This window comes from Mesocricetus auratus, unplaced genomic scaffold (genome assembly GCF_017639785.1).
Source record: "Mesocricetus auratus isolate SY011 unplaced genomic scaffold, BCM_Maur_2.0 Super-Scaffold_100004, whole genome shotgun sequence".
In the NCBI taxonomy this organism is placed as follows: domain Eukaryota; kingdom Metazoa; phylum Chordata; class Mammalia; order Rodentia; family Cricetidae; genus Mesocricetus; species Mesocricetus auratus.
In genome coordinates, this window is record NW_024429189.1 from 72,040,976 (window position 1) to 72,299,929 (window position 258,954).

General features: G+C 40.1%; 2 protein-coding genes and 1 long non-coding RNA gene across 3 annotated transcripts; 2 read left to right on the forward strand and 1 right to left on the reverse strand.

The window, feature by feature from the left end:
- The first annotated feature begins 22,653 nt into the window (after positions 1 to 22,653).
- Ccdc73 (coiled-coil domain containing 73) lies at positions 22,654 to 131,357 on the forward strand. Its single transcript, XM_005064544.4, has 17 exons — positions 22,654 to 22,802; positions 35,617 to 35,688; positions 44,903 to 44,974; positions 46,555 to 46,590; positions 48,004 to 48,078; positions 58,882 to 58,920; positions 62,324 to 62,459; positions 62,688 to 62,767; positions 97,955 to 98,083; positions 98,689 to 98,748; positions 100,645 to 100,749; positions 109,303 to 109,413; positions 111,593 to 111,727; positions 122,099 to 122,288; positions 123,270 to 124,715; positions 126,987 to 127,120; positions 130,923 to 131,357. The coding sequence occupies exons 1-17, from the start codon at positions 22,668 to 22,670 to the stop codon at positions 131,142 to 131,144; spliced, it is 3,177 nt and encodes a 1,058-aa protein (XP_005064601.1). The 5' UTR covers positions 22,654 to 22,667; the 3' UTR covers positions 131,145 to 131,357.
- Positions 131,358 to 131,473: 116 nt separating this feature from the next.
- Positions 131,474 to 144,911, reverse strand: Eif3m (eukaryotic translation initiation factor 3 subunit M). The gene is made up of 11 exons (XM_005064828.4): positions 144,758 to 144,911; positions 142,884 to 143,016; positions 141,864 to 142,002; positions 141,128 to 141,251; positions 140,786 to 140,880; positions 138,672 to 138,755; positions 137,815 to 137,914; positions 137,111 to 137,192; positions 133,117 to 133,260; positions 132,099 to 132,159; positions 131,474 to 131,666 (listed from the first exon to the last, which is right to left on the reverse strand). The coding sequence occupies exons 1-11, from the start codon at positions 144,797 to 144,799 to the stop codon at positions 131,546 to 131,548; spliced, it is 1,125 nt and encodes a 374-aa protein (XP_005064885.1). The 5' UTR covers positions 144,800 to 144,911; the 3' UTR covers positions 131,474 to 131,545.
- Positions 144,912 to 159,187: 14,276 nt separating this feature from the next.
- On the forward strand, positions 159,188 to 160,452 carry LOC110342862. Its single transcript, XR_002385030.1, has 2 exons — positions 159,188 to 159,345; positions 160,142 to 160,452. It is a non-coding gene; the product is annotated as an uncharacterized LOC110342862 (long non-coding RNA).
- The last annotated feature ends 98,502 nt before the right edge of the window (positions 160,453 to 258,954 follow it).

Consider the following 258,954-nt stretch of genomic DNA (forward strand, 5'->3'; position numbering starts at 1 on the left):
ATACATAAGATGCTAATAACATGATCCGAAATAGAGGTGTAGCTCAGAAACCGAGAAGTTGGTGTGCAGTACATTCATTAGAAAAGCTTCACACAGGAGGGCTGGAGGGGCAGTTCAGCTGTTAAGGGCACTGGCTGCTCTTTCAGAGGACCAGGGTTTGATTCCTAGCATCCATGTCAGGAGGCTTAAAATTTCCTATAACTCCAGCTCCAGAGAGAGGGCCTAGTGACTCTTCTGGCCTCTAAAGGTACCCACACAATCATGATATATACATATGTACACATAATGAGAAATGAAGATAAATCTTTAATAAATACATCAAAATATAAATTTTTTTATTTTTGTTTGAGACAACGTGTTTATTTTCTTATTTAAAATATTTCTCCCATTTATGCCTTTACTTATTCTCTTTTCTCTTCTAAAATAACCTTGTCTAATTTTTCATTTTAATAATGTTATGACTTTTAAGATTTTAAGCCTTAGCCTAGAATTCCCCTCCTTCTTGTAAGTCTCATTTTTCCAAGATATCTTTGATTTTCCAGCGCTGGATTTGATGTTCCTTCCTTGTGCTACTGAAATATTCTCTGCAGATCTTTGCTGTCATACAAGGCAACTATTTCTGTATTGGAATTCCCTGAGAACAAGTTTGTCTGCATGCCTATTTGTCTGTTTTCTTACTTATAAGACCAAGTTTTGCTATTTAGTTCAGGCAGGTCTGAATTAAATTCTTCTTGTAGCTCAGCCTTCAACTCAGGATCCCTCTGCCTCAGTCTCCTGAGTGATAGGTTCTGGGAAGACAGACTTTTTATATGAAACTTCTGTTTTTAGTCTCTTTTTATTTTTAGTATTTTATTTTAGGTGTAAGGTTGTTTGCCTGTATGCATGTGTACCATGTGCATGCCTGGTGCCCCCAGAGGTCACAAGAGGGTGTTGGATCCCCTGGAACTGGAGGTACCGGTGGTTATGAGCTGCTTGCTGGTGCTGGGAACTGAGCCTGGTCCTTCTGGAAGAGCATCTCTGAGCCATCTCTGGTCCCTGAATGAATCATTTTTTTTTCTTTGCTCCCATTATTTGTTTATATTATTACTTTAGGTTTTAAGATTCTTCTTAGTTCATGCTTTTGAAATTTTAAGATCAGGGTTATCCTTTTCCCTCCTTTGTTGTCTGACCTGGCCTCAAGCTCTTAGTCTTTCAGCTCCCTGAGCACCTGTGATTGTAAATGCACAGCCCTGAGCCTGGCTAGGTTTACACTGAATTTTGTAATCTATTCTTTATAGATTTCACTGTCATCTACCTAATGGAAGAGAAAGTAGATCCCACTTTACCAACAAAACTCAGCATTTACTGAAAGTCCTCTGGACATTTACTAGATCTTACGTCTTTGATTATTCTCCTTTTTGTTTTTTAGTTGTGTGACATTTACTGGTTTCTTTCTACATGATGAAAATAGTTGAGTTTCTGTTTTATCCTTTATCTTCTCTTAATTTCTTACAACCTTAAACCTCCTCCTTGTATCTCACTTCATGTCTTATTTTGTAAAAATGATTACCAATGATCTTGACTTCTCCAAATAAATTTGTGTTAGTTAACAGTACATTTTTATCCTCCAGACAAAATTGGTTCCTCCTGCTTAATGTCTGTATCAAAATCTTTCTCCAAGAATATTTCTTGAAATCCTCAGTTAGTCTAAAGTCTCTTTTTCCATAGGTTAGTAAAACCAGAATTTTATATCTTGAGTGACAGTTACCATCTAATCTGTTACCATCTAATCTAACTTGCTGTTGTTTTTGTATCTTGCTTTTACAACAAGACTGTGTACTCACAGACACACAGACTTACACTTAGTGGACCATCTTTACAGATGAGGTAGGTGAGGTGGGCACTGGGGCTTTGGATGCTTAGAGTACCCTTCTTTTGTTTACTTGTTTTTTTTTTTTGTTTGTTTGTTTTTGGTTTTCTTTGTATTGTTTTGGAACCTGTCCTGGAACTCGCTTGGTAGAGCAGGCTGGTCTCGAACTCACAGAGATCCGCCTGCCTCTGCCTCCCGAGTGCTGGGATTAAAGGCGTGCACCACCAACTCCTGGAGGTTGGTTTTTAAAGATAGGGTCTTTCTACATATCCCTGGCTGTCCTGGAACTCTCAAACTCACAGAGATTCACCGGTCTCTGTCTCCCAGGTGCTAGGATTGTTATGCCACCAAGCCCAGCTCACTCTGTCTTTATATCACAAATGATGTCTTATGCCTGTCATGTCTTAGGTTACATTTACTTGAATATACCCATTACCCTTTCTAGATTGTAAATACCTTTCTGGTAAAGGCCATCAATTTAAATTTGTGTTACCTGTTTCTAAAGCAGAAAGATTTAGTGAGTTGTGCTATTTTTCCTTTATTATATATATATATATATGTATGTATATATATATATAAATTGTTTTTTTAAACACAAGGTTAGTTTAACTTTATCATACCTTTAAAAACAATTATTTTGGAGCTGTAGAGATGGATTAGTGGATAAGAGCACTTATTCCCTTACAAAGGGCCTGGGTTCTCACTATCCAAAACAGGCATATCTCAATTACATGTAACTATAGCTCCAGGGGAGCTGATGCTTCTGCTGGTACCAGGCATTCATGTGATACACAAACATATATGTAGCCACTCACACTTACACATAAAATAAAAATACATTAACCCCATCCCCACAAAAAACCAGCTAGTGGTATTGGTGCACACATTTAATCCCAGCACTAGGGAGGCAGAGGCAGAGGCAGGGGCAGGTGGACCTCCGTGAGTTTGAGGTCAGCCTGGTATACAAGAACTAGTTTGAGAACAGCTAGGGCTACACAGAGAAACCCTGTCTCAAAAACAAACAAACAAAGAAAAGAAAAACCAAACTAATCATCCAAGCAAAAACCAAAACAACCCCCCAACTTGTCTATTGAAAAACCACTTATCTTAGACTCACTCTAATTGTATTCTTTGACTCATGGCTTCCAAATGCCTTTTACTACCTTCTCGAAGGGTATGAATGATCGTTTTCATCCACTGTGCTATGCAGCTCCCTGGACACTAATTAAATGTCTGCCTTTTGTAAATCATTGTATTTGGTAATGCGAGAATACAAAAGTAAATAAGATTTGGTCACTGATTAAAAAGTTACAGAACAATGGCTAAGGCAACTATTACAAATATAGGATAGAATGTGTTAAGCTTAAATGCAGCCAGTTCCATAAAGGACCTCACAGTTCTTTACTTGTAGTGGGGGACCCTTTAGAAATGTAATATTCATAATACTATTAGATTACAGAGGTTGTGGTAGACTTAGGAGGCTCCCAGTGAGTATTGTTGGCACCCAAGACTAGATAATTAGTGTTTATATATTTTCAAATCATAGTTTATAAATTTCCTTAATCTTCTTCAGTGTACATATCACAACAATTTATGCATGGTAGGTGGCTAGTTTTGCACCAGATTTCACTTTTTGTGACATATATAATCCATATTTTGTAGTTAAATACTATTTTAGCAATTACTTATAAAGAGGTCTATTTAGCAGATGGACTTGACAATAAGTTTAAGTACTAAAAGTGTTCCTAGTAATGAAAGAAAGTGTGATGCAACCAGGTTAGAACACCCATTAGAAATTTGGAAGTGATAGTTGTTTAGCAAAGAACTTTTGGGAAAAAACATTTTAGTTATAGAAAAATCAAGTTGTATATTACATTTATGAAGAAATTATTGACAATTTTGTTTTATTCTTTGAAAGTTTTAGCTAATGTCAAAGTCTACTTATTGCTATTATGTGAAATGATAGTGTGAAATTGATGCTGTTATAGTATAACAATAAGGACGTGACTCATGTATTTTATGTACACACGCTTTCAACTGTAGTGACAAATGGCTTCATGCTGTGTGATTAAATGCATATTAGCGCTTGCCCTAGGCATTTGATTATTACCATCTTTACTTCATTACATTTCCACACTGTATGGCCATATAATTTATAAGATAATACACACATCACTTTGTTGCTGATAGGAATTATTCTGTTTTATGGATGGTGTCCTTTAATTTTGCCTTTCATGGATTATAAAATTGGTTAATATCTGCTGAAGTGAATCACTGGAGAAGCAAATAAAGATGTTGGCCTCAGGTCACAGTGTCATTTGTGATACTGGCAAAATCTTACAGGCTCATTTATCCCTGCACATGATTGATAACAGCATGGGTTAAATGGAGAAAGCTTTGCTTCCATTAAAGGATCATCATGAATGAAGACCTCCCACTTAAAAGTCAGGCATGATGAGACGACAAGAGACTATCTACAGGTCAAATTAAATAACTTAAATAATTTAAGTAGAATGACAGTGTAATTTGTCCATTTTGTGTTATTACTCTGACCCCTATCAGGATTCTAGGCTAACTTACTTTTCACTGTAGAGTATTTAAGATGTAATTTTTAATAAATACCTTTAAAGATAGAAAAGCCTTTATAGTTCTTAAATTGTGGCAAAATACAGATTTTTATTATGAGCTTTTGAAAAGCTACTTAAAACCCACAGTGCTCCTGATCGTACGGATCAGTATAATGGTGAACACTAAGATAGTACTTGAAGCTTTTTATAATAAATTGGTTTTACTTCTCAAAGTTTAACTTTTTAATTTTTATGTTTTTTGAGACAAAGTCTTTCTATGTAGCTCTGCTAGGCTCTATTTAGACCAGTCTAGGCTCATAGTCACAGGAATCCGCCTCTCTCTGCCTCATAAGTGCTAGAACTTAATTTAATGGGATTAAAGGTATGCGCCACCCTACCTGGCTCACAATATTTTAAATAATGAAATATTTATAATGACTATGAAGAATGTATTTGTATTTTAAAATAATATTTATTATCATTATGAATAATAAATTTATATTTGATTTCTATAAACAAATGGACTACTTATAAGAGTTAATTAGTAACAGTTTAAACCAAATATTAAAATACAGTCAGTAGTTTTTAACAGCTACTTTCCTATTGTGGTTTCATATAAGGAAAAACATATTTTCAGAGAGTCCTGTAATAAATTCTGAATTTGAAATATGAGAATATTTTGATCTGTGAGGATTGAAAAGTTTCAAATGTAATACTGCATATCCCTTTTCAGTAATTAGAATGACGTATTTTGTTCTCACAAGCATGCTCATCTTTTTTTCCTTAGTCCTAGAGATTATACCTAGGGCATAATGCATTCTTGTCAAGTGCTCTACCGCTGAGCTGCTTCACAGCCCTCGTTGTTTCTGCAGTGGCGTTTGAGCATCTGTTATAAGCTAGGGCTTCACATCTATTGCCCTGTATAATCTTCACATTATGTGAAAGCAATATCATTAGTGTATAGATTTTTATATAGTTGAGTATGCTGAAATACAGAGGTTACACATCAAGTAAGAAGACAGCAGCTGTAACTGTTTTGGATATTATTATAAGAATCTAAAAAATGAATGTTTTTTAAAAAAATACTTAGCCAAGTGGTGGTGGTATGTGCCTTTAATCCCAGCACTCAGAAGGTAGAGGCAGGTAGATCTTTGAGTTTTGAATTAGAGGATAGCTTGGTCTGTAGATCATGTTCCAGGACAGCTAGGGCTACACAGAGAAGCCCTGTCTTGAAAAACAAAACAAAACCAAAAAACTTATAAAAAACTACAAAATTTCAAAACTGATATATTTCTTACTGTATCATTTAAATTCATGTATCATGAATTAAAAAAATTCGGATTTATTTACTGTACTTGGAATGTTTTGCCTGCATGTTTATTTGTGCACCATGTGCATACATGTTGGATCAGCTAGAACTGGGGTTATAGATGATTGTGAACTGCCATGTAGATGAACTCAGCTCCTTTGCAATATAATGAATGCTCTTAATTGTTGGGCCATCTCTCTATTATTGATGTTTTGCCTGCATGTGTATGTCTTTGTGAGTGTGTTGAGTCTCTTGGAACGAGAGTTTACAGATTGTTGTGAATTTCCATTTGGGTGCTGGGAATTGAACCTGGGTCCTCTGTAAGAGTGGCCTGTGCTCTTAACCATTGAGCCATCTCTTCAGATCTATAAAACATTTTTTTTGACAGTGACCCATAGTAAGAAATGTATTTCACATTCTGATCAATTATATATACATAGTTATATCAACATGTAATTAAAGATTTATAAAACATGAACATTACTGATATATTTTAAACTATTCTGATGATTTTTGTTTCATAGAACTATTACTTCAACTAAATTGATTCTATATATTTCTAATGGTTGTGCATCAACTTAAAAGCATACAACAAAGTTTTCCCTTCCATTATAAAAGAATGTATGTATGCATGCATGTATGTATGTATGTATGTATGTATGTCAGTCAGGTGTAGTGCTGGATACCTTTAATCACAGCACTTGCTCCTGAGGCCAGCCTGGTATACTTATAGAGTTCCAGGACACCAAGGACTACATAGACCCCATCTTAGGAAGAAACACACACACACACACACACACACACACACACACACACACACACACACACACATATGTACTCTTACTAGAAAAAATGATTGAAGATAAAAATCACTGTTAATTAAATTTTTTTTTAAATGTAGGAAACTGCTGGGCGTTGGTAGTACATGCCTTTAATCCCAGCACTCGGGAAGCAGAGGCAAGCGGATCTCTGTTACAGAAAAACCCTGTCTCGAAAAAACAAAACCAAAAGCAAAACAAAACAAAACAAAAAAGTAGGAGCCTGTCATTTCCTCCTCTCCAAAACAAGTGTTTAAACTTTTTTTTTCTGAGACAGAGTTTCTCTGTTTTACAGCCCTAGCTGTCCTGGAACTAGCTCTGTAGACCAGGCTGGCCTCAATTCACAGATATCCATCTGCCTCTGCCTCCCGAGTGCTAGGATTAAAGATGTGCACCACCATTGCCTGGCCTATTTAAACTTTTAAAAGACTGATTTATGTATTCATTTAAAAGCTGTTATTTTAATATTATGTCTTTGCATGGGTATGTGCACATGAATGCAGGTGCCCACAGAACCCTGGAGCAGGTTGGAAGCTTCCTGGTATGGGTGCTGGGAGTTGAAGTCAGGTCCTCTGTTAGAGCAGTGCATACCCTTAACCACTGAGCCATCTCTTCAGGCCCTATTTATTTACTTTTTGAGACAAAGCTCACTAACAGTATTCTAGGCAGACCTCAAACTCACAATCTTTTGGCCTCAGCCTCCTAAATGCAGGATTATAGGCTTGTGCCACCACACCTGGCTCCTGGTTAGTTTTTTAGACATTTGTTTTCAAATGTCTAAATAGTATTCTTCATTTTGCCAATTTTACACAGTGTCCATTCTATAATGGAAAATGATGATTTATCTTTTTTCATAGAAATTAGAGCTTTCATATAATCTACTCAAAGAACTCTAAGTCAGAATACTACATAGGCACTTACATAGCTGTGTTTGATACAGCACTACTCAAAATAGCCAAATTAGCTATACACAAAATAAAGTATGATTTTAAAACAGAACACCCTTCTAATACCTACAATATGGGATCAGTGTGTCTAAAGCAAGAAACAAACATCAATTCACATAGATGTAATTTAAAGTGTGCTTTTGATAAACGACTAACATGATTTTGACTCAACATAAAGACTATAGGAATATTTTGATGGAAATAATTTAGCCTTGTGTAGTAATAAAAATCACAATGAAAATGTAGTAGGCCTCTTAAATCATCACTTTATTTATTTATTTTTTTAGGTAGGGTTTTACCTTATAAGTCTGGCTGGCCTGGAGCTGGCTTTGAACACACAGAGATGTACCTGCCTCTTCCTACTTCATGCTAGGACTTAATTTTCTTGTGTAACATTGGAATACAAGTAGTAGATATGATCTGTTAAAGGAAACACACCTCTTTCTGATTAAATATGAGTAATGCTTAGAACATTTCAAGGTGTAATGATACACATTTGTAATCCTAACATGTGGGAGGGAGTGAGCAGCAAGCAGATGGTGAATTTGAAGCCAGTCTGGGCTGCAGAGTGGCTTCTAGCCTAGGTTATGGAGTGAATTCTGTATGCCATCTTGAACTACATAGTGAGACTCTGTTTCAACAAAACAAAAGCAGCAGTAACAAATTACTGTTACTTAGAAAGTCTCTACAGTTTAGAAAGCAAAATCAAACATAGGTGTAGGGTTTTTTATATTCTCTTCATAATTATTTATTTACCTGGTTTAGCCAGTAAAATGTATTTTAATCCTGCAATAGTCATTTTATTTTATTTATTTAAATCTGAGCTTATCTTTTTTTTTTTGTTTTAAAGTTGAAGTTTATTGTTGGACTAAAGAGCCTGAGAAAAAAAACTAGTACCTTCCCTCCCATTACCCAGTTGACAAATAGTAATTTTTACTTGTCTAGTCCCTCTAAGTTCAGTGATTTTGTTTTTTGAGATAGGGTTTCTCTGTATAGCCCTGGCTGTCCTGGAACTCTCACTCTGAAGACCAAGCTGGCCTTGAACTCACAGAGATCCACCTGCCACTGCCTCTGGAGTGCTGGAATTAAAGGTATGTGTCACCACCACCTGGAAGTTTATTTTAAATTAAAAAATCATGTGTATGTACGTGCATACAAATGTATGCCGGTATGTGTGTGACTGGTCATGGGTATATCATGGTGCATGTGCAGAGGGAGGTCAGAGGACAGCTTTTGGGAGTCAGCTCTTACCTTCCACCGTGTTGAGGAAGAGTTCCTCTTCCTTCTACCTCTGTGTGAGTACTCCTGATTAGTTGACCTGTAAGTGGTTGGTTAATTCTTTGCATCCTATTTTTTGTAGGAATGCTGGGATTACAGATGTGCATCACTGTGTCTGGCTTTTTAATTGAGTTTGGAAATTGTAGCTCAGGTTGTGGCAAGCAATTTTACCCAATGAAACATCTCTTTTGCTCTCTGAGTTTTTTTTTATCATAACATAAAGGAAGAAATACATTATAAATTTCAGAGAAAAAATATATGGATCAAAGGAAAATATTAATGAAATTACTTTGTCATAGGTGTGCAGTCCATGTAAACTTTTGTAATTACTAGTTTAGTGAGTACTTTGTATCTATGTGGTAGTTTGAATGTAATTGGCCTCTATAAGCTCATAGGGAGTGGCAATATTAGGAGGTGTGGCTTTGTTAGAGGAAGTATGTTACTGTGGGAGTGCATTTTGAGGTCTCATATATGCTTAAGCCACACCCAGTGACTCAGACCACTTGGCATGTAGATCAAGATACAGAACTCTCAGCTTCTTCTCCAGCATCATGTCTGTGTGCACACCACTTTCTTACACTATGATGATAATGGACTAAACCTCTGAGCCAGCCCAGTTAACTGTTATTCTTTTATAAGAGTTGTCAGGGTCATGGTGTCTCTTCACAGCAATAGAACCCCAACTAAGACAACTGATATCCACTATGTGGAAGAGCAAATGGAAGATGAACACAATAAGTGCTTATCTTTAAGAAACACCTCAGTAGTGAGCCAGATTGATTATCCATAAAACAACTGATGAATCTCTTTTTATTTTTTTCGAGACAGGGTTTCTCTGTATTGTTTTGGAGGCTGTCCTGGCACTCGCTCTGTAGACCAGGCTGGCCTTGAACTCACAGAGATCTGCCTGACTCTGCCTCCCGAATGCTGGGATTAAAGGTGTGCGCCACCAACGCCCAGAAACCTGATGAATCTTTAACGTGTACTTGTTCACTTTAAGCACATAGAAGAATTTAGAAAATGGAGAGGTTGGCCTGATTTAATGTGGTCAAGGGTAAGATTCCTGGAGAAAAATGAGCCTTGAGTTGAGCATGATAGATTTGGCTCCCTCCCCACTCTCTCGCTCCCTTCTGCTTGCTATGTGTTGGGAGAGATTGAAAACTTATTCTAGGTAGAGAGGTGGCAATGACCATAGATTACTGTTAAGAAATTATAATAGAGGGAATCATTTGTATATTGAAAGAGGAGTTGAAAAAAAACCTAAAAAATGAAAACCCTTAAACTCAGGCAAGTACACTTGAGCCTAATTGTATTGCAAAAAGAGCCATTTCAAGTTTGGAGATTAATGAGTGGTGTCTGTAAAATAACAATGGAGAAAATTTGTGGGATAGATTGAGATGGGAGAAAAATTAAAGAAACAACTAGAAAAAGTATGAGACAACGAGGATTTAGCTAACTAGGTCATTAATGGGGAGTAGGGATGCAGAATGAATCTGAGGGCTAATCTGCAGGGAAACCCAACAATTTGATTTGATCTATGCATGAAGGGGAGAGTGAAAGTGAGAATACGAGAGTGTGAGGGAGTGTGTGGAAAGAGATGGGCAGCAAGGCCAAGGAGCAGAGGGAGAGAATAAGGAAAGCAAAAAGCAAAGTTGCTGTGTTCTCTGGGGATTTAAATAAAATATGAGACACCACTGAAAGAGATGAATTTAAGACAAATCACAGATTGTGTGTTACTAACCACAGGCTGAAAAAAATGCTCATGAATCCTTTGGCAATTGCTGAAGATGCATTGGGAATCACTCACATGATAGATAGGTACTAGAACTTTGGAGTTTGACGTAAATTTAGAGGTAAAGTATTCCAGAACTGTTAGTTTGTCTGTAGTCACATTGCTACCTACTAACAGATTGGTTAATATCCACTAATTCCTAATCTGTTGCTTTTTAAATAGTAGTGGATTGTTGATTTAGTAACTTTAGTGTCTAGGTAAGTGAGGTAAATCCATTTGATGTCTGACCAATATTTAAGATTTTTTAAAAAACAAATTTATTATATGTGCATTGGTGTGATGGTGTCAGATCCCCTGGAGCTGGAGTTACAGACAATTGTGAGCTGCCATATAGGTGCTGGATGTTGAACCTGTGTCCTCTGGAAGAACAGCCAGCGCTCTTATACACTGAACCATCTCTCCAGCCCCATATCTAAACTTTTCTAACACTTCTTGTCCTAGAAGACATAGCATGACCAAAATAAATGAGCTCCTCTTCTCAGAAAGCAGGAAACAAAGAGATAGTACTTAAAAATTAGCACACTATTAGCACATAAATGTGGATACTACTGAGTGCTGTAAAGATAAAGAAGGCAGTGTGCTAATGGGTCAATGGGTGTGATGCATGCTGAAGTGACATTGAACCTGACACCAGAAAGGCGAGTTTACATGTAGAGGTAGAGCTCTTGAGACAAGCAGATTGTCCATAGAATAGACTGGGTATGTTTTCAAGTTGAAAGAAAATATGTCAGTCTCTCTCTAACAGTCATTAAGAAGACACTGGAGGATAAAACCATGAATGAAACAGCATCATGGACTCACAGAGCTAAGGGACAAAGACATCATTTAGACTTCATTACACTACCAAGCAAACTGTTGGGTAGCAGATTGATGATGCACTGTATAAAGTTATACTTACAAATTTCCTTATGTTATTTTCTTAGGGACTTTGTTGGGCATTTGTAAGACCTAGGACAGTAAAACCTTTTCTGGAACACATTTCTTTAGGTTCTATACATGGAATTAATAGTTTCACTTGCATTTTTAAATGTGTTTTGTCTATGCTTCCATTTTAGGATTTAGTATATTGCTGGTTTTCGTATTTGTCTCTCCAGACAGATTATAAGCTCAAATCCAGAGAAACTTTGTTGTGTTGTATATATGTTAGGAAGCTAATTAATATTTCTTTAATCAGTTAATATTTTCAATTACATGTTTCCACAGTTTATTTTGTGTATGTATGTATATAATATGTATGTGTAAGTACAAGTGTGTGTGTGTGTGACAGCATACATGTGGAGATCAGAGAACAACTTTTTAGACTTCATTCTTTCCTTCTACCTTTGAATTTGGGGATCAAACTCAAGTCATCAGAAGTGTATGGTAAGTACCTCTATCCACTGAGGTATTTTATTGGCTCTACTCACTTAAAAACATTTGTTTGTGTATTTATTTGTAAAAGGATCTCCCTCTGTAGACCAGACTGCATTCTAGCTCAAAGATCTACCTGACTGTGCCTCCTGAGTGCTGGAATTAAAACCAGGAACCACCATGCTAGTTACCTTTGTATTGTTTGAGGACCACTCTCATTCAGGGTGGCATTCTAGGCACACTGCAATTTATATGATCAAATAGGAAATTGGTTTTTAAATCTTGTTTGAAACTTTAGGTTGAACATGGTGGATTAACCACATTAAATTTTCTCTGCCACACTTGTAATGTGTTCTAACTCATAAACAAGAAGGAACAAGAAGTGATTCAAAAGTATTTGCTAGAGGGGTTGGAGAGATTGCTCAGTGGTTAAGAGCACTGACTACTCTTCCAGAGGATCTAGGTTGTATTCCCAGAACCCATATGGCACTTCACAGCTAACTGTAATTCAGTGCCCTCTTTGGCCTCCACCAGCACTGCGTATGTGTGGTTCACAGACATACAGGCATGCAGACTATCAATGCATAGAATAAAAATGAAGGCAAAAACCGAAATAGAGCAAAACCAAACCAAACCCTTGTATGTATTTGTACATAAAAAGTACTTTTCAGAAAGTAGGTAGAAGAGTGGTATGATTGGCTTAAAGGTTTGGAAGTAGGCTTGACTCTTGGAAACACCAAGTATTCTGAAATGCATGGATAAAATTTGTTCATAATAAAGCAATTTTGTTGAAAATCTGTGTATTTTATATGAATCTTCCAAGGTTTTCTGTCCCAAGGAGATGGAAGTTGATGCTCTGAAAAAAAATTGAATTGTGACAATAGTGACAGATGATATGTCATGGGGCTGAAAATGAAAACTGAATAGAAATCTCATTGAACTTGGGAACCCTTACATCCTAGCTTTCATGTGTCTGTCAGAATGTATACTGCCTTTTACCTTCTCTTTCACTTCAAGAGAATGGAGAACTTTCTGGAGAAGATGAAAAGCCAGAGAGAAAACTTGTTTACATATTAGCATTGGAGGGAGAAACCCCTAGGGAATTCTAATTTTGTTACCCGGTCAGCCAGTAGTGAAGCCTGTCAGTCAGTTAGTCTTTCCATTGATATTTTTACTGCAGGCTTCCATTATTGGAATGTGCAGTCTGGTTGTTTTTAGTGTATTCACAGTTGTGCAACTATCACCACAGTCAGTTCTAGAACATGTCCTTCAAGGAGACCCCAAGTCCTTTGAACTCACTACAATCCCCCTCCCACCTTGCCCTAAGCAACCATCGATACATTCTGTGTCTATGAGTTTGCCTATTCTGGACATTTCATGTAAATGGAACAAAATACATCTCTATTGAGTATATTCCTATAATGTATATACTGACTGAAGTTAATCAAAACTTTATTCTTTTCTGCATAATATTGTAGTTTATATTAATTTCTTTTATGTCTCTTCATATTTTTACAAGCTTCTGTTGCACACTTCATTTCTGCTTATTTTACCTTCACATAATACTATCATTTTATAAATCAGATAAGTTTACTGAGAAGTTTGCCATCGTTTTTATTATTCTTATATAATGTTTCAAACTTTCATTTCAGATCGGTTTCATTCTTTTAAAATTCTTTCGTGAAGTTCTGTCATATTTTCTGTTTGATTTTCTCTGACAAAAAGTGCACTTTCCTTGTGCAAATGTCTTATTTAGCTAGATATGGTGGAGGTGCACAACTTTAATCTCAGCATTTCAGAGGCAGAGGCAAGAATATCTCTAGGAATTCTAGGCTGGCCAGGACCACATAGTAGGACCCTGTCTTAAAAAAAAGGTCTTTTAGAATTTCCTTTCTTTCTTCATTCATTTAAAAATGTTTTTATTTTGTGTTATGAGTGTTTTGCCTTCACATATATCTGCATAGTGAGCATGCCTGGTGTTGGGAGAAGCAGGAGAGTGTTGAACCCCTGAACTGGAGTTGCAGACGGTTGTGAACTGCCATGTGGTTGTGGAAAACTGAACCTGGGTCGTCTGCAGGAGCAGCAAGTGTTATGATAGAGCTGGAGGGGGACCTTGTGTGGGGGACCTTGGCAGATTTCATGGCAGGCGAGGGTGATCCAGGCGGAGGGACAAACATACCAGACAGACAGAGCTTAAGTGAGAAATTTTATTAGAAAGGGGAGCGAGGGGGAAGGAAAGAGAACAAAGGTAAAGACACACACTCACACACACAGAAAGAGAGAGAGAACAAAGGTAAAGACACACACACACACAGAGAACAAAGGTGTGACAGACACACACAGAACAAAGGTAAAGACAGACACACACACACACACACACACACAGAACAAAGGTAAAGACACACACATACAGAGAGAGAGAGAATAAAGGTAAAGACAGACAGACAGACACACACACACAGAACAAAGGTAAAGACAGACAGACACACACACACAGAGAAAGAGAGAGAACAAAGGTAAAGACAGACAGACAGACACACACACAGAACAAAGGTAAAGACACACACACACACACACAGAACAAAGGTAAAGACACACACACACACACACGGGTGGCGGGGGGGGTGCATAGAAGAGAAGAGGAAGACAGGAAAAGTCTTGTTTACTCCAGGGGAACAGCGGGGGGGGGGGGGGGAAAGGGGGGAAGAGGATGGGAGGGGGAGGACCTGGAAAGAGAGGGGTGGGGAAAGAGAGGAACAGGCAAAGAGAAGAGAGTGGAAAGAGAACTGGAAAAGAGAAGAGAGCATAAGTGGGCGGGGTCTGTCTTTTAAAGGGGTCCTTTGCACCTGAGTGCGGACCATGCAATCATGGAACCCTGGGCTGACCAGGGAATTGCCTGAGTGCATTCTGCCAGGTGACAGGGACAGGCCAGTATAATGCCTGAATCCTTAAAGCAGGTGCTTTCAATCTCTGAGACATCTCGTTGGTCCCCTCCCACTCTTTTTTTTTTTAATTCTTAAACATACTTTTCCTGAAACAGATTTGAAATTCTGAGAAATTTACACATTTAAAACAGACAGCTCAGTAGTTTTGTAGTGAATTCGAACTAAAAGTTGCACAACTACCACCGCCACTATCTAGTTCCAGAGCATTCTATCATCTCAAAAAGATACCATGTTCCTATTACTCATTCCTTGTCTTCCCTTGTGACTGGCAACCACTTATCTATTCCTATTTGTATGGATTTGCCAATTCCAGATACTTCATGTCAACGGAATCAAATGACATGAAATGACACAGGCCTTTTGTGTTTGGTTTCTTTTCCTGAGCATAATGTTGTATAGGGTCATCCATCTTACAATATGTACCAATATTTTATTTTTTATGGCACATAGTGGTCTGCTATATAGATATGGTGCATTTTGTCATTTGTTTATCCATTCATCAACTGATGGACATTTGAGTTGTTTCTACTTTATATTTATTATGACTAATGCTGTGATGAACACTCATGCACAGTCTTTTTTGATAGAGATTTACATTTTTACTGGACTTGTGCCTAAAGGTAGAGTACTATGTCATGTTGTAGCTCCATGTTAACCTTTTGAGGGACTGCCAAACTGTTTTTCAGAGTGGCTCAATGATTCTATATTCCCACCAGCAATGCAAGTGATAAGTTTTCTTAGTCTTGCCAGTACTTGCTAATGTTCCCTCCCCCCTCTGTGTGTGTGTGTGTGTGTGTGAACGCATGCGTGTGCACTGAGGGGGGGGAGGTGTTTGGGGGTTGCATCCAGGGCCTTACACATACTAGGTAAGCACTCTGCTGCTGAACTACATTTGTATTTATTCAGCTGTATTATCTTAATACATCTGAAATAGTATCTTTTTGTGGTTTTGATTTTTATCATCTTAATGAGTAGTGATAGTAAATATATTTCATGATATTGGCCAAATGTACAGTATACTACACACACACACACACACACACACACACACACACACACACACACAAACATATGCTGTGGAGGAAAATTTTATTCTAATTCTCTCGCTGTTTCGTCTTTTGTTGTTTGATCATAGGATGTTATTATATATTCAAAGTAAAAGGTTTTTGTCAAATATATGCTTTGCAAATATTTTTCTAACTTTGTAGATTGTCTTTATTTTATTATGTTCTTTCAAGTACAAACATTTTAAATTCTGATGAATCAAGTCTACAAAACCAGGTAACCTTATGTTGTTCATTTTCTTAGAGGGAAAATTCTAAGTCTTTGCAATTCAGTACTTTATTAATTACTTTCATATTGCTGGGACCAAAATAGCTGAAAGTATCAACTTTACTAAAGGAAAGATTTATTTTGACTTTTGCTTTGAGAAGGTTCTGTACATCATGGTGGGGATGGTCTCTCAGGGAGACAGCTAGGCTCCATATGTGGTGGCAGGACCTTGTAGCATGTATTCATTTTCACATGCCATTGACCAGAAAGCCGGGCTAGGCTGTGGTCCTCAAGACCCATCCCACAATGACCCTCTCCCTTTAGCTAGGCTCTACCTCCCAAAGTTTCCACAAATTCATATCAATAGTACCACAGCTGGGGACTAAACATTCCAACACAATAGCATGTGGGTAGCATTACACTTTTAAATCATAAACGTATTTTGTCAGTGGTGAATCTTTCATAGAGTCCCTGTATTGGCTGAAATTCCTGCTTACCCTTAGTTTGTTGACAATTTTATCATGAGAAAGTATTGGACTTTATCGAACACTTTTCTTGCATTTATTAAGATGATCCTATTGTTTTTTCCTTCATCCCATCTATATAGTTTATTACATTGAATGATTTTTTTAAAAATATCAAATCAACCCTATATTCCTAGGAGAAGCCCTTCTTGGTTGTGATGTATAATTCCTCTTGTGTATTTGGTAGAATTTTATTGCACATTTACATGTCCTTATTCCGAAGGACTGTTGATTTATGATTTTACTTTCCTGTGAAATATTTGCCTTGTTTCAACATGAAGATAATATTACCTATGTAAAATGAATTAGTAGTGTGTCTTCTTCTCCATTGTTCTCTGAAGAGTTTTGCGTATTTATTCTTTAAATTTTTGGTAAATTTTACCAGTAAACAGTCTGATCCTGAGTGTTTAATTTTGTGAGAAATTTTCTGATCACTAATTCAGTCTCCTTACTCTTGAAAGGTTTATATATATTTTTGTCTTGGGTCAGTTGGGAAGTTCATCTCCTGTGAGGAACTGTCCCATTTATTTACAATACCTGATTTGTTGCTAACAACCTTTTTGGTAGTAATGTGATGAAATGATTCAGTTCTCCCTGTGAGCATTTGGCTAGGAGCAGAGCAGTATCCAATACTGTTAAGGTACTATTAATGTTAGTCAACACCCATTTTAATGCTCATATTTTCATTAAAAACACAGACATTGAGGGCTGATTTGATTACCTAGTTGACAGTTGTTGGAGCATTTTTTGGTGTGGTGCCTCTTTGCCTTGATTGGAGGATGTTCAACAAAGCAGCTCCTTTTTAACAGCTACTCAAACCTACCTCATGGCAGCTGCTTTGGACACTCTATTGATATGTTCAGTAAGCTACCCAGTATGTGGCTACAGAAGGCACTGCAGTTGTTCAAACGGCTTGGGCCAGGCCTTTTGCCATTGCCAACCTCAGTGCACTTTTAGCTTTCCATGGTGACCCAGAAGAAGACCTATAGTGGGGGCAAAGACCACCCTCTATTGGCATGAAAGGGTGTGGCATGACTGGTACAAAACTCCCTTGCCACACACCCCCTTACTGGCTACATAAGCAGACTCTTTGACTTCCTTTTCAAGCCATCCTGGTACTATCCTCTTAATGCTGTCTCCTGGTGGTGTATAATAGCTCCATTGCAAAGTTTTTCTCTTTTGTTTTGCCATATAAAGTTGAGAGTTGTTCTTTCAAGGTCTGTAAAGAATTGTTCTGGGATTTTGATGGGGATTGCATTGAGTCTGTAGATTGCTTTTGGCAGGATTGCCATTTTTACTACATTGATCCTACCTATCCAAGAGCAAGGGTGACTTCTTTAATTTCTTTCTTTAAAGACTCAAAGTTCTTGAGATACAGGTCTTTCACTTGTTTGGTTAGCGTTACCCCAAGGTATTTTATCTTGTGTGTGGCAATTGTAAAGGGTGATGTTTCTCTTATTTCATTCTCAGCCCTCTTATCTTCTGTATATAGTAGGGCTACTGATTTTCTTGAGTTGATCTTGTATCCTGCCACTTTGCTGAAGGTGTTAATCAGCTGTAAGAGTTCTCTGGTAGAGTGCTTTGGGTCACTTATGTAAACTACCATATCATCTGCAAATAGTAAAAGTTGTACCTCTTCCTTTCCAATTTGTATCCCCTTGATCTCCTTTTGTTGTCTTATTGCTCTAGCTAGAACTTCAAGTACAATATTGAAGAGGTACGGGGAGAGGGGAGCCTTGTCTTGTTACTGATTTTAGTGGAATCGCCTTGAGTTTCTGTCCATTCAGTTTGATGTTGGCTGTTGGTTTGCTGTATATAGCATTTATTATGTTTAGGTATGTTCCTGTTATCACAGATCTCTCCAAGACCTTTACCATGAAGGGTTGTTGGATTTTGTCAAAGGCTTTTTCAGCGTCTAGTGAGATGATTACGTGATTTTTGTTTCTCAGCTTGTTTATATGGTGGATTACATTGATGGATTTTCATATGTTGAACCATCCCTGGGATGAAGCCTACTTGATCATGGTGGATGAGTTTTCTGATGTGTTCTTGGATCTAATTTGCCAGTATTTTATTGAGTATTTTTGCATCAATGTTCATGAGGGATATTGGTCTGAAGTTCTCTTTCTTAGTTGTGTCTTTGTGTGGCTTGGACATCAATGTTATTGAAGCCTCATAAAAAGAGTTTGGCAAAGACCCTTCTGCTTCTATTGCATGGAATACTTTGACAAGAATTGGTATAAGCTATTCTTTGAATTTCTAGTAGAATTCTGCACTGAAGCCATCTGGCCCTGGGCTTTTTTTGTTTGGGAGACTTTTGATGACTGTTTCTATTTCCTTAGGTGTTATAGGGCTATTTAAATTGCTTATCTGTTCTTGATTTAATTCTGGCAGGTGATATCTATCCAGGAAGTCGTCCATTTCCTTTAAATTTTCAAATTTTGTAAAGTACAGGTTTTCAAAGTATGACCTGATGATTCTCTGGATTTCCTCAGTGTCTGTTGTTATGTCCCCCTTTTCATTTCTGATTTTGTGAAAACAAAAGACCCAGGATAGTCAAGACAACCCTGCTCAACAAAGCAACATCTGGAGGCATCACCATTCCTGACTTCAAGCTCTATTATAGAGCTGTAGTCCTGAAAACAGCTTGGTATTGGTACAAAAATAGACAGGTAGACCAGTAGAATTGAATTGAACACTCTGAGATTAATCCACAAACCTATGAACAGCTGATTTTCGACAAAGAAGCTAAAATTATACAATGGAAAAAAGATAGCATCTTCAACAAATGGTGCTGGCATAACTGGATATTGGCATGTAGAAGACTGCAGATAGATACATGTCTATTGCCATGTACAAAACTTAAGTCCAAATGGATCAAAGACCTCAACATAAATCCAGCCACACTGAACCTGTTAGAAGAGAAAGTGGGAGGTACCCTTGAAGGAATTGGTACAGGAGACCGCTCCCTGAACATAACACCAGTAGCACAAACACTGAGATCGACAATAAATGGGACCTCCTGAAACTGAGAAGCTTCTGTAAGGCAAAGGACACAGTCAGCAAGACAAAAAGGTAGCCCACAGATTGGGAAAAGATATTCACTAGCCCCAAATCTGACAGAGGTCTGATCTCCAAAATTTACAAAGAACTCAAGAAGCTATTCTCTAAAAACACCAAAGGACCCAATTAAAAAGTGGGGGACTGAACTAAATAGAGAATTCTCAATAGAGGAGACTAAAATGGCTGAGAGACACTTGAGAAAGTGCTCAGCATCTTTAGCCATTAGGGAAATGCAAACCAAAACAACCCTGAGATATCATCTTACTCCTATCAGAATGTCTAAAATCAAAAACACCAATGACAACTTATGCTGGAGAGGATGTGGAGAAAGGGGAACACTTGTCCATTGCTGGTGGGAGTGCAAACTTGTACAGCCACTTTGGAAATCAGTATGGAGATTCCTCAGGAAAATGGGAATCAGTCTACCACAAGATTCATCAATTCCACTCTTAGGCATATACCCAAAAGAAGCACATTCATACAACAAGGACATCTGTTCCACTATGTTCATAGCAGCATTATTTGTAATATCTAGATCCTGGAAGCAACCTAGATGCCACACAACTGAAGAGTGAATAGAGAAAATGTGGTACATTTACACAAAGGAGTACTGCTCAGTGGGAAAAAAAACCAATGGAATCTTGAAATTTGCAGGCAAATGGATGGCACTAGAAGAAATCATCCTGAGTGAGGTAACCCAGTCACGAAAAGACAACCATGGTATGTACTCACTCATATATGGATTTTAGACATGGATCAGGGGATTGTCAGCCTACAATCCCAGGGCCAGTGAGTCTCAGAAACAGGGAGGTTCCCAAGAGAGATGCATTATATCCCAGAGAAGTGGAAAGAGGCAAGATCTCCTGAGCAGATTGGGAACATGGGGGGAGAAGAGAGGGAACCAGGAAAAAGAGAGGGAGATAAGAGGAGGAGAGAAGAAGACATGGGGGAGCAGGAAGGCTGAGTCGGGGTAAGAATAGAGGAGACCAGGATGAGAGAGTGATTATAGCTTTGAGGAGAGAGCTGACACTAGAGAGATTCCCAGAGATGTACAAGGATAACACCAACTGCAAAACTAAGTAATAGCGGAGAGACTGCATTAATAGCCCCTACCTGATGATAAGGTTGGTGACTACCTCATGTGACATCCTAGAACCTTCATCCTGTGACTGATGGAAGCAGAGACAGATACCCACAGCAAACACTGAACTGACCCCCTGGGACCCAGTGACAGAGTTGGAGGAGTGATGAGCAAAGGGGTCAAGACTGTGCTGGTGAAACCCACAAAGACAGCTGACTGGACAAGGGGACAGCTCTTGAACCCCAGACTGATGACTAAGAGGCCAACAGGGGACTGATTCAGACTCCATGAATGTAGTGTCAGTGAGGAGGCCTCAGAAATCTCTGGAGCCTTGGGTAGTAGATTAGTGTGCACCATGGCATACAAATGAACTTTGGGAGCCCATTCCACATGGAGGGATGCTCTCTCAGCCTGGACACATGGGGAAGGGCCTAGGTCCTGCCCTGGATGAAATGACAGACTCTGGAGATCCCCCAAGGAGGGCATTACCCTCCCTGGGGAATGATGTGGGGATTGGGCTGGGGGTGGGGCTGGTGGAGGGAGAAAGGAGGAGCCGGGATTGACACTTGAAGCATGCATGTTTCTAATTTAAATAAAAAACATGCATAAAATAAATTTTTTTCAAAGTAAAAAAAAATTTTCTCAAGTGTCTTGTTTCCTTTTGAACTTTATAATTAGTAGAGCACATGGAAACAGAGGCGGCAGATCAGTAACTGTGGCAAAAGCAGCAATGGTGGCAGTTGTGGCTGTAGGGGGGGTGGTGGTTGCAGGAGTGGTGGTGGCAGGAGGGGTTGTAGTCATATCTTGAAGATCAGATAGCTAAGGAGCAGGCCACAGCCACACCTTACCTCGATAGCTTCCCAGCCGAAAAGAGTGAAGGTTTCTTGAGTACCCAGGATAATAGGAGAAACTTTATTTGCTTCTTCAAGGCTCTTTAGGACATTACCAATGTGAAAACATTTAAAATTGTATTAATAGTTGGAGATTTCTTTCATTTTACAAATGTTTTTGATTTAAGATTAAAATAAGTGTTTGCTGGAGACTAGGAGAAGGGAATGTGGCAACAGAGGGGCCTGTGATAATGGTAGGGTTCTGTATTTTGATTGTAATCATAGTAAAAATAAATGTGCACAGAAGTATGTATACATACAAGTAAATCCATGTATTACTGGTAAATTTTCTATTATATTGTATGGGTTGTACCAATATCAGACATACATCTTAAATATTGTACCATTGTTATACAAGATGTTAATACTGGAGATGACTGAATCGATGGGCCATAGGACTTCCCTGTACTTACCTTTACAAGTGCTTTTGAACTTATAATTATTTCAGTTTGAAAAACTGAAAAAGAAAATTTCTTACAACCTGACTCATAAACTTTATCAGTTGAGATATTTAAGTACCTGGGTTTTTAATAAAAGGCCAAAGGATTTCTAATTTTATTGAGTCAGAAGTTTGCTAATTAGTGTGAACACTATCTCTGAAAAGTAGCTTCATGTGAAAAGCAAAGTTTAGAAAGACAATATGTGGCACCAAGCTTCTGGTGAAGGTCAAGCCTTGCCTGCAATATTAGGGAACCATCCTTCACAAGTTTGGTGTGTAGGGGCAGAAAGTTTAGTCTCAAAGGATTCTGAGGTACCAGAAAACCCTTCAAACCATGAGAAGTAGAATACAGCTATTGCTGTGAGTGTCTTTCTATAAATATTGGAAGATGATAGATAGTAACATTGTCATTTAGTGTTGAACCTGGAGGATTATGGGATAATGTTTCTATGATAACTGTGATTTTTCTAGAAAAACATACATGAGTAATCTTTTTAAAGTTAAAACTATTTTTGAATTGCAGGAAATGAAATAAATATTAATATGGAGGATAGTTGCGACTCCAAATCATCATCTACCTTCACTCTTCAGAGTTCTTCAGAGACAATGGCTTCTATTCAGCTCCTGGATTTCAGAACAAGTTTACTTGAAGCACTAGAAGAGCTGCGCATAAGAAGAGTGAGCCCCTCTTAAGCTTTTAAAATAAAAAGCCTTGATTTTTTTCCCAGGGTTTTTTTTTTTTTGAGAAACCTAAACAACCTCTTATTTATTTATTTATTTTTCTTCTTTAAATTTAAATTAGAAACAAGCTTGTTTTACATGTCAATACCAGTTTCCTCTCCATCCCTTTCTCCCCTGCCCACCACTAGCCCCCTATCTTATACTCTTTCTGCTCCCTAGGGAAGGTGAGTCCTTCCATGGGGGATCTTCAAAGTCTGTCATATCATTTGGAGCAGGGTCTAGACCCTCCCCCATGTGTCTAGGCTGAGACTATCCCTTTATGTGGAGTGGGCTCCCAAAGTCCATTTGTGTACTAGGGATAAATACTGCTCCACTACCAGAGGCCCCATAGATTGCTCAGACCTCCAAACTGACATCCATGTTCAGGGGGCCTGGAACAGTCCTATGCTGGTTTCCCAGCTATCAGTCTGGAGTCCATGAGCAAACCCTTGTTCAGGTCACCTGTTTCTGTGGGTCTCTCCAGCTTGGTCTTGACCCCTTTGCTCATCACTTCTCCCTCTCTGTAATTGGACTCCAGGAGTTCTGCTCAGTGTTTAGCCGTGGGTCTCTGCTTCTGCTTCCATCAACTACTGGATGAAGGCTCTAGGATAGTATATAAGGTAGTCAACAATATCATTATCGGAGAAGGGCATTTAAAGTAACCCCTCCACTATTGCTTAGATTGTTAGTTGCGGTCATCCTTGTAGATCTTTGGACATTTCCTTAGTGCCAAATTTCTCTTTAAACTTATAATTACTCCCTCTATTATGGTATCTTTTCTTGCTCTCCTCTACTCTTCCTCAATCTTCCTGCTCCCTCATTTTCTCCTCTCCCTTCTGCTTCTCCTTTTCTCCTTCTTCTAACTCCCTCTCCCTCCCCCCCCCATGCTCCCAATTAGTCCAGGAGACCTTTTCCCTTTCTCCTTCTTGGGTGGACCATGTATGTCTCTATTAGGGTCCTCCTTGTTTCCTAACTTCTCTGGCAGTGTGGATTGTAGGCTGGTACTACTTTGCTCTATGTCTAAAATCCATATATAAGGGAGTACGTATCATGGTTGTCTTTTTGTGACGGGGTTAACTCACTCAGGATGGTTTCTTCTAGTTCTATCCATTTGCCTGTGAATTTCAAGATTCCATTGTTTTTTTCCACTGAGTAGTACTCCTTTGTGTAAATGTACCACTTTTTCTTTATACATTCTTCAGTTGAGGGGCATCTAGGTTGCTTCCAGGTTCTGGCTATTAAAAATAATGCTGCTACGAACATAGTGGAACAGACATCCTTGTTGTATGAATGTACATTTTTTGGGTATATGCCTAAGAGTGAATTGTTGGATCTTGTGGTAGACTGATTCCCATTTTCCTGAGGAACTGCCATACTTATTTCCAAGGTGGCTGTATTAGTTTGCACTCCCACCAGCAGTAGAGGAGTGTTCCCCTTTCTCCACATCCTCTCCAGCATAAATTGTTATTGGTGTTTTTGATTTTAATCATTCTGACAGGAATAAGATAGTATCTCAGAATGTTTTGATTTGCATTTCCCTGATGGCTAAGGATGTTGAGCACTTTCTTATGTGTCTTTCAGCCATTTTAGATTCCTCTATTGATAATTCTCTATTTTGTTCTGTATCCCACTTTTTCATAGAATTATTTGGTGTTTTGTTGACTAGCTTCTTGAGTTACTTGTATATTTGGAAATCAGCCCTCTGTCAGATGTGGGGTTGGTGAATATCTTTTCCCATTCTGTGGGCTGCTGTTTTGTCTTGTTGACTGTATCCTTTGCCTTACAGAAGCTTCTCAGTTTCAGGAGGTCCCATTTATTAATTGTTGATCTCATTGTCTGTGCTACTGGTGTTATGTTCAGGAAATGGTCCCCTGAACCAATTCATTCCAGGGCACCTCCTACTTTCTCTTCTAAGAGGTTCAGTGTGGCTGAATTTATGTTGAGGCCTTTGATCCATTTGGACTTAAGTTTTGTTCATGGCGATACAGATGGATTTATCTGAAGTCTTCTACATGCCAGCATTCAGTTATGCCAGCACCATTTGTTGAAGATGCTTTCTTTTTTCCATTGTATAATTTTAGTTTCTTTGTCAAAAATCAGGTGTTTGTAGGTGTGTGGATTCATATCAGGATTTTCAGTTAGATTCTGTTGGTTTACCTGCATATTTTTGTGCCAATACCAAGCTGTTTTCAGGACTATAGCTCTATAATAGACTGCCTTTGGAAGTCCCTTTATTATACAGGACCTCTTATTTATAAAGAAAAAATGTAGCTTTGTGGAATTGGTTCTCTTCTTCCTCTTCTACTTGGATTTTGGGGATCAATCTTAGTTCAGTAGGTATGCATGACTAGTACCTACCCACTGGGCCATCTTCAAAGTCCAGTGAGAGATGGGGAGAGAGGGGAGACAAAGGAGAGACAGAGGGGAGAGCGAGGAGAGGAGAGAGAAGGGGAGAGAGGGGGAGAGAAAGAGAGAGGAGAGGGGAGAGGAAGGAGGAGAGAGAGAGGGGAGAGAAGAGAGGGGTGAGAAGAGAGAAAGGAGAGGAGGGGAGAGGAGAGAGATGGGAGAGAGGGGGGGAGAGGGGAGAGAAGAGAGAGGGGGAAAAGACGAGAGAGGAGAGAGAGAGGGGAGAGATTGAGCCTAAAACTTATAAGAGGTATTGACTTTAGCAGGTGCGTTGACTAGTTTTTAATGTCCACTTGACACCATTAAGGTCGTCTGAGAATAAGGCATCTTAATTGAGATTGGTCTGTAGGCAGATCTGTAGGGCATTTTCTTGATAGATGTTGGAGGCCCAGCTCACCTTGGCACTGTTGAGCAGATAGTTCTGGATGGTATAAGAATCTGAGCAAGCCAGTAAGCAGTTGTCCTTCATGGCCTCTGCCTTAGTTCCTGCTTCTAGATTCCTGCCATCATGTCTTGCCTTGATTTCCCTGGACTACAGGATATAAGTTTAAATAAACTCTTTCCTAAAGTTGCTTTTGGTCATGGTCTTTGTGCTGGCTAATTTTATGTCAGACTGACAAGCTAGAGTCATCTGAGAAGAGGGAACCTCAGTTGTGAAATTGTCTTCATAGGCTCCAGTTGTAGGCAAGCCTGTAGGACATTTTCTTAATTAGTGATTGATGAAGGAAAGCCCAGCCTATTGTGGGCTGATGACCCTGGGTCCTATAAGAATGCAGTCAGGATCTTTGTAAGAGCAACAAGTGCTCTTAACTGTTGAGCCATATCTCCAGCCCCCAATAAGTATTCTTTTTTTTTCTTTTGAGATAGTGTTTCTCCATGTAACAGTCCTAGCTGTCCTGGAACTCGCTTTGTAGACCAGGGTGGCTTCACACTTACAGAGATCTGCCTATCTCTGCCTCCTGGGATTAAAGATGTGTGCCACCACCACTACATGGCTAGTGTTTCTTTTAACATTTGCAAAATCTTATATTCTAGACAATGAAGGCAACATTCATGTTCTGAAAATAAACTACAAGTGAGAAAAATTATAAACTTTGTTCTAAGTTTTAAAATTATTGAGGGCTGGAGAGATAGCACTGCCTGCTCTTCTAAAGGTGTTCTTGAGTTCAATTCCCAGCAACCACATGGTGGCTCACAATCATGTATAATGAGATTTGGTGCCCTCTTCTGACCTGCAGGAATACATGCAGACAGAGTACCGTAAATATAATAAACAAACAAACAAATAAATCTTTTAAAAATTTATTGAAATTTACTATTATAAATTTCATGCTATGTAAGTTACCTATGAGTGTAATATTTTATATAAAATGTATATAAAGGTTATCTATTAGTGTAACAAAAATATAGTTAAAGAAGAAAACCTGGAAAAGGCTTGGGTAAGCTCTATTCAGAAATATTTTGATAAACTTAAAATGTTACCTTTCATAAGTGACACAATTTCAAGGCACTAAAACTTCATGTTTTAAGTTTCAAACATTACGTTTTGTTTGCTGTTTCCAGCTTGAAATTCATGGCTCTTTAAATGTCTTCTGAGGGCCTGGGGGTACTGGGTTTGATTCCCAACACCCATTAACAGCACATGTGGTAGCTAAAGCAGTTAATCCCAGGGAGATAGAATCAAGAGGTCAGAAGTTCAAGGTCATCCTTAGCGACATAGTGAGTTTGAGACTAGCATGGGTTGCATAAGATCCTGTCTCAAACAAATAAAATTTTGCTATATTTAAGGATAGTAAAAGAACAGTGAATGTATTTATTCAGTGTGTGTGTGTGTGTGTGTGTGTGTGTGTGTGTGTGTGTGTGTGTAGGGGCCAGAGGTCAAACTTAATTTTTTAAAAAGTATGTGTGTACAAATGTATTTTTTTGAGATAGTTTGTAGAGATTGCCTGCCTCCTTAGTGCTGAGATTAAAAGTGGAACACTATGCCCAGTTTTAATATATATATATATTTCATTAATTCTTTGAGAATTTCATATATTTTACTTAAAATTTTATTTGTTATTTTATTTTACATGTATGAATGTTTGCATGCAAGTATGTGTGTACATGTATGCCTGGTGTCCACAGCATAGAAGGAATCAGATCCCTGGAACTGGAGTGACAGACAGCTGTGACCAACTATATGGGTATTGGGAATTGAACCTAGATTCCTTGAAGAGTAACCAATGCTCTTAACTGCTGAGCCATTTCTCTAGTCCCCTTATATATGCTTGAATGTGTGGCCATCAACTGGAGTGTGTCCCATCTATGAGAAGCCATACCACTAAGGAAAACTTTCCCTCTCCTAGAAGCTATAACTCCTCATCTAGGGGTGGGATTTCATGACTACTACCTTTTATATGGTGGTCTTTTGTCAAGTGTGATCTTACATAGGTCTTGTCTATGATTTCACAACCACTGTGAATTCCTTTGTGCAACTAACTTGTTATGTCTGGAAAACAGTTTTGCTGTAGTCATCTACTGCCTTATAGTCTTTTCTTCCCCTTTTCTGTGTTATAGATGTCCCATTTAGATCTGAGTACTCTGCAGTGTATGCTGAAGCTTCTGTCCTGCAAGCCACTTCCAAATAACAACACAGAGACTAATATTAAGTATAAATGCTTCATCAGTAGCTCAGGCTTATTACTAGCTATCTTTTACATTTTCAATTAACCCATATTTTTATCTATGCTTTGTCATGTGGCTTGGTACCTTTACTCAGTACAGCATGCCCCTCTGCTTCTCTCTGCATCTGTTCCTACTCCTCTGACCCTGCCCTTCTTTTTCTCAGCATTCTCTGTTTGGCTCTCCTCCTAACCTTATTCTGTCCAGCTATTGGCCAGTCAGCTTCTTTATTAAACTAAACACAGCAACATGTATTCCCTCTATAAGGAATATTTCACACTGTGGTTGCTTATTCTCTGCACCTTGCCAATTGTGGGTCTCATGTTAATTACCATCAAAAAGAAGTCTCTCTAATGACATTTGAGAGATGTACTAATCTCTGGGTATAACAATAAATCATTAAGTTTAATACTATGTTCTGTTTGCAGATTAATAGCAGTAGTTTGTCCTCTGGCATATGACCTTTCTAAATATGTGTTCTTGGCCTCAAATAATGGTGACAGGTATGGGTTCCATCTTGGGAAACGACTTAAAACCCTAGAAAGGGGTTGGTTACTCCCATGACATTCACACCACTATTATACTGATGGGCATTTTTGTCAGGTTGGTCATTATTGTAGCTCATAGGTTTTATAGCTGTGTAAAACTGATGCTTACTTTTCCCTTCTGGTAGTGTTCTTAGCATTTTCCAGCACTATGAAAGGTTGCCAAGGTCTAGACATGGGATGAAGCTGTTGGGTCTATAGCAGTTTGATTTCTTCATGTTCTGTGACTCAAGTATGTGGCATCTTCAGCAATAGGGTCTTGCCATCAAGTTCTGGAGGTTAACTAAGAGAAACACTACAATATTTGGTGGACTCTATAGGACTTCACGGACAACCAACTACAACAGAAGTAATCTATTTCAGACAATTGAATTTTCGTTGGTCTGTGATTTCTAGTTGAGGCATTGTTGCCCTGCTGTAGGGTAACTCTATAAACTCTTTTTACATATGCATATGTTTATATTTTAGAAAGTTTTTTTGCAGAAGTAGTTTTCATGTAACGTTTTCAGAAGTCTTCGTTATCCCTCTCTGTATTCCCTACTCTACCCTGCCTTCCCATCTCCCAACCTGTTTAATCCTTCCTGCTCTATTACTCCATTTTCCCCTTCATCTCACTGTTGTTCTTTCTTCCTTTCCCTGAAAGATGGAATTTTCTAACACATGTATTTATTTATTTTTCTTGTCACAGGTGATACTACCGGCTTTTATTGGATTATTTTTTTAATTTAAATTAGAAACATGCATGCTTCAAATGTCAATCCCGGCTCCCCCTTGTCCCTCCACCAGCCCCACCCCCACCCTAGCCCAATCCCCACATCATTCCCCAGGGAGGGTGTGGCTCTCCTTGGGGGGATCTCTAGAGTCTGTCATTTCGTCCAGGGCAGGTCCTAGGCCCTCCCCCATGTGTCCAGGCTGAGAGAGCATCCCTCTATGTGGAATGGGCTCCCAAAATTCATTTGTATGCCATGGTGAACACTAGTCTACTACCCAAAGCCCCAGAGATTTCTGAGGCCTCCTCACTGACACTACATTCATGGAGTCTGAATCAGTCCCCTGTTGGCCTCTTAGTCATCAGTCTGGGGTTCAAGAGCTGTCCCCTTGTCCAGTCAGCTGTCTTTGTGGGTTTCACCAGCACAGTCTTGACCCCTTTGCTCATCACTCCTCCAACTCTGTCACTGGGTTCCAGGGGGTCAGTTCAGTGTTTAGCTGTGGGTATCTGTCTCTGCTTCCATCAGTCACAGGATGAAGGTTCTAGGATGTCACATGAGGTAGTCACCAACCTTATCATCAGGTAGGGGCTATTAATGCAGTCTCTCATTACTCAGTTTTCCAGTTGGTGTTATCCTTGTACATCTCTGGGAACCTCTCTAGTGTCAGCTCTCTCCTCAAAGCTATAATGACTCCAATTATTATGGTATCTTTCATCCTCTCCAGCATATACTGGTGTTTTTCATTTTAGCCATTCTGACAGGAGTAAGGTGATATCTCAGGGTTGTTTTGATTTGCATTTTCCTAATAGCTAAGGATGTTGAGCACTTTCTTAAGTGTCTCTCAGCCATTTTAGACTTCTTTATTGAGAATTCTCTATTTAATTTAGTCCCCCACTTTTTAATTGGGTCCTTTGGTGTTTTGGAGAATAGCTTCTTGAGTTCTTTGTAAATTTTGGAGATCAGACCTCTGTCAGAAGTGGGGTTAGTGAATATCTTTTCCCAATCTATGGGTTGCCTTTTTGTCTTGCTGAAGCTACTCAATTTCAGGAGGTCCCATTTATTAATTGTAAATCTCAGTGTTTGTAGTTTTATTTATTTTTAAATATTTTATACAATGAATTTTGGTCTTATTCTTTCCCTTCCCCAAAATCCTCTTATTCTGTATAGACCCAATTTCATATTATTTCTCATTAAAAAAAACACAAAATCAAAGCAAAAAAGTACACACAGACACACACCCACACCCTTAGAAAAAATAAAGAAAAATAAAAATGTGGAATCCATTTTGTGTTGACCAACTATTTCTGAGCATGTGGTTTACCTTGGGGTATGGTTGATTGTACCTGGTATCTTTTTTTTTTTTGAAGAAAACTGATTTTTCCCTCTCCCAGAAGCTATCAATTACAGATAGCTTCTTGGTTAGGGGTGGGACTTTGTGCACATTTCTCCTTCTACATGTTGGGATTTTGTCTGGGTTGAACTTGTGCAAATTCTGTGCAGTCTGTCATAGTCTCTGAGTTCATATGTATGCCAGCCTTGTTGTGTCTGGAAAACACTGTTTCCTGAATCTATTATCTCTGGCTCTCACAATTTTTCCAGCCTCTTCCACATGGATCTGAGTCTTGAGGGGAGGAAGAAACACACATACTTAAAATTCAAATCTAACACCACAGATAATTTATTTTTCAGTTTTAAGAGACTAGTCTCACCATGTAGCTCTGACTGGCTTAGCACTTGTTGTGTAGACCAGGTTGGCCTCAATCTTCAAGGGATCCACTTGCCCGTGTCTCCCCAGTGCTGGGATTAAAAGTACACTACTGTGTTGGCCTAAATTGGTAATGATAAAATTTGAAAACATTGAGGTGCTTTAAATAAATAAAGATATACAAATTTAACAATCTGAATCAACAAAATTGCTCATATTGAATCCATACTATGAGGATTTTAGAATTTTGACTCCTTATTTATTTATTTTGAGGCAGTCTCCTGTGCTCCAGGCTTGCCTTGAACTGGTCCTCCTGCCTCCATCTCTGAAGTGCTAGATTCTAGATATGTTCCAGTCCACTGGGGATTGAACTTAGAGGGCTTCATTTATGCTAGGCAAGCTTTCTGTCAACCCCTCCCAAGTCCTAGATTTGATTTTGATAAATAAGTCATACAGATCCATGGAATTACTAGTAAAGAGTAGAGATGATCAATAATAGCATAGGGGTCACAAATGCAGATTTGGGGGGTTGGCGTGTGACTTGAGTAGGGTAGGGATTATGTTGAACTTGAGAGCCTATATTGTATTGTATTGAAAGCAACACAGAAAGTCCTATTTCAATATGAAATCTATGGATTCTAAAAATTAGAAGGGTTTTTAAAAAAGATATATTTTTTATTCAAATCAGTTGCATAAGGAGGATGAAAGACCTTTACCATGAAGCTTTTAGAACATTAAAGTATGCATTTATTTGATGTCCTTTTATAAACCATTTCTGGGTCTGTACCTTAAGACGATTAAGTTTTGTAGGTACAACATGCCATGCCAGTTAACAACTGTGCTACCACATAGTATGCATTATGATAAAATTATAAAAATTACTTCAAAAATATGTTAAGTATCCAAATAGTAATAAGTCCTTGGGTTCTATGTGAACAATAAATATAATTCAGTAGAATTTTTGGATAGTCTGAAGTAACAATGATTTGCTAAGGAAATTGAGAGAAAACTGACCACACAGTAGTGTAATCTATAGAAAATAATTTTACATCACCTTTTGGTGCCTAAAGATCAGTGCATAACTATTGATTGGATCATTGCAATCTGTAGAGTACATACCTTTATCTTACATGGAATCTGATAATGGGAGATTAGCCACACAGCCGAAAGTAGCATTGTTGTGTACTTAACACTGTCTTGGCATTTTAGCTTCAGGTTTTCTATTAAACTTATTTTTAATCTTTATTATTTAGTTTTTATGTTTTTCTTCACTCCATCAAGCAACTTTAAAAAGTTTTAATAAAAATTCTTATGAGAGTGTCAGTGAAAGAAAATAAATTTAGCCAGAAAAATCCTATCTCCAAGTTCAATAAAGTATCCCAGAATATAGAATCCTAAAAGTGTTTATTTTTTATTAGCTGCCTTAGGACTACAAGGCTCTAAGTGTTTTTATAAAGACAATAAAGGAGGAGTAATTTGATGGTTTATTTACTCTTTATAACCTTTAGAAAGTGTCGGGCTTTTTTTTTTTAAGTGCTTGCTTCAGGCTGTAGTTTTACAAGATGGGCTGTGTGTTGGTCAGACCCTTTCAATTCTTGACCCTGAACAGATTTAGGGACCTAGCACATACAGCAGGCATGTGTTCAGGAAAACCAAACTATAGCTAGCTACTTTTCCTCTTCCTTTCAAATTTATAATCTCCCTTTCTAAAATTGCTCAATTCAGTTTCTCCTGTTGTTTCATAAAATACTATGCACTTTTCTGTATATTTTCTTAGTCTAATTAGCCAAAAGTTGTTCAAGATAAATATCTCTAATATTGATGAAATGACCCAAAAGTTCATTTTTTAGATAGTATTAAAGAAGCTGTGTTTGTATTAACAAATTATTAGGAAAGTTTCTGATATGGAAACTATTAAGACATTCCTATTAGTTATTTAAAATATTTGCTGTTGCTTTTAACTACGTGCATATGTGTTTGTCTCTTTGTGAATATGTGCATGTTAGCGCAGGTGTCGGTGGAGGTGGAGATGGAGCTATGGCAGTTGTGAACTGCTTGATGTGGGTGCTGGGAATTGGAACTCATATCCTCTTAACCATTGTGCCATCTTTCAGCCCTAACCTCAGTTCTTAATTTTTTTTGTTTTGTCATACAACAGCTATTTCTAATTTTTATTTGAAAATGTTCTATCAAAATCAGAATGTACTTATATATAGGCAAAAGGTCTTTAAAGTGTGTGTGTGTGTGTGTGTGAAACATGTCATGAAGTCAGAAATTAGCCAGGCAGTGGTGGCACACAACACACCTTTAATCTCAGCACTCAGGAGGCAGAGACAGGTAGATCTCTGTGAGTTCGGGGCCACTGAGCAAGTTCCAGGACAGCTTCCAAAGCTGTAAAGCAACCCTGTCTCGAAAAACAAAGCAAAATAAAACAAAACAAAAAAAGTCAGAGATCAACTTTTGGTAGGCTGATCTCCCCTTCTATCGTGTGGGTCATAGGATTAAACTCAGGTCACCACACTTGTTCTGTAAGCGCTTTTACCCACTTAGCCATTTCACTGGCACTGATAAAAGGCTTTCTGACTTGTGTGGGTGATAAAGGATATGAAGAGTTTTTGAAGCAGTGTATCATAACAATCCCCATGTCTTATCATAGCCACAAACTCATAAAGATAACGTAATTCACGATTTAAAAGACTTTGGAGATAGATAATTTGGAGTATGTACAAGCTCTAAAGTTAAGAATGCATGTAATCTCAGTTACTTGGGTGACTGAGCCAGGAGTTCTAGACCAACCTGGGCAGTATAGCAAGATCTTACCTTAACAATAAAACAATCAGACAAAACACTGGCTCACAGTGGGCTTGCTGTGTAATGTTGAGTGTCATGTCTAGCTTCTGCTGTCAATCTGACACAACCTAGAGTTACCTGGGAAGAGGGAAGCTCAACAAATTGCCCATACTGATCAGATTGGCCTGTGACCATGTCTGTGAGACATTTTCTTGATTGCTAACTGAAGTAAGAGAGTTCGCTCTACTGTAGGCAGTATCATTCTTGTGTTTGTGGACCTGGGCTGAATAAGAGTGGTAGCGAGAAAACTAGTAAGCAGCATTCCTCCATGGTTTCTGCTTCAGTTTCTGCCTTGATCTCCTACCCTGACTTTCCTTAATGATAGAATATAACCTGTAAGTCAAATAAACCCCTTCCTCCCTGTGGTTAGTGTTTTGTAAGCTTGGCACAAACTAGGGTTGACTGGGAAGAGGCAAGAGGAAAGAGGAGTTCCCCATATCAGATGGCCGATGAACATATCTTTGGGACATTTTCTTGATGATTGATTTGGGAGTACCAAGCCCATTGTGGGTGCTGTCACCCTCAGAAGGTGGTCTTGGGCTAAGAAAGCAAGCTAAGCAAGCCAGGAAGTAGTGTACCTCCACAGTCTCTGCTTCAGTTCCTGCCTCCAGGTTCCTGCCTTGAGTTGCTTCCTTGACTTCCCTTGATGCTGGAATGTAAACTGTGAACTGAAATAAACCCTCTCCTCTCCCAAGTTGTTTTGGTCATAGTATTTATCACAGCATCAGAAAGCAAACTAGGACATTGAGAAACTGCTTTTGCAGTTTGTCTCCTGGATCAATCAATATATACATAAAACTGAGAACAGTATCATAATAAAGTCTTACAATGTACCCACTAAAAATAGTGTGACCACAATGACATGGTGAAATCAGTATCTTCTACATTAAAGATTTTTAAGGGTTTATTTATTGTATGTGTCTGAATGTTTTGTCTGGTGCCCTTGAAGTTCAGAAGAGGCTATCTTATCCCCTGGAATTGGAGTTAGTTGTGAGCCATCATGTAGGTGCTAGGAACCAAACCCAGGTCTTAATTGCTGAGCCAATTCTCCAGTTCTCTTCTACATCTTAACACAACTGTTTTTGGAAGAAATAATGCACATATATGTATTTATTTATTTTTAGATAAGTCTCTCAACTTGAAATCCATCTGTCTTCCTCTTGGGTAGAGGAGTTTAACGGCATGTACTGCCATCTCTGGCCAGTCAGTTTTAGTTATAGATACATATTACTGCAAGAGATTCTAATGTCACCTTCACTTTTTGTAGTTTTGGTATTTGTTGGCAGGCATTTTCTTGTTTCAATTTTAGAAAAACCCTGGTTATGTCTTAGGATTCACTTCTTACCAGTGTGAGTCAGAGCAGACCTCATTGGTAGCAGTTATTCATGGAGTACTCTTCCCTGCCACTGACTGAGTTAGAGACTGCATGTAACCCCATTATGGCAATGAGAAAATAGGGCATGCATCCTGGGAAGTTTCTTATTTTATTAAGACGGCATTTTTTCTTTAAAGAGATTTCTATTTATTACTATGATGATGATGTGTGTGCTCATGCTATAGCATATGTGTGATGGTCAGAGAAAACCGTTGTGGAGTAAGTAATTTCCTTCTATGGTTGAACTAAGACTGCCAGGTTCTAAGAGACTCACCTGCCTTTGCCTCCCAGGTGCTGGGATTAAGTGAGTGCCACCATGCCTAACCCCTATCCAAATTTTAGATTACTTGATTGATATGGGGTCACAGTCCTCTGCTGGCTTTATAAATTTAATTTGCAGAATTCTATGTTTTTCCCTGTGAATGTGAAGGTGTGCCATTTCTGTCTCACTAGAAAGAACTGGAACTAAATGCCTGAAGTTTTAATTTTCATAGCATTCTTTTTCATTTCAATTTAGGAAGCAGAGACTCAGTATGAAGAGCAGATTGCTAAAATTATTATGGAGACACAAGAACTGAAATGGCAAAAGGTAAGTATTCCCTTCCCAGACTACCATCTTTAGCAATCCAGGAGCTGGAGAGATGGCTCAGTGGTCCAGACCACCTGCTGCTCTTGCAGAGGACCTGAGTTCCTTTCCCAGCATCCAGATGGAGCTCATGATCATCCATAACTCTAGTTTCAGGGCATCTGATACCCTCTCTGGCCTCTACAGGTTCCAGACATTGACATTGTGTATATACATACAGGTAGGCAAAACATTTATACACATAAAATAAAGCAAATCTTATATTCTAATATTTACTACAAAATTTTAAAAGTTGTTACATTTATTTGGAGGTAGTGTAGCATTTTAAACATGGGCTCATGACAGTTCCCACCAAAATCAATGATATTTGTGGCTTCAGAATTTTTAAGCTTTGTGATCTAACACGAAGGACAATTCTGCTGAAAACTTTCATTTGCATCTAACAAAAGTTATAGGAAATGAATGTTTTTGAAAGGTCAGGCCTAAGGTCATGTTTCTGTAGGGTGGTGTATCATGTAGCCAAATATAAAGGAAAAGTATAAGCTTATCTGTAATCTTATCTTCATTAAAGCATTTATGATTACACTTCTTATGCTTTTCCATCAATAAAGTTAACACCTAAAGAACAAGGATTATGTTGATGGTTCCTCTTCTTAGGGGTAATATCTCAGATTAACAATTCAAATGACAGAGTTTAAATCTCACTAGAAATTATGGGAAATTTTAAGGCTGGCCCACGTAGTGGTATAGAATATGGGAGTAAATGGATCTATAGTCCTGTCCATAGAGAGAGAAAACAGGTGAATACTATGTGCAAATTGAACTATGAGTAGATTTTAAATATAATTTATGGCTGGTTTCTGAGTTTGTTTGAGACTTAGTCTTTCTGTGTCCAGTCTAGTCTTGAACCTCTGGACTCAAGGGATCTTTTTATCTCAGTTTTCTGAGTAGCTGGAACTACAGGTATTTTCAGCTGCGCCTGGTCATATATCTTTTTTTTAGATAGGGAGAATCAACAGTATTAAATGCAGAATAGAAGGGGCTGGAAAGATGGCTCAGTGGTTAAGAGCACTGACTGCTCTTCTAGATACCCTGGTTCAGTTCCCACTGCCCACATGGTAGCTTACAACTGTTTGTAACTCCAGTTCCAGGAAATACAATGCCCTCTTTTAGGTACTAGGCATGCAAGTGGTGCACAGACATACATGCAGGCAAAAAACTCAAACCTAAAAAATTAAAATTTAGTAATTCAGTAAATAAAAAATTTAATATAATTCTTTTTAAAATACCAAGAGCGTTCTTGGGAGTACTTAGGTTGATTCTGAGGCTTGTATAAACATAGAAGAGCAGCCTGGAAAGTGTTAGGGAAAAAAGGAGAATGATGTAGTGGCACTTAGATCCTTAAACATAAAATAAATCTATAAAATAATTACAATAGGGCTAGTGAGATGGCTCAGCTCGTAAGGGCATCCACTGCCAAGCCTGGTGCTTGAGTTCAGTCCTTCCAAACCCCCAGCCTGTGACTGCCACACATGTGCGCGTACACACACACACACACACACACACACACACACACACACACACACACACAAATAAAGATTTGGTGTATATATGTATATATATTCGGTAGATATACTATAATACAATCCAGAAAAAGAGCCAAATACATATGACAATTTAATTAATGATAGAATTAGCTTTCAGGTCAACAAGGAAGAATAGATTATTCAACAAATAGTATTAAAGCTGGATTTCACTGGGAGAAAAATAAAGTTAGATTCCTACAGTACTTTACAAATTTGTATAAATGAAGAAACTGGCCACAGTGTTAGCAGTGTGAAAATTACTCTGCTGTGTTGATCAGAACATCATCAAACAACCTGTTAAAAACAGCAGTATTTATCAGAACTCATTGTAGTTTGAACATTTTATAATCTCCAGATTTCAAAAGAGGCGCATCAGGATGAGAGGATGGAGGGTATTTCTGGGTTTAGGTTCAAATGCCTTTAGGTAGATAATATTAAGTTGGGGGTTAATTAGAATTGAAAGATCTGTGATGTGATATTTTAAGATAGGTCAGGGTAACAATATGAAGCTAGTTTTGAGAATGAAGCATTGATTTATAAACTAGGTATTTTACCCAAGTAAACAAGTAGCTTAAAGCTTTTGCCTTGGTCCAAAACAGTGGCAGTTTTATTGTTTTTTTTTATGTTCTTATGAAAAACTACTAGGTTTCCTGAGACAAACAAATAGTGTTGATGCTGGTGTTCTCAGAACCTCTTATTTCTGAATGTTCTGTTCTTTTCTCAAGTGATTGCATTTTTCAGTTCTCCTTCCCTTCTTCATCTTGACCTGTAGAATGTAATAAATCAAATCTACACTGTTTTATGTGGTCTTGGTAGCATGTACGATCAATCCTGGAGATGACTGTTTATATTATATGTATATAATATATAATATATAAATATATATATACTGTCTTTTTTGACTGTTGGTTTATCAGATAGGATAGTATTTATAAAACAGTCCCATATTTAGACACAATAGCATGGAAAAATACCCAGGAAAAATGATTATTAGACTGTAGACTATTCCTAAATCAGTAGCTAAGAGTACCAATTTAAACCAAGAGAACAGAAACCATCTCCAAATCACAATTTCAGTTCATTGTTGGACTCATCCACAGGTGGCCAAGAATTCAGAAGACAATATTGAGGCTAATGATTAGATTAGCCTTTAGATTAGCATTTAAGAAAGAATGCACATTTACTCATTTGAGGTTCTGGATTGTCAACAAAGAGGAAGTAAAATATTTAGGCATGTATGAAGAATTAAGAACCTTATGAAGCACTGCAATTGGTGACTCTGGTGATCTAGATTAGGAGTCCACATGCATTTTATGTATAGAGCCATATGGTAGCTATTTCAGACTTTGCAGACCAGATAGTCTTCCATCACAGCTATCTAAGAGCCATGGGAAGTCCTTAGATTAGTAAGTATGTTAGTCCTTTTTTGGGTTTTTCTTTGTAACTATTTAAAAATGTGAAAACAATTCTTAGCTTACAGGTCATACAAAACAGGTAAAGCTGGCCTGAAGTTCCTAGTTTCTTCTTTTTATCTTTTTTTTTTTGGGTGTGTGTGTGTGGGGAACGATTTAAGGCAGGGATTCTCTGTGGCTTTGGAGGCTGTCCTGGAACTAGCTCTTGTAGACCAGGTTGGTCTGGAACTCACAGAGATCTGCTTTCCTCTGCTTCCTGAGTGTTGGGATTAAAGGCACACACCACTATGCCAGGTGCATTCTAGTTTCTTGACTCCTGATCTCGATCTAACTTTGTAGCCCAGGAATAAAGGCCATCTGTATTATATATTTGACTTACTGATCCATTTATTTTTTTTGATTGGGAGCTGGTTCTTTTTTGGAAGACAGTCTGTTTCTACAATTTTTTTTTAGCATTTTCTAGTCTTAAATCTCTTGGTAGCATAGAAATCTAGGCATTGGGGAGTGAAACCTAGTATCCGTTTATTTAAGAGATTTGAAGATCTATGCCCTGGACTTTAGATATTGTGCTAAAAACCAAAGTAACTGATACATTTTTTTCAAACATGGCTTCTAAGTATTTCATTTTCTTTGGAGTCATTTCCAGAAGACATATTTTAATTTTAAGTCATGTAGAAGAAATATGCTAACATTCAGTGTGGATGTGATTTTGAAACACATTTTATAATATCCCTTAGAGTACTTTGAAGTAAGGAAATGTCTCACATCAGGGAGAAATAGCCAGTTTTATGGGGCAACATCTAGCAAGTTTATGTGATGAAAGGCGACGACTGTAGAGTATGTGGACATCACAGTCTAGGAAGTTGGAGGCAATAGGAAAGCATGAGTAGCACTGACATGCTGTTGACTCTGTTTTTTTCTTAAGACAGTGAGTTTGTGAATCAATGACAAGGTTTTCTAACAAAAATGCTGATATAATGAGTACTCTGTTACTAGAGAGCCTGTTTAGAAACACAATATCAAGAAATTCTTTTTATTCTCAGAACTGTAGCCCCATGGCAAGAAGTTTCAGTCCATCCTGGGAAGAAACAGGCAATGATGAGAATACAGTCAGAACATTGTAGGGTTAATTTTAGGAAGCCCATTTGTAGGAGCTGAGGTTAGGATTTCAAGAATGACATTTTAATCAGGAGGGTTCTGCTGACACAGGAACTATCACCAGGGACAGCCTCAGCAATCTTAGTAAAACTTCTATTAGTGCTATAATCGAGTATATTTCCAGTCTGTTTTTATTATGATGGGTAATTTCATGTAAATGTTTTTATGAAATTTCAGTAAGGTCCTCTGGTGCCACCAAGTGTTTGTCCTGAAAGTGTCCTGAAAGAGATTCCTTGTGTAATTTACAACTACACTTTTTTTAAACAACATGGAGACAGTTGTGGGCATTCCAAAATATCCTTTAAAAAAATCTCTCAGAAGATTTGGTGTTTGGGGTTTTACAGAGCCCACGATCATTTATCATGAAGATTAGCTAGAATATTTGCTTTGGCCTTTCTGTGCATATGTGTCCTCAGGAAGCATTAGAACATTGGAATGGCTGATTTTACAACTTGCATTCCTGCTGAAGTTCTAAATCTAAACCCTCCTTTTTTCTACAGTATTCTGAAGTCATGACTATCTCCAGAAGCATGCCTAATGATAATGTTAACTCACTTCTCTCCTGATAATTGGCAAGCTTTGTTGAGTAAGATAAGCTCTGTCATCTTGGTTAATTTATCTCTGTTAAGGAATCATAATATAGAGGTCAGTGGATACTGTTGTAACACGCCTGATGTTTTCCCTATATCAATTTGAAAACTTACTTATCAAAGAAGATTAAACCTAGATTTAATTTAGGAACACTGCCTTAGTTAGGGTTTCTATTGCTGTGAAGAGACACCATTATCATGGCAATTCTTATAAAGGAAAACATTTAATTGGGTTGCTTATATTTTCAGAGGTTTAGTCCATTATCCTCATGGTGGACATGGCATTATGCAGGCAAACATGGTGCTGAGTAGGAGCTGAGAGTGGAGAAGGAGCCACACCTTGGTCCTGCAGGCAACAAGTTGTGGTCTGGGACAATGGACATGGCTTAGGCATGTATGAGACCTCAAGGCCCACACCCACAGTGACACACTTCCTCCAATAAGGCCACATCTCCTAATAGGGCCACTGTTTGTGAGCTTTTGGGGGCCAATTACATTCACACTATCATAGTGCCTAACCAATCAGTTTGTATCATAGTCACTGCTTAGAGACTAGATCGTCAGAATTTCCCCTTTGAATTATAAAGACTAACAGTCTTTAAAATAAAAGCCCCGTGTATTTAAGACCTTAAATATACATATATAAAATAAATACCAATGTGTATATGTGTGTGAATATAAAATCAATAATATATAAAAGTAGAATGAATGCGCTCGCGCGCGCGCGCGTGTGTGTGTGTGTGTGTGTGTGTGTGTGTGTGTGTGTGTGTGTGTGTTTTGGAAAGCTATCCTCCAGGAATGACATGGCTGCTTCTGTCTTGAAATCACAACAATGGTAACTGCATGAGATCCTCACAAGAGGACTTCCCTGGTGGGAGAGCACATGCCAGTTGCTGATGGGCCAATGAGAGGGAGGTTTGGCTTACCATTTCTTACAGATGGGGTGTGGTGAGGTGTAAGGAAAAGAGACTACAATTATATGTGTTAAGTAGCTCCCTATGGCATCCGGAATTTTGGAACCATGAAAAGAATTTAACAATGAGGAAGTGGAAAGTGAGGTAAAGATGAAAGCAAGGGAATGAGGCGTAAGGGAAATGGTGTGTGACACCCAGTTCACCAAGCTGGCTAGGGCTGTGTTTCTCTGACGGCTGGCAAGGAGGACCGCTGGTTCTAGTGTGGGTGTGTGTGTGCGGTCTTGCTAAACTCCATGGTGAACTGTGTGAGGTTGAAGAGACTCTGGTGGATCTGGTTCTAGTGTGGGTGTGTGTGGTCTTGCTAAACTCCGTGGTGAGCTGTGTGAGGTTAAAGAGACTCTGGTGGATCTGGGTTTGTAAATACAGAAGTGATCAAGAGGGGATGAGAAAACAAAACAAAACAAAACAAAACAGGAGGCAGAAAAAGGGACAAGATTTGTATCAAGGCAGCGTATTTAGGAAAAAATAACAAGAAATCAAATTCAGTGCTTTTAAACCCCTGGAAGGCTTTTAAACCCAAACAACAGTTTATTCACTGCAGGAGTCAGAAAAACAATAAAGACAAAAGAGGAGTGCAGGTAAACAATGATTAGGTTTCATAGACCTGGCTCATCTCTAAAGAGATCTCATTATATATTGCTAACTCTTTGAATGGCTTACAGATTCAGAAAAGTGTCTTAAATGTGTGCAGGTACACTTGAAGGAGCAAGGATGGGAGATCAGTGTGCACATGTTATGGCATGGCTGTGAGGTCCTGGGAGTTTTGTAGTTGGCTAAGATGCAGTTGAAACTCAACCAGGTGACTGAGAAAACCTTACAGGAGTACATACTTTCAGATGTAAAAATATCAGCTAGGAAGTTTAAATGCAGAAGGTGTATTGTGTGGTGGAAAAGGCTCCTCAGAAAAAAAGATTTTGTTGACCAGGGCGACCCATGAGACCCCACAAACAATGCAGGCTGTTGCAACTGCTGTTGCTTGTGCCATATCCACGTGGTAAATTACTTTTGAACATATTGAACTCTTTGGTTGTAGAACATGGAGAAAGAAAGCTGAATAGGGGGGGAAGTTCCTTCCCTGCCTTTGTAGTATCTGTCGGAAGGTTCTGTGCAGACTGCTGGAGAGAATTGTTTAACAGTTCTGAGTTCTGTGTGCTGCCCTACCAACATGCCAGGCATGATTTGCCCACTGCTACAATAGTGGTACAACCATTATGAATGTAAACAAATGTATTTTGATTGTATTTAAGGTCTGCTTCACAGGAAGGGGCACACATTTAGTTCTGTATGCCATGGTGAAAACTTGTGGCCAGGAAGGACACAGGCATCAGTAGGTTAGCAGGGAAGTTATTACTAATGTCTTGCTGAATGAATATGATGTAGCTGCCTCTGCTTCCAGAGTGCTGGGATTAAAGGTATGTGCCACCACTGCCCGCTTCTTTGTTCTTAACAGTGCTGGGATTGAACATGAGGCCTCATGCATGTTTGGTAAGCATTCTACCAACTTTTTTTCCTTCAAGCCTATTAAAAAACAAAAACAAAAAACAAGAATGATTAATTAAAAAAAAAGTTTGTGTGTAGGGCTGGGCATAGTGGCTCAGGACTTAAATTCCAGCATTTGAAAGGCAGAGGTGAGTGAATCTCTTTGATTTATAGGCTATCCTGGAGAGTCAGAGCTACATGGTGAGACCTGTCTCTAGAAAAAAACAAACCAAATAAAAAATGTTTGTGTGTGTGTGTGTGTGTGTGTGTGTGTGTGTGTGTGTGTGTGTGTGTGTGTGTGTTTGGCCCATGTGAGCAGCTGTCCATGGAGACCAAAAGAGAGGGTTGGATCCTCTAGAGCTGAAGTTCCAGGCAGTGGTTAGCTGCTGGATATAGGTGGGATATACTGGGAACTGAACTCTGGAAGAACAGTAGTGTTCTTTGTTTTTTTGTGACAGGGTTTCTCTATGTAGTTTTGTAGCCTGTCCTGGCACTCGCTCTGTAGACCAGGCTGTTTTTGAACTCAGAGATCTGCCTGCCTCTTCCTCCTGAATGCTGGGATTAAAGGTGTGTACCACCACTGCCCATCTAGAGCAGAGTGTTCTTAACCATTGAGCAATCTCTGTAGCCCTGTAACTTTGGAATAAATGAAATAGAAAACAGTTTAAATATTTTTAATCCTAAAGAATTGGACACACAGTTTTTCATTATAAAAAAGGGGTGTGTGGTATGAGAAATGGGATCATATAAGTGCAATAAAAAAGATCTGGGGACTGGGGAAATGGCCTAGTGGGTAAAATACTTGATGTACAAGCATGAGGACCCAAGTTTGTATTCTCAGAACCTGTATAAAAGCCAGATGAGGTAGTGTATATCTGCAATTCCAGTGCTCCTACAGTGAAATTGGGAGGTGGAGACTGGACAATCCCTAGAAATTTGATGGCCAGTTAGCCTGGAGTACAAAGTAGTGAACAAGAAACCCTGTCTCAAATAAGGTGACCAATACCTGAGTTGTCTTGACCTCCACACTTGCTTTTGTGGCACACGCAGGATTGTACTCATAACCCACACAAAGATAAGAGAAAAAAGAGAAATTATTTTCTGTGCTTTGGTGTTACAAAAAATAATTTGGTCAACTTAAAGACGTAAATGTCATTGATCATATACACTTGGATAATAAAATTGGTTTCTCCGGAAATTCCAACCCCAATGCTACAATTCTTCTTGTGTACTAGGGTTGTTAATTTTAATAAATCTAGTTAGAATCCTTCCCTCGCTCCCTCCCTCCCTCCCTCCCTCCTTCCCTCCCTCCTTCCCTCTCTCCCTCCCTCCCTCCCTCCCTCCTTCCCTCCCTCCTTCCCTCTTTCCCTCCCTCCCTTCTTCCTTCCTTCTTTTCTTCCTTGACAGCTAACCTCAAACCATCTCTGTAACCATGATGGGCCTTGAACTCCTAATCTTCACCTCCTGTGTACTATGACAACGGGAGTGCCTCACTGTGTTGGGTTGGCATTAAAGAAAGCTTCAAAGCCAGCTGTGTCTAGAGTCTAAAAATTTAAAAAGCAATGTATTTTTATTATGAAGAAGCAAATGAAAGCAAAATTTATGTATAATTCTGTGACCAAAAGATAATTAGATTGGTTAAAATCATATTTCAAGAGAATAAATAGAAATAAATGTGCTTTAAAATATTTTCATATGGGTTATTTTATTATATGTGCATTTTATCTTCATGTATTATATGTATATCATGGGCATGCCTGTTACCCACAGAAGTCAGAAGATGGCATCTATTTCCTGGACCTGAGTTACCAATGATGTGAGCTGCATGTGGGTGCTGAGCCTGGGTCCTTTGTAAGGACTGCAAGTGTCTTAACCTCTCAGCTGTCTCCCCAGATGCCTGTGTTGAGCTTATTTTAATTGTAAACCTAATTGAGTTTTAAAGTCAGAAAACTTACTAAACTTTGTTTTAGTTAAAAACTAAAAACTTTCTTTTTCTTTTCTCATAATTTTAAAAACAGGAGACTCTTCAGAATCAAAAGGAGGCATTAATAAAGCAGCATAAAGAAGCTATGGGAGTTTATAAAAATCAGGTGATTTTCATGATGTACTGACACTGCAATTTAAAGTTTCCTGTTTTTCCTCTCTGCAGTGCTATGACAAGTTATTCTCTGCATACACAGAAAACAAAAGTGAGAATGTTATGGAAAACAGGAAATAAAATTTTGACTTATAACTCTTGGTAGTGTAGAGACATTTGGGAAAAATATTTTCTTGGTGATATGTGGTCATTTGCCCCCTTTCTTTTGTAAATGTATGCTATTATCTTACCTTTCCCACACTGCCACTATACTGAAGTCAGTCTGTTGAACCATGCATGGTTGATGGGTCAACTCACTAGTAATTAAAAATATTAAGAGGAAGATGTAAGCCAGGCAGGATGACACACACCTATAATCCCAGCACTCTGGAGGCAGAAGCAAATGAATTTCTGTGAGTTGAAGGCCAGCCTGGTCTATATTCAGAGTTCTGGGACAGCAGGAATAGGGATACACAGAGAGACTTTGTCTCAAAACTACCACCACCAACCCCCCCAACCCAAAAAACAAACAAACAAAACAACAAAAATATAAACCCAAAAGAAGGAAGATGTGAAGGAGGGAGAAGAGAGGTGACCCTTATGTACTTTCTGCGGATGCCTCCATGAAGAACAGCAACCAGTAAGTGAAAAATAAAGAAAATAAAACTAAACTATTTTAAAGAAATGAAAACTATACCTTCATTACTTTGATTTCCATCATCTTTGACTTTCTCAGATTCATCTCTGCTTCCTAGAAAATACTAGCTTAGGAAAACTCTCCCAGATACGATATCCTCTAGAATTTCCACTGTCTTCATTTTCTCTTCCCTCTTTATCACTATGCTGCATTCACAGCCCTGTGTTTATTTTTAAGTAAAGAACTATTGAATGTAAATAGAGAGTGTGGGAAAGAGATAGAGATGTCTCCAAGAAAAAGTATTTACTATTTTGCTAAAGTCCTTAATGCTGCTTAGAATTTTTTATTTTCTCTTTGGCGTATTTACTTTGATCTTAATGGTTTTTTTGTTTGTTTGTTTTTTTCGAAACAGGGTTTCTCTGTATTGTTTTGGAGGCTGTCCTGGTAGACCAGGCTGGTCTCAAACTCACAGAGTTTCGCCTGCCTCTGCCTCCTGAATGCTGGGATCAAAGGCATGCACCACCAACACCCAACTCATCTTGCTGTTTTAAAGTGACATTTTTAAGATAATAAAGGCCATTTTTATTTTATTATCATAAGTATTTAAGCAACCTCAGGATATTAGTACTTCTCATGTAAATACAAATGCTGTGATTTTATAAATTATACTTTTAGGAAATGACATATGTATGCTATTGCTTAGAAGTAGATAGTAAAAGTATTTAGACATTTAAGATTTCTGGAGAGTTAAACCAAACTTCAAAGGAATTATTGGTGTTTAAATGTGATTTAATTATTTATGTGCTTTAGTGGTTGCCTCTCCTTTGCTTTCATATATTTATATTTTCTGATGTGAGAACATGTTAGAATTGTATAAATTCAATATAGAAGATAAAATGCTTTGGTATTTTTACTGATCAGCAGAAATCACTAGTTTACTTACCTGTATTTTACAGCTGCAAATGAAAATGTGTGCCTTGGAAGAAGAAAAGGTAGCTATTAATTTTTAAAATATAGTTAAATGAATGTATCATCACTGTTCACTATAATAGAAACGAGTGTCAGTAATAAAATAGTGGAGAGCGTTGATTGACTAAAATCTTATAAGCAGAAAGAATCTGAGGTCGTCATGTTACTTGACTTTGACTTTATGATTGGGAATATTCAGGTGTAACCGATAGGATGACTTTACATGGTAAAACTGGGGCTAGAATGCAGGCTTTTTCATTTCCCAGATTAACATTTATTCCTGCAGCTGAGTGCTTCCTTCTATGAGTCATCTTGTACTCTACTGCAATGGTTCTCAGCCTATGGGTCAAGACCTCTTTGGAGATTACATAGCAGAGATCCTGCATATCAGATATTTACACTGCCATTCACAACAGTAGCAATATTACAGTTATCAAGTAGCACCGAAAATAATTTTATGCTTGGGGGTCACACAACATGCGGAACTATATTAAAGGGTCACAGCATTGGGAAGGTTGAGAACCAATGCTCTAATGCCATTTCAGTGTGAGCATCTGCTTTAAATGTAAAACTCTTGAGATGACTTGTATCTGGTTGCCAGCTAATTGAGAGAGGAGACATGACTTCTAACAATCAAGAAACTTATCTGACACTAAATATTTTCTTGTGCTAACAGTTAACATGTATTATGCCAACTATGCCAATGGACATAGAATTTACAATGTTATTTTATACATATATTCTTAACTCTCCCTTATCTTTATATTCATAGTATAAATATACCTATTCCTTAATAATTAGAATATATTTGCCCTCTACATCCACAGTTTTGCAGACATGGTTTAACTTTACATTAATTAAAAATACTAGTTAAGAAAAAATGCTTCTGTGATATATATATATATTTTATTCATGACATCATCTCATATACCAGTGTTTTATGTTAACTACTTATATAGAATTTATATTGTAATAAGTATTATACATAATCTGGAGATAATTTGAAGTATGTAAGAGAATGTGTTATGTGCAGGTTATGTGCAAACACTGTGCCATTTTATATAAACAGGTTCAGCAGCCTTAGATTTTGGTATTTATAGAGGGTCTCTTGGACTCTGTTCCCTTTAAATTCTGACAGATGATTTTATGTGTAAGAATTTAATAATTATATAGTGTCTATAAGTTCTCTTAGAAGTGTTCTTATAAATTGAGTTGTCATAGTTAAAATATTTTATCTTATGAAATTATAATTATATAAAGGTTATTACAGTATTTTGAAGTTTAAAGACCATTAGAAGTATACTTTGTCATGTAGATGTATGTTTAAATTCTGTGAAGTATTAGATTTAAAATACAGGTTTTGGTTCTTGAGTTTTATTTTCTCCTTTTCTATTTACACCAAATTAAATATTGAAGTATGATTTTTTTTCTTAAAGGGAAAATACAAACTTGCTACAGAAATCAAAGAAAAAGAAATTGAAGGATTGAAGGAAGCTTTAAAAACATTGCAGGTAAAATAAATTTTCTATTAGCATTGTGTCAATAAAACACCATCCAACATGACTAGCAAAGCTAATAATATTTATATTACGTTATAATTTTATGTAATACTTTCGCTTGGATACCATAATTTGAATTTTTGTTTGATAAATATGATAATATATTAAATAGTATATATATTAAGTAAAATACCCATATACATATAACATATATATATATATTAATGTAGCCTTCATTACTTGTTACTGTAATATAGGTGTCTTAGTTGCTGTTTTATTGCTGTGAAGAGGCACCATGATCAAGACAGCTCTTATACATGAAATCATTTAATTGAAGGTTTGTTTACAGTTTTAGAGGTTAGTCCATATCATCATGGTGGAGAGCATGGTAGCACACAAGCAGATATGGTGTTGAAGATGTAGCTGAGAGTCTGCATTTTGATCCAAAGACAAGAGAGACTGAGCCTGGGTTTGGCTTGGGCTTTTGAAACCTGAAAGTCCCACTCCCAGTGTCACAATTCCTCCAACAAAGTAACACTTACTCTAACAAGGCCACACCTCCTAATCCTTCTCAAATAGTGCCACCCCTGGTGACACTTGAGCCTATGGGAGTCATTCTTAGTCAAAACTACAGTAAATAGCTGTAGTTTTTAACTTTTTATGTGTGAGGAAAACAAGTAAGGCTTATGTGTTTCAATTTATCTGTGGTCCTTAAAAAATCAATATTCTAGGACTTGAGAGACAGAGGAAGGCTGAGTTTGAGGCCAGTCTAGTCACATGGTGAGTTTAAGACAGCTGTGGCTACATAATGGAGAGACCCTGTCTCAAAACAAAAACAAAATTCTAGCATTAACTGAGTATTTGCTGCATGTTGTAAGTGTTACATCTCTGAAGAAAAAGGTATCCTGGCTGTCAGAAGCCAGGTGATACCTACAGCTCTGAAGGGAAAGGAAGCCAGGTTATACCTATAGCTGTGTCCCAGTTGGGGGTGGTGGTGGTGGTGGTGGTGATGGTGGTGGTGGTGGTGGTGGTGGTGATGGTGGTGGTGATGGTGGTGGCGGCGGCGGCGGCGGCGGCGGCGGCGGCGGCGGCGGCGGTGGTGGTGGTGGTGGCGGCGGTGGTGATAGTCTTCACCCGAAATTCATTCAAGAGATTTATGGGAGGGAGGAATCCAGGAGAGTGGCTGCCTCTGCCAGGGTGGCACAGGGCTTGTATAGTGTTCCTTAGGAGTTGAGTTTTTCTAGGGTGAAGATTTTCAGGGTGGGAATTGGTCGCATTTCAATCCCTGAGCTTTGACAAGCTTAGATATTGGCAGGATTTTGTGCTCAGGGATTGGTTGGTTTTTGTGCTGAGGCAGAAAACCTCAGGTCAGGGTCAGAGTGTGTTTCCTTGGCTCTAGTTTCAGGGCCAAAGTGTGTTTCTTTCACCGGCTCTGGTTTTGGGGTCAGGATGTGTTTCTTTGACTGGCCCCTTTACCCTATACATGTGAAGTCCTGATTTTCTGCAGATTTAAAGACTAAGAAATTGTAGCCTTTGCCATTAAATTATTCAGTCTCATACTGGTAATTTACTCAGTACATGCTCATAAAAGGTCTGCTGTGTGTCAAACACTTTTCTTAGTGGGCTGGCTACAGCAGTGAGCCTCCAAAAAATAAAACAAAATCAAAACTGAAAAATTATTGCAGAAGATACTTTCATGATTTCAAAGTATTACCATATAGATTGCATTACAAAGAACAATTTAGAAGGTCAAATATAAAATTGCTAAAGTTGATTTCCTTAGGTTTAGTGTTGCTGTGACATATGGAGCACATACCTTTATCTGTGTAATTTTTTTAGCAGAAAGTTTATATAAATCTAATACTTAAGAAACAATGATAGCCTCTAAAAAACACCAAAATTCTAACATTAGCTGAGTATTTGTTATTTTTTGCAAATGTAAAGACAAAGAAATTATAGCTTTTGCCCTTAAATTTTTCTCAGTCTCATAGAAAATACATAAGATATTCATTCATAATTTGGGATATCCAGTGAAACAGCTGACTTAGGATATAAAAACAGTCAATGTTAAATAGTAGTGGCACACACCTGTAATTTTGGCACTTAGAAGGCCAAGGTAGGATGGTTATGAGTTTGGGGTAATCTTGGGCTACATACATACATACCTTGTTTCAAAAAAAAACTTAATTGTTATGAAAGAGAGTAGGGGCAGAACACTTTCATGTAGAGAGAAACCGTATATAATATATGAATCTCGATTGGATCCTGTACAAAGAAAGACCTGACCATACAAACAATTAAGGTTTCATTTGGGAAGATTTGGATAGGACTATTTGTTAGACTATAAGAATCATTGTTACTATCCCTATGGGTGTAATTGGTATGGAGTTATATAAAAAAAGTCTTTGTTCTTAGAAAATGCTTGAAGTATTAGGGGTGAGGTTTTCTGATTAAAAAAAATAAAACATTGCTCAGAGAAATTAAATAAGAGTGAGATATGACATGATTATTGAGTATGTCATAGGTATTTTTAAGACTTTGTTTTTTGGTGAACTACTTTTTTCTTAGCTGTATTTCTTTATTATCACTGGAATTTTTAACTAAAATTTCCTCTAGTTCATTCTTCATTTTAATTAGTAAATTTTGTTTTTCATGATTTCATACAAGTGCCTGGTCTTGTTCTCTTCTACCCTCTCTTAGTTCCCTCCTACCCCGACCAACACCCTCCAATAAATCCCTTTTCCTATTTACTAATTTTGCTTTTATTTAGTGTCCCACAGAATTTAATCAGAGCTGGTTATGTCAATCAGAGCCCAGTAAGCTCACCAGTGGTTACCTACCTGGATATAGTTCCCCTCCTCTCCTGAGAGTCAGGTAAAAGGCAAACAGTCAGTTCATTTATTCAGCAGTGGGGAGAGCCTTCTATACCTTTCTCCCAGCTGTGTTCCATCTCTTGACATTGATGGTCGCCCCTCATTGGCTAGGCATGATCAGGACCTCTGACAGCACCTGTTGCTAGGCCTCAGGAAGACTTCTTGTTGGCTCATCCCTTGGCCTCTTAGGCTTTATCTTCCTACAGAGATAGAGGTTTGCCGAAGTGGTTGAGACCCACATTTTGAGAACCACTGGCCTAGAGATTTATGTGGACTGTAGATGCTGTTACCATCTGGCAGGCAGAGGTCAGGTATGCTACCTCACACTCTAGTGCAGAATGCAAGGCAGTCATTGAGAACAAAGAACTGTCCAGGCTAGCACATCAGCAGTGCTGAGTTTGAAAATCTCCCTTAGGGAACCATCAGTAAAAGAGATCGTGACATCATTTCTACCAGGAGTAAAATCAGAAAGCTTGTGGAAGAAGGGCCTTGAGCCACATCTCTCCACTCCAGCTCCTCCCCAGTGGAGTTGGGAGATGTCTTTCTCTAGGCTAAAGAAAGTTGGTGGAAGAATTAGACAGGTGATAAGAGGAAAAAGCTATAGTTGGATACAGTGCAGAAACTAGTTTAACTAGGAGAGGAGACTCCATGTGGAGCAATAAGACAGAGGACATCTCAACTCAGGGCAGATGTTCCAAGATCCCTAAATACTGCTAGTGTGTTTTGAAATCTTACAAATAAAAGACAGCATAAACTTTTATGTTCATAAAGATCATCTTTGGAATACCAACTTGTGGTGTACATACAGATACATATTTTGCCCCCCCATGTCATTTCTCACCACTTACATAATGGGGATTTGTTGTGATTCATTAATTCTTCTTCTTTTTCTTCTTCTTCCTCTTCCTCCTCCTCCTTCTCCCCCCCCCTCATTTATTCCCTTTGCTTGCAAAGTTGAATCTGGGCTCAGGAGTTCTAACTGTAAGCTCAGACTGGAATTCCAGATGTGCTCTCTGGACTAGAAGCACCACTCCCCTACCTCCTTTGCTTCCTGGTTACTTAGTTTTCTTCCTCTCTTGTCCTTTCATAATGTAATACTTTACCAGGTGCTGGGTACCAAGAATAATTGGATAGTGCCTTTCATTGTGGAGCTCATAGCCAAAGGGCTTCTAACCATTGAATTACAAAACAAATAAAACCAGAAAACTATACACCCAAAAAGAGAAAGAAATTATTTTTGCTATGATAGATGATTACATGTGTTTTCTTTCTGTATAAGCATGGTGCCTAAAGGGAGGATTTACTTAACAGAACAGTATGTCTAGAGGGCTAGATAACTTATATATTATATATAAACTTATTTTATAATGTGGCAAGGCACACTCTTCTTGAACTTCTGGTTTTCTTTAAGTAAAATGAGGAAGTTGAATCCATATTTGTAATTCTCATAGAAGTAATAAGGTATGTCCATTATCTGTGTAATAGGGGTGAATAAGAAGAGGAGTTGGCTTCATTGACTCTCCAGAAGCATGATGGGGAAGATGGGTAGAATGTGATAAAACCGGATAGGGACTAAAGAGAGAGATGGCCTTTATAATGCTCTCTCTCTCTCTCTCTCTCTCTCTCTCTCTCTCTCTCTCTCTCTCTCTCTCTCTCTCTCCTTCCTCAATAACTTTAAGCTTACTTTTCTGGTAGACTATAAGAGACTAATGCCTTTTGCAGATCTGAAGGCATATTTGATAATTTCTTTTTCTACTATTGAGGCTTAATGGTCTTAGACCTCACCAATCACATTGATGAAAGAGATCAGAGTTCTTGGCGCTGTGGACATGTGTCTATATTGATCCATAAATAAATCTTAGCTATTTGAATAATGTTTTCATCAGGAGGACAAGGAACATGTAACATAGAAGGTCCTAGTAGAAGTAAAGGTAGAAAACATCCTCATCAACAAATGATACCAGAACAACTGGACACTCACGTGGAAAATGGTTCTAGACACAGACACACAGTTGCCACAAAAATAACTTAAAATGGATCATAGACCAAAGTGTAAAATGCAAAACTATAACAATTCTAGAAACTAATGTAGGAAAAAATCTATGTGGGTTTGGTAATGACTTTCTAGGTACCAGATCAAAAGAATGACTCATGCAGTGATTAGTTCTGGGTTTCACAGAAATGAAAAGCTTCTGCTTTTCAAAAGACTTTCAATGTAGTGAAAAACAAGTTAAGAAGAAAATATTTACAGGAGGCACTTCTGATACAGACTGCTAACCATCATATGAAGTTTTCTCTTAAAACTAAGTAAGAGGAAAAGAGGAACTATGCCATAGCTCTTAACAAACATCTTACCAGGGCTGGAGAGATGACTCAACCCTGACTGCTCTTCCAGAAGCCCTGAGTTCAGTTCTCGGCAACTACATGGTGGCTCACAATACCATGCTGGCAGAACACTAGATACATAAATAAATCTTAAAAAAACCAAACAAATAAAAAACCGTACCAAAGGTATACAGATAGATGGCATGCGCACAGATAAAAAGATGTTCTACATCATATGCCATGAAGGAATTGCAAAGTAAAGTGTAAAAAATAACACTATACTTCAGTTGTAATAACTAAAATCTGGAACACAGAAGTGCTGGCAGGGATGGATAGCAACACGAATGTTCATTGACGTGGAGACAAGTTGGCTGTTTCTCGCAAAATTATTCTTTTGTTAAGAAGCAAAGGAAATCCTGGACCCACTGCCAGTGACCTCATATATTGTTCCAGCTGCACCATTGTCACCTATACTAAAGGAGTCTAGTCCCCATTTGTGAGACCGGAGTCCGTGATCTGTCACTAGCTCGGGTCAGTTGATTCTGTGCGTTTCCCTATCATAGTCTTTTGTTCCTAGTATCGCTCTTCCCTCACTTTGATTGTACTCCAGGAGCTCGGCCCAATGGTTAGTTGTGGATTTCTGCATCTTCTTCTTCCTGTTTCTGGAAGAGGGTTGCCCATTCTATATGGAGAGATACCTTGCTCAGCCTAGACATAGGGGTTTGGGGTGGAGAGGTGTCTTGGTCCTGCTTTAATGAGATGATGGGACAGACTTAGTAGGCTTCCTAGGGGAGGCCTTACCCTCCACAAGGAGCAGATGGGAGGTGGGGGGAGGGAAGTATGGGAGTGAGAGGAGAGGAGGAAAGGTGAATGGGGATTGGAATGTAAAAAATACATTACAAGTTTTTAAAAAGGCAGAGAAAAAAGTAAAAAATAGCGTGGAACATGTTAATAGTAGAAATAGTTTGTGTGGTGCTATAATGCTGGGTACATATCATTGTTCATTTGTCCAGATCCATAGAATGTTCAAGAGTGAACCCTGTTGTAAACTGTGGATTTTGAGTGATAATGTGTCATTATATGTTTAGTAATTGTAACAGGAGCATAATTTGTGTGTGGGAGAGGAGGAGAAGAAGAGGAGAGAAAGAGATGTTAATAGTTGGGGAGGTTGCTCATGTGTGAGAGCAGGGAATCTATGAGATATTTGTACTTTTCTCACAGTTTTGCTATGAAACTGAATATATATTTTTAAAATCTTGAAAAAGAGACCTATAGCTCTCTGAGTGGAATAATAATAATTCTTATTACCAAAATATTTACCATCCTTCCAATTTCATATAATTCAAAGTATTTATTTTGTGAAGTGAAATTAATATTCCCCAATAATCTTCATGTTTCCTCCTGTCCATTTTCATAGAATATACATTTTGAATCTTCTCAGTGTGCTTACATGTCTTTGTACTCTAACACCCTTCCTTTATCTCTGTGGGCTTGCTGTGTTTTATGCCATTTCTTTACATTTATCTTCTAGTTCACTAATTTTTCAACTATGTTTTATTTGTCATATAACTTGTCCATTAAGTTTTTTATTTTATAACTGCATTTCTGTTTTATAGAAGTTCAATTTGGTACACTTTTAACTTTGCCATTTTATAGTGTCTTATACTTCCTCATGCTTTTTACATTGTCTTTTATGTCTTTAATCATATAAAATAATTTTATATCTTTGAGATTTTTATCTCTTATCTCTAAGTACAGGGGTTCAAGTCTTCCTGTTTGCAGTGTCTGCAAGCTGAGTTTTCCCCTTGGAGGTCTTTGTGTTTGATGTGTTTCATAAATTTTAACTTGCTAGCCCCTCTTCACAGGAAGTACATTTTCTGGTGAAATTTTCATGTAACTTTTCCTGCAGAACTCACTTATGATACTTCCTTTTCCCCCTGAAATTCAAAATGTTAATGATCATCCCCTGGTTGTATTCACATTCAGGGATGGGCCTTCACATGCTTTATATTACAAGTTTAGGGTTTCAGTTTTTCATGGGATAATTTTATTTTTGAACTAGAGATCTAGTAAAAAAAACAAGTTTCCTTGTGTTGCTATACTGAATGACTTTCAAACTAGAAACATCCTTTGGTTTATATTTATTACACTTGCTACTGGGATACATAAGAGTATTTTTCATATAAATATGTGATGTACTAGCCTGTCTTCACCATACCTCCTTCCTTTTAGTCATTCTCGTTCCCTAGTTCCACATCTACTTTCATGTCATATATACATGTGATTTTTATATATCTGTGTAAAACATGAACCACACATGAAAGGAAACCTATGTTTCTCTTTCTCAGACTGATTTAGTTTACTTAATATGATCATCTCCAGTTGTGTCTATTTTCCTGCAAACCACATAATTTTTATAGCTAAAAATTCCATTTTTAATATATACCATTTTTCTTTACCCATTCCTCTGTTGGTGGATCTCTGCTGTGTTTCATAATTTAGCTACTATGCATTGCTGCAGTAAACACTGATACACAAGTATCTCTGCTATATGTTGATGCAGGATTTTCAGGGTAAATACCCAGGAGCTCTATAGCTGGCCATATGGGAGATACTGATTTTCATAGTATCTGCACATCTTTGGGAACTTCTTTTTTTCTTTTTCTTTTTTATTTTATTTTAGTTTTTTTTGAAACAGGGTCTCATTGTGTAACCCTGACTGGGTTGGAACTTGTTGAGTAGACCAGGTGGTAGTCTTGAACTCACAGCGACCTGTTTTCTTCTGTCTTCTGAGTGCTTAGATTAAAGGTGTGTACCACCATGCCTGGAATTATTTGTTTTCTAAATGACTGTCATTCTGACTGGGTGGGATGGTATACATTTAATTTGTGTTCTCTGATAACTAGCAGTAGTGCTGGGATTAAAGGCATGCGCCACCATGCCCAGCTTGTAGGTTGTATCTTAACTCAGTTAATTGTTTTCTTTGCTGTGTAGAAGTTTTTTAGTTTTATGAGGTCCTGTCTATCAGTTAGTAGAGATGAAGACTGATTTTATGCTTTCCTAGACACTGTGTTTAGGCAATTGCATCCTGGTATTCTTCTAGCCTGGTCTAAGGATTTAAAAGTGCTAATTATTCAGGTGAAAATGGACTGCTTTATAGATACATAGGTAATTTTCAGTCTTTCATATGCCTCATTTTTATTTATATAGTATTTATTTTATTTATACTTAGTATGGGTTTCAACTCTATTTAGAAACAGATTTATATACTTTTGATTAAAATATGTATTATCTTTTATTTTTTTATTATTTTATTTTATTTTATTATTTTTGGTTTTGGTTTTACGAGACAGGGTTTCTCTGTATTGTTTGGGAGGCTGTCGGTCCAGCCTGGCCTCGAACTCACAGAGATCCGCCTGCCTCTGCCTCCTGAGTGCTGGGATTAAAGGCGTGCGCCACCACTACCCAGCATATGTATTATCTTTTAATGACAACTTTAAAACTTTTACTTTTTGTTCCCTGATAGTTTATTACATGTATATAATGAATTTTAGACACTATGTATTTTTTGTATGATTTACATAGTTCTCAAGCATTATCTTTGCAGATGTCAGTATCATGTCATAATGTCATACAAAGTAAATACATGTTTCCACTATTTGTATAAATGGCTGGCTGGTTATAATAATATATATGCTATTGTATGTTCCCAGCATCATCTCTGTTCACTCCTTAAGCTAACTTAAATCAGAGTAATCCTTTACAACAGCAATCAGTCCATTTGCTTGAAGCTCCCTAGTGAATTTGCAAAAATCTAACCCCAACCACAAATTACAAGACTAACAATGATTTACATTCTGCCGTCTCTAAGGCATCTTTGTCTGTATTTCCCATTTGCTTCCTTCTTTCCACATGAGCATTGTAGTTATTTGAAACAAAGGTTCAAGCAAAGGTTATTGACCATGTTAAGGCCTATGAACTTGTTGAAATATTCTTTCTTCTATCTCAAGACTTTAATCAAAAGTTGCTGTCTTTATTGACCAAGAAATGAAATTACTTTTATGATTATTTTTCTTTAGCTCTTATCAATATTGAATATGGCAGGTATTTTAATTTACTTGCATTGCTTACGGTTTATCTTCCTCAGAATAAAAGTGGGCAAGCTTTTCCTTGGTTCCTTGTTGTTACCCCAGTACCTACATTAATGCACTTTCCTTACAGGGGGCAGGCATTCAGTATTTACTGAGGAAGTGACTTACACATAACCTATTCTGTTGAGGTTATGGCAGCTGGCTAAGGCATTTGTTTCATAGTGAATGTGAAACAGTTATTTTATTTTTCTTAAAGTCTAACAAATGTGAGTATAGTGAAGAAAATGAGAATTCATACATGGCTGGTTAGAGTTTAGCTTGGTCAGCTATTCTGGAGGACTAAGTGACAATTTTTGAAGACAAAAATGTATCCAGTGTGAGCTGGCCTGCCAGAAGACTGAAAAGCAGAGCGACACTCCATTAAGGGAAGGCACAGAGAGGAAGGGCTCCTGCTGCTGTCTGAAGGCGGGGAAACAGCATGCCCATCATCTACTAGCCCCAGGCATTCGGAAACCTCACAGCAGAAGCAGAAAAAGGCAAACGGGGAAGACATGGAACCCAGTAGTTGTGAGCCCTTCGCCTCTGTGCCTGTTTCCCAGCCTCTCTCCCCCTAGGCCACTCCTGGGCGTGAGGCGCTGACTCCTTCCCAGTCCAAAGTATTAGTAGCATTGTAATTTTTTTTAAAACAACAAACTTTTGAAATTCTGCTTTTGGAAATTTATTCTACTAAAATAATTAACTACAATTCAAATATAAGCACATTCCAGAATAATTCACAGTGTTAAAAAGCTGAAAACTAGTAAACCTATAAACATGAGAGGGATTAGGTAAACTCTGGTTAAACAGTAACCATAAACAAGTTATAAGAGCCCTACAGACTGGGCCATTCATTGCTGTCATATCCTACTAACTCTCTCTTAAAGCACAAGTTCACTGAGGCACAGAAGTACTAAAGTAGTCAGTACTCATTGAAGGTCATGAGACTCTTTTACTTAAAATAACTTTTATTCCTGTGTTCATTGTTCCTTAATATTTCTTTCAGTGAACAGCTAATGTGAAGAATCAAACTCTACTAAATGCAGGTTTTTAGTGGTTATTCTTTTTAGTTGTTATCTTTCTTTAACATGGTATAGTTCTTACCACTTAATGTCTGTCTTCTACCAGTGGACCAGAAAATACACTCTTATCTGTTTTATTCATACAATATCCCAGGAGCATATGCAGATAATAGGTCTGCATATAACTAATATAGTAGTTCTGTAGATATATTGTGAAACCGTCAGTGGATATATTTTTTGAGACAGGATCTCAACTATGTAACCCAAACTGGCTTCAGCTCCTTCCAAGTCTGGGATTATAGGCACAAGACATGAACTGGCTCGAATGTACTGGAGTTGTAAGGAAGAGAGTTACTATAAGAATTCTGAAAGAAATTCACTAAAAGTTGTAATAGAAGATAAATGCCACATTTGGTAGTATGGAATTTATATTGAAGAATTTTAATAGATTTTTCTCCATTTTTCAAGGTTTCTCAATATTCTTTACAGAAGAAAGTTAGTGAAATGGTAAGAAAATTATATAATATATATTTTTACTACAAGATACATAGTAATACTGTAATATAAATGTGACACTTTTAGTGAAAAAAAATTCTAGAAAGTTGATACCGGGCATTGTTTGTTATAGTTTAAAGGCCTGCCACAATTTCAAAGTCATTATAGCTTAGATAAATTTTGCAAATTTATGTCCACATTTCTTAGTACATACATATTACAAATAAAATATATGGCAATGTTCATCCTTTATTTTTCTACATTTAGAATATGGTACTTGTTATTGCTTAAGTATTTGTTTTTTATTTCTATGCACATAAGAATTAGTATTTATTTTACAGAATAATATTTCATGGAATACTTATTTTTTAATATTTTTCCTTGTAGCTGTATTTAATTCAGAAAGAGGTTTTTTGTTATTGTTGGTTTTTTGGTGATTTTAATTAAACAGAATTCTCACTATATCTACTTAAATCTTCAGAAGGCTCCTTGGATGGGCTTATGCTATTCCAATCTTCATTCTTTGGAATAGACTGTAAAGCAAGTAAATTAATTTTTGAGCATACTTTGGCTACCACATGGATAAGAAATGAAGATTGCTGCTGTAACAATGAATACCATATTAAATATTTTGCTTCCTGAAATTGTTTGAGGCATTAAAAATAAAAGAGCTCATAGGAAGATTGTTAGGCTTGATTGAATAAAAGATGTGAAAATTCTGTTGCTATTCAACTGGAGAGAATAAAGATAATATTGTCAGACTATTTTAAACTGTGATTTTAATTAAGAAGCTGAAAAACTAGATTCCAGTTTAGCTGTAAGTACCGTGACATTTGTGCTGAAAGTCATCTTCAACGCTACATTGGTTTTACACAAAATACAGAGAAATTGAATAATGTGCCCTTTGGCCTGGGAGATAAGGCTACAAGTGAAGGATCAAAGGCCACATAAAATGTGTTTTATTTTATTCCAGTTTAAAATTTCATTGAAGAGATACCCATAATCTTAAAAAAACACACAGAAATATCTCCAAGTTTTTGTTAATGTGTGAATGATAAGTCATATTTTTTCCTGACAGTTGAAAGTATTATATCACTTTTCATTAAAATTATTTTATATATTGAGTATGTTTAATATTTTATGCCCATTCAGGGGCAATATTTTAATGTAACAGTTAAAAACATATTTTTCTAAGCATTCTTATATATATATATATACATATATATATTTGTCTTATAATTTTTTATAATTCTATTTTTATATAATTCACATGACCTTTTCTTTATTCAGTGTTAATCTTATGAAATTAGTACATTATTTTCATACTGTTTAGCACTATGGGCAAGACAGGAAACAGGATACACATTTCAATAATGTTCACAACTTGTAGAACATCAGGGTATCCTAAAATAAGTAACTTAAAAATAGTATTGAGAAATTTTGAAGATGTCTCTGACTCCATAGAGGAGAGTACTTAATTCCTAGTAAATGCCAGTCTACAGGGAGTTCAAGAAATTGACTTCCCTGTAAAGGTGAAGACATGCCCCTATAGAAACTAACACAACATGGATCAAAATATTTTTCTGGAAAAATCATGGTCATCATCAATAAGAATGCAACAAAAACATTGAAGAGTAAATTTGGAACATCAAATTAGCCCTTACTACAAGTTGACCACTGAGGAAAATCCTATTGTATATAGTGTACCAAGTAGCTGATATGGTGCATAGTCAAAGTTACAGATGACCATCATAACCCTAACTGCTGTCTGCTTAATGATGTAAATTCTTGTTCAATGCCCTTTAAGCCATGTTTGACTTCTCTTTTTGCATATTACTTTCCTTTAGGAAAGACTTAGAAGAAAGACGTCTTTTTCTTTCTCAAATTAAAGCAAAGTTTCAGTGTTAAAAGTTTTGATATGCCGGGCGTTGGTGGTGCACGCCTTTAATCCCAGCACTCGGAAGGCAGAGGCAGGTGGATCTCTGTGAGTTCGAGGCCAGCCTGGTCTACAGAGCGAGTTCTAGGACAACCTCCAAAACAATACAGAGAAACCCTGTCTCAAAAAACCAAAAAAAAGTTTTGATATAATTTAGAGTATATTTTCTTTCAGAATAAAATGTTTTCATTTATATTGTCAACCTATATATATTTGTGTCTGTACACAGTGTGCATGCTTTGTGCCTACAGGTTCAAATGGCCATATATGGCCCAGAGAGCTGTAGGTGCCCATGGGATTTAGAAGTCTTGATAGTATTTTTTTTTTACGAGACAGGGCTTCTCTGTGGCTTTGGAGGTTGTCCAGAACTAGCTCTGTAGGCCAGGTTGGTCTCGAACTCACAGAGATCCACCTGCCTCTGCTTCCTGAGTGCTGGGATTAGAGGCGTGTGCCACCACCGCCCAGCAGAAGTCTTAATAGTATTTATTTATCATGACCAGTGAATAGTCTGGAGTATCTAAAAAGTAGAATTCTATCATGCAAATCAATGAAACTTCATTTTCCTTGGATTCCACTTTGGCACTAAGCAAAGGATTTTTGAAATAAGAATATTACAGTTTAATATATAGAGAGCTCTATGAATAAGGAGTGCCTATGAAAGGAATCTCCAAACTTTGTTGTATTTTTCACTAACAGGATTATTAACTTTTGTAGATTTTGCTGCCTTCTTACTGCTTCTTAGCTGAAAGGTTAAGGAGACTGTTTGGGGGTCATAAATTAATATGTAGTAGACAGTGTTCTCTTAAAAGCTGTGTAAGTATGAATTTAAAGTGAAAATGTTCTTGACTTGAAAATATTCTGTTAGAATTCAGTGAAATTGTGTTAAATTTTTGCATATCTGCTAAGAATTAGTGTAATTCTCTTGTGAAATAGTGGTATTTAAATATAGTTAATTATTTTCTATTGCTTAGTAATTGATAGTAGTAATGACCTAAGTGAATATAAGTTTTTACAAATTTATAGTAGTAGTGTTAACCCTTCTGAATAGGATTCAACTTTTACCAGTTATGTCTCCAATTTTAGTAGATTTTTCTATGATATTACATTGTCTTCCTGTCATTGCAAAGTATTGTTCTTGGTCCCTATCATTCCATTTTATTGCAGTCTCACTTGGGGGGGTGGGGGTGGAACATGTGCTCCCCTAGAGGTCAGAGGAAAACTTGTGAGAGTTGGTTCTCTTCTCCCACCACGTGGGTCCCAGGGATTGAACTCATTCATCAGTCTTTGTGGCAAGTGACTTTGCCTACTGAGTCATCTGTCTGGCTCCTCTCATTCTATTTTACGAATTATGTATTATCATTGTATCTTTGTGCATACATGTACATGCACATGGAAATCAGAGGAAAACTATCAGAAATTGTTATACATGTATGTGTATGTTTATTTTATATATAACTTTAAAATTACTCTTAAAAATAGGAACAAAAAGCCCATTTACACCATCTAGCTAAAGAAGATTATCACAAGCAACTGAATGAAATTGAAAAATACTATGTTACAATAACAAATCAGTTTGGATTGGTCAAAGAGAATCACGCAAAGTTAGAACAAAATGGTAAGTGCTATCTTATCTAAGTTTATATATTTAGTAGGGAATATTTAATTGGACTTCCTTATTATTAGTAAATTGAACTTACCTGATACTAGTAAATGTCAGTTAATGGATATTAAATTAAGTTAGAATTATGCATTGCATTAGGACTGTTTTCTTGCCCAAATTAGTGATACCGTCTTTGAAATACACAATTTATATAATCCACTTCTAATATCTTTTATGTTACAGTACAAGAAGCAATACAGTTAAACAAAAGACTTTCCACCTTAAATGAAAAACAAGAATCTGAAATAGTCAGTTTAAAGAAGGTAAGATTGACATATTAAGCAAAAACTATAGTCTAAAATAATTGGTCTTATAGGATATTATGGAATATTACTAGAAAACAGTTGAGTAGTTTTTTGTAGAAGTTAGAAAATATAAATTCATAGGTGTTAGTTATGATTAGAGCAAACATAATGCATTATTTCTTTAATTTATCATCAGCAGGATACATTCTTAGGGAAATAGAAATGGCCTGTAAAATTTTACTGTGTTAGCTAAATAGTTTGTTTACTTTTCCTTTCTTTCCTCCCTCCCTCCCTCCCTCCCTCCCTCCCTCCCTTCCTTCCATCCTTCCTTCTTCCTTCTTCTCTAAGTAACTTATATGTGCTAGGTAATTTGTGATACTGAACATAACTATGAAGAATATAAAACATGTTCCTGCTTTAATGAAGTTTATAGTATGTTTTAGTTTATTTACCTATTGATGTGATAAAACGCTCTGATAAAAGTGTTTTAAGGGGTAAAGGGTTTATTTTGACTCACAGTCCAGTCAATCATGGCAGGGATGTCAAGGTAGTAGGAGCTTGAAGCATTTGGCCACATCATACCTACAATGAGAAACAAATCATGAAGAATGTTGCTCAGCTACCTTTCTTCACTTATACATCAAGGGTCATAGCCAAGGAATGGTGTCACCCAGAGTGGGCAGGTCTTCTCTCATCATTTAACCTAATCAAAATAATCTCCCCAAAGCATGGCCAGGGGTGTGTCTCCCAGATGATTTTCTTATCAAATTGAGATCTTGGGGTCTCCATTGCAACTTAGGGTTCTTCCCTACAGCATCATATAATGGCTTCGTAAGATCTCTTTGCACGGACTCTGACCCTGTCATTCATTGCCTGACCTCAGCACTCTCTGGAATCAGGGATCTAGACACCATGACCCCTTCAATTTTGTATTTTTTAGGCCTACAAAACCAGTACCACTTGTTTGCCAGATGGATCTTGTCCTTTACAGACCACAACTCTATTAGCTTCTGTGTGCTACCCTTGAGAAACATTCTCCTGGGCAATTACTTTTGAGGAATAGAGAAATTGACACTCTCCCCTAAGTACATCTTTAGTTTAGGCTTTCTCCTTTCAAATAAATTTGTATTTTCACAAGTTGGAGCCTTCGATAGGTTTTGTCCTTAGGACACTATTCCTATTGTGTGCACAACAGGAGGATTTTTCTTCAGTAGTGCTGATCTCTTTAACAATTACAGAATCAGTATGTTGATATCCACAAAACAACATGCTATTTTGATTGATATTACACAGAATATATAGATCAAGTTAGGAAGAACTGACATCTTGTTTGTGCCCTGGAACATGGATACTTTTACCATTTATTTAGTTTTATCACAAATCTTTCTTTGGGTCTTTATTAGTAGATATTAAAATATACCAATATAATGGGTTTCATGAGGAAATTATAATGCACATATATGATATGTTTTGATTATATTCAGTCCTCATTACTTTCTCTTGTTTCCATCACACCATTGATAATTATCTTCTCAAATAGTCTGCCTTCTATTTTCTTTTCTTTCCCCCAATGTGAGTTTCCTTAGGGAACATGGACATCTTACTAATGGTTATACCACAGAAGATGTTTATTCTTCCTCCAGCAACCATTAACTGACTATAAATTCTCAGGTAGAGGCAGGGCCTTGTGAGCTCCTCCTCTCCTCCATGACAGGATAATGGTGGTCCCAATCTTCTGCAAGTAATCACAGCTTCTGTAAGCTCAGGCGTTTGACAGCTATCTTATGCCTGGGAGTCATTTTCTACATGACTCCCTGCCCTCCTTCTAGCTTTTAATTCTTTCTACTCATTTTCCTTGATGTTCCCTGAGCCTTAGAGGGGGTGATATACATATCCTATTTATAGTCAAGCATTAATCTCGCACTTACTTTCATTTCTTTGGACAGTTATAAACTTTTGCAGTTACTGCTACCACTGTAGAAAGAAGCTCCTCTGACCAAAGCTGACAGCAGCACTAACCTATGCACATAAACATAGTTATTTGGAAGGCAGCTTGCCCATTTAGCAAAATAGCAGTGGTTTCAACCTTCCTAATGCTGCAACCCTTCAATATAGTTCTCATACTGGAGTGACCTCCATCCATAAAATTATTTTGTTGCTACTTCATAGCTGTAATTTTGCTACTGTTATGAAGTGTAATGTGAATATCTGATATGCAGGATATCTGATATTCATCCCCCAAAGGGGTCATGTCCCATAGGTTTAGGACTGCTGCTTTATGGCCTGTGACCTCCCAGCTATGGGTTTAGAGTACCATCTGTGAATTCCCTCTTCTGGAGGCCCAAATCCAATCAGAAGTGGTTGGTTGCTTCTAAAACAGACTAGTCACTATTGCACCAGTGGGTACACTTTGCCTGGCCAGTTAGTAATATTGTAAGGTCACAGCTGAGTAGTTCTGTCAGCTTGACACAACCTAGAGTCCCTTTAGAAGCGGGAATCAATTGAGAAAATGTCCCTACTGTATTGATCTGTGGGCACATCTATGATGTGTTTTCTTGATTGATGATTGATGTGGGAGGGCCCTGCTCACTGTGGTGCTGCCCCTGGGCTATAGTGGTCCAGGGTGCTATACAAAGGCAGGCTGAGCAAGATGGTAAGCAGCATTCCCCTATCGCTTTTAAATCTGTCTGCCTCCAGGTTCCTGTCCTGAGTTCCTTGGATAATGGAATACAAACTGTAAGATTGAATAAGCCCATTTCTCTCCAGGTTGTTTATGATCATGCTATTGTATCATACAGATAGAAGTTCTAAGACACTCTCCCAGAAGCCTACATGCAACCTTTGGTATTCTCTGAGCTAGCCAGAAGGGAGGAGCTTTTAGTTCAGTTCCAACATGATTTCTTGTATGTCTTATGACCATATTGTGCTGGCTAGTTTTATGTCAATTTAACTAAAGCTAGAGTTATCTGGCAGGATAACTAACTGCTAATGTCTTGTTGAGGTCTCTCCACTCTTTGAAAATTGGCCAATTGAGGGTCTTCTGTATTTGTTCCCATCTACTATAGGAGAAATCTTTGATGATGGCCAAGCAAGGCATTGATCTATCAGTATAATAAAATATTATTAGGAGTTGTTTTATTGCTTCATTCATTTAGCAGAACCATAGAATTTGGTTTTCTGCTAGATTCATGGCCTATCTTTTTCATGTTCTTGGCCAGCTGGGGGATACTTTTTTAAAATAAAATTTTTGATTTATTTTTATACATTTTAAAAATAAAATAGACTTACATCTTTTATCCTCTTCCCTTTCCTCTTTCTGACCTCTCCCAGGTTCCTTCTCTCAAGCCTCTCCCATGTCCATCTCCCACTATCAAACTGCTGACCTGTTTTTCTCTGGGTGTTATTGTTACATACATAAATACAACCTGATGAGTTTGCTTTTGTTGTATGTGTGTATGTGGTTTTAGGATTGACCACTTTATATTGGATAACCAGCTAGGGGCTTATCAATGGGAGACGCTAATTCTCCCTCTCTCAGAAATCATTAATTACCTGTAATTCTTTGTCTTGGTATCCTATGAAATTTCCCCCTTTTCAAGATAACATGTCCACTGATATTGCCATTGCTGTGTAGTCTTATTTACACAGACATTTCTAGGAGGGACTGATCCACAGAAAGCTTCCTGGTATTCTGACTCTTATAATCTTTTAATTCCCTCTTTATGATGTTTTCTGAGTTATAGATGCAAAAGCCATGATATAGATGTATGTGCTGGGTCTAGGCTCCCCACAAGCTGTTGTTCTGTATTGTGTACAGTTGTGGTTTTCTGTGGTGGCCTCCATTTTCTGTAAAGAGAAAGTTCTTTGATGAGAGAAGAGAGTAATACTTACCTGTGGGTATAAGGGTCAGATTTAGAATGTCTTAAAGAATTGTGCTGGTCTAGTAAAGTTGCTGTAGGGTCCATTACCTCACTAGCCCCAGGAAGTAGGGTAGGTTTCTAATATCAAGCATGACTTCCTTCCTTTAGAGTGGGCCCTGAGTCCAGCTAGATAGTTGTTGGTTACCACCAATATGTGAATGCTATATTGGAACTTCACAGTTATCCTGTCATGCTGGTTATTGTTGTGGTTCATAGGTATTACAACTGGGTGGAACTATTAATTGTTTCCCTTCCTTCATGGTTTGCATAATATTTTGCATAATATATGGAAGCTAGACTGTAGAAAGGGAGCTATTTCCAGCTCTAATCACTTGAGTCTGATGTCCTAAGTATGTGGTGTCTTCAGCAATCAGGTTTTATTTTCAACTTCTGAGAGGCAACCAAGGGCAGCAGCAATCATTTATATTGTTTTGGGAGTCATTTGGACTACCCTGATCAACTATTTGAAAGGAGGATTCTGGTGCTTGATAATGTGGTTTTGTTAGTCTGTGGTCCTTGTAGGGAGCTTTGTCAGCCCAGGTGACTTAATGTCCTTTAAGGTGTGTATGTGTGTATGTGAATACATATGCACTTCTATGACATATGTGTTATGTGTAATTTTAATTAATATAAGATATGGTATGGTCCCCATAGACTCATGTGTTTGAAGGGCCCATAGGGAGCTGCACTATTAGGAGGTGTGGCTTTGTTGGAGTAGTTGTGGCCTTGTTGGAAGAAATGTGTCTCTGTGGAGGCAGACTTTGAGTTCTCATATGCTCAGGCTACCCCCAGTGTGACACATGTGTTTCCTTCTGTGGCCTGTGGACCAAGATGCAGAACTCTTAGATTCTTCTCCAACACCATATCAGCCTGCATGTCTCCATGTCCCACCATGATGATTGGATCAAATCTCTGAAACTGTAAGCTAGCCCCAGTTAAATGTTTTCCTTTATAAGGATTGTTGTGGTCATGATATATCTTCACAGCAATAGAAACCCAAACTAAGACATGAGATAATGTGGTTCTTTGAGTTTTTATTAAACAAAATTGGTATAATTTGTCCCTTCTCTCTTTCCTCCTTCTGTATTGATTCTTCTAGTTGGAGCCCCCATCATGTTTGTCTGTTGCATTAATCTCTTAGATTTCTTTTTGACACTTTCTTAGAATTTCTATTACTTCTTTGTTCTTTTTAATTCAAGTATTTACTCTTATTAATAAGAGTTTTTAAAAAGTTCCCTATCCGATGATTCCAGCACTTTTGCCATATCTGGTTCTATACTTGTTCGTTTCCTTCAAAGTTGGTTGTTTGCTTTCAGTGTACCTCCTAGGTTTGGTTTGGTCAGGGTTACTGGGTAGAACTGCAGTGAGTAGACCTTTAGTAATATGGTGGTGAGATGTCAGGGGAGAGGGGAAGATATACGAGATTCATCTTTTAGTGAACCTGTGTTACTATACTGTGAACTTTACAGTGTTCCTTCAATTTCCCCCACCGCCTTGGGTAGGACAAGATGGTTGGAGAGGCTTGAGTTTAGTGTTTCCACTTCTTTTAGGTAGAATGGCCATGATATAAACTCTAGTAGGTTAGGCTTTTATAAAAGCTTCCCAGAAGGCAGGCCTTGCTAAGAAGAGGATTCTCTAGCTTATTTAGAAATGGTTCCTTTTCTCCTTGTATAGGAAGAAAATTCACTGCTGTGAGTTCACAGTAGAGTTTCTAGAGGTAAAGCTAAGAGGAGTAGGTCCACAGACCCTGTCACTTATATTCTTGGAGTTTCAATTACACTTAAAGTTTTCCTACCCTGGCATTGGTTCTTATAGAAATTGCTGCTCTGGTAGATGGAGATTCTTTGTGTTTGCCTGTACCTTCATTTCTAGGCTAGCAGTTTCTCCAGGATCTACCTTCTGTCAGAGGTCTAAGAAGAGCCATTGACTTTTCCATTTGCTCTGTCTTCTACTTGGTAAAATACTGAAGTCCCTTACATACTCTTACAGAAACTAGAAGTCCCTCTATCTGTATTTATAATTTTTGCTGAAATTAGTATTTTATTAAGCATCCAAAGACATGGATATATGTTTTGAAGAATTTGGAGTCTTTCAGATGAACATTATATGCGTTAATGCATAATTTAAGCAATCAGGAAATTTAGCTCTTTTTTTCTTGTCACTCCATGTGAGGAACAGCAGGACCTCTCAGGATAAAGATTGACATACTCGGGTTCCCATCTTAGACTTGAATTCCTCCCACTCTCCCTCTCTCGATCCACTGGCTTGGGGACTGCAGCTAGCTCGACTCCCCCCCGCCACGGATGACCAAGTGACCAGGAGCCTGAGAGAGAGCTGGTCCACTTTCACCCATACTCAGGGCAAAGGACAGAGAGTATTGGATTTGCTTGCACCCACCTAAAGGGAACCCTGGTTGCCTACCCACCAGGAGAGAAAGAGACTCTTTATATACCCACTAGAAGATGTGATGGGATAGAGGCAATATAAGAACACACTCAGCAACAGAAAAACAAATATGACACCACCAGAATCTAGAGATTCTACACCAGTAAGACCTGAACACCCCAATGTGGATGTAGCAGAAGGGAATGACCTTAAAAATACCTTCATGAAAATGATAGAGGCCCTCAAAGAGGATGTGAGAAAACCCCTTAAAGAAATGGAGGGGAAAAAAAACAAAAAATGCAAGAAATAGAAGGAAAAACAAACCAAAAAATCTGACAAATGCAAGAAAGGGAGGAAAACACGAAGCAAAAAAATACAAGAAACAATTCAAACAATGCAAGGGTTGAAAGCTGACATGGAGACAATAAAAACACAGTCTGAAGGAATGCTGGAAATAGAAAAACTGGGGAAATGGTCAGGTACTACAGATACAAGCATAACCAACAGAATACAAGAGATCGAAGAGCGAATCTCAGTGAAGACACACTAGGAGAAATAGATTGATCAATCAAAGATTGACACACTGTCGAACATTACAGCAGAGTTCAAAGACCATTTCATTTATATTTGTCATATTATATAATATGTATTAGGTCTTTTAATGCCAGTAAATTAGTTTTATATTCTCTGAACTTTATTCTTATATCTGAGGGATTAGAGAGTAAAAGCACTAAGAACAGTAGAATACATAGTGAATAATCAAATTTCTAGTCTTTAGCAGCTTTATTATGGCTAGACATGATGGTGCATACCTATTATCCCAGCATTCATGAGGTTGAGGAAAGAACATCAGGTGTTCAAGGCCAGTCTCAGTCTACATAATGAGTTAGAGGCAGTTTGAGTTACCTAAGATGCAGTTTCAGAAGAAAAAAAAAGCCTTATGTGTAATTTATATGTATAAGTGTTGTTTTGTAGACTTGAGAATTTTAAAACTAGATATTTTAATATAAGAAATAAAGGGGCTAGGCATGGTGGTACGCGCCTTTAGTCTTAGCACTTGGGAGGCAGAGGTAGGCAAACTTTGTGAGTTTGAGGCCCACCTGGTTTACAAACCAAGTTTCAGAACAGCCAAAGCTGTTAACACAGAGAAGCACTGTCTCAAAAAATAAAACCGAAGAATAGAAGGAAGGAGGGAAGGAAGAGAAAGAAAGAAAGGGCATAATTAAAGAAATTACCTGGAACCATTCATTTTCATCAATATAAACTTCAAATGAAAATAAATAATTATTTAGTAGTTGTGAATAAGCACATTTTTGGTGATAATTGAATGACTTATTTTGTCTTGCTTTTACAACACTGAAATTAAATTTGGAACCTCAAGCATGCTAGGCAAATTCTCTACCATTGAGCTATACTGCCCCCTGACATCAATTATTTATTTTAAAATTATTTTCCAATTAATTTTGGGTAGACTATAAAATAATGGGTTTAATCTTGGCATATACATACTTATGTGTCATAATGTTTTATTCTATTCCCCCCACCCCCTTTGTCCCCTCCCTCTTTTACCCTTCTTCCAGTTACTCCCTATTATGTGTATTCCATGGCCCTGTTTATTTCCCTTAAGATTTCTTCTCAGGCTGGAGAGATGGCTCAGAGGTTAAGAGCACTGTCTTCTCTTCTAGAGACCCTGAGTTCAATTCCCAGCAACCACATGGTGGCTCACAACCATCTATAATGGGATCTGGTGCCCTCTTCTGGCGTGTAAATAAATCAATCATAAAAAGATAAGCTTTCTTCTCCACTCTCATGAGCCTTTTACTAGATCATTCACAAACAAACATATTTCACTCTAAATGTTCACATATAAGAAAAAAACATGCAGTATTTGTCATTCTGAGTCTGGCTTATTTTAATTAATATAAATATGCCTAGTTGCATCTATTTTCCTGAAAATGTTATGGTTTCATTTTCTTCATGCTACATAAAAATTCCATTGTGTACATGTACCACATTTTCTTCATCTATTTGTAATTGACGGGCATCTAGCCTGGCTATTTTCTAACTATTGGAAATAGTTGGGTGGTGCAGATATAAACATCAATGTGCAAATATTTCTTTGTTGGCTTACAGTTCTTTAGGTATACATCCAAGAGGGGTATAAGCTTTATCATACAGTAGTTCTATTTTTAGGTTTTTGAGGAACTTCTGTACCTATTGCCATAGTGACCAATAATACCATCAGTAACTAAGGATTCCTCTTTCCTAACATCCTCTCCGGCCTTTGTTTTCTTTTCCCCCTCCCTCTTTTCTTTCCTTCAACAGGGTTTTATGTATTATAAGCTGTTCTGAACTTTGTTATGTAGCTGAGAATGACTTTGCATTTCTGATCCTCCTGAGTAAAGACCAGGTGCTCAACACCACACCCAGTTTATGCATTGCTGAGGATTAAACCCAGGGCCTTGTGCATGTAAGCCAAGTACTCTACCAACTGAGCTGCATCCCAGTGCCTATTCGTTTCCTTCTTATCAATTATTCTAACTGGGGTAAGATGGCATCCCATCACTGTGTGTGTGTGTGTGTGTGTGTGTGTGTGTGTGTGTGTGTGTGTGTGTGTGTAGAGAGAGAGAGAGAGAGAGAGAGAGAGAGAGAGAGGACCACATTTCATGTATTCCTCAATTGCTCTTCACATCTTTCCTTCCTTCCTTCCTTCCTTCCTTCCTTCCTTCCTTCTTTCCTTTCTTCCTTCCTTCCTTCCCTTCTTTCTTTTTGTGAGACACAGTTTCTCACTGAACTTAAGCATAATGATTTGGCTAAACTGGCTAGTCAGTAAGCTCCAGGGGTCTGCCTGTCTATACCCAGTGAGTATTAGGGTTATATATGTTCTGGTTTTAATGTGAATGCTAGTGATTCAAACTTGAATCCTTGGCTATTTATATTTTCTTTTGAGAATTCTCTATTCAGGAATTCATTTATTGACTGAATGATTTTGGAGTTTGTATGTTTAATTTTTATAGTTGTTTTTGTATTCTTCATATTAATCCCCTGATGTGTATTTAGTTGGTATCTCCGGCCCTCCCATTCTAAAAGTCATATTTTTAACTCTGTTGATTATTTTATTTGTTGTGTAGAAGGTTTGTCAGGTTCTTTAAAGGAGCAGAACTGATAGAATGTATATGTGCACATATGTGTAACTTACTTAATATGTATTACAACGGGGGTTATTAGACTGGCTTAGACAGTGATCTATCTAGTCCAACAATGGCTGTCCCCTGATGGAAAGGTCAAGCATCTGGTAGTTGTTCCGTCCATGAGACTAGAATTCCTGGAGACTTGCTGGTCTTCAGTCTACATTGGAATCCTGAAAAAGTAGGTTCTGACACCAGTGAAGGAATGCCTTAGCAGAAGGCTAGATGAGCTTGACCATGAGAGGGGAAGGCAAGCAGGCAAAAAGCAAAAGCTTCTTCCATGTCCTTTCATGTGGGCTGCTACCCAAAAGGTGTGGTCTAGATTTAGGGGGTGTCTTCCCACTTCACATGCTCCAGTCAAGAAAATCTACCACAGAGTACTAAGGCTTTAGTTGATTTCAGGTGTATTCAAGTCAACAAGTTTCTTAATTTCATTTCTTTCCATTTCTCAATTCCTGGCACAATTACATTGTTAATGGAGTTCTATTCCAAAAAATCCTTACAGATACCTACATCTTGGAGTGTTTTCCCTGTGACTTACATTAAGATCTTTGGTTCATTTTGAACTGATTTTAGTATAAGGTGAAAGATAAAGGCCAGGTTTTAGAGTTCTACATGTGGAAATTCATTTTCTATAGCACCATTTGTCAATAAGACTCGTTTCGTCCATATACAGTTTTGATAGTTTTTAAAAAAAATAGGTGGCCGTACTTGAGTTTATTTCGGGGTTCTCTGTCCTATTTGATTGTCTTTGTATCTGTACCAAGTTGTTCTGTCTACTTTGTCTCTGTGATTTAATTTGATATTTGTATCATGATTCCTCCAGCATCACTCTTTCTGCTAAGCACCCTTTGGCTATATGAATCTTTTGTGTTTCCACATGAATTTAGTTTTTCTGGGGGATGCTATTGGTATTTCTATGGGGATTGCATCGGCCTGTAGATTGCTTTAGGTAATATAGGCATTTTCACAATTTTAATTGTCTATCCATGAACATAAGAATGTCCTCTTTAAATATGTTCTTCAGTGTCTTAGTCTTTTATTGTAGAACCATTTTAGCTCCTTACTTAGTTTATCCCTAGGTATTTAAATATTTTGGAGCTATTGTTTTTTTGTTTGTTTGTTTTTATGAGACAGGGTTTCTCTGTATTGTTTTGGAATATTTTGGAGCTATTTCCTCTTATGATTTTTTCCTTCTCAGTGAGTTCATTGTTGGTATACAGAAGAGCTACTGATCTGTGTACATTGATTTGTATTCTGCTGCTTCCCTGAAAGTATTTTTTTGATCAAAAAGCTGTTGGTGTTTAAGTAGAGGGTCATGCTATCTACAAACAGAGATGATATGACTCCTTCATTTCTTATGTGTATTTTTTTCTTGCATTATTGCCCTAGATAAGACTTTGAACACTGGGTAAATATGAGAAAAGAGAATGGGCAACCTTGTCTCAATCCAGATTTTAAAAAATAATCTTAGTTTTTCACTACTTAGTATAATGTTGACTATAGATTTGCTGTGTATAGCCTTAATTATGCTGAGGCGTGTTTCTTCTAGGTTTCTTTAAGGCTTTTATTTTGAAGAGATTTGGAACTTATGGAAGGCCTTCTTTGTATCAATTTCAAGGATCATGTGGTTTCTGTCCTTAAGTACTGAATTATACTTACTGGTTTACATGGAACAAACTTTGGTTCTTGGAATTAAATCAGGGCCTGGAACACACTATGTAGACCAGGTTGGCCTCAAACTCACAGAGATCTGACTACCTTTTTCTCTTAAGTGCTGGGATTAAAGGTGTATGCCATCACACTCTTATTTAGTGTGTTATTTTAATTCTTTGATAAATTTCATTCACACACACACATACACACAAAATGAGTCTTAGTCATTTTTACCCATTTCTGTCTTATCTCTCTCCCCCACCTGATGAAACCCTTCTTTCCAACAAGTTCCCTTCCTACCTTCATGTCTTTTGTGGTGTGTGACTGTGTCAGGTTTACCATTGTTGTGATGAAACACCATGATCAACAGAACTCCAGGAGGAAGGGGTTTATTTATCTTCTGCTTCCACAGCACTGTTCATCACTGAAGGAAGTCAGGACAATAACTCAAAGGGTAAAGAGGCCATGGAGGGGTGCTGCTTATGTGGCTTGCTCCTCATGGCTTGTTCATCCTGCCTCGTTACAGAACCCAGGACTATCATCCCAGGGATGGAACCTCCCACATGGGCTGCCCTCATTTACTATCAATCACTAATTAAGAAAATGTTCTGTGGGTTTGTCTACAGCCCAGTCTTATGGAGACATTTTCTCAGTTGAGGTTCTCTCCTCTCAGATAACTATAGCTTATGTCAAGTTGACATAACACTAGCCAATACAGTGAACTGCTGAGTTTAATTGGGGTGATTGCATGAGCATGGATGGAGGATTTTCACTAGAGCACAAGCAACTAAAATGGGTAAACCATCAAGGAAAGTGACTCTCCCTTACTCTAGCACCTGTTATTCCAACAGTTTCTCAGGGAAGGATGGGTCCTTACAAAGCCCTCCCCATTTCCTGGTGAAACATTGATAGGCCCAATCTTGTACAGGTTGTGTGGCCATAGCTATAATGAGTAGATGATTGCAGTAGCCATGTCATATCTAGAAGACACCTTTTGTAGCATTTTTCTTATCCTCTGGGTATTATATTCTTTCTGCCTCCTATTCTGTGATATTTTCTGAGCCTTGGAGGGATGATCTAGATGTTCCTTTTAGAGCCATCACTCTGTAAGCAGTTTTGAGTGTCTACATTAACTCCCACCTGCTACAAGAAACTTCTTTGAAAAATCCTGTGAGTGGTGCTAGTTTACTGATGTAAGCATGAGTATTTAGAAGGCAATTTGAAAACATGTCCATTTAGCAAAACAGTAATAGTAGTCGTAGTCATAGTGTAGTTACGGTGTAGTTTGTGTCATAGTACTAGTAGGCGAGGAGGAGAGAGATAAAGAGGAAGAGAAGGAGGTGCTCTCTCCTAGATCCTATGACGTCTCCAGCCACAGTTTTTGACCAGGTTTATCATACTGAGTAAGAGTTCTCTCCTGTGGAGTATTCTCAAATCCAACCAGAAAGCAGTTGCTACTCCCATCCTGATCATGCTACTGTTGACCAGCGAACACATCTTGTCTGGCAGGTCACTATTGTAGTTGATATGGTCCACAGGGCCATATGCATGTACTGGTAGTTTATGCATTGATGATTTTGGTGACTCCAGAAGCATTACTGTCAGCTAGCTCTTTCATACTTGTGACCAATTATCTGAATAAACAGTAGTAGAAATAATTTGTTTTAGCTCACGATTGCAGAAGTTCTTGGCGCACTTGCTTCTGAGCCACAGTAGACATGAAAACATCCTAACAGGGAGCATATGTGAAGCAGAGCAGTTCACTTCTGCTATGGACAGGAGGCAACTCAAAGCCATGACCCTAGTGACTTACTGGCTGGCCTGGACCTCACTGTGTAGATCAGCTGGCCTCAAACTCAACTCACAGAGATCTACCTGCCTTTGCCTCCCAAGGGCTGGAATTAAAAGTATACCTTATCATATCCTCCCTCCTTTCCCATTTTCCCCTTTAAATCACCTGTGTCCTGCTATTCTCATTTCTAGAACCCCCCCCATGGCCCTTTTCCCTTTCCAGGTTTCTGCCGTTACTCCAGATTATATACTCACATATGAAAATACCACAGATGTCTTTCTGGGTCTAGGTTATATTACTCAATATGATCTTTTGTAGGTCCACCCATTTACCTGAAAACTTAATGATTCATTTTTCTGTATAGATAAATAGCATTCTAGAGTGTATTTGTACCTTTTCTTCATTATCTATTCATGAGTTGAAGTTTCTTTTTGCTAGCTATTTCAAATAGAGTAGTAATAAACATGGCTGAGTAAGTATCTGTGGGATAGCATGTCAGGTCATTTGGGCATATGTAACGATAAATGACATACTTGATGAGGGTATAGGTAGTTATTTATTGTGGTGATTACTTACAAGAGAAAACTGGCAACTAAGGTGAGTCAGCAGCTTTCGCTACAGGACCAGAAGCCCAAAAAGGAGCGTGCCTCTCTTCTGCACCGCCTTTTATTACCACATCTGTACGCGCCTCTAGTCATGCCCAAAATGGCCATGGCTAGTGGTGCAGTCCTAATGTCCCTTCCTACAATTCCCCTTTTAGTCTAAAGAAGATATTTAAATTTAAAACAAAATTAACTTGTGTCAATGAACAAAATATCTCAAACATCTATCCCATTTAAACCTAAGCTTATCTGAAAGAGATACCCAAATCTGAACACCTCCTTCTAATCCCAACTCTAAAATAATTGAAAACTATCACTAATAGGTGTAAACTGTCCTGCAATATAAACAGTAGGGAAAGGGACCGTGGAATTCTCAAAACTACTTCCTGCTGATTTGGGATGATGACAATCTCATGGGGAACTGTGGGAAGAAAAAGGTTCATGTAACAAGAATCTTAAGTAGGTTAGACAGTCTCTGTTTGGCAGGAGATGCTTGATTGAAGTTCTTGACTGGAGTTCTAGTGTTGACTGAAGGTCTTGTCCGAAGTTCTGGCCAGATATTAGAAGGTGCACTGTATCAGTTCCTTGGCCTGGAGTTGTGTCGAGTAATGTAGTTCCAAGCTGGTTTCAGGATGTTACTTGTCAGGTGGAGTCAATGATGTGGGGCAGTTCAGATGCATCAAGTCAGATCAGGTGGAGTCAATGAAGTGGGGCCCCATTTTCTTTCCGAAGCAGTTGAAGATTGCTGTCAGGAAATTCCTTGTTCTCTGGAAAACTCAAACATTAATGTTAACAAAGAAATTTTCAACTTTTGTATGTATGCATACTGGGAAAGGCAATAATAAGGAAGACAGTTAACATGAAGGAGATTAGACTTTCAGAAAAGAAACCTAGTGTACACAGATGACAGTCCCTAGTTTTGTTTTCTTCTGTCTTATATCAGGCATATACCAAGGAATTGTATAATTGGATCATGTGGTAGATTTTTTTTAGATTTTTTTGAGAATTGTACACAATGATTTCCAGAGTGACTAGACCAGTTGCCATCCCACCAACAGTGAATGAGCCATCTCCTCTACCCACATCCCTGTGAGCATTTGCTGTCTGTTGTTTTCTTGATCTTTGTCATTCTGACTAGGGTAAGGTGAAATATCAAAGTGATTTTAATTTGCATTTCCCTCATTGCTAGGGATTTGGAACCCTTTCTGAGATGTTTCTTAGCTACCATTTTTTCTTTTGAGAATGCTGTTCAGATCCATCACCCACTTTTTAATTGAGTTTCTTTTTTTACTTTTTTTTTAGTTCTTTGTATATTCTAGTTATTAGCTCTATCATATTAGTGTAGCTGGCACAAATTCTCTCCCACTCTGTGGGTTTCCTCTTCACTTGGTTGATGTTTCCTTTGTTGTGCAGAAGCTTTTTAGTTTTATTGGATTCCATTTGTCGGTTGTTGGCCTTAGTTCATGAAAAGTTGGAGTACTATGTAGAAAGTCCTTCTCTACACCTATGTCTTGTAGGGTGCTGCCTATGTTTTCTCTTAGAAGTTTCACGTTGGATTTCACATTGAGGTCTTTGATCCATTTGCAGTTGATTTTTGTGCAGGTAATATTTACAGACCTTGTTTCATTCTTACACATGTGGACATTTTGCTTTCCCTGTACTATTTGTTGAAGTTGCTGTCTTTTCTCCAGTTGGGTATTTCTTTGAATTCTTTGGTTGTAAAATTTGAGAGTGTTTAGACATTATAGGTATATTATTTTATGTTTTATAAACTTGTACATATTTAACCTTTAAAAAGCCTTCTATTTGAAAACTCAGAAGCTAGCCAACTAATCATAATGGTCATATCACTCACTTAAAACTTCTAATCATTAGTTTTCTTAGAGATAATTTTGTTTCTTTTATACTGTTGTTTGATTTTGTCCAGAACAGTTAAATTATTGGTTTGTGATAAGGTAGAATTCCTTTTTTTGTGTGAAGCAAAATGAAACAGATCAAACTTAGCTGATAGATAAACTAGGTATTGCAGCTCTCTATGCTGCCTCCACTGTTGTGGCAATCATGAAGACTCCTGATATTATCTGTGGACAGCACTCATGACCTCTGCTGTTTGTCTGAGTAAATGTCAGGCTCTCTAGGAGACGGGGATATTAAGCAGACTCTCTTGTGCTGGGAAGGGAGGGGTGGGGAGAAAACAGCATGGTATTTATGACTGCAGGAACTATAAGCTGTAATTTCATGAGATCAAAGCATGTGCTGTTTATCTGTTACACTAACGGCTTTGAATAAAATGGTTAGAAAACAGACAATGTACTAAAAGTTCAGGATATTTTAAAGCTTATAAAGGCTATAAAATTAAAAGCTTAGCTTTTCAGTGGAAAATTATTTCATGGAGGTCTTTGACTTCAATTTATTATGCACTTCAGATTAATTAATATATATGAGAAAGAAAAGACATGAAATAATTAGTTTTCACTTTTTCAGCCATATATTAGTTTTCTATACCATTTTCTTCTAAATTCTCTGCTATTTCATAACAATTATTTTAATGAGAATTGATATATTTTAGAGTATCCCCTAAAGACAACTAGCAGCTCCACTCTTCATAATAACTATAGGAAAAGGACTGAAAAGATGGCCTAACAGGTAATGGCATGTATCCCTAGTGTAGAGAAGACCTGAGTTCAATCCCTGGAACCCACATGGTAGAAGGAAAGTGAGTCCCACAGGTTGTCTTCTGACCTCCACATGTGTGCTGTGGTTCATACACCCATACGACCCCCATGTAAGTAAATAAACATAGCTTAACAAAGAAAAATACAGAAAAGAAGTTAGTTGCATTTTGTTGTCATAAGAAGAAAAACCTTTAACCCACCAATTCTCATTTTATTCAGAGTTATAATGTGTAAGTGGCTTTATGCCATTGAAGCTTAGGAATGAACCTTGAACACATCACTAGTATGAAATAAGTCAATTTAATTTCTAATTTGTTTGACATTTACTTAATTAACTTATATCTTGTGTAAGGAAAGCCAATATTAAAAAACTAAATTTTCAAAACCCATTTCTGTTTTCCTTTGAAAGTTATCTTTGCATAAGAAAGCAACCTGAAACCGTTTTTAGAAAGGCTATTATTTATGTAAGGAAAGATACACATTATATTTAAGCCAGTATCATTGGTGTCTTTAAAAAAAGTAGAATCAGTTGGTGCTAGAGAGATGGCTCAGTGGCTAAGAGTGCTAACTGGCTCTTCCAGAGAACTTAGGTTTGATTTCTAGCGCCTTTGTTAGATGTTTGACAACTACCTATAATGCGAGCTCCAGGGGACCCAGTAGACACCCACAAACTCCCATACATATACACATAATTAAAACTGGAAGGAAAGATATTCTTCTTTAACCAGTTGAATGTAAGAGATAGTATTAGATTAAATAATGTATAATATGAATATCAATAAAATATTCTGTAAATCAGAGTTGAGATTAAAACTTTTGTATTCCTTAGCAGATATTTTTCCTTTGCATTAATTTTTATACATTTTAAGACCTTATATTATTGAAGCTAAATTTATCTTTCCTCCTGTCACTCTCCATAGTCATTTTAACTGGTACCCCATTTTTTATATTTACCAAAGTTGGAAATGGTAAAAAAAAAAAAATAAATTGTTCAGTAAGTTCAGTTAAAGAACATTTAGCCTATTGCAGACTAAAATAATGACTCGTTCCTTATAGTCTTTGCAGATCAGAATTTACGTGAATCTGGACTTAAACTGCATAATTGTCCTATTTTAAACTCACAGTGTAAGGATTCTTGGTTATAACAGTCAAGATTATTTCCCAGTCTCAAAATACAGTGGTTTTTGTTTTTTGTTTTTTTTTTTAAGTTAACACAATGCTGGTAACTCCCATCTGCTAAGCTTTGTTTCTCCAGTTTGCTAATAAAACTTCACTGGTCTGCTCATACTAACACCAGGATACTTGTCTGTGACTGGATCTGAAATGCTGCATTGGTCCTTGAATGAGGAAAGCTGGCTGATTAGTCATGAACTCTCAGCACTGTACTCATGCCTACTTTCTAAGCAGTATTGTAAATTGATTGTAAACTTGTGCCATTAACAACAGTCTGTTTGGCTGACTTTAAGTGCCTTCATCAAATGTTTTTATTCCATTTACTTTATACTAAATAAATCAAAGTTGATCAAATTTTATTTTAAGCAAATGTAAGTCATATCTCTTTCACATTTCTCATTCTTTACTAAATATATTCATTACATCTTTTAGTTCCTTTTAAATTTCTGAAGATATTCAGGTATGATAGAATATAAGTTGTGAAACAAGATACCTTTCCTCAAGGTCCTTATAGAGTCCTTGTCCTTAATCTTCCTAATGCTGCAACCTTTTAATACAGTTCCTATATTGCGATCACCCCTAAGTATAAAATTATTTTTGTGGCTACTTCATAACTGTAATTTTGCTACTGTTATAATTGTAGCATAGATATCTGATATGTGACTGCTGTGAGTTATTGATCCCCCAAGGTTGAGAACCACATTATAGAGGGAAATTCACTGCCATTACTAGAGAGAATGAATCTTAATTCTTTAAATAAATAAAAGTAATCCCCAATTATTCATGACTTGTATTAAGATGTCAGAGTACTTTACAAAGGAAACAACTGTGCATTCTGCTGTATCTGTGGCAGTCACAGATTCCCTTACCCAACAGAGTAGAAATAGGTAACAGCATCTAACACAAAGTAGGTGCTCAGCAAACACAAGTTTCTTACCTCAATTTTATAGATAAGAACATTGGAAGTAAAGTGAATTAAGTGACTTACCTAAATTTACACAATGAAAATAAACCATAATTGGAATGGTGGTAAATTTTGGCCTAGAACCTATGATCTTAATCATTCCACAAATAATTAAAGCAGTATATTGTTTGTCCACACAACTTCCTGCATTAGCCACAAGAGATCATATATTTATCAAAATGGGATTGTGTTCAACTTTTAATTGCTGTGACAAAATACCTGATAAGAACATAGGGAAATGTAGGGAGATATTTTACGTATCCTTAGCGCTAACAACTCCCGTATGGGTGTGTTCACGGGTACATAGAACGTGCGGGGTAAATAGAGCTAGGGGGGGAAGAGACTCTTTCTCTTTGGGTTTCAGTTTCTACCTGGAGAGCAGCATGCAGACCTTTGGTTCTCAGCTTTCTTGGCTTTTCACGTAAGTGATTTCTCTTTCAATAAATATCATAGGACATCCCTAAATTTGTGTAGTTTAATATTTCTGCATCAGGGAAAGATTGTTTATCTCACAGTTTCATAGGCTTCACTCTATATTCCTTGGCTCCATTGATTCTGGGCCGGCAGTGAGGTGGAACATATGGAGAGATCCTATGGCAAATTTACTTTCCTCATGGACAGAGAGGAGAGAAAGTAGTAACAGGAAGGAGACAAAGCAAGATGTAGTTCCTTCCCACTGGACCCCCCCCCCGCAGTGACCAACTCCTCCATCTAGACCCCTCTTCCATAGATCCACCACCTTCCAAGAGTCTATTCAGATTTTGCATCATAAAAACATAGTACTCATGATCGTACTATTTACCTAAAGCTTCTCAGCTGACAGCCAAGCTTTCAGTACATGGACCTATGGGGAGTGTTCCACCTTGCCTTCCAAAATATTCATGCTCATCTCAATGCAAAATGAAAAGCCCAGTACAGGACTGGTGAGATGGCTGAGTAGACAAAGGGGTTTTCCACTAAGCCTGACAGCCTGACCTAAGCCTCACCCACATTGTCCTCTGACTTCCACACATACATACACACCCACACACAAATGAATAAATGTAAAAGATAAGAATTTCTCTGTGAAACTATAGAGATTAGAGTCACAATTAATGTCAACCTCTCATAAAGGCTTAGGGGCATGAACAAATTATAGACAAATATAACACAGATGTCTTAGCATTTTTGTTGCTATGATAAACACCATGACCAAAGGAAACTTGAGGAGGAAAGGGTTTATTTCAGCCTACAGCTCACACTCCATTACTGAACTGAGGGAAGTCAGGGAAGGAACTCAAGGCAGAACTGAAGCAGAGGCCATGAATAAATGCTGCTTACTGTCTTGCTTAGTGGACCTTCTTAAACAATTCAGGACGATGTGTCCAGAGGGGCACCACTGCCAGTGGTCTGGGCCCTCCACATCAATTTTTAATCAAGACAAGACCCCACAGACTTGACTATAGGTCAATCTTATGGAGGCATTTTTCTCAACTGCAATTCCCTCTTTCTAAAGGACTCTAACCAAGGCAGATGGCCTATAGTCCAATTCTGAAGTCCTGTTCCTACCTGAAACTTCATTAGTATGATCTTGTCCTCCCTATTTTCATCAATTTTATGGTCTAACTTCTTATAGGAATCATTCATTAAACTCCTCTTACAACGTTCTAAGGCTTCTGTAGTCCAAATCTTTTCAAATTCCTATCACAAGTTGTTTTTAAAGACTGTGGTGGTTTGAATAGGTATGGCCCCCATAGACTCATGTGTTTGAGTGCTTGGGCAAGGGAGTGGCTCTATGACGAGGTATGGCCTTGTTGGTGTAGGTGTGGTCTCAGAGGAAGTGTGTCACTGTAGATGCAGGTTTTGAGGTCTCATATATGCTCAAACTATGCCCAGTGTGGCACACAGTCTCCTTCTTCTGCAGATCAAGACATAGAAATTTTGGCTCCTTCTCCGACACCATGTCTGCCTTCACACTGCCATGTTTCCCACCATGATAATAATGGAAAACACCTCTGAACTGTAAGCTAGTCCCAACTCAGTGTTTTCATCTGTAAGAGATGCTGTGGTCATGGTGTCTCTCCACAGCAATGGAAACACTAACCAAGACAAAGAAGGGATGTCCTGGAACTTGTTATGTAGAACAGGCTGGCATTGAACACACAGAGATCTGCCTGTTTCTGCCACCTGAGTGTTTATATTAAACATGTGTATCACCATGGCTGGCTCAGAGGATCACTTTCTGTCAGTAAAACTAGTACATGCTCATATCTCATATCTGTAGTCCTTTCATTCCAACTGTTTACTCCACATTTCTCATTTATACTTTTTCAAGTGGATCACTATTTCTCCTTTCCTTCAAAACTAAACTCTTTTTATTACAATCACCTTAAAGAGATGTGTGACTTGATGCACACTGGTGTTACTTTCTTTCCCCATAATGAAGTACACAAACAGTCACTTCAGATGACTTAACATGCCATAGAACTGCATGGAAGCACTGCAATTCACAAATGAAATGAGAGTAAGACTAAGATAGTTCTGATGGGCTCAGCTTTTTTGCATCGTAATGCCAGATGGAGTGTTCATCTGTATAGGCCTACACAATGACTAAACAGCATCATTTTTTTCTAAATGTCTTCCAGAAGGAAAGTCTGAAATTTCATCAGACTCATCAGTTGTTTGGTTTCCCTTCATGCTTTCTACATTGACTAAGTCTGCAAATGATCTTGTACAGATCATCTAAATCTCATAGAACCACAGGATCATCTAATCTGCTGGTTTTCATCTTTTTTTTAAGCCGTGGAATGTTTTATGATGTGGGAGCTCAGTATTGAAAGAAATAAATCTAAGACTGGTGGACCTGAAGGGAAACTTGGAAGAACACTTGAGCCGTACCTGTTAGTTCCAGTTTTTATAAGAAGCTCAGCATAGCATTGCTGAGGCTTGTCAGAGCAGTTTGAAAGCTGTAATTGCATCTAACAACTTTTTGCAGAGAGGAACTGAGACCTAAAAGAAGGATTGATTATTCAGTATCAAACAATTTACAAAAAAATTCTCCCCTTGCTCTCACTTTATTATGCATGTTTGCAATATTCTGAACAAACTGTAACTGTTACAGTGTTAACAAACTCTGCCCATGGATTTAGTGATGTCAGCAGCCATTGTACTGTGCACGATGAGTTTAAACCAGTCACTATCACTCACTCCACATGCTACTGTGAAGTTCAAGCATGAGTATATGATCCAGTTTTGGCAAGCAAGAAGCAGTTAGAGGAAACTTTTTATAGAGTACCAAGAGTTGGTGGTGATGGTGCCTGCTTACAATCACAGAACTTGGGGGGGGCAGGAAAATTGTGTGTTTAAAGCCAGCCTGTGCTACATAGTTAGACTGTCTTAAGGAACAAAACAAATATTATCCATGAATGAGATAGTCATTATATAGTATCAAAGTTGGCCTCTTGTTACAAGTTTGAAGAATAATAATCCCATAGATGGACATGACCAGTTATAAATAATGTAAATTGAGTGCCCAGATCAATAGATGTTAGAGCTCACCTTACTTTGTGCTCTCTGTTATGTGATGGAGATTGTCCTTATTATTTGGTGGTTTAAGATGTGAAATGTGAGCATGAAGGTTGTAATGAGAGAGTGTAGAAAGGATACTCATCAATACTCCGTCAATTTGTACCTGTGCAAAAGTCCTTTCAAATTCTAAAAAAGGATTATTCTGACTTGCTGATTATTTCCCCTTTCATTCTTTCAAAGACTTTACCCTATGGTCCGTGTTTTTCTTTTTTCATAGTTTTTCTTTTAGTGAATTTATCTTAATTCAGTGTCAGCTCCACAGGATGTTTTTTTTAATGGATTTTTTTGTTTTATTTTTTTTGTCTTTTTTTATTTTAATTTTAAATAGCTTGTTTTACATGTCAATCCCAGTTCCCTCTCCCTCCCCTCCTCCCGCACTCCCCTTCCACCCTCCCTCCCACCCTATTGCCAAATCCTTCCACATAGGGGATGTCTAGAGTCTATCATTTTACTCTTGGTAGGGTCAAGGCACTCCCCTAAGAGTCCAGGCTGAGAGAGCATCTCTCTTTGTGCTATAGGCACATGAAGACAGATTGTATACCAGGGATAGACACTGATCCACAGCTCAGAGCCCCATAGGTTGTCCAGGCCTTCTCACTGACACTCACATTTGGGGGGTCCAGATCAGTCCCATTCTGGCCTCCCCACTGTCGGTCTGGGGTCCAAGAGCACTCCCCTGTTCAGATCAGCTGTCTCTGCTGGTTTTGCCAGCCCATTCTTTGCCAATTTGCTCATCATTCCTCTCTCTCTGTCATTGGGTTCCTTGGGTTCAGTTCAGTGCTTAGTTGTGTGTTTGCCTCTGCTTCCATCAGTCCCAGGATGAAGGCTCCCGGATAGTTATAGACATCAAGTTCATTATCAGGAATGGGCATTCGAGGTGGTCCCTCCACTATTGCTTAGCTTGCCAATTGATGTTATACCTTTAGATCACTCGAGGTCACTCTGGTGCCTGATCTGTCTTCGATCCTATGATTCCCTCTTCCCCTATTCTACCCCCACCCCCTCAACTTCCTGTTCCCCCATGACCAACTCCCTTCCTCTTTACCCCTCTATTCTTCCCAGGTCCCACTACCCCCCCGCCCTGTTCCCCATCCATTCAGAGGATCTTGTCTCCATCCTCTTCTCTTGGGTACTATGCATATATGCATATCTTTTAGGTTCTTTCCTGTTTCCCAGACTCTCTATCTGTGGAAGTGCAGACTGGCACTATCCTGATCCATATCTAAAATCCATATATGAGTGAGTACATACCATGTTTGTCTTTTTGCGACTGGGTTACCTCACTCAGGATGGTTTCTTCCAGTGCTATCCATTTCCCTGCGAATTTCAAGATTCCATTGTTTTTTTCTGCTGAGTAATACTCCATTGTGTAAATGTACCACATTTTCTCTATCCACTCTTCAGTTGAGGGGCATCTAGGTTGCTTCCAGGTTCTGGCTATTACAAACAATGCTGCTATGAACATAGTGGAGCAGATGCCCTTGTTGTATGAACCTGCCTCATTTGGATAAATGCCTAAGAGTGGAATTGCTGGGTCTAGTGGTAGATTAATTCCCATTTTCCTGAGGAATCTCCATACTGATTTCCAAAGAGGCTGTATGAGTCGGCATTCCCACCAGCAGTGGAGGAGTGTTCCTCTCTCTCCACATCCCCTCCAGCATAAATTTTGATTCTAGCCATTCTGACAGGAGTAAGATGGTATCTCAGAGTTGTTTTGATTTGCATTTCCCTGATGGCTAAGGATGTTGAGCACTTTCTTAAGTGTCTCTTGGCCATTTTAGCCTCCTCTACTGAGAATTCTCTATTTAGCTCTGTACCCCACCTTTCAAGTGGATCCTTTGGTGTTTTGGAGACTTGTTTCTTGAGTTCTTTGTAAATTTTGGAGATTAGCCCTCTGTCAGATGTAGGGTTAGTGAATATCTTTTCCCATTCTGTGGCCTGCCTTTTTGTCTTTTTGATTGTGTCCTTTGCCTTACAGAAGCTTTTTAGTTTCAGAAGGTCCCATTTGTTAATTGTCGATCTCAGTGCCTGTGCCACTGGTGTTATGTTTAGGAAGTGGTCTCCTGTACCAACTCGTTGAAGAGTATCTCCCACTTTCTCTTCTAAAAGTTTCAGTGTGGCTGGATGTATGTTGAGATCTTTGATCCATTTGGACTTAAGTTTTGTACAAGGCGATAAACATGGATCTATCTGCAGTCTTCTGCATACCACTACCCAGTTATGCCAGCACCATTTGTTGAAGATGCTTTCTTTTTTCCACTGTACAGTTTTAGCTTCTTTGTCAAAAATCAGGTGTTCATAGGTGTGTGGGTTAAAATTAGGGCTTTCGATTCGGTTCCATTGGTCTACCTGCCTATTTTTGTGCCAATACCAAGCTGTTTTCAGGACTATAGCTCTATAATAGAGCTTGAAGTCAGGTATGGTGATGCCTCCTGAAGTTCCTTTATTGTATAGGGATGTTTTGGCTATCCTGGGCCTTTTGTTTTTCCATATAAAGTTGATTAATGTTCTTTCCAGGTCCTTGAAGAATTGTGATGGAATTTTGATAGGGATTGCATTGAATCTATAGACTGCTTTTGGCAAGATTGCCATTTTTATTATGTTGATCCTACCAATCCAAGAGCATGGGAGATCTTTCCATTTTCTGGTATCTTCTTTGATTTCTTTCTTCAAAGACACAAAGTTCTTGATATACAGGTCTTTCACTTCCTTGGTTAACATTATCCCCAGATATTTGATGCTGTTTTTGGCTATTGTAAAAGGTGATGTTTCTCTGATTTCTTTCTCAGTCACTTCATCATCTGTATATAATAGGGCCACTGATTTTTTGAGTTTACCTTGTATCCTGCCACATTGCTGAAGGTGTTTATCAGCTCTAGGAGTAACCTTGCGGAGTTTTTGGGTCACTTATGTAAACTATCATATCATCTGCAAATAATGAAAGTTTGACTTCTTCTTTTCCTATTTGTATCCCCTTTATCTCCTTTTGTTGTCTTATTGCTGTAGCTAGAACTTCAAGTACAATATTGAAGAGATATGGAGAGAGTGGACAGCCTTGTCTTGTTCCTGATTTTAGAGGAATTGCTTTGAGTTTCTCTCCATTTAGTTTGATGTTAGCTGTTGGTTTACTGTATATTGCTTTTATTATATTCAGGTACGTTCCTGTTATCCCTGATCTCTCTAGGACCTTTATCATGAAGGGGTGCTGGATTTTGTCAAAGGCTTTTTCAGCATCTAGTGAGATGATCATGTGGTTTTTCTTTCGCAGATTGTTAATATGGTGGATTACATTGATAGATTTTCTAATGTTGAACCATCCCTGCATTCCTGGAATGAAGCCTACTTGATCATGGTGGATGATTTTTCTGATGTGTTCTTGAATCCGGTTTGCAAGTATTTTATTGAGTATTTTTACATCAATGTTCATGAGGGAAATTGGTCTATAGTTCTCTTTCTTAGTTGTGTCTTTGTGTGGCTTGGGTATCAAGGTAATTGTAGCCTCGTAGAAAGAGTTTGGCAGTGAGCCTCCTGCTTCTATAGTGTCGAATACTTTGACGAGTATTGGAATGAGCTCTTCTTTGAATTTCTGGTAGAATTCTGCACTGAAGCCATCTGGGCCTGGGCTTTTTTTTTGTTTGGGAGACTTTTGATGACTGCTTCGATTTCATTAGGGGTTATAGGTCTGTTTAGATTATTTATCTGTTCTTGATTTAGTTTTGGCAAGTGATATCTATCCAGGAAATTGTCCATTTCCTTTAAATTTTCAAATTTTGTGGAGTACAGATTTTCAAAGTATGCCCTGATGATTCTCTTGATTTCCTCAGAGTCCGTTGTTATGTCCCCTTTCTCATCCCTGATTTTGTTAATTAGCATGTTCTCTCTCTGTCTTTTGGTTAGTTTGGACAGAGGTTTGTCTATTTTGTTGATTTTCTCAAAGAACCAACTCTTTGTTTCATTGATTCTTCTCAATGTTTTCCTGGTTTCTACTTGATTGATTTCAGCCCTCAATTTGATTATTTCCTGGCGTCTGCTCCTCCTGGGGAGTTTGCTTCTTTTTGTTCTAGAACATTCAGCTGTGCTATTAATTCTCTAGTATGACTGTTCTCCAGTTTTTTCATGTGGGCACTTAGTGCTATAAACTTTCCTCTCAGCACTGCTTTCAAAGTGTCCCATAAGTTTGTGTATGTTGTGTCTTCATTCTCATTGAAATCAAGGAAGTCTTTAATTTCTTTTTTTATTTGTTCCTTTACCCAGGGATGGTGCAATTGTGTATTGTTCAATCTCCATGAGTTTGTAGGGTTTCTGCGATTTGTGTTATTGTTGAATTCTAATGTTAATGCATGGTGGTCTGATAAGATGCAGGGGGTTATTCCAATTTTTTTGTATCTGTGGAGATTTGCTATGTTTCCTATTATGTGGTCAATTTTAGAGAAGGTTCCATGTGGTGCCGAGAAGAAGGTATATCCCTTTGTATTTGGGTGGAATGTTCTATAGATGTCTGTTAAACCCAGTTGGGTCATAACTTCTATTAATTCTTTTGTTTCTTTGTTAAGTTTCTGTCTGGAGGTCCTATCTAGCGGTGAGAGCGGAGTGTTGAAGTCTCCTACTATTAGTGTGTGAGATTTCATGTGCATTTTGAGCTTTAGTAATGTTTCTTTCACGAATGTAGGTGCCTTTGTATTTGGGGCGTAGATATTTAAAATCGAGACTTCGTCTTGATGTATTTTTCCTTTGATGAATATGAAGTGCCCTTCTTCATCTCTTTTGATTGATTTTAATTTGAAGCCTAATTTGTTAGATATTAGGATTGCTACGCCCGCTTGTTTCTTGGGGCCGTTTGATTGGAAGATCTTTTCCCAGCCCTTTACTCTGAGATAACGTCTGTCTTTGGTGTTGAAATGTGTTTCTTGTATGCAGCAGAAGGAAGGGTTCTGTCTTCGTATCCATTCTGCTAGTCTGTGTCTTTTTATAGGTAAGTTGAGGCCATTGACATTGAGGGATATTAATGACCATTGATTGGTGATCCTTGTTTGCGCTTGATTTATTGTTAGTGAAGTTATTTTGTGTAGTTTCTCCTCCCTTTTTCTTTTAGTGTTTTGTAAAGTATGATTCTATATTGCCTGTGTCTTTGTGAATGTAGTTATCTTCCTTGGCTCTAGGTTTTCCTTCTAGCATTTTCTGTAGAGCTGGATTCATAGATACGTATTGTTTAAATCTGGCTTTGTCATGGAATATTTTGTTTTCTCCATCTATGGTAATTGAGAGCTTTGCTGGATATAGTAGTCTGGGCTGACATCCTTGTTCCCTTAGCGTTTGTAGGACATCTGACCAGGATCTTCTGGCTTTCATCGTTTCCATTGAGAAGTCAGGTGTAATTCGGATAGGTCTGCCTTTATATGTTACTTGGCCTTTTTCTTTAGCTGCTCTTAATATTTTCTCTTTGCTCTGTAGGTTTTATGTTTTGATTATTATATGGCGAGGTGACTTCTTTTTCTGGTCAAGCCTATTTGGTGTTCTGTAAGATTCTTGTACTTTCATAGGCATATCTTTCTTTAAGTTAGGGAAGTTTTCTTCTATGATTTTGTTGAATATGTTTTCTGTACCTTTAAGTTGAAGTTCTTCACCTTCTTCTATACCTATTATTCTCAGGTTTGGCTTCTTCACGGTGTCCCATATTTCCTGAATATTTTGTGTTAAGGATTTGTTGGTTTTGAGATTTTCTTTGGTTGACGATGCTATGTCCTCTAATGAGTCTTCAACACCTGAGATTCTCTCTTCTATCTCTTGTATTCTATTGGTGATGCTTGCATCTGTAATTCCAGACCGTTTACCGAGCTTTTCTATTTCCAGCATCCCTTCATTCTGTGTTTTCTTTATCGTTTCTATTTCAGCTTTCAATCCTTCAACTGTTTGAGCTGTTTCCTTAATTTTGTTGGTTGTTTTTTCTTGGTGCTCTTTAGATTCTTTGAGAGATTTGTTTATTTCTTGAATTTTTCCCCCATTTCATGGATTTTTTGTTTGTTTTTTCTTCTATTTCTTTAAGGGATTTCCTCGTTTCTTCTTTGAGGCTCTCCATCATCTTCATGAAATAATTTTTAAGGTCTGTCTCCTCTTCTTCATCTATGTAGTGCTTTTCAGGTCTTGCTGGTGTTGGATCCCTGGATTCTGGTGGGGTCGTGTTGGTGTTTCTATTGCTGAGTGATCTCTTATTCTGTCTTCTTCCCATCTCTTCTTCCAGTGGGTGCTGGTGGGGGCTTTCTGTCTCCACTGGTCTCCTTCCTTACTGCAGCTGAAGCTGAAGCTGGCCTCGCTGGGGTTGGGGTCTTGGAGGGGCTGATCTCTTTCCTGTGTGGGCGGCTCTTCTGAAGCTGGGCTCGCTGGGTTGGAGTCTTGGAGGGGCTGATCTCTTTCCTGTGTGGGCGGCTCTTCTGAAGCTGGGCTCGCTGGGTTGGGGTCTTGGAGGGGCTGATCTCTTTCCTGTGTGGGCGGTTCTTCTAGAAGCCGGGAGCGGCCCCGAAGATGGGGGGGATGGGTGATGGGCGGGTGGTCCCAGCCGGGGACCCAATCTCACCTGAAGCTGGGCTCGCTGGGTTGGGGTCTTGGAGGGGCCTGTGTGGGAGGTTCTTCTGGAAGCCGGGAGCGGCCCCGAAGATGGAGGGGGATGGGTGATGGGCGGGTGGTCCCAGCCGGGGACCCAATCTCACCTGAAGCTGGGCTCGCTGGGTTGGGGTCTTGGAGGGGCCTGTGTGGGCGGTTCTTCTGGAAGCCGGGAGCGGCCCCGAAGTCCACAGGATGTTTTTACACATCTGTTTCTAGCTTCACATTTCCCTTAAGCTCAAGCTTTCAATACATCTCATCCATCGCCTCTCTCTCCATTCTGTCCCTCCTCCTTTCTCTAGTCCCCTCTTCTTCCTGCCTCTTTCCTTCTTCCTCTTCTTCCTGCCTCTTTCCTTCTTCCTCTTCTTCTTGCCTCTTTCCTTCTTTCCCACAATCAGGATTTTGTTTTATTTCCCAGGCTCCCTTAGAAATCACAGACTCAAGCTGTTTTCTTACCTCTGGCCCTTTAACACAGGCACGAAGTACCACACCTGCTCCTCTGCTGTGGATTTAAACTGCTTGGAAGTTATCTCTCTTTGTGCTTTATTGTAGCATCTAAACTAACTGGTTAAATATTGGTGTTTGCACTCTCCCATTTTTTGCATACTTGAAACAGAGAAATATACAAACAAATACAAGTCTGAAAACGGCCTATCCTGTGACTACTGTAACTGTTGAATATAAAATACCACTGGATTAACTAAAACTCCATTCTGGGGAATTTATCATATATCATCTTTTATACTTTGAAAAAATGTCAAAGAGTCATTTCTTAGAATTAGCGCCCATGAGTCAGGATTGGTGATTTCTGCCTTTGGCTTTAAGTGTCTATCCACACATTGTCTGTCCCTTCTCTTAAACAGTTCAAATGTACACCATGTTTTTCTCATGTGTACACCATGTTTTTCATCAGTAAAGCAGACCTCCCATTTCCTTTCCATTTTTATGCTCCTTTTTCATTTCATGATCCCCTTGTCATTTCTTCTAGCCTTACCTAGTTACCCCGGAATCATCTTTGATTGATCTGTTTCCTTTATTCTTTCTTCAGTCTATTACATCTTCATTCAGAGTTTCTTGTATATATATATATATATATATATATATATATATATATATATATATGTTAAATATATATAAACACCAGTGGCAGCAAGAATAGGAACACAGCTTCATTTCTTTCCTGCAGTACCCTGAGAAGTTCCCTTAGTCTTTTAGGAACCTCAGTTCAGGTAAAACCAGACTCAAATGAACACACGGGAAACTATATTAATTATGAAGCTATTGGTCATTTGCGATGGTTTCTAATCGGCTAACTCTGACTTAATCATTGATCCATAAGCACACATATATATATACATATATACATACATACATACATACATACACACACACACATATGGACTTACCTTTCCGAGAACGCCAGACTTGCATTCTCTCCTCCAGGGATCACATCACAACAAATCCCCTCACTACATTTTCCAGAATCCTCCTAGACTCCTAGTCCCACCTATCTTGCTTCCCTATTGGCCAACAGTGTTTTATTCAAACCAATCAGACACATATTTACAGAATGACATCTCCCAACACCAGACCCTTGGATTCAACACATAACAAGAATTTCAAGATTTGGAGTTTATTAAAAAACAGGAAGAGCTGGGCGTTGGTGGTGCACGCCTTTAATCCCAGCACTTGGGAGGCAGAGGCAGGCAGATCTCTGTGAGTTCCAGGCCAGCCTGGTCTACAGAGCAAGTTCCAGGACAGCCTCCAAAACAATACAGAGAAACCCTGTCTCGAAAAACCAAAACCAAAACCAAACCAAAAAATAAAAAACAAAAACAAAACACCAAAAAACAAAACAAAATACACACACACACACACACACACACACACACACACACACAAATCCCAGGAAGAAATGGACTCAGGAAAAGCACACCCAAGTACTTAAGGCTTCTCAAAGAAGAGCCACCATTTATTCAAAACCAAAAAATTATCACTGGATTACCTAAAACTCCATTCTGGGGAATTTATCATGTATCATCTTTTCTACTTTAAAAAATGTAAAAGGAACATTTTTTAGAAGAGTTTAACAGATATGGATCAGGATTGGATATTTCCTTTAGGGACCTATAAAAGAGTCACAGTTTATTCTAAATATTTTTAAAGATAGATTTTAAACATGGGGGTCTCCAGAGAGAAAAAGAATATGACATGCCCAAGTGGGGATATGGGCTTCTCAATTCAATATTTTAGCGTTAGCCCTTGATATAATTTTGGTGGCTATCAAGTTACATCTTAAAAGGTTGCTTTGCTGCTGTCTGGGGACCAACCTCCAGCAGCACAGGGCTTTGAGAGGAATCCTCAGAGTTGGTATAAGCTGAGACTTTCTATCTGAGGGGTTTAGGGAAAAGGGCATTCACACACTCTGTTGATGACTTCCTTCTTTATTCTCTGTTCGCTCACATTCTTTCTGTGTGCATTTCTACTATATACTTTTTTCCCCCTACAGCTTATATATCCCAACAAAGTTTTTCAGGCAATATAGGAATTACAGTGTGGTTACATTCTGTTTTTCAAGTGAATGATTATAATAAATACAGGTAAAAACATGTTTTTCATCTTCCTTACATGATTAAACATTTTATATATTACAGGTGAAAAACAAATTATCCCATGAACCCACATACATTCATACCCAAGCAACTTGTTATAGATTAACTGTGTGGGCAAGCAAGCTATTCTTGTCCTTTAGGTCTTATACTGGCAGGCTGCGTTTTGTAGTTACAAAGAAAGGGCCAATTACTTTATTACTCATCTTAAAAGGTAATCTTATAAGGGATCTTACAGGAATCACAAACCTAAACTTTTATATATGAAAAAGAATTAGTCAGCTCTACTTTAAATCTTTAGGGTATGTACCTATTCATTAATAGTATTTTAAATCAGAACAATGAAGGCAGAAATGAGTATAAGGAATTAATTACCGCCTCTTGTCATCAACCAATCCTAGCAAGAATGGTACATTAGCCAATGATAATTGGGCTGCTTTGTTCTTGTTCCTTGACCTTAAAGAGTTCCACATTCAACTATGTCCCTTTCTAAAACTTTAGATTATCTTCTTGGGTTTTTTCACTTCAAAGCCATTTAACAAAACCTCTTAGTCCAACTTTGTTATTTTCAAAGCTTAGTCTCAGCTCTGATGTGCTCCAAAACTTGTGAACACATCTCTCAACATTGAGGTTAAGAGAATTTAAACCAGCTGGGCTACTGGGACGAAACTGTTTTTTCTTAATCACTAACCTGAGCTACAATTTATACAGCTCCTTAAGTGAAACTCACAGGCCCTGCTGTGAAACATATCCTTTTATGTATTTTTAGTAATCGAAACTCTGTATAGGCCATCATTATTATTGTCAATTTAGACAGTAAGTTGGGAGGGGTCATCTTCTTGAAAATCCACAGATAAAAATGCTCAGTAGAATAAGATGGTTCCAAGAGATAGACACACAACTATTACAGGAAGTGGAGATTTCCCCACATCACCTACACCATGCTAGACACAAGAGAAATATTGCAGTAACAAGCATGTAAAGACACAGCAGAGGCAAAAGACATTTTGGGGTCTGTAGTCCCATGGCCTTGCCTAAATGAGATTCACCCATCAAAGAGTTTCTTCCTGGTGTGCTGACACCTTAAACCTCAATTGTCACCTGCTGCTCTTCTGCTATGGCCATGGCAGCTGCTTATATATCTTGTCTTTCTTTTTTTATAAATAAGATTATAGGGTGACTCTAGAGATGATTTAGATGGATTATATCTGACAAAGAAAAACTGGGAGCTCCTAAGTTTGCGCAAAAGCTTAGTACATGCTTTTTACTATAAATGGGGTTTCTATTGGCAGCTTATAGCTGGGAAAGAAGAAGAGTTATAAGCAAACATTAATAATGTTGGAATTCTTGATTTCAACCGACAGGAGGTTCATCAGAATCCTAGATGAGGGGTTCCTTTCTGTTCCCCTAGTCCTATATTTTCCCTACATTTCTAACCTGCCTCATTCATCATCTCATGGTGGGGTTAATGCTTGATAATCAGTTAGCCATTGTCACACCTGCTGTGCAGCCTGCATCCGAGAATGTAGCGAGGTGGTCGGGATAGATGACACAGAGACCGGTCGGTTCCTTTAAGAAAACTTTATGCTTCCCAAGTCAGCTAGGAGGAGAACTCCCCAAGAAAAAAACACTTCCCTTTTTAAGGACTTCTGCCATCCATCTACATACAATTCTCCAACTTCTCACCCTCCTGGCTGGTGGTTTAATCACTGGCCCCAGAATCAGGGAGACACAGCAGGGAGCAGGAAGAGGCATCTAGCCGTAGGGGGGGATCAAAGTCATGGTATTTCAGTGAGCAAGCCCTTAAAGGAGCCCTATCAAGAGCTTTATAGCACTGAATTGTTTTCAGTAAACATTATCTCACAGCTGCCTGCTCCCAGGCCAAAGGGGAAGTGGGTTTCTGCTCAAGGTCTGGTGTCCCCACAAGCCATTGTTCTTTTTTCTAGAGTTCTTCCACTCTTTTAAACAAACTAATTTACTAAGCTACACGCACTTGACATATAGTAAGTAGTTGGTAGAGGTAGAAGGTATGTTCGACTTGGTACTTCTCCTTTGCCCGCCAAATCCACTTGCAAGCTATGCAACCACAATTCCTCCCCCTCTTCCACCATCTATATATTCAGTATTATTTCCTAGTTTTCTGTGTGTCTTGCTCTTGTTTTTGTTTTCCTCTCCTATCCTTAGATGGTCTTTAAAATTTTTATTTGTATTAAATGGAGCTGGAACAAGAAACAGATGGCGCATTGGAGTTGGTAATGGAAGAGTTTAATGGGGAGGATGTTTGTATAATTGTTGACAGAGTTAAGAGAACAAACAAGGGGTGGGGAAGCATCCTACGGATAGAAGTGGAGGGACAATGGCAACCACAGTCTCACCTGAAAGGACAGTGAATGAAGCGGTGGGACTTGGAGAAAACTGTAGCGATGACACAGCAGGTTGAGCTGTGAATTCCTGATGGGCCGCTGTTACTAGATTGTGGTCTGGAGAGGGAGCTACTACTCTGATATCTCCCACAGATCTAACCCCACTGGGCTCCAGAGGATAGAGTATTTCTTGTTCTCATAGAGCTCCATGATATAGGGCAGAGAGTAGTGTATGAAGAACATGGCAAGTGAGTAAGGATAGTCAGATGGAGGATATGCATTCATTTCATACATTTCCCTAATTCAAGTCTTACTTCTGTTGTTTAAATTTGTTTTTCTGTTTTGTTTTATTTTTATTTTATGTGTACAAGTGTTTTGCCTGAAGGTATTTAGGTGTACCATCTACATGTCTGGTGCCTGAAGAGCTCAGAAGAAGCTGTTAGGTCCCCTGGAATTGGAGTTAAGGATGTTTGTGAAATGTTATGAGGGTGCTGGGAACTAAACTCATCGTCTGCATGAGCAGTGAGTGCTCTTCACAGCTGAGCTACCTCTTCAGCCCTGTTTAGTTACTTTAATATAAGCTGAGAGTTCTTATTTGCCTGACTGTAATCTAACTACCTGCTTTTTAAAGAAAAGACCTACTGCTTAATCCATATTGTTATTTTCACATTCTTTTATGCAGTATGCATACCCAAAAGTGGTGTATGAACTAAGACTAATTCTCCTGGATTTTGCCTGGGGATTAAGATAGAATTGTATGCAGCTATGGCATGTAGCACTGAAGTATCCTCTTCTGGTTGCATCCCTGTTTTCTGCTGCATCTGTTTGAGCTTCCTGGATGCCACAGGCTTGGGCTTCCTCCTCCCTCAGTGACTGTACTGTTCTATTGGCCTCTTACTCATCTATGAATGTTTGGGTTCCTTGGGCTAGACCCAACAAATGCTATGCCCAGGCTTCAGAGAAGTATCACTTGCAGTGAACTGCCATTAAATATACAGACACATATTGCTCTGGATGCTAAGAATAAATGATGGTTGAGGGCTTAGTTTTAAGTAGAACATTTACACTATTTCCTTTAAGGCTCAGGAAACATTGTGGATGAGGAGGTAGAAAGAATGTAAGAGTTAGGAGGATTTAGAGAAGGGTTGTAAAATATGATCTGGACATGACATAGCCATTGCGATCATGACCTTAGCAGCTATAATTGCCTGTACTGGGCCTGTGAAAGACTAAGCCTGTTGTCTTTAGTCTTGGATCAGGAAGAGACTTGTGTGATAATACACCATTCTGTCTAAAGTATTGACTGCTGGTGGAGTCTGGGAGAAAGGCAGTCAATATCTTCATTTGTGTACCCACAAATGAGCCCACCAGGCTCCAGTGGATAGTTCAAAGCCCATGAACACAAAGACTTTCAAGTTAAAAGTCAGTGTGTCAAAAGATGAGACAGAAAGACATTGAATGTGAAGAAGGGACTTTTAAGGAGGAGAGGTTTGACAGTGGTGGGAGGGAGATAAAAGATGGGGTATATGAGAGAGTAACCAGCTTCTATATACATATATGAAATTGCCAAAAAAGAACTTTAATAAAAGATTTATGTAAAAAAACTTCTGTTGTTAAATTCTGAAGTATAATTTTAAAGATTTAGAAACTCATGAAAATGTCTTGCTTTGATAAAATATGTATACTGAATTTCCTTTTTGTTTCTTATGTTAAGGAACTAAGGAAAGTAGCTTCAGAATTAATTAAGTCCAAGGTCAAATGTCAGCGTAAGATGGAAGAAGAAAGTATAGATCTGATAATTAAAGAACAAAAATATGAAGAGCTTCAAGAAAGACTGAACATGGTATTTGTCTAAATTTACTCAAGTTTATAAAATTAAATCTAACCAACCATATGAGAACTTTAGAATTATTGAACAAAATATTTTTTATTTGTAAAATTAGTAGATATAGTAAAAATTAAGGTATGAATCTTTTAAAAATTATTTGACTTTTTGTCATTAGCATATCTTAGAACAAAATTCAGATGTAATGATTTTAATCCTACTCAAATGTAGCATCAGGTCAAAAACAAACAAACAAAAGTCCAAAAAACCCTTTAATGGAGTGTTGGTGGTGCACGCCTTTAATCCCAGCACTCGGGAGGCAGAGCCAGGCGAATCTCTGTGAGTTCGAGGTCAGCCTGGTCTACAGAGCTAGTTCCAGGACAGCCTCCAAAACAATACAGAGAAACCCTGTCTCATAAGACCAAAAAAAAAATGCCACAGTGGTATCTCTAAATCACTTTTAAGATGAGAAATTTTATAGTTTTAATGTTTATGTTTGTACTAGCCTATATTGGGCTTCCTAATTCATCGTAGTCAATGTCTCAACACAAAGATGGGTACTGAATTGAATATACAATTTACTAAATTTTACATCATAACTTTAAAATTCTTCAACTTTGAAGGAATTGGAATTAAATAAGAAAATTAATGAAGAGATTGCCCATATTCGAGAACAAAAACAGGTAAGCAATCCTCACATATTTTGGAAGTCAGTTAATGTTTCAAAAACCAGTAACAAGATGGGAAGTAGATGTGGGATGATACTTACCTAGGTGTGGAGCAGGCATTTAGCTAACATGTACTGAGTGGACATGTTTATATGTTTTTAACCAATTGAATGTATACTTCCAATTTTTTGTTATTAGAAATATTTTATTTATTTCTTTATTTGATACAGGGTTTCACTAGGTAACTCTAGTTGTTTTGGAATTGGCTATGTAGATCAGGCTTAACTTTAAACTCAGAGAAATCCACCTGCTTCTGCCTTCTGGGTTTAAAGGCATATGCCTTGACATTTACTTTTTGTGTGTTTATGTCTTAGTGTGTACACTTGTATGTGCTCACATATGCAAGCATACATTTGTGTATGCAGAGACCAGAACCTTTCAGTCTTTCCAAAGTGGAGTTTCAGATGCTTGTAGGGTGCCTGGCTTGTTAAGTGGATGCTGGAGACCAAGTCTGGTCCTCAAGATTGTGCAGTAAGCGCTCTTAATTACTGGACCATTTGTTCTGAGCCATCTTTTCAGCCCCAGGTTTTTCTTTTCTTCTTCTTTATTTTTTTCTTTTTTGAATTAGGGTCTCACTTTGTAGTATAGGATGGCCTGGATCTGACTATATAGCCCATGCTGGCTTCAAACTCATTGGCAATCCTCCTGTCTCAGTCTCCCAAGTGCTGAGGTTACAGGCATCAGTCACATATCCTAGCCAAATTTCCATTTTTCAGAAGTGTTTTATTATTTGATAGATCAGAGGTACCTTAGCAAATAATTACTGAAAATGTACTAATATACCATGCATGCTTTTAGAATAATTTCTTATTTCAGTCTTTTCTTGTGTTTAAAAAGTAGTTTGGGAAAACTACAGTTATTTTAATTGTTTTAGATTTATCTTATTTATATGAATGTTTTGCCTGCATATACATATATGTACCATGTGTGTGGCTGATGCCCACAGAGGTCATAAAAGGGCATTGGATCCCTTGAAACTAGAGATACAGACGGTTGTAAGCCACCATGTAGGTGCTAGAAATTGAACCTGGGTCCTCTGCAAAGGCAACAGTTTAGTGCTCTAAACTGCTGTTCTTTCTCTCCAGCCCCTCTTCTCCTGTTTTGTCATTTCTCTTCCTTGCTTTACCCTCATTTGATTGGTGACACCCTAAGCTACCGAATCATTTTATAATATCATAGTTCACGTGAAATATTACTAGGAATATATTCCTGTATCTGTAGGTGAGTAAGGCAACAAGTTTATTTCATTTTTTAATTCTTTACCTTGTTCAGTAATGTCTTAGAATTTGTGGTCCATTTCAAAAACTTACTTTACAAGTTAGGGAACTTTTAGAAATAATACTTAATAGAATTTGTATAACTGTAATTATTTTGATAGTAAATTTGCACTATTAGTTTAATAGTAAAGCATCAAAATTAAGCTATAACAATAGTACCTTAAAAACTAGAAGTGTGGGGGACTGGAGAGATGACTCAGCAGTTAAGAGCACTGGCTGTTCTTCCAGAGGACCCAGGTTCAATTCCCAGCACTCCCATGGCAGCTCACAACTGTCTGTCTGTAACTCCAGTTCCAGGGATGTGAAATCTTCACCCTAATGCACATAAAATGAATTTAAGTAAATTAGTTTCTTAAAAACTAGAAATGTGCCAGGCAATGGTAGCACACACCTTTAAGTGAGTTTGAGGTCAGGCTGATCTACAGAGTGAGTTCCAGGACAGCCAGGGCTCTATTACACAGAGAAACCCTGTTTCAAAACAAAACAAAAATCCCAAATGAACAAACAAATAGAAACCTAGAAATATATCTGGATAATGAACTTAGAAACATAATCTATTTTTATATTTTTGAAGGATATCATCATTTCTTTTCAACATATGCAGCAATTACTTCAGCAACAAACTCAAGCTAATATTGAAGTCAATGCAGAATTGAAGGTGCTGAGAGAAAATACTCAGGTTATGTATATATTGTTTAAATATATTTCTATCCCCTGTTTAGTTGCATTTAAGTATCTGGTTCTATCATTTGACTTTAAAAGGTAAGATGCTAGATTCCTTCATCAGTTTTCTGTACAATGTCTAAAGTAATATATTTTTAACATTTGAGTAGCTAGTTAAATGTTAAATTTTATCAATATCTGGCTTGAATTTTTTTTTGAGACCTGGTCTCTGTAATATAGTCCTGGCTGCCCTGGAATTCATCGTAGAACAGACTGGCCTCGAACTCAGAGAGATCCATCTGCCTCTGTTTTTAGTGCAAGGATTAAAAGAGTATGCCACCATGCCCAACTAGTATATGACTTCATTTTGTAATGACATAAGTGGAATTTTTCTTTGTTTTAGAACTCTGGCCAAGGTCAAAATCAAAGATTGAAATGAAAAAGTGTCAGTCACATTTTAAAAGAACCAAGTCTCAGCATTTGGAGGCCTATCTTCATCAGAATATGGTCAAACTACCATTGTTAGCCCAGTCCTTTCAGCATCATCTTCACAGTAGGTAGAAAATAATTGGAAGGGAAAGACTTAGGGTTACTAATATTTTGGACTTTACACTCCAAAAGAAGAGGCTTCTCTCTTGCCTCCGTCTTTCATGGAGGATCCAGTTAAATAAGGAGTCTACAAGGAAGATTCATTGTGAGATGAAGGGGGCTACTATCTTATTCCTTGGCTGGGTGCTTGAGGTGCCATAGACAACGGGGAGTCCCTTCACTGTTACCAGTAGAGTAAAGTGAAGGCAATTCATGAGGAAATTTACCAAGAACAAGAGTAATGCTCAGGTCTGATCTAGAAATTTAAAAGACTTTCAAAGTTCTGGAGTAATCTGTGTCTGCGAGGCTTGACATGTATTGTGTTCCAGAAGAATGTGGCCTTGGAAAGGTGACGAGACTTTGTTGGTTTTGTGCTCAGGTGAAGGAACATGCCTGGGTTTAACTGTGCCAAATGATGACATGACCATTCCATTATCTCACCAGGGGCTGGGGCATGTGCAAATGGGGTGGTCAATACAAGTTATTTATGCCCTTTTGAGGGAGCTCTCTAAGCAGCAAATGAAACAGTAAATTGAAACATTTCCTATGACAATTATAGCCATCTCCCCTGTAGGGATAGTTACCATAGAGATTTAGGGTTAGCTTCATGAGTGAGCCCTAATTGAGTGGTCACAGAGAGACTTGCAATTAGAAGTGTCTTCCTTCTGTTTAATTTTGAACTCAATGTTTTGAAGCTTTTAATGAATTTTATCTTTTGAATTTATGTTTTGTAAATTAAATCTCATGGTGCATGGAAGTTTGTGTTGGAGGCTGGGAGCCTCAACAGGCATTTTCTTGTTTCTGTTGTCTCTCAGTCTTGGTTCTTGGCTGTTGGTTCTTCTGTCTTCTGGTGCCTTGGTCCCTTGTCTAACCACCCATTCCCTGCATCTTTTCATTAATTTTGGAAAGCCTTACTTTGTACTGAATGCCTAGGTACAGTAGAAGAAGTTTGATGTGGGTACATGTACCTTGTGGCACTCTGGGGAGGCATGGCTCTTCCTGTTTCAGGTTCGCAGCACCTTGGCATGGGCAGAGTGAGTATTCAGTCTAGTGCAGAATCAATACCTGCCTAGCACTCTAATCTTGCAGCAGTTACCCTCCTAGGGCCTTGGGTTTGTGTAGAGAGCCCACGGAAAGGAAAGATTGCTTCCTTTGCTGGCTGGAATGTGATATATGGGTGAAGCAGGTGGAAGGAAGAAGTGGGGTCCAGAAGCTAGTGACTCTTGCTCATGCAGAGTTGTCATGAAGCTTTTAGGCAGCTGTGAGGGACTTCATTTGTTCTGTGATTTTTTTCCTTGTCCAAAGAACCATGCTATTAAATAGAAAATGAAATGTCCTATGAAAGAGAGAGAAAAATGAAAATTTGCCTATTTTAATACCTCTAGTAACATGTTTACTCTGCCTTTTTGTTTTGTACCAGGTCACACAAATTTTGTTTGTCCATAATTATTGAATAGAACTAAACTTAAGCAGAACAAACCAATTAATCTAGCTGTCGATGCCCTATGGCTTATCGTATAAAGGGTTATGCCTGTCTTTGGTTATATAGGAATTAAAATGTCAAAGATACAGAGGGAGAGAAGTGGACTGCTAGAATTAAGCTATTCATCCCCTTAACCTTTTCACCTATCCTTATAAAAGGCTAGTAGAAAACCAACTTTTACAAGCAAGAACCTCTTCACACCCTCTCCCAAGAGCATATAATTTACCACAGCCTACAGAACGCTGTTTATAGGCACATACCATCATGTCTGACTCAAATTCATTATAAGTAGCTGTTACCAAGGTCACCTAGTAATCCATGTAAAGGAGTTTAAACATAGTTTTGTGGGTGAGCCCAAGTATTAGAGGTTAGCTAATTTATTTTATGATGGAATAGAGACTCAGAAAATGTAAGCAGTATTGTTTGGGGTCTTATAAATTGTGGAAAAAACAATGTTACAGCTTTTCCCTGGTTCTAATCCAGTACTATTTCTTAGTGTTATATGTTCAATTGTTTTTATCTGTGTAGTTTTGTAGACCAGGCTGACCTTGAACTTGCAGAGATCTACCTGCCTCTGACTACCGAGTGCTGAGATTAAAGGTGTGCATCACCATCAACCAGATTCAACGTATTTTTATAGAAGCATGACAGCTATTAAATTTGTGTGTTGGTTATGTGTTTTTTTTCGACTTGATATGAACTAAAGTAGTCTGGGAAGAGGAAACATCCCTTGAGGAATTGCCTCCATGAGATTAGCCGTGAATATGTCTGTGGAACATCTGCTTGATTTGTAACTGATGTGGTGGGGGACACAGTTTAATGTAGTTGGTGCCACCCCTGGGTGAATAGTCCTGAGTTGTATTAGAAAACCAACTGAGCAATCCTTGCAGAGTGGAGAGCAAGCCGTGTCCCTCCATGGTCTCTGCTACAGTTCCTGGCTTCAGTTCTAGCTGCCAGATTTTTCCCTGACTTCCCTTGATGACATCTACTCTAACTTGTAAACCTAATAAACCCTTACCTTGTCAAGTTACCTTTAATCATGGTAGTTTTCACAGTGATATAAACTAAGAAAGTTTGTTAAATTAGTTGTACAAAAATTATACTAAAATTTTATGGTATTTATAGTGATCATTGCTTCGAGCTAATAACCAAGTCTGTAAGTATGGCCCTAGGACCTTTTAACTGTGTTTATCAATATGTTAAGTATTCAAATGCCTTTCTCTTTAATTATTACAATTATTACCTGTATCTTGATATCATATAGAAAGCTATATAATATCATAGTACATTTCAAAATATTGTCAAGTGACCCACTAAGAATTCAAACATTATCATCCACCATCACCATCATTTTATAAAACAGAACATTTAAAAATATATGTATTTAAAGATAATCTAGAGATAAAGGACAGATCATTATAAGAAAAATCAAATAATCACATTTGGCCATGGATGAGAGAAGTTTGTCATGGATCAGTGCTTAGCTGCAGACTGATGTCTATGAACCACTGATGTATTGCATAACAAAATATTAATGCTGAGCTGTTGCTAAGGATTACATTGCTTAGATACGGCAAGTGTTTTCTTGAGGAGCATTCTGATTCCACCTGTACTAAAAGGGATCGTTGCTCTTAATAATGGCCGACTGGTTTTCAGTTTCTGCAGTTATATTGTCATCTGTCTTATGATTTTAGCAGTAAATTTAGAAAGATCATAGATATCTAAATTCTAGTTGTAAGTTTAGTTATATTCCTATAGTCATAATATTAAGAGTAATTTTCATATTTTATTCCTGTAGTTATCGTATTATTACTGCATTAACTAGGGCAATTTACTGTTTTTTGATGATTAAAGCATTTAATGCATGATTTCAGTGTGACCTCTGACCATATCATTTTTTGCAGATGTTTTTCAGATTTGTTAATTCAGTTGGAAATAACAGATTTTCATGTGTGTTTATATTCATGATAGAGTGTAAACTCTATGAAGACAGCAGCATTGTAACTGAAGGATCATTAAGTGTGTGAGATAGTGTCAAGCATACAGTAAGACCTTGCTGAGTGCTATTAAATGAATCGGTGCTGTACCATGAATAAACTCAGGCTCTTCCCAAGTCAGAAACTACCTGGTTAGGTGAAGGTGATTAATTAAACCTACATTCACTTTTGCTGCCTTGTAAACAGTTATAAAATGGCTGTAAATCCACAAGGACATGGAGATGATGGAAGAAACATAAAAGGTTTTAAAAGTGAACTAGATTTATAGTTAGTAGAAACAGGAAATAGAAAACTAATTCAAAGTCATGGAAATGAGGCCTGGGATGTAGTTGAGTGGTAGGATCCTTGCCTAGCACTGAGTTTTATGTTAGCCTGTTACACACTAGAGTCATTTTGGACAAGAGAACCTCAACTGAGAAAATGTCTCCACTAGATTGACCTCTGGGTAAGCCTGTAGTGCATTTTCTTGATTAATGTGGGAGGGTTCCGATCAATGGGAAGTGCTACTTCCTGGAATGGTGGTCCTGGGTGCTATAAGAAAGCAGGCTTCACTTGGCAGTGCATGGTATACAAAACAAGTTCCAGGACAGGCTCCAAAACATAGAGCAAAAGGAAGAAAGAAAAAAGGAAGCAACAAAAAAGAGAAAGAAATCAGACTTCACAAGCCACTGGCAGCAAGCAAGTAAGCAGCACGCCTCCATAGCCTCTGCATTAGCTCTGTTTGAGCTCTTGCCCTGATTTCTCTTGATGATGGGTTTTGACATGGAACTAGAAAGCCTAAGACAGTGAGACACTGGATTGTATTTCTACACCACCAAACAAAACTAAATCCAGAAATGGCCAGGAATCTGTAGTATTCTGTGTCCTTTGAAGTGAGATATATAGTTGAAAGATCCAGATGAGAATATCTGTGTAAGACTCCATTGCAACCCCACATTCCCTCTTCGACCCCACAGGTACTGGTTCTCTCCTCTTTGGTTTAGGCTTGGAGGTGTATGCTTAGAGTTTGAGAACTGAGGTTGAAAGGGATCTAGTGGTATGCTGGGGCTCCCTTATAGTCGGGAAATTAGTTGTCAAAATAGTAGTGGCCTGAAATTGACCTTGTCACTAGCAGAAATGGCAGCTATTAATTTTTCTCTCTGCCCCTTCACTCTCCTCCCCCTTTCCCCTATTTTCTGCCCTCTCTCTCCCCTTCTCTTTCCCTCCCTCCCTTTCCTTTCCCCCATCTTCTGCCCTCCTTCTCTTTACCTCTCCTCCCCTTTCCCTTTCCTTTCTCTATTTGTCAAAACACTGTTGGAAATATTATAATGAAAATAAAGTCAATAGTCTAATCTGCCAGTGTAGTTTTCCCAGTTATAGGACAACTATTCTAATTCCCAGGAGATTCTTTTCTGGGGAAACTAACCTGGCCGAAAGGGAAGACTATGGTTGCTTCATTTATGTGTTCCCAAAGAAATAGTTCAGCCAGAACTCCCTACAGTGAAGTCCAGTGTTTGACAAAATTGTGAATATCTTTAAAATACCTCATTCTTAAGTATGAATAGATTATTAAGGATTACTGGACACTAGAAGAAAGTCTCTCATGTGACAAGCAGACAAAAATAGGAGTCTAAAAAGCATGTAAAGCTAAAACTGCTTATAGGAAAAATTCTTACTAACCCACAGGACAAGGATTAGAAATTCATAAACACAGAAAGATTGTTAGATTATGTTGCGATAGTTGTTTAGAAAGTAAAATCAATAGACACATGGATAAAACTGGGAAGTATCAGGCTGGAAAGATGGTTCGGATTTAAGAGCACTTCCTGTTCTCTCAGAGATCCTGAGTTCAATTTCCAGTACCCACATGATGGCTCACAGCCATCTGTAATGAGACCGGATGCCTTCTTCTGGACTGTAGGAATACATGCAGACAGAACACTGTATATATAATAAATAAATAAATCTTTAAAAAAAAACTTGGAAGTAGCTCAAGTGACCTGAGTTAAATTCCCAGAACCCACTAAAAGTCCAGCAGGTCTGTGCCGGGCAGTGATTGTTCATGCAGAGGCATGCAGGTCTCTGTGAGTTCAAGGCCAGCCTGGTCTACAGAGATAGTTCCAGGACAGCCAGGACTACACAGAGAAACCCTTTTTTGAAAAACAAAACTAAACAAACAAAAAAGCCAGCCATGGTGGTGTGTGCTTCCCATGACTGGGAGGCAGAGACAGGCAGGTCCCTGGGGTTTACTGGCTGGCGAGCCAGGTCACCTGCCTGGTTGGTGCTCCAGTTTAATGAGAGATGCTGTTTCAGAAAAGTTCCTGAGGAATGATAACACCTGAAGTGGACCTCTGGTCTTCCTGTACATACACACATGTACATACAAGTTAAGAAGATGTAAATGAGAGGAAAAGAGTTCAGGAATCAGTCTAAAGAGTCTGGTATGTTTCAGAAAAAGAGAAGCAAGAAAATAGAAGGAGAAAGAATGATGAAAGAAACAATACAAAAAGTTTCACAGGCCTGCAGGGTATGAGTTCATTTTGTCTAATATGTGTATATCATTATAAAATGTACATTACATATTTAAAAAGACAATTTTAAAACTGCAAAAAAGTATGGAATGCAAAGAATTAGGAATGAGAATAACACATTTGTCTTAACTTTCTCATTGACAAAACTGGACAGTAGAAAAAAATGTAGTTGTGTCTGCAGAAGTTGGGAAGAAATCTCCAAAGCAGAGTTGTTCTGCACTCGGCTAATCCAGTTTCTCAGTAGACAAGGAGGATCCCAGAAACAATTACCATCCATACCTGCTGACAATGGTTTGCTCTACCCAGAAAAGGAAATAAAGATGGGACCATGGGATCTGGGAAACAGGAGACTGAGGGAGAGGAGGGGATCCTCACTGATAACCTGGCTTGTACAGTCAACTGAGAATACTAAATCAAGTTGTAATGGAAGGATGGAAGGGCTCCAAAGAAGTGCAACCACGTACCTGAAGGAGGTGGTATTTTTAAGATAGGGTATGAACCAGGAGTAATTGATTGACACACCTAATATATACTGTTTTAAGAACATGATGTTCCTGGAATAGAGATGTGGTATGTTCTCTCATCTCTCTCCTAAACATTGATCTACTTTCTAAAATAGAGTATGCTATCCATTTATAAATAGATACTGTTAGAATGCTAAAATACTAAGCACCTATTAATTATCAACACTATATATTTAGAAACTATCCTATATATAACTGTGAATTAAGGAAATATGTATTAAATTAAAATGTTCACATTATCCTGAAATAGAGAAATCTAAGTAGGTCTTCATTTAGGTGTTTCAAAGTGCATTGTTTCTAGTGGGACAGAGAAGAGTGTTCTTGTCACAAGTTGCAAAATGCTTTTTATTAGATGTGTTGTCATGATCTACACACTGATATTCTAGATGTTACTGAGAACTCTTTAAATGGGATGTACTTAAGACTTTCAAATGAGATGAATTTGTATTCAATAGTATGGGAGGTAAACAGGAGATCGTTTGCCTTTTAGAAAAGCACATTGCAGAGCAGTAAGTATGTGTGATAAGGTTCTCAGCTGTGTGTAAAGACGTTTTGTTCACTTTTCCTGCGGTGACAGCCTCTGACTATAGAAACTTATAAAGTGCTGACTTTAGGAAGAAGAACTCAGAGAGACTGCTTCCACCTTTCTTTCCATTTTGTATTGTTTTGTGTAGCTGGAAATTGTTATCATGTATGCATAGCTTTATAAATGATAAACAGATGAACTTAAAATTCTAGATGCATTAGATATAAAGATACTATTCTTCAGTTTGCTTAAATTACAGATAGTAAAGAGACCTAATAATATTAGTGATAGGGATTCATAGTTCCTAAATTTTAGTCTTAGAAAACACTTGATAATATTTTTATTTTTAAATTAAAAAAACGTTTTATTCTTTGTGGCTTTTGCATCATATATATGTTTATATATATATTTGTTTTGTTTTGTGTTTTGAGGGAGCAGGATAGGGTGATTCTTTTACATTAGTTCAATGAAGTAACTAAGTGATGTGTTAAGTAAGTTAGTCTAAAAAGTATTAATTTGAAATTAAAATTGTTTTTAAGGGTTTCTAGCCAGTTAATTCCTAAAATAAACAGGTAAAAACATCTCATGTAGTTAAAAATTTTAGTAGGTTAGGTTGGATTATGCTACATTTCATGCTTTTCAATGCTGTACTTTATATTACTTTTTCAGTACATTAAAACTTATGCAGTGAAACTGAATAATGGCAATGTTTTTATACCCTTTTATAGCCGTTTCTTCATCATAACCTCCCCCTATTTCCTGTTAGCAAAACTCTAAGCACCTTTCTGTTAATTTATGAAAATTATTGTTGAGGTAGCACATTATCACTGATCTGTATGGCACTTTCAGCATGTTCCACGCAAAGGTCTGAGCAACATAAAACACATCAAAATTCATTAATGTGGTATTGATTATTTTTTGGATAATTAATTTTATTGCAGACCCTTGAAAGAGATAATGAGCTGCAGAGGGAGAAGGTAAAAGAAAATGAAGAAAAGTTCCTTAATCTTCAGAATGAGCATGAGAAAGCACTAGGAACTTGGAAGAGACATGTAGGTTTATTAAATTGTAAAATATTAAAGTATTTAAAATAGCTATAGACATTTAAAATAACTATTGAATGCTAAGAAAGTACTACAAAACTGATAAGTCAAACACATTTTCTTCTTGTACTCATAATTCCATCAAAGTGAGTGTATTTTTAAAAACTAAGTTTAATAAAATTCCCTTTAGTGTTTTCATGCATGGAAGACTATATGTGTATGTGTTTATATACATGTATAAAACATATGTGACTATATAGAATAGCTATTAATATGTGGCAGAGAAAATTAATTTTCATCTAAATAAAATGATTCGGTGCATCTTAGTGAATTAGAACCATATGTAAACCATTGGTAGCAGGGCAAGGTTGCTTTCCTCAGTAGTTTTGTTGAGATGTGTCAGAGCCATGTTAGAACGTGTTTGCAGTAGTTGAGTTCTGTTATACTAATACTTTGTTATGAAATTACATGTTGTAAACAGTTGCTTCCTTTAAGTCATTTTTCTCTTTTACACTAAATGTTAATTTTGATAAGATATGTAAAACAAATGTAGAAATGATGTAAATTAAAGTTGCAAAGCAAAATTTTACTTCAAAAACTGATAGATCACAAAATTGGATTTTCTAGTACCAATTTTCATTGCCTTTTCAGCTCCTTAGGAATTAAGATAATTGTCTTTAATCACTCTTTAAAAAAAGAACTAACACAGTAGTTCACTGAGTTTATGGAACTATAATTTAGAAATATGATTCTATTTTAGACTGCTATGTTAATTATATCATTTTCTTTATTATACTAATGTATATCTGAATGTAAGTTTTATAAAATTCTATGTAGGTTATTTTATTTGATTTCTGATATAGAAAACAGAATTTATTTGTAGTTAATTAGTTTTCCTAATTCAAAGTTTCAAGAGATCAATTTGGTCATTGTTGGTTTTGATATGCCTTATTTAAATCTAAGAAAAATATTTCATACTTAACATTACAATACTAAAATTGGTTACAGGATTTCATACTTACATCACAATACTAAAAGTTGGCTAATAATCTCCACCAGGAAAATGTATCATCAAGGAACAAGTACAGTAACATCAGTTACTCTGGTTTGCATTCCAGGAGCTGTAAATTAAATGTAACATACATGCTGCATAAACTGGCACCTGTGTGTGTGTGTGTGTGTGTGTGTGTGTGTGTGTGTGTGTGTGTGTGTGTACAGTTGTGTGTATCTGGAAACTGGGCTTCCACTGCCTGTGCAGTTAAGCTAAGCAAAGCAAGCTAACATTTGTTTTCTCTTCTGTGAATACAACAGTAGCCATCTTCCAAGGCAAATGAGTGATTAAGAATGGAGGAAATGGGGCTGGAGAGATGGCGTATCTGTTAAGTTCCCAGCACCCATACTGGAAGGCTAATGACCAGGGTTTCTGATGCCCAATTCTGGTCTCCGTGAACACAAACTTTTGCACAAGTACACACATAAACAGCTAAATAATACTTTAGAAAAAAAGGAAAGACAACTGTATTGGTAAAGCTATAATTTGTAAGTTTAAATAAAATAGTTTATCATAAGATTTGCAGATTATGTAATCATAAACCACATATCATAAACTATCATAATTATAATCATAAATCAAAACTATAATAAGCTAAGCAGAATAAGGAAAGCCACTTATGTTTTGTAAGGATTTTTTAACTGGAGAGCAGATCTATACAGTCTTTGTGTCTATGTGTTTGTAATCACATGTGAAGTTTCTATGGAGGAGCATCACCCCCACAAGAAAGCGATTGTGAGCTGGCCATGCAGTGGAAACATGAGGCTCAGGTGCCAGAGTCTGTTGTAACACTTAGTGTTCTGCACCTCCAGATAGCTCAGCTAAACTCTGCACATCCAGTGTGCAGCAATGAAGATAGATTTCATGACTAAGGCGAAAAATTTTGTAAGAAGGTATTTAGGGGCACAGGCACTAGGTTCAATTTTGGATTTCAATTGTTACTGCTCCTTTCTGTTTGCACATGGTTAAGTCTCACATTTCTCAAAGAGTGTGAATATACAATCATGTTTGTTAAACACTGATCACTATTACAACGTTGTTTCTTAATTCAGATAGTTAATTTTGTTATTATTTATTTTATAAAACATTAATTTTTCAGGTAAAATATATGCTCATTTTGACTTAATTTTATCCTAGGTTGAAGAACTTTGTGGAGAAACGAATGAGATTAAAAATGAGTTGTCATTACTTAAGAAAACTCATGCTAAATTGGAAGAACATTACAACAGATTGCATGATCAGAAAAAAAATGAGGAATGCAAGATGTTTCAGGTAAAATTTTGGGGGGTATTAACTGTTAAATTAGGTGATTTTTTCCATTTTATATTTTAAGTTGCTCAGCATTTTAACAAGTTACTTATAACCATGTTGTTTGTCGTACAATTTTATTTGGCATATGTGTGGAGTTTAACATAAGATTCAAGAGTCCCTTGGATTTAGATTTTTAATTATCCTGAGGCCACATTTGTTGAAAACCCTGTTCTTGCCCAGTATAGTGGTTCACACCTTTAATCCCAGCATTCATGAAGCAGAGGCAGGTGAGTGAGTTCAAGGTCAGCCTGGTCTACATACCAAATTTCAGACTAGCCAGGACTGCATAGAGGCACCCTGCCTCCAAAAAAAAAAAAAGAAAAGAAAAGAAAAGAAAAAGAAAAAAAGAAAGTTATTCTTTCTCTCACTGTAGCCTGCGACTTTCTCTGAAATCTGTGGGTCTGCTTCTAGACTCTGTTGTGTTGATCCTTTTATTTATTAGACACTTAAATTGATGCCAGCAGCACAGTATCTATACTAGTGCAGCTCTTAAACTCATCTTCACATCACATCCTTCCGTTGTGTTGGTTTATTTTTTCCATTACTTTTGGCTGTTGTAGATTTCTTACAGTTCCATTTCACTTCTAATATTTATCAATTTATGCAAGAGAATTCCCCTCTATTTCCATTGAGATTGTGTTAGTTTTTCTCAATTTGATGCAAACCAGAATCACCTGGGAAGAAGGACACTTAATTGAAGAATTGCCTCCATTGGAAGCCTGTGGTCATGTCTTGATTAATGACTGAGGAAGGGGCAGCCCCATGTTGGCAGAGCTACCTCTGGGCAGGTAATCCCGGGTTGTATAAGAAAGGCAGCTGAGGAAGCAAGCCTGTAATGAGTCTTTCTGTCCTGCCAGCCAGCTCCCAGTGATGACACAGAGACTTCTGATTAATCATGGAAGCTCGGCCTATAGCTTAGGCTTGTTCCCAACTAGCTGTTTAACTTAAATTAACCCATTGATATTAATTACGTTCTGTCATGTGGTGTTACCTCTCTTCCATCTTGCACTTCCTGCTTCATCTCCATGTCTCCTGTCATCTCCTCCATGCCTAGATTCCTCCTTTCTTTCTCTCCCCAGAAATCCTGCCTATACCTCTTAGCTGTTCAACTTTTTATTACAACATCTTCACACAGTGTACAAATATCATGCAACACAAGCCAGTAAGCATTCATTAGAGGTCTCTACTTCAGTTCCTGTCTCCAGGTTCCTTCCTTGAGTTTCTGCCTTGACTTCCCTCAAAATGGACTGTGACCTGTGATTTGTATGATGACATAAGCATTTTTTCCTCTAAGTTAATTTTGGTCAATGTTTTATCATAGCAACAGAGATGCAAAACGAGGACAGTCATTGTTTTTCCTCAAGACTCAAACTTGTCATGGGATGTGCCCTTAATTTGTTAATGAGTTCTCTGATAACTGGAAAAGCTGGTGGATTTTCTGTGTTGATTTTGCCCTACTTTTCTGGACTTTCTTATCAGATCTCAGAGTTTTTAGGGAGAGTAGTGTTTTTCTCAGTATAGGCTTGTATCATCTACAAGCAGGGATAATTTAACTTCTTCCTTTCCCATTTGTATCTCCCTCTCTGCCTTTTTTTTTTTTTTTTTTTTTTTTTTTTTTGGTTTTTCGAGACAGGGTTTCTTTGTGGCTTTGGAGGCTGTCCTGGAACTCCCTTGGTAGTCCAGGCTGGCCTCGAACTCACAGAGATCCGCCTGCCTCTACCTCCCGAGTGCTGGGATTAAAGGCGTGCGCCACCAACGCCTGGCCCCCTCTCTGCCTTATTACATTATTAGAGGACATGTGTCAGTGCTTCCCCTCATTGAGTACCATGCTGGCTATACAGCCTTTTTATTATGTTTAGGTGTATCCTTCTGTGCTTGGTTTCTTCAGTGCTTTTAGGAGGGATGTCGGTTTTTCCTAAAAAGCCTTTTCTCTATCTATTTAAATGATTCTATGATTTTTATCCTTGGCTGTGTTTGTGGGATATGTTTATTGGCTGTATATGTTGAAACATTTTTTTAATTTTTAAAATTTATTCTATGTGTTTTCACATCAAGTATCTTCATCCCATTCATTCCCTGTCCCTTCATATCTGCCCTCTGCCCCTGCTCCCCCCAATAAAATTCGAGATAAAAAAAAGAAGAAAATAAAATGAGAAAATAAAAAAGGGAAATAATTAAAAATCTCATCATGGAAGCTGCAGTGCAGCCCAACAAGTCATGCCATATACCCCTTTGTCTACACATCGATACTTGCAAGTTTTCATTGCAAAGAGTCTGGTTCAATGCTGGGCCCCCACTAGGACCCTTTCTGGACATTCGGCTGCCACCCTGTGTTGTGGAGATCTTACAGCTTTGGGTCTACAGGTCAGGTCCCTTCACATGATCAGTAGATCATAGATGGTATGGATTTTGGGGCAGGCCAAGTCATATCCCTGAGTCTGGAGCTGAGCACCTGTAGGTCCTACAGATGGGAAATGGGAACAGTTCTGCCATGGTCACAGTTTTGGGGCTGGCTTACTTACACCTAAGCTAACAGTATTGGTTCTATTGTGATCCCTGGCAAGGTGCAGGGCCAGTTCTACCGAGTGTTGCAGCTGGTGGGGGTTAGGGATGGGTTTCCCACCCTGTTGAAACATTCTTTTGTCTCTGGGATGCATCTCAATTGACTGTGATATACAATCTCTATAGTGTGTTGTTGAGTTCTGTGCCAGGTGTGCATGATGTCCTATTTATACAGCTACTCAGTGTGTGTTTTCCATTGTTCTTTATATCTTGATTGATATTGGAATGCAGCATAACTTTGGTCTAGTTTTGAATAACCAGTGTTCTTTGAGTGGCTGATAAAATTAAACATGAGTCTGTCCAGTCTTGGACATTTTATTGTTGTTGCTGGAGAATCTTTTTAATTATTATATAGATCTCACTGTGTGTTATTGATTTGCTTAGGTTTTCTTATATCTTCTTGGTTCAATTTTAATAGGCCATATTTGTCTAGGAGTGTTCATTTATTTTATATTTTTAGAATGTATTGGATTATAATTTTTCAAGATAGCCCCTAATTATGATCTGGACTTCAGGGATATCTGTTATGTTCATTTTCATTTCTTGATAGTGGGAATTCAAGTTATTTTTCTTGACCAGTTTGTTTAGAGGATTTTCTGTTTTTCTGGGGACTAGGTCTCATTGGTTTTCCATGCATTTTTGTTCCCTTGCTATTTTGACGTTCCTTTCTTATTTTCTCCATACTAGTTACTTCAGATTTATTTCCTCTTTCTAGCTGCTGTTTATTGCACCTTAGAGTACTGATTGTTTACTTATCTTGTTTTCTAATTGCAAACATTTAGAGTGGCGAAGTTTCCTCTTGTTGCTTTTACCTGTATTCTGTAGACTTTGATATAATTTTCACTTTTACTCAATACCATGGAATGCAAATGCTAGGAAAACACTCTGGCTCTGAGATACATCCCAGCCCTTGTAATTTTATTTTTAAATGATGATGATGATGATGATGATGATGATGACATGGTTCCCTTGTGTAGCCCATGCTGCCTTTAGACTTGTGGTCCTTCTGACTCCATTTCCTGAGTACTGGGTTTACAGGTATATGTCACCAAATCTACCAGTTCAAAGTGTCTTAAGACTTTTATTGTGGAATACTTTTTGACCCATGGATATTGGTATGACCTTTTAGAAGTATGTTGTTTAATCTCCAAATATTTAAGAATTTCTAAATTAAATTTGGTTGTGGTAATATAACATTTTATGTAAGATTTATTTTTCATCCCTTTAAACATATCAAGACTTGTTTGATGATGAAGCATATTGTCTACCGTGGTGACTATTTCATGTACCCTTAAAAATCAAGTTATGTTCTGTAGCTTCTCTGGCGAATGGTGGACAAGCGAGGCAGCTGCTGGCCGCTCAAGCCTCTACTACCTGAGTTGTTTGTGCTCTTGTCCCACCTTAAGTTTCAACTGTGAATCTCCTTCTCCTCTCAGTTCTGCTCAGTATTGCTTCATGCATTTTAAACTCAGCAGGCATTTGATCTATGATAGTTAGGGCACATTTATGACTGTTACATCCTCCTGATTAATTGGCCTTTATTTATATCATTATCAAGTGTCCTTCTTTATTGTGGTAATACTTGCTGTCCTAGGTCTAGTCTATGTAATAATGAATATATCAACTCCACTTTTATATTGTTTTAAGATTTTTATTTTAAAATGTTTTTATATAATGTATTTTGATCATGTTTTCTTTTCCTCCAACTCCTCCAAGATTGTCCCTATTTCCCTATCTACCCAACTTCATGTTCTTTCTCTGTCTCAAAGAAAGGAAAAACAACAAAAAAATTGAAAATACAAAAAAAAACTTAAAAAATCAGTAAGACAAAAAGTCAAAACAAAAATTAATAATGTTTATAACTTTAATTACTGTAATAGAAATGTTTATTTTCTTCCCCCTCTTTTTGGTGCTGTTGTTTTTTAGACAGGATCTTATATAGCCTAGGCTACCTTGAACTCATTGTGTAGCAAAGGATGAATTTGAACTTATGGTCTTCCAGCCTCTGTCTCCCTGAGTATTGGGATTCCCAGCATGCAGAATGCCTTTTATTTATTTATTCCTAGAGGACTATTACTTACATTTTATTATTGTGGTTATATATATGTATATATATATATAGCATTAAGTTTTCTATTTTAACATTTTGTACACATAGCTTAATGGTGTTAAGTACATTTACAATAAATATTGTTCTGTACCAATAAAATCATATGCATTAGAACAGGCATGGGCCTGGATTTGTCCCACAAGAGATGGCTTGCTGATTCCCTACTCCAGAGTTTGTCATAATGTATTTTCAAATAATATGCCAGAGCTTTTTATGGGAAAAAACCCTCTACATCCATGTTGTCATTGTTCTCCTTCCTGTCCTTTGTGTTACTGTTAGTATACATTTTGCTTCTACATAATTTATGGACTTTACTGTATAATGTTTCTCATTTTGCTTTAAAAATTACTTTAAGTTCCAGGTGGTTGTGGTGCATGCCTTTAATCCCAGTACTTGGGAGGCAGAGGCCGGAGGATCTCTGTGAGTTCAGGGCCTGCCTGTTCTACAGAGTGAGTTCCAGGACAGGCTCCAAAGCTACACAGAGAAATCTTGTCTTGAAAAAACAAACAAACAAACAAAAATTACTTAATTACCTGACAAAGAAATAACATTAGATAAACTGCTTCCCATACACTTCCATGCTGACCATTCTTGTCATTCTTCATTCCCACAGGAATAGCTTGGTAACTGTAGAGATTTTTCTGTGAAAGAACAGTTTTCACTGTAGTCCTTTGTCTGGGTGATCTTATCTCATATATTTAATCTACTCATCTAATAATTTACTTTGAAAAGGCAAGTTCAAGGACATATTACTTCAGCATGACTAGAAATAACAGTAAATGTTCTAGAAATATATACTACTTGAAAGCACTTTGTAGTTAGTTCTACCCAAATGAGAATTCTTATTTTGCTGTGTCTAATCTTTTCATAAAACTGGTATAACTAACATGTGTGCTTGTTCCCAGATCCCTTCATTCTTTTGCCTGTAACTTATTTGGTGAGCATTCACTTGCCATAGTCTATTGCCACACACTGTGGAAAATGATGAAAACATGCAGAGATCATACAGGTGTTTGTGGGAACTTGTGCTATCGAAGGAGAAACAGGGACATGCATAATTATAACTCTCTGAGAACAGCACCTGAGGAGAAGGTGATATCAACAGGCAGGGCTGCTCACAGTAGATCTCACACCTAGGAAGCGTGCTTTGTGAGCTGTCAACAATAAGAACATTCCAGGCACAGGTAATACATCAAGTAGGTGAAATAGTATAGTCAGAAATAAGAAATATAAAACTTTATTCTATATGGACCTAGTAGTTTAGTGTGGTTGCAGAGGATTCTGGTAATACAATCAGTGACAGGAAAGCTTGAGAGGATAGGCACAGTAGAGAGAGGAGGACCGTCCATTTATAGGAGTTTGCTTGAGAGGATAGGCACAGTAGAGAGAGGAGGACCGTCCATTTATAGGAGTTTGCTTTTTACAATTTTGGGTTTTTAAACAGAAGAGTAAAATGATCAGATTTACTTTTTTGAAAGATCATTTTAAGATGCATGAAGCTCTGGGTTCAACTCCCAGCTCTACATAAAACTGGGCATGGGCTGCAAACCTGTAATCCCAGCACTTGGGATACGAGGCAGGAAGATCAAAAGTTCAAGGTCATCCTTGCTCACAGTGAGTTTGAGGCCAACCTAGAATACATGACATCATGTCTCAAAAAAATAAAAAAATAAATGATGATGTAAATACAGTGGAACAAAATAGCACAGCAGTCTAAACAGAAACGCTGATTTTAATATCCATAAAAGAAGCTTAGGAGTGATCTGATGAATACAAAAATGAATGTATCAGTAGGCAGAGCTAAGAGAATTGGATTGTGAATTCCGGATATGCTGGCCTACAAAACAATATCCTGTCTCAAAAAATATAAAGTTTGCATTCATGAATAAACTTCCAGCATTCATTTATTTTTAAATTGAAATGGCTTTTTAAAATCAATAAGTCATGCATTTTCATGTTAAGAAATTTAGATAACACAGAAACTTTAAAAGACAAAACTGGGGGCTAGAAAGATAGTTCAGTGATTCAGAGCACTTAATGTTCTTGAAGAGGACCTCAGTTCCATTCTCAGAACACATGGCAACTTACACCTGCAATTCCAGTTCTGGGGGATCTGATGCCCTTTTCTACTCTCTGTGGTATCCTATATGCATGTCCTATGTATAAACGCATGCAGGCAAGCATATATACAAATAAATGAGTAAATCAATAAATCTTAAAATGTTAAATTGAAAATCATTTATAAGCTCACCTCCCAGAATGGATAACTGCTAAATTTTGTGACTTTCCAGGAAATGTTTTATACAAGGATTTATAGAAACACATTTAAGACATTCATATGCATACACATTTTAAAAATTAAGGTATTTTCCTTTGCATATTGGGGATCCTGCAAAATTTAAGATATTTTCTTTTGCATGAGTGTGCAGGTATATGTGCCCATATGCAAGTAGAGGGAGACCAGAGCAGGAAGCCAGGTGTCTTGTATGGTTGTCCTTTTTATTACCTTGAGACAAGATCTCTCACTGAGCCAGATGATCAGTATTTAAACTAGGCTAGGCCGGCCAGTGAATTTTCAGCATCTGCCATGCTCTGTCTCCCCACTCCCAGTGCTGGGTTGCAGACATATGCAATTGAGTCCAGATTTTAAATTATTTTATTGAGAAAATATATATACAAACTTGTCATTTTGCCCTTTTGTTTTGTTTTTCCAGACAGGGTTTCTCTGTGTAGCCTTGTCTGTCCTGGAACTCACTCTGTAGGTCAGGCTGGCCTTGAACTCACAGAGATCCACCTGCCTCTGCCTCTGGTCCACTGGGATTAAAGGTGTGCACTACGACTGCCTGACCATTTTAACCATTTTTAAATGGTTGCACCTAAAATTACAATTCAGTGGTTTTTTTCAAGCTTCTTCACTTTCTGTAGCTCCTATTAGAACTCTGTCCCTTTTTACTATTTGTAGTATTCCACCATATGAACATGCCAAGTTCTGCTCATTTGTTGATGTACACAGGATTATTCCCATCCCCTGGCTGGTGTGAATAATGCTGCTATAAGTAATGAATCTCTGCATCTCTGTTGTTGGTTGGAGAGTCCTTATCTGTGGTCCTATGGTAAACGGAAGAGTAGAGAGGAACTGCTAGGTCACATGGTAATTATGTTTTAAACTTTTTATAATTTTACCTTAAAACAACAAGAACAAAACCTTCTGGAGCAAGGCAATTGTGTTGCACACCTTTAATCCCAGTACTCAGGAGGCAGAGGCAGATGAGTTTGAGGCCAGCCTGGTCTACAGAGCAAATTCCAGGACAGCCAGGGCTACACAGAAACCCTGTCTCTAAAAACCAGAAACAAAGAAACAATCCCTAAACCCAAACCTTCTAAATAGCAAACACCTTTCTAAATCAGTAAATCTATATAATGATTTCCATTGTTTGGCTAAGATATGCCATGATAAATTCATCCATGCCTTTCTTATCAGACATCCTCATATAAACATTTCTGTCATCATTTCTTGAAGGTAAATGTTTAGAAATCATATCACTGCAGCAAATACCTTGTTTGCCTCTCCCTCCATCCCTCCGTCCCTCCCTCCGTCCCTCCCTCCATCCCTCCCTCCGTCCCTCCCTCTCTCCCTCTCTCCATTTGTTTGCTTTTGGAGACACATATCTGTGTATCTTTTACCAGCCCGGTCCTCACTATAAACCAGGCTGGCCTCAAACTCATAGCCTTAGCCTTTTGGGTACTGTGAACTCAAGTGTGCAGCCCCATGCCTGGCATTTTACCAGTTTTAATATGTATTTTATTTTAATGTGTTTGTCAGCTAGAATTTTTTTTCCTGGGCTTTAGTTTGTTTTCACTTGCAATTAAACATTTTCAGCTATCTCCCACTACATCTCTAAATTGGCAAACCTTCAGCCAAATTAACCAAAAGAGATGATCCAAATTAATAAAATAAGATATGAAAATGGAGGCATTACAACAGATACCAAGGAAATTCAGAGATTTGTAAGAACATACTTTAAAATCTATATTTTGCCAAACTGGAAACTCTAAAAGAAGTGGGTTAATTTCTAGATATGAGGCTAAAGTCAAATCGAGATGAACTTAATCTCCCAACTAAAAAAACTCCAGGGCTAGCTGGATTTAGTACAGAATTCTACAAGACCTTCAAAAAGGAACTAATGCCAATAATTTTTTTATTTTGCAAAATAGAAACCAAAGGAATGTTTCCAAATTCCTGTTACAGAGTCAGTATTGCCCTGATACTCAAGTCAGACAAAGATCCAATAAAAAAGAAAATTATAGGCTAATCTTTGATGGACACGGATGTACAAAATTCTCAGCAAAATACCCACAAACTGAATTCAAGGATACACAAAAATGATTATATGCCACGATTAAATTGGCTTCATCCTAGAGATGCAGGGATTACCATATATAAACATATATAAATCAGTAAACAAAATCCAACACATAAACAGACTAAAGGACAGAAACCCTGTGGTTATCTCATCAAATGGAGAAAAACCTTTGACAAAATCTAACATCCATTCATGATAAAAGTTCTATCTCTAAGGCTTTCCTTTCTATGTTGAGCTACATTTGCTGCAAAACAACTCATGTTCTTTTTCTTCGTTACTCCTATTCATTCTTAGGCACAAAGCAATTTGGTTTTGTCACCCCAGCCCATCCATCAATCACTACATCCACTGGACACTGTATCTAACTAATCACTACATCCACTGGACACTGTATCTAACGTATACTTTCAGTCTCTTTTAAATACTTGAGATTTTCCCCCTTCAAATATCCAACTCCCTTTTCTTTACTGTATTTCACTGCTTTATTCTTTTCTTTTTACCTCCTAGGTGGCCCCTTAAACTGGAAAAAAAAAAAGAGCTCTTATTACCAGTAACTGAAGACAGTGTGCTGTAAAGGTTTTGTATATATGATTCAATCTTGACAGCATTTTCATGAGCTGGGTTTAGTTAACTCACTTAGAAGGAAAAGTGAAGGATGTCTCTGAAAGTCTGCATTCATCTCCCTCTCAAACCCCCTCCCTGCTCTCCCCATCCTCATCTGTGACTCCTCATCATACTTCAAAGCAGGGACATGGGATTCTACATGCATTCATGGTGCTGTACATTCCCTACGTTTTATTAAAGTTGTCTTGTCTTTTCTAGTTTGAATACCAAACTAAGTTTTTTGAGGGCAGGGACTGTGTTTTGTTCATTATTGAATTCCTAAGCCTAGTGCAGTGCATCGTGGGTCATGTGATCAGTATTTTATGTGAGAGACAGAGTCCACACTGTAGTCTAGGCTGACTTGGAAGGCACTAAAGTCCAGGCTGGCTCCAAACTCCTGATGATCCTGTTGCTTCAGCCTCCTGAGTGCTGGAAGTGTAGGTATGTGCCACCACTCGCAGTTTGTTTGCTATCTTATAGGTATATAAAATACTACTTGAACAATTTGCCTTACCCAAGTTAATCCTACCCCTAATTTGCCTGCCTGTGAGGTATAATAATGTGATAGACATGTTTGAAAGCATTTGATTTCAAATAGAAATTGCTGAATAGCTGAACTAAAATCCACTTTTATCAGCAAAGTTTGTTCAAATATTTAGCACATTGAAACAACCTTTTTCTATTTTATACTAGAATATTCCGGAACTAAATAATGAAAATAGTGATGAACTATCCAGTAAAAAATCAGAAAACACCAGCATACAAAAATACAATTCTGGTCAAGAAATATGGGGGGAAAATGCAAAGAGTTTTTGTTCAGATACCGATCACAACAGAGAAAAGGAAAAAATGAAAGACCTACCTATAGAAGAAATTGCAAAAGGTAATCTTAAAAGTACATCATTGGTAAAGCCCCATGGTGGGCCTTCCCTGGTGTTTAAGGGGGCTGTCAGTTACACAGCTTTGCTTTAGGGCCTTTCCAGTACATTTGGGAAACACCTCTTCATGTGTGTGTAAACAAGCATTCTGCAGAGAACATCCTCTGGGTCTCTGGCGTATTTCTGGTGAGCAGCAGGTCATCTTGGTTTAGATACCCACAGTAAGCATCGTAATGATCTCTAGTTTCTCCATGATGAATAATTGCTTTAAGTGGCACTGACCTACATGCTCAACTGAGGGTGAATAGCCACTTGGTGGAGATGTTGGAGAAAGAATGATTGAACCAATACAATCCTTTAAGACCTGAAATTTATGTTCTAAGTTATTTTAACTATATTTATTACATGATATCTATTGTTAAAGCAAAGATGGATAAAATTTTCTTGGGTAAGGAGATATTCTGTGAGTTGGCACAAAATTATTCCAGAATTTTAAAATACTTGAGAGTAATAAACAAAAAAATGATGATTGTCAAACATTGAAAAGCTAACTATCAACTTGTAATTGTTGTTAGACCTGGGTTGTAATGGAGGTTACTATATACATTAATTTTTATTAGTTATATGTTCAGATAGGAATGTACTTTGTGCCCCCAAGGAAACTATAGGAAAAAATTCAGACCATTGTGTAACTATATCATACTGCTTGCCCCACTGGGTAATAACCTCATGCTGCTTGCCCCTTTTAAACCAAAGTGATTTTGCTATTGTGAACTAACAAGTTTCAGAGTAGAGCCAAGACTTTAGCATCCATATACTTGCTTTAGTATAGGAACTCAAAATTTGAATATAATTGATGTCATGGTCGTATGATTAATGTTCAATAGACTATTTAAGGCTAAATATGTTTTCACAGAACATAGGTGACACGTTATAAACAGGCTTTACTGAGATGATAATATTTTATTGTGTTCTCTTCATGACAGATTTACAACCTTTTGAAATAAGTGCCAAAAACGAAACTAATACTATGGTATTTCAGGACAGACACCAACGTGGAATGTCCCCAAGCAAAGTCCTTTGCCTAGATAAATATGTAAGTGATCAAGAACAAGCCCTGAATGTTACTGACTGTAGAAAATCAGTCACTGTAGAAGTAAAAGACAGGGTTTGCTTGGAAAACGACAATGGATGCTCAGAACTGAAATCACTGAACAATTTCTCTTTAGTGGTAGATGAATCACTAGAAACAGAGAAGATATGCCTAGAAGGAATGGAAGGATTAGGTCTTCTCCACAGTGGTGTAGATGTACCTCTAGAGACTCAAAGTAACAAAGCACCCTTTAATGGCATTTCAAATGAGATGGCCCACAAAAGAAACTATAATACAGAAGTTTCTGAAAACAAGCCATTGAAACAGCAATTCAAATTGCTTCCAGCAGATCTGGTAAATGCTACAGAGAAGGAAAGTACAAATCATGACAAAACCAAAGCAGGATTAGATTCATTTCTAGATATAAAACTCAGTCTTAATGAGTGTAAGAAACATGCCTCATATGATCCTAGTAATGTTATGCTAGATGATAAGTACCGAAAAATAAAACAATCCTCACGTGAAGAGAGTGAGTGCAGCATAGGACCTTTTTCATGTAAAGCTGCCCAGACTCCTGAAGCAACTGTTGTCTCTGCTATGGTGATCAGTCCACCCTGTCCATCTACTGTCTCTGAGAATTTGAAAGTACTTAACAATTCAGAAAACACTATTAATACTATGCCAACATTGGGGAAACCTGCCTCAAGTCCTGCAGAAAGAACTACAAGGAAAAATATGAATAACATACAAAACAGTCCATTTAAGAACCATTTGGAATCTTCAGAAAGCAGTGTGAACATCTCAGACTTTCAGATTAACCAAGGGGACAGTCTTGCTCCACAAGCCAAAGATTTCAAATCTATAGTTCCCATGACAGAAAAACAGCTTCCTAGTGAGAATCAAATAACCGAAGCTACAAAAAGTGGTCTCTTTTCCTTGGTGGATGTTAAGGAAAAACAGTGCATGTTGCTAAGTGATAGAGAGAAAGCAGAGGCATTAAATGACATCCTGTCAGAAGGAACGTTTGGTGAAGGTCAGATGGAAGAATCACGTTTGTCTCATTTAACACCATCTGCAGACTCAGTAAACACAAGTGCAAGGTCGGCCTTTGATATTCCTACTCCAGATAAAAAACTCAAGAAAACGCCAGGATATGTGAAGTTTGTAGCCGCTAGTCCTTGGTCAGAAATAAATCAAATGAAAAAAGTGGGCACTTCGCCTTCCAGCTTTCCTTTATTGCTGAAGGAGAGACCAGTAAGTTCAGAAAGCAAAGTGATTACTCAAGTGACTTTTTGTAAAAAGGTTGGTCTGGATGACACCAGGAAAAATATTGAACCAGGTAAGAAAACATGGCATGGTTAAATTCTTTCTTTTTTTCTATTACTTAACTCTTCTGGACAAAATCTCCAGATTTGTTTAAAGTGAAAAAGAATACACGTGTGTTTGTATATCTAAGTTCACCTACACATAATGCAGTGCAAACATAAATGGAATGGTTTTCTCCAGATGACTTTTTTATTTATTTATTTTGGTTTTTTGAGATAGGGTTTCTCTGTATTGTTTTGGAGGCTGTCCTGGAATTCGCTCTATAGACCAGGATGACCTCTTACAGAGATTCACCTGGCTCTGCCTCCTGAGTGCTGGCCAGACCGGCCAGATGACTTACTTTTTAACATAATCTAAGTAGTAGTATCAGTATATCATCAACCACATTTGGAAGTGTTTTTCATTGTCAAAGTATGGCACCACCAGGTCTAGAGTTTAAATTAGGAATAACTACCTAGTGAATCAGTCTGAGTTAATTGGTCTTTTCTCTTTCCCTGTTTTTCCTTTTATACCTGTTCCTTCACCAACACTACAAATCCAACTTGTTCTTCATTTTATTGGCAAAAGTAGAGCAAATGAATTTCATATTATGTTTTATTGTTATTGCTTGAATCACTTTAAACCTTTAATAATTATGTACCTGTTATATTCACATTAAAGATTAGAGGGTCCATTTTCTTCTTAAAGTAGTATATGAATGACAGAATAGCCTTTAAAAAATAACTCCAGGAAACAAAGTACAACCAGGTGAATTACAGGATTTGTCAGAGAGATGTAGATGTTTGGGGGTAATACATTGAGGTTCATATTCCCTGCTTGTTTAACTTTCACTACAGATATTTAAAATGCACTACATATTGGGCAGTGGAAGTAGCTGGTAAAGGCACTTGCCATGTGAAAGTAAGAACCAGTGTTTGATTTTCAATGCCCAAATGCTTGTGGGTATAGCAGCTCACTTGAGTTACAGCAGAGTCTTGGAATCCTTGGAGGCAGCTGGCTAGCCAAATTAGCTGAATAGGGCCAGTTTTGTGTTCAAATGAGCACCCTACCTCTATATACAAGCTGAAGTGAATGAGGAAGTCATCTGATGTCAGCCACTGCCACACACATGTACACATACACAAACATGCATATACGAACATACCATACATGCAAAAAACTCCGTATGAATAGCTATTTTAAACATATCAAAGTGGTAGTTTGTGATGGATGTGAAGAAAGTATGTTTACTCTGCTATTAGTAATCTCATAGTCAACGTTGTTGAGGTTAAAGGCATTCTTAAGAATTCTTGGAATCTTACTGGCATTGAACTAGTCATCTAGTCCAAGTACTCAGATTACAGCTGTGTATCACCATGCCTTGCTAACTAGATTTTAAGGGAACTTTGTGGATTGAACACATTGAAGAAATGTAGGCTACAAGGAATGCTTCGTATAGTCCAGACTTAAAAGGCTTCATTCAAAAAGGAAATTGAGAAAAACTTACAAAGAACAGTAGGGGCTCAGAAACAAAGTAAATACACCTTGTTTACTAGCACCATCAATATAGGGGGAAAAAAATCACCAAAATACAGTGTAGCATCATTTCCCAAACTGAAATTTTAATGTTAAGCATAGCTTTAGGGGCTGATATAACATTCACCATTTTCTCAGTACATTTCAGTGGCGTAAGAGATATCTAAAATTCAAAAACTGAAATTGTGTGCATGCCTTTAATCCCAGCACTCAGGAGGCAGAGGCAGGTGGATCTTTGTCAGTTCGAGACCAGCCTGATGTACAAGAGCTAGTTCCGGGACTAAAGTCAGAGAAACTCTGTCTAGAAAAACCAAAAAACAAAACAAAAAAAACAACAAACAAACAAAAAACCTGAAATGTATTCTTACTAAGCATGTCTTTTAAAACTTACCAGACTGAACAGCCCTTTGTGGCATTTTCTGGTGTTTCTTTTGTTCAGTCATCCCCACTAATCTGTACTTGTAAAATCGTCATTATATAAATATTCATGTGTGGGTAATGTGGTGGTAACCAGGAAATGAGAACATTTTGTATATGTGTGTTTAAGAAGGCATTTATACCTTTCTTAACGATTTAGCAAACAGCAATAATATAGTTTTGTTTTCTGAAATGAAATCCCCAAGAGGAAAGTCTAGGAAATGGTAATAACCAAACTGACATGGAAATTGTTGATATTTAAACACAAAAAACGTAAGATCAGAAAGTTCAGTCATTAAGATGTATCTAGAGAATACAGTTCAGTTGTTGTCATTTCCTGTTTGTCAATCAGATACTTCCAGCATTAGCAGAGTTGCTGACACTGTGAGTAACTGGAGTATCCATCCAGATCCCAAGGGACAGCCCAGTGGAGAGAGGAATGCAACTGTAAAGACGTTTTATGATTCTCCTTTTCCCACAGAACATGTAAGTCAATTAAAAATATTGCTGAGCAGACCTCAGTGAGCTAATTCTCCAGATATGTGTAGCACTGTATGCATCTGGATACTATAAGCCCTAACTGATCTCCAGAATAATATCAAGAGGGCAACATGGCACCATTTTTCACAATTAAGGCGGATAGAAAACAGCAGGAAAAAGTCACAGCGTATAAATCAAGTAGATACAATCCAGCCTGTTTAGGGAACTGAGGCATCGTTTATATACTCCTCTCTGTCACCTCAGCTTAGAAACAGTTGATTTGAACATCCAAAAATTTTTATTAATAAGCTATCAGACTGATTACTTTGTATTATTTTGGAAATGTATGAAACGATAAAATCTCCATAATGCAAAGGTATATGCATTAGACAGAGTATTTGTAGAGATCATATAGCTTCTAGGAGCCCATTACAGTATAAGAAGAACAACTGATCATAGCTGACAAATTACTTTGTTAAATTAAGTTTTATATCTTAGTATATAGAACTTTACCCAAGTTTGTGTTGTTCAAAGTCTTAACAAACAAAACAAACCCTGACCAGTGCTGGTGTAACTGATAAAAGGTAAGCAATGGATACTCATGAGACTACCATAGCAACACATTCTGTGTATCTTTGAGCATTTGGAGGCATTAAACAATTCTTTCACACTACAAAAGCGCATGCTAACATCCCTAACGCAGTTTTCAGCCATGTATCTCATTTCCCTTTTCAAATGGGAGAAACTCAAATAAATAAAAAACAACTCTTCTCACAGTAGTGAACTTGGCACAAGGAAGCCTGGCACCCCAATAGAGAAAGTCATAATCAAAGTAGAAAGCAAGCTACAATGTGATGCCAAATCTTAACGTGGTCCGCCTAACCTCCCCTCCAGCATTTTAAGGGTCCAAAATATATCCCTTGAAAGCCCCTTCTTGTGGTTAATCTATACGTCCTTTGTATCTGACATCTAATGTTCTCCCTGCAGTTAATGTTTCTCACGATCTGCATTTACACATTTTATAACATGTTTATCACATATCCTGTAAATATTTTTTCTAATTTACAGATGAATTACACAATTGTGAAATATTTTCCCAAGGTCATTTAGATGTATTATCTATGGTGGACCTATATTACATGTCCTAGCTCAGTCCAATGTTGTTTTTCTTAATTTTTCACAATAGAAAAAAAAATGTTTGATTTACTGGAACATGTAAATAAAACTTTCTATGTGAAGTGGTATAATAAGCATCATTATCCCTCTAAACTTATTAGTTATCACATAATGCAGGAAAAAAATCAGAAGTAGGGCTTCTAGAATAAATCACATTTATACCTCCTTTAAGGATAAGGAAAATGGTATTAGAGCAAGGCCACACTCACACCTTTACAGAGCCTGTCGATCATGACAGAACTAAGCGGGGAGGCAGTCTGGTCTGCAAAGTCAAAAGTACTTACTGGTGCTTTACAGAGCTCACCAACCTCTTATACATGAAGGGTGGCGTTACAAGGACTAACAGCCAGAAAAGAGGAATTTCGTTTTCACCACAATTTTGTTTCCCTCACCAGTTCTGAAAATAAATTTAGGTGCCAATCCAATTTCCTCATGGCTTTAGAGGGTGCTTTTTATTCTTCTGAAATTAGGCGAAGAGTCTGCTGCAATCTTAACTGTATTCAGAAGATGCCAAGGGCCCAGAATAAACAAAGCTATTGATTTTACATACCTAGTACCACAGGTCTTGCAACAAGTTACAGGAAATACAAGGTGGAAAGAGGAAGTGGGAAGTGGTGGATTCTAAAGACATAGGACAAGGAAAATTGCTGACAAATCTCAAAAGCTGGAACTAAAATCACTGCAATGGGCTGCAGAGACCACGTTGCTAAGTCAAACTAGACCTGACCTGCAGTCAGTCTGCCTTCACTGTGGCAAGTCTCTGGTCCCACCTCTTCCATTCAAGAAGAGACTGTCGATATCTGCCCTTTTCTGATCAAGAAAAAAAGTGAAAGCAGGATTTTAGTAAATTGCTAATGAATCAAGTATTTTGGTGGCAAAGTAAGAGCACTAAATCATGCAGATAAGTCTTTTACTTCACTTCAGATTTATTCTATTCTCCTACCCTCACTAGTGTCTTGTGGGGGGGGTGAGCTAACTCAAGTATGTTGAGCAGAAATTATCAAATGTACAATTAAATTTCATATCAGATTCTAACTTCACAGTAACAGCAATGTCTAATTCCCTAAGAAGCTAGTGGGAAAACCAAGGCCCATAAAAGTTGAATAGGACTTACTCAAATCCAGAGATCCTAAACTCACAGAATTTTACACAAATATAGCAATTCTCAGGGGAACTTTGATTAGATTCTAAACACTGAATTCATTTAAAAATTGTTATTTACTTTCCATTAGAATGAAACGTTACACATATGCCATGCTTACCAAAAATAGACTTTTATTTTAATGTTAGGCACCTCAAAGGTCAATTAACAAGAATCAATGAACAAAAGAATGACAGAGTCCACTTTCTGTGACAAGTGGTCATTTCCTACAATTTAATTGGTTTATTCTATACTAAACGATGGGGTATGGAATATGATGGTGCTTTTTTGTTTTATTTTGGTGGGTTTTTTTTTTTCAAGACAGGGTTTCTCTGTGTAGCCCTGGTTGCCATAAAACTCGCTCTGTAGACCAGGCTGGCCTCAAACTCACTGATTCACCTGCCTCTGCCTCCCAATTGCTGGGATTAATTTCTAAGACCAGAAGGAAATAATTGTTTCCACTATAAAATGCTATGATCTAAATATTAAAAATAGCTAAACTTCATATTTATATTAAAATGTTTATCATTAGGTTGGGATCTTGGGATTTTAATGTAAATTATTTTGTATTTATAAAATATACATGTAAATCCTTCACACCAACACAATAACCACTACCCTATAGCTATCTAATTTTCTCTTTAAAAAAAAAAAAGATTTGGAATCTTATCTGAGGACCAATTTTTTTCCACATGAAACCACTTCAAATTTATTTGATAGGGATAACTTGGAAACAAAATATTTAACTCATGATAGTTACATTACACATTCGTAAAAGGTACTGTGTTTGAAGCAGTCTAGTTTGACTGCTTATGAAAAACATTTCAAGGCCCAGGAAAGAGCTCACAGAAAAAGGCAAGATAGAAGATTCTGTAAAATAATCAAGAACACTTAGAGAAGGAAAACTAGCAGCTGGCATGTCTTCCTGGGTAATGGAATAAAAACAGTTTTTAGTTTCTTCATATTCCTATTTTCTAGTATTATCAGAAAAAAAATCTCTTAAACCAAAAGTTATTTTTTGAACATGGCATTCAGATTTTGCGTAGTGTCTTGGAAGCATGCCTCTTCTGTCTCAGTGCTCCTTCCTGCCCTTCTCAAGTGTCAGGAGCCTGACAGAAAGGACCTTTTCCTTTTAGATTTATGTTTGGATTTCCAATCTTCCCCCACTTTGACAGAAGTTACCAGACATTTTTGGGAAGGGAGGGTATGGGAGACACTGACAGTTATCTGCATTTTTAAATTTATTTCATCATAAGCCCAAGACCTTTCAGAAAACATTTGCGGTATCCCTGGGACGCACAAGTGCTCTGAGAGTTACTACATAATAAGCCTTTTATTCACATTAGGGACTGCTGCTCCCAAACGACTATAGTAACTCTAAGTCTGCCATGAAATAGCTTATTCTACATTCCTAGTTGCAGGTGTTTTGGATTTTCCTTACTGTCATTTGTATGGTAATTTTGGTAGTAAAATAAATGTGGTCTCTCCTAGGTGAAAGCAGAGCCTTGGATTCCAACTGTGCAACAAAGTCATTCCCAGGCAAAGGAAGTTACAGACAATCCTGATCTACCTGCCTTTTCTCCTGGTAACAATGACTGGCAGAGCCTTATGATAAACCAACTAGCTGAAATTGAAAAGTTACTAAGCTTAGAAAATGACAACCAGGTCAAAAAAAGAAAAGCAGAAGAGATGCTGGAAAAACTAAGTGACTAAATGTTGATACATCTTTCAGCAGTGAAACTCATATACTTGGGTGAAAGACTGTTCATTCATCTAAGCTTCACAGCTAGCTGATTCACCCCACCTTTCCCTAGTACGATGAAAACCCCCATCTTGTATTTGTAGAGCCTCCAATTAGCATCCAGGCCTCTTTACCTTTTATCGTCCCTTGATGTATTTCCTTCAAACACTGTTTGTTAGTGCCTTTCTTTATAGAACTCAAGGATTAAGATTAAGATAAACTGGCCCTTTTTAACATTTCTTGTTTTCTAGTGTTTGTGACATTCCTTAAAACCAGAAAATAAATGGCCAGACTAGTCAAATTTTAGTTGATAATGTTTTACTATGACTTAGAACTTTTTTTCCTCAAAAGAACAAATTATTCGCATAAAAATTCAGGTATCTGAAAGACTCAAAAGGCTATTTTTCACTTTGTTCAAGTTTTGTTTCCAGGCATTTAGAGTGTCATACAGCTGTTGCCACTGCTGTTTTCCAAATGTCCGATGTGTGCTGTGACTAAAAGTAAGAACAAAATATTAGTCAATCATTGAATTATTGAGTATTCTTTCAAAATGTTAACACAGTTAAATCTTCCTCAAATCAAAATTAAATATCATTTTAGAGTTGAAGGAGAATTTAGCATTAGGTATTTAATTTTAGAAACTCTTTTATCAGACTGATCTCTTTAACAACTATAAGGCAGACACAAAGTCATTAGTATTCTAGCCAGTGCTTAGCCATTAAATGAAATGTGCTGGAAAATAGGACTCTTTCATTAAATAAGCTAATCACATTCGGTCTGAACCTTAATAAAATTATGATAAACAGCCACTATTTAACTACAGCCAACTGGTAAGGGCACTACCTTGGTTCTCTAAACATTTAAGTGAAATAATCATAACAAACTAAATTGTCCTACAGAAGAAAGCCAAGTATTACAGTTCTTACCTGACAACTACTTTTCTCTGGGTCTGATCAATTTTGCAGTAGACCATTTTAGTTCTTACAGCTGAAAGAGATTTTTACATGTTAGTAATACAAATGATTTCTAAGGAAAAACAGCTAAGGTATGACCAATTGGCGAGAATAAAACTCTATATTTGTAGATAACATTATTTTAAAAGATCAGCTCTTTGAATTAATACAGAAAATGTAACCAGGAGGAAGGTTATATGGTATCTGATAAATGCTGAAGCAAACTTTATAGTGTTACAATGTTTTTACTGGGAACTCTAGTTCAAAAAGCACTAAAGTGGCTCATTCAGCCCTTGGAAGGTTGAGACAGGAGAATTATCTTGAGTTTAAGGCCAGCTTGGGCCACAGTTTTGTTTTGAACCTGTCAAAACAAAGAATTCTATTCTGTTCCTTCAAATAAGGTATTACTTCTTTAGATGACTACTGGAACTTAGATTACTAGAAACCAAGACAACAGTTGGACACATTTTACTAACTGTACAAACTTGCCAACTTCAGAATTAAGAAGCTTGGAAAAATATTCCTGGTTAACAGTTATGTCATTCTATTGCATTAATGTGTTTAATCCTTCTGATCACAAATAACTGGCACATTCCTGTCCTACAGGAAGATGTGGGCTAAAATTTCTGTTCATTTGTTTTGAGACAGTCTTGCTATATACCCCTGGTTGACTTGTGGTAGTCTTCTGCCTCAGCCTCCAAAGTGTTAGGATTATAGGTATGCATCAGCACCCCTAAGGAAACATCCCTGCTTCTAACCACTGTACATAGCATACTGTGAGATTTTGGAAAACAGGACAAAAGCCCAAAAGCCACAGAATTTACATATTCACTGACTTTTTGTTCTACAAATAAATTTGTTAGCTGCTAAATAAACATGTCTACTTCCAAACACACCAGCCTTGTTAGCATAATGCTCATTTTTCAAGATAAAAATCTTAGAACTATATCTAGATAATCTAGAAAGCAATGAGAATGTTCTATTGCCTTACCATCAATAACAAATGCTTCAACATCATCAGCTCCAATCTGTAGCTCTTGTTGCATTGTATCAAAAGAAATCTCTTTATTTTCCACCGCCATTCCCATGAAAGTGAGGAGTCTCATTTTTGCCATATTTTGTTCATGTAACAGACCTGAATAATGGAACAGTGAACCCCGTTGAGTGTCCATACAAAGGTTTGCACAATCACACTTAAGATGTAGTTGTCACTTATGTGTGAGCACTTACATAGAGCAAACCTGACGAGTTATATTTGGCATAGAGTACCGATTTTTTTTCTAACTTATATTATCTTATAGTAATGAGTAATAGAATACAGGTGAATGAGCTACAAATACTATTTTTAGGCTCTAAAGGTTTTGTTTACTTTTACAATTTTTAGGAGATGAAAAAATATATAGCATATTTCATGGTTAAATTACCTAAAACTTATGTTCACCAAGAGCTCTTCATTTAAATAGGTTCTGTGTCACAAGTACTGGAAAGTAAGTAAAGAATCCTGTTATCTAAAACGAGGAGCTCTTAATGAACATGTTTTGTATATCTGATGGTGTAGTGCTTGCCTAACAACTATAAGGCACTGAGTTTGGTTCCAAGTACTGCACACATACAACTCTTAAACGTTTTAACTTATATTTCCTTCCTTCCTTCTTTTTTTGCAGACAGGGTTTCTCTGTGTAGCCCTAGAGGGCCTTGAACTCAGAGGTCTGCTTGCCTTTGTCTCCTGAGATTAAAGGTGTGCGCTACCATGCCTACCTTATTAGGTTATATTTTTATATGCCATTTCCCTTCTGGTCCCTCTGGATTTACAAATCAGGACTGTCAAGGTTTGCTTATCATCTAACATTTACAGGTCTATATACTCAGTATTAAAATTGTAGTTAGCAGATATGCATGTTTGTTAAGGGCAAAGAATAAAATTATACAAATCATTTAGTATTTGTACTATAATCTCTAATGATACACACTATTAGTTATTCAGATCACAAAGAATTGTTAGAAGTAAACATAACAAATTATTTTATCCTTTTTCTTAAAAAAATTAAACCAAAAGAGATCAAGTAACTGTTTTATAGTTACAAAGTAGAAATTGTAGGCAGGGAATTTAAGCCCATTTATGAAACAGCGTAAAACCACAAAATAATCTACAAATTCTAAAGCTCTTTGGATCCTCCGCCCCTTTTGACAAGATCTCTCTACATAGTCCTGTCTTAGAACTCACTATACAGAGCAGGCTGGCCTCGAACTAAGAGATCTGCCTGACTCTGCCTCCCAAGTGCTAGGAATAAAGGTGTCCTGTGTCCTGGTCCTAAGCAGATCTCTAGCAGAGTGTTATGTACTTGTTTTGACAGTATTATATTATCAAAACAAGTTTTAAAAATAGAATTATCAAGTGTATTGTTAAAATTATTTTGGCACCCACAAATAAAATGTCAGTTAAAACATCCATGTATTAGTGGAAGACTAGGGAAGATCGTTAATACAGAGCATGATCATCTGTTAATTAGCTGTAATTGCGATACAGACTTCCGATTTGGCACAGATTCAACAAAAAACATGATCATCATAACTCAAATGAATGAGGTACACAAGTAAGTATTGCTGAGTTTAATGGTAATCTACAAGCATCAAAAAATTAATTAGTGCACATTAACCCTAATTAACAAATGCAAATAAGATGGTGATTAACTTTCTGAAGCAAGAGGGTAGCAACTGGGTAATACCAGATTACATGTGGACATGTTAGGGCAATTTGGGTGACACAAGATAATGATATGACTGGCCCAAGTTGTCAGTGTTAATTTAAAAAAAAATGTTTTGACAATCATGCCACCTGTGGAATGTAATACATATAACTTGATTTTCACTGTAATAAATACCTAGTAATACATATAAAACTTCCAACATAAACATGTAATAACATTTCTCCTAAAGTATCTGTAAAAAAAAAAAGCCAATTTCTAGTTGAAGATGTTTTAAAAAAAAGACAAATTAGGGAATTTGTTTTCTAGAGGTCAAATAAATTAGCAGTTAGGAATTTGTTCCTAGCAAACAGTAAGTATTAGAAATTTCTCAAAAATCCCTTCACATTCTCAGTTCTATGTACATAACACAGGCCTCTGAGGATGAAAAAAACAACACAGACTTGTGCTTATGGAATAGGTTAGTGAAGCTGTGTCTTCCACTATACCTTCTCCACCTTCTTTCTTGAGAAAAGGCTCTTACTGAACCTGGATCTAACCATTCTGCTAGACTGCCTAATCTGCAGACCTTGAGATCTGCCTGTCCACGAGTGACCAACACTGGGGTAAGACAGACTGCCTCTCCCAGCTTTGACATGGGTACTGGGATCTGACCCCAGTTCTCATGTTTGCACACCACGTACCTTTACCTACTGAGACATCTCTCTAGCTTCTAAAACTACCCTTTAAATAGTTTACTGATGCTCTTGTGCAGGATCCCTACTGTAAAGGAAAATAAATGTATCAAAGGAATGAAGATTATTCCTGTAATGAATTGCATGAAATCATTTATTTTTGTCTAAATAGCTTACTTTTAAACAAGGAACCAAATACACAGCCTTTAGAACTCCTGTTTTGAAAGGTAAACTATTATGCAGGTGAAGCTTGAGTTACAGATCTGAAGGCAGCAGCGCTTTGGTTCATGAACTGGGCTCCCTTCCTAGAGGAAGGCTCAGGGCTCTCCATCGTATTTCAATTTTAAAGTTATAAAAAATCTAATTTTATGGAAACATTTATTCATTACTAATATGTCAAAACCTTAATGCAGTAATAAAAAAATGTGCATCATTGAGCAATTTCTGCATTGTCACTGACCCTTGTCTTAAAATGCTGCAATATAGAAAACGCAGTTTTAATGCATGCAATAGCTTATGAACCAGTGCTCCTTTGAAACAGTCAATTACACATCGATGGGGGAGTGTCAAAGTGTTAATTACTACTCCTTTTGCCTTAGTGCGTAAATAAAGAGGTTGCTGACATTAACATTCCATCACTTGGCTTCATGCCACAAAACAAATTAACTGGGACAGAATGTGGTTTTCTAGGTCTAGTGCACCTGGCAAACTATTCTACACAGACACTCATGGGTCTATTTCATCTTGGTGTATTTCAAATGCCTTATGTTCAAATTGTCAACTTTCCCCCAAACCAATAGCTGTACAGAATGTACAGGTGACTGGAATTAAGGTTAACAAAACTACAAAATATATTTAGTTAAGTAAATTCCATAGTCAACTTCAGTACCTACATCTCACATAGCCAATAAGATTAATCATTTGATTTTAGTATGAAACACAAATCAACCTCTACTGTATTTTAATTGCTGCCTACCAGGAAAATCAAGTCCCTTTATTTCAGTTGACTTAAGTATTTTAAACAAAAACAAAACCTGTGAGTTTTAGGACACTTAAAACCTGTTCAAAGGCTGGCTTGGCTAGGAAAGACACTTACCATCAAGTGTAACAACCCAAGTTTGATACCTAGGACCCACACACTAGGAGAACAGACTCATCAGAGTTGTCTTCTGACATTATATGTGTACGTATACACACATGCATGCACGCACACCAAAAACTAAAATTTTAATTAAAAACACAACACCAGAGATGAATTCAGATTTTTTTTACGCTGTCTTCAAAATGTAGTTCAGCGCTTTTACTACTGTGCAAATACCACTACACATCCATTTTGGCAGTGGAGTCTACCATATATGAAATATTATTTATTAAAGGGTGGGGGGAGAAACATGATACAATTATGCAACTACATTATTTTTTATACACATTATCATGCATTCCAAACAAAAATGTTAAAAAAAAAAATCCTAACCATTAGCCTTCCATCATCAAATCCTGCCAGCTTTTAAAATAAGTATTTCTATGTCAGGTATATTGGCTCATGTTCATTCCGGTCTTTCCCTCAAAACAAATAAAAACCAACCCGATCAAAACCAATACTTACCAAGTGAATCAATGAAGTCTTTATTATTCTGATAGAACTTGACATATGATGCCAATTTAGCACTCACAAAAATGGTTAATAACTATAGAGATAAGAGACAAAATATTATCAAGACAGAAGCTGGATGTGCATTCAGATTTTATGGCACTGACTTCTAACAATAATTCTCCATGTTTAGTGTGGAAGCCTTCACCCAGGTTACTGCCCAACCACCCATTTAGTTCATTAAAAAAAAATTCAGGAAGTACATTGACCTATAAGCTACCTAGCACAAATGGAAAACAATACAAAAAATTAGTTGTCTTCAAAACTATGAACATGGATTCTTTCGTTTCTAAGAGAATGTCTTGCTATATATAATTCATGCTGGTCTTAAACTTTTGATCCTCTTGCTCCAGCCTCCCAAATGCAGGAACCAAGACTTGCTATTCGTGTATTTTGTCTTAATCTGGGGCAGTAATATTAAGTAATAAAAAGAAATGTGTATTAGTGATGTTCAAAATGTCCAGACTAAGAAAGAAGATAAAGGAACACTGTTTAGTAGACAGATAAATCTGGTCCTAATCCTAATACCAGTCTGTTCCGAACAGAGGGTAGGATCTCTCCAGTAACCTCCTGCATGAATTCCAAACAAAGGGGACTGCTGCTTCAATATGTAAGACTCCAGAGACAACACTATTCATACCAAAAGACAAATGACTTACATCATGGATAAGCTCGCCTTCCAAAAATTTGACTGGCTTTAGAGTAAGAAGATGGTCAAAAAGAAAGGCATTTGGATCCTTCAGTGCCCGCACAATACACCTTGATAAGAAAACAAAAAAGTAAGCTGGACCTTGAAATCCTAGCTAGTCTCACATAAGATACATTTTAAATCAGTAAACTACGAGTTCAATATATGACGACAGAGGATACAAATTTGGGTTAAAACAGGTATCTTTTTATTGAGGTGTGCTTTTTGTTAGTTGTAACATAACTAAGAGCTCACAGGTGTCACATCTCATTCACCCTTACAGACTGTTCTCATGACCGTGTTAGAGATGAAAGAAACTCAGAAAAACAAGAAACTCACCTCGAAATACAAATTAAGGTCCAGGGTGAAAGTTTAAACACTGATAATCTAACTCCAAAGCAGGGACCTTTGCCATTATCTATCTGTGCCAACCCCTGCTGTGTCCAAATCAATGGGCAGTAATAACTCTATATGGAAATGTCTTAAAAATACAATTCCAGCCTCACTGTTAAGTCTAGGGCTATGAGAATCCTTAATTTCTCATTAGCAACTGGTTTGACAAGTAACCAAACTTTTCCCTGCCTACATACCTTATTAAGAGAAACTGACCTCAGAATGAGTTCTAATTCTTTGGCTGTGCTTATTAGTCACAAACAGCATAAGCCTGCACAGTAAACACCAACTGGCTATTTCACATGCGTTATTAATCTCAATGTGCTACTGACTAGCTCTGGCCTGCTGGCAGTTACAGAGATTTATGTCAGCTGCTGAACTGAATTCTGTAGCTCATCTAGTTGGTAAGTGCTCACCCAAGCAATGCTCAGTTACCTGTGGGCATCAACTCGAGCCTGGGAAGCATTGTCTTCTGTGTAACTCCCCAGCAATTCCACCATGACCTTTGATGCAGCATCACTAGAAAAAGCATCATTTCAACAGCTTGAATTTTGTTAGTCATTCATCCTCTATAAATACTTATGCAGATATAAAACAGTGACCAAGATGGCTGTTCTCAAGGTATGACAGGTAATCTGAGATGCCAAAATAGAAAATTCCCTTTTACTGTGAAACAAGTTAAGGTGGAAGGTAGGGCAAGATGACTTGCCAGGCAGAGGGGAGTATAAAGGCTCAAGATAAGTTTTTAGGACAGTATGGTTGTTAAGTCAGTATCAGGCACTTAAATCACTGCTTAAAATAGCTTTCCAATTTAAAATATCCTTAAAATTATGTGGATGACTGGGCAGTGGTGGTGCACGCCTTTAATCCCAGCACTCGGGATGCAGTGAGTTCGAGACTAGCCTGGTCTATAGAGTGAGTTCCAGGACAGCCTCCAAAGCCACAGAGAAACCCTGTCTCAAAGAAAAAAAAAATGTGGATGGTCAATTTTTACTATTATAAAAGGGATAGAATAATTGAATATATTTATTCAACTTGGATGCTTATACAATGCTTATCCTGGCTGGGGATGTATGTAGCTCAGTGATAGTGTCTCCAAAAATCAAGCAAACAAAGCCAGCATTTACCTTTGCTCTTTCTTACTTCACTTAATTTGTGAATCTTCAGCCAGTTCAGAAATTATTGTTAAGCAGAGAAAAATTAGGTTTCCCCCCTTTCTTTTTCTAGAATTCTTCCCCTTCCTATCTACATTCAACCTAAGCAGCAAAGTAGGAACTGTTTGCCTTAAGTGCAAAGACAAATCTAGGCAAAGTTATGTGGCACTTGACATCTTAAACACAGTGTTCTAACTATAAAAATAACCTGATGACTACTCATGGTCAATTATCTTATTCTCCATCCCAGGCAACCAGCTTTAGCAACCAGAGTATACTTCAACCTAGCACATCTCAACCAGTCTTTTTATTAAAAATCAAATACTCCATTTAAAATGCACAGCATGGCAGAACATAAAGGCTTAGTGAACTAGGATCAGTCTTTAAAATGTAGACATGATATGATACGCAGACATACATGTAGGCAAAATAGCCCTACACATAAAAATAAAACACACAATAAAGTTTTTTTTAAAAAAAGAGAAAATATTTAGCAGTGGTTAAATATATTTTAATAGCTAACACCAGGACATGTCCAGTAGTCCTGGCAGATGTCACTGACCTACCTGGATTTCTCTGAGAAAAGCTCTGGAATTCAATTTCCTTTCTATACATAACAGAATAAGAACCAAACAAATAATGATGAAGAGAAATTCTTCAGGGAAGAATTATCAACTCCAGCAAGCACCTGACATTCACAGCCAATCAAACACCCATCACCTAAAACCACTGTGTTAGAAAATCAACTCAATTCCTAAAAGAGAACTTAAAAATGCGAAATATAACAGGAAAAGATAGTCATATTCAACACTAACCAGTGTTTACTTAGTAATGAAGCCTTTAAAAACCCACCTGTGATGTCCTTAATGACCTGAGGTACGGAGTGGTGGAACTGTTTCCACTTTGAGGTACTACAGATACACTAAGCAGTCTATTCTATTCAGTATCTGAACTCCAGAAGCCTTACTCCACAGCCTGAACACTGAAATACACACCTGTCCTTAGAGTCTACATGCTCTCCATCTGAAATGGTCTTCGAAGTAAATACTTCCTCTCACCCCTTTACTGACAACTTGTAAAAATGTTGTTACAAGCAGGCCAGCATGGAGTAAATGACCTGCTGCCAGGATCAGAGACCCACACCACATCTGGTTTAAGTGTTTCTGGGCATGCAAGTCAGGCTTTTTCACTAATGCAAGCACTCTACTAATTATGCTCTATCCCCAGACCCTGGCCCAGTTAGTCTTTGCAGCTAGCTTTTAACTTAGTAGCTAAAATCTAAGAAACAGAATTCTGTGGAGAACAAAGGAAAACTACTGGCTCAGCTTGTCTTCAAGAAATGTCCCCACCTACTTAAACAGCTGAGGAGATCATCAGTATAGTACTTCTGAATACCTTTTCTTACAATCCACAAGTGCCTCATAAAGTAGTCTTAAGAGGGTGTGTTTCTTTTCAGTGGTGAGCTTCCAGTCGGAAATCCACTTTCTCACCTACAATGAGATTTATGAAAGGAAAGAATTTACTAACACAGCTGAACAGCACATGCTCCCTTTAAAACACTTAGAAGGCAGAGTGGGCAAGAGGATCAGTTCAAGCTCACCCACAACCACACAGCAAATCCAAGGCTAGACTAGGCTACATGAGATCCTGTCTCAAAGAACTACAGCTCACAAGCCACAACCTAAGCAAGCAACTTTCCCTACCAATAGAGCAGGCGGCACTCCACAAGACACTCACTTGATCCAGCTCAGTTGGGATGTACTGGATGGCTCCACACGATGCTGCCACCTTGATGAGGCTGCAGTACACTGTGTATCTTACAGGAGTGTTCTTATCCATCCCGTGGAAAAGGTTGCTGAGCCTGGTTAACACATAACAATGTCTCAAGTTAGCGAGCAAAGTACTAACTGAAGTTAACTGCTCTCACAACATCCGATGAGGCACTAATAACTACTTCATAGTACAAAAGAGGGAACTGGGGCACAGAAAGTTAAGAGACTGCCCAAGACAAACCTAACAAAAGCTGCTGACAGTCAAATCTCAAAATTGCCGCTTTTAACAATCCCAATTTAGCTGGGCGCTAGTGGCGCACGCCTTTAATACCAGCACTCGGGAGGCAGAGGCAGGCGGATCTCTGTGAGTTTGAGGCCAGCCTGGTCTACAGAGTGAGTTCCTGGACAGCCTCCAAAACAATACAGAGAAACCCTGTCTCGAAAAAACAAAAAACAAAACAAAATCCCAATTTATGCCATACAAGCATAAATTGGATTGAGTGTTTTGCTTCTAAAAGATTTATTTTTATTATTCAAAATGTGTGTGTGTGTGTGTGTGTGTGTGTGTGTGTGTGTGTGTGTGTGTGTGTGTGTACACGAGTACTAGCAGAGGTCGGTCTGACATGAAACAGGAACCAAGCACCAAGCTCGGGTCCTCTGTAGAGCCATCTCTCTAGCCTCCAGTCCAGTCTTAAACTTACAATTGTAATCTGAGAGATGGGCGTTCACCTTCCCGAAACTTGACCAACTTTTCACACAGACTTTCAATCAATGCTTCTTGCTTGTCTGGTTCCAGGATCAAGAGGAGGGATACCACACTGTTCATCACACTTTCAACATCTACACAGGCAACAAGAACGTAATCAGCAGAGATAGAACATTCACCATGTCTAGTTCAGTATGTATTTCTAGTGTTTTAATACAAAGACGCTCTAAAAATACACAGTTTGGCTACTGTAAAAGTTTAAGACACTTGATTTCAGAGAGAGAAGTATATAGCATCCAGGAGTTCACATTGTACCAGCACCATTGCAAAACCAACAATCAGAAAGCAGGTGATCATTTACATGTTCATTTATTTTGTGAATTTTATGACTGGTATACTATCCAATCATCTTGAAATTACCAGTTGGATTTTAGGCCAGCCATCCCTCAACTGAAGAAAACTTTATAGCTTATGCAGTGCAGAGAATTACTTAGAAATGAAAGGCTCTTAAACTTCTAATTGGCTAACTCACTTTCAAGTATTATAGATATTAATTCCACACAAAGTTTAATCTTCCAACTTTAACAAAGATTTCAGAACTCACAGTACAGAAATTCTAGCTGTATATCAATAATTGGGGAGCAGCCTAACAATTATATATTACTTGAAATGCCCTCTTTTGACTGATGTCTATCCAACCTCTTCAGTTCATTTTAAAACAATCAGCACCTAGTATTTGTAGAAGAAATAAATAAAAGGTGTCCCCAAAATGGAAGACTTTACTGGTCTAACAGAAAAAACTGAAATTATAAGAAAAGATTACATTAAAAACAACTGCTTGGTAATCTTTAATTCAAAAAATACTTTCCTATATTTTGAATGTATCCTTTCCCTTCCACACTGCTTAGAAATCTTAAAGTCTCAAACCAAAGCAAACAACTGACAAGAAAAAATTTAAGGTAGAGAAGTTCTTATGATTAGTAAGAAATATTTTGTAGAAAGAATTAAAACAAACCTTTATCATCTTCCTTCAGACACACATCACAGGCTTCAATAATCTGAGCTAAATCTACATGAAGTCCACCTTCCGAGTTCTCTTCTGAGATCTCAGCTCCTTTTGATTTCAAATAAGCACGAAGTTCAGCTGCCTGTGAATCAAATAGTGTTGCTAAATCTCTATGTTCATTTGCAAAACTGGCTCATGATAAAACACAAAATATCACAGCCATCTGCCTGCTAATCAATCACCTCAAGTTGTGTTGATCCCCTCACTCCCCTACGGAGCCTATGCAGACACACTTCACAAAGATCATCTTCACTTTCCTGTCACCTGCAGCCTGCTCAAAGCAAATGCTTTCTCATATAACCCAAGGGGTTTCTACCGGGAGGGACAGGGACTGCAGAGAAGTCAATCTGATTAGGGTCATCAGAGCTTTTGGTTCACCAAAACAACTAATTGCTAAAGTAAGTAATTTCTGCTTTAGTCCCTAATTATGATCTTTAAACATGATTGCAGATGACTTGTTAAGTCTAATAAAGTAAAAAACTGAAGCAGCAGAGAAAAGAATTTCACTAGAAAATGCACAGGTGGTAAAGAACTGTGGTTTCAGCAGCCGAGACTGAGGCAGGGAGCTCTCCATCGGTTCCAGGCCAGCCAAGACTGCCAGTGAAACCCTTCTCACAAAATTAAAATAAAAGAATTTTGAGACAGGGTTTCTCTGTGTAACAGCCCTACCTGTCCTGGAACTCGCTCTGTAGACTAGGCTGCCCTCAAACTCACAGAGATCTGCCGGCCTCTGCTACCTGAGTGCCGGGTTTAAAGGCATACAACACCACTGGCTTGCTCAAGTTTAATGTTTTTATATCATTCTTGCTGGCCACAAGTGGTTATGGGACAGAAATTAAAGAAACAAAAACAGACAATTCCAGTCAAACCGAATTTTATCAAACATAATGGTGAAGCAGTCAAATTATGTGCCCAAAAGGAATAGCGTGAAATTCATGTATTACCCAACAGTAACATAAGAACTGGCATTGTTGCCCGGCGGTGGTGGCGCCTGCCTTTGATCCCAGCACTCGGGAGGCAGAGGCAGGCAGAACTCTGGGAGTTCAAGGACAGCCTGAACTACAGAGGTAGTTCTAGGACAGCCTCCAAAGCTACACAAAGTCCTGTCTCGAAAACCAAAATAATAACAACAACAATAAACAAAAGCACTGTACAATATGACCAATGACAATATTCACACCCTGGGTAAGTACCTTTTCAGTAAACATTAGCCAATTATTGGTAACACACTCCACTGCTATCAAACACTGTTTCTTCTGCAGCTTTCTATGTGTGCATAACCCCCTCTCGGTTAAGTTTAACATAGGAAACCTCAAGTTTCTGTCAGTGGGTAGCACAACACGAATACGACAAACGTCTTCAGAAAGTAGTTTAGGTTACCCAAAAGAATGTCATCCCAACGATTACATTTCTGATATGAGGAAAACGCTCAGCATCTGTCCTGTCTACCGAAGTGTAACCCTCAACTAGCAAACTTCAAGTGTCAGGGTGGCACGCCAGGTGCGTCTGCCTCACAGCACGGACGTGGGGCTGACAGGCGGGGTTGTGGGGCAGGAAACACGGGTCAGCGCAGACACACAGGCCGCCTAGGACAACACGCCGGCTCCAAGTCGCCTTCCGCGGACTGCTCACGCCGACCACACGCGAGCTTCGCGGACACTGGAGCGCGGCGAGTTCTAGTTCGTCAAGCGTGACTGCGAACGAGCAGGGCGCCCACCGGGCCTGCGTCCGAGACCCGGGCTCAGGGCGCGCCCCGCCGCACGGCGTCGGCCCCGGAGGTCCCCACACCCGCCGCCCCGCGGGCCCCGCAGCGTGCGCCGCACCTGGTCTTCTTCGCTGATGTCGATGAAAGCCGGGACGCTCATGGTGAAGGCCCGGCTGCGGAAGACTCTCCGCTCGAGAACCACGCCGACCGGAAAAGGGAGCAGGGCCGCGCGGCGTTACGCAAACCACTTCCGGGTCAGACAGGCCGGGTCTCGTGGGCGGAGCCTGTAGCGTTACTTCCTCCCCGCGGACCTCTGGTTCTGCGCTCTATCTCACCTCAGCGGTGGCTCCTCCCCCGGAAACTTAGGTGGGTTGGGCTAATTTGTCCCCAGTCCAAACGCTGCGGGTCAAGCTCTGCCCCAGGCAGCTACGGGAGCCTGCCTAGGCTACACCTAGTGAGCTCTAGCTGACTCTGACCGCCTTCCAGATGGCTCCTGTTCTCAAAGCCTTTGAACTTTTGTTTTTCTCTGTTATGCTTCAACCCAGTTTACTGATCCAGTTATTAAGCAATGTTCCTTGCTACCTGAGAGTGACTGGATTTCAAAGAATGCTCCAACTTAACGAATAAGGACTTACCCAGAATACACAACATCACAGTATCTATTAGGTATCTGTTAGGGATTGACTCCAGGATCTCCCCTCCATAGATGCCAAAATCTATGGGTGCTCAAGCCCCTTATGTATAAATGGCTTAGTGTGTGTATATTACCTCTGCATCCTTCTATATACTTTATCTCTAGAATATTTAAAATATCCAATACAATGTAAATTCTGTGTACTGTGTTTTCTAGGAAATGACAAGAAAGTCTGCGAAGCTAGTGCAGACAGTTTCCTAGAATATTTTAGTCTGCAGCTGATTGAATCTGGATGCAGAACTTGGAGCTATGGAAGGCCAATTATATAAAGAATATTGAAAATGCAGTATAGATGGGGAAATGCAATTTAAAAATGAGCTGAAAAAGTAAAAACAGATCTCATCAGAGAATATGCACATGATATCTTCCGTTGAGAAAGTGCCCCATCAAATGGCCTGTCAGGCATTTTCTTGATTAATGACTGATGTGGGAAGGTCCAGCCCTCTAAGGGTGGTGCTACCCTGGGTAACTGGCTCTGAGTTGTATTAAAAAGCAAGCTGAGCTAGCCAGGAGGAGCAAGTCAGTAAGCAAACCTCCCTTCAGTCCCTGCCTCCAGGCTCCTTCCTTGGATTCCTGTCCTGACTTCCTTCAGCAATGGAGTATGACCTGAGAGTTGTAAAATGAAATAAACCCTTTTTCCCATGTTTTTGCCAATGTTTTATCACAGCAATAGAAAGCAAAATAAGACAGTCTTCCGGGGGTACTGGTTGCAAAATAGAATGAGCAGCAGATACACTCTCAAGGAAGAAAAGGAGGAAGGCTAGTTGAAAAGAAGGGAGCAGATTTCTGAGGGGGAAGGGAAGAAGAGAGGAGTGGGAAGGAACAGAGAGGGGATGTGGAGGCTGGAAGGTAGGGGGTGGGAATGCTAGTTACAATACTCTTCTCAGAATTGTAGATGGGAGAAGATTCCCAATAGTCCTGTAAAAACGTTGATATACCAGTTAATAGTTAAATTCAAAGCCAGAGTAGACCAGGCTGGCCTCGAACTCACAGAGACCTGCCTGCTTCTGCCTCCCGAGTGCTGGGATTAAAGGCTGTGCTACCACGCCCATTGAGATGAATAATTTTCAACCCTACTTGCAGTTTCTTTCCCTTTTCTTGATGAAAATGTGTTGATCCAATTGTTTTCAATTTTAATGTTGTCAGCTTTTTCTTCAATATTTCATTTTAGCTCATCAAAAATTTCTTTAAAAATACATATGTATTGTTGAATATTTTAATATTAACACTCCCCCTTTTTAACCACTCCCCTCCCACCCATTTTTTGAACCTTTTACCTTTATTCTGTGACTTTGGGAAGTAAAACAATGTGACTTCAGGGGATTCTCAAGAGGAAGATAGTGAAAGGATAGGGACAAAATTATTGGAGCCGTTAGATATTTACTTGTTCATTTAAAAACTTTTCCATCTCTCTGACATAATTAGGTACCAGACACTATTGCAGGTGTTTGAGCTGCCAGAGAGAACAAAATTAAGGCATGCCGCTTATTTTTTATGTTTGCTGTGACGGAATTTATTGTTTATGTGCACTAGGCAAGCTCTATATCACTAAGCAATAAACTGAGTCCTTGTCTTATTAGGGTTACTGTTGCTGTGACAAAACACCATGACCAAAAGTAAGTTGGGAAGGCAAGGATATATTTGGCTTACACTTCTACATCATAGTCAATCATTGAAGGAAGTCAGGACAGGAACTCAAATAGGGTAGGGACCTGGAGGCAGGAACTGACAGAGAGGGCATGGAGGGGTGTTGTTTACTGGCTTGCTCTCCATGGCTTGCTCAACCTACTTTCTTATAGAACCCAGGACCACCTACAGGTGACACCACCCACAATGGGTTGAACTCTCCTGAATCAATCACTAATTAAGAAAATGTTCTACAGGCTTACCTACAGCCTGATCTTATGGAGGCATTTTCTCTTAATCAAGATTCCCTTTTTTCAGATAACTCTAACTTGTGTCAAGGTGACCTAAAATGAGCCAACTCAATCCGCTACAATTTTTGATGATTCTTTTTGTTAATTTTATTTATTTATTTATTATTTTTGTTTTTTCGAGACAGGGTTTCTCTGTATTGTTTTGGAGGCTGTCCTGGAACTAGCTCTGTAGACCAGGCTGGCCTCGAACTCAGAGATCTGCTTGCCTCTGCCTCCCAAGTGCTGGTATTAAAGGTGTGCACCGCCAACGCCGGGCCAAATTTATTTTTTCACTGAGTGAAAAACAGCATTATTTTTAGTTAATAAAATGTTTTCTGATCATGTAAGATTTTTTTCCCAAATAAATTTCCCTTAACTCATACAAATGGTGGTAGAAATGGGATTTACTATATAGCAGGAGAGATTCTGAATGTTTCAGAAAAAAAATTTATAGTCCATTGAAACTGGAATTAGCTGGTTCCAAGTCAATGCCTGACAGAAAATGGAGGTTACGGGTGTGTCAAAAACAGTAAAGTAAGAGGTACCACTTGCTACCACAATGACAATCTGTCATTACTATATCATATCCTTGAGACTTTCTCAAATATGTCCCAAAAACAGAAGGAGCAGAAAACTGAACAAAACCCTAAACATTCTGGAAGGCAAAGCCTTTGCTCTGATATGGGTGTTGGTTTGCTTTTGAGTTGGAGGTCTCATGTAGCCACGGTTGACCTCAAACTCATTGTGTAGGCTGCAACTGACCTTGAAAACTTAACTCTCATTTCTACTTCCTGAATTAAAGCATACTGCTTATGTGAATGCTGGGGACTCAAACTCACAGGTACTCGTGATGGCAGAACAATTGCTCTTGCACACTGAACCGTCTCCCTGACTCTCCTTCCATGTTTAATTCTTGCTAATTAAAAATTATGGTCTACCTGCTTCTATCTGTTTGGGGAATGTGTATCTGTGTTGGGGGAGGGCCTGTGGATTGTGGGCATATGCAAATGTGGTGTTTAGGGGATAACTTTTGAACTCAGGTCCTTAGACTTGCACAGTGCCCATGGAGCCATCTCAAAGCCACCTCTTAATTTTACAAGGCATCACTTTTTTTTTTTTTGGTTTTTTTACGAGACAGGGTTTCTCTGTATTGTTTTTGGAGGCTATCAGTCCAGCCCGGCCTCGAACTCACAGAGATCCGCCTGCCTCTGCCTCCCAAGTGCTGGGATTAAAGGCGTGCGCCACCACCGCCCGGCAAGGCACCACTTTTTTAGAGTTGACTCCTTTGCTTTTGTCTATGTTCCTATTTTGATGTGGGAACTGCAGCAATCCAACTAAAACTAAAACCTAGCTGTGGCCTTGAAGGCAAAAGTCACAGTGGCAGGGAGAGGTGGAATGGGGCTCATGTTCTGATACCAGGAAGATGTGGTGCCAACCACGACTGCCTTTCTCTGGGCTTGTTTGAATGTAAGAGGAAATAAACCTCCGTCTTGTTTTCATGTGCTATTACATGGGATCTGCCTCACACAAAGGAACCTAATTTTGAGCGACTCAGGAAAGTTTGAAGTCTGAAGTCATCATTTTGTAAATGGAAGTCTTCTTATTTATGTAAGTGTGTGTTGCTGGGTTTTATTGTGTGCATTTATGGTGGGAATCATGGACTCCCCTGGCTGTTGTGATGTAATGCTGAATTCAGAACACTACTATCCTTTTAGGATCGCAGAGTTTTACAGCTACTAATTAAGTTTTATACTATGAGGCAGCCTATGATTACAGAGGCTTTATAGGGAAACAACTGGTGTTGAGTTCAGCTGATGGGCGCCTTACTGAAACAGATTACTCATGAGCTACAACAGAGTGAGATCAGAGCTTGACACCTCAGACCCACTGACCACAGAAAGCACTGTCTTCCAAACAGCCTTGGCACAAGGGGGAAATGCCTCAAGTTCACTTCATGTGACACAGCCAGCTTTGGAAACATTTTATGAATCTGTTGGGTCTGTTGAGAAAGACATATTTATCATTCGTGTTTTTAAAGTGATTTTAGAAAGGCATGCATAGCCCAGTGGGATGAATTTGCTGTTTGTCAAGAGACTTAAGAGCAGTAAATGATGCAAATATAAGAGGAGATTTATACACTAGTCATCTTTAATTTTTCAAGGAAAAACCCTTATTATTCTGAGCTCCTATATGAGCCACACCGACCCGAACCTTGGTATTTGTCAGGGTTCTCTAGAACAGCACCAAGAGAATGTGTGGGTAATTACAGGAGGTGATTTATTAGAACTGACTGCACCATCAGAGGCTGGGTAGGCCCCTGGTTGTAGGTTGGGGAGCTCAGAAAACCAGGAACTGCTCGGTCTAAGAAGCTGAAAACTTTGGAGAGGAGCAAGGGAGCTGAAGGGTGCTGGCTGGAGGCTCGGAAGCTGAGTGGCTCTGTGTAAATGCTAAGGTAGCTGCTGCCTGAGCTGGGGCCAGCACTCACACAGAATCAAACCTCCCCTTCTCCTGTTTACTTCTCTGAGCCTCAGACCTACTAGACAGGGCCACACTGAACATTCTTATTCGAAGCATCATGCCTTTAATTAGGAGGCAGAGGCAGGTGGGCAAATCTCTGTGAATTCAAGGTCAGCCTGATTTATAGATCAAGTTCCAGGACAGCCAAAGCTATGCAGAGAAACCCTATCTCAAAACAATAAAAAATTAAAAAAAAGGAATGTGTGAACCCTTCACCTGTTACAGAGCATGTACTTCTAAATCTTTGTATTGAAGTATAACGTATGCTCAGAAAACCACACAAGCTGTGTAACACACACTATGGTGAGTCACCAGGGGTCTCCACCCTGTGTAGACTGATGATAGGTTTTATAGATGCAGGATGCTGCTTTGGAAAACAGTTTGGCAGTTTTTAAAAGGTGAAATGGTGATTCTACCCATAAGTATATATCCAAGAGAACTAAAAAGAATATATTCACATAAAAGCTGGAGCATGACGGCTAAGGTGGCAGCTTGTGGTAGTGATGAAGCCCTGAGTACAGTTACTAAAACTGAAAAAAAAACAAAGCAAAGCAAAATATAAAATTCAGCCATACATGTACATGCATATTTATAGTTGCATTGTCCTTAAAAAGGACAAAATGACCAGCCTGGACTACCAAGTGAGTTCCAGGACAGCCTTCAAAGCCACAGAGAAACCCTGTCTCGAAAAACCAAAAAAAAAAAAAAAAAAAAAAAAAAAAGGACAAAATGTTCATAGGAGCCAATGTCCATCATTTGGTAGACACACAAATGCAACATATTTACACAATGGAATATGATTGATCAATAAAAAAGAAAAATGACATACATGCTACAACAGATGTGAACCTTGGCGATAGTATGCTAAATGACATGTGGGTCTTGGGTGGACATTTAGGAGTCAAACGATAGATGAAGCAGAAGGGCACCATTTCTTGACCTTTTTTGTTTGTTTTGCAGCTGGGATGTAGATGTAACACATGGTTCATAAAGGAACAGGAACATTGGTATGTGGAGTTCTCTAGAAAGCTCATTAAATGGGAGCAGATTTACCTTTCAGGACCCTTACCATCCCCCCTTGGGAACTGGAGGTGAGGCATCCATTTTGCAGCCCCAAGGTAACAACAAATGGAGGATGGATTCTGTAAGCCAAAGGACAGCACTCAAAAGCTAAAAGCACCCTGTCCTGGATCCTTGGGGAACTGCCTTATCAGCCCGGGGGAAATGTGTCTCCAGACTTGTGATTTTCCAAGAACACACCGCTTATCTGTGCAAGCCACAATGTGTCCATTTACTTTTGATGCTTTCAGCCAACCTTACTGAAAACATGTGTGAGAATTGGAGGGCTTCAAGTAACAGGCCCTAAAATCCAGAGTTGGCTTAGTGAGTGAGAGGTAAAGCCTTGATAGGAGGGCCTGGCTGTGCGAGCTGCAAAGTGCAGAGGACTCTTGTTACACGGTGTGAAAACATTCCCCGTGGAAAACTGTCTCCTTTTGTCTCTTGGGACATAAACCATGATGTTTTATGTTGTTGTTGGGGAAAGAGTAGACTTTAATTTATGTTGTCAGAGCCTGGTAACTTCTTGCTCCTGTCAGCCAATTCCCAAAGGATGGGGTAAATTCAAATTAGAGCTGGTAACTTTTTAAGTGGAGATGACAGGTAAGACAGTAAGGTAGAGCGCCATTATCTCAATCCACGACGTGTTGGTACAACAAAATAGCCGAGGTGCTGTGTTTTATGAGAAAAGAGGTTTGTTTAGCTAATAGTTCCAGGGGTCCAAGATCAGAGAACCACTGTCCTGGTGAACTCTCAACTTACTGTGTCCCACCATGGGTGAGAAACAGAAAAGAAACCGGTGGCAAGCAGAGGAGGCCAAGGACTTGTTTTGTAACAACTCAACCACCCGAGAAGCCAGCATTAGTCCCATCCAAGACCTATGACCTCACAACCTAACTACTCTGCATTGTGTCCCACCTCCTAAAGATTACCCCATCTCAGCAGGGCCAGGGTTTGCAGCATGAGCACAGATCCCTATCCCTCCTTCTCACAGGGGCTGCGTAAATGGACCCAGCTGTAGGGGACTTTACAGCCACAGAGCTGAACCATAGGGTACCTTAATATATAATGCACAGTAAACAAGGCTGCACTTGGCTTGGTATGAAAACATTGTCCCCATCCTCCTAGGCTGTTTGGTGTACAAACATCACCCATTCATTTTGAAAAAGTGAATAGGCTAATAAGAATAGTACTGGATTGAAATTAACTCCCAGTCGCATTTAGACACTGCTTTAACACAGTCCTCACAGCTCTCTGTGTGATGACACCTACTGCCTACTTCAATTGTTTATATTTTACACCCTGTATTGGTAAGCACTGGAGCTTAGGATCGGGTACAGAGCTAATGGCCAGAAAAAAGTCTTGGTCAAAGCAAATCTGATTGTTTCTCTTATTAAAATACCTAGGAATGGCTGAGCATTGCTTATGTCGGTATTCCTCAAACTCCTTTGCACCTGGGAACCAAATTCTTGCTCTTTCCCACTTCACCATCCATCTTGAGCCTCTGCATCTTAGCAGATAGCTGGACCAGGATATGTGGACGGAGTCTGGAGCAGGTGTCCGTTGACTCACACTTTGAGACACACTGGCCTATTGAGTCAGATCCCAGCTCCTGACACATTCCAGGTCCCACCACAGTGAACTGCTTTCCCTCAGCACACCAGCCTGGTTCAGATTCCAAGTCTGCATCTAGAGTGTTCGTGCTCCCATGTTTACTGATGAACACACACATGAGCTTTTGTGACTCCCATGAGACCTCTTATTTTAACATTTTATTTATTTTTACTTTATATGCACATTTGTCTGTGTGAGTGTGTTGAATCCCCTAGAACTGGAGTTACAAACAGTTGTGAGCTGTCATGTGGGTGCTGGGAATTGAACCCTGGTCCTCTGGAAGAGCAGCCTGTGCTGTTAACCACTGAGACATCTCTCCAGCCTGAGATGTGATTCTTCTAAGATACTGTACGTGCTTCCCTCGCCCTCTCTTCAGAGGAAGAAAACATCCCTTCCCTGTCTGCCCTTTGAACCCTTTGTATACTACCGTATTTGATCTCTACCAAATCTCTCCCTTTCCCCACCAGGCTCCAAGCCCATGACAGCCATGGCCAGGAGTTAATCACGAGTCTTCGTAACAAGGGATCTCCAACAAAGTCCTTGATACTCAGGAAATACTTAGAAATAGCCTAAGAATAAAAATAGTTTCTGGAGCTGGAGAGATGGTTAAGAGCACTGGCTGCTCTTCCAGAGGACACAGGTTCAGTTCCCAACACCCACACAGTAGCTTACAACCACCTGTAACACCAGTTCTAAGAGAGCTGACACCCTCTCCTGGCTTCATAATCACCTGTAAGTACATAAGTGCATGGTGGCACTTACATACATGTAGGCTCATGTGAACACCACACACACACACACACACACACACACACACACACACACACACACCATTAATAAAAACAAAGCCTACATATGTATTTGGTAGAGTTGTGGAGAAGGCTCAGATGCTAAGAGCACTTGCTGCTCTTGCAGAGCCCCTGGACTCAGTGGTTCTAGCATCCACATGATGACTTACCTCCACTATAACTGCAGGGTCAAGGAATCTAATGCTTTCTAACCTCTGTGGACAACAGGCGTGCCCGTGGAATATATACATACACACAGGCAAAACATCCATGTAATGATTAAATTCACATAAATTAAAAATAAAACATTAGTTTCTGAAAATTAAACCAAACACCACAAATTCATGTACCTCTAATGAGAAATCAAACTAAAAAATAAATGGAGAGGTTGGGTTAAAAGTGCGTTGGGGGATGAGGGTAGCTTTTATCAAAGAAGTTGTCTCAAATTTCTGCTGGTCTGGAAGCTCCAGGATGGAGCAGATTAACATACCAGGATGTATACCCTGGGGTCTCCTGCTGACCTTGCTGACGACTGACTCCAGACTGTCCCTACTAGACCAGCAGGGACAGCATCAGTCATTTCAACAGCTTTCCTTACAAAGAGAGGCAGCTGGGAAAGTTTTCAAAGTAAAGATATCCCAACCTGTATGAATCTGAGGTGAAGACAGGGCCCTTTCTGCCTAGGGTCTGTCTTGCTTTTCTCTGCAGATATAAACAGACTCCTATGAGTTTATACCCTACCCCATATGCATCCTAAACAGACTATGAAATTTTCACTTGTAACTTCCCAAATGCAAAGATCCACCCTCTAACATTCCTCTGAACGTGTTTGACTTGTCTGTGGTGGCCACGGCTCCTTCCAGCGGATCTCTGTGTAGACTCGCAACCTTTCTGACTGCTGCCTTGGTCTCCATCTTGCCCCTGGCTTGGGTCTTCTTGACTGCCTCTTATCCGTGTCATCCGCTCACACAGTGCACGCCTCTAGCTTCATCACTATGCTTAACTACTCTGTATCGTGATAGTTCCATCCATTCTCCCCTGTCCATGCCATAGAGACTGTGTTTTATGTGGATAGCCATAACTCTAGAACAGAAGTTGCTTAGTTGATGCCACCCTGCCTGTTTTGTGTCACTTGGCATGAGCTAGAGTCATCTGAGAGGAGGGCACCTTAATCGAGAAAATGTCTCGGTAAGATTAGATTGTCGGCAAGCCTGTGGGGGTATTTTCTTAGTTGGCAACTGATGCTTGGGCAGCTCATTGTGAATGACGACACCCCTGGCCTGGTGGTGCTGCAGATGTACAAGGTGTACAAGATGGCAGGCAGAGCAAGCCATGAGGCACAAGCCAGTAAGCATCACCCTCCGTGGTCTCTGCAGCAGCTCCTGCCTCCAGGTCCTCACACTGTTTGAGGTCCTGGCCTGACTTCCTTCAGTGATGAACTGCTACCCGTGAAGTAAACATTGGTGGTTTGAATAAGAATGGCCTCCATGGGCGCATGGTTTGATTGCTTGGTCATGAGGGAGAGGTACTACTTGCCAGGGATTAAGAGGTGTGTTCTTGTTGAAGGAAGTGTGTGTCACTGGGGGTGGGCTTTGGTGTTTCAAATGCTCAAGCCAGTCCCAGTGTCTCTCTCCCTCCCCCGCTCCTGTGACTTCAGATATAGAACTATCAGCTGTTCTCCAACACCATGTGTGCCTGCATGCCACCATGTTTCCCTTCATGATGACAATGGACTAAACTTCCGAACTGTACGCCAGCCCTTATGTTTTCCTTTATAAGGGTTGCCATGGTCATGGCATCTCTTTACAGCAATAGAACACCGACTAAGACAGCATTCGACCAGTTACTTTTGGTCATGGTAATAGAAACTGTAACTAAAACAAATGCCTTAGTCAGTCAGTTTGTCTGAAGTCCAACTTTAACCCAGGACCAGTCACTTGCTGGCCAAGGGCTCTGCCTCCGAATCACAATGCCACCCACTAATGAATGCTTTGGAGGCCTCTTCACATTTACATGCCAGACCCTGTTCAATATGCAAACCTAGCCAAAGTCCCTGCCCTTATGAGTCTCCCACTCTAGCAGAGGCAGACTCAAAGACTAATGCCATCTGCAGATGATATGACATGTTCCAAGGCAATAAGAAGGGAAAAAGAAAAAAAAAAACTGGAGCGGGATAAGGAGGGAACATCAATATAAATAAAGCTAGTGAGTCTAGTAAGTGGCTGGCTGACTCACTGGCATGGCGGTGTACACCTGTAATCCCAGCCCTTGGGAGGCTGAGGCTGTAGAAGTGTGTGTGTGTGAGGCAAGCCTAGGTAACAGGGAGACACTCTAGAAGATGGGTGAAGAGTGAGTGGCTTACCCGGCACATGGAGAGCCAGCTGGGAGGTGACAGGGTTTTTATTTGACCTCTGTGAAGACAGATGTTCTTACAAGAAAGTGTTGTGCTGCCAGGCGGTGGTGGCTCATGCCTTTTTAATCCCAGCACTCAGGAGGCAGAGGTAGGAGAATCTTTGTGAGTTCTGCGAGACCAACCTGGTCTACAAGAGCTAGTTCCAGGACAGCCTCCAAATCGACAGAGAAACCCTGCCTCGGAGGAGGAAGAGGAAGAGGAGGAGGAGGAGGAGGAGGAAGAAGAAGGAGGAGGAGGAGGAGGAGGAGGAGGAAGAAGAAGAAGAAGAAGAAGAAGAAGAAGAAGAAGAAGAAGAAGAAGAAGAAGAAGAAGAAGAAGAAGAAGAAGAAGAAAGGTTGTTCATGTGTGTGCAGGTGCCTGAGGAGGACAGGGGCTTTAGATCTGCTTAGCTTGGAGGCAACAGCAAGGATCTCAAATCCAAAGGACATTCCAGGCGGAGGAAGCCATGTGTCTGGAGGCCTGCCCTCTTGAGAGCAGATGAGGCTGGGGACTGGCGGGGTTCCGGGGATCTGGGGGAGTGAAGGAGCAGAAGACGAAGCTGCCGAGGAGCACAGGACCAGGATGTGAAGGGACCATGCCCTGCTAAGGAGTTTGCACTTTACCCCGCAGACAGCCGGAGTCCTGTTGATGATTTTATGCAGGGGAATGACATGTTTATATTTATTTTGAGGAAGATAGCTCTGGCAGATGTAGTGGAGTGGTGAGAGACTGGGCAAGTCACTTAACCTCGCTCTTCCTCTGTTTCACCATCTATCAAGTAAGACCAAGTGTATCTACTCTCCTTACCTCATAGGATTCTGGTGAGGAAGAAATGAGATAAGAGATGTGAAAACACTTCCAAATGTATATGGTTCTATAAAAGTGCAAGCCAGCCGTGTTGTTATTTCAGCTGGGCTGTGTGTAGGAATGTGGTTTTAGAGGAGTCTGGAGAGTCAAGGAGAGAAGCAGAGGAGAGGCACTGCCCTGTCTCTCTCTGAAAAGAAAACCAAATAATCCTTTAAGTTATTGAATCCCTATCTTGGCACTCTACAACATGAAGAGCTAACGGGTTCTTATGGAGTATAGAGGGAAGCGGCCCATGGACAGCTGTGGTCTAACTGGAGGGACATCATTTGATCAAGTAACAAAAATGAGCTGCTGGGTGTGGTGGCCCACGCTTTTGATCCTAGCTCTCCAGAGGCAGAAGCAAGTAGGTCTCTGTGAGTTCAATGCCAGCCTGTTCTACATAGTGAGTTCCAGGACAGCCAGAGCTATACATTGAGACCCTGTCTCAACCTGCACCCCAATATAAAGATAAAAATATAAAAAAGAGCTTCAACCCAGGAAAAAGTCAGGTTGTGAAAATATAATACAAAAGTAAGATTTAAGAAAGAGTAGAGACAGGAGCAGTTGAGAGTCCCTATAAGAGAATAAAGGCTGGCTGGAGAGCTGGCTCAATGGTTAGGAGCAGGTAGTGCTCTTCCAGAGGACCTGAGTTCGGCTCCCAACATTCCTGACAGGCAACTTATGACCACCTGTAACTCCAGCTCCAGGGATTTAATGTCTTTGGCCTCTCAGACACCTGCACCCTCCCCCATAACTAGAAAGAAAAAAAATATTTAATCCATCATAATAATTCAATTGGCCAAATAACACCCCCATTGCTCTGGAAGAGGAGAGAGGAAAAGCAAAGTAGAGAAATTAATTCCAGAGTTAGTTGCATTGTGCAAGGCATCCTCCCAAAAGTAATTTGCATGACTTTCTTGGTAACAAAAAGCAGTAAGTCTTACTGTATCTTGTACCTTGGGTCAGTCTGCCAAGTGTTTTTCCTGAGTTGAGTCTTAGGTAATGTAGCCTAGGTAGAATGAATATTTTCTTTTGCTCTTTCTTGCATACACGTTTAAATTTCTTTCACTTAGTTTAAATAATATCATTTCCTCTCTTGCTATCTCAAGTCCTTTCATAAACAGAGTTTTGAAGTTTTTATTTTATGTTGAGTTGTGTGTAGCTTGTGTGTCTATGTGTGGGTATGTGCATGTGAATAATTGCCTGAGGAGGTCATAAGAGGGTTTTGGATCCCCTGGGACTGGAGTTACAGGCTGTTGTGAACCTTTAGACATGACTGCTGAGAACCAAATGCATCATCTGCAAGAGCAGTGTGTGCTCTTAACTGCTGAGCCATCTTCCTGGGCCCTAGATGGTGTAAATTATATATGCCTGTTTGTATATTTCTTTGTAGATTATGATGATAAGATGTACATTTCTGTAAAAGAGGTAGGAACCTTAGTGTTGAAAAATATTGAGAGGATGACATAATAAGTAGCTTAATAAGCCATATTTTGGGAGCCTTTGAAAACATTTAATTCATTATATATTTTTCATGTTTAGCTAATTATCCTTTTACTTTGTGTTTTTATAAGGAAGTATAACTTATTATAATGCTTGATAAAGCAAGTGTTCAACTGAATTTGTTTTTGCAACTACATGTATGCTCATGTGTATGTTGAATGTAGGTGTGTGTGTACACTATGTCACACATGTGGCAGTCAGAGGATGACCTTAAATCTGTCTTATTGGTTGTTGAATAAAGCACTGTTAGCCAATAGGGCAGCAAAATAGATGGGACTAGGAGTCTTGGAGGATTCTGGGAAGTGTAGTGAACTGAGCAGTCGCCATGTGACTCCCAGGAATAACGAAAGAGGCAGGAGTGCGTCCTAGCAAAGATAAATTCTTATAAAATATATATGAGTAATTATTGGTTAATAATCAAGTCAGACCTAGCCAATAAGAAACCAAGCAAATGGCCAACAGCTTATAATTAATATAGTGTCTTGTGTATTATTTGGGGACTGCAACTGTGGCAGGGCCCAGGCAGCTGGTGTGTGTGTGGGGGGGGGGGACACCGACCAAAGCGGCTGGCAAGGAAAACTACACTCTACATAGATCCACGCCTCCTATTCTGTTTGAAAAACAGTTTCCTTTCCTGCTAACTGCTGTGTTCTTCTTTAATTGTTGCTGCATTTTAAGCTACAGCTATCCTACTGAGCAACCAACACGCTGAAGCTACCAACAGCTGTTCCCTCAGGCACCGACTCTTTCAAAGCTACTAAGAAAACTTACTTAAATCGCTGTCCACTTAAAGAACTCAAGATTTTCCCAGCAGTGGTAGCACAAGCCTTTAGTCCCAGAACTTGGGAGTCAAAGGCAGGTGAATCTATATGAGTTCAAGTCTAGCCTGGTCTACAGAGCAAGTTCCAGGGCAGGCTCCAAAGCTACAGAGAAACTCTGTCTTGAAAATCCAAAAGAACTCAAGATTCAAAGGTTGAGGTAGAATCTTGCTTCCCAGAAAGGCTGAATGGCAAGCAGCTCACCTAGCTCACCTCCTCTCGTTTCCAATAAGTCCTTGTGTTAGGGCACAGTCCTCCTTCCTTATAAGCCCTTCTCTGCCTGGCTCCTCCCTACAACTTCCTGTCAGCTGGGTGCTGACCCAGCCTCCTGACCACAGGTGGATTTTATTTAATCAAACACATCTTCGCATCATTAAACAAATGTTCCTGAGCAGAAACAAAAGTAACCTACCTTAAAATAATATTCTACAACACTGCTGTGTATGCCAGGCTAGCTTCCCGAAAACTCTTGGTGATTTTCCTGTCTCAGCTTTCCCTCTCCTGAAGGAGATTGCTGAGCTTGCAGACTGGGACTATGAACTGAGGTCATCAGGCTTGCTAGGTAAGTGCTTTACTAACCAAGGCATCCCAGGCCAGACAGGAAGTTCTTAACATGAGTGCTTATAAGGTACTCAGCACCTGCCATCACTTCATTGTGTCTAGAACAATTGATTCAAAGAGACATGATTTAACAATAAGAGACTCCAACAGAGTATAAAATGCACAGAATTCTGGGGCTTGTGGGAGTGATTTGACCTGGCTAGAAAACATGTTTTCATTCCAAAGCTGGCGTACCAGTGTGTGCCGTGAGAGGACAGTGAACATGACAGTGACTAACTCTGCCAAGGGTGTGGTATGACTGAAAGAGATGGGCTTTGGCATCAAGCAGAGCTGGGTCCTAATCCAAGCACTGATGCCTTCAAAGCTGGATCCCACTGGGTAAACGATGCTGCAAAATGCACTTGTTAGCATCAACTAGGACTCCCATGAGTGAATAGCAGTGATTCCTAGAAAGGAAACACACGCATGGACACCTTTGGATTTGGGTCCATTTTTAAATTTTCCTCAGAGACTTCAGACCTAACAAAAAACCCAGCCACTTTCCCTCTGAAGTTTAGGACTGGGTTATGAGCATGTGAAGGGAAATAGAGCTGGGTATGTGGGACAGGGTGCACTAACACTAAACCTGAGAGTTGAGCAATTAGGGATGGGTGAGGGGCAGGAGGAGGGCATTGTTAGGTGTAGGCAGAGGAGTATCGAGGGAAGAGATGGGACAGGAGCAGGTGGGCAATGGCATCGAGGGGAGAAATCAGATGAGTGACAACTTTCAATGGCATTCTCTCTATTGCTCACTGTAGCACATGCATTGGAGCAAATTGGGAAGTCTAAGCTCTACAAAGAAGAAAATCATTGCCCAAAGTCCTTCCTGCATCTTGAGCTACTCATTACTTATGCTTTCCAAATGTCCCTCAGCACCCCACATTCATCACCATGACAACTTTTTGGAGAGAAGAATTTTGAAGTAAAGATGTGTTAAGGTTATAAGGCTTGTGTTGTCTGAAAGCCTTTTTGAATTTGTTTGCAAGATTTGTCCTCTGTGCTTACTCCTTATGCATATTGACAGTAAAAATTTTAAGTCAAAGGAAATAAATACAATTAATGTCAATTATTCTACAGGTTTTTTTTATTTTGTTTTTGCTTTTTGTTTTTTGAGACAAGGTGTTATTGTGTAGGCTTGGCTGGCCTGGAACTCACAGAGATATGCTTGCCTCTGCTTTCTAATTAAAGGCATGTACCACCATGCTTGGCTTCTTCACTTGCATGCACACACACACACACACACACACACACACACACACACACACACACACGTGCTCCTGGCACATACACAGCACCTGTATGGAGGTCAGAGGATAATTTATGGGAGTTGGTTCTCCCCTTTTACCTTGCGGGTTCCAGGGATTAAACTCAGGTCATCAGGCCTGGTGGCAACTGCCCTTACCCACTAAGCCATTTGCTGACTCTGTAGAATTCCTCTTTAAGGAATTACTTGGAAAGTCTTTACAGTTTAAGGAGCATATCCTATTTTTTTTTAAAGACAGGGTTTCTCTGTGGCTTTGGAGGCTGTCCTGGAACTAACTTTTGTAGACCAGGCTGGTCTCGGGAACTCACAGTGGTCAGCCTGCCTCTGCCTCCCTAGTGCTGGGATTAAAGGCATGAGCCACCACCTCCCGGCTGGAGCATATCCTATCTAAGCACTTTTCTATGTCTTTCTGATAAAAATCTGTCATAGGAGATGTGCTGAATTTTGCTTTTAAATGTCACTCCAATGCCAGTGTATGGCAGCGTTTAACTGATACAAGGTTTATGGTCTCAAGTATTATCAAGATATTTGAGAACAGGTAATAATAAGCATCTATGAACTTGGTAGGATTTATAGTGTGTTTAAATCTTGTGTCTATCCCTAGGATATTAGGAAACACATTGAGACGTTCAACTAAACTCATGTAGAATGTAAGGTGCCTGGGATTGATAAGTAGTACCCCAGGTACTTAAATTTCAAATCTTACATTCCCTGCAGCCCATGGGGAATTCTGTGCTGTGGACATTGGGCTGCAGAGAACTTATAATGCCCCAAATGGTTTTGCTTGGTATGATTGCTATTACGATTGCTTTATGGTTGCTGTTACTTTAAGTCAAGAGCAAAACCAAGATTTGACTTCAAAACCAAAGGCAAAAAATTCAAATGTACATAGGGATGAAAATAGTACGGTGAACTTCCATGTACAAAGTATCTGAATTAAACAACTATGAAGTGGTAGTCAATGTTGTATCCATCTTCATTCCAATCCAGACTCATTGTTTGGACAGAATCCCAGACATTTTATCATTTAACCCATAATTATTTCTATGTGCAGCTCCAAATGATCAGAGATCCCTTTAAATTTGCTACAGCTAAAATATTAATCATAAAACTCAATAATAAAAAACTTATAAAAAATGAGCCAATGGTAAATATTTTTGGGCTGATGATTTGTGTGGACATATGAAAGGCTGCTCTGGGCCATATGCTGCCATGGAAATGCAGATCAAAACACGGGTGGGGTGAGTCTGGAGAGAGGCTCGGGAGCTCAGTTCCTAACTCCCAGGTGCCATCAGGTGCTGAAGGGATGGGATTTACCAGTCCCCAGGTGTTCTTTGGAACAAAGACTTTCCTAGTCCCTGTTCTTAGTAATGACAATGGCTGTTAGCAGGTAATAAAAGAGCTGTTTATCATTCTTCAGTCGTGGAATTGATTGGAAGGTGTGTGTGTGTGTGTGTGTGTGTGTGTGTGTGTGTGTGTGTGTGTGAGATCTGGAGGCAGGAGGTGCATGGCTGGTTTCTTCAGTCCGGAGGCAGGCACTGGACTGCAGGCTGCAGTGTGCTTTCCCTGAGAATCTGGGAACGGCGCGGCTGACCTAACGCTTCATAAACTCTTATCTCTGACTTACGGCGTCTCAGACAGACACAGCACACTGGCTGCATTTGGCTTCATGCTTCAGAAGTTTAAATAAATAACCCTTCCCTTCAATTCAGCAGCTATCAGGGAAAATGATATTGTTTTTACTCATCCTAGTGAGGGGAGGCCTATCTGAAGTCCCCACGCTTTCAAGCAGAAAGAGCATTTCTGCCAATGAAGCGTGTAGTGACTTCCCAAGTCGAAGGCGAACTTTTTTATTTTTTTAAATCACACACAAAAGATGAATGCTGCCATCTAAACTTTGCCTGCCTGTTATTTTCCCTAATATGGTCAGTGGTTTCCATAGAATCGAGATGAGAAAGGCTTTTGATAATGATGTTTTCTTCTCTTGGATAACGAAAAGTTTCTGACATTTAGGTGAAAAAGTCAGAATACTTTGTCAGATGGGTTGTTCAATGCATGAGAAAAACCACAAACTCTACTGGTTTGAGTAGCTGCAAGAGGGCATGGCAAGGTTACTGCACTTAGGGGGAAGAGAGATGAATGTTCTCTAGAAATTCCACCAAGTTCTTTTCATAAAAGTGTATCAATCCCCATTAAAAAACACAACTTGATGACCTTGACTTCCTTTGGCAAAATAATGAGGAGAGTCTGCCATGAATTGGACATCAAAGAACCAATAAATTTAATGAGTTGTTTTCAACACTAAGGGCTCACTAGCTGGTGTGTTTCACTATTACTGATTTGTGGTATGAAAAAAAAATTCTGTCTTTCAAGCTTTGCCAAAAAGAATGTGCCCAAGGCCTGTCTTACAAAGAAGTAGACTAGTGACAGAAGTCTTGTGGCCCACTAAGAATGTATCTCATGGCACACAGAATACTCTAGATAGATGTTCCTAGTTGAATACAATTTACTAGACTCTTCTTCATCTAAGGATGGGGGGGCTGGACAAGTGACTCAGCTGGTAGGGTGTTTGCTTAATATGCAAAAAGCCTTGAGTTTGAGTCTCAGCATCATATGAACTGGGAATGGTTGGGAGCACCTGCAATCCCTGTACTCAGGAGGTAGCGTAGAGGGTTAAATATTTAAGACCATCCTTGGTTGTACAACCAGTTCAAGACCAGCTTGAGCTGTATGGGGCAGTTTCCAAAAAAGGAGAGACAAAATATAAAGAAATAAATAGTAAGGATGCCATATTAAGCCACACACTGCTAGATTACCTTTCCTGGGGCCACAGGGATAAGGTGAGGCTGAAAGACAGGACTGGGTGCTGAAAGGCAAGTTGAGGTATATAGCCAGGGCAGGATTGGCATTTTCTTTATAAGCATGTCCAGAGTCCTTCTATTGTCTCAGGAGCTGCAAATTCAGATGTCTGCAAGACACAAGGCAATCTCCCTGAGTGCCTGCCTTGTGGGCTGGCGGACACTGGCAGGTTGGGTAATAAGCCTCATCTAGGAAAGACAGCAGCTTCCTATCTCTGGCCCATTGCTGACAAACACACTATCACGTATAGTTATGGGATGAATCTTGCTAGAGCTTATGTGGTAGTTAGAAAGAAAATGACTGCCACGGGAGTAGCACTATTAGAAGGTGTGGCCTTTTTAGAATAGGTGCTGTTTAGAATATGGAGCTCTCAGTTCCTTCTCAGGCACCATGTCTGCCTGCACACTGCCATATTCCACCATGACAATGGACTAAACTTCTGAAACTATAAGCCACCCAATTAAATGTTTTCCTTTATAAGAGTTGCTGCAGGCCCGGCAGTGGTGGTGCATGCCTTTAATCCCAGCACTCGGGAAGCAGAGGCAGAAGCAGAGGCAGGAGGATCTCTGTGAGTTCCAGGGCAGCCTAATCTTCAAAGAGAGTTTCAGGACAGTCTACAAACCTATGGAGAAACTCTGTCTCAAAATAAATAAATAAATAAATAAATAAATAAGTAAATAAATAAATAAAAAATAAAGAGAGTTGCTGCAGGGCAGTGATGGTGTACACCTTTAATCCCAGCGCTTGGGTGGCAGAGGTAGGTGCATCTCTGTGAGTTCAAGACCAGCCAGCCTGGTTTACAGAGTGAGCTGCAGGACAGACTCCAAAGCTACTCAGAGGAACCCTGCCTCAACAGCACCTTCCCCTCAAAAAAGAGGGTTGCTGTGGTCATGGTGTCTTTTCACAGCAGTAGAAACCCAAAAAATCAGATTTTTTATGAAAAAAAGATTTTTAATTTTTTTTCAAAAAGCAAGAAATCTACATCTTTCTTTGTAATTCTCTAATTTTGGCATATCTAACTGCAGCATTGGTAAACATTGTGCAGACTACACATTTGGCTTTTGAGCCACTGTTTTTAGCTCTTCTTCCTGCATGAATACTGTAATTTTGTTGGGCAACTGGGCAGGGCTTTATAGGATTCGATGGGAATAGAGCTTGTCATTTGAACCTAGGGGAGATACTAATACCGGGTAAAGGGCAGAGTGTAGACCTGCTAGAAAAACCATAGTTCAGGGCTGAGAATGTAGGTCAACAGAGAAATTTCCTAGCATGCCTAAGATCCTAGAGTCAACCCAAGTACCACACATATACGAAGGGAAAGAAAAGAAAACCTAAAATTCAAAAAGCCGGAGTCAGGCTGCGGACTATCTCCTCGGATCAGCTGTTAAAATGGTTGTCATACAAGAATAATGACTTGAGTTCAATCCCCAGAAGCTGCATATGATGGTGGCCCCATACCTTAAATCCCACCATGGGGGGCAGGGGAGGCAAGTGAATCTCTGTGAGTTCAAGGCCAGCTTGGTCTACAAATTGAGTTCCAGAGAGTCCCGGGACACCCAGGATTGTTACACAGAGAAACCCCATCTTGAAAAAAGCAAACTAAACAAAACAAAAACCCTAAGACGGCACATGTAGAAGCCTGTAACCCCAGTACTGGGAAGGCAGAGACAAAAAGCTCTCTAGGGCTCACTGATTGGCTATCCTAGACTAATTGTTGGGTTCCAGGTCAGCAAGCAATCCTGTCTCAAAATAAGGTGTGCAGCCCGCGAGGAACATCCATCTGAAGTTGTCCTCTGGCCTTCATACATGAGTGTGCACCCCTCCCCCCACTTCCACATACAAGGCCAGAAGGGGATGTGGGCAGCAAATACTGAAGAAAGGTATTGGAACCGAGCATCTGAGGCCACCGCGGTGAGAGAAGGGAAAAGCCCTACTGCGTGCCTGGGAGGGCCATTGCTGGTCTGGGCCGTGGTGCCTAGTGTAGAAGGGACAATCACCGCGTTACCACTCTTCCACTGTAAGAAGTTTTTAGCAGTTAGATGCTCAGTGAAGTAAAACGCTCCTCATTTTTTTTTTTGGCCACAAGATATTTCATAAGCAATTTAGCATTAATGATGCAATGTCCAACCTCTAGTTACAGACTAATGAAACTCAGAAGCCTGTATGTTTAGCATTACCATGGAGAATATAACACATGTGAGATGTGATTCTTGCCTGACTGGGAAATCTCTATTTCCCAAAATTTCCTCCCATTTACCACTTTCCTTGGGTCAAGGTACCACTGTAAACAGCCTCTTTTGATAGGCATGTAAGGCACCCTAAGTATCCCAGGTTACTTACAATAGCTAAGGCCATGGAGGGGGACCTGTGCTGTCTTTAGAACGTCATCCAACAGGTTTATTGGTCTATCGCCCATCGGGAACAGATGATAAGGACACCGGAGCATTGATGGAAAGACATGAGAAGACTAATTTGGGAGCCTGAGCATGGTCAGAAGCGACAGTGGCAAGGTACATCAGAAGACTCTAGGTACCACAAGAGTACTACTCAGGGCCTGGGAACTTGGAGAGGGGAGGTCATTAAATGAGACCAAGCTGCAGAAGGCCCTCATTGCCTAGCTCACCAGGAGCACAGGCTCACCATGAGTGGTTACTGCTTCTGTCCCATTGGCCTATGACCAATATCTCTCAGCATGCTGATATTTTCAGAGGCATACGCAGCACAGATGCACTCCAGGGCTGAACACTTAGACCATCCTTTTGCTGTGGAAGAGTATGGAAAGGCCGGACGAATTACAGCTGAAAAATGTAAGCATTGGATGCCTTAATTTATGAACTTATCTTTGCCAATTTATTTTGGAAATTTAAAGTACTTTAGTAACTGCCCCTGATTACTACCCTAAGTTATTGGTAGGAATTTTGCGGCATTTTTTTTTTTGGGTAGTGACAGTAAAAAAAAATAATGTGAGGCCTTATAATGAGTAAAAAAAACTTAGCAGAGGAAAGATAAAAAATTACCTCTGTGTGTTAAACAAGCAAACACACTCTAATAAGCACAAGAGCATGAGTTCACAGTTTAGAGTGGGGACGTTATTATTATTTATTTAGTGTGGTGTGGTGCTTTCAAACTAGTCTCAAAGCAAACACAGCAGCAGTCAGTGTGTGAAAACCGACTCTGAGTTTCCATATTGATCCATAGGTGCCAATAGCCTTATTACGCCAAGGTCAGAGAGGTTGGGCTGCATTCCTTCCCTGACATTTTGATGAGCAGTCTAAGGAGTCTGCCTGGTGAGGTTTCCACACAGTCTGCTGTTATGTGGGGAGAGTAACTCCCTCCCATTTTGCCTGACTGCTCACTGTTGCTGGTACACGGTAGTGGGTATAAATTAGATTTTTTCAATAAAATGTGCTGGATATAATAACATCTCTTGCTACTTAAAATATTGCAGGAGGTTTTCAGAGTTAATAACAATCCTTTTTTTGACTTCTGTAAAGCTTGTGTATTATTGATATTTTATATTTTTTATATATAATCCATGTAATAAAATTCACTTTCAAAAATGTTCAACTTAGTGGTTTTTTTTTTCTAGAAAGTTGTGATTAGGGATTCTATCTGATTCTACAACACTCTCATCGCCTTGTAAAGAGACCCTGTATCCATTGGTAGCCACTCCTCAATTATACTTACTTTTAGTTGACATATATGCAAACACTTAGAAAGAGGTTATTTAAGAATAAATTATCTGTGAGGGCTAGATGTCCAAACTGTACCCTCTAGGTGGCATGAGGGTGTAGCTTTCTCTTGTAAGTCACCCTGTTATAGGCCCTCAATTTTTACAGGTTTCAGCTGCCACTAGAGCAAGAAAAGCAATACAGGCAGTGAGCACCTGAAAATGTGAACATCTCATCGTGTATAATTTCTTGTAAAAATCCGCCCTAGATTCTAATGTGCTTTACTAAGTAGATTCTAATTTATTTTACTATGTGAAAATTGTAATAAGTTAGTAACCTACTTACAGAGTTATGGGCAGGCTTGTGAAGATTCTAAGTAAAGGGTTTAACACAACAGCTCTTGTGCCCAAATTCTGAAACCCCCAAATCACCAAGAGGCACATTTCAATGCTAACCCCATTAGCTCAGGCCCTTCATCCATTTATCACAGCAGGCGACTGGAGAAGAAACCACTAGGCAGGGAATATATTGGGAGCAGAGGGAGTGTCTGGGGTCTGCAACAGTCTCAGGAATGGTGCACTCCAGGCTTGGGCGACCTATCCTGCGTTGATTGGTCAACTGGCTGTTATGGCCTATAGGCCCCTCCCATGGCAGTTGCTATGCTCTGCATGTCACTGTTGTGTACTTGTACTGGCACACCCAGAGCCGTAAATCACAGTCCTGCCAGCTAACTTCTGATTGGTTCCTCACCACGAAGAGGACATCTGACCTCCTGGTGAGTAGAACAGGAGGGGCAAGGTCAGGTAGCCTCTCATGGCTGCTAAAGCAGGGGGCTGGTCCCTTCACAGCTAGCCCAAAGCCAGTAGCACACTGTGACTGCTATTACTGACAACACTTATTAGTATCTTGTGTATTGCTTAATTCATAGGCAACAAAATGCCTTTCTTTTAAACCCATTAGTTTTTAACTCACTGTTTAGCTCAGACTGGCCTCAAACTCACAATCCTCTTGCCTTAGCCTCCCCAGTGCTGGAATATTGGCATATACCACACACCTGCTTTCAAAACACCCTCTAGTATACCCATCTTCTGTTTGTCCCTCCAGAAGGAATAAATAGAATCCTAACATGGAAAATACTTTACAATAAGTTAGTAGGGTGTTGTTATTAGCAAGAGCTACAATTTATTGTCACACGATTAACAATAGATTCCAATATTTACATGCTTTACAGTAGTACTCAGGTTCTGGAGAAATGGCCTAGGGTTTAAGAGCACTGGCTGCTCTTCTAGGGGACCCAGGTTCAATTCCCAGCACACCGAGGCTCACATTTTGAGGGCACCAGGCACACATATGGTGCACAGAAATACATGCAGGCAAGACACGCATACTCGTCACACAGATTGAAAAGATAATAATAAGGATTTTTAAAATTAAGCAGGGCGTTGGTGGCGCATGCCTTTAATCCCAGCACTCGGGAGGCAGAGGCAGATGGATCTCTGTGAGTTCGAGGTCAGCCTGGTCTACAGAGTGAGTTCCAGGACAGTCTCCAAAACAATGCAGAGAAACCCTGTCTCGAAAAACCAAAAAATATTTTTAATTAAAAATAAATAAAAATATAAAATAAAAGCAAAATAGAAATCAATATAATACCAACAGTGAGGGCCTCTAACCAAACAACAAATTTCTTTTTTCCGATTAAATAATTGCAGGACAGATCTTTGAACATCTCAATATAATGTTATAGTACAGAGGTTTTATCTGAAATGCATCCATATACACACACACATACTGAGAATGTCCATTTGTTTGAGATTATATTTACTGTGGTAGTCAACTATTGATCTCTGAATGTATTGGTACAGTTTTGAAAGTATTTCTTGGGTTTTAGGGTGACATGTTTTGAAATGGCCACAATTCTTTGGCATTTCTCCCTTCAAGAGATGGGACTGGGGGCTGGAGAGATGGCTCAGAGGTTAAGAGCACTGAATGCTCTTCCAGGGGTCCTGAGTTCAATTCCCAACAACCACATGGTGGCTCACAGCCATCTACACTTCAATCTGGTGTCCTCTTCTGACATGTAGGCAGAACACTGTATATGTAATAAATAAATAAATCTTTAAAAAGAAGAGAGAGATGGGACTGAGTCTTCGTCCCCTCCATTTCAATATGATGGACTTATGATTTTTTTTTTACCAAAAGAATACGGAGAAGTGATGTTATGTGACCTCCAAAGCTGGATTGTAAACTATTACACAGATTCCCTTTGTTAATGAAACACTGGCCGTTCTAAGTTCCAACTTAAAGGATGTCAGACCTAGCCTACAGCCATCCCTGTCAAGTTACCAGACCAAACGACCAGACCAGACCAGTGTACTAGGCTATCTTGGGTCCCATCGATGAGCTCATCCACCAGGTGGCCTCTGTTGACATCACATGGAGGAGCTTTTAGGTCTGGTCAAAATTCTGATGTGCAAAACTGTGATATAATGAAGAGAGCTTTTTTTTTTTCCAAGCCACCTTTAAGACCAATTGCAACAGCAACAGCTTCTGAACTAACATCATGCATGAGTCATCGGCCATAACATCAATCCCCTGCACTGACAACAGTGGCCAGGCAGATCCCCTTTATCCCTCACAAAGCAGAGTATAGCTTGCTCTCCTTCCCTCTGCTCCACCCTTTTGTTTGTTTGCTTTGCCTGTTGTTGCTAAGGCCTTTGAGTGGTCAGGCATTGGTTGTTTTGATCTTGGAATGACTCAAACACTCTGACCCAAGGCTTATGCAAATGGATTTGGAAATTTTACAAAAAAGTAATATCTTGAAAATTCCTTCCACTCACATGTACCCAGTGAACAAATGTTCTTGAAGGCTTTTATTAAATTGGATGTTCATCTACAAAGTTAAATAGGAAATTGAGGTCATTGTCTTTGATCTGTTCACTTGAAAAATGCAGAAAATGGAAACAGAGATATGAGAAAAATGAAAACTTTCCCCTCTTTCAAGTTAGTATACCTTTAATCTAAAAAAGAAATGAAAAAGTCATGAAACATTGCCCACAACACTGGGTTTTGAGCTAATGGATTATTTTTAAAATTTGGAGGAAATCTTTATTCATATCTTGGCTGAAGGTTTCAGAAGAATCATTTCTAGCTACAAACACAACATGAATGATACGGGAAAAATCAGGTATTGGAGAACCAAGTCTCCTCTTTAGTGCTAAGACCCTGGGTAACTTAGGAACATGGGAGATGAATTCCTCATTTCACAGCTATGCATTGACATCTATCAGAGGTATAGCTTGGTATCATCCTTTCCTTCCTACCATTACAGACCTATACACTTCTGAATGATGGCTGATTGATGAAAGCAAAATTTCTGTGGGTACAGAGGATGCCCATCTGAATGTATGTGGAAGGGGTCAAGACTATCAAAAGTAACAGAAGAACTGGAGAGAAAGAGCTGGCAAGAAAATGGACAAGAAAATCTTTTCTTGAAACAGCATAAAGATAAAGGCAACAGTACATTTACTGCTAACCTGTTAAGAAGACTCCTCCCACTCCTGTTCCTAATTGCATTTCCTGAAGAAGGGTCATTAATGAGTGCTTGTCAAAGTCTCTAAATTGTTCTCATAAGGATTTTTAGAGAGCTTCTAGACTCTCCCCACTGGTCCTAAAAGAACACCATTGGAAACCCAGGAAATGACATCTGGAGTTGGAAGGAACCTTGGCATCTTCACTATGTGGCTGCAGAGCCAGCAACACTTGGCTTCACACAGGAGCTTCTTAGAGATGCAAAATTTATGCCCCTCATCAGACCTCCGAAGACAGAATCAAGGAGTGTAAGCACTGGGTCATCAAAGTGCAAGAAGTACAGATAATACCATCTGCTTCCCCGCATAGGAGGGGATTGGTGTAGCCTAAGATGATAAAACTGTCATTGTAGACACAGGTAAGGAGGGGGTCACACTCCATTTTGAACAAGGAAAGACTTTATAAACTAAGATCAAAACAAAAGCCACATCAGAATGGTGGTAAAACCAAGAAGAAGAATGGAGTTGTTTTAATGGGAAGAATTAAGCATCAAATTAACATCAAGAAAACAATGGGGGTGGGAGATAAAGATGTTTATATGGGACAGATTAAGACTGAGTAAGATAGTGGGAGTCTCAGGGACTAGTCTATAGTTTGTAAACAAGGGAAGACTTTTCTGGTCATTTTAAAACACTATTGCCCTATGGATTCTTTGGAAGAACTCTCTTTTGGGGTGGTACATGTGCATATGGGGGTCAGAAGTTGATGTCAGTTGCCTTCCTCAGTCTCTACCTTATTTTCTGAGTCAGGGCCTCTCACTGTGTAGCCTGGAGTTCCCAAATTTGGGTAGAGTGGTTAGCCATGAAGCTCCAGGGACTCTCCTGTCTCTGTCTTCCCAGAGCAGAGATCACAAACACCCACCACCATTCCCAGCTTTTCACATGGGTGCTGGGGGATCTGAACTCAGAACCCCATGTTTGTGCTGCAAAGCACTTTACAGACTGAGCCATCACCCTGCATCTTTAGTAGAAAGCAGGAAGTCCTCACAAAGACTCCAGCATTGAGGTATTTGTTTGTTTGTTTGTCTTAGAACAGCTTTGCTTGAAGCCTGGAAAACACATTTTCAGACTGTTGAAGCAGGTGTTTTTCTTAATCTTTTTTTTTTAACTAGAAGAACTGCTGAGTTCAGAGGAAATGAGTGCACTTTTATTTAAATTTCCTGAGATTAGAGGAAGAACATATTGCCAAACAATGCCTCTTCACTTCAAAACCTCGGCCCATAAATTATTGGAGGATATCTTATTAAAAGTCTGTAAAGTTTCCTATTAAGAACGGTTGATTGCAGTCCAGACCATCATGGTTCTGGTGCTTTCTCTGAAATACCACAGCTGTCGGGAAGAAATATACTTTCAGACAAAAGGTTTTGTTTCCCTAGCAATAAATTATTTTAGCGATATCTCGAGAGAGATAAAACTTTCACTTATGTTTGAGTGAAGGAAGATTCTACTGATAACTTGTTTTAAAAAAATCTATAAAAAGAAAATAAGAATGTAGATGTAGATAGCAAATTAAATCAGACTTCCTTTAAGTTGAGCAAAGCAATTCTTTGTAAAGCCAGCAAAGATTATTATTATGGATAATGAAATGATTTAGTGGAAAACATTGAAGTAACATTCAATATGGCCACATCTCCGCACAGCATCAAGTTGGTATTTTCAACTTTAACCTTAGAGTCATTAAGAAAAAAAGAAAACCCTCACTCTAATAATATTTTTATGTAAATTGCTAGGGGGAAAAACCTCTCCATAGTGTTGTGGGACTTGGAAGAGGTGGGAAATGCCTTGTTTGTGGCATTGGTGTAATAATCCATTGATTTCAAGGCAAGTGAGGTCTTCGAAACAAAGCTATGTTCCCATCTCCCCAGTGCCTTTTTCCTCCCTATCCCCCAGCCTCTAAAATGGAGGACCTTTCTTACTAAAGTCATAAGAAAATGCATTCTATAAAACACATTTGTTTTCAGGATTGCAAATATCCTTTTACTGCCTGGGAGTAATGATGGATACCAAGAAAATTGCTAAAGACTTTAAATTTATTTTCTATGAACCTTTTCAGGGGGCACAGAACTCATAAAACATTTTGTAAGCCAAAAAATGGCTCATGGCTCCTCTTCCTCCTTCTTCTTTTTCTTCTCTCTCTCTCATTTCTGCTTTTATTTTTCCTTCTGACATTTGCTTTCAAAACTAGTATAAGCTAGTGAGAAGAAAATTGGTCTATTTCAGCATCTCCAGGGTGTGGAGTCAAGAAAGGTCTAGTCTATTTTCTACCCAGTCGCTGATGAGAGTCTTGATTTCCAGTAAACTCACAATTTGGTACTAAAGTCTTTTGTTTGTTATTGCTGTTGTGGGTTGTTTTGTTCTATTCATTCATCTATTTGTTTATTTTGGTTCTTTTGGCAGGCAAATGAAGCCAGGACCTTGCAGGACTAAGCCCCCTCTACCACCAAGCTATATCCTCAGCCTGTAGCAGTTCCTAAAGTCAATGTGTGACCTTGATATTGAGACTTCACAAAGCTCCGTAATGATACAATTAACCAACCTGGATGAAAAGAGCTAAGTGGTCCCAAGGCCACAGAACACTGATGAAGCAATACTTGTGCGATAGAGGAATCATAATTTTTCATCACTTTGAACTTAGGAATGACAGAGCTGTGTTAACATATTGCTCCTGCTCTTTTTCAGGAATAATAATTAAAGCAAAAAACAAACAATCTACCTACCTAAGCATGGTGGAGCATGCCTGTAACCCTGCACTTTAGAGGTTTGACATAGGAGGGTTAGGAAAGTCCCAGACCAGCTAATACTTTGCAGTCTGATTTCAGTCTCAAAAACCCCTAAAAAAATCAAAACCCAAACCAACCAACCAACTAACCAAACAAACAAAACAACCTCCCCCGAAACCCAAAATAAAATATAAAAGCAGATAAGACACCTCAAACAAAAAAAAGGCCCTTTATAACTTTAAAAAATAAAAACACTGTAGCTGAACTGGGTGTAGTAGTGTACACACTTAATTCTGGCACTTGGACAGTAGAGGCAGGCAGATCTCTGATAGCTTGAGGTCAGCCAAGGTTACATAGTGAGACCCTGTCTCAATAAACAAGAAAATTAAAAAGTAAATAAATGTGATAGATCTAAAGAATACATAACCTGCAAGCTCCTGCCTTTTAGTAGAGTGTTCTTATTATTAGCATTTCAGTGTTTGAACAACTTCCCCAAATAGACTATGCCCACAGTGAGTCCATGCTGCCTTCCAAGACCAGCACTTGTTAAAAGGACATTCATCATTTAAGCAAGGTCACAAGCAACAAAGGCCAGTGAGAGGTCAAAGTGCACAGGTCCAGTCATTTGTCAGGTAGAAATGGGCTGCATTTCAATATTTTGTAAAATATTTTTTTACAAAAAAGCTATCGGTCATTGTATAGGCTGGTGAAACTTTGATTTCTCCTTGGGACAAAATGAATGATGACAGTGAATCAAGAAACACTATATGGGTTTAGACTTTTGTAGGACCACCATGGCTAGAACATACGTTTTCAATTTCTATAAGGATGTGATTATTATGTGGGAATGTCTTTCTGGCTAAAGAGAAAGATACGTCAAAATCGCTTTGCCTCTGATAAACAGACTAGGATCAATTGGTTAAGACAATCGCAGAGCTGGGAGCACTAAATACCATGCAGATTATGGTTTTCCACTGGCTTTTGGGATGGTTCAAATGATTTTTTTCTATGCAGGTCCAACAGGAACATTGTGGATTGCATTTCACTTGTTTCATTGTATCAACCCTATATAACCCAGTATGCTGTTCTTCTCAGTTTCCAGGAACATTGTGGATTGCATTTCACTTGTTTCATTGTATCAACCCTATATAACCCAGTATGCTGTTCTTCTCAGTTTCGGACACCATGTTTGTTGACCGCTCCAGATACATTCTATATATTTGAAAACTTGACTTTCAGGAACCTCAATCCTCCCTCCACCTCCCACTGCATGTAACCCTGAGTCTAATCAAAGAGCACATTTGTCTCTGAGTTTCTTTTTAACAGTTTTATTGAGACATAATCCACATACCATACAATCCACCCATATAAAGTATAATTTGATAATTTTCACATAGTCAGAGTGGTGTACCCATCACTACAATCAGGTTTAGAGCAGTCACATCACCCCCAAAAGAAAATTTCCATTTCTCCCTAATGCTCAGCTTAGACAATAACTAATTGTCTGTGTCTTTAATGTATATTTCATACAAATGAAATCACACTATACATGATACTGGGTGTTATTTACCACGGGCAAGAACAGACCACAACAAAACCCACTTTAAGAATTTTATTAGTAAAGAGTGGGGAAAGGGAGAGGGTGCATGTGCAGGCCAGTCTGAAAGGAGAGAGAGAGAGAGAGAGAGAGAGAGAGAGAGAGAGAGAGAGAGAGGGAGGGAGGGGAGAGGGAGAGAGAGAAAAGGAGAGGGAAAGAGGAGAGGGAGAGGGAGGGAGAGGGGAGGGAGAGAGGAGAGCAAGAAGGAGAGGGAGAGAGGGGAAAGAGAGAGGGAGAGGGGAGAGGGAGAGAGGGGAAAGAGAGAGGGGGAGGGGAGAGGGAGAGAGGGGAAAGAGAGAGGGGGAGGGGAAAGGGAGAGAGAGGAGAGGAAAGGGAGAGGGGAGAGAAGAGGGAGAGGGGAGAGAGAGAGGACAGCAAGAAGGAGAGGGAGAGAGGGAAAAGAGAGAGGGAGATGGGAGAGGGAGAGAGGGGAAAGAGAGAGGGGGAGGGGAGAGGGAGAGAGGGGACAGTAGAGGGAGAAAAGAGAGGGGAGGGAGAGAGGAGACAGAAGATGTGTCTGCTTTTAAAGGTCACTTAGCACATGCAAATGGGGGTTTATGTAGCCATGCCACACATGAACATAAATTGTGTGGCCATACTGCACAGATTAGCAGATTGTGTAAAGCCCTGAATGACTAGGCATTTGCCAGAATGCTGATAGTGTATTTGAAGCTGACCCCAGAGATGCTAACACCTGGGAACACTAAGCATTTTGCCTGAATGCTAGTGGCCATGTTCGCAGCCGTGGGACCCTGGAAATGCTGGAAATGACAACACTGGAGACATCTTTCTTTCAACATAGTGTTTTCAAATCTCATTCACGTTGTATCATTTTTTAATGGCCAAATAGTTATAGACATAACTTGATTTTCTTGTCCATTCATCAGTTGGTGAAAATTTGGGTTGTTTGCTTTTTGAGGGCCTAATGTGAATAATACTGCTGCTAACATATATGTACACATTTTTATATGAATTTATGTATTTAGTTTTTAGGTGTCAGAGAGTAGAATTTTGGGTCACATTGTAATGCTATATTTTTATTTTTTAATTATATCTTTAAATTAGAAACAAGCTTGCTTTACTTGTCCGTCCCAGCTCCCTCTCTCTCCCCTCCATGCTCACTCCCCCACACCAGCCTCCCCAGCCCCCCACTCAATCCCTACTCTGTTCCCCAGGGAGAGTAAGGCCCTCCATGGGGGATCTCTAGAGTCTGTCATTTTGTTCCTGGGAGGGCCAAGGCCCTCCCCCAAGTGTCCAGATTGAAAGTGCATCCCTCATTGTGGAATGGACACCCAAAGCCCATTTGTGTGGCAGGGATAAATACTGATCTACTACCCAAAGCCCCATAGATAGCCTAGGCCTCCTCACTGACCCCCATATTCAGGGTGTCTGGATCAGTCCCATGCTGGCCTCTCAGCCATCAGTCTGGGGACAATGATCTCCCCCTTGTTCAGGTCAGCTGTTTCTTGTGATGCTATATTTAATGTTTTGGGAGCTGCCAAACTATTTTCAAAGTGACTGGCCCATTTACATCTCCACAAGTAAGGTTGGAACATTCCAGCTTCCCTTCATCGTTGGTAAAACTTACCACTACAAGCTCCTTGCTTGCCATCTCTGACATATTTGCATTGTTGTTACAATGTCAGAATGGGACACTGAAAAATCATTAGACTAGGGGAAGTTTTCGCTTGAAATAAAAAGTTATCTTAATTAATCAGGACGTATATTTAACAGATATGCCATATGAACTTTTATTTTGCCAAGAGTTTCATATCTTTCAGCACCACAGAGGTTTTAACACCACTTCTAGGATTAATCACACCTGGCCCCCATTCTGGTACATTCCACTGGAAAAGAAGATATTTGTAGCAGTCATGGTTAGGTGAAGATGGGCTACTTGTTATGGTGTCTAGTAAACAGAAACACTATAAAAGGTCCCTTAGCAGGCCTCCTGAACTTGTATCAGTACTTTGACGCTTGTCAATTGCACGTCAGTTTGTCTTGAAGAATTAGGCTGTGGGAGGTTCTTTGGTTCTTCCTTCCTTTGTTACATTCTCTGTACTGGAGCTTGAACAGAGGACCTCCTGCATTCTGTGTGCATACTCTACCACTAAGCTACATCCCTAGCTCTTTAAATTGCATTTTAATAGTTTGAGACTGATCTTGCTACATAGTCCATGCTGACCTTGAACTTGTGATTCTCCTGCATCAGCTAGAATTACAGGTATGCATTCCGTGCCTGGGAGAGATGTTTGGAATCTGAGAAAGCAATAGTACCCACTGACAGTACACCATTCTCTCCTATAAGGGATCAGAACTTAGTTAAATATCTCTTGATTTTTTGAGGTATTTTTGAAGTTTTCAAACTCCACTATGATAAGTAATGTCTCTATGAGCAACACAAGTAATTAAGAGCTGATGCATTGAACTTCCTACAGCTGGCGTTGGCTTTGTGGAGCCCCATCCAGAGATTATCTCGACACTGTGTAAAATTGATGCAAAGCAGACCTTCACTTCGCAAGGGGCTCATCTGGAAGACCCTATGAGTCCACTAAGCAGGGACATTCCAAGAACTCAATTTATCTGTCTTGAAAGGTTAAGCTCGTGTGTTGACCCTGCCAAGATTCAGAACTAAGCTCCCGAAGGCTGCATGAGTTGAGGCTGCTGTGGGTCCTTCACATCCATTCTCTCCAGCACCCCAGTCATTTCTTAATCCCCACAGCCTGATATCAAGCCTGCTGGGTTCTAATAGGACTTTATCTTCCCATTTGAAACTATGCAGTATGGATCTCTCTTAGCTGAGAAGCAAAATTCACCATAATGGAAAGATTACAGGGAATCACCGTAGCAAAATAATGTTCTAGGGGTCAACACAGAAATCAAGTGCAGGAATGGCATAATACATAGAATAAGTAGAAGGCTAGGCAGAAAACTTAGGTCAGTCCTGTTCCTGTCACTTACTAGCTTTGTGGCCTTAAAAGAAGTCAATAAATATTCTGAATACGATTCTTTTTAAAGTAAAATTAGAGTTTTATTAGACAGTTGCTATGGATTTGTATCTCTAATTTCTGTTCTCCAGAGCAAAAGTCTTACGGGACTAAGAAGTACATGAAACTTTCTGAAGTAATTGATGGTGAGTTCAATGTGCCTATGTGTGGAGGTTGGGTCCTGTGTGTTTATGTGTGGATGGTGGGTCCAGTGTGCCTATATGTGGATAGTGGGACCAGATGTGTGGATGGTGGGACCAGTGTGTCTATGTGTGGATGGTGGGACCAGTGTGTCTATGTGTGGAGGGTGGGACCAGTGTGTCTATGTGTGGATGGTGACCAGTGTGTCTATGTGTGGATGGTGACCAGTGTGTCTATGTGTGGAGGGTGGATCCAGTGTGTCTATGTGTGGAGGGTGGGTCCAGTGTATTTATGTGTGGATGGTGGGTCCAGTGTGCCTGTGTGTGGATGGTGGGACCAGTGTGCCTATGTGTGGATGGTGGGTCCAGTATGTCTATTATGTCTATGTGTGGAGGGTAGGTCCAGTGTATTTATGTGTGGATGGTGGGTCCAGTGTGCCTGTGTGTGGATGGTGGGACCAGTGTGCCTATGTGTGGATGGTGACCAGTGTGTCTATGTGTGGAGGGTAGGTCCAGTGTATTTATGTGTGGATGGTGGGTCCAGTGTGCCTGTGTATGGATGGTGGGACCAGTGTGCCTGTGTGTGGATGGTGACCAGTGTGCCTGTGTGTGGATGGTGGGTCTAGTGTGACTGTGTGCTGTGTTACAGAGTGCTGCTTGCTGGCCTCCTCACAGGTTAAACCATAGTTACATTTTATAATTCAGTCATTCTACAAGTCTCTTAAAATATTGGTATTAATCGAGAATTAATATGTTGTATTTTGATCAAACCACCCCTCCTCCAACTCCTCCTAGATCTACCCCATTTCCCTACCTACTCAACTTTTTGTCCATTTTTTTAAACCTATCAAGTCTAGTTTGTGCTGTCCTAATACTGTAGTGTAATTGGTCCAACAGGGGCCACACCCTTAACAAAACAAACTCTCCTTCTCCCAATAGCTGTCAATTACTGATAATTCCTCAGCTAGGAGTGGGACTTCATGCCCACCTCCCTTTTCACTGCTGGGATTTTGTCTGGGTTGAGCTTCTGCAGGATGTGCATACTGTCACAATTGCCACAGTTCTCTTTACCCCCCCCCCCCGTTTTTCATATTAGGAAGTTACGACTAATTGACATGCCCAAAGTCATGAAGCTACTAAGGAGAAGCACCCCACTCCATGTCTTCTACAGTCTAAAGTCCATGCTGCCCCCTCATGACATCCACGCTCCTATTTTATGGCACCCGAGAAACCATTACAGGCAGATTCCATGACCAGTTTCTTACATGACTGGAGAGAAGGGGAACACTAGAATGTTCCTGCTCCCAGTCCTCCCTCTGACTACACCTACTTCTCCCTCCCTTGCCCATCACGGTCTAAGTTCCCAAAAGCCACTTTCTCACCTTCCACTTGTCCACAGTCTGCCTTCCACGCCTCTTTTCTTGCTGACCCTCCTTGCTTGTGGTGGACTCCAGTGGGGGTGGCGTCCAGCTCCGAGCTATAATACCCCTTCTCTAATTCAGTGCCGATTCACAGGAATAGGCTCACCCCAGTCATTTCTGCACTGTGTGATCAGACCCCATCGCAATGGCTGATTATATGGAGTACACAGTGATGTGAGGTTGGCCCCCACAGAAGTCAGAAGCGGGAATGGAAAAAAGAAGTGAATGGAATCTGCCATGCTGGCAGGGTGAAAAGAAACCGCATTCTCTGAAGAGAAGGAGATGATGCTGTGTGTAGAAAGAGTCAGGTGTCTGTTTCCTTCACTGTTAACATAATGGTGGCGTGGTGCCAGCAGAATAGGTTACATGTCCAGATCATGCTAGGTCTTCTTTCATAGGGAAACCCATGGCCATCCCCCAAGGCAGCAACCAAACAGCCTCTAAAACTGCGTTGTAAGATACCAGTTGATTTCTCATTACTAGACTAAAACAGCGTTTTTCTAACAATTCCTGTCCAATTTTTCTTTAAAATGTAAGAGTCAAGGAATTTCCCTCTGAGCTTGAGGACAGACATTAGAAAGTGTTATCTCATACTTCAGACTTCTAAAAGAATTCATGTTAAAATACTTAATTGCCCAGTTTTGAATTTAAAAAGAGTTTTCTTTCAGTACTCAGGAGGCAGAAGTATGTGGATCTCTGTGAGTTCGAGGCCAGTATCGTCAACAGAACAAGTTCCAGGAGAGGCTCACTAGGTTACCCAGGCATGCCTCCTGCTCACTCTGTAGTCAGACTGGCCTTGAGCTTTTGATTCTTGTGACTAAGTCTTCAGAGTTCCTGGGATTACAGGTTGTTAGACCTACTGTTCTATTGCTGTGAGGGGACACCAGGACCAAGGCAACTTAGAAAAGAAAGCACTTAATTGGGGACTTGCTCATAGTTTTGAAGGGTTAGTCCATAGCAGCAGGCAGGCAGGCACGGTGCTGGAGCAGTAGCTGAGAGAACACATCTGATCCACAAGCATAAGGCAGAGAAAGGGGAGGGGGCAAGAGATAGAGTCAGAGAGGCTGGGCCTGGCACAGGCTTTTGAAACCTCAAAGCTTGCCCACAGTGACACACCTCCTCCAACAGGGCCACACCTAATATTTCCTGAACAGTTCCACCAACTGGCAACCAAATATCCAAATGTGTGAGTCTGTGGGTCTATTCTCACTCAAACCACCACACAGACCTTCCTTACGGGCCCCAGATTATATCTTTTAATATTGTAAAACCTTGGGCTTCAGCTACTACAAGAATGCACTTTCTCAGTTGGTAGGTTGCAACAACACTTGAGTTTTCCCTTATCAAGGCTTATCAAATGATTATTAGACACAGGCCTTCCTCTCCCACTTATGGGGTCACACAAATCCACTGTGCTCAGAAAGACTTGGGGACAGCAATGTTTTTTATCTCAGTGCACATTTCATTTGTGAAGATTATTTTGTGTTGTCACATACTTTATATTTTATCCATCTTGGGAGCTAGTATTATCTCCAGTCCATTTATGGTATATATCTAGCTGGTAAAAACAGTCCTCACCCCCAAGGTAGGCTCAGTCGGTCTTCATGAAAAGAGATCAGCTGTTTTATGATCTGTTTGGCTCCTGGTTATGAGAGTGTGTGCTTTGTTTAATGACATCATAACAGAGCTGGCTTTTTTGTTAATGCTCACATTTCTCGCCTTTACAGCTTCTTGTATCCTGCTGGCATTCCTGAAGGGCAATTATTGTATGGAAATGGAACATCAGAATGAAGTAATTTCATTTAAAAATTAATTTCTTCTTTAAGTTTTCATTACCATATGCCTTATTGAATTCTGCTAGGACTGAGAAAGGATGCAGTGCAGCAATAAGGTGTGCCTGAGGATTTGTCAGCAAGATTAAACGACAGTGTTTACACAGATACAAAGAGCAGGTGCTCAGGAAGTTTGCTGAGTAAACTGATGACCAGTAGGAAAACCCCCGATCAAATGCCTAAATGGTTGCTAGATTCCCACTCACCTGTGTCTACTTCAGAAATCTCTTGTTAACTATTGCCGATTCTTCCAAATATAAAATCAATAGCAGCAAATTCTAGTGCACTGTTCTACAGTGCTTACGGTTGCTACAAAGATGTAAAGTGTTGGGGCCGGCAAGATGGTTCAGTGAGTAAGCGTGTTTGCCCCTAAGACTGATGGTCTGAGTTCGATAGCTGGGTCCCACAAGGTGGTAGGAGGGAACCGACTCTAGTTTCCCCTGACCTCTCATGAGTTTGTGCACCCACACACATCTATGAAAACTTTTAAGTGTGGAAACTTCTTATATAAACACAGAAGCCTGAGTTAGGCATTAAGTTCGAGGGGTTAGACTTAAGAAGGGAACAGGAAATGGCTCAGGCAGTAAAATGCTTGCTGGGTGAGCACGAAGGCCAAGAGCCAGGCATGGTGGCAGGAGTCTACAACTCCAGTGCCGGGGAAATGGAGACAGGAGATCACTGGAGCTCATGGGATGGCCAACCTACTGAATCAATCAACTGCAGGATCAGTGAGAGACCCTGCCTCAAAAAAACAAGGCAGAAAGTGACAGAGGAAGACACCCAATGTCAACCTCAGGCTCCGCGTGCCCATGCACATGTGTGTACATGCTCACTCAAGCATAGGAACATGAACACACACATTTACTACACATGCTTCAAGCATACGTGCACTCTGACACGCATAGAGATCTACTAGAGAGTAATGACTTTATTCTTTAGTCTCCCAGGAGCACGGCCTAGAAATTTCTATGGTTGTGACAGAAGCCTTTGGCTTTAAATGACCAATTCAAACCCTCAGTGCAAGGCTGCCATCCCTGTTGGAACTTGGGTTTTCTTTTGTGGTTGGAAGCATTTACCTTTTATCTGATATAACTGTGACTCCGCAGCTCAGAGAAGTACTTCTTCAGAGTGGATGGAGGTTAATGCAGAGGAGCACAAGAAATCAAAGTGCAGAGAAAACGTGGGTGTGGAGTGCTCATCCCCAAACAAGATATCAGCATGGCATTCCTGCCCCAAGGCTCATCTATGAAGAGAGGTGGAACGATTGTAAAAGCCGGAGGTCTGGGAGGATGGACATGACCGGTAAGTGTGCTCATGAACTTGCTGCAGCCATGCTTGGCTGCAAACGACCTGGGCAAGATCAGTCTAGTTGCTATCAGCATGGGTGGTAGACACTCACAAAGTCCCATTCTCAGGGGAGTCTGTAGGAAGTCGGTGGTTGCTGGAAGAGAGAGAGTCACACACACACACACACACACACACACACACACACACACACACACACGCACGCACGCACGCACGCACGCACAATAATATGAGGGGAACTATATGGGGAGGTAGGGACCTGGAAAGAACTGGAGTAGTAGAAGGTGGCATGGATTTGATCAAGATAAATGTATTCATGTATGAAAGAAATGCAATTACATCTATCTATCTATCTATCTATCTATCTATCTATCTATCTATCTATCTATCTATCATCATTTGGAAGTCAAGCAAGCACCTGTTCAGCTCAGCATACCTTGCCTGAAGTGGTTGTTTTGCATGCGCAACCCTTCAAGTCTGCTTGCATTAACTAGCACCCTGTATTAATGTAGAGGAAATGTTCACGCACAGTTACTAAGGGAACCCTGTAAATTGGCTGGTGACCCTTGGCAGTTTGCGTTGGTTTACGTCCACCAAGGGCTTGGTTGTCATGCATCTTAGATTGACAGCAATCTCTAGCCACACAATATTTATCAAGACCATGCTATTTGACTGTCAAGACCTGGGACATTTTACTGAGTGCTTAGTTTTCTTCTGAGCTTTGTTAGCTCCAGCGATACCAGTGAAGGGCAAATCTGCATTCATTCATGGTTACAAGGTATGAAATAATATTCTTCAGCGCATAGCTTTAGTAACCTTGCTTTGCCTGTACACCAAGGTGACTGTGAATGTGAACATGCCCTGATACACACAGTTTTCTGTTTTCCTGGACTCCTATCTAGAATTTGAACCACGTGTCTCATGCTTTAATGGCAAATTTTTACCAGCAGTGGGATAGAAAGCTGGCATAGTTTGGACCAGACCTCTACTTTGAACAGCCAGGGCAGTTGTGGTTTTCAAGGTGCATGGGATATGGGTGCAATGAATGTATTCCTCCTGCTAGCACCTGTTTTGGTCTGAAAGCCTGACGCTTCTCTCATAGGAGATCCTGTCAGCATGCAGAGACAGTCACGGCTTGTCCTTCAAGGGCTGTGCAGATCACTGGATGATAGAAGCATGTTTGCTTTTGGACAGGGCAGCTAGTGACAGACTGTTACTACTGTTTGCAGTAATGGTGAGAGACAGAGGCAATGCTGTCCCTGCCCATCTTTTGGAAACCTGTAGGTGGAGTGTTCACTCTAGACCATCAATCAGCTCTGTCCTGCCAGCCAATTTGCAAATAGCCACACAGAGACTTATTAATTATAAATGCTCAGCCCATAGCCTAGACTTGTTTTCAACTAGCTCTTATAACTTAAATTAACCCATTTCTGTCTATGAACTTATCATGTTGTTTCTTCCGTGTTTGGTTTGAGACTCTCGTGACTCCCTGATTCTACCCCTTCTTTACAGCATTTTCTCTGCCCCCAAAATCCTGCCTGGTTATCAGCCAATCAGCTTCTTTATTAACAATGAGAGCCGCACATCTTCACAGTGTACAGAAGGATTATTCCAAAGCAGGGAACGTTCAGTAACAAGCATGGGAAGGAAGCTGAGCATTGATGGTGACCTGGGCATGCTCAGCACAGAGGCTCTTCATTTAATAATCATGGAAACTGTATTTACTTTGTTGTTTGGTAATCCTATATATTAATTCATTTTTATTTACTTTTCCATTGAGAGAGAACCTTGCTATGAATCCCAGATTGGCCTCTAACTGGTGATCATCCAGCTTCAGCTTTCTAGTGCTGGGATTCTAGGTGTCTGTCACAGTCTATGTTTCTGATCATGGAGGTCTTGGCACCGGTACATGCTCAAATGTGTGTACATGTCTGTGCAGGTGCACACACACGTGTGTGTAGAAGCCAGAGGCCAATGCAGTGCCTCTTGTATTTTTGAGGAGACAAAGTTTCTCACTGAACACAGAACTCATCAATTTGGCTGGCAGGCCAGTGAGCCTCAGGGGTTCTCCTGCTTCTGCCTCCCTAGTATTGAAATTACACTGCTGAACTTGGACTCTTGTTTGTTTTGTTTTGAGACAGGATTTCTCTGTATTGTCTTGGAGGCTGGTCCTGGAATTCACTCTGTAGACCAGGCTGGCCTCAAACTCTTAGAGATCCACCTGCCTCTGCCTCCTGAGTGCTGGGATTAAAGGCGTGTGCTACCAATGCCCTGCTTGAACTTGGATTCTTATGTGGGGATCTGAACTCAGGTCCTCACTGTGTGGCAAACACTATACCCATTGACCTACCCACCCAGATCTTGTCCGTGCTTTGTTTGTTTGTTTTTAGATGTGGCAAAAAGCAACAGCTGTCTTAGACAGGATTTCCAAGAAACTGGCTCTGAATCAGAGTTTGTCCTGCAGGACTCCTTTGGAGGAAGTTCTTAAGAACAATACCTTCTTAAGAGGGTGAGTGAGGATGGATGGGCACAGTGAGAAACCAAGCCTGGATATTGGTTTCCATGGCAGTGCTGTAGCTGGGGTGAGCGTGGCAGGGTTGCACTGAAATGAGGCTTATCTCCCCAATTTTCACCTCTGCCACCCATGAGAGGACAAAGGTCATCCTCAGGGAGTTAGCCTAGTTGGAAAAAGTCAGCTTTCTGGAGATGGAGTCTACTGTGAACTGCCAGACACTGTCACCAGCTAGGGTAACTGGGACACACCCTGAAGGGGGATCCAGATAGTGCCCCACAATATTTATTACAGCAGCAATGGAGAGGGAGAGAAGGGAGGAATGAAGGGAGCAGAAGGAGGAAGGTCAATTCATAAACAAACAACAAAACCAACTACAGCTTAAAGAAAGAAGAGTTTATGTTGGCTTCCGTTTCCGGGGGAACAGTCATGACTAGAGCATTGAACATGGGGCCTGGACTCAGTGACTGGCAAGTAAGTAACTAGATACTGTGCCTTCCTTCCTTCCTTCCTTCCTTCCTTCCTTCCTTCCTTCCTTCCTTCCTTCCTTCCTTCCTTCCTTCCTTCCTTTTGAGACAGAGTCTCACTGTGTACTTCCAGCTGTATTAGAACTTGCTGTGTAGATCAGGCTGGCATCAAATACACAGAGATTAGCCTGCTTCTGTTCCCAAAGGCTGGGAATAAAGGTGAGTACCACCATCCAGGGAAACTGCTGTTCTTTATATTTTATGAAAATTGTGAACTTATAGCTTGCATACAATATTAGTGAACATTTACCATGAGTAATTAGTTTCATAGTGCCATTACTGACTAATGAAAACCAAAACACACAAATATACTAAAGAAAAAACAGGTTACTCAGCTATCAGGTTATATTTGAATGTTAGTTTTCCCCATATCAAACAGTTCACAACTGTTGGGATAATCTTTTTGTACATTGTATAAAGATGTCTCTGTCCTTTTTGCTTAAGGCACCTTCTGATTGGTTTAATAAAGAGCTGAACAGCCAATCACTAGACAGGAGAGGATAGACGGGACTTCTGGGCAGAGATAGGAACACTGGGAAAAAAGTCTGTGGTGAGAGATTTGCCAGTAGCTGTGAAGGAAATCAGACGTATGGTAATGAGCCATGTGGCAGAACATAGAATAATATAAATGGGTTAATTTAAGTTTTAAGAGCTAGTTGGGAACAAGCCTAAGCTAAGGCCTAGCTTTCATAATTAATAATAGGTCTCCATGCCATTGTTCAGGAGCTGGCAGTAAAGAGAAAGACCTGTTATACACAAGGGCCTGTAACTCCAGTACCAGGGGATTTCTGCTCTTTACTGGCCTCCTTAGGTACCTTCATGCATGTGGTGCACATACAGACAATCAGACACACACATGAACATATAAGTAAAAAATAAATAACTTTTGAAATTAAAAAAGTAGTAAATCAAAGTCCCTAAATTCATTCTACTCATTTTGATTAATCGTGGTATAAATTTTTGTAGGAAGTAGCATGAAAGATTTTCACACTTGTGTATTTTATTGCTGAATGTCATTTGAGAAATAAGAAAAGGAGAGAGCAACACAGAGGAATCAGGTGGGTCTCTATGTGGTGATGCCCTCACAGTTGGTCACCACTCATCTAGCAGGGTTCTAAACCCAGTGAGATCCTTCTCAAAAACAAAACAAGGGGAAAAGTGATTGAGCAAGACACAACATCAACATCGACTTCTAAGACCCCCTCTCCTATGGGAGAGCATACAACACACACACACACACACACACACACACACACACACACACACACACACACACACACAGTCTACATAAAACCCCAAAGCTTCGAATGTGCTTTCAAATGCAACTCATAACACATTTTCTTTCAGAAAATTATTCAAGCCATACTATTAATATTAAAGGCAGATCCATCCAAGAACCTGACCCAAATGTGTGAGTATCCACCAAGGTTGGTTGTTCTGATTCTCTTATTTGTAAATGTTTAGGTGATTAGCATAAAAAGAGATTAATTTTGTTTGCTTGGATATGTAAATATAGGCAGATACTTTTAAGTATTTTCAAATGATTTACTTTTGAAAACAATTTTTAGTAGAACTTTAAAGATTTCTTTATATAATAAAGATACATTGGGCTGGGCATACACTTTTGATCCCAGCACTCTGTGAGTTCGAGGACAGACTGGTCTACAGAGTGAGTTCCAGGACAACGTCCAAAGCAATACAGAGAAACCCTGTCTCCAAAAAACAAAAACAAAAACAAACAAACAAAAAAGATATATTGGTCATTAAAATTTTCAAAAGTAATGTAATTTCAATGATTTTTATATCCCCTTTCAATCTGTATTGTGCTCCGATATGGATGATAAATTGTCTGGTGACCTCACTTAGGTATGGATCTTAGTTTTTGTCAACTTGACACAAACTAGAGCCTCTTTGAAAGGGGGAGCCTCAGTTGAGGAATTGTCTCTGTCAGATTGGCTTGGAAGGTGTTTTTTTTTCTTTTTTGGAAGGTGTTTTATTGAGTAATGGTTATACAGAGGACCCAGGCCACTGTGGGCAGTGCTACGACTTGGCAATGGTCCTCAGTAGTGTAAGAAATCAAGTTGAGCCATGGAGAGCAAGCTTAGAAGCAGTATTCCTTTGTGGTCTCTGCTTCAGTTCCTGCCTCCAGGTTCCTGCCTTGAGTTAACCGGATGATGGACTCTAACCTGTAAGATGTAATAAATCCTTTCCTTCCCAAATTGCTTTTGGTCATGGTTTTATCACAGCAAACTAATACAGTGTATAACCCAAATTTCCCTGAGTGAGTAGTCATGCATCTCTATTTCTGTTTAATATCCATTCTGCTCCCATAAAATGGAATTACTCACTTTTCACATCCACACTTGGCATATTTCTGCCTCTGGAGGAAACATTAATGATGCTGGGTGGTGGTGGTGCACTGGGAAGGTTTAGGCAGGTGGATCTCTGAGTTCAAGGCCAACCTGGTGTACAGAGTTCTAGGACAGTCAGGGTTACACAGAATAACAATGCCTTGAAAAACAAAAAACAAACAAATAAGAAATCATGTTAATTCCCACTCTCATTCTCGATCCATTTCTATGTGCTAGCTTCCCATCCTTCCTCCAAGCATTGCTCCCTTATGAAGCCCTTCCCTCTAACCACATATCTGTGCCTATCCCACTTTAATCTCTTGGGCAACTGAAACCATTTTTATCTGCATTTCTTCTGAGATCAAGGTGGTATGGCCATAGACATCTACATTTCTTTAAATGCATGTTTTATCTCTTCTTTCTTCCAAATGCTTGTTGGGCCAGAGGTTGCAGCAAATTTTCATGTCACCTAGAACACCTAACACAGTACTTTCCTCATTAAACATCTGCTAAGTAAATGACTATGAAAAAGGACCAATGAATCAATGAATTAATGAATGAATAGAGGGATGGATGAATGAATGAGTGAGTGACTGAGTGAGTGAATAAATCTTCTGCTTAGCAGCAGTGTTGAACACAGTTCCCACCCATTACATTGGTGTTATTGGAATGCATGGTGTAGTGAAACAGATTCTGAACTCTTTTTTTAAATTTGATTGGGAGCCTTGACAATATTTCTGGATTGATTTTAGGATGAGGTCTATGTGTGAAACAGTTACAAATCCTTCTTTTCTAGTTCTTATTTTTCTGATTAAAACACCTTTGACATTCTTTGCAAAGGAAGAAGAGAGTTCCGGAGAGTCTGGATTCAAGGTCCCATTCATGGCTTCTGTTCCCACGGGGACAGGCGGGTCCAGCTGGTAGGAAAGACACTGATGTAGGATGCCCATTGTCAGCAGATCCTGACCTCAAGATTCTTCCCAGAGGAAGAATCAGTACCTTCTCTGAAGGTGATTCTACCAAGACTTGGCACCGCAATCCAGGATCCTTCTGTGTGTCTCCTCTGCATTTCTTACTCATGGTACATGCTCATGGCTCAGAAGAATTCACTGTGCTAACAAATGAGTGAACAATCTAATCATCGAAAAATAAACAGGAAGGTCTGCCCTTTTGTCCAGAATTGTGAAACTGTGCCTTCCAGGGACGTGGGAGTGCTATCCTGAGCAGCCTCCCAGCTGCCTAACTTTAGCCAACACTACATTTAGCCACGGTCACATGTATCTACCAACAAAGACTACACTTTCCACACACACCCACACTAATGCTCCAGAGTAACAGCCTTATTAAATCAATGGCGCATCAATCAACAAGCACTGATGGGGCACGAAAATATCTATCTGTGCAACACTCCTAGAGCTGACAAATGAGGGGCTGGGAGGTGGTTCAGAGCTTGCTGTTCAAGAGTGAGGACATGAGCTCAGATCCCCAGAACCCACATGGAAGCCAGATATGGTAGTGCTCATGTCTGTAATCCCAGTACCCTACGGTGGATGAGAAGACGGGTGAATCCACGGAAGCTTGCAGATCAGCTAGCCTGATATGAAGGACTGACGAGAGTCTGTTTCAGACAAGGTAGAAGGTGAGGTGTGACATTGCAAGTTGTCCTCTGACCTATGTGTGCGCACTGTAGCATGTGCACACCCACATATATGCTAATGTACCGGCATACTCATGCCCCCTCACATGTAATGCACAGTTCGTGCACATGTGTGCACGGGAGAGCGCATACACACACACACACACACACACACACACACACACACACACACACACACACACACACCCTGAACAAACGTGAATGAAAAATAGAACACTTTTTTTGCTCTTTACCAATTTTAAGTCTTTTTTGGGGGTATAATATTGAAATCTTTGCAAAAAACAAACAATACAAAAACAGCACAGTTTCATCTGTGTGATTCAGAAAACACGGAGATGCTGAGTTCAGAGAAGGAATAAATGAAGCTAAGAGAGATTTGTCGTGAAGGTGGCTGGTGTTTGTTGGCAAACACTGTTTCTGAGAACACGATTCAGATGTACAGCCTCACTTCCTCGTTGTGGCTCAGGGATGCTCTCAAACTGCCATGCATTGTCTTGTGTCTTGCCACGTGTCTGAAAGGCAGGACTGGGAAGAGAACTCCAGGCATGGAACCCTCCACAAGGTGAAAAGTATCTTGTGGACAGGACTGGCAAAGATCTTACCCGGGATAGACAGAGGTGTGGGGTGAGTCAGAGGGCTAACAGAGCAGAGTCTGAGCACGGCAGAGAAGGACAGACGCTGGAGATGAGAAGAGGTCAAACCACGAGGGTGACCTGACAGATTATCAGTAAATACACTTTGGCGGGTCAGTGGAAAGGTTCGGGTAGTTCTGGACTGTGGACACTGTAGGGATTCTAGAATCCTGAGATGGGCAAAAGCAGGTGCTGAGATGGGAGGGAGTATAGAGAATTGGTAGCAGTATGGGGATAGTTAGCACCCAAAAAACGAGTAAGATGCTCAGTCAGAGTAATCAAAGCCCAACAGGCCCAATGATCCCAAAGGAAGTGAGAATATTGAGAACAGCAGCAAGGGACAACAATCCGCTGAGGTGCTCTTCTGACAGAGAGCCACAGGTTCAGTTCAGGATTTCAAGAGGCCTTGCAGGTGACATGGACGTCCACGGGCAGACAGCGAGATGGCATTGGGGAATGCAGGACATATGGTAGCCTTGAAGAGGCTATAGACAAACAAGGCTCCCTGGTGCAGTATTATAGTCTCTAGAAAGATGGTTCTCAACCTGTGGGCTGTGACCCATTTGGGTTTGAGTAACCCTTTTATAGTGGTCCCACAACAGATATCCTGCACATTAGATATTTACATTACAATTTATAACAGTAGCAAAATTGCAGTTATGAAGCAACAATGAAATAATTTTTTGGTTGGGGGTCACCACAACATGAAGAACCAAATTAAAAGATTACAGTGTTAGCAAGGTTGAGAACCACTGGCCTAGAAGATCTTCAACTCTGTTGCTTTTTCAAAGATTTGTTGTGTATGATTTTATGTGTATGAGTGTTCTGCCTCGTGTGTATGTGCACCATGTGCATACAGGCCTGCAGGTGCCAGAAGAGGGTGCTGCATCCCCTGGGACTGGAGTGACAAAGGGGCGTGAGCCAACATTGGGTGCTGAGGGCTGGAGCCGGGTACCTCTGCAAGAGTGGTAGATACTCTTAATCGCAGATCTGTCCCAGCCCGAACTCTGGGATTTTTTAATGCTGCAGCTCTTAGGATTTAGCTAAGTGAGATGCATATGATTTCTGAAGCCTACATTAGGGTAAAAGGACCTAAGCATGAGGGTCTGGCTGTAGGATTCTTTCAAAAAATTTTTATGATTTACTTATCTGTTTGTTTTTAAGCAACTCAGATCTGAGCAATGGTACATGGATCTAAATGCCAAAAGATGAACCCATCTTCCATTTCATTCCTATATTGGCCCAAAGTCCTGAAGCAACCCAAAACATCGCAGCTCTTTCCAAAGGCATGTATCTTATTAGCAGTACTTGATCTAGACTTTAAAAACAAGAGGAATACGAGACAGGAAGCACAGGTGGAATTCAAGCCAAATATGTATTCAACAACTGCCCTTTCAGTGCTTTCTTTGCCAACAAAAAGCAGACAGGAATCTTAGCGTTTCAGAGTCTTTGTGACTTACAGGCCCCTTTTCATCACATGCCCAAACTCTGTTGGGTTTTTAAAGGTGAGATTAAAGCTTGGCTGCTCTTGGGGTAGGGAGGTGGCTCACTTGGTAAAGTACTTGCTGTATAGACATGAAGATCTGAATCTCATCTTAGTGCACACACATACACACCTCACACACACCATACACACCACACACACCACACATACCACATACACACACCCCTCATACACACACCTCTTACACACACACATACACAGACTTCTCTCTCACACACACCCCTCATACACACACACCCCACACACCTTACTCACACATACACACCACACACACACACACACATACATCGTAAACACCACACATACTACACATACCACACACACACATACACACACACACACACACACACACACACACACACCTCACACAACTTGGCCACTCTTTTCTGCAGGTCTAGGGTGAGTAAGGCCATCTCTAAGCCTGTATTCGTAAGACCCTGATTTTGAAAGACTCACCCTCAACTTGCCTACAACGGTCTGAGACTTAGAGGTAGGCACAAGCCCTGAGCTCTCAAAGACTACAACTTTTTTGAGGCCCCTTTGGATTCCACTTCAGGGCCCCAAGCCAAAGTGGCCATATGCGTGCTGCTGTGCATGGCTCTTCAAGTTCAAGGATAGCCCCGAGTCTCTTTTGTAAGCTCTCTCAGATCTCCAGCCAGCTTACACACTTAGGAAGTCACCTTGCCCTTATAAAGAACATTTACAAAAGGTGGCCTGGAATTCTGCAACCCATTTATTTAGGGGCAGCTCTGATAGGGCACCCCATCAACAGTGGAGAGAGGCAGGGGTGCCTTTTAGCAAGAAGGACCATCTGGGGGTCTGCATCCTCGATGACCTAGATAGTGATGCAAATAAGGTTTCTCTTCCCCCTTCCCCTCTTCTCTTCTCCTGTAGAGATGAGGCCCACAGTCTTTCCCTCATGAGTGTAGCTGGCAGGGAACATATTTCTTACCAAAGTTCACAAAGTCACTACTGGAATCCTTCATGTCCAGAGTTTCCCTTCAGTGCCTTAGAGCTCCCCAGACGTGTCAGGAATGTGCTCAATTATCAACCCCCAGTGAGTCTGAAACCTGATTCTATCTTCTTGGGATCAGATAAAAGCATGGTTTTTTTTATTAGGGTCCCTAAAGAAACAGTTAACACTCACTGTGAGAGGTTGCCTAGATAATCATTTTCTCCTCCCATCTTGGTACCTATTGAGTATCTCAAGCAGATCAGTGGGATGGTGGTCATTGTGTGTCTTCAGGGGTTAAGATTTGACCATGAAAAACATTCCTTGTAACACTTGGCATGCACATTCCAAAAAAAATCCCATCAAGAGACTGGCAGTTTTAAAATTAATTATTAGAGCTTGGACAATTCAAAAGCACCATCCAATTAAAAAAGGTAATTCGGGACAGAGGTTATTGCCCATCATGTCTTCTAATTACTTTTCTGTATTTTGAAAAAACAAAAACAAAACATTAAGTGCTGAGATAATGAACTTGGGGGCGGTGTTCCGCAGCCAACCCCTGGGTGATGGAAAAACAGTGATGCCTTCCACACAGGCACACCAAATTATTCCCAGAGAACCCTGGGTTCCAGGAGACAGCAACTCCAACACCAGGCTCCTCAGAACACCTTCACAACACACTGGCCCCAGATTCACATCTAGTAAATACAAAGAAAATAAACAGGAAGGCACTTAAAAATTAACTTGATTGACGTCTTAATTTACACATATTTAAGGACACCTACTTAAAAAGTATGTACTTTAATGAATCCTTTTCACATTTTTATTCATTTAGTATGTGTATACACGTATGGATGCATGCATACTGCAACACACATTTTGGAAGTGAGGGAACAACTTTCAGAAGTTGGTTCTCTCTTTCCACCATGTGGATTCCGTGGATCAAACTCAGCTCCTCAGGCTTGGTTTGCAGCAAGCACCTTGATCCACTGAGCCATCTTCTCAGCATTTGAATGAGTTTTGACAAATACACACAGCCTCGTATCCGACAGCATGATCAAGATATTGATATACTTCTGTCACCCAAGAATCTTCCAGTCTCCACCATCTACTCCAACTCCCCAGATTCTGGCAAACACTGGTCTGTCTTTTATCACTTTAGATTAGCATTTCATAGCAATGGAACCCTGTGCATTCTTCTATAGCAAGACTTTTCTCACCCAACAAAATCTTTCCTAGAATCCCTCCATATTACCCTGTGTACCGGTAATGTGCTCTTACTGACAACTGAGTAGTATTCCATTGTATGGCTGTACCAAATTTGTTTAATTGTTCACTGTTGATGAATGTTTGTAGGGTTTTTCCAGAAAATTTTTGAGTGTGCTGTTTGTTTTAATTCCTTTCTCCCATTTGAACAAATTCACTGCATTTGTGTGGATAACCAATTCTTTTAAAACAGAATAAATGTTAGCCGGACGTGGTGGCACACACCTTTAATCCTAGCACTTGGGAGGCAGAGGCAGGTGGATCTCTGAGTCTCTCTACAGAGTGAGTTTCAGGATAGCCAGGGCTCTTTCACAGAGAAACCATGTCTTGAAAAAAAAATCAACCCTCCCCCAAAAACCCAAACAAACAAACAAACAGATAAAAAAAATAAATGTAATAAATCTAAAAGACTTATCGCAAGGGCATATGCTCAGGTGTCAAAAGAGCTGTCTCTGGGATGATGACACAGAATGTATGTAATACAGGAGTTAGCACAGGTATTTCAGAAATAAGTGTCGGCTCACTCCAGTGTTTTGCACGAGTTGCTCACGGGCATTTTACTCTCAGTGTCTCTGTTTTTGTAATCTCTCTCTGTGTATGATATATGTACACATGTTCATGCGTGTGAGTGCAGGAACAGGGGAGGTCAGAGCTCAGACGTGGCCCTTGCCCCTCACCTTGTTGTTGTTGCTGATGTACCAGGCCAGCTGGCTACCAGCTTTTGGGGATCCTCCTGGCTCCGTGTCGAGTCCGTGTCATCCTGTGTTCTACCCCCTCCCTGTCATCGTGTGGCAGGAGGGTGGGGAGTACAGTGCCCACCTCCACATCTGGCTTTACACGGGCTCTGGGGATCCAGCTCAGGTCTCTACACTTGTATGACAAGTGCTTTCCTCAGCTTTTTATGTGGTGCTGGTGATCTGAACTCAGGTCCTGAGGCTGGTGCAGCAGGCATGTTACCAAGGAGCCATTCCCCCAGCCTTGTTGGTTTATAGTTTTAGGGCACGTGAAGAGTATAAGAAATGTTACCATGTTGTTGCTTTTTTGCCCCCCCCAGGTTTCCCAATGGAGCCTTGACTGTCCAGAAACTCACTCTGTAGGTCAGGCTGACTTTGAACTCATAGAGATACTCCTGCCTCTGCTTCCTGAGTGCTGCAATTAAGTGCATGTGCCACCACTGCCCAGTATGTAAGCATGGTTTTAAGAGGCAGCGATCAATGGAGATATTCTCTTACAGGACTTAGTTCTTGTACCATGCTTGGCAGTGTAATTACTATTTGCCAAATAAAAGAAGAGATGTATGAGTTGTTTACTTGAAATGTACTGAGAGTAGATCTTAAGTGTCCTTACCTTCCTAACATTCATAAGTACACCCACAGGATGGTAACTGTATATTGATTAATTTGATTGTGGGAATTACTATACAATGTATGCATATGCTAAATCATCACACTGTACAATTTAAGTTCACTCCATTTCATTTTGTTCCAAGGCAATGCCAGTCTTTCCCACTAAATAAATCTCCAAGTTAATATTGGCATCATTGTGCAGAGCGGGAGTGTGGTGATCAGGAGGAACTTGCCCTCTTTCTCCTGCCGGAATGGGAAACAGTGAGCACCTTTCTCTGGTGGTGAGAACAGGAAAGGAAACAGCCTCCCAGGCTGTGACCATAAAATCAACAATGGACTTTCATACAGAGTGGGAATGCTGACCCTCAAAGTTGTGACACTTCATATCTGGGGAACTCCCTTCATGCTGTTGGGACAGCCACACCACGGGTTTTATAAGTCAGAGAAAAAACAAATATCAAGTGTCATCAAGTATGTCATCACTCTGCTATAGACAGCTACCTCCAGATTAGTAGTCTTTCAACCCTCTGTCAAAAGCCATGGTTTTGGAATGTGTTCCCAATGTGTTATTGACACATAACCATACTAATATGCATCCATTTTTACTTTCCAATTACAAAGATAAATGAAAATTTTTAAAAGAACTGTGTTAAAAATAGAGTATGCTTAGAAACGACTAAGTTAGATGCCTGTCACCTGAAGTCCTCTTGAAATACTCTTGTGTGTGCTCAGCCTGATCTTCAAGTACAAAGCACGTTGATGGAGCAAGGGATCTCACCAGACATTGTTTGTGGTAAACTGAGAGTGTTTACCTAAGTGAATCGTGGCCCCAGCTCCCACAACTCCTCCCTGGCTCTCATAGTCTCTTCTGGCGTTCTCAGGAAAGACTGCATGGTTTGTTGATCTTTTTATTTGCTGTTGTTTGTTTTGTTTTGAGACAGGGTTTCTCTGTGTATCCCCGGTTGTCCGGGAACTCAATCTGTAGACCAGGCTGACCTTGAACTCATAGAGATCCACCTGCCTCTGCCTCCCTAGTGCTGTGATTAAAGCCGTGTGCCACCACCTGGCTAAAATAAAAAAATTTGAAAACCTACCAATTTGTTCATCAAACTAAACCAACCAATCAACAAAACAGAAGGACAAAAAGCAATGGGCTTGGCTTAGTCCAGTGCTACAGCACTTGCTTACGTTGACCCAGACCCTCTGTCCCATCCTAGTACTACTAAAAAAAGCAGGAATAGTTGTCATATTGTTATATTATATAGCATATGCAATTAAGGAAAAAATTTAAAAAGTAGTTGCTTATTCTTCCTGCAGATACTGGCTATGTGAGAGGGGATTAAATCAGAGCCTTGCTAATCAGTAGGAGTATGTTAGAACCCCTTAGACTACATGTGCATGCTTATTATTAGATGTGTGGAGAGATGGCTTAACGGTTAAGAGTTCTTACTGTGCTTGCAGATGAATGCAGAGGTTCCCAGCATCCACTCACAGCATCCCAGCTCACAAGCGCCTGTAACTCTAGTCCCTAGGCCCTATGGCATGTGCAGGCACCTGCATGCATGTGATGTACATAAACCCAAGTAGGCACATGTACATACGCATACATTTTAAAAATCAAATCTCTTTTTATACATTAAACGGTGGCTCAGTTTACTTGTTGGACACACCACAGACAGGACTCAGGTCATAAGCTGTTGAAACAGCACCTCCCAGATATACAGCTATTGGTACTCTTTCTGTGGACTTCTTAGTAACCCCATTCTGAGCTGTGACTGATGCCCCCTCTATTTCCTCTGTCCACTATTTTTTAATATCCTTTCTCCTTTCTTCTTCCTTTATAAATACATTTGGGTTTGTGCCTTGGGATAACAGAAAAGTGTGTCTACTCAATAAGCTCCTCCTCTGCCAATCTAATCAGAGTAAACAAGGGCCTTGAGGATCTGAGAAAAACCTGCGGTTAGTTTTTGGACAGTGTATGGTTGTGAGGAGGTTTTAATTGTCTGTGTTTGGCCTCTGACCTCTTGTACAGATTGATGTATGAGGTAAATTGGCCATCAAGTGTTGGAAAAATTGATAGCAGAACAGAGTGGAGATGGTAGAGATATAAGTTGTTTGAAGAGATCTTGGAAAATATTGCCATCCCCAGGCCCCACCACAGACACACAATCCCTCCCCTAATAGAGGGTTCCCTGAGACCACTGCTAGACCCTCAGTTGGTCATGGGGATTCTGTGTGAAGTCAGATAAAGGTTGCCAAAGCTAATCTGCAGGGGAGAAAACAGTAAGTCAGTAAGCTGTGTGATGTCTTATTTCTTCCCACTGTTGCTCTCAAATTCATTATAGGAATAACATGTGAAAATTTCCTTTTTATCAGGAAAGTGATTTGTTCTCATTTCACCCCAAGACTTTTGTTTACTGTGTGGTTCTTGGGGAGGAGTTGGCAATGACCTCTACTTTAGAACCACTGTTGTGGAGATGTCCCCAAGCCCCTGGGGTAGCAGTTACTCTTCCCCTACTCAAAGAAGGGAGCTGGATTTAGAGGGTCCACATGGGACATAAGGTACTGTGGGCCCAGGCAAAGCAATTCAGGCTAGCTCCATGCTAATCTATGTACCTGGTCCTCTGTGTTTTTAGAATAATGGGCAGCCTGCACTTGGTGATATTTCTTTTCACTTTGTATACTTGCGAGCTTTAGATCATGATTCAAACCCAGTGATCCATTCATTAGGAAATGATCTAGAAACAAGTGGAGTGTTTCTTTGTAGTAACGGCCATGCTAGTGTATTATTCCGGTTATATAGCCACCTACAAAAACTCCCTGTGGTCTGTCTCCAGGCTAGTCAAGGTCAGTGCCTAACAATTTCCAATTATCTTTGGTCCTTAATGCATTAGTGTAGTCAACAGATCTTTATTGAAGCTGCCACGAGCAGCTTCTTAGTAGGTTCCTGGAATACGGTGGTCCTCAAACAGATGTGGGTCTCGCTCTCATGGAGGCTCAGCGTAATGGGAAAACAGGTGAGAAACAACCCAAATACGCAGCACTATATATGTTCTCACAAACTGTGACATGTTCTAAAAGGGAAAGAGACCAAGATGCTCTGCAAAAGGTCAGGAAGGGGTGACTTGCATACACAGTCTCATACAGCTGTGGAAGGGAATCCTGAGGATGTGACATTTAAGCGGAGACCCAAAGAGAAGGAGACAGCCTTGAGAAGAAGGGAGCAGGCTGAGAGGATAGCACATGCAGAGACTCACCATAGGAACAGGCTTGAGTGAGTGCAGTTCAGGAAATGAAAGATGGCTGAGTATGTGGGGAAGGGTTAGTGTACTTCTTTCAATGCATGACATATTCTCTGAATGTATATTACATAGTTGGGTTGGTGACCACTGTGTCCACTACATATGGCACAGATGTGCCCCATTATTAAATGTTCTACTACATGATTTCTAATGACTTTGTAAAATGTCTAATATGGGTATACTATAATGAATTTAGCCTTTCTACTATGAGATATTTGAGCCCAAAACTTTACATAGTGACATAGTTAACCACATAATAAAGCCAGACATCGTGATACACACCTTTAATCCCAGCACTCAGGAGGCAGAGGCAGGCGGATCTCTGTAGATTTGAGGAAAGCCTGGTCTACACACTGAGTTCCAAGCCAGAATAGTGGAATGCTGTCTCAAAATAAATAAATATATAAAAAGAAACAAAAATAATTTAAATACCAAGGAACAGAGCCTACCTTTCCATATGTGTGCTTGATTATTTCTTAGGAAAAAATTCTAGAAATGATTGCCAGCCCTAAAAAAGTATGTCTTCCCGGGGCTGGGAGTGTAACCTAGTTAGAGTAAGCTTGACTCGTGTGCACAAAGCATGGGTCCTCCAAGCGGTGTATAAACTAGGTGTGACGCAGCATGTCAGCATGTGGGATGTGGAGGCAGGAAGATTAAAGGTTTGAGATCATCCTCAGATACATAGTCAGTTCAAGATCATTCTCATATACATAAGACCCAAAAAGGAGAGAGAGGGAGAGAGAAAGGAAGGGAGGGGAGGAGGGACGGAGGGGTGAACAGAGGGACGAAGGGAGGTGGGAGTCTATTTTCATGATGTGACGTAGAGGGCAGAGGCAGCATCTTGAGATGTGCTGACCTCCACTCATGAGTGTAGTTTAAGCCACGTCCATGGGAATGAGATTTCCAAGCAGTGGGGACCAGGCTGTAGAGAAAGCAACAAGTTACTCAGGCTACTAAAGATGGAATAGTGGGTCTGCCTCTTGGAACCTGGGGAAGCTGCAGTGTTCCAGATATTTAACATGGGTGATTCCATTTCCTCTGTTGCAAGACAGAGGCAATAGCAGAATCTGTCCCACAGTATTAGCACAGAGATTAATAACAACTGCCCAGAAGACACAGCATGGTGTCTCTCACCACTCCACTGATTCTCACCAGTGTGGGTATGGGCACTCACATGAGCACATGGGAAAAGGGACACTCCTGGGCCCACAATCCCATGCCTGACAACTGGATAAGGTGCTCACCCATCTTTTCCTGGCAATGGAGGCATGATCTCCTTGTTGAAAGGTGAAACTCTCCTACATGAGTTGGTCTATCTTTAATTGAAAATAGGACTTCTCTGGCCAAGAGGGGCCTTAGAAATTGTTTGCACCTAAATGTTTCATTATTTGCTCATGCATGAACCTACAACATGACACGGAAACAAGAAGTTTGAAGGCTGGCTTTTGTCACTCACAGGCTCTGAGTTCGCTGCTCTCTCTGAGCTCTTATTCTCCTGCTATAATAGAATAATATCGCTTTTCAGAGGGGGTTATAAGGATCCCATGAGTCTAACACAAGCAAGAGCACTTGACCTTTGCAGTGTAGGAGATTGGGAAATAATCACCCAGCCCAAATCCCTTAGCCACATCCCAAGCAGCAACTGGTGAGGACCTGGGCACATAAAACTTCATGCATTAATGAGAAAAGACATCTGCTTTGAGGAATAGCCCTCTCTTTTATTCCTACAATGATCAATTGCCTTCTCCTTTCATATGCTGTCTAAAAGCTCACAGTGACCCTGACTTATAACCAAGATAAGAAAACAGAGACGATAAGGATGTTCATGAATCTCCTAGCGTGTCGCAAGGTTACAAGAGTGATTAGTTTGACTCCCCATCTTCCACCTTTGTTAGTCCAGGGAAACTCTGAACTGGTCAAGAGGTCCAGGGCCATCAGCAACCCAATGGACCAGGGTGGAGGGAGTGTCTGAGTTCATAGTGGTTTTCAGAAGGCATCAGCAAACAGGGAGCCACTGCTTCTGTGGAATTGGCTGTGAACAGTACATCCATCCCTCTGGGATCATGACCTTGTCATTGTGCCAGAAACCTTTTGAGTTAAATTCTAATTTGATTTTAGATTTTTTGCTGGGCTCAGGGTCTCATACACATTAGGCAAGTTTTCCGATAAGCTACACTCTAGGCCCTTAGGTTTTAAAGAAAGTCTTGCTATGTGGCCCAGGCTGGCTTTGAACTCTCATAAGCTTGCTTCCACCTATCAAGTGCTATGAGCACAGGTGTGTATCTGGTGCAGATTTTATTTGCAGTGTGAGAAGGGAGTGGTTAGGACTGGAGAAGGTCCCAGACTGGAAGAAAATAAGAAAAGGCTTAGGAGAAGGGGATGCAAAAAATTCATAAAAAATAAGATTTTGCAATTCCTGTTGTAATAATTTTCTGGCTTATTAGAATAGAAGAAAATGGTTTCAGTTCTCCTACTTCTGAAATAGGGACAAACCTCCAATTTTCATGTTCTGAAGCCCTTAGCTGGTATGTGGGCTTTATTCTCACTAATACCTATATCCAGACGGTTCTAACCCTGGATTCTAATAGGCATGCCGAACCTTCCACCCGGGAGTAACAGCTCTACTGGACCTGGAAACCCTGATATTCCTCTTGTCTCTTGATTTGCTTGTTGGTTTAATTTCTTTTTCTTTCCTCATATCTTGTTCATTTTGCTGGAAAACTGATTACACACACTTCCAAACCACATGTGAGCCAATCCTCGTGTGTGTGTTTGCTTTGTGGGGGTAGGAATTAAGCCCAAGGCCTTATGAACTCTAAGCCTATTCTCTCTCCCCTTCCCACCTCCCTCCTATTTGAGCTACATCTAGCCCACATTTTGTGACATTTTAAAACTACTTTCACTCCCAAACCCTTTGTCTTTATCTTGTACCTAATTATTTAAATACACACTCTTTGTCTTCTTGGTTCTGTGACTGTGCCTTCAATCTCCTTCCAACACTGGCAGGCAGAGGGTCCTGTCCTGTGTAGATGAGATCACCGCAAAACCCTAAGCTCTGTCGTCTCTCTTGAGAAGAGTTCTCGTTCGGGCATCAGATCGAACGTCAGAACTCCAGCTCATCGTCTGCCTGCCTTCCCCGTGCTCACTACACCTGTCCACCATCCTCCAACACTGCCCCTTCTCTGGGCTCTGCTCTTCCATCTACCTGGAAGGGTCTCTCTACAAATGCATTCTTAGCTGGCTCTCCCACTTCCTTCATATCTCTACCAACTTCTCACCACCTTCTCAGGAAAGTCTTTCCTAGTCATGGTTCCAAAAACTGTCCCCAGTCCTTTAGCCAGAGGAACAGAAAAAAAAAAAAACAACAACAAAATGGTTTAATTCTAGAGACCAAGGGAGATTTATTATTAGGATTGAACTGTGTGATTGTTAAGGTCACAAGTCCCCCAATCTTCTGCCTACAAACTGCATCCCCAGGAAACTTGGTACTGTGATCAAGGTAAATCCAAAGACCTTACAACAGGGAGCCCCAGTACCCTGTGGGGAAGGATTCCAATTCATATGGGAAGCAAGTGCCTCTTTCTGCTTTTGTTCTATTCCTGCCCTTGATGAGGTAAGTGAGGCCTACCCACACTTGTGAGGAGAACGTCTGTTCTTCACCTACAAACTCAGACACTAATCTCTTCTAGATTCACCCAGATATTTGGACTTCCCGTAGGCTCATCAAGTTAACATTAAAATACTATCACATAACTGGAGATGCTGGAACACACCTGGAGACCCAGAGATGGAGAGGCTAAGATTGAGTGTTCACTGTTAGACTTGGCTACATAGTAAGTTCAAGGTCAGGCTGAGCTACACAGTGAGACTCTGCCCTCTTATCAGAAAGTTAGGGTTGTAACTCAGTGACAGAGTGCTTGTAGCACCTCCAAAATGTAAGCGAGTCATTAAAAACGGAAATATGTTGTCATAGCAACTAAAGTGTAAGTACGAGGGCTAATTGGAAGAATGTACAGCAAGTTCCATGGGAGGACGTCTGGCACATAGCAAGACTTCGGGGAATGGTACTTTTTCCTTGTGACTCTAAGCTTCGTACTTTGTATCACAGAGAATGGATTTTTGGAATGTGTTACCTGTTGAACACTGTCCATGGACCACTGTTTCTACAAGTCTGCACAAGCTTATAGTGTTTTCAACTCCTTAAAGATATGAAATGATTATTTTTGTGGGGGGTTTCCAAAACAGGGTTTCTATGTATAACAGCTCTGGCTGTCTTGGAACTTGCTTTGTAGACCATGCTGGCCTCGAACTCACAGAGATCCGCCTGCCTCTGCCTCCCGAGTGTTGGGATTAAAGGTGTGTTCCACCACACCCCGATGACATGAGTACTTCCAAAGATTAAGGGTTCTGGGGAAACTGGACACTTTTTCTGTTGGATAGAAGTGATGAAGAAGGGAAAAACTTTTGATTAGTTTCCAAAAATTCCTGGGATTTCATTATTCTTTTCTTTTTTTCCTTCCCTGCAATCCCAAAGGCTATCATTAAATGAAGGAAACCATTGACATAATTAGGTTATTTGAGTATGGGTATTAGTAGATAGATGCTCCTTCCTCCCTCCTTCCCTTAGCTTTTGTGTATGCATGCACCCATACCCATCCACACCCCCACACAATGTGTGTGGGTGTTTTGCCTACATATGTATGTATGTATGTATGTATGTATGGTATTGTATGTGTGCTTGATGTTTACAGGGGCCAGAAGGGAACGTAGACAGCTGTGAACTGACATGTGGGTTCTGGGAACTGAATCCAGGTCTTCTGCAAGAGCAGCAAGTTCTCCTAATGGCTGAGCCATATTTCCAGCCTCTTTTTGTATTTTATTTCATTAATTCTTGAACATTTATTGGGCTCATGACATGTGTCAGTTGTGGGGACAGAAATATGGGCAAATCATAGGCTGTCCCTCGAAGAATATTACATTTACTGGATCATAATGATCTATTGTTTTTTCACTCATTGTTTACACAGTGAAATGTTGGAATACTATCCTTATGAAATAATGAAGAAATGGCAAGCTAAAGGGGGTGTTTGTGTATAACTGTACATATATCTACACATGTACACATTCACACATGTTTACATGAATATACATCCATTTCCCCCAAATAGTTTTAGGGGATTTAAACTACCTTTGAATGTGGTTCTCAACTCCTGTTACAGCATAGGAAGATGTGTATATTTTGGTTTCATGTGGGATTTTTAACTAAGCTTTTTGGCTTAGCATACAAAGTAATAGGTTTTACTATGACATTTTCACACATGTATGTCATTACACTTTGTTCTTATTTGTTCCCTTCCCCATTACCTTCTTCTCCATTCCCTCTATTTTTTTAAAAAAAATTTTATGTGTATGAGCATTTTGCTTGTGTGTATACCTGTGCAGCACATGTTTGCCTGGTGTAGGCAGAAGTCAGAAGAGTGTCCAGTCCCCTGGAACTGGAGTTACAGATGACTATGAACTGCCAAGTGGGTGCTAATCCTCAAGCCCAAGTCCATTCATCTGTTGATGGGCATCTAGCCTGGTTCTATTTCCTAGCTATTGAGAATAGTGCAGCAATAAAAATGGTCGTGCAAGCGTCTTTGTAGCATGTTGACTTACAGTTCTTGGGGCATATACCCAGGCATGATACACCTGGGTTATATGGTAGTTCTACTTTTAATTATTTTGAGGAATTGCCATATAGGAAGATTTCCATAGTGGCTGCATTAGTTTATGTTCCCATTAGCAGTGAACAAGGGTTTCTCTCTCCCCACACCCTTGCCAGCAATTGTGGTCACTTGCTTTCTTGATGACAAGTGACCACAAAGGCTGGTAAGGGTGTGGGGATGGGATGGAATCTCAAAGTGGTTTTAATTAAAATATCCTTAAGGATTTTTCTATAATGTTTTGTATTACATGGTTGTGATAAAGGTTATTAAAATGTTAAAGTAAAGCAGGTAACATACCTCAAACTTTGAATCCCAGTACTCACAAGGAGGTTGTCACAGTTGGAGGTAGCCTGCCTTACAGTATAAACTCTATCTTAAATGTATTTTTGTGGCAGTGTTGGGTATGGGACTAGCAAAAAGATTGGTCAGTGGGTAGAGGCACATGTTCACAGGCCTGATGGCTTGAGTTTGATTCCTGGATCCCACAAGGTGGCAGGAGAGAACAAGCTCCCTAGAGTTGTCCTCTGACCTCCACACGTGTACTGGGTCACACTGTGTCCACACCCACCCACACATATGTACGTGCACATAAATAATCTGATCTACTAAAAAAGCACCAAAGTATTTCAAAGTTGACTCCCTGATCTTGAAGGGCATTGTAACCTTTATATAATTGTAACAGACTTTAAAAGTAATGTTTGCTAAGTATTGTTTTGTGAAAACAAATAAACCTATTGGAAAATTTAAAGACTCCTTTTTGTCATACAATTGAAAACATTTTTTCCAACTGTGATATCCTTTGTAGGGTTGGGGACAGAACCAGAATGTGTGCAGTTAAGCAAGAGCTCAATCATTGGGCAGAGGCCCAACCCTATTTAATGGTCTTCTTTCTCTAGGTGACCCATATCACTTGCAGTTAATGACATGAAAACTAATAATCTCCTTAGCTTTATCTATTATTTATACTTGTGGCATTATTTTTTCATCATGTAGAACAGAGGTTCTCAGCCCCGGCACTCTTGATTTTGGACTGGACAATTCTTTGTCATGAGTTGCCCTGTTCATCACAGGTGCTTATCAGTATCCCAGCTCCTTCCCTACCAGATGCCAGCAGCACTCTCAGCTACAAAGTCGGGACAGTCAAGGCTGGCTCTAAATACTGTTCGGTGTCTACTAAGAAGTGAAATCTCCATCAGTTGACAATCAATGTTTTTGGATTTTCAAGACATTTTAATCCTAACAGTGAAATGTGCATTCCTAATGTGTTTATGACTTTGTGGGCAATGCTTCTTTCCAGAAAAAAAAAGCCATAAGGTTTAGGCAGGTTTTATGAAGTCCAGGAAATAAAATTTTACTCTATCAAGATAAATAATATATTAAACAACAACAATTATTGTTTTGTGGTGATATATAATACATTCCCGGTGTTCTGAAATAACTCCTACAATTTAGTGACTCTCTTAGGACCAAGGATACTAGATGGTGGTGGCGGTGGCGGTGGAGGTGGTGGCGGTGGTGGCGGTGTGTGTTTGTGTGTGTGTGTGTGTGTGTGTGTGTGTGTGTGTGTGTGTGTGTGTGTGTGTGTGTAGGAGCAGGGCAGAAGTGTTATATAATCCTTCAATCTGGACACTTGACTCAAAGACACTTAGCAAACAGTTCAGGGTTTTCTCCAGGAAGACAAGGAGCACAAACACTAGACTGGCTATAGCTGAGAAATCACCCCAAGGTATCTGGGTAGATGGATTCTTTAGTGCTCTTTCAAGTGACAATTTATTTCTTTCGTTTTTCTGCATTCACTTGAGAATGTTAAAGGCTCCTGCTTCCAACATTTCAAATACAGTAGTTACAAGTCCTCACTCGGAGCTTCTTGTGACCTTGAGAAGTTGGCTTGGAGGATGGAGGTGATGATGGTGGCTTGGCCAGAAGCTAGATAATGTCTGAGCCTTCACAGACACTAGGGTCCGAGGTCCCAGACAGGTGGTTTGGGTGATGGAAAGGGGAGCATACATTCCACAGTTGAGCCCTGTCAGGCTCTAGTGGTCTGTGTGGACCAGTGGTGGGGGCTTGAAGCCCCTGGGGCTGGTAGATTTATGTCAGGAAAGCAGTGCAGTGAGAAGAGATTAGGAACAATTTCAGAGGGTGTTTGAGGCATTGCTGCTCCATGAGATCGTCTGGGACACTGAGCTCTGTCTGTGAGGACCTGGGTCTGTGCCAGCAGAGGGAGTAGGACAAGCCCGAGGAATGGAAGGTCACCGGCAAAGAGGACGTTTGATAATTATACCCTTGTTTCCTTGAAGGTACCAATGTCCTTGATTCGCCAGCTTCAAAGTGAGCTGCCTCTGAAGTGGGGGGATACTCACACCTGCTGTGCCGCTGTGTGGCTACAGACTCAACAAGACAATAAGTCAGTGACATTTTCAAGGCCACATTCATAACCCAGGCCCTGGGAAGTTTCTCTTCTTCCTTGTTTCTTTCTAAAAGAATATGAAGGCATTAGTGTGCCCAGGACTGACTCCATAGTGGATCCCATGTGAAGGTATTACCTGAAATTCAGGTGTTCTATGGGTTAAAGAGTCTAAGTCATCACTCCACCTTTCTCCTTTACCCTTCCCCAAAGGGACCATCGAGTCTTGTAATCATCCAGGGTGAGTAACAACAGCATGGTTGTTCTTTTTTCCCACGTAGTCCTCTTTGGAGATGCTGCCTCAGCCATAATTAAAAAGGATCCACACTGTTCTGCTGTCCATAGTCCCCTCCTAGTCCCTTGCTTCCCATAGGTCTTTATAGAGAGGACAGAGGCTACTGTTTGTCTACTGTAAAATGAACATGCTCTAAAAATGGATTTCCAGGGTGGAGGCAATGACTCAGTTGGTAAAGTGCTTGTCACACAAGCATGAGGCTCTGAGTTCAGATTTCTAGCATTCATGTAAAAGGCGGATGTGGTGGATCAGTAATCCCACTGTCAGGGAGGCAGAGATAGGCCGACCTTTGACCTCACCTGCCAGCTCTGCTAGCTGAATTGATATGCTCTGGCTTCAGTGAGAGATCTGTCTTAAAAATAAGGGGAAGAGCAACTGAAGAAGACACCTGTGGCCTCCGCACAATGCACATGCCTGTACAAACATGCTCCTGTGTGGCACACACCGACCACATGCAAACAGTAAAGTGAAAGTGTTTCCATTGGCTATGTAAGCCTGTGTGCTGCTTCTCACCCCAGCTTTCCACTTGCTGCCTGAACTCTCCAAGTTCAAAACCATGTTCTGTTTTAGAGCTCCATTTGTACACTGATCAGATGACTGAGGACTGGGTCCTAGTCCTCCAATGCTGTCCATGAGATGAATCCAATAAATGGAGCCTGTACACAGATGTTTTCCCGTGTTGTTTTTATCAGCATCGTAGACCAATATTTCTTCTCCAGCAAAATCAAGTGTTGATCAGCACCTAGTAAATAGGGAAAGGGAAAAATTTGTCACATTTTCTGGTTTGTTTTTGTTCTGGCCTTAAAATGGTGAATGTCGGATCCATAGACCAAAGCCCTCGGACATGGTTCTACTGATGACTCATAAATAATGGATCTTCTCATACTGAAGGGAGAGTCCCACACTTCCTTCCATCCTCCATGCTCTTCATTGTTCTGAGAGTTTCTACTCCTTCCAACACAAGGGGTGACAACTGTGTCACCTAGAACAGGATGAGAGCTCCACACACCAGCTCCTGCCTCTCTTGGGACACCGGGATTCTGAGCTGTTGCCTATGATTTAATGAGGAAACCCGTGGGGACAGCCCAGGTGCTGTATCTCATACCCTCGCCAACTGCCAAGGGAGCATTTAGCCTGTTGACTTTATTCAGTTATGCTAGTCTGGCAACAGTACCTGGGACTGTATATTACGCGGATACTTAATTTATTTGGTGTGGAAGGCGCTCCCTTCCACTTTAGCTGTCTCATAGCAGAAGATGAAAAACCATTTCGTTTGCAAGTCGTAAAAACTTTAACAAGCTTGTGCCTTAAAGAGCAAGGGACCCCTCTGACTTACAAAGTATTAACAGGGGTCCAAATGACCACTGTTGATGTAATTTCCCTAAGAGAAAAATTATGACGCAAAATCTGGTTGCAACAAAATCACCATGGGAAATAAATGGCTTCTTTGGGTGCTAACCAGTCTGAAGGGAACACAAGTATAAACTGTTATTAGGGGAGAGGAGGGAGGAATGATGGGACCTTTGTCACAGCCTCCCTCACCTCCCACCTAGCCTTCCCAATAACCCCAGGGAGACAGAAGTATAACACTGTAAGTAGTAGAATTCAAACCCTGCTAGTACATGAAATTACTAATCAGCTAATGAAATGTCTTTGTCTTATTTATTGATCTCACACTCAGTGGGGTTCACAAAGAAAGAACTGAGCCCACGTTTCCTTAGAACGGAAACAAATAACAAAAGTCAGTGCTATAATGATTCCAGTGATCGGATTATCAGCCGGGAGCCACTAACTAGGTCTCAGGATGTGGCCCCTAAGCAGACTGCTCTTGCTGTTTCACTAGCCCTTCACGTCAAGGACTGATTTGAACCAAAGATAAGCATAATGGAGAGCAGTGCAAAAACAGAATAAAAATCCATGCTCCTTCTAGAGTCAGAAGACATCACGGGGCTTTTGCTTATGGTCATGCAGAATTTACTTTTTTAAATTCTTTTTCTTAGTTTTATGAAGTGCTGGCTCTGCAGTCTAGCTGCCTGGCGTGTTTTCTTTGGTTGTTTTCTTAGCTGTGCGATCTTGATGAAGCTACTTAACTTATCTGTGCCTTGGTTTTTCTCCTCTGGGAAATAAGGATGTTCATCTTCCTACAGAGTACTTTGTGAAAAAGTTTATGAACAAGAACCTGACATATGGTGAATGTTCCATGTGTGTGAACTTGTCATTAGCTATTTACTGTGTAACTGGGACTAGAACACATATTTCATTATAATAAGCAATTCTGTGAGGCAGTGACTTTTATTCTCTCTCTCTTTTTTTTTTTTTGCTGAAAAAAAAAGATTCTAAGTCTCACACTAGAAATAAAGAGAACCCAGTTAGAACTCAGGCCCATGTGTGGCTTGGATAGATGAAGGCCTCCAGGAAGCAGGCTAAGTCTATACCTCTGCAAGGAGTTTATTGGGGCTTGCTCCATGGAGGTACCTGCTGGGCCCGAGAGTCTGACCTGTAACAATAGAAATAAAAAATAAAAAATAAGCCCTACAATAAAAGTCCCAGCTCACTTTTCTGGAACTCAGACACTGACATGACCCCTTTGAGTTAGACTCATGAGTCACAGGACTGAGTACTGGGTGTGGCTTTAGGCAATGCAGTCCTTTTATCTCAGGGTCTCAGTGGAAGGCTAACAGCCTTCACGTTCCCAGCAACAATGGGGCATAAGTACTTTGGCAGAATGAGCAATCCTTACTGCCCCTCAGCTTGAGGAAAGATGCTCAAAAAAATTGCTATTTTTATTCCCTATCTGAGACAATTTGAGGAACTCCAAAAGGAACTATTGACTCAAAATAAACATGGCTTGTACTGGGGATATAGCTAAACTATTAAAATACTGCCAGCATGTGGACCTTAGTTTGATGCCCAGAATCTACATAAAAAGCCACGTGTGGTGGTGTGCCTTTGCAATCCCAGTGATGGGGAGGTGGAGACAAGCAGAGCCCTGGGCCTTGTGGCCAGCCAGTCTAGCCTAATTGGTGAGTCCCAAGCTCTCAAAATACAACACGACCAGCTCCTGAAGTCTGACACTTGAGGTTGATCCCTGGCCTACACAGGCACATGTCTACTCACAAACAACACTCACAAAACCTGAACAATGAAACAAAGAAAGAACCCAAGCATAGCAGCTGCTAACCAGCACCAAAGCAACCAAGTCACCAGCAGGCCACAGGTGTCACAGTTTACATGTTCTGAGCACTAAACTAGCTCAAGATTTTAAAAACCTAATCCTGGCAAGGATTTTTAATTATGATGTTTTCATGAATCATAAGCTGGAGCCACAGATTTTAAAAGTGGAAGGAACTTGAGTAAGCTGAGTCTTTCGTCTGGGTTGGAGGCAGGGCTGTGAATTAGCCCAGGTTACCCAGCACGTCAGCAGTTACACACAATGGGATCAGGACCATCATCGTGAAGATGGATTTCTCAAGGAGAAAGTAGCTGTTTGCCAGCTGCAAAGAAATTATAAAAACAAATTCTTGGCTGAAAACTTGAAAGGATAGGTTTGGAATGTTATCTTAATGCACATTACAGTCTTGAAGTTTTTGTCATATCCAAGATAAAGTACTGTGTTTATATTTTATTCATTTCCATGCAAAATGACTTCTAAAGCCACATGCCAAGAATTCTCACTGACATACCATAGTTCGTGTTTCTTTGACTATATTTCTTCTTTCTTTTAACAACACACTGCTTTATGATCAAAATGCCCCTCTCCTGTGATTATAATTTCTCATCATATAACTGATACAATTACATAAATACAGAATTGAGTTCAAAATTCTTAAGGAAACAATTTCAGATTTGAGAGCAAAGTCTTATCATTGAAATACTTTCAGAAAACATATCAGACATGTGGAGCCATCGGGTTTAGGAATGTACTAACAATTTTACGTTAACTTATCATCTAGACTGTAGTGTTCCCTGACATATGGGTAGATCCACAGCCATGAAGATTAGTGCCCATCCAAAACAGGAAAAGAGAAAAGCTGAACTTTTTATTATCTCCTCGGTACACTACCTAGCTGAAGTTAGACACTTAAAAACCCCATACGACTGTTCAGCTCTTCTGTGGTGGCATTTGGTCCTAGTAGTTTATGACACACATGAGAGAATGACCAGCTGATGCCACCACACACTGACTTCTACCTCATGCAAGCATCACGACCATAACTGTGCATAAAGCAATGTGAGCAAAGTGTCCCCATGCTATAGTGAGTGGTACAGGCAGAAGCACACTTAACTTCAACAACACATGAATCTGATGAATGCTGTTAAAAAAAAAGGCTTGAATAAAATGCTACTGGGGTTCCAAAAAGGTTATTTTACACAGAGTGCCTTGTAAAAATAAATAGCATTAGATGAATCCTGAAGGATACCTGTGGGATTCTTTTATGAAGGTCTGAGGTTTTTGTTTATCTTACAATGTCTATTTTGTTCTCATTTATGAGATGCAGGCTCCCTGAGCGAGCAGTAGATGGTTATTTTCCCCCCACACCTGGAACACTTGGGCTCACTGTCTTGCTGTCTTCAGTGTTGCTCTCAGGAAATCGTCCCTGGGTGATCCTGCTCGCCTGTCCAGCTGTGGTTCTCCCATTTCTCTTTGTTGAGTTTCTCTCCAGCATGTCCAGGGCATAACTTTCTTTTATGCCTTATCCTACTGGAGATACACTGTGTGTGTAGGCTTAGATGTTTCCCCCGGTTCAGAAAAACTCTCAGCTACTTCAAAGGTTGCCTCTTACATTCTACCCTTTACAAAACTCCAACTAAATGCACACTAGACGGCTTCTCATTCTATTTTCCGTATCTTCGGCCCATTTTTCATTCATTATTTTGTTTTCATATTTTACGTCTTCTTTTTTATCTCTCCTTTCAAATTCTGGGTATTTTCTTCAGGTGGTTCTTCAGTTCACTAATGTCTCCTCACATATTTAACACTCATTAAATTAATTTTATTTTTCAGGATTCTTTCTCTCTCTCCAAATTCAGATCTAATTGGCTTCCCTTGAGGGCCTGTCGCTGTTTGCTTTTTTAGGGGTCCCAAACCTCACTTATTAAAACATTTTACCATTCTTTATTACAAAGGCAGAGAAATAGAAGAATGAAGACTTTAAAGATTTAAATGTTTTAATTTTTAATTGTATGGATATATCTCTACCTTCATTTATCTATACACACAAATCACCTACATATAGACACATGTATGTATATGCATATATGCATCATGTGCATGCCTGGTGCCCACAGAGGCCGAAAGAGGATGCCAGATTCTCTGGAATTTAAGGTACTGATGGCTGGAAGTCCCTATGAGGATGCTGGGAATGGAACCTAGGTCCTCTGCAAGAACAGCAAGTGCTCTTAACTTCTGAGCCATCTCTCGAGCCCAAAGATGAATACCTTAGACCCAGACTTCTTGAATTCACACTGTAGCTCTGCCAAAGAAGAGAAGCTGATAGGAGACAAATTATTAACTTTAGTGTGCTTCAACTTTGACTTGTCTTAGCCTCCTCTAACTTGCCCTGCCTTTTAACTATTTTTCCCCTAATGCTGAGGATCAAACCCAGGCATGCTTTTCCATTTCTAAAGTGGGACAGCAATAGTACCCACTACTTGGTTCATATAGTTGTTATGAAAATTAAGTTAAAATTAGAAGAGTCTTAATGGCGGTCCCCAGTACATAAGAATCACTGTCCATTTTTTAAATTTAAATTAGAAACAATCTTGTTTTACATGTCAATTCCAGTTCCCTCTCCTTCCCCTCCTGCTCTGCACCCCCACCGATCTCCTATTCCACCCCTTCTCTGCTCCTCAGGGAGGTCGAGGTCTTCCATGGGGGAATCTGTCATATCATTTGGAGCAGGACCTAGGCCCTCCCCCATGTGTCTAGGCTGAGAGAGTATCCCTCTGTGTGGAATGGGCTCACTAAGTCCATTCGTATACTAGGGATAAATACTGATCTTCTGCCAGTGGCCCCATAGATTGCCCAGGCCTCCTAAGTGACACCAATGTTCAGGGGATCTGGGTCAGTCCTATGCTGGTTTCCCAGCTATCAGTCTGGGGCCCATGAGCTCCCCCCTGTTCAGGTCAGATGTTTATGTGTGTTTCTTCAGCCTGTCTTGACCCCTTTGCTCATCACTCCTCCCTCTCTGCAACTGGATTCCAGGAGTTCTGCTCAATGTTTAGCTGTGGGTGTCTGCTTCTGCTTCCATCAGTTACTTGATGAAGGCTGTAGGATGGCATATAAGGTAGTCATCAATCTCATTATTGGGAAGGGCATGTAAGGTGGCCTCTCCATTATTGCTTAGATTGTTAGTTGGGGTCATCCTTGTAGATCTTCGAACATTTCCCCAGTGCCAGATTTCTCTTTAAACCTACAATGACTCCCTCTATTATGGTATCTCTTTTCTTGTTCTCCTCTATTCTTCCCCCGACTTAATCTTCCTGCTCTTTCATGTCCTCCTCTCCCCTCCTCTTCTTCCCTTCTCTTTCTCCTAACTCCCTCTCCCCTTGCCCCCCCTGCTCCAAATTAGCTCAGGAGATCTTTTTCTTTTACCCTTCTCTGGGGGACCATGTATGTCTCTCTCAGGGTCCTCCTTGTTTCCTAGCTTCTCTGGCAGTGTGGATTGTAGGCTGGCAATCCTTTGCTCAATGTCTAAAATCCATATATGAGTGAGTACATACCATGTTTGTCTTTCTGTGACTGGGTTACCTCCTCAGGATGGTTTCTTCTAGTTCCATCTATTTGTCTGCGAATTTCAAGATTCCATTTTTTTTCCCGCTGAGTAGTACTCCATTGTGTAAATGTACCACATTTTCTTTATCCATTCTTCAGTTGAGGGGCATCTAGGTTGCTTCCAGGTTCTGGAAATTACAAATAATGCTGCTATGAACATAGTTGAACAGATGTCCTTGTTGTATGAGTGTGCATCTTTTGGGTATATGCTTAAGAGTGGAATTGCTGGGTCTTGTGGTAGACTGAGTCCCATTTTCCTTAGGAATCTCCATACTGATTTCCAAAGTGGCTGTATGAGTTTGCACTTCCACTAGCAGTAGAAGAGTGTTCTCTTTTCTCCACATCCTCTCCAGCATAAACTGCCATTGGTGGTTTTGATTTTAGCCATTCTGACAGGAGCAAGATGGTATCTCTATCTCAGAGTTGTTTTGATTTGTATTTTGCTGATGGCTAAGGATGTTGAGCACTTTCTTAAGTGTCTTTCAGCCATTTTAGATTTTTCTATAGAGAATTCTCTATTTAGTTCTGTATCCAACTTTTTAATTGGATTATTTCGTGATTTGGTGACTAGTTTCTTGAGTTCTTCATATATTTTGGAAATCAGCCCTCTGTTAGATGTGTGGTTGGTGAATATCTTTTCCCATTCTGTGGACTGACATTTTGTCTTGTTGCTTGTGTCCTTTGCCTTACAGAAGCTTCTCAGTTTCAGGAGGTCCCATTTATTAATTGTCGATCTCATTGTGTTACTGATGTCATGTTCAGAAAATGCTCTCCTGTACTAATTCATTCAAGGGTACCTCCTACTTTCTCTTCTAAGAGGTTCAGTGTGGCTGGATTTATGTTGAGGTCTTTGATCCATTTGGACTTAAGTTTTGTGCATGGTGATAGATATGGATCTATCTGCAGTCTTCTACAAGCCAGCATCCATCACTGTCTATTTTATAAAACACTTTATACCTAGTAATTCCAGCATTCACATATGTTGGAGTCTAAGCCAGATACTGGTTCCCCATCTGTGCTTAGTAATTTTTGAGTTGAACTCAAACTTGATGGAAGCTTTTGGACTTTTCCCTTTTTGTGATATGGACCTATTTTCAAGGTCTACTATATAGTTCCTGGATGGTGGATCTAGGTGGCTTTCCATGTGGGAAGATGTACATCTCCTTCTGCAGGGAAATAGGGGCATCTTCCAACTGTTTTTACAGTGCCCTGGCCTAATGCAGAAGTCTCAGAATCTTGATTTTTCTACCTTTCATGTGCCTCCGGATGGCATGTGTTGCTCTAATAGTTTTACCTGCGGGCAAACTAATTTTCCTAACACTCTGCTTTTCAGCTGATTTTCTTGAAGGACCATTCTTATACTGTTTTGTTACAAACAGCGAGATCCCATTCTTTTGTAGTTAGCAAGGCTTTCAAAGTATTTAGTTATCAATAATACCCTTTGAAGCTACCTCTTGTTCAGTATCAGTCAGGGTGAGTAGTCTCATACTGTAGCAACAGACTATCCCATTCTTTAACAGCATAGAGATAAAGGTGTTACCTACTTGTGTGTCTGTCTTAGTCAATAGGGTTCTGTGTTGCAGGAGAGGGAAGATAAGACACTCATGCACTGGCAATTAAAGACTTTTATCTGGAAGCAGCACGTGTCTTTTCTGCTGACTCTGTTGGTCAAAGCAAGTGGTGGGACCACTCCTTAGTCCAAAAGCATTGACACATTTGTTTGCGAAGAAGAGAACTGGAGTACCAGTGAACACTACTGACAGTTACTACATTCTTTTTCCCACTCAACCGTATAAGCAGTTTTTGTGTTTTGACATATTATAGGTACACATGTAAAAACTTTTAAGAGTATTTTGTAATGAGAACCCATCCCAGTCATTTTAAGAAGCCAGTTTGAAGGATCATGGTTCAGATTAGTGGGGATTAAAACTAATTTTGGCACTTACTATTTCAAACAGGCCAATTTAAAAATGATCAGAGCTTTCCTGTTTATACAAGTAACATACATTCATTGACATGTTTTTAAATTTAGAAAATAAGTAAAGTGTGGCTAGAATTTGAACGGATGTGCATTCCGAAGGGCAGCACAAAGTACCGGTGATGATGGTGAGCTTCCAAGGGGTGGGGAATGCTCACAGGAAATAAACAGTTGTGTTTTCCAGAGCACAGGGCAGAGATGACAAAGGGGAATAGGATTTGAATGCTAACCGAAAATGGAGGGCTCCCAGTGCCAGGAGAGACTGTCACCCTGTAAAGAATAAAAAGCCATTGAAAACTTTTGGGGAAAAAATAAAATGTTAATTCAGCCTCTTTGGAACATTTTCTTTGGGTACTACTTTAAGAACTAGGAATATGAAAGTGAATAAAACACAGTCCGTTCCTTTACTTAGCCCACCCTCTAGTAACAGGACTGAAAACAAATCTAGGATGATTGACCCAGACAGCAGAAGGAGAAACTAGACTTGGATGTGAAGAAACTGCATTACAGCGCTCCCAGCCAACTCCAGAGAACCCAAAGCAGCAGACTGGAGATGGAGATGAAAAGGAAGGAATAGATCAAGAGGTCTTTGGAGATGGCATTATAGATTACTCCAATTTCCCAGATATGGGGACCAAGGGAAAACAAAGACTTGGAGTTCATATGAAGGTTGTAAACGCAACAATCAGGTAAAATAAACAGATGCCACCACACTCAAGATAGGTGGAGGGAATTTTCTCACCAGGTAGTAGAGGTGGCACCCAGAGCAGACATCAGATTGGAATGTGGTGGAGGTTGAGGTCTATTTAGATTGGGAAAGGGGGACTGGGCTCTGAGAAGAAAATACAGGGTCTGGTACCAAACCAAATCACTAAAGTCCTCAAGGGCCGAGATGGTTCAGCATAGATGTTCCTACACACCACACTTGTGCCAAAGTTCAGTAATAGACAGGTCAGCCTTCACTGAAAATGAGGGTTTGGTTGACTGAAATATTAAATTAGTGCCCCTTCTCTTCATGTCAGTCAGGTATCCATACTTCCTAATGCTTGGCATGGAGATTTCTTTGCCTTTGGTATTTTATGGCACAAAACTTAAAAAAGGCTCAGAGAACAACTTTACGTTTGTATATTTTATCAAAATATAATTTGAATTAAATATAAAACCATTTTGTTCTGAGGATTGGTGTGCATATTATAAAACAAGCAAACACCGTACTCATATTATCATTTTAAAGAAATTGTGAGCCTTGAGGGACCATGCGATAGAGAGGGAGGACCAGGGAAGGATGCAGGCAGTGATGAGTCTTTTCAAACAGGGTCTCGCTGTGTAGCCCCTGGATGGTCTGAAATTCACTCTGTAGACCAGGCTAGCCTTGAACTCACAGAGATTGGCCTTCCTCTGCCTCCTGAGTGCTGGGATTTAAGGCTGGTGCCACCATATCAGATCTAATAATGACATTTCTTCTCTGAGAGCCCTTTTAAAAATTAATCAATGCAAGCTTATGATCCACACTTACTGAATTGCTCCCTCATTGGAATAATTGCAATCTCTGATCCCCATTACTAATGGTGTTCAACAAGTTACCCATGTCTACTGCTGTAGGATAAGCACGTGCCGAGTCAGTCAGTGTAGCATGCATGCAGGCTGGGCCATCTAAGAGCATCACAGACCTGTTATTGCTCAAACTTGGATGGCTGAATGCTACTTGCCCCTCTAAGAAGTTGGGTCTCTGAGAGCCTTTTAGGAAAAATTATTCCCATGGATTTTTTTTTTGAGACAGGATTTCTCTGTGTAGCCCTGGCTGTCCTGGAACTCACTCTGTAGACTAAGTTGGCCTCAAACTCACTGAAATTTGTGCCTCTGCCTTCTGAGTACTGGTACTAAAGGCGTGCACCACCACTACCTGGCTATTCTCATGAATTTCAACCAGGACCATCTGTGTGACCACAGGTTTGGAACTCTCAGTTGGAGCCTGGTAGCTCACTGTTGGGTACACTACTGAAGACAATGAGGTAGAGACTCCCTCCCCCCAAATCCATGATTGCTTATTGATGGGCCCAGTCTTGTGCCTAACATAGACAACCCAACTACGGTGAGACAGTGTTTGTAACAGCTGTGTGATGGCCTGGAGACAGCATTTCTCAGCCATTCTCCATGTCTTCTGCAAGTTATGTTCTTTCTGCTCCCTCTTTGGTGACATTCCTTGAGCCTTATGGTGGATGGTATAAACATCCTATTTAGGCACTCAGCTGTCACTTATTCTAAGTTCCTTAAGCAGCCATGAGTCTCTACATTTATGGTCCTTGACATGAATGTGGGAAAGTAGCTCTGGAAGTGGGGAGACTTCAGGTGAGAGGGAGATAAGAGAGGGTGGGGGAGTGGTAAAACTAAACATGCTCTCCACATATATGAAATTTATCAAAGAACAAGTTTGTTAAATAAAAACTGGAACTTTGATTCTACAAAAATATAAACTATTTTGCTGCATCCATCATGTTATGTCTCTAAGTTTTACAAGCACATAGTAGGTATTTATTGACCAATGGGTAAAGCATTTTCAAAGCTAACTCTTGAGGGAGACAGAGACCTGGATGGAGGCACAAGAGCTTGTTTGCTTGGGAGCTCACTGGATTTGTGGCAAGCAGGAGTGAAGCCCCTTCCTCGGGGACAGTCTTGGGTGTGACACATAGGATAGACCTGGTTGTGTGCTATGCTTGTCCTACACAGACTTCAAGGCCATGCATGACCTGGGGAGAGATGAAATGAGAAATTTAGAGACTGGAGGTCTCTTCTGCAGAACGAAAGCTTTCGTTTGGATTTGGTGGTGGTTAAGATAAGCTTGGTATCTGGCATATGTACACTTAGACTGGCCAACCCCAGTGCCTCTGGACTGTGTCATTTCTGATCGGCACAATACTTAAATATTCTGACTGTTGTCCTTACCCTTGGTTTCTTACACAGGAAGACAAGTCTTTGCAGGTATTTAGAAGATTGGTGTAGTTTGGTTCAGGGAGAACAGAAGATTCATACAAATTCACCCAAACCGTGTTTGCTTATTGCTTCTAAGAATTTGCCTGGTACTGCAGGTGCAACTACTGTCTGCAAACTTTCCTATCACTGGCTCTCTGCTCCCAGTCTCCATTTGCCAACCTCCGAACCTTTCCTCCCTCTACTCTAAAACAATATTTTCCTTGGCTCACAACACATGACCAATTTCCTCACGCGTGGGGAAAATAAGAATAGGAAACTTGAACCCCGAGTGTCTGAGTTGCTCTCTTGGTCCCTCCCTGTTCCTTCTTGGGAGAACTCCAAACATAAAGAGAGGATGCTGAGCTGCTAGGCATCCAGGGAGAGAGAGGTAGGCATTCTCTCACTTCTCCGTTTTCCCTATTCTCTCTCTCTCTCTCTCTCTCTCTCTCTCTCTCTCTCTCTCTCTCTCTCTCTCTCTCTCTCTCTCTCTCCCTGTTTCTCTCACCCACACTTCAATGCCTCATCCTGTGGTTCATCTGCTACTATAACATTCATGCATTTCATAAGTATTATCTTGTACATTTATTTCTTAAGGTTAGGAGATGTTTTGCTTTTTTATGGACCCCATTGTCCAGCACAGCACAGGGCTTAGAGAAGCCTGGTGTGCTATAGCTGCCAATAATATTCTATGTAGTACTAGGCCTCTCCAAAACAACTACATGAGTCAGAGAATGTACATGAGATCCTTGATCTGGGAAAATAATGCAACATTCTGATCTAAGAGTCTTAGGGACTAGGAGTCAGAAAGTTTGGCCACTGGAGAGTCACACAGAACTATGGCCTCCAATTGCAACCTTGAGATAATGTCAGTGCGGGAAGTTCACCTGAGGAGCGGGGAGGGTGTCAGGAAGCATCCATGAGAATGAGGAAAATGAGGCAGAGAAAAAAAAGGGAAATGTGAATAAAAGATGCCCTGTGAGTCTCTCTTGAGACTCTGAAACTCCAGGCCCAAGTTCCACTGTCCCACTGGGGAACAGGAAGGATTAGGCTCATCTGTTTGTCATTCATTTGATGACTTCTCACCTGCATTGACTGTAGCTGTGGCTCCTGCAGCCCAAGAGAAACCTAGCAGAGAAAGATGGGGCATGTGATGGCTGATCTTGGCTGTCAACTTAGCTACATCTGGAATCAACTAAAACTCAAGCAACTGGGCATGCTCCTGAGGATTTATTTGACTAGATCATTTGGGGTGAGAGGACACACCCTAGATCTGGGCCACAACTTCTGGTAGCAGCCCACACAAAAGGACATGGAGGAAGGAAGTTCTTACTTTTGCCTGCTTGCCCTCACTCTGCACAGCAAGTTCATCTATCCTATTCCTGAGCCATTCCCTCACTCTTGTTAGAACCCACATCTTGAAAATACTGGCTGGACTTTCCTAGGACTCCAGGACCAGATTAGGACTGCTGAGACATCCAGCTTGTGAACTGAACAACTACCAGATCTTTTTTTTGTTGTTGTTGTTGTTTTTGGTTTTTTTGAGACAGGGTTCTCTGTATTGTTTTGGAGCCTGTCCTGGATCTTGCTCTGTAGACTAGGCTGGCCTTGAACTCACAGAGATCCACCTGCCTCTGCCTCCTGAGTGCTGGGATTAAAAGGCATACACCACCAACACCCAGGCAACTACCAGATCTTTGGCCTTTCGGTCAGAAGATAGCCATGACTAGACTACCCAGATCACAGATTGTAGCTTCTCTAATAAGTCAGTCTGTTCCTTTAGAGAACCCTAACTAATCCATAACAGTATCCAAGGTAGGACAGAGGACCTAAGCAGCACATTGACAGTGCTATGCCTGCTGCAGTAACTCAAGATCAAACCTAAGCCACGTTATACTATGGCCTAACTTGCAGAGCCTTGCATCAGAGCAGATCTGTTGGGAATAAAATGTGGTGAAGAAGCTGGAGCTACAGACTAAAGTCACAGGGACAGAGCAGACGCCTGGCCATCGCACCATGTGTTTATCGGCAGCTACACCAGCCAGCTGGTATAGTTGCCATGGACACATGCCACACGATAATGACTCTTCAACTACACTTGTTCCAGCTCCTGTTCATACAACTGGTAGTCAATCCTGAGTTGATCTAGATGTCTATGAAGCTTTATGTCACCAAAAGACTGTCCTGCCCACATATCTGTCTCCTGAGATAGGCCCCCTTCTTCTTCATGAAGTCTCAGGAATGCCTGATTCTAACTTTCAACACCCCCACACCCCCACACACACACACTAAGACACACACGCACAGAGACACACATGCACATATATACACATACATACACCTCATGCACAGGCACATGGACACACAAACACACACACATGCATACACATACATGCACTCTCATGGACACACAGATGTGCATGCACTCTCAGGCACACACACAGACATGCATATGCACACACATGCACATGCCCTCAGTGTTCACACATGATATAGAGGATAGAGGGGCACATCTCCCATATGAACTTTGGGTCACCACCCACATCCAATCACAGCAAGCTATCATCAGCCAAGGTTGTGTGAAGGTTAAAACTATTTCCTTTGAAAGTATCCCATTGCTTGAAAGAGAAGCTTTCCATTTCTGTAATACCAGTCAACCATATATAAAGAATATAGCACCCCTTGTCTCTGATTCAGGAGTGGGAGAAAGAGAGGTTGACTAAGGAATTGGCTCCAGCACTTATGGAACTTAGTAAATCCAAAGTCTGCATGGTAGAGCTCAGACTAGACACAGTTCGAGTCTAAAGGCACTGCTGGGCTTTTCACCACTTGCTACCATGCCGTGCTCTCCTGTTCCACTCATAGGACCAAGTAAGCCAGGGCCTGTTTCTGGGCCACTTGCCTGTGCTTGGGGACTGCCATTGAGCCTCCCATCCAGGCGGGAGCCAACGCACCGCAGCATCTTAGTCCCCACAGTACTAGGACCAGGAAGAGGAGAACAACCAGAGTATTTCACCCACCGAAAGGGAACTCCGGTATCCTACCCACCAAGAGAGAAAGAGGCTCTTTCTGCACCCTCTGGGAAGGAGACAATACAAAAACACACTCAGCAACAGAAAAACAAATATGGCACCAATAGAGTCTAGAGACTCTACACCAGCAAGACTCGAGCATTCAATTCAAATGAAGAAGAAAAGAATGCCTTTAAAAACAACTTTAAGAAAATTATAGAGGCCCTCAAAGAGCATATGAGAAAATCCCTTAAAGAGATGCAAGAAAAAACAAACCAAAAAATGCAAGAAATGGAGGAAAAGACAAAGCAAAAACTGCCAGAAACAATTCAAACAGTGCAAGGGTTGAAAGCTGAAATAGAGACAATAAAAAAACAGTCTGAAGGAATGCTGGAAATACTACAGATGCAAGCATAACCAACAGAATACAAGAGATGGAAGACAGAATCTCAGGTGTTGAAGATACACTAGGAGAAATAGATTCATCGACCAAAGAAAATCTTAACTCCAACAAATCCCTAACACAAAATATCCAGGAAATATGGGACACCATGAAAAGACCAAACCTAAGAATAATAGGCATAGAAGAAGGTGAAGAAAACAGCCTAAAAAGGGGCAGAAAACATATTCAACAAAATCACAGAAGAAAACTTTCCCAACCTAAAGAAAGACATGCCAATGAAGGTACAAGAAGCTTACAGAACACCAAATAGAGTGGACCACAAAACAAGTCCCCTCGCCACGTAATAATCAAGACCCCAAACATATAGACTACAGAAAGAATATTAAGAGCAGCTAAGGAAAAAGATCAAGTAACATAAAGGCAAACCTATCAGAATTATACCTGACTTCTCCATGGAAACTCTGAAATCCAGAAGGTCCTGGATAGATATTCTACCAACATCAAGAGACCATGGATGCCAGCCCAAACTACTACACCAAGCAAAGCTTTCAATCACTATAGATGGAGAAAACAAGATATTCCATGACAAAATCAGATTTAAAAATAAATATCCACTAACCCAGCCCTATAGAAAGTTCTGGAAGGAAAACTCCAACCCAAGGAAGTTAACTACAACCAGAAAAACATAGGCAATAGATAATCCCACTTAACCAACAGCCAAAAGAAAAAAGGGGTGGAAATCCACATACAATTCCACCACCACCAACCATTCCAAAACAAACAAGAATGAACAATCAATGGTCATTAATATGCCTCAATATTAATGGTCTTAACTCACCCATAAAAAGACAGGTTAACAGAATGGATTCGAAGACAGAATTCATCCTTCTGCTGCATACAAGAAACACACCTCAGCTTCAAAGATGGACATTACCTCAGAGTTAAGGGTTGGGAAAAGATTTTCCAATCAAATGGACCCAAGAAACAAGTGGGGTGGGGGTGGGGTAGCAATACTAATATCTAACAAATTAGACTTTAAACTAAAATTAATCAAAAGAGATGAAGGAGGTCATTTCATATTCATCACAGAAGAAATCCACCAAGATGAATTCTCAATTATGAACATCTATGCCCCAAATATGAAGCCATCCATGTTTGTAAAAGAAACATTACTAAAACTCAAATCACACATAAAACCTCACACACTTATAATGGGAAACTTCAACACCCCACTCTTACCAGTAGACAGGACTATCAGACAGAAACTTAACAAAGAAACAAAGGAACTAATAGAAGTTATGACCCAAATGGGTTAAACAGAAATCTATAGAACATTCCATTCAAACACAAAAGAATATACCTTTTTCTCAGCACCACATGGAACCTTCTCAAAAATCAGCCACATACTTGGCAACATTGCAAACCTCAACAGGTACAAAAAAATTGGAATGACTCCATGTATCTTATCAGACCACCATGCTTTAATTCAACAACAACACAAATTGCAGAAACCCTACAAACTCATGGAAATTGAACAATGTGCAATTGTACCATTCCTGGGTCAAAGAAGAAATAAAAAAGAAATTAAAGACTTCCTAGAATTCAATGAGAATGAAGACACAACATACCCAAACTTATGGGATACTTTGAAAGGAGAGCTAAGAGGAAAGTTCATACCAGTAAGTGCCCACATGGAGAATAGTCACACTAGAGAATTAACAGCACAAATGAAAGCTCCAGAACAAAAAGAAGCAAACTCACTCTGGAGGAGTAGACACCAGGAAATAATCAAATTGAGGGCTGAAATTAATAAAGCAGAAACTAGGAAAACAATACAAAGAATCAATATAATGAAGAGTCGGTTCTTTGAGAAAATCAACAAGATAGACAAAACTTTATCCAAATTTACCAAAGGGCAGAGTGTGAACATGCAAATTAACAAAATCAGAAATGAAACACCCGACACTGAGGAAATTCAGAGAATCATCAGGTCATACTTTGAAAACCTTTACTCCAAAAAATTTGAAAATTTAAAGGAAATGGACAATTTTCTGGATAGATATCACTTGCCAAAATTAAAGCAAGAACAGATAAGCAATTTAAATACACCTATAGCCCCTAAGGAAATATAAGCAGTCATCAAAAGTCTCTCAACCAAAAAAAGTCCAGGTCCAGATAGCCTCAGTGCAGAATTCTACCAGAAATTCAAAGAACAGCTTATACCAATTCTTCTTAAAGTATTCCATGCAATAGAAGCAGAAGGGTCTTTGCCAACCTCTTTCTACAAGGCTTCAATAACCTTGATCCCCAAGCCACACAAAGACACAACTAAGAAAGAGAACTTCAGACCAATATCCCTCATGAACACTGATGCAAAAATACTCAATAAAATACTGGCAAATCGGATCCAAGAACACATCAAAATAATTTTTCACCACAATCAAGTAGGTTTCATCCCAGGGATGCGGGGATGGTTCAACATACAAAAATCCATCAATGTAATCCACCATATAAACAAGCTGAAAAACAAAAATCACATGATCATCTCACTAGATGCAGAAAAAGCCTTTGACAAAATCCAACACCCCTTCATGGATAAAGGTCTTGGAGAGATCTGGGATAACAGGAACATACCTAAACATAATAGAAGCTATGTACAGCAAACCAACAGCCAACATCAAACTAAATGGACAGAAACTCAACACAATTCCGTTAAAATCAGGAACAAGACAAGGCTGTACACTCTCTCCATACCTTTTCAATATTGTACTTGAAGTTCTAGCCAGAGCCATATGACAACAAAAGGAGATCAAGGGGATACAAATTGGAAAGGAAGAGGTAAAACTTTCACTATTTGCAGATGATATGATAGTTTACATAAATGACCCCAAAAAAACTCTACCAGGGAACTCTTACAGCTGATTAACACCTTCAGCAAAGTGACAGGATACAAAATCAACTCAAGAAAATCAGTAGCCCTACTATATACAGATGATAAAATGGCTGAGAAAGAAATCAGAGAAACATCACCCTTTACAATTGCCACAAAAACATAAAATACCTTGGGCCCTGTATCTCAAGACCTGTATCTCAAGAACTTTGAGTCTTTAAAGAATGAAATTAAAGAAGCCCTCAGAAAATGGAAAGATATCCCATGCTCTTGGATAGGTAGGATCAATGTAGTAAAAATGGCAATCCTGCCAAAAGCAATCTACAGATTCAATGCAATCCCCATTAAAATACCAGCACAATTCTTCACAGACCTTGAAAGAACAATTCTCAACTTTATATGGAAAAACAAAAGACCCAGATTAGTCAAAACAACCCTGTTCAACAAAGCAACATCTGGAGGAAACACCATCCCTGACTTCAAACTCTATTATAGAGCTATAGTCCTGAAACAGCTTGGTATTGGCACAAAAATAGACAGGTAGACCAATGGAATCAAATTGAACACTCTGATATTAACCCATACACGCATGAACACCTGATCTTTGACAAAGAAGCTAAAATTATACAATGGAAAAAATAAAGCATCTTCAACAAATGGTGCTGGCATAACTGGATGCTGGCATGTAGAAGACTTTAGATAGATCCATGGCTATAGCCATGCACAAAATTTAAGTCCAAATGGATCAAAGACCTCACCATATATGCAGCCACACTGAACCTTTTAGAAGAGAAATTAGGAGGTACCCTTGAACAAATTGATACAGGAGATTACTCCCAGAACAGAACACTAGTAGCACAGACACTGAGATCAACAATTAATAAGTGGGACCTCCTGAAACTAAGAAGCTTCTGCAAGGCAAAGGACACAGTCAGCAAGACAGAAAGGCAGGTCACAGAATGGGAAAAAAATATTCCCTAACCCCACATCTGACAGAGGGCTGATCTCCAAAATTTACAAATAACTCAAGAAGCAAGTCTTCAAAACACCAAAGGATCCATTTAAAAAGTGGGCTACAGAACTAAATAGAGAATTCTCAATAGAGGAGTCTAAAATGGCTGGGAGACACTTAAGTGCTCAGCATCCCTAGCCATCAGGGAAATGCAAATCAAAACAACTCTGAGATACCATCTTGCTCCTGTCAGAATGGCTAAAATCAAAAACACCAATGACAGTTTATGTTGGAGAGATTATGGAGTGCTGGTGGCAGTGCAAACTTGTATAGCCACTTTGGAAATCAGTATGGAGATTCCTCAGGAAAATAGGACTCAGTCTACCACAAGACCCAACAATTCCACTCTTAGGCATATACCCAAAAGATACACATTTATACAACAGGGATGTCTGTTCCACTATGTTCATAGCAGCATTATTTATAATAGCCAGAACCTGGAATCAACCTAGATGCCCCTGAACTGAAGAGTGGATAGAGAAAATGTGGTACATTTACACAATGGAGTACTATTCAGTGGAAAAAAACAATGGAATCTTGAAATTTGTAGGCAAATGGGCAGCACTAGAAGAAATCATCCTGAGTGTGGTAACCCAGTCACAGAAAGACAAAAATGTACTCACTCATATATGGATTTTAGACATTGAGCAAAGGATTGCCAGCCTACAATCCACACTGCCAGAGAAGCTAGGAAACAGGGAGGACCCTAAGAGAGATATGCATGGGGAATCAGGCAAGATCTCCTGAGCAGATTGGAAGCATGTGGTGCAGGGAAAGAGGGAAGAGAGGGGGAGAAGAGGAGAGAGGAGGACCTGGGGGAGCAGGAAGGTTGAGTCGGCAAAGAATAGAGGAGAACAGGATGAGAGCTATCATAATAGAGGGAGTCATTATAGGTTTGAGGAGAGGTCTGACACTAGTGAGATTTCCAGGGATCTACAAGGAATACCCCAATTGGCAAGCTAAGTAATACTGGAGAGACTTCCTTAAATGCCCCTCCCTGATAATGAGCTTAATGACTACCTTATATGCCATCCTAGAACCTTCATCCCTTGACTGATGGAAGCAGAGGCAGACACCCACAGATAAACACTGAACTGAAGTCCTGGAACCCAGTGACAGAGAGGGAGGAGTGATGAGCAAAGGGGTCAAGACTGGGCTGGTGAAACCCACAGAAACAGCTGACCTGAACAAGGGAGGACCCCAGACTGATGACTGAGAGGCCAGCATGGGACTGATCCAGACCCCCTGAATGTGGATGTCAGTGAGGAGGCCTAGGCAATCTATGGGGCCTTGGGTAGTAGATCAGTAGTTATCCCTGTCATACAAATGGACTTTGGGTGCCCATACCACAATGAGGGATGTTTCTCAGCCTGGACTCTTGGGGGAAGGAACTGTGCCTTGCCCTGAATGAAATGACAGACTCTGAATATCCCCCATGGAGGGCCTCACCCTCCCTGGGGAATGGAGTGGGAATTGGGTGGGGGATTGGGGAGGTTGCTGGGGGGGCGGTGGAGGAGGGAGAGGGAGCTGGAATTGACAAGCTTTTTTCTAATTTAAATTAAAAAAATACAAAAAAATTTGAAGTCTTTAGCAGAAAAAGAAAGGCACTGCTGGTAGAATTCCCTGTTTCTGTGGGGAGGGAGGAGTCAGTCATTTTGCTATCAGAACCTTACACTGATTGGATGAGGCCCACCCATGTCTTGGAAGGTGATCCTCTTCACTCAAAGTCTTCTTAGTTACCATTTCATTTTAAATAAGTTCGTGGGAGTATCTAGAATAATGTTTGATCATATATCTGGGTTCTGTGGCTTTGCCAATTTGACACATAAATATAAGCTATGGTACCACTCATCTCTGATCCTTACCAGTTGTTTCTTGGTTTGTGTTTGTTTTAATGAGTAAGTGAAAAATCTTGCTGACTTTGTCCTTAAATTTAGGGACAGCCTTGACCCTTTGCTCAGCAGACAGGCTGAGCAAACTCTCACATGCATCTATACACATGCCCAAGGATGATCTTCTAAGCCTCGTTAACAAAATCCCTAAGCTGGAAATAACTAGAGTGTCCATAGGCATTGTGTGCCCCAAATACCAGTGTTACAACAAACATGAATTACATTTGCATACAAGAGAGAGAGCCTCACACATACAAGGTGGCACCAAAGACACAAACACAGAACAGGGGTTAATTCCATTTATTTGGCGTTTCAGAGTGGATGCGGTTGCACCTCATTCTATATATTAATAGGTGATGTCTGCTCATGCACGAAATAATTTAGAAATGATTCCCACTCAAGTCATGATAATGTTTTCTGTCTCTGGGGACAAAAGAAACACTGTTCTGAGACACCTCCTGACATTATTAACTTTGTTACTACTGGCTAAGCTTCCCTTTTGTGTATGACAGTCACTGTGAAAAGCTTCATTTAGTTTTCTCTAAGATCTTCTCATACCAAGTCCTAAAAATAAAAAAACAAAAACTGACCCATGCCTCAAATGGCTCGTGGCCAAGGAGGTCAGCGTCTTGGCTCTGGACTTGCTGCCCAACAGCTTCTACTTGAGACCCTTTCCCATCTTCTTCCCGGACAGATGTCTCCATTTTTCAACACTGTGGTTAGATTTACAATATAACAAGTTTAACAGTTGGGAGTCCTGAAATTCAGCCCCAGTGGAACTTTCGAAGCAGCTGCAAAAAAGATGAATGTCTCTCCTGGGATCAAAAGCCTGGAGGGTTTTTGGGGAAAAGTTCGGTAGTGTGTGCGTGCAAAGCCTGTTTTAACCAGAAGGCCCTGCTACGGTTGAAGCATCCATCTATCTCATTATTAGCTGGGAGAGCCTGAGGTGACCATGCTTTGAAAGCCCCCACCCCCTTCCATTCCTGGTCAGAAACCCAGGGACAGAGGGCAGGCTGTCACTATCCAGAGCTTCTGGGATTCTGAGAAGGCTGCAAGGCAGGTGTGGGTACTTCCCTTTAACCTCTTTCATTCCTGTAAGTTAGTACTTGGAAACCTGCACTTACATATACTTTCCACCCACTCCCCACCCAGGAAAACACCACACAGCCTCCCTCTCTGCCTGGGGAATAACAGCTTTCACACGGAAACTCAAAGAGAATCACGCGAGACTCTAGACACCTCACATCAGACTGGCTGTCACGGATGCTGGCTTCAGTCAGGCTGTTTATCTACAATGGGGTCATTTTATAGATCCATTAAACCTACATTTTCTCTTGGGCTCCTTTCCCTCAGCTCCCCTCAACCCTTCTTCCAGTCACACACTCTAAAAAAAATCCTTAAGCCCCAGAAATAAATCTCTATAAACTGCCAAGCATTCAATCAGGCTTTTACTATATCTCTTTGCAATTAGAATAAATTTACTGCTTGGAGAGATGAGGGGAAATATGCAAGGTACTCCTTGGATAAATATACTCCAGTGAGAAAAGTAGAGGCTCTGTTAAAATTATCTCTGTGAATTCAACAAGAATCAAGGTCACGGGAACAGCCACATACCAGGGAACGTTAATTAATGGGCCTGCAGCTGGTGGTACCACTTGGCTGCTCTGCTCCAGCTGCCTGCTCTATATTTCTCTCGTTTGTAGGACCATTCTTGGCCCAAATCCCATCTCTCTCTCTCTCTCTCTTTTTTTCTTCCAAGTACATAAGTCTGTTCTGGAAGGATGCCAGCTTTTCGGAACACTAAGGCAAGTGCTGTTTCTTCGCTGTTTTTTATCTCCTTTTTAAAAGGAAGGCTACTCTATCACCTCTGGAGTGGGATTACTGGTAATCAGCGATGGGGCTGTGGCCTGAGGTCAGTGTTCTGGCGTTGTGTGCTAAGCCAGCGAGGCGAGGCCTCTTGTATCTTCTCCTCCAACAAACACAGAAGACAATTGAAATCTCCTCCTATCTTCTTCGCCTGTGTGGTTTCTGGGTTAGATCAGGCTGGAGGAAAGGCAAAATGTAGTCAGCGGGCACTGACTGCATCCAAACTGCAGAGGCAGGAGGAAGGAAGCAGGAATTAAGAGGCCAATGAAGAAGACAGTTTTCCCGGGGCCAGAAGAATATATACCATTTAAGACTCCTGGGGAGTGTTAAATGAGTAGACTTTTAGCTAGGACCCAGGAGGTGGGTTAATCACAACATAATTTCACAATAGAGCCTAGTCTAACTGTCCAGTCTGGTCCTCCTCATGACGCTTTGGACTGTATTTCAGCGGTGCATCATTCTGGCTGAGCACAATTTCAGAGTCAGACAGATAGGGAAGCTACGCACTGTGATACACCCCTGTAATCCCAATATTCAAGAAGCTGAAGGAGAAGGAGATAGACTTACAGTTAACCTCGTTAACTTCCTATGTACGGTATACAGTTACAGTAGTTAACCTAGCCCGGCCTGCTCAATGAGTAAAGCACTGGCGTGTGAGTATGAGGATTTGAGATTGAATCTCTAGACCCCATGTAAAGTGGCACATCAGCAATCCTGGAGCCCCTCCAGTAAGTGCAGCTCAGAGACGGCAGCTCTGGAAACTTGTGGGCCAGGCAGCCAGTGTATGCCAGAACAAGTAATAAAAGACTACCTTAGACGATGTGGAAGGTGAGGACTCAATCTGAGGTTGTCCTCTGACCTCCACATGTGGCTGTAACACTTGCACACCTTACACATGCACGCGCGCACACACACACACACGGTGGGGGGGGGGAGAGAATTTTTTAAATCTGTGTTTGAATCCTGATCAAACGCTAAGTAGCTGTGACAACAGGCAGTTGCCACACGGGCAGTTAGTTAGCCCATCTACACCTCGACTTTCATATGTAACACTGAACTCATAACAAGGTATTTGCCTCACTCCTATCTATAGAGGTGCTGCAGATGAAATCTCAGGCACAGTACTGGGTGCATTGGTAACTCCAAGAGTTTCTTCACTGTGACCAACAGCCCCATTAATCATAGCTAAGTGTTTCCATGGCAGCAAAGGATGAGGAAGGGAGCTTGCCTCTGAACTGATGAAGGCAGTGACCAAAGTCGTGAAGCGTTGGTCCCACTTACAGCCTGCCTTGTTTTTCTTCTCTCTTGGAAGCGTTCGCTCCTTCAGCGTTGCATTCTGGAGGGACTGGGCGTTCTTCCACACAGTGACAGACATGCGAATCTCGCCCAGAAATAACAGGGAAAATGCTTGACTCTGCAGTTTGAAGGAATTCTCCAGGTAGTCATTAGGCATGAGCTCAAGGCAAAGCCCTAGGGAAGGCTGTCCCCACCCCCAAGACAGGAGGGCCATCAGTTGGCTAGGGCCAGTGTCTGCAAAGGACTGAGCTTTACTGAGCCCTTCAAGGAAAGATGTTCAGAAAACATTTGAAAGCGTCTCTGTTACTACTTCCAAACTGTAAAGTGATATTTGGGCCTTTTAAATGACTTGGGAATTTTTCTGAAATTAAGGAATATGGATTTGATGGAGGCCTTGGGGATTAAAGTTTTCCTTCTCTTTGAAGCATTTCAAACAACCTTAATCTGCTTTCAGAGTGCAGGGCAATTCACCATGGCATTCTTGAAGTATTGTTGCCTTCTGCACGGAACTGATACTTTCGTGCCTTGTTTTAAATGCATTTGCAGAAATATTTAGGGAACAAGAAAAAGTTATGATTTCTCACAAAGCCCAAGATTACATAGAGTGAAGGTCTGGCTTCTGAAATTCTTGAAAGACATTTAAAACATTTTGCTTGGGGTATAAGAAAATTAAGCAAGTGGCTGGAAAGATTGCTCAGTGGTTACCGTGTGTACACCATAGTTTAAAATGCAACATCAGATCCTGGCATTCACATCAGGTGGCTCACCTTCGTGTAACTCCAGCTCCAAGGGAATCTGACACCCTCCTTTGGCCTGTAAGAGTACTACATTCATGTGTACAAATACACACACACACACACACACACACACACACACACACACACACACCAGAGAAGAGCAGGTTTGGACAACTTCAAATTCTCTAACAGGGCCAGGAAATACCCAAAGCTGATGGGCTTCCCTGTTCTCCATCATTTGAACTCCCTAGGACAATGAATAACTTAGAGGCACTAGGGGGAGAAAGAGTGAACTAAATTCAATCAGATGACTTGCATCCTATTTTGATGTTCATCCATTCAGACAACATGAGCAGCAGCAGCCATTCCCTAGTCATTTTGAGTCTACAGTGTTTTCTGAATCTCCATCAAGCTGGGACTCCAAACCTGTGCCCATCTTCCCTCTCCATGTCCATGGAGCATACATACCAGCACATGATTCAGGTGTTCAGAATTAGTCTAGGGAGATGATTATCTGCAGGGAGGTGACCTTGTGGTCTTCTGACAGAGAGGAGTTATCTGGTTTGGGGCAGAATGACTCAGATGGTAGAGAACTGGACTATAATTTGCATGTTACTGCATCTCATGCTCGACCTTGAGGTGAATGGACCCACAATGTATTCACTCTTTTGAGTGGTTCCCCTCACTCTGAATACTAATCCCAGTCTCATCCATGCTGAGTCATACCTTAACCCTTCATCTGTTTTTATCCCAGCATATTTAGTGGCTTCAGACACAGCACATTTTTGTCCGTCCATTTGTTAGTGGAGACTTGATTTTGTGAATTTTACATGATGAAAGATTCATCCGTGGAAAGGTATGTGTCTGCTCTTATTTCCACCGTAGACTATACATGATGTATACAGGCTACATGGTCTGTTTTCCTGTTGGTGTGCATGGCCTACTGAGCCCTTACTAACTTTCTACTCCCAAGGGTGATGGAGTGAGTTCTACGAAAAGGGACTTGTTTGGCTCACACTTCTGAAGGGCTATGATCAGAGGACCTCATCTGGTGACACTCTTGATGGTAGAACCCCTAGGTAGATGGATGGCATTGCCTTAGCCTTTTCTTGTAGTTGTGACAAAATACCTGAGAAGAAGCAGATGAAGGGAGGAAGGGTTTGTTTTATCTTGCAGTTCAAGGGGACACAGCACACCGTGGTAGAGAAGGCATGACAGTAGGTGCCAGTGGCTGCTGACGACATTGCACCCACACTCAGGAATCGGAGAGTCAACAGAAAGTGGATCTGGGTTCTAGAAGCCCAAGGCCCTCTCCCAGTGATCCACTAGCAAGGCTTGATCTTCTAAAAGATTCCGTGGTCTTTCCAAATGGAGCCACAGGCTGAGTGTAAGTCTATGGGAGACATTTCACAAACCACAGCACTTTCTCATTCTTAAAAAGCAGCATACTAATAAAATCATGGGGATAGTCATAAGGCCCCTTACTGCAGGTCAGAGGGGATAGCTCTCAGAGTTATAGACACTATCTTTGAGTCTTTACAAACATTCTTAAGAGGCAGCTTTTATTATTAGCCCATTTTACAGATGAAGAAACTAAACTCAAAGTAAAACAGATAATAAGGAGGGAGTGTAGGAAGGCTGGCTTGTTCTGTAGAGGACTTGACTTTTAAGTCCTGTTCCTGCTAGTTGGAGTGATTGTTGTGTGACAAAACTTTTCCTGGGAAGACACAATACCCATCTACTCACCCCCAATAGGGACCCCATGACAGACCAAAGTATAAATACCAACAAGGTCCAATTTGGTCAACCAATGAGTTTTATTGAGATTACTTATAGAAGAATGGGTAAAGAGTTACTGACAGGAATATGGGTGAGAGGTTGCCTACAGGAACGGAAATGGCTCATAGACTAATCAAAGCCCATCCCAACATAAATGGCAGCTCACAAAGCTGGGAACCTACAGCACACTGCACAGTCTTCAGGAAACTCAACGGTTGGAGAGTGTCTTTTCCAAGCGACTCTGGTCTCTCTTCCAAGCAGCTTCACTGGTTTCTGCTTCCTCCAGAAACTGGTTTGGTCTCAGTTTTCTCTGCAGCTCCCTTTGTCTCAGAGGGACCCGCCATTCTTATTGCTTACTCTCTGGGGGTGGAGCCTAGTGAATCTGGTCAGCTTCAGGGACTTCCTAAAGCCATTTTGAGTTGTTCACCTTCCTGTTTAAGGAGCTTCCCTGCTGGATAGGATGTTTCAATCCTGAAGAAACTGCTACAGAGCAGTGATATGATCTCAGGAATAGATCCTGAAATTCTTCTGAATCTCTTTCCATTCGTGACAAAACACAGTGACTCCAGGTGGAGCAGCTACACCATAAAGGCTCAGCAAGCTGTAGGCAGTCAGCATGGTCCACCTGTGCCAGTGGGGAGAGAGAAGCATGGGTGTCAGAAACAGGTTCAGTTCCTGATGCTGTTATATTCTGGACTTGGGCACAAATGTGGAGGAGAGAGACACACTAGGTGGAGTTCATGTCTCAAGAAACGAGCTTTGGAAAAGTGACTTTGGGAATGACAGTTAGCACTTACTATCTAGGGATGGGCCAAGCCTGTGAGGTCACTGGTTTGCTCTAATGCTCGGTAGACATGGAGTTAATAGCCCACACCGTGGGCTTATGAGTCCTGTGTGGATACAGATCCTGTGGATCCCAAGTCAGGACCCATCTGATGAAGCAGCTTTACTTCAGCAGCTGACGTAGAGTACGGGGAGACATGGACATAAGAGGCACAGATGCCCATATGTGCCAGCCTTGGGCTCAGTGGTGAAGAGACTACAAGACTGGCCTGAAGGGAGTTAATTAAACGAATTATCTGTAAAAGAAACTGTAAAGGAAGAAGGAAAGAAAATGTTACGAAAAACAAAAAAAATTAACCATATTCAGGTGTGGAATATTATTTACTCATAAAAACAGAAATGGAGAGCCAGGCGATGGTGGCACACTCCTTTAATCCCAGTACCAGGGAGGCAGAGGCAGGTGGATCTCTGTGAGTTAGAGACCAGCCTGGTCTACAAGAGCTAGTTCCAGGATAGCCTCCAAAGTCACAGAGAAACCCTGTCTCGAAAAACAAAAAAACAAACGAACAAAAAAGAAAGAAAGAAAAGAGAGAAAGAAGTGGCATACTGTTGTGTGTTATAGAACTGAGAAGCCTTAAAAGCAGTGTGCTCAGTGAAACGGACACAAATGGCCATGTGCTGTATGGCTGCATCCGTTTTAAAAGCACAGATAGAGAGACAGTACACAGATTTGTGGTTGGCAAGGGCTAGAAGAAGGGAGAATGAACAGAGCCTGGCAATGAGTTCAGGGTTTGCTTGTGTACGGTGGAAACGTTCTGTAATAATACAGTAATGAAGGATGCAAAACATGGGTAAAGGGGCTTGCCACCAAGGCTGAGGATATGAGTTCAATCCCAGACACTTACATAAAAGGACACAACCCATTCCTACAAGTTCTCCGACCTCTACATGATTCAAATTTTTTAGAATAGTGGTTTATGTTATTAAAGTATACTTGTGTAGGGAGAATCAAAACTAGAAATTAAGCAGTTAAATCCTAATATCCTAAAACAAATACCGAAAGGTTCTAAATGTTAAAAAAAAATAGCAATTTTATATTTTTCTGCATCCTCTATAATTTTCTACCTAGCACAAATTACTTTTTCAAAAAGCTTTTGTTTTAAAAGCATTAGCCATTCACAGGTAGTTGCAAAGATAGTAGGCCAGGTCCTAGTACCCCGTTTCCCTCAGTGGTTGCAATCTGGCATTAGTGTGTCCACATGGAATCCAGGAAGTTGACATTGATACAATCAATGTTTTCTAGTCTAATCCTGAGAGACTTGTTAGTGCTGAAATAAAGACAGAGCGCCACATCTCCCTGGGGAAGGTCTTTCCTGCTGGTCCTTTCTATTCATACCTCCCCCTCCCCATCCTAACCAGTGGCAACTGCTCATCTTCCCCATCTCTGCCACATTGCCATAACTAGGCTGCTTATAACTATGAAGATAGAATCACAAAGTCTGACTCTGAGATCAGCTGTTTCCAGTGGGTAGGATGCCCGCTGCTATGAGCACTTGTGGGCAGATGTTAGTGTAGATAGGAGCTTCCTTTACTTTGGGATAAAAGACAAGAAATACGATTGCAGAATCCTACAATGGATAGGGGTAGATGCTTAGCTTTTAAGAGTCCCAAACTAACTTCAGAAAGTCTGGACCATTTAACGCAGTGGTTCTCAACCTTCCTGATCCTGTGACCCTTCAGAGTTCTTCATGTTGAGTGACCCCAACCATAAAAGTATTTTCGTTGCTATTTCAGAACTGTAATTTTGTTACTGTTACGAATCATAATGTAAATATCTGTGTTTTCTGATGGTCTCAGGTGCCCCCTGTGAAAGGGTTGTTCGACCCCTAGGAATGGTGACCCACAAGTTGAGAACTTCTAATTTAATGCATCACCAGCAAGGCCGTGGTGATCTAGTCTCAAGCCTCCTGCCCCAGCCTTCCTAGTACTGGACACCCCTACATTTTTGCTTCAGCTGGCCTAGCTGTAATCACTGCATTTATTCATGGAGGGGGTGCTGGCTAGTTTTTCATTGACTTACTTTTTATTTTTGTATTTTTTCCTTCTAAGTGTATTGCTTTCAATATTGAATCTTGAGAAATACATACACAAAATAAGTAGAAGCCCTTGTCAGGATGTGTGGTTTGCAGAGGTTTTCTCTCATCCAGCAGGTCATCTCTCCTACTCCTTTTAGCAAAGACTTTCTGGGGGCATTAAAAAGAATTTTTTTGGTGAAGTTTATTTTACCAGTTGTTCCTTCTGTGCATTCAGGTTTGGGTTTGATGTTGTCTAAGAATTCCCTTCCCTAAATGTAGAACCTGTAAATTCTCTATGACGGTTTTTTTTTTGAAAGTTTTACAGTTACGAATGTCTTTATTGGGTGTGTGGATGTGAAGGGAAGGTATGTGTGCCACACCAACTACACAGAAGCCAGAGGACAGCCGTGGGGAGTCCGTTCCCGCCTTCCTCTTCCAGGGATGGAGGTCCTGTTGCCAGGCTGGTGTTCTGGAAATGCTTTTACCAACTGAACCATCTCACCAGACCCGTGGATTACTTTTCAAAAAGGTACCCCCACTTCTGAATATAGAAGAAATGTGTGCACATTGCTGATCCCTTGGAACACAAAAATTAGTTAAAGGGAAGATTAAAATAGTGGGGCAGCAACCTCCTGAAACATGTTTTGATGTTTGACTTCAATTTTAATAAAAATGCGACCTGGTTTATAACATGCAACTGGACCCCTCCCACAGTGAACCAGGGAGAACCAGCAGGTTGCTGAGGGAGAGGTGCCTCGCTCAGTGCTGAGCTCAGCTGGGGGAGTTGCCACTCAAACAAGACCAAGAGCTACTGACCCTAACAGTAAGACTCGTGTTTATGAACTGCAGCGGTTAGTCACAGACCGTAATTACCGCACCGGATAGAAGCTATTTAAGATAGCAGGTTGCTACGGCCAAAAAAGAAACAGGAAAGTCTTTTTGAAAACCACCGGCTTGTAACCAAGGAGAACGTCAGGTTGGAGGGCGGAATGGATCGGTGTGCACTGCTTGCATGGAGACGGAAGGTGACCCAGCACAAAACCAGCCAGGCCTTGGCTGCGCTCTGTTTAATTGTACAGTAATCCATTGAGGTTTCTTTTCTCCAGCCCTAGCCTGTGGGGCCTTCTGACCCGCAACATCCTCCTATCCTATTCACTTTGGACTTGTGGGTGGGTGTAGGGAACTCTGCCTTTGTCCCACACCCTGACCTGCATGTATGCTTTGGCAGCCGGAGGGTAGTAGCATCTTAGATGGGAGCAGAAGACTCCATCAGAGCAAGTCGGTTTCTTCTTTGTTTGTTTGCTTATTTTGTTTGAGATGGTAGCTTGCCATGTAGCCCAGGCTAGCCTCGAATTAGCAATCTTTCTGCCTTAGCCTCCTGAGTGCTGGAATCGCAGGCATGGTTACTAAGAATGCCTGGTTAGTAGGTTAGTTTTGAAATGACGCATTAGTGGGGCTGGGGATGTGGCTCAGAGGTTGCATGTGCGAAAGTCCATGGGATTCATCTCCAGTTAACAAACTAAAAATTGAAATCAGTCAGACAGTCAATCATGGGGCATTAAGAATCCACGACATGTCTCTCCACCTGGAATTACAGGTAGTTGATAGTAAATGAAACTTGACACAAATTCTTTTATGAAGTTAAGGAACAATTCTGCATTTGATTTGGTAAATTTTTGAGTTTGTATTTCATGTTTGCATCGTATGGAACATTATTCAAATTTCTTGGCCACAGGTTTTCAAAGAAAATCTTACTTTTAATTACCGAGTAAGAACACACTGTTATATGCTAGATAGTGAAGAATTGAGCAAATCTGGATCCCCTTACATCCATGTAAAAATTCCACAAATATTCAGATTCGAAATTAATTACATAATGAAAACTCACCAACAAGAGAATATTGGTTAACTGAAATCATGACAATTGTTATAAAAACTGACAGATTGCCATGGAAAGGTGCCTACATATACTGAATTAAGAGTCAGCTTACCAATTGTTATGTAGAATTTAAACTTGCTTTAAAAAATATTGAGAAAGAAGAATCTTTAATTATTATCAGTGGCGAGGAGCATGCAATCCCAGAATTCAGGAGTCTAAGGCAGGGGTCTTGCTGCAACTTTAAAGCCAGTCTGAACTACAAAGTTAGACTCTGAAGAAAACAATGGGTGAATGAGTGAACGAATAACCAAAACATTATCAGTGGTAATCTGTGGGATTAAATTGTGTCAATTTTCCTTCTTTCCTGGATTTTCTAAATTTTATTACATCAAGGTTATATTTCATAAATAATCAGGGAGGAAAACCTAACTCTGTCCATGGTCACATGGTTCTGATAAAAGAACTGTATTCATAGTTTATGGCTTTTGTTGACTCTAGTTTAACTTATGAAACTTGATGGCAGGGCTGGAGAGATGGCTCAGCAGTTAGGGGAACTTGCTGCTCTTCTAGAGGACCCGAGTTCAGTTCCTAGCACCACCTCAGTCAACTCAGAGCTGTCTATAACTCCAGCTCCAAGGGATCCAATGCCTCTGGCCTCTGTAAATACCTGGATCCATGTGCACACACCCACAAGCAGACATACACACCCGCAAATAATCTAAAAAATAATAAAAATAAATATGAAAGCCAATGACCAGAAATACTCCAAGAGCTCCAGGAATGTAGGTTGAAATGTGAGAATTCTCAACTTTTTAAATCCCTAGAACTTTCTTGGGGGAAAGGTATTTTTAAATAGGAAATTTCAGACCAAGAGCAGATCAGAAGGGCTCCAAGAGGGCTTTGCAAGAAGTGAATGAAATCCACCAGCCAGTTCCTCTCCCGAATCACAGCCCCTCCTAAAGGCACTGCTCTACAAGCAAGAGGAATCCCCCTCTTTCCAGTCTCGGGATATGGGTTCCCACAGACAGTGACCCTCAGCCAGGCACACAAATTAGTGTGCTCTCTAACCACATGAATCAATTCAAGTTCAAGTTGTTGCTCACTTTAACAGTGAGTGGCATGGGCAGCTGGCCCTGCTCCTGGTGCTTAGAGGGTGTGGTGTGTGTGTGTGTGTGTGTGTGTGTGTGTGTGTGTGTGTGTGTGTGTGTGTGTGACTCGTTCCTTGCTTCCTTGTGCTGAATTTAGCAGTTTAATAGTGAACCCTGAGGCTGTAATGTGGCGCAGTCACAGAATGCATGCCTGGCAGGTAAGTCCAAAAGTCCCAGTCCCAACACCAGGGGAAAAAGAACAAAGCTGGGCCTTCTTCCTCGGCATTTCACCTTAGCCGTCCTTTACAAGAGAGAGAAATAGGCTAAGCTGCTGTAGCCCCTCTATTCTTCATCATATGCCTCATCATATTGTTGGCAGAGTTTCTAAAGTTTAAACTTTTGTTTAAGGATGCCTAACCTGTGTCTTCTTTGTAAACATCACAATAGCAGGGACGTATGTGTTTCAATTCACCTTTGTTTAGCTGGCTTTTAGCCCATAATGGGCATTTCATACAGTCTATGACAAAAGACAGATAATATTAACGGTGTCTTCAAGGCCATCTTTGAGAAGAACTCTGACTTCATCAGTGTTGTAGATGATGACAAGTCCAGTCACTTCTTCCCCCACTCTGTCACTGAGTAATCAGTAGATTTTCACTTAGCCTGCTATTGGCTGGCCTTAGCTAGAGGCTGGGTATATTGGTGACTTACTGGATCTTTCAGTCTAGCAAAACAGATAAATATGATCCAGGGGTTGGGGGTTGGGAAGGAGTATAGCACAGTTTTGGGGACACACAGACAGCTGTTTCCTAATCTCTTTGAAAACTGCAGCCACCCTGACCCAACTACTTCTCCCCTAACCTTTCCATGAGATATCTCTAAATTTGTATAGAAAGTGGTAACCTGCTGGGTGGTGGTGGCACACGCCTTTAATCCCAGCACTCGGGAGGCAGAGGCAGGCGGATCTCTGTGAGTTCGAGGCCAGCATGGTCTACAAAGAGAGTTCTGGGACAGCCTCCAAAGCCACAGAGAAACCCTGTCTCAAAAAAATGAAAAGAAAAGAAAGGAAAAGAAAAGGTGGTAGCTTGCTTTTAAAGCAGAGGGTAGATAATGTAAACTCTGATGACACAACAAAGAAGAACCAGAGAATCAGTTTTACATCTGAAATGCTCAAGTGTATAAACTCACAGTTGTAGGCTGGAGACACAGCTCTGTGCGTAGAATGCTCGTCTGGCTTGTACAAATTCCTGGATTCTACCCACAGCTCTGCATGAACCTGGCGTGGCAGCTCATGCCTTGTAATCCTAGTGCTCAGGAGGTGGAGGCAGGAGGATCAGAAGTTCAAGGTCATCCTTAGCCTAACAGCAAATTGGACACAAGCTTGGGATATGTGAGACAGTCCCCTGCACCCAACCCTGGAAAAAAAAATACAATTGCTCTTTCTTCCTCCTTCCTTCCCTCTTTCCTCCCAATTTTCTTCTTTTTACACACGCAGATCAGACACAAGACACGAACAAGCAAATGTTTTCTGACTGGATGACTTCAGGGGATTAGTGCTCCTTTGAAAGTGATATTGTTAGAACCATAGCATGTTTGTGTGTAACACAGACATCTTTATGCATAACACAGGCATGTGGGGGGAGGGGGCTCAAATCCTGGCCTTGTCAATTAGCAAGGTAGGAAGTTCAGTCTAGATACAGACCCCAAAGCTTTGGGGAATCTTGACAGGGGATAAGGAGGGAACTGGAAAAAACAAGAGAGATTTCTTTAAAGCTTATTTATATTTTTTCTCCCCTTTCCCATCTCTCCTGGGCTTAACTCCTACTTCTTGAAAAAAATTCGTTACTGACCCAGCTGGGATAGCTGTTAATGATAGCAGTAATAAAAATAAAGTAAAATAAAATAAAATAAAAGAGGGGCTTAGGTGATTAGAAACTGCTGGTAAATCAGAGCGACACCAGGGTAAGTTATATTGTCACCTGATGGGAAAACATTTATTTCAGACGCTGATGACAGTATTATAGAAATGAGTTAGGGGGAAGATTCTCACAGTTTCCTTAAAACATCAAAATATATTTTAGAGGGGCTTGGGAGATGTCTCAGTCAGCATAGGAACCTGAGCTCAGACAATTGGTACTTATATGTAAAAAGCCAGGCACATGGGTCACATGGGGAGCACACCTGTAATCCCAGAACTGCGAGGGTTGACCCAGGAGGAGCCCTAGTGTTTGCCAGGCAGCCAGTCTAACCAATCAGTGAGCTCTAGGTCATTGAGAGCCTCTGTCTTTAAAAAAACAAGGGGGAAGCAATTGAGCTCAACATACCTCTGACTTCCACATATAGGTGCACACATGTGCTATGTGCATGCTTACCCTTACATACAGGTGTGCATATGCATCCCTACACATATTCATACAATACATACAAGCATAATCATAGAAATTCACTTTGCTTGAATGACTTAAGATCCTTTATAGTTCTTTGTAAATGATGAAAGTCACCCATGTGTACCATAACAAAATCAAGTAGTACAGAAGTCTATAAAGTAAAAAAAAACTCCAAGCATAGCCATCCCCTTCTCCACCCACCTCCTATGAGCAGTGGGTCCAGTGACAATTCAAGGCCAACCCACATGTGGCATTTAAAACAGGAAGAGGAAATAGGCATGCTAATTTTAGTCACATATTTTATTTAGACTGAAGTATGAAAACGATCCACTCAATATGCAATCAAATTATTAATGAGACATAAAATTATTGTTGGGACTTGTTAGTTACTGTTTGTGGCGTCTTCTGTATCTACCTCGAAGTTTATACATAGACACCTCTCTGTCTGACACTTCTCGTTGGAAATGCTTCGTCTATTGACATGAACAGTTGAAAAGCAGCTCTGGCTGAACAGTTGGATCTCTGTACCCAAGGGACTGAGAGCATTCCAAAAACTGAGTCAAGAGCCAGATTTTATGTAAAATTTCAAGCAATTAAAACAGAGCCACTTAGACCTTCGTTTGTCTGTTACACCAGCACCACATCCGGCACCACGTCAATACCTGCTGAGCATTGAGTTTCTTTTTTAATTTAAATTAGAAACGAGCTTGTTTTACATGTTAATCTCAATTCCCTCTCCCTCCCCTTCTCCCCTGCTCCCCCACCGATCCCCTATCCCATCCCCTAAATTTAACTGTGCTGTAAGTTTGATCTGGGGTTGTCTCAGCTCTTTATGTTTATACCTATAAATAGAAGTATGTAATTAAATACAACCTGCTATACTCTGTAACACATATATCTAAAGTTTATTTCAGGAAATTTAATAAATCACTATGTACATTTTATTGAACAATGTTTTTTTTTCACATGAAGTTGTATTCTGTGTGTGTGTGTGTGTGTGTGTGTGTGTGTGTGTGTGTGTGTAGGCCAGGGTAGATATCTGGATGTCTCCAATTTTCTTTTTGGGATTTATTTTCATCTTATATGTGTGTTTACTTGCATGTATCTATGCACAACACATGGGTGCCTGGTGCCCTTATAGGTCAGAAGAAGGCATCAGATTGGTTGGAACTGGAGTTAAGGACAGTTGTAAGCCACTATGAAGGTGCTGGGAACAGAGAACCCTAGTCCTTTGCAAGAGCAGCAAGTGCTCTAAACTGCCCAGTCGTCTCTCTATGCTTTGTTTTTGTTTGTTTGGTTTGGTTTTGTAACCTGGAGCTCACAGTTTTGGTCAGACTAACTGGTCAGAGAGCCTCCAGGATCTGCCTGTCTCCATCCCCCAAGTGCTGCACTTCGAGGCACACGCCTCTGCACCCAGCCTTTGCATGGGTTCTGGGAATCCAAACTGAGGCTTTTACACTTGCAGAGCAATCACTTAAGCCGTAGTTACTGAACCATCTCCCCAGCCCTTGGTTCTTTTTATCATATAGGGATCTGTGGTCATTACAATGGTTGCATAGTAGATTTATTTATTTTACCCCTTGCTAATGGACCTCTTCATTGATCTTGATATTTTACAGTTCCAAACACTCACATTTGAATATTTATGCTAGTATTTCCGTATAACACTGCCCAAGAAAGGACATTTCAGGGCCAAAGGGTGTACCATTAACAAAATTGAAAACGAACTCCACCCATCCCCAGCAGTCATACCATTTCTTATCAGACTCTCATGGCTTGTAGTGTTCTCCAGCATCTGTAGATGCTCCAAATGCCTGAATCAAAGAATGTTGGGGGAAGGGGCCTTGGAGATCATCTGTTCCGATCTTTTATTTTAGGGACCTGAAGCACCAAAGCCAAATGCAGGAAGAGGGAGCAAAGCACATCGGTGGGAAGGCCCTCTCTCTCTGGGTACAGAAGGGGATGTCCTAGTCTCCACAGCATCCTGTTCCCAGGCACTCTTTGCCCGTGGTGTATCAGTATCGGGCAGCCTGACAAATCAGCAAGTCTTACAGAGGAGCATCCCACACCTCCACAGTAAGCAAGACGGGAGCCAAGGTCTTCCCTGGATATTTATATCCAGAATAGAACTGAATCAGCTTGAAGGCTTGCTACAGTTTCAAAGTGTGCTTCCCTGCCTCCCTTCTGCTGAGCACAGCCAAGCCACAGACCCTGACAGAAGTGCCCACCAAGCAAGCCAAAACCTTTTGTCTTGAGTAGAAGCCACTTGGGAAGACAGAAGTGGCGGGTTTTATGGTAGGGGGTACCCCTTCCCTCCAGTAACTCAGGTGGTGGGCTGGTGAGAGGTTTGAGCTTGGGGTGTGCCAGCCATGTGGGCGGCCTCTGGTAATAACTGCACACAAGTTGTCTACTGAGTTTACAGCCACAGACACTTGCTCGTCTCACCAACGCCTCACAGCTAATGGAACAGGGAGATTATCCAACACTTCTGTACTGTGGTGACAGAGTAGGGCTGACCACAGTTTTCCTGCCTCTATTTCTAGAATGTTCTCCTCTTCCCCATCAGTCCCTGGTGTCCTATACCCTGAACACTCTCAATGGGCTTAGGGTGGATGGATATTCCTCACTTTCCACAGTGCTGCCTCAACTACACGAGAAACATTTAAAAAGTACTTTTCACTCCACTAATGTATTTTTTGTTTAAAAGAAAAAAATCAATCCAGCTGGGCCATGGTGGTACACATCTATTTTTTTTTTTTTTTTTTTTTTTTTTGGTTTTTCGAGACAGGGTTTCTCTGTGGCTTTGGAGGCTGTCCTGGAACTAGCTCTTATAGACCAGGCTGGCCTCGAACTCACAGAGATCCGCCCGCCTCTGCCTCCCGAGTGCTGGGATTAAAGGCATGTGCCACCAACGCGCGGCCTGATGGTACACATCTTTAATCTCAGCATTTGGGAGGCAGAGGCTAGCTGATCTCTGTGAGTTCAAGGTCAGCCTGTCTATACAGTGAGTTCCAGATCAGCCAGGGAGGGCTATGTAGTAAAACCTTGTCTCAAATAAACAAACAAACAAATAAATCCAGTCATTTGAATTTATGAATTTTTGGGAGGGCTATGTAGTAAAACCTTGTCTCAAATAAACAAACAAACAAATAAATCCAGTCATTTGAATTTATGAATTTTCTTTTTTGATTAAAGCGTTTATTTGTTGGTGAGTGTGCCACAGCTTGTGTGTGGAGGTCAGTGGGGTCTGTGGATCAAACTTAGCTTGTCAGGGTTGACGGCAAAGCAGCCCATTGAGCCATCTCGTGGCCCCTCTACTGTTTTTTTCTCATCTTAGCCTGGTGTTGGTGGTGCATGCCTTTAATCCCAGCACTCAGGAGGTGGATCTTTATGAGTTCGAGGCCAGCCTGGTCTACAGAGTGAGTTCAGGACAGCCTCCAAGACAATACAGAGAAACCCTGTCTTGAAAAACAAAAAACCAAACCAAACCAAAACAAAACAAAAATCACCTTACACTCCTACTTTCTGCTCTATTACAGGGTTTTCAGGATTCTGACACCAACAAGTACAAATACAGGCAGAAGCTAAGCCTCCTGTTTCTCCATGCATGCCAAGAAGCCCATCTTATCTACCTCAGCAATATAAGGAGACACTGGTATATTTACCATTTGGGAAGAATCATTTTATTTTTTAACTTTAATGGCCAATGTGGAAATTAATGGCAGATGTGGAGGTTTGTGTAAAGTGGTTCTGGGTGCTGAAGGGATTTGGAGGATACTGGTCAGTCTGTTCTTGACTATCAGTGTGAAACAGAAATACGAAGAATCCACTTTTCCATAAAAGACGGTGGGAGGAGGGGGGGAGTAAGCTGCCAGTCTAACAACAGGCTGAAGCTTCCACAGGTGACCCCTCCTTTCCCGAATGCCAAAGTTGTAAGACTCAGTCACAGGTGGGTGGGGTTTCCACTTTGCTCAGGATTTAGCTTAAGAGTCTCGGGCCTTCAAGTGGGCAGAAGGTGGTACTATTACTACTCCAGGGATGGGTTCCACGAGAAAGTGCCCCTTTGTTGAAAAATAATATTATTAGAAAACACTGCGAGGAAACTGTCAGTTGCCAGATTCTGACCCAATTAATCACTAACCATTCATGACTGGAGACCTCCCTTCCTGGGGCCTGTTCTTGTGCAAGGCTCATTGCAAGGCAGATTTATGAAACATGGCCCCAGCCGCTTACATTCCATGTGCTACAATTTACGCATTCTTGTGGGGGTCAAGGTGGGGAATGGCATACACGCTAATAGCTTCACGTAAACCTTCTCCCCAGCTCATTTTACTGATACACTACAATATACTTCTGTTTTTAATAAATGACATTTCAAGGTCATGAATGAATGCTTCCTAATTTCCATTTTTAGAAGATTATAGGTCTCAAAAGGGCAGTGAGAAATTTCTTAGACTATCCCAGTTTTCTGTCCACAACTCCATTTGAACCGTCTCAGCAGATCTCTAAGAAGACAAAAGAAAAATTTCCCACAAGTACCACAATCTCTATTCACCCAGGTCTTTCTTGTTAAATTTCTGAGGTTTTGTGACTGTATGGGCCCAAGGATACATATTTTGCTCTGTGTTTAAAGTCCTAAAATAAGTGCCCCCTTGCAGAATACTTTTTTTTTTTGAGCAAATAATGTTAAAGCCCAATATAAAACAATTCACAACCAAAGTACCATTCAAAATGTATTATTTCTTCTCAGGAGCTAAAACGTCCCAGTTATTCTGTGTCCTCATGAAAAGAAGGTCCCAGGTTAACCTTGCAAGGTGGCTCAGAGGGTAAGTGTGCTTTCTACCAAGGCTGATGGCGTGCGTTCAAGTCCTGGAACCCACATAAAGGTCAGAAGCGATTCCTTCAAGTTGTCCATTGACTTCACAGACTCACAGTGGCACGTGTGCACCTACGTACGTACACAGACACAATAAAACATGCTTAAAAAACAAAAAAGAGAGAGAAAATATTTAACAAAACTATCGAATCCAAAGGCCACCATGAAGTGGGTCTACCATCTTGCTGGGACACTTCCCCCCCCCCCCACCTCCATACCTCAGGGTGTTGGCTTCTTGGTAGGAGGAAGAAGGTCCTAAGGCTTAATTTTTTTTTCTGACCTGAATAGTCAGTCAGAGTCTGTCTTTGTTCCATTTGTCAAAACACCATTGTTCTCGCTCTTCACTGTGGTGATTTCATTTCCATTGTTTAAAATATCAAAAGTCAGAGCAGCCTTGAGTGGATGGAAGCAGGGCTTGTTGACTGCCTCTGTGGCCAGGAGCCAGGCTCATCTTTGGTGTTTAGCGGACCATGGAAATCATAGCCTGCCAACCAACTTTGGCTCCATCGCAAGGCTACCACTCACAAAAGCGTTTCTGTCACCAGTTACTCTGTTCAGAAGAGGGCAACCTCTTCTCCCAGATCCGCTATCTTTACGTACAACAATAAGCTCATTAAAGAGAAAGCTCAGCATTTTGCTAAGAGAACAACCCGATAGGCCTGTTTTTGTTCTGTTGTTGTTTTGTATTGCATTTTTAGAGAGATTGTGGTCTCATGTTGTTGTGAAAAGACACTCATTGTTCAAAGTTAACCTGGGACCTTGTTTTCATGGGAGACAGAATAACTGGGATGTTTTAGCTCCTGAGAAGAAATAATACATTTTGAATGGTCCTTTCCTTGTGAATTGTTCTATATTGGGCTTTAACATTATTTGCTCAAAAAGCAAAAGTATTTTAAAACAAAATTTAAAATGCCATGTACCTGTGCATGGCGTGGTGGTACAGGCCTATAGTCACAATACTTGGGAGGATAAGGCAGGAAAATTGTGAGTCTGACACCAGCCTAGGCTATATAATAAAAATCTTGTCATAAATAAGTAAATAAAATTAAACAAAACACAGAATAACAACACTGAAAACCCTGATTCTTATGTTGAGTTATGTCAAATACTGCATGAAAGGGGGTTGCTTAAAAAATTGGTAATTGATTTTTCTGATTCTATAAATTGTCATTTAAAATTTTGTTGGGATCTTTTACTAAATATGTGAATATTTTAAAAATTATTATGGGAATTAAGTTGGGCCATTTGGAGGAGGCCAACTTTCCTGAGGAAAAATGCTATTTTAATATAAGGGCTCAATGCAAAGGATGGCTTTATATTTCTGAAAACCAACAATAGATGTGAAAGAACAGAGAGCAATATCTTCAAAGCCAGAGTAAAAATACTCATTATTCTGTAACGATCAAAACCGTAAAACAGCAGTGATAAAAAGGCTAACGTCATTTTGAGATATATAAGGTCCAAATCCATGTCCCTTTTCATGTTTTCTGACCTTGGACACTAATCTGCATGGATGGTACTTATGGGACCCAGCCTTCCACTCCCAGAGAGTCTGGCCATCGGTAAGAAGAAGAAATATAAATCAGCCTATTTGTTGACTCTATTTCTTTCAGAAGTTCAGCTTTCCTTGCAGATAGACCTCTCCACTTTCTCTTGTCTCCTCTCTTAGACACAGGGATGGGGACAGGCTCCCTGCTAGTCAGAGCCTGGAAACTCAGCACCCCCATTTGTCTTATTTAGTGTTGGATACATTTAAGATAGAGACTGTGTATTTAGTATCTCTCAGTAGTTCTACTTTAGTGTATTTCTGTCTCCTGCAGTACCCTAACCCACAGGGATGCCTGGAAGACCAACAGATGATTTCCCTTACTTCTCTAGCATGGCACAGTGGTTAGAATTACTTTAGATTCACATTCTCCTTCACTTTGCCACATCTCAACTGTAAAAGTTTGGACAAATGACAAGCTCTCTATGTCTCATATGTGAAAAAGGAGAATTAGTTGACTGACTGAGTGGAGATTCCAAGAATAGAGTCTGTGACCTCAAGTCTTCCAAATGCTGAAATTACAAGCAGACTCTGACTCCCATCCAGCATGTAGATGGATTTTGGAATACAAACTCTAGTCTTCATGATTGCACGGCCATCTCCCAAGCCCTGTTTTTATGACTTTTTACTTGGCATTTCTATGAGGACCAAACTATATAATCTTAGAAAACCTGTTGTACAGTGGTTGTCACTTAGCAAGTGCTCTATAAAAGTAGCTATTGTTATTTCTATAATTATCTCTGTGCCATTGCTAGTCTGCTCTGCAAAGGGGCTAAGTGATCCAATAGAGCCCCAAAGCGTCAATGAGGGGGAAGCTTCATCAGTGTCTCTGCAGTATGCCTTTGGGATGAGGATAATGCTCTTGCTTCCTGGATTGAACCCTGACAGGCAAGGCTGGTGGCCTCTAACAGCTGGCTTAGTGATTACCCACAGACCTCAAAAAGGAAAAGGATCAAGACACGTTTTAGAGCTTTGCTGATTCCCAACTACCTGACTTGTTCTCTTTTGAAGAGGGAATGATTTAGAAATGGGGAAAAATCACATGGGATTCCTGAAGGAGCAGATTTTTTGTATGTGTATGTAATTCCCACACAGTGCATTGGCATTGTTCTTTATTGTAATTAACAACACAATAACAAAAACTCCATTTCAAGGATGCAGAACAGGAACTTCACAATTTGGTCTGAATAGGGAGTGAGGAGTCAGACTTCAGAGTGAAGGACACATTCTAGGATAAAGCAATTGAATTCCATGTGGTCCGTGGGATCTTGCTGTGATCTGGCTGGATCTCACTGGATGAATGACACCAGAGACCTATGCTAATGTGCATCTCTGATACTTAGTTATCTCCATTTCCTTTCTTTTTGGAATTCTGAATCCTGACTATTCTCTCCAACCCAACAACTGCTGCTCTACCTACATTGTATTTTGGATGGAGAAGGGTATCCACCTGAGTCTCCCAGCTTAAACTTCCTTATCAAGGACGTGGTGTAATGACCCCTTCTTGAAATTGCAGTTGTGAGAAGTAAAGAGAATGGATGAGAGCCTTGAGCATGCAGCAAATGATAGCTAATAAGAGTGAGTCTTACGGTAAAAGGAAGCAGGGGAGGGATGGAAGGAGGACAGAGGAAGAGGGAAAATACATCCTGACTCCACGAAGCAGCCACCCCACAGTGAGCCATTGGGGAAGCATAGGGATGAGTTTGTACATACTTTGAAAAATCCGAACACTCTTTTCTAGAGGATTGTCAAATGGCCCAGTAGGACTGTTTCTGTTTATAAGCTTCAGCTTGGAAATATGTCTTGATTGTGGCAATATTTTAGTTTTGACATCAAACATCATCAGATTTTTTTTCTATCTTTTTCAGCTTCATCCACAGCTTTGGTTACTCTTGCCCAGTAATTCTGGGGTCACCCAAGTACTTTTATTCTAGAGACCTTCCAAAGTCAGCCAAGGCAATGGTTTTGCAAACTACTCTTGTTTGTCGACAAAAGTACATTAAAACAATCAAGGGACTAACTTCTGTCCAGGATGATTATTTTTAATGTCTTACTGGACACATTTGAAATGCTTTTTTAGGGCCTTTGGGAGTTGAATTGGGAGAAATTGCTTTTTTTTTTTGTATTTTGTTTTAAGACTTGAGTTGGGATCTTTGGTAAATATCTGTGATGTTTGCACATTGTGTAACACTCCCTCCAAAGACTGTTGGGATTTCATCAGCATCAAAAGGCAATAAAGATACAGGAGGGAGAAGATGAGCCGTTTCTCTGGGCTTCATGCTCCTTTTCCTCTGACTGTGCTACCCAAGGAGCTTTAGCAGATGGGTCTTTCAGGTTCCATCAGACAGACACTCCATTTCTTTCCAAACCAGAACAACTTCTGCTCCAGGCATCAGTGACTAATTCTAGAAAAAGATACCGTCAATATGCGAAGTATCCCAGTGAAGTGCATTGATATTTTTCTAATTATGGTGATATTGTAATTAACCAATTGTTCATACACTTGCTAGAGACACTCTGTGTGAAACTTGAGTGGCAGACAAATTCCTGCATCTGGTGTAAGTGAGGATTCCTCTGCAGTGCTTCTGTTTAAAATAATGATTTATTATTATTATTATTATTATTATCATATGTTTGGAGGTTAGAGGACAGCTTTGCAGACTTAGTTCTCTCTTCCACCATGAGTTCCAGGGATGAAGCACAGGTTGTAAGGTTTGTGCCTCAAGTGCCTTATCTACTCAGCCATCTGTCGCCCCCAAGGACACTTCTCATAGGGGAACATGCCTCAGTTGTGACCAAATCCTGTAGCATAACCAGAATCCAGAAGCCAGTATTATATGCCCTCTGTTTGGTTGTTTGGCAAAGGAAAGTGAATGCTCTCTGTAACAGAAAGTGGGTTCTCCCTTCACACAGGCCTTGCTTGGGCAACCCATATATCTTATCAGAGAGAGGGGTGAGACTGGCTGCTCTCAAAAATCTCTTGCATTTTGTAACTTTCTGCGAAGTTAAGACTCAATTCAGTGAAAAAAATGTTTCCCATATCCCATTCAGCTGGGTGATACACAAGAAGATGCCAGGTTGAGTTAGGAAAAAGTGAATAACATCTTCGCAATACTTAGACTCCCCTCACTCACATGAATACTCAAGACATGGGTGATATTTCCTTAAAGACAACGAAGACTAGCTACCTTCAGGATTCATCTTTCACAAAAGCTCAGTGAATGAAGTTTTAACACACACTCCATTCTATGGCATTATATGCATGTAACCTGATGGAGGATGTCCTGTATGCTGCGAATACATGTTTCTCTTATTGGTTGATGACTAAAACTGTTTTGGCCAATGGACAGGCAGGATTTAGCCAGGCAGGAAATTCAAACAGGGACAGAGATAGGCAATAGGCAGAGTCAAGGAGACGCCATGTAGTTAATGGGAAGTTAGGATGCCTGGCATTCTCCAATAAGCCAAGACCACATGGAGATATGCAGATTAATAGAAATGGGTTACTACTTAAGAGGAGCAAGTTAGCCAATAAGAAGCCTGAGCTACCAGCACAAACAGTTTATAATTAATATAAGCCTTTGCATGTTTATTTGGGACTAAATGGCTACAGGACCAGGTGGGACAGTAACCCTCCTGCGATGAGCAGGTGACATGGTCTTTTGTTTGGAAACCTAATTTCTGAGTACAGCACAAGTGAGGGTCAGGATGGGTGTTCTACTTCCCTCTCGGATCCATTTGTGATAGACTCCCGGCCGCATTCAGAAAAGAAACTTGTCTTAATGGAAACAGGGCTAGCTTGACTGAACAGATGTCCCTGCTTGTCCGATAATAATAATGATACACGGTGTTTATTTGAAAGATGACTCAATTATTCATTCTGACTCCAAGGCCCCAGTGCAAAATCCTGGATTCTGGTCCCGTGGATTTATCACACCCACAGGAGGAGTCTGGCTTTCCAAACCTCTACATTAGAGTGGGTTCGCCCCTTCCAAATGATAAAATCTTTCTTCCCTGGCCTGAATTTCCCTCAACTTCTTTAAAACACAATTTGTGAAAACAATGTGTGAGAACACAGGACAATAGGAAGTGCTGCTGGGAATGCTGCAATAAATATGTCTGGTGTATAAACTAGCTGACGATATTTATTTGGTTCTCAAGAAGAAAGTATTGGGATATGATAAATTATGATCATTTTTCAACATCTCCGATTTCTTTAGTGATGCATATATGTTGGCAGACCTCAGTGGATCTTGTTAATTTATTTGTAGATCATCAAAGAAACACATAAAATGTAAGTCTCCAGGCAAGCAAACTGACTGGGAAGCTGAATTGGGTAACAGCAGTATTTTCCTACAACGTAAGTAAACATGTCAACATGATGACAAGGGCTTTTGTCCCACTTCTGGCTGAACTTTGAGGGGTGAGATGGCTAGTATCGAGGGACTGAGCTTTGTAGTCTGTCTTCACAGAGACTCATGACTCCAGAGAAAGATACTCTGCAGCCTGTCACACAGAACCGGGTCAGAGTATTTCTTAAGAGAGTCTTATGGTGCCGTTGAATTACAGCAGAGGTTCAGGGTTTTGTGTGTCTTGATGGGCTGTATTTTAAAGTTAATGTGATATAAAATGGAGTCACAGTGAATCCCCATTATGTAAGTGGTGAGAAATGACATGGGGTGGGGGACAAAATATATATCTGTACATACACCACAAGCTGGTATTCCAAAGATGATCTTTGTGAACATAAAAGTTTATGCTGTCTTCTATTTGTAAGATTTCAAAACACACTAGCAGTATTTAGGGATCTTGGCGCATCTGCCCTGAGTTGAGATGTCCTCTGACTGTCTTATTGCTCCACATGGAGTCTCCTCTCCTAGTTAAACTAGTATCTCCACAGTTCCCTTTCTGCACTGTATCCAACTATAGCTTTTTCCTCTTGTCTCCTGTCTAATTCTTCCACCAACCTTCTTTAGCCTGGGGAGAGGCATCTCCCAACTCCACTGGGGAGGAGCTGGAGTGGAGAGATGTGGCTCAAGGCTCTTCTTCCACAAGCTTTCTGATTTTACTTCTGGTAGAAACGATGTCACGATCTCTTTTACTGATGGTTCCCTAAGGGAGATTTTCAAACTCAGCACTGCTGATGTGCTAGCCTGGACAGTTCTTTGTTCTCAATGGCTGCCTTGCACTTTTTTGTTTTGTTTTGTTTTTGCTTTTGTTTTTCAAGACAGGGTTTCACTGTGGCTTTGGAGGCTGTCCTGGAACTAGCTCTTGTAGACCAGGCTGGTCTTGAACTCAGAGATCCACCTGCCTCTGCCTCTCAAGTGCTGTGATTAAAGGCTTGCACCATCACTGCCCAGCGCCTTGTGCTTTGTGTTGGAGTGTGAGGTAGCATACCTGACCTCTGCCTGCTAGATGGTAACAGCATCTAAGTCCTCAGAAGTCTCTAGGCCAGTGGTTCTCAACCTGTGGGTTTTGACCCCTTTGGCAAACCTCTATCTCCAAAAATATTTATAATAGGATTCATAACAGTAGCAAAATTATATTTATGAAGTAGCAACAAAATAATTTTGTGGTTGAGGTTCACCACAACATGAGGAACTGTATTAAACGGTCGCAACATTAGGAAAGTTGAGAATCACTGCTCTAAGCGCTACAAGATGCGCTCCCTGGGAGCTAATGGTCATTTAAGAAAGCCACCTATGACTTTAATCCCAGCACTCGGGAGCAGAGACAGGTGCATCTCTGTGAGTTTGAGGCCAGCCTGGTCTACAGAGAGTTCCAGAACAGGCTGCAAGGCTACAGAGAAACCCTATCTCTAAAAGAGAAAGAAAGAAAGAAAGAAAAAAAGAAAGAAAGAAAGAAAGGAGGAAAGAAGGAAACCTTGCTTGTGAGGGCTCCCCAATTCTTTCTAGATTTTTGAAGACAGGAATCAGGTCTTCAGCCATATGTAGGTTTATGATCAGTTGTCTGATGAATAAGAATAAACTGTGCATTTTAATATTGCCAATAGGAAATTTCTAAAAATTAACTAATGAGGTTCGGTTGATTCTGACTGGGTTGAAGGAAGGAATCATCAAGCAGAGACTGTTATCGAATTGTTAATGCACTCTTGTTGAGGATACTGCTCACCCTAGAGCAGTGGTTCTCAGCCTTCCTAATGCTGTGACCCTTTAAAACAGTTCCTCATGCTATGGTGACCTCCAACCACATCATTATTCTTGTTGCTACCTCAACTGTAGTCTGGCTGCTGTTAAGAACTGTAATGTAAATATCTGATATGCAACCCCAAAGGGATCTCAACCTACAGGTTGAGAACCGCTGCACTCTAGGAAGTCCAGTATGATGTTTTCCAGATTTTCAGTGGGGAAAAAATGTGGTTTATCGCTTCTGTCACCAAATGAGAGCCATGTACCTAGGGTTATTTTCTTCTTTTGCTTGGCTATCAGGAGTCTCAGACCCAAATCGTTCTGTTTGATTATACTAAATATTTTTATCCTTTGGTTTTTAATATTTTAATCTCACTAGCTCCACTTAACTCTGGTCTTTCACCCTTGCTTAAGACTTCCTTTCTCATAAAGTAAAATATTTTTGTTTGCTTTTAGGTTTTTTGAGACAGGGTTTCTCTGTGTAGCCCTGGCTGTCCTGGAATTCACTTTGTAGACCAGACTGGCCTTGAACTCAGAGATCTGCCTGCCTCTGCCTCCTGAGTGCTGGAATTAAAGCTATGCGCCACACCCCATGGCCACATTTTCAATGTATAAAGAGAAAGAGGTGCAGCACATAGACAGATTCTGACTTTTTGAGAGCTAAAGCTGCCCTCATGCAGCTTCATTCTTATATGATGACATCTCTCTCTTCTTTCTTTCTTTCATCTTTCTATTTTTCAAGTCAGGATTTCTCTGTGTAGCCTTGGCTATTCTGGAACTCACCCTGTAGACCAGGCTGGCCTCCAACTCAGAGATCTGCCTGCCTCTGCCTCCAGAGTGCTAGGATTAAAGGCATACAGTGCCATGCCAGGCATAAAATAAAATTCTTAAGTAAATGATGTATACTTATTATTTACCACCCAAACCAGGGTACTTTGGAAATACAAGGAGAACAGTTTATAATTAACTAGGGATAGGAGCTCAAACTGAAACAGTCCTGCCCCAAATGAATGATCCTCCAGGTATAGAGTAAAAACCATAATAATGATTATTCCACTCCTGGCTAGGATATAATTAAAGACAAATATGTACCAGACACAGAGAATCATGGCTAAGCTATGGCTTCTTATTTATCTTGCATTGCATGTGTTGATTGGAGAGTAATATTTATTATCTCTTGGGAAATCTTCTAATTAGCCTCTGTATCAGTAGGGGAAAGCATGCCGGCCTTTGGATGTGATTTCTACAGTGATGGGGGGTGTCTCAGATCTGGAAGAGTGATCACAATAGGAGGCCCACTGGACTGTGATTTATGGAGTCTTGGATAAACGCACTATGGAGTAGTGTTAGATTTCCAATGACTCTGTCTTGTTTTCCCTTGGTTGATTCTCATAAACGTTTGTAGTTCTTGAACAGCAAGCTGATACCACACTTAAGTTTGTTTACAAAACTATTAATAAATGCTATGTGGTAGTTCCAGGAAGAGGGTCAAGCTGCTTTTTCTCTGTGTTTGTTGAAAACACTTTCCTGCTTCTTTGGGAAAGCATTGGATTGCCAGAGTCCTGGACAGGTGCTGGGAATTCTTCAGATGTTGTAAACAGTAATAGTAACAGGGAGTCAACAGAAGACTCAAAGTCGAAAGTCTGAAACTCAGTCGATGCCAGGACATGACCCCACAACTTCATGTATGCAAGAGTGAGATTTCAACACGAAACGGCAAGCATGAGGAAGATGGAAATTCATGTCTGTGCGTGGTTAGACTCTGTGCTTGTGACGCATAAAACACACTGTTCTGTGAATGCTGTAATTCAAGCTGCAGCTGGCTGACTTATGTTTTAGTCAAGGTTACTATCTGATTAGCCAAACTGAAAGTTTAATAACTATCAATTATTAATGTCCTATTATATGCCAGGCAACACACAAGCACTATATATATAAAATATATACACTGGGATTTTAGGATTATTGCCTGACTTTTTTCATTCACTCATTTGTTCCATCATTCAATTCACATTTGTTGACCTTTTCCTTTGCCAAGCTTTGTGTAAAAAGCATAAATGAATCATAACGCTTTTCTCCATGGCTGTATCAGTTTGTTATCAAAACAAATCTGTGGAGTAGTGCTATCATCCACTCCTGTTCAGTCAGGACAATGATGGGCCTGGGAATGGGGAAGTCACCCGAGTCAGGAAGGAAGAGCATCGGTGGATTTAAACCTCAGCAGCCCGACCTGAAAGACCTGCTCTTTCTGCCTCACAGGTGCTGGCATAGTAAAAGTCCACCCGTGGAAATCTCCATGCTTCTGAAAGAAGATGGTCAGAGAAGGATCACTCTCCCAGTGACGGTGGCACCCACTCTGTCCTAGGTAGTGTTCTGAAAGGTTACATGTGTGTTCTCATTCACTTGTCCCATGAGGAAGACACCGTGCTCACTTCAAGAAATGCAACAGCCCAGTCTGAGAGGACAGCTCACAGTGGGCAAAGCGATTGCTGTGAAAGCATAAGGGACCTGAGTGTCATCCTAGCACCCATGTAAATAACCTGGCACCGTGAAGTACGCCTGTAACCCCAGTCCTGGGGGTAACCCCAGTCCTGCCTGTAACTCCAGTCCTGCCTGTAACCCCAGTCCTGAGGGTAACCCCAGTCCTGAGGGTAACTCCAGTCCTGCCTGTAACCCCAGTCCTGCCTGTAACCCCAGTCCTGGGGGTAACCCCAGTCCTGCCTGTAACCCCAGTCCTGCCTGTAACCCCAGTCCTGCCTATAACCCCAGTCTTGCCTGTAACCCCAGTCCTGCCTGTAACCCCAGTCCTGCCTATAACCCCAGTCCTGCCTGTAACCCCAGTCCTGGGGGTGGGGCAGTAGAAATAGATAGAGCCCCAGGGCCAGTCAGTTATTCTAGCTAAATCACTGAATGTCCATTCACGAGGGACCCTGTCTCAAAAAACAAAGTGAGAGTGATCACAGATGACACCAGTGTTGACTCTTGTCTCCACATGCGTACATGCAGGTGCACACACCCCCACACACAATGTGATTGTCTCCACATGCGTACATGCAGGTGCACACACCCTCACACACAATGTGATTGTCTCCACATGCGTACATGCAGGTGCACACACCCTCACACACAATGTGATTGTCTCCACATGTGTACATGCAGGTGCACACACCCTCACACACAATGTGATTGTCTCCACATGCGTACATGCAGGTGCACACACCCCCACACACAATGTGATTCGGGGCTTTCCTTTTCTCGTGTCCGCATGCAGCAGAGGCTGGGCCTCTGCACTGTCTAGCACTTTGGCTTTTATTGTCATTCTCATTTACAGATGACAGTACTGAAGCAGGAGGGGCTTTTGTTATCTCTTCAAGGTCCTGACCATGGCAGAGGCAGGTCTAGAGCATCACATTTTTATGCCTGACTCTGAAATCTTTACTATTATGGACATGCCATTCACACTTGATGTTTGATGGTAGAGTCAACACAACCCTGGGTCTTACAAGCCTATGTGAACCTGTAGTCTTGAAAATCTCCATTTGACTTGGAAATAAAAACTCTCTATTTCTGGTTAAGGGCAATTTTAGGACAAGTTTCCTTTGGAATGGCAAGATTGTTTACGGGTAGCAAAGTTTCTATTTGCTTCCCTTTTCTCTGCTCTAGTTCATACTTCTAAACCAAGAACTTGCCAGTTAATAACAAGCAAAGCAGGTCAAATTATAGACCATCTACAGGAAGAATAACCACCTTCAGGAGTGCTTCCCAGGGGCTAAGACATGGCCATGCCTTCCCTCATCTAACTTTTCACAACAACAGTAGGTCATGATCTCATTTCTTTTTTACCTCGAAGACAGGAAAAGTTTTCCTGGGCTTAAGTGACTTCCTAGGTCATTTGGCTGGTAGCAGCGCTCTGCCTCAGTAACTTGTGCTAATTCTATATTGCTGTGTAGGCTGTGTGGAGACTTTTCTAGACCTAGTTTTCCAAATCCTGCAAAGCCACCGTGAAGTATCTGTGAGTAGGTAGGACACTTGCTGAATGCACTCAAACAGGGCAGAAGGTGACAAGAAATGGGGACTCTCAGTTGCTCCCCTCCCAAGCTCCTTTTATCAGTTGTCCAGTCCTATAGCAACCGTGTTCCTTTACCGTATGTATCTGATTTGTTTCACCGAGAGCTGCCCTCACGGACCTGGAGTGGATGGTCCCTGAGGGCAAAGGAGGACTATCCTGTCACTAATGATCGAGTCTCTGCTACAATGCCGGCAAGTGAGCAGTACCAATGTATAGTCACTATGTGGTGCATGAATGAGTGGCACCAAAAAAAATGTACACTCATCTTTGAGGA

Excerpts from the sequence above, each read along its gene's own strand:
- Eif3m (XM_005064828.4), bottom strand. The coding sequence starts at position 144,799 with ATGAGCGTCCCGGCTTTCATCGACATCAGCGAAGAAGACCAG. Across the intron at positions 140,881-141,127 it reads TCCCAACTGAGCTGGATCAA|GTGAGAAAGTGGATTTCCGA; the intron begins GTGAGTGTCTTG and ends ATCTCATTGTAG. Across the intron at positions 137,915-138,671 it reads GCTCGAGTTGATGCCCACAG|GTGTATTGTGCGGGCACTGA; the intron begins GTAACTGAGCAT and ends TTTCTTATCAAG.
- Ccdc73 (XM_005064544.4), top strand. The coding sequence starts at position 22,668 with ATGGAGGATAGTTGCGACTCCAAATCATCATCTACCTTCACTCTTCAG. Across the intron at positions 58,921-62,323 it reads AGAAGAAAGTTAGTGAAATG|GAACAAAAAGCCCATTTACA; the intron begins GTAAGAAAATTA and ends TCTTAAAAATAG. Across the intron at positions 62,768-97,954 it reads AAATAGTCAGTTTAAAGAAG|GAACTAAGGAAAGTAGCTTC; the intron begins GTAAGATTGACA and ends TCTTATGTTAAG.